This window comes from Neofelis nebulosa, chromosome 2 (genome assembly GCF_028018385.1).
Source record: "Neofelis nebulosa isolate mNeoNeb1 chromosome 2, mNeoNeb1.pri, whole genome shotgun sequence".
Classification (NCBI taxonomy): domain Eukaryota; kingdom Metazoa; phylum Chordata; class Mammalia; order Carnivora; family Felidae; genus Neofelis; species Neofelis nebulosa.
In genome coordinates, this window is record NC_080783.1 from 141391134 (window position 1) to 141679491 (window position 288358).

General features: G+C 43.2%; 3 protein-coding genes, 1 long non-coding RNA gene and 1 pseudogene across 9 annotated transcripts in view; 2 read left to right on the forward strand and 3 right to left on the reverse strand.

Annotated features, from left to right (window-relative positions):
- Positions 1-46456: 46456 nt before the first annotated feature.
- Positions 46457-74107, forward strand: CNN3 (calponin 3). The gene is made up of 7 exons (XM_058716488.1): positions 46457-46751; positions 68082-68203; positions 68402-68468; positions 69188-69325; positions 69701-69817; positions 71518-71664; positions 72991-74107. The coding sequence occupies exons 1-7, from the start codon at positions 46695-46697 to the stop codon at positions 73330-73332; spliced, it is 990 nt and encodes a 329-aa protein (XP_058572471.1). The 5' UTR covers positions 46457-46694; the 3' UTR covers positions 73333-74107.
- On the forward strand, positions 58359-63901 carry LOC131504342 (small ribosomal subunit protein eS7-like). Its single transcript, XM_058716489.1, has one exon. It carries the CDS (start codon positions 60689-60691, stop codon positions 61319-61321), a length of 633 nt encoding a protein of 210 aa, XP_058572472.1. The 5' UTR covers positions 58359-60688; the 3' UTR covers positions 61322-63901.
- Positions 63892-173342, reverse strand: SLC44A3 (solute carrier family 44 member 3). Of its 6 annotated transcripts, XR_009257936.1 has the most exons (17): positions 173017-173340; positions 172401-172508; positions 168723-168865; positions 166473-166609; positions 165455-165548; positions 141044-141204; positions 139074-139163; positions 137728-137852; positions 132724-132910; positions 121105-121270; positions 111369-111525; positions 108126-108209; positions 79358-79495; positions 76623-76859; positions 75053-75221; positions 72608-72718; positions 63892-64458 (listed from the first exon to the last, which is right to left on the reverse strand). XR_009257936.1 is itself a non-coding variant. In XM_058716486.1 (15 exons), exons 1-15 carry the CDS (start codon positions 173041-173043, stop codon positions 75120-75122), a joined length of 1956 nt encoding a protein of 651 aa, XP_058572469.1. In that variant the 5' UTR covers positions 173044-173340; the 3' UTR covers positions 75034-75119. The 6 variants fall into 6 exon arrangements, 2 of the variants coding, with proteins under 2 accessions (XP_058572469.1, XP_058572470.1); XR_009257937.1 differs by lacking the exon at positions 72608-72718; XR_009257935.1 differs by lacking the exon at positions 63892-64458 and having other exon boundaries at positions 70473-72718.
- A 22857-nt stretch (positions 173343-196199) lies between these two features.
- On the reverse strand, positions 196200-202723 carry LOC131491046 (uncharacterized; annotated as a pseudogene).
- Positions 202724-219205: 16482 nt separating this feature from the next.
- The window catches only part of LOC131504345 (uncharacterized), a 90094-nt gene continuing 20941 nt past the window's right edge, over positions 219206-288358 (reverse strand). The window contains exons 2-3 of the long non-coding RNA XR_009257940.1: positions 229759-229814; positions 219206-225124 (exon numbers count right to left, since the gene is read on the reverse strand). This is a non-coding gene — a long non-coding RNA (uncharacterized LOC131504345). The remainder of the gene's footprint in view (positions 225125-229758; positions 229815-288358) is intronic.

A 288358-nucleotide genomic window follows, 5' to 3' on the forward strand; every position in this document is an offset into this window, starting at 1 on the left:
TCCTGAAAAGCTGTCCGCCACCCGTCGAGCTGCTTTTCTCCTGCATGCTGTGTTCTCCGTGCCAGCTGAGAATGCAGCAGACGGCCCTGGTGGCAAAGCCTCATCCAAACACAATTACCATGGGAAAGTCGATTCAACAGCAAAGTATTTGATACAAGAGTATGACAGTTAATCCTAGGATTTCACTTTTTGTTCCCAACTTCTGACCCACAGCTGCGGGTCCCGCCACGGAATATCAAGAAGGTAACTTAACTAGGTTTTGACCCTGTCGGACAAGTGTTTGACCAATCCAATAAGTAGGTCTTTGTTGACTTCCTTTAAACTCTAAAACCAGGAAATCACTTCAAATATGTTAAGACCCCCACCTTCCCTCCAAGGACATCCTGAGGCACAGAAATAAAATCTAAACAAACATACTTTCAATTACTATTCGTAATGAAACATCCAGCAAATTCGAGGTCGTTTGAAAAAGCACATTTCTGAACAAAACTATAAAAATAATCTCAGAGTATTTTTAGAAGGCATAATTTGATGTACTTAATACCAAGTACTCGATCTGGGTATGTTTGGATACTAACCACAAATATCTGAAGTTAGTGATAAGAATAGTAGCTAGCAGTATTGAGTACTTACAGTGTGCCAGGTACAATTCTTCATCTTTTACATGTACTCTCTCGCTCGACCCTCACAACAACCACATGAAGAGACAGGTTAGTGAGCTTAGAACTAAGTCTATACACAAAGGCGTTTATCAGGGTATCATGTATAATAGAAAAAAAAAATTGGACACAATCTAAATTGAAAAATGTTCTATACGTTGTATGTCCAGACAATGGACTAGTGTGCAGGCATTAAAAATCATATTGCTGAAGAATAATTAGTGGCATAGAAAATTCTTAAGATGTTATATCGAGTAAATTTTTCAAAATGATGCAAAAAGTGTATATTATGAACACGGTTTGAAACTCTAAATATATGCAGAGTTGTTAAAGGGCTAAAGATATATCTCTGAGTTGAGGAATTATGTATCAAGTTTCTCCCATAATTATTTAAATTCTATTTTGATTATATATAACATAATGAAAGAAAATAAGATTTTCAAAAATGACTGTCTTCTTGGGAAGCATCAGTTCAGGAAGTAGAAAAAAGGAAAACATAGTATGTCCTAAGAAATACCATACTGGCAAGTGTAACAATTACGAATAGAAGTAACTACTTAATAAACATGTGTCTGATACTTAGTGTCTTACATGCAGCTTTCGCAACATCTCACTTGATCCTGCAAAGGCACTGAGAGGTAGGACTCTTAGCCCCCATTTTTCAGATGATGAAAATAAAACTTTGAGGGGTTGTGGCTTTTCCAAGGCTCCACAGACGGTATGTGGTCAAGCCAGGGCTAGAGTCTTGGAACATTCAATCACAATGAGGCATCTGTGAACACAGGCCCAGTGTGTGGGCAGCCAGAAATGTGTTGTCCCGACCACAGTCTGACTTATTCAACATGAAATTGAATAAGTATGGCAGCCGACTAAGCCTCATGCCAATTTATGGGAAGGTCAGTGAAATTGGATCTAGAGATCTGAGTTCTAGTCTAGTCTGCCATTAATTAGGTCTGTGGGCAAATCCTTTGACCTCTCTGTTCACCTAGATCCAACAGAAATGTAATCGAGCTTCTTAGGCCCAGTGCCTGTCCTGGAGGTCAGTTGCCTGCGTTGTCACATGCCCAAATCCCCTAATACGATTCCAGAAGCTTTGACTGACAATGTTAATTTCTCCTGAGGATTGGGGGGGGGGGGGGGGGGGGTTGCATCACATATCACCAGCAAAACACCCTTAAGGTTTCCTTTAAATACTTCCTTCCCCCCACCACCCCCCACCCCCACCGCCAATTCCCTCTTCCATGACCAGCTGCCAAAATTCTCTTTTTCTATTTCTTTCTCCGTTTAAAACAAAAACAAAACAAAAATCTTTTCTCCCCTTCTTTTTCCGAGTCACACTCTTTATGATTTCTCCCTATTCCAAGTCTATTTGCACTTAACATATTTATTTCATGCCTGCCGTTTCTCAGGACTGTTCTTGGTGCTGGAGGATACAGCAATGGACTTTACAGTCCATCCTTTCTTGCAAAGAGTAATCCAACCTGGTCTCAGCTTCAGTGTGCATCCAGCCAAAGGCAGGCTGTGGGGGAATAGGGAGTCCTTGAATTACTAATCATTTTTTTTAGTATTACATATAAAATAAGAGGCGAGTACTTATTGTTCTTAAAGGAACTCCTGGCTCTACTTTTTTTTTTTTTTTTTTAATAATTCTGTGACTCCAGTGAAGTAAATGCATAATGCTGGGGGGGGGGTGTGTGGAATCCCTCTACCCTTCTAGGTTTTTAGCTGAGACGCCCCCTGTAAAGAGAGATTAACAAGAATAAAATAAATTTAATTTAGTACATACGGGGGCACCAAAAAAGGGAGGGTACCCTTCACATGGGGAATTTATTACCTGCTTCCAGGGGGACAGAGGGGGTCAGAGGATCCTTCTCATGCTGGCTGTTGCCCAAGTAACTTAAATTCAAAATAATCAGTATGCCAGAGTGGCACCCCCTGGGGCAGCCTGTCCTGAGCCCCATTAGTTCCCTCCTCTGAAACTTCCCTGGGAGTTTTACAGTGTAGATGCTGAGTTGGTATCCATGTCTCCTTGACTCTCCTCTCAGCCCAGAGAATAGGTCAGTCCAGTTAAATATCTGTGTCTATAACTTCAGTAGGTGTTCTTGCAGGTAGGCTTCCGAAGTTAGTCCTGTATGGTACAAGCAATCAGGTGTTTAGTGATTTAGTGATCAGAAGCAAACGAAAAGCAATGGTTAATAGAGCAGACTCTATTCTCGTTTCTGAGTTCTGGAGGCAGTTAGTTGCAAAGATTTCTAGATGTCTGGCTCAAATTATCTTTAGACAAAGGGAGGGCAGGCAGGGGCAATCTGACAGATTCCCCTGATATGCAGTTTGAATGTCTGAGTGAGATCTCTCTGAGTGGCCCATATATCAATAGGCATGAAGATTGTCCCTACATGAGCTGTTGTGTTGATTTTTATTTTATTTTTCTTTTCTTTTCTTTTCTCTTCTTTTCTTTTCTTTTCTTTTCATTTCTTTTCATGTTGTTGTGTTGATTTCTGTAGTTCATATCAAGTTGTCCAGGTTTAGCTTGTGTGGCTTTGGAAACTGGGCAGCTTTAGTCCTCAATGATTTTAAGTCGAAAGGGTGGGAGAAAAGTTGGAATGTTAGTTTGGAGAGTTTTTGCCAGATATTGGAGGAAACTAGAAGAATTCAAGATCTAGTCCAGTTTACAGGTAGAAAATGAAACCTCAAAGACAATTAACAGAACTAGAATCTAATATCCACAAGGGCATATTATAGTTTTTACTGAAATGTGTTTTTTCTGTCTACAATCACCACATTTCTGTCAACAATAACCACAGTAAGACCAATTTATTTACAAATTAAGCTTGATTATTTGTATAAGTGCAGCAAGAATACCTTTTTCTTTTTTAATTTTTTTTTTATTGTTTTTATTTATTTTTGAGACAGAGAGAGACAGAGCATGAGCAGGGGCGGGTCAGCGAGAGGGAGACACAGAATCTGAAACAGGCTCCAGGCTCCAAGCTGTCAGCACAGAGCCTGATGCGGGGCTTGAACTCAGGGAGTGCGAGATCATGACCTGAGCCGAAGTCGGACGCCCGACCGACTGAGCCACCCAGGCGCCCCAAGAATACCTTTTGATCATACAGAATCTTTAATCTGCTTTACTGGAACTTTTCATAAGGAATTTCAGATTGGACTTTTAAAAGCCTTTCGAGGCTAAGAAGCCAACCCAAGGACCAGTCATCAGACTTCATTGTAACACCTATAGTTTTGGGTAAATTGTTGACTTCATAAGGTCCCCAAAATATTCTGAGACTCCTGGTCTTGCCAGGAAGTAACCTTCCTTACTCACATGGTAAGACTGCTGGGAACTCTGTAAGCAAACTACCAGGCCAATTTTTCCAAGAGACTTTATTGGCTCCATAAAGTCAACCTTAGTTCCTTAAAGCTGCCTGATTGTGTCTGAGTCTATGCATGTCTCTCTCAAACATGACATTCCAGTCAACATCTTGGTAATATAACCAACGCCTCCAGTGTCTTATTATAAGGAGAACAAATTCTGATTGAACGCATACAAATATAAGAATACTCACTGAGAGTTTCCAAATTCTAGGGGGATGAAGTGGGGAGAAAAAGATAAATGGGTCATATTTGTTCACAAAGGCATGTTTTACTAAATTGCTCCAAGTCATAGTTAAAGAGAAAATAGGGTTTCCTTAAATCTGAAAGAACAAAAGATTTTTTAAATCAGCAATGTTTCAAAGTCATAAGTATAATTATCCTACTCACTGCATTCAGTTCCATTTAATAGTTCTTGTTCTGCTTAAATCCAGTGTTTCCATTAGTTCTGGAAATTCCATCAGTTTCATTTGATGATCTCAAAGTTAACAGAAACTGTGTTCTAGAGTACTTGTCAGAATCCTTTCCATGAATCTCTCTGAAGGTGAAATACATTTGCAAAAGTATCAGAGGAAAACAATAACTGTCTATAAATGACCAAAGATTTAAAAATGCCCATAGTTAAATATCTGATGAGAGTTCATTATAATGTAACTGACAAGGAAATTTGGTTATTTTTATGCCATACAAAATTTATGATAATAACTACAGGTATGACTGATAATATTATACCAGGACATACCAGATTCTTAGAAATTTTATATAATTTCTGTATACTTGTATTAATAACATTCACCCATTTAATATAACCTAGGAAGGTTTATCACCATTTATTTGGCAAATGCTTCCCATGTAATTTAAAACAACAAATAAGGCTAATTAGTGTAACATGTCTCTTCTTATTAGGAGAGAGAACAAATCCTTTAACTTGTCCCAGGAACCCTCTGGAAATTCCCAAAGTTTGTTTGAGGTCAAAGAGACGTCATTTAGAATCTGATTGGGGGGAATTTTGTCAAAAATATCAAAGAAGTTTTAAAACACTTGGTCAGATAGGATCATAGGTCACTATGAAACAATACTTACCCATTTAACCATGGTAACAATTAAAGACTTTGCAGGCAAATACCAGAAGTTAAGTAGTTGTAAGTAAAACTGAGCTCTTTTAATAGAAAAGACTCAGTTGTTGGGTTGTTTTTGTGTGTATGTTTGTTTTAAGTAATCAAAGGCCTGAACACGTTAAAACACAAAATATTTGCTTTCTAGGCAGATTACTTAAAAGGTAAGGAAAAACCTTTTATAATCCCTTATCAGGAACAGACCAAGAATCCAAGCAAACTTTGTCCTTTTAGTGCATGAAAGAAAATTAAGTTTCAATTTTACGTAAGTACACTATTGGTATAAAGCTTACGTTTAAAACCCTGTAACAAATCCATTCAGTTTTGCTCGGGTTGATCACACATAAAATTCCTTTTCCAAGGTCTTTTTTTTTTCCCCAGAAACGTTCTACAACTTTCTATGTCCATTTTAGTTTGTCCCCTGTCATCTTTCCCACTCATAAATAATCAGCTTTACTATAGGACAAAATTACTTTCTTTTCCCTCAACAAAAAGATGCATCTCCATTCTCCATACCTTTTCTCACCAAAAAACAAACAAACAAACAAACACCCCGCGTATCCTACATTTCTTGCATATGGAGATGTTTCCCTTATTATTTCAAGTAACTTGAATTGCATATATTAATTAGAAGTCTTAATCCTAAGAAACCTTAATTTCTAGTGAAAACTAAGAAGTAAGCAATTGTGAACTGTTATACCAGCACTCTTTAGATTGGCAAATTTATGAATACATTTCATAATTTCTAGAAACATAATTTCCTTATGGCAGAGTTTTTAATGTGGCATTAGACATGTTTAATAATTGGCCCCAATATCCTTAGTTCCTCTGTAATAAAAGGTCAAAATAGGTGAGCTTAGATTTGTTTAGCAATTAGTGTTTCCATATGTTATCTTATTTGGAAATGCCCCTAGACATTCGTTGAATTCCCATCATCTGATTTAATTTAGATGGTGGAAGTTACCAAAAAGATCTGGAAAACTATGTAAGCAATAATCACTGCTGAAAGGTGCACCTAAAGACTCATCTCATTTACGTGTATTGAGTTCATTTGTTCTTAACAATCATGCTTAGATTACTCTTCAAGATTCCATGAAACAGGGGCGCCTGGGTGGCGCAGTCGGTTAAGCGTCCGACTTCAGCCAGGTCACGATCTCGCGGTCCGTGAGTTCGAGCCCTGCATCAGGCTCTGGGCTGATGGCTCGGAGCCTGGAGCCTGTTTCCGATTCTGTGTCTCCCTCTCTCTCTGCCCCTCCCCCGTTCATGCTCTGTCTCTCTCTGTCCCAAAAATAAATAAAAAATGTTAAAAAAAAAAAAAAAAAAAAAAGATTCCATGAAACATTAGTTAGCCACCATCTTAATTTTTTTCTTTGCTGACAAATTTTTGTAACAGCATGAGCTTTTTTGATTTTTAGTAAACCTAGGTAGAATAAAAGTATCATACTAACTGCTGAGAACTCTAAAAGTATAATACATGTCTGTATTAATTAAACCAACAAATTTAAACTACTTTTTATTTGCCAAAAATTATCCTAGATAATGTGGGTTTGAAAAACCTTTGGGTTAGTTCCTACTATTTTCTGAGATGTAGAAATACTTCAGTTAAAAGCGCTTATTTTTAAGCCAGTTAAACAGAGCTCTTTTACAAATTAACTTTGGCAATGCCATTCGGAGGTAGATAAATGGCCATACTGCTAATCACACACATAGACATACATACAGCCAAAGACAGATACCTTACATTTTATAATTTTAGCCGTGAATCAGATATGACGATATAAAACTCGCTAGTTTATAAATAACAGCTGGAATAAGTTTATTCATTCAGATGCCTAAAGCTTTTTACTATTTGTGAAGATGACTTTTAAGATGTGTATTTGCCCTTGAGAAGTATCTTAAGGAGGCTGTAGTCTATAGAGTTGAAGCAAGAGAGCCTTCACAGCCATCCATCTGTATTTTAAAAAGGCCTCTTTCTCTTTATTTCCCAGTCTCCAGTGAGTTTTAGTTACCTCCTTCGGTGTTTACATTTCAAAGACGTGGTAAGATTTACGTCTTCAAGGGACAGAGAAAGAATGCAAGTTTTCTTCTAGGAATTTGGATATATTTCTCCATTATCAGAAGTCTAGGGTAATTGCTATCTAAATTCTTTTTCTTCTTCTTAAGTGCAGGACCATTGTACTTCCAGTGCCCTGATTTCTGCAGCATCTATACATGTCTGAAGGCAGGTAGGAAAGGGTCTGAGTGGATTTTGCGTTGCTTTCAGAGTTATGCTTTTGTTTTTCTGAAAAGTTAAGTTGTAAATTAAGAATTATTGGGACACCTGGAGTGTTCAGTCTTGATCTTGTGGTTGTGAGTTCGAGCCCCACGTTGGGTGTAGAGATTACTTAAAAATAAAAATTAAAAAAAAAAAAAAGAATTATTGACTTTTAACTCTTTTTTAAATTTTCATTCCTGCAAGCTGTCTTCAAAGAATTGCATAACCTTTTTCATTAAAACACTTAGAGTTTGATTTGCCTACTCAACCGTACTATTTTGAATTTGCCTTTTTTTTTTTTTAACGTTTATTTATTTTTGAGACAGAGACAGAGCATGAACAGGGGAGGGGCAGAGAGAGAGGGAGACACAGAATCGGAAACAGGCTCCAGGCTCTGAGCAGTCAGCACAGAGCCTGATGCGGGGCTCGAACTCACGGACAGTGAGATCGTGACCTGAGCTGAAGTCGGATGCTTAACCGACTGAGCCACCCAGGCGCCCCTGAATTTGCCTTTTTATATCAGAGAGGAAATTTCCAACTAAGATGGGAATCAAAAGATAATGATGTTCTGTTGTCCAGGAGACATGAATTCTTTGGGTGGGGGCCTAGAATATATCCACAAAGGGCATTGCATAGGAAGACCTGAAGCCAGCAGGGCCTGATTATAGAGGCCAGCAAAATGAGACTTATTGCCCAGCCCAGGCACTTCTGCTGAATTTATCTCCTGGCTTTTAGCATTTACATGAATAACCTGCAGACCCTGGGCCCAGAGATTTGTCTGGAGTGTTCTCTGTATATCTTGCAGGGAAAGGGAAGTTAAAATAAGCAGCTTGGTGTTGAAGGGATTTTCTGGGGAAGGTGGAAGAGTTTGGGGTGCTAGCTTTCTTGCTGAGGAGAGAGAGCCAGGTTTTAAGAGAGGGAATCTACACTGGATATGAACTTTAATTTTGTTCTAAATTTAATCTCTCCTCTTTCATCTAGTTAAAGGAGTCCCCAGGACTAGCCATTCTACTTCTTTGAATCCACTTTTTAATTTGGTCTTTCCAGAGGTACTAATGAAACAATTGTTTAGGATGAATGCTCCTAAAATTTTTTTCAAATACAGAAGTTTTTCAAATTCAAAAGATGCACTGTCTGGCCATTGACTACTGGATCTATGAATCCCCATAGCCACTCAAACCAACAAACCTGTTTTTGGCTTCATCAGGATATAAGACGCATCCCCAAAGGAGGTTGCAAAAGACAGAGTCCTCACAAGATCCAGGAAGCAAAGACCTTTGTTGTCCTAGGTGGTAAGAATTGTGTAGTGAAAATAGTGTCTCCAAGTTTCTCATGCGAAAACTAACCTGTGGCACAGGGGCACATACTACTGCAATGGGACTTTTCCAGCACTAACAAGACAATGAAGGTTGAGATTACAGAGGCCACTTGTGTACTGGGACCCCTTGTAACAAACTCCCCTGATTGCTGGCACAGTCTACAAAGAGAGCACTGCTTGACTTCGTGTCTCAGAATCCCAGTCTATTCACCAGATGCATGCCGGTATATACACCTTCCAGATGGCCCAGGCCAGAGGGAATATTCTTTTTTTTTTTTTTTTTTTTCTTTAAAAAAATTTTTTTTTTTTTTTTAGTGTTTATTTGTTTTTGAGAGAGACAGAGAGAGAGCTCAAGCAGGGGAGGAGCAGAGAGATAGAGGGAGATACAGAATCTGAAACAGGCTCCAGGCTCCAAGCTGTCAGCCCAGAACCCAACATGGGGCTCGAACTTGTGATCGGCTACATCATGACCTGAGCCAAAGTCGGACGCTTAACCAACTGAGTCACCCAGGTACGCCGAGGGAATATTCTTAGTGGTCATAAAGCCAAACTCTCAGGACGTAGAATAAGACAAAGGAAAACCTCACAAGACCCATGATGTTTCCCTTTATGACAAATGACACAAAAGACAGAGACAAGAGAAAATAATGATCGTCTCTGGGAGGAAGAGGATCGATAGAAAACAAGAGTTCTCGTTACCAAATCTTCACCAGAGTTCCTATAGAAATAGCTGCCCAGGTATTTTCTCCTGCCAATCTCAATTTTTTTTTTAATGTTTATTTATTTTTGCGACAGAGAGAGACAGGGCATGAATGGGGGAGGGGCAGAGAGAAAGGGAGACACAGAATCGGAAGCAGGCTCCAGGCTCTGAGCCATCAGCCCAGAGCCCAACGCGGGGCTCGAACTCACGGACCGCGAGATCGTGACCTGAGCTGAAGTCGGACGCTTAACTGACTGAGCCACCCAGGCACCCCCAATCTCAATTTTTAAAAAGGCCTTTCACCACTCATTTCCAACAGACTCCACAGGCGGAAGTCCAGGAGACTGACACAGTAAGAATTCCTAGCTTCTTCCGGTGCTTGTCAGAAGTCCCAAGATCTCTTAGCTACAGCAGCCCTGGAGCAAGCAGTGTCCAGCTGGTAAAATCTCCTGGCTGGCTTGCCACATCTGTAGGGGAAAAAATAAGTTTCCCTCTACCCTTCTAGTTTCTTGGCCAAGACACACACTGTAATAAAAGAGATGAATAGGAGAACAACAAGTGTAATTTCATCTAGTACATACAGGGACCCCAAAGTTATGACACCCAAAGTAGGGAGCAGAGCAGAGCTTTTGTACCTTTCAGACAAAGAATACATTTATAAAGAACTGACAAGACAAAGGATGCCTCTGCCCTCCAGGTGCGGGGAGGGTACCCCTCACATAGGGACTTTGTTTCTTGCTTTCAGAGGCACAGAGGAGGGTCAGAGTGCCCTTCTTGCACTTGCTGTTTCCCAAGTAATCCTAATTCAAAATAATCAACATGCCAGAGTGACACACCCTGGGCTGGCCTGCCCTGAACCCCATCAATAGCATCTCCTTCGAAGATAACTGATAATTATAGCAAATATTTACGGGGCACCCACAGGGCTTCTTAGCACTAATTACCTTACCTTGAACTTTCACAATCCAGTGGACTGTAGGTGCTATTATTACACTCCTTTCCTCAGCAAGGGTATGAGGTTTAGAGACTTTTTGTGACTTGCCTAAAGTCAGACAGCCCCTGGGCAGCAGCTCCAGGATTCAGCCCAGACCTGCCTGAGTCGAGATGCCGTGCTTTGAGCCTCTGGGCTTTACTGTACCACTTCCCCACTCCTGCTCCTTCCTCACCCCAAGTGTGGGGTCTCTGGGACTACTGACATGGTTTTAATTTTTTTTTTTTTAATTTTGGAGAGAGAGCCTGCAGGCAGGGGCGAGGGGCAGAGGGAGAGAGAGAATCCCAAGCAGGCTCCCAAGCATGGAGCCTGACGTGGGGCTTGGTCCCAGCACCCTGGGGTCATAACCTGAGCTGAAATCCAAAGTCGGATGCTCAACTGACTGAGCCACCCAGCTGCCCTGTTACTGACATGGTTATAGAGTCTATTTTCCTGTTTCATTTTTGCCATGTCTTGTTAGTCTCTCCAAATTACTATAACAGAAATACCATGGACTGGATGGCTTATAAACCATAGAAATTTATTTCTCACACTTCTGGAGTCTGGGAATCCAACTGGCAGATTTGGTGTCTGGTGTAGATGACTTTCTGGTTCATAGATGGCCATATTTTGCTGTATCTTCTCATGGAGGAAGGGAGGGACAGGACAGCTCTCTGAGGTATTTCTCTCTTTTTTTAAATGTTTATTATTATTATTATTATTTTTGAGAGAGAGAGAATGCAAGCAGGGGAGGGACAGAGAGAGGAGGACGGAAGTTTGGAGGCAGGCTCTGCACAGACAGGCTGACAGCAGTGAGCCCAAGGTGGGGCTTAAAATCTCGAACCGTGAGATGGCGACCTGAGCTGAAGTCAGCCGCTCAACAGACTGAGCCACCCAGGTGCCCCTCTGAGGTCTCTTTTATAAGAGGACTGATCCCATTCATGAGGGCTCCACCCTGATGACCTAATCACCTCCCAAAGGTCTTTTTTTTTTTTTTTTTTTTTATTTAAAAAGCTCCATTCGTGATGCTGTTTAGAGAAGTAACTTGTCTGCCTCTCAACATGCTTTAAAGTCATGGGCTTAATAAAGCCACTCTAGATCTCTAATGTGGAATCTCTTTTTCTCTTTCTTTCTGGCTTTCTCTTTAGATACTCCATGTTTCAAACTATTACTACAACCTCCAGTCTGTGACCTTTTTTTTTTTTTTTTTTTTAAGTTTTCTTAGAAGACTGCCTTTCTCTGGAGATCAGTGAGAACTCCTGGAGGGATTCATAAGGAGCCAGGATAAGTTTTTATTTCTATCCTAAAAACAATGGGGTAAGTGGCCACATGTCTTTGGTGAGCTGCCAGCACATTCTTCATACCAGCATTGGCTAGAGGGATCTGGCACTTCTAACTTGATATTAATTGAGATAATTCTGATTTAGCATCAGGGTTTTTATGAAATTGTTGTTTCTTCCATCGTCTAACAACATTTTAGAGGTGAATGTCCATATAATTAAAGTACCTAAGGGCCACCAGAGTCCTGGCTTACATAGGATGCCGAATGTATAGATTTAAGGCAGTGTGTGTTAAAAGGCATATTCCAGTTATGAAAAGGAAACAAGTCAGTTACACAATGGAAGGATTTCCTTACTTTTTCCTCTACTGTTCCAACGGGTACAATGGTCTAAAACTCAGATTTGTTTAACCAAATCTGTTAACTTTTCATAAATTCGCTGGATTGTAAATGGGAGTTAATCTACACCATACACAAATAATGTATTAAATAGTTTGAAAAACTAAGGGTCTGGCTTACCATTATTACCTACATAAAGTACCTGCTAATTATACATATAATATTTTAAAATATTTTTTCCACAGTGACCAAGCCAAGGATTCTTAAACTGGAGTCCACAGAAAGGTTTGAAATTTGGGGGATTTATCTATGTATTTTCTGGAAGGATTGTCTATAGCTTTCATTAGATTCTCTGTAACCCTTTCCCCACCCCCACCCCCCCAAAAGGATACAAAACTTACACTTAAAATTTATTTTATTACCTTTTTTTTTTCAATCTGAGGGTTGAAGTTTAATGAAAAAACAATCTAATCTTTATTTCTCTTTATGCCTGTTTGGTCACCCCGCACATCTGAAAATGAATGATGTGGTGGGAGGGGGAGGGGTGGTGCATCTGTAAAGTTTTCTCTGAGGGCAGCAGGATGCAAAAAAAAAAAAAAAAAAAACTTAAGGTTTATTTATTCATTTTGAAAGAGAGAGAGAGTAAGAGGGGAAGGGGCAGAGAAAGAGGATCCCAAGCAGGCTCTATGCTGTCAGTGCAGAGCCCAATGTAGGGCTCGAACTCACAAACCATGAGATCAGAACCTGAGCTGAAATTAAGAGTCAGTTGCTTAACTGACTGAGCCACCCAGGTGGCCCAGAAAAACAAAACAAAAGAAAACAAAACTTTTTTTAAACTGGTAGAAATTTTCTTTTTTTTTAACAGAAATCTGCCTTTATTTATTTTTTACTTTTCCTCCTGAGTTTCTTGACGATTACTATTGTTATTTAGTACTCTTCACTGTAAATTCTTCTGTGGATGACTGTAAATTACTAGATTCTATTTTGGCTAACAGAGCCAACACAGCAAATTTCTGTTCTGGTATAAATTAAGTGATGTGATGACATATGCTCAGTGGTTAGACTGACATGCAAAATAAATCAAATGTAATCATTTGAATATAAGTCTGAGATATAAAATAAACCATTTTGGGGTTGAAACAAAAGACAGAACGATAGGAGGAGAAGCTTGCCAAAGCACGAATAAGCTAATCCTGCCTGTAGTCAGCAAAAGAAAAATACTTTCAATTGGATATTTAAAAATTTTTTTTTTCAACGTTTTTTTATTTATTTTTGGGACAGAGAGAGACAGAGCATGAACGGGAGAGGGGCAGAGAGAGAGGGAGACACAGAATCGGAAACAGGCTCCAGGCTCCGAGCCATCGGCCCAGAGCCCGACGCGGGGCTCGAACTCACGGGCCGCGAGATCGTGACCTGGCTGAAGTCGGACGCTTAACCGACTGCGCCACCCAGGCGCCCCTTCAATTGGATATTTAATTTTCCTTCTTCTGTGAGTACCATACAGAGAAGTTAATAACTCAGATGTGAAAGCATGGAATTTAGAGGTCGAAGGGTTGGAAGTGAGGACACCCGTTATTATTTTTTTTAACAGGTGAGGACACAGGACAAAAGACATTTCAAGACCCAGAGCTGTAGAGTCACAGAAGCTCTGACACCCACATGTTGTCACTCCAGGCTTACTTTCCACCGCATGTCACCCAAGGAACGAAAGTGAGGACACTTGACTTGACTTATGATAGAGTTCTCTTCAAGAGCACACAGGTGAAACACACTTACGATACCTAGAACTCAGGTAACAGCATGAACCGTGAGAGCTAAAAGAAACACTGTCTACCTCTGAGTAACTGATAACGAGAACACAAAGTAGAGTCGAGGTCTAATGTTGTCATTCTGGTTCTCTGGGCAGAAGCCATTTTTTAAGTTGACTTTATTAAAATCATTTTCTGCATTTCAAGTTGTACTTGTGGAGAAGATAAAATTAGGGGACTTTTGAAGGTATGGAGTTTTGTGTATCTGAATTTTCTCCCTGGTCATGTGATCATCTGTTTCTTGGATAATTGAAGTTAGAAAGAAAAAGAATCCTATACCCTGAGGCCTTTGTTTGATGCACTATGGCTCTGGTGTTCTGTTCTCCAAATCTGATAGTGGCTAGCAGTTGACTGTTCTCAATGCTCAGCCCATCTAAGGAATTCAAAAGAAGAGGAAAAAAAAAACAAAAACCTCACCCTTTTTGTGGCGGAATGTAATTATGCCTCCTTTCTTTTGGCCTTACAAGGAAGAAAGACCAAAAATGTGATTAAAATAGAATTTATAGAGGTGTCTGGGTGGCTCAGTCTGTATAGCATGTGACTCTTGATCTCAGGGTCATGAGTTCAAGTCTCATGTTGGGCATAGAGCCTACTTAAAAAAAAAAAAAAAGAACAAAAGAAACTTTGGTGTCACTTGGGCCAACTTACAATTTACTAGACCTGAGGAAGCAGACCTCCAGAGGCTACGGGGCTCCCTGAAGTAAACAAGGTTGCCAGCGCTCACATCCAAGCCTGTACTCTGCCACTGGTGTTGCCATTGCCCACAGGGAGTGTGTTCCTGCAGGGGAGCAGTCCTGGGCATACGTTATCCAGCTTGCTTCCTCCGGTTTTGTGTGGCCTGCCTTGGGTAAGCCCTGGTGAGGCAGCGTTCTGCTTGTCTCTGTGTGTCCTCTTCCTCACAAGGTGTGAGGGTGTGAATCAGAGCCTGGCTAACAGTTGCCGTGTGCGTATAATGTTTCAGGCACTCTGCTGGACATGCTACATACATTAGCACATTTACTCCTCAGGACAACCTGATACGGTAACCGCTGCTACCCCTCGTGTCTCAGTGAGGAAACTGAACTCTAAGAGGTGAAAAAACTTGTCTAAGTCCTACAGCTGGTAGGTGGCAAGACTGAGACTCAAACCTGTTTATGTATGATTCCAAAACTCACTGGAAACACTGGTGGTAGGATTGTGCTTTATGCACCTTTGAGTAGCTGAGAGGTGCTAGCACATTACTATATAGGTATACAGCAGATATGCAATAAATGCTTTGGAAAATGTATGAATGAATAAATGATAGATTTAGTAAGAACGAAGCATAAGAGCTTTTTAACATGTTATTGCCAACATTTCCGGTATGTTTTGTTCACCTCTTAATTTGGGGGGCAGGGGTGGGGATCAATGTACATAACCTAACATTCAGCAACCCAGGAATAAATCGTGTGTCCCTGTCCTCTTGACAGGCAGTGTAGCAGAGCGGTTTAACACCAGGGCCCTGGTCCCAGGCTGCCTGCTTTGACTTCTTCTTTATTTTTTTTTAATTGAAATATAGTCGACATATAATATTATATTAGTTTCAGGTGTACTACATAGCGATTGGACATTTATAGACGTTACAAAATGCTCACCACGATAAGTGTAGTCACCAGCTGTCACCACACGACGTGATTACAGCATTATTGGCTGGATTCATTGTGCTGTACTTTTCATCCCTGTGACTTAATTATTTTATAACTGAGAATTTGTACCTCTTAATTCCCTTCCACAATTTGACTCAGCCCCTCCCATGCACCCGCTTCCCTGCCTGGTTTAACTCTGTCTCTGCCAGTTACCTTCACCCTGGGCAAGTTCCTGAGCTGCTTTGTGCCTCAGTTGTTTCATTTGTAAGGTGGGGATTATAGTTGTGACTTCTTTATGGGGTCGTTTTGAAGATAAAGCAAGTTAATAGATGTAAGGCACATTGTAAAACACAGTAAACACTCAATAAAGAGCTTTATTAACTTAAATACGTTTCTTCATAGCCCTTGTAAAAACCCTTACCATCCTTTTGCACTAAAGCCTTTCCAAAAAGTGCTTTGTACCGGGGTTATGTCTGTGTCCTTTTCCTGGAGTTTCCTGAGTGCGCGCTGTGTTGACATCACATTATTAATATCTTCTGCTGCCTGCCCAAGTTTTTCAGCGGCCTCGGATACCCCCGGGGTTTGCTGCACTTCAGTGGACCTCAAAGCGTGATAACAGGAACTGAAATGGCAGAAACTGAAAGCAAAATAGAAAAATTCAGCCAAGAAATGCTTGGCTATTTTTCCCTTTGCTGTGTATTAAAAAAAAAAAAGTTGGTAAATTGAAAACCTATAAAACCTATGAAGGCAGGCATGATAAATTTCAGGGTTGTTTTGGTTTAATTTTCTAAATATCAGTACAGAGTTTTCGTTCCTTCATTGAGCAGACATCTATTGTTTCCTGGGGATAGGCCCTGGTTCCCTATATACATCTGGTGTCCATCTAGTCTGGATTTTCCAGAACAATCCTAATTTTAAACGTCTTTGGCGACTTTTCATGGAAATAAATTAACAAGGCAGGGGGAGAAGAGGCTTTGTCAGACCCTCTGGCCAGGATTTTGCTTCGTATTTCCATTTAGCTGTGTTTCTGCTTGCCCTAAGTTAGGAGTCACCGAGTAGGAAAGTCTCCCCCAAGTCCTGCAGGGCCGCGCTGGAGCCGGTGAAGGGAGTTAGCACCCTCGCTCCTCAGTTCCCCCTTGGGAGCAAGAGATTTCAATATTATAGTTTTCCTCTATAATTCTGCTGGTTTCTCTGGGGCCGGCAATCCTGGAGAGTAACTTTTTGTGTTATATATTCTTATAATGTTGCTTTCTAAAATTTTTACAGTGAGAGGCATGACCGTGGTAAGCGGAAAAGGAAATAAAATTTTTTCAGCTGTTGACTTATTACCACAAAGAAAGTGGGCATTCTGTTTCTAAGCAGTCCGCTAGCAAGGAGTGACACTCTAGAAAGCCAAGAACCACACAGTCCATGAGGACACAGCTCATCTGCTTTTCTTATCTTCGTCTTCCCACGGAGGGACACTTGATAAATACCTGCTGAGGAATGAACAGAGGTCTCTTTACTATTCTTTTTTTTTTTTTTAATTTTTTTTTTTAACGTTTATTTATTTTTGAGACAGAGAGAGACAGAGCATGAGCAGAGAGAGAGGGAGACACAGAATCAGAAGCAGGCTCCAGGCTCTGAGCCGTCAGCCCAGAGCCCGACGCGGGGGTCGAACTCACGGACTGCGAGATTGTGACCTGAGTTGAAGTCGGATGCTTAACCAACTGAGCCACCCAGGCGCCCCTCTTTACTATTCTTTTAAACATCTTTACTGTCCCAAATAAAAAGACCAAACACTGTAGGTCACCTTAAACATGTCCAAAATTATATATTACACACATGAAATATTATATATTTTATATTTATAATATAAATCTATCTCTATACCTGTATATATCTGGATTGACACACAGACTAAATATTTTTTACTTAATGAGAGGATTCACCAGATCCTCATATATAGCAAATCTCCATAGGTTTAAGGTATAATTTGAGGAGGTGCCTGGGTGGCTCAGTCGGTTAAGCATCCAACTCTTGATTTTGGCTCAGGTCATGATCTCACAAGATCGAGTCCCACATGGGGCTGTGGACTGACAGTGTGGAGCCTGCTTGGTATTCTCTCTCTCTCTTTCTCTCTCTCTCTCTCTCTCTGTCTCTCCCTTGCTCATTTGCATTTTCTCAAAATAAATAAACATTAAAAACAAAAAAGCTTTAAAGTATAATTTGATTTTCATTTTTCCTATGAAACAGTGGAGTCAATTGAAAGCACTTTGGTAGTGGCACTTGGGTGGCTCAGTCAGTTAAGTGCCTGACTCTTGATCTCAGCTCAGGTCTTGATCTCAGGGTGGTGAGTTTAAACCCCATTAGGCTCTGCTCTGGGTGTGAAGTCTACTTAAAAAAAAAAAAAAAAAAAGCACTTCAGTTAAACAGTAGCCTTGGGTCAAATTCAACTTCTAACTCTGACCTATTGTGTGCCTTGGGCAGGTTTTCATTTGTCTCTTTTACCACTTTGGGTCTGCGTCATTTCCACTGTGAAATGAGAATAATTACAAACGTTCAGGGTTCGGCATTAAAGCCCCTGGGATAGTGCCTGGAGCATAGCTATAAATGGTAGCTACTGTTATTGTTGTTGTTTATTAAAGCTTTGTGGAACACCCAGTGCAGGAATTGAAGTATAATCCCAATGATAACCCCAAGTCCCAAAACTCATCACAGAGGTTCACGTTTAATTGGTATGAAAAAAGAGCGCTTTCCATGCCTTGTCCAGGCCAAGTGATCTAAATGCTTAGACTCTCAGCACTTCATGCTTGGAGTTCTGAGAGTACAGAGGCCTCCTTCACTTCCTTGTTTATGTGACAAGAGGAGGGGAAATCCCACCCTCCTGCAGCCTCTCCAGGCTGCCCTTTTGAGGCTCAGCCAGGGAAAAATAAAGCAGCAGTTAAATTCCGGAGCGAGGGCTGGAAAACTGAGATGTTGGAACTGTAGCCTAGCCAGAGGAATAATTAAAGCTTCCATTCAACAAAAATACCTAAACTTAAGCATAAACTTTTCAGTCTGATAAATAAACCAAGAGCTGCACCATATGGTGAGGTAGGAAGTCTCCCCCTGGCTGCCCCCCTCCTCCCTAAGGCACGAGAGGCGCCTGAAGGACTGACAGGCCTGTGGGCTGAAAGCCTAGATATCCCCCTGACATTGTCAAGCAGGGAGATTTGCTCCAGAGTCATGGTTCCAACCCCCACTGAGCTTCAAGAACCAGGGACAGGAAAAAAAAAAAAAATGAGGGGGAGGGAGGCAACTGACAGGTGTGTTTCTTTCCCAGAATCTGGTCTCCAGAAGTTCCAGTTATATGTATACCAGCCAAGCTGGTATGAGCTTGTCATGTGCAAGATTCCCTATGGTCTGGGGGCGCAGTGGCTCTGCCCCTTTGTTAAGCCCTTTTGCAAGTCAACAAACGAGCAGACTTCCTCCTTATACCACACCTGTCAAGATCTTCTAGAATTGGGGTGGGACCTTCAGGAAGTGCATAAGGGGCCATTGGCTACTGGGCATGCCCACCTCAACCCCTCAAATTAGATCTGTGTCCCCTCTTGTCCTGGTAGTGAGCACGTAATGCCATTACAATTCAAAGTCAGATACACACAGTAGCTTTCAAGGGAGGAGACCCAGAAATCTGGCCCCCTTATAACTGGTCACAGGCAAAAAGTGTTTAGATACTTCAGCCAAGGAAAGTACAGAAAGGACACAGGGTTCAAGTAGGATAGCATTATTTTTTAAGCGCATGTGCATGCACATATCCACACAGTGTAGAGAGAGAGTTTACAGAGATATGTAACACTACGCCCTGTGCGTCTCTGAATTATTTACAATTACCTGATACAGTGTTATATCCATAGTTGATTCTCAACTGCTGATTGTTGAATAAATGAATATACGCCTGTTGAAATAAAGAGTCTGGGGTGGTTGAGAGTGAGTTCATGGAAAAGGTAGTAAGTTACCTAGATCATTATGGGGCACTGACCAGAATGTTGGTTATGGTAAATTTGTCGGTGTTATCGTGAGAACTACAAAGCCTCTAGCAGCCAGTAAATATTCAGAAACAACACCAATTCCCTCTGCTTCCATCTTGTGTGACATGATGGGGGTGGGGGGGTGGGGAGGGAGACCACTTAGTTTTTGACTGATCTTTTTGCTACTGAAGGTAAGGAAGATGTTTCCAGAGGTCCATATGTATAGCTGTCCTATTTGCAGTCCTGTTTTTCTACTCTGCTTACAAGCTTCTTAATAAGAACCAAGACATAAAAGCCCAACTGGTGCCCAACAGGAGTCAGGTGATCTTCCTCTAAGAGCCTCTCATGGCAAGAAAAAACCTTGGTGCTGTCAAAGATGGACGTGTAGGGCAGTGTCCTTGGTGATAATCTTCACTGTGCCTGATTCTAGGCAGGGAGATCAATTGGTCAGTAAAGCGCCGGTGACCGTATCTTTCCTCAAGCAAACGTGACAAATCATGGTGTAATGACTATAGTGTATTCTCCAGTGCCATTTCAAATATTGTATCTCTGTAGAAAGTTTCATGTGTTCAGCATATTTTGAAAATAACATGTATTCTTGGGGCACCTGGGTGGCGCAGCTGGTTAAGTGTTCGACTTTGGTTCAGGTCATGATCTCATGGTTCGTGGGTTCTAGCCCCGTGTCAGGCTCTGCTGACAGCTCAGAGCCTGGATCCTGCTTCAGATTCTGTGTCTCCCTCTCTGCCCCTCCTCCGCTCACACTCTGTCTTTCTCTCTCAAAAATAAATAAACATTAAAAAAAGAAAAGAAAAGAACATGTCTTCCTTTACCAGAGTAGGAACCACTTTTGGGTGAAGACAAGGGAATGAGAAATATGCCATTTCTGCAGGTGTTTGTGGCTAGTCTCAACACATTTTGGTGTATATTAAGGAAGTACTATCTGCTTGTGATGGTTAACTTTATGTGTCACCTTGGCTAGGCTGTGGTGTGCAGATATGTAGTCAAACATTATTTTGGATGTTTCTGTAAGGGTATTTTGGATGAGATTAATATTTAAATTGGTTGATTTTGTGTGAAGCACATCACTCTCCATGATGTGGATGGATCCAGTCAGCTGAAGACCTGAATAGAGTAGAAATCCGACCTTCCCTGGGCAAGAGGGAATCCTGCCAGCAGATGGCTTTTGGACTTGAACTGCAACATCAGCTCTTTCTGGATCTCTAGCCTGCTGGCCCACCTTACACGTCTGGGACTTGCCATCTATCAAAATCACATGAGTCAGTGCCTTAAAATAAATTTCTCAATAGATTAAGGATGTAAATAGACAGATACACACATCCTATTGGTTCTCTTTTTCTGGAGAACCCTAACGCACTGCTGTAACAAATAATCCTGTACATTTCAGTGACTGGACACAAAATTAATGTCTTGCTCAAGGAGCAGTCCAGTGCCAGAGTTCCTTGTCAGGGGCTGGTTTTTCACCCTGTGGTGATTCAGAGACCCAGGCTTCTTCCATCCTATGAGCCATTATCCTCCAGACCCTCCCAAGTCCTCTCTGTCTAGCCAGCAGGAAGGAAAGTAAGAGTAGAGAGGCACATGTGCTTCTCAACCACTTTGGCCAGATGAGACACACAACATTTCCACTCACTTTCCCTTGCTGGAAACGAGTCACGTGACTCCCCATCAAGAAGGATGGTGGGGCTGGGACATGTGGTCCTTGACTAGGAAGCTACCTGCCAACAACTTTCTACCATAGAAAAAGAAGCAGGAATTTGGTAACTACCACAATCTTCTTCGTGAACACTCACTTTCTTATCTGTGTATTTAGGACTTCACCTCAACTGTCATCCCTTTTGGGTTTTCTTTGGTGAATTTGCTTCCTTCTGACATGACACAAAGCCTCTTTTGTCAATTTTCTGTGTGATTAACCTCATATCATTAGGCCTTTACAGATTTGAAATCTAATAAGGAAGGCAAAGATGGGGCGCCTGGGTGGGCTCAGTCGGGTAAGCATCTCACTCTTGATTTCAGCTCAGGTCATGATCTCATGGTTTGTGAGTTAGAGCCTCACATCAGGCTCCGCACCAACAGTGCGGAGCCTGCTTAGGATTCTCCTCTCCTGCTCTCCCCGCCCCTCCCCTGCTCTCTCTTCTCTCTCTCCCTCAATACATAAATAAAGCTAAAAAAATAATAGAAGGCAGTTTATATTATTGTATGTGTCAGGAGCGGGACAGATGGTAAGTACAATGGGCGTTCAGAAAAGGGAAAGAATTCTTGAGTTGTTATGTTCTGAGAAAGCATTTAGGGAAGAAGTGTACTTGAACTGAGACATTACATATGAGTGGGATTTCAATAGGCACAAGGGAATGGGGAGAACATTCCAAGGAGGGTAAATAGGAGGCATGAGCAAGAAAACAGAGTCAGGCATGAAAAAGGAATTTTGGAAGAAGTCAATAAGCCAATCTGACTGGAGGGAATACTAGGAAGAATACCAGTTTAAAAGAGGGGAGGGGTGCAAATTAAACCTAGGTTTTGTTTGAAGTGAATCAAAGTAGTCTGTAAATACTGGAGGTCCTTGGAAGATTTTTTCATGAAAAAATTAGTATTTTCAAAGAATAACATAGTGGAAGTATACAGAATGGTTTAGAGGGGAGCCCACAGGGGCAGAGCCCAGAACCTTCATGACCCCTGATGATACAATCTTGTGATTGTCTTTGTGTTAAGTCAGAACTGTTTTAGGTGTGTGTGAAAGAAGTACAACTTAATCAGGCTCAAGCAAAAAGAGAACGTCTTGGTTTATATAAAAGTGTGATCTAGGCTGCATCCGTTCTAGGCATGGCTGGAATCCAGGAGCAAAAGCACACCATTAGAGTGCAGTCTCCCCATCTCTCGGCGCTGCTTGACTCTGGATGAAACCCTTGTCTGTATGATGGACAACACGGCCTTGGCAGCCCCACCCTCCCATCCTCCGCAGGCCTGGCAGAAAGAGACAGCCTGCCTAGATCGCGTCTGTAGGGAAGTCCTAGGGCAGCTGCTTCTTGTCCAGGTTTGACTCGTATGTGCTTGAGCCTACCCTGTGGAGAGGGGTGGACCCCTCTGGCAGGTGCTGGGACATGTGCCCCCGGGGGGAGAGGATAAATGTATTTTGCACAGGGTGTGGTGAGGCTAACCTGTCCCATCTGAGATATCAGAATGGGTTTACCATGAGAAAGATAATTTATTATCAGAAGAAGGAAAAGAGGGTGGTTCACTACAACATCCACTTTTTTTCATTAGGCTTTCCTTTTTTAAAAAAAAAAAAAGGCATATATTATAGGGGCATTTGGGTGGCTCAGTCGGTTAAGCGTCTGACTTTAGCTCAGGTCATGATCTCACAGTCCGTGAGTTCGAGCCCCATGTCGGGCTCTGTGCTGACAGCTTGGAGACTGGAGCCTGCTTCGGATTCTGTGTCTCCCTGTCTCTCTACCCCTCCCCTGCTCGTACTCTGTCCTTCTCTCTCAAAAATAAATAAACATTAAAAATAAAATAAAAATAATGTTTTAAGTTCTTCGTTAAACAAGCAAACATTTGAGTGCCTGTCCCACGGCTGGATCAGGTTTTACTAATCTCTTACATCTCATCTCCCTATAGCACCTGTGCTAGTGCGAAAGCATATAGTAAACACTCCGCTCTGTCTCTGAATAATGCCCTCCTGCTTCTTGCCTGGCCTCCTGAAACAAACTCCCTGCTGGGCTTCCTGCCTCTAATCTCTGAACTCTCTAAGTCATCAGGTACTAACCACCAGAGTCATCTTCCCAAAATGCAGGTCTGATTATGATGGACCTTGACATAGAAAGAATTCCATAATCCTTACTATGGTGATGTGGTCGTTTGTTTAATGCACATAAATTCCTCCCTTCCCTGTATTACGCTCCTTTGCCACATGACTTCATGGCTTCTCTTGTTGAGGCATGGAGCCTGTTTCCCTGCCTCCTTGAATCTGGGCTGATCTTGTGATTTGGTTTGACAAATGAAATGCAGCAGATGTGACATGAGCATTCTGAAGCTCAGGCCTAACAGGCCTGGCAGCTTTGGCTTGGCTTGTTTGGAGCACTGCCCTGAGACTCTGATGTAAGGAAGCCCATCTGTCCCAGTGGGGATAAGAAGCAAGAACTGAGGCTTTCTAGCCAACACCCAACACCAACTGTCGGACTTATGAGTGAGGTCGTCTTGGACCTCCCAGCCAGCTAATTCTCTGGCTGTATGCAGCTTCTCTAATAAGCCCAAGAAAAACAATAGCGAGATATGGGGCCAAACTGTAGTATCACGAGAAATACTAAACCATTGTTGTTTTAAACCACTAAGTCTCGGGGCAGTTTGTTTTGCGGAAATTGGATAACTGAAACAGGTAGAATCAATAGGATTTGTTTGAAGGTGAGGGAGAAGAAGACCAGAATGACTCCCATTAACTGAGGTTTAGGGAAATAGAAAATGAGTTCGTATGAGGGGGTAATGAGCATGGGGAGCCTTTGGGATGTTCCAGTGGGGCCGTCCAGCAGGTAGTGAGTGCGTGAATCTGGGGATGCCTCGTTGCATCATGAGTTTCAATAGCTGGGAGTGGATGAAATCACCCAGGACTACCCAGTGAGTGAGAGGGGGCAGAAGCCAAGGTCAGAAGAGAAAACCTTGGGGAACACTGACATTTAAAGATGGGCGGAGGAATGAAATGCAGTAGAGGAGATAGAGTTTTGTAACACAGTTTAAAAAAGGGACAGAGTGTTTTTATGCTTTGCTTTTATTCTTTACTTCTTTCAGGTTGGTCAAAAAGGAAAAAAAGAGAAGCAGTAGAAGAAGCCACGAAGCTACCTGGGATGGTAATGTAAGGCTGTCCCAAGGACCTAATTGGTCATTCTCAGGATGCAAACCACCCTTGGAAACGCAGCAGGTCAGCGGTGAGATGTAGCCCCATTGCATGGCAGGGCACAGGTGAAATGCTTAGCTAAGTGGCATGGCAGACTGTGTGAAAAAACAAAAAAAAAACAACAGATTTTTTTTAAACCAACTTTGCTGCCCATACCCTTCTTTTACCCAGGCGGAGATCTGAGGAAAACCCAAACAAATTCAGAGAAATATAGACAAACTAGCCAGTCTACTCGATACTGGAAGAGGCAGAGGTGTGTGCAGAGGTGGTCAAAGAGGGACACGAATCAAAATCTGTAGAACACAGAAACAGGATGAAAGATACATGAAAATAGCAGAGAGGTGTGTTTCTTGAACTGTCCTACCTCTCCATAAACTTTGTATCTCTATCAGACACAACACCAATATAGCTTTACAAATACTGTCCTGTGGGAAACTTGATTATTCCGCTTCGATTCCGGGATATGTAAGTATACATTACACATTTATGCCAGAGTCAGAAACTCTCCATCCAAAGCTCCACCATAACAGTTTAAATTAACAGAGCCACTGATACTCTTTATGATATGTGGGGTATGTGAATGTGTGCTTAGTAATCGTATCACATCCCCCAAACAAACTCCACTATCTTGGATTTGGTCCCCTCATTTCACAATTTTTTTTGACATTTTTTTATGAGACTGCAGCACTGTTTACAACTTCCTGCCTCTTAACCAAAGATTCAATGTAACAAACATATACTGAGGACCTACACTGTGTGGGACTCTGTAGGACACACATAGATGTAGGCAGTGGTATCCTGGTAAATCAGCACTCCAGAAAAAACAACAACAACAACAACAACACCTGATTTTATAGTATTTGCTCATTTTTTCAGTATAAACACTTCCACCATGGCTGATTTCAAGCTACCAGTGGTTTAACAACTGACTTACAAGAATCCTGAATACTTAGCTTCTCTGGGACAAACATTTAGGAATAAGTTGCTGTATGGAGGAAATCTGAGGTGCCCCAGACAACAGCCAGTATCAGCTGTCAGCTATGTGTGGGAAACTATGTTGGTCTTTCCAGCCCAACTGACTCTCCAGCCAAAGTTGTCCAGGCAAGCCCAGCACAAGAACCTCTCAGCCAAACCGAAGAGTCATGAGTAATCATAAGCTGTTTATTAAGCCACTAACTTTTGAGATGGTTTGTTATACAGCAATAGCTAACTACTACACATAAAGTACAGATTGCATGGGGAAGGAGCTGCTCAATAGACAAGCGGGGCCTTTTTTAGCCTTCCCTTCGTGTAGGCATCATTGTCCTATCACGAGCTATCTGGGCAATTTTGATCTTCCTTTTTGCATGAAGCAAAACTTCCTGGCCACCTGGTGCTGAACAGAAACATTGGCAGCCCTTGATGCCCTTGGCCCTTTGAATATGCTGCCCACTCAAACTTTTAATTGGACTGAGCAAAGTGGACATCCATATTTATAATCAGTAGTTTTAGGAAAATATGTTTTGTTGAAAATCAGGAGGGATGACTTCATGAAGTGAGGGGAATCAGAACGGCCATGAGCAAGACCACCCACAGGCAGGCAGAACATTAATAACACTATTCTTGTTTTATTGTCTCTTCTGGATACTGACCTTTCTTATCTGTCAGTAACAGACTTTAACCAGCTATAACTGATCTGTTAAATATTGACTTGATACAGCAACAAAGATCCAGAATTCATTTATTCTAGTACGCTCCACTCCTAAAGTGTGGGGCTTGCCTCTGTTCCTGCACGCTTTTGCATAGCAGGCTCCAGGTGGACTCCTCTAAGGGACTTTCTCCTACTAAAGATTTCCACAGACAAGATCTATCCCTTGGCCTGTGTATCATTATCATGTGTGAAATACTGGTGACTCCAAAGTATCAGAAACCAGAGTAATGAAAAAATATCACCTCAAATATTCAGTTTTCCTAAAAAAAAAAAAAAAAAAAAAAAAAAAGGAAGAAAATGATGACCCCCAAAGTCAAGATAGTGTTTCCTCCCAGGGGGAGGGAGAGTCTTAATGATCAAGGAGACAGGGAGAGAGAAGGCTTCCAGTAACGTTCTATGTCTCATCTGGGTAGTGGGGTCACATGGCATTTGCTTCATAATAATTTTTTAAAGTAGTCACGTAATGTTTATACTCTTTTGTGGATATAGGTTTTGTTTAAAATTTTTTTTAATGTTTGTTTATTTTTGACAGAGAGAGAGCATGAGCAGGGGAGGGGCAGAGAGAAAGACACACACAGAATCTGAAGCAGGCTCCAGGTTTTGAGCTGTCAGCACAGAGCCTGATGCAGGGCTTGAACTCACAGACCACGAGATCATGACCTGAGCTAAAGTCGACGTTCAACCGACTGAGCCACCCAGGTGCCCCATGTGGATATAGGTTTTATCTCACGATAAGAAAACCCATCATTTTAAAGGTAACACATTTTGTATTCTTATTTCTTACTGTATCACTTGACAACTTGTTAGAGATAAAGAATCTGGATCCTTCCTCATACCTAATAAGCCCACTAATCCCTAGGTGGTTCATCTGCACATTAAAGATTGAGAAGCACCGTCCAAGATGAAAAGACCACAAGTCACTAGTCCTGAGGTATTGGGAAAGTTACCTTATCCTTGCCTTAGTTTCTCATCTGCAAAATGGGCATAATACAGACTGGCCTCCCTTCTAGGCTGCTGTGAGGAGAATGTAGGAAGATATGTGTGAAAGCACTTTGAAAGGATAGGAAAGCCCCATCCAAATGTTAAGTACTGTTAGCACCTTGGGACAGAGCCCCGAAAGAATGGATTCCAAAGAAGCAGTCATCACTCCCTTAAATTTCATACTTTCTGAAATCCTTGTCAACTCTGCTTCTGCTTTGTCAAAACTTGCTTCTCCCCCTGCCCTGACGGTATTCCCAGCTTCGGGACCTCTACGCCCTTTGCAGCATCTCTAGGGCAGATAGTCTTCTTTCCAAAGGCATGGGAGGCTCCGAGACTTTTTGACAAAATTGAAACATACTTTCGATGGCTCATGGCTTTTGCTTTTTTTAAAAAAAAAGCAGTAATCCTGTGCTCTGCACACTGGTAAGACTCAAAAAGGGATGATGAATCTGTGTATTATTCCATAAGGTATTAAGTTTTCTAAACTTCGAAAAATACTACAACAATTCACAAAAGGCCACACGGACAGATACAGTACTTCGTGGTATGACTGACCCAGGTTTCTTGCATTAGGCTCCTTCTACTGAATTTCAAGAGTTAACATGTTGGTATCTAAAGATGCGATACATAAATGCTAGATATTCGGTTGTTATGCTTAATTATTCATTCATTTCAACATGTATTTGAAAGCCAGCTTGTACTAGGTTCTGTACTTGGTTGTGTTTGTGTCCTACCAACACAACATGGAGAGAGAGAGATGTGTGTGCACGCGTACATGTAAATTTTTTGATGACCATGTGAGAAGAAAGGAAAAAAAGAAAGAAAAAAAAAGTGTGGGGTGAAATTTTTAAGAACTCCCCACTGGGCCCATGTTTTAAAGTCAGCCCCTCCTAGTCCAATCCTAGCACTACCAGTTATTAGTTGTAAGACTGGAACAAGATATTTAACTGCATTAGATCTGATGTTCTTATCTGTAAAATGGGGACAGAGACATGACCTGCTTTTTAAGTATACTATAAAAATTAAATGACTTTCACCATGGGTCTGGCATGTGATAAGGGCTCCATAAACATTAATTACATAATGCATAATGATTAAAGAAAGGGACTAGGGGTGCCTGGCTGGCTCAGTCCATGGAACGTGCAACTCTTGATCTCAGGGTTGTGAGTTTGAGCCTTATGTTGGGTGTAGAGATTACTTAAAAATAAAATCTTTAAGAAAAATAAATAAATAAAATAAAGCGACTAGACATCAAACTTATTTAAAAATTTTTTTTTAATGTTTATTTATTTTTGAGAGAGAGACAGAGAAAGAGAGAGAGACAGAGCACAAATGGGGGAGGGGCAGAGAGAGAGGGAGACACAGAATCCAAGGCAGCCTCTAGGCTCTGAGCTGAGCCCAATGAGGGGCTGGAACCCACGAACTGTGAGATCATGATCTGAGCCAAAGTCAGATGCTTCACTGACTGAGCCACCCAGGCACCCCGAAACCATCAAACTTATTAGCATCATTATCACAATTATTCATACTCTACTGATGGCGTTTGTGCAGAAAAGAGCTAGCATAGCAGGCCTGAACTGTTGTTATCCACAAAGAGGCCTGCTTACAAGATCGGCCCTTGGCTGTTGACTAAGAACTTAGGTTTTGAGAAGGTTCCCACACTTAACTGATGAGGGTGGCTTGCTGCGCCTAAATTACATATACAAACAGCGTGATTTATGCTGAACACCTGCTTTCCTTCTGAGAGTCTGGCATTTGTGTGTGTGCCAGGCCGAGGCTGCCTCTATGACCAGCCCCCAGTCAAAACCCTGGGCACTGAGTCTCTAATGAACTTCCCTGCTTGGCAGTATTTTACATGTGCCGTCACCCCGTAGAAGTCGTTGCCTGAAGGATTAGCATGTCCTGGGTGGAAAGGACCCTTGGAAGCTCATGCCTGGTTTTCCCCAGACTTTGCCCATGTGTTTCTTCTTTTGCTGACTGGTTGGTGCCCTTTGGTTGTAATAAAGCAGAGCCGTGAGTACCATGGGAAGCGGAGTCCTGTGAGATCTCATGAATCATCGAACCTGGATGTGGTCTTGGAGACCTCCCAACAGAGTGCTAAACTAGTTGCCTCTGAACAAAACAGTTTTTGGGAAAATACCACAGCACTATCTAACGTAATGTCAATAAATGAACATACCATTCATAAAAAGACTCTGAACCATAACATCTGAAATGTCCCGGAAGAAGTAAAGAATACAAATGCTGCCAAGCAGCGTTCTGTCCTCAATGACTGTTCCCTAAAACTAGGAGCTGTTAGGAATCTTTCAGCACTGTAAAAGTTAACTGTAATGTTTAGAGTAAAACAGAAAATGGGCAGTGCTATCATTTACGATGTTTATTTTTATTTTTTATTTTTATTTTTTGAGAGAGAAAGAGTGTGAGGGGGGAAAGGGGCAGAGAGAGAGAGAAGGAGAGACTCTTAAGCAGGCTCCTTGCTCAGCACAGAGCCTGACGCAGGGATCGATCCTATGACCCTGAGATCATGACCTGAGCCAAAGTCAAGAGTCAGATGCTCAACTGACTAAGCCACCCAGGCACCCCCATTTACAATTTTTAGATCACAGAGCTTTACAAGTCCTCCTGCTCCACTCATACTATTCCTCCCCAGCGGACTTGATTTCATTCCCACTATAAATGAAGCTGATTTTGATATTCATTCACAAATCCTGTGTGTTTTAAGAGTGAAATGTTTAAATGTATCATGTTATAGAGATTTCTAGACTAATGGTTTCAGCATCAGTTTGAAACATACCTATTCAACAAGAATTAATTGAATACCTTCTACATGCCAGGCAGACTTGTAAAGTTCTTGGATATAACTTGAATCCTGCCGTTTTCATTATGATACCTCAGAATACGGCTTATAGGCCCTTGTTAGGCAAGCCTCTCAAAATCCCTTGCTTTATTTTCTCTTCAAGAATATCAACAAAAGCATGGGTTTGTGTATGTTGTTATGCTGGGCTTTGTATCAAATGAACTAGTCAAGGGTATTGTTTTCCATCCCTTTGATGAAATGCAGATTTTTCCATTAAAAAAAGCAAATCTTTCATTTAAAAAGCATTTAATAGAATGGTACTTCTTTCCAGCTGGTTAAACTTAGAACACTGAGAAAAGTTGCATGTAAGACTCTTCTCCAAGTCGAGGCTAGAGCGTTTTCATTTGAGGGTGAGCTGGAGGCGTCAATATTGAATGCACACATCACAAACATTTGTCCAGGCACAGGAGGGAGAGAGACCTTTCTAGTCTTCCTGGTTTACATAACCGTGGCTGAAGATGGCCGCCGCCTTGGTGCAGCGGAGCACAACCCCACCCTCGGAGCGCTGACAGATTTCAGGAAAGGGCCTGTGCCAAAACTGTTAGTATTCTCCTCTTCCAGTCTCAGACTGAGACATTCTCTGATCCTCTTGTAGGCCCACCCTTTCTGTTCTTTGAAGTAATTTGGAAGTCTACAAACTATCACTGGAAAAAATAAGGGAGACAGCTAGTAAATGCACCCAGCTGCAAAAGGATACATTAAGTTCAATCAATATTTATGTACAGAACTTCAGCACTATGGAAACCCTGAGTAGGAACAACAACAACAAAATGACTGTTGCCTTCTAGGAGCACGTCATCAGGTTGACTGTCTTAGACATGGCTTTTTGGTGTCAAGGAACAGAGGTTCCCTGGGCTGGCTTATGCAAAGCCAAGGACTTATGATAAGCAAGAGAAAGCAAGCTGCTGGTAATCAATAAGAGACTGAAACCAAGAAATGGGTGCCAAAAGGAAGCAGTGTGGCTCTCCTCGCCTCAGAGGTCCCAAGTCTCTCATTGCTGCTTTTTCTCCTTGTCTCTATTTCATGTTGACTCTTTGCTGACCAGCTGTGTGAGCTTGAAAGCAGCTGAAGCTGCTTGTTGTCTTGCCCCTTCTATGAGGATAGAGTTTTAGCCAGACGCAAGGCTACCCAGCTAAAGGCCACTCTTCCAAGCCTCCCTTCTGCTAATTGTAGCCATTTATTAGGCTCCGGTCAGTGCAATACAGACAGAAGTGATATGCACAACTTCCAGAGTATGCTCTTAAATGGCAAAAAAATGAGCTCCCCTCTCCTTTCTTTTCTCTCCTTACTGCCTGCACATGGATAAAGATGGCGGGACCTGAAGCCATCGTCTTTGACCTGGAGATGAAAGCTGCCGGTAGAGGTTGTTGGAGCCATAAGGTAGGAGCTTGGGTCTCTAAGTGCATGGAGCTGTCATATTAGCCCTGGACTCTTATGTGAAAGGGAAACATGCTTCTATCTCATTTAAGTTGGGGTTATATTGGGTCTTTATTAAAGAAGCTGGAATCTGGAACCTGACCAATAAACCTGCTTTATTTGCTTTTCTACATATAAAATGGAAGGTGACCACCTTATAGCTTCTAAATTTATAGGAAGTTGAAGTGACTGGCCAAGAATCAAATACCCAGGCAAGAGAATCAGTTGCCCTATCTTGGTCTTCTAGTCAGCTATGCTGTCACGGGAGAGTCAAGAAATACAAGCGCCAGGAGCCAGGGTGTCTCAGTTGGTTGACTGTCCAACTTTGGCTCAGGTCATGATCTCATGGTTTGTGAGTTCGAGCCCCATATTGGGCTGTCTTCTGTCAGTACAGAGGCCACTTTGGATCCTCTGTCCCCTCTCTCTCTGCCCCTCCCCTGCTCTCTTTCTCTCTCTTTCTAATGTTTTTAAATGAAAGAAAGAAAGAAAGAAAGAAAGAAAGAAAGAAAGAAAGAAAGAAAGAAAGAAAGAAAGAAAGAAATACAAGCCTCACTGCTGGAACTCACCCTGTGGACAAGGTGAAGGGAGAGGGGTCTTTAGAGGACAGTTGTCTGCTTTATTGACCCAGGCTTCTGTCCTGAGACTAACAATTCCTAGAGACATGTATGAGTTATTTTAGAAATAAATAATTTATAATAGGTAAAAGTAAAGTATAAGCATTAAGTGGTTTAGTGAATGAGAAGGAAATCTCAGAAATTGGAAAGGAAACCAACATCCCTCTCCCAATTAATAAGGTCTCCTGTGGATGTGAGGTGGACTGGCTACTAGGGGGTGACCTCATCCTCCCACAAAGGCCTTCTGTAGCTGCCTATTCTGCCAAAGAGGATGACAGTCCCAATTAAGAAGAAAGACTCTTCAGTCAAGCATAGTCAAGGAGCTATGTTGTCCCTCTAGACCCGCAAACCACATATAATTAATATGAGATGTTTTTGGTAGGTAGGGGGAATTTTAGCCAAAAGCTAGGAATATCAGATTGAAGAGCAGCACTTTGAGGATTTTGGTGGGTCATCCCCAGGAAATGCGATAATAGCAGTAAAGGATGATTAAAAAAATTTTTTTAATGTTTTATTTTATTTTTGAGAAAGAGAGACAGAGTGCGAGTGGAGGAGGGACAGAGAGAGAGGGAGACACAGAATCCCAAGCAGGCTCCAGGCTCCGAGCCCTCAGCACAGAGCCCGAAGTGGGGCTTGAACCCATGAACTGCCATATCATGACATGAGCCAAAGTCTGATGACTGACTGAGCCACCCAGGCGCCCCAAGAATGCTTTTCTTGAGCAGGGCAGGAGATCCTTATGTTCATCATCTTGTCTCTTCCGCTATTCTCTCCTCTCTTGCAGCCAGAAACCAGCAGGAGGGAGTGATAATTCAGAGAATGGGCTCTGAAGTCCGCTCAGTAACTTGGCAGGTCACCATCGCGGGGCCACAGTGTCTTCATTTTCTTCTATAGAAGGAATATACTGTGCCGCGTCACAGGGTTGTAAGGATTAATACAGATAATGTATAGGAAGTGCTCAAAACAATACCTGGCACAGACTAAGTGTTGTATATGTTAACTATCATATTAATTAAGCCTCTAACAATCATTATTATTCTTTCATGAAGCAAGTGTTTATTAAGCACTTATTATTAAGAGTAAGAGGCCCATCTGAGTTAAATAACTTGCCCAAAGTCTCATAACTGACAAGTACTGATGCTGGTTTGGACCAGGTGGGTCTGCTTCCATTAAAAAAAAAAAGAGTGGGGGCTCTGAGGAGAATTCTTACCAATTTCTACACACATCCACCCTTCTTTCTTTTTTCCCTTCTTTTAATATGGTCATCATAGATGTAAAAGAACGAGTGTCTAAATTTAAGAAGCACACAGTTTAGTGAAAAGAGAGGCTAGACCGGTATAATATAGTACAATCATTTCTAGGACGGAGGTTAAAAATTAAGTCCTAGGAACCCAGAAGGGTACTTAACCAGACTGAGACTAGGAGCAGGGAAGGCTTCCCAGAGGAGGTGATTAATGAGCCTAGTGGAAGCGAGCCAGGTAAAGCAGAAGAGAACATATGGAAAAGGACACAGCTGTTTTCTGGACACAGCTGGTTTCCTAAATTACTAAAAGCTGACCCTTGCCTAGAACACAGAATACAAAGGTGAGACACAGAAGGCTCAGAGAGCATTTTTTGGTTGTTGTTGGGTGTGTGTGTGTGTGTGTGTGTGTGTGTGTGTGTGTGTGTGTGTTTTCAGGCTAGTTATTAGACATTTTATGTAAAAAGGGCTTTGTAAACTCCAAGTGGTTTGGAGTTTATCCTAGAAGCACAGGTGAGTCCTACAATAACTAGAAAAAATAACTAGATGTGCTACTATCCTCAGGCACGTGTCTTTGGGTTAAATGAAAAATGTAAGGACAAATATCTTGACTTGCCCTGAATCAGTTCAGATAGCAAAATCCAAGCAGGGGAAGCCACAACTTTGAAGTTATGGACTTTGTCTTGCTGACTCCTGTCGCTCCAAAGTCTAGGAGGGAACTTGCCACACAATAAACACTCAACAGACATTTGTTGAATGAATACATGAGTTGGATGAAAAGATGAGTGTTTTAAGAGCACATTTGCCAATCTTCATTTATCTGTTGGGGGTTGATGCTGACTAGAACAGTATCTTGTGCTTACATCTGAAGGAGCTGACAAAGTAGTAAGTTATATATCAACCAGTCTTTCGGATGGGTATATAAATGACTCTGCAGTCCTGAGGAGGTAACAGTGAAATTTCTTTTGAGGTATAATTCACTACATCACAATTTTTAAAAAAGTTTTAAATGTTTATTTGTTTATTTTGAGAAAGAGAGAGAGCTGGGGAGGGGCAGAGATAGAGGGAGAGAGAATCCCAAGCCCAGCTCCATGCTGTCAGCACAGAGCCCGAGACAGGGTTCCATCTCATGAACCATGAGATCGTGATCTGAGCTGAAATCAAAGAGTTGGACACTTAACCAAGTCACCCAGGTGCCCCAGCTACACCACAATTTTAACTCATAAATGTAACTGTGGCTACTTGCTGCACACTTGGAATGCTGATAGGAACCAGTAAGGAGCAGATATATAACATGAGCCCCTCCCATGGATTTAAGGTGTTATTTTGAGGTGGAGGCAATTAAGAAACAGCAGACCCAGGAGGAACCCTCTGCCCTCCCCCATTCTGCCTAAAATCAGGGCACAGATTGCCCGTTGTGAAGGTCTCCCTCCTCCCCTCTTCTGTACCGGGAAGAGGAGAAGGATTCTTTAAAAAAAATTTTTTTTTTAATGTTTATTTATTTCTGAGACAGAGCATGAGTGGGGCAGGGGCAGAGAGAGAGGGAGACACAGAATCGGAAGCAGGCTCCAGGCTCCGAGCCGTCAGCACAGAGCCCGATGCGGGGCTTGGACTCACAAACCGTGAGATCATGACCTGAGCCGAAGTCGGTTGCTCAACCGACTGAGCCACCCAGGCACCTTGAGAAGAAGGATTCTTAATCACTGGAGAATCTTATCGCTGAGTTTGCATAACAAACCTTACTAAAATGACCCTTCTCTCTACTCATTCTTCCCCCCATATATCTATCTTCCCACAATTTAATACCCCTGGAAGCCAAAATCTTTTAACTTTGTCCCTTCTCCACAATTTATTGCCCCATGCTAAAATAGTATAGAAGTTCTCAAGCCTAACCCTGTCCTTTGGGTTTTCACTTCTCCTCTGAGAAGCTCCCATGTGCATGCGGATAAATCTGTTGTGTTAATATGTCTTTTGTCGGTTTAATTTACAGTCATCATTTACAAAATCTAAGAGGTTAGAGGAAAAGTGTTTTCCTCCCCTAAGTGTGCATCATAGAAAGGTGATCACTACCATGGCTGATTGTGTGATAATAATGAAGGGTTTAACACACATGTATAAGATAATAAATGGAGTGTAAGATAAATAATTGAGAGTTAGGTCTTAATAAAGTGCAATTTCACCTTGGGGACATATGTTTAAAATGTAATACTATTCAGCTGACTCTTGAACAACATGAATCTGAACTGTGAGGGTCTCTTATATGCAGATTTTTTAAATTAAAATTTTTAAAAATGTTTATTTTTGAGAGAGAGAGAGACAAGAGTGTGAGTGGGGGAGGGGCAGAGAGAGATGGAGACACAGAATCTGAGGCTTTGAGCTGTCAGCACAGAGCCCACAGTGGGGCTCAAACCCACGAGCCATGAGATCATGACCTGAGCCGAAGTCCAGCACTTAACTGACTGAGACACCCAGGCGCCCCTGTTATATGCAGATTTTTTACACTACAGTACTATAAATATATTTCCTCTTCCTTAGGATTTTATTGGTAGCATTTTCTTTTCTCTAGCTTATTTTACTGTAAGAATATAGTATGTAAAAACCTAACAAGGGCATCTCGCTGACGCAGTAGGAAAAGCTGGCAAACTCTTAATCTCGGGGTCATAAATTCGAGCCCCATATTGGGTGTGGAGATTACTCAAAAATAAATAAATTAAAAAAAAACACAATGTACAAAAAATGTGTTAATCAACTGTTTATGCCAACAGCAGGCTAATTATGTTTCTGGGGAATCAAAAGTTGTATGTGGATTTTTGAGCATAGGGACGGAGAAGGTGTTAAGATCCAATAACCCCTGTATTGTTCAAGGTTAACTGTGTTATCATTTAAATTCCATGTAACTATATGTTTTGTTTTTATTTTTCTGACATAACTTATGGCAAGACAGCAGTAAAATGAAACAACTCAAAGGCTAATTTTAACAGCTGAAGTGGATTTATTTTTGTATTGGGAATAATGCCCATAAATCGTACCATACCTTCTTCAAGCTGAAAGTAGAGTGCACCTGCATCACTTTACAAAGCAGTTTCCTTGAAAACTTTTTGAAAAAAGACTAGGTGAGGCCACAATATTTTTCAAATCTATGATCATGATCCAAGCATTTTGAAATGCGAAGTTGGAGAAAGAAATGGAAACTAGTAGAGTCGCCAATTCTAAACACACAAAAAAAAGAGTGGAAAAATTTTTCCTACTGTGTTGACCACATTCCTCCCCTAAGTAATAAGGATTTTACTTGAACAAACATAATAATATAATAGGTGCTTATTTATCTAGAATGGCTGGAAAATGAGCCCACCTACTTAATTTCATTTGTTTTGGATGGGTTATCAGATACACCACCCAAGAATTTTTATTTTTAAGTCACCTCAATACTTAACTTATCTGGGCTTACTTTAAGCTTTCTTTTAATTCAGAAGACGAGCACAGGAGGATTTTTCAGGACCTTTACTCCTGAGTAAAGGACTTTATTCCTTCAAGGCCAAATGCCTCGTAGCCTCCAATACCTTGCCTCTGGGAGGCGGGCAGCATAGATAAAGATTCTTAAGAGGCATGAACTTCCAGTTATAAAAGAAATAAGTCACGGGGATGTAATGTACAGTGCAGGAAATATAGTCAATTATATTGTAATAACTTTGTATGGTGACAGATGGTAACTAGACTTATTGTGGGCATCATTTCCCAATGTATAAAAACCTCAAATCACATGATGTGCACCTGAAATTAATAAGATATTGTATGTCAACTATACTGCAATTAAAAAAATTTAACTTCCAGAAACAGAGAATAGATTGATCGTTACCAGGGGTTAAGGGAAGTGGAGGAAATGGTGAGATGTTGGTCTAAGGGTATAAACTTTCAGTTATAGGATGAATAAGTTCCAGGGATCTAATGTACAGCATGATGACTACAATTAATAATACATCTTGTATGCTTGAAAGTTGCTCTGAGAGTAGGACTTGGATGTTCTCACCACCAACAACAACAAAAATGAGAACTATGTGAGGTGAAGGTTGTATTAACTAACCTTATTTTGGTAAACACTTCGTAATAGATAAATGTATCGAAAAAATCCCCATATTGGACACTTTAAATTTACACAGTGTTATATAGCACTTACATCTCAATAAAGCTGTAAAAAAGGAGGAGAAAAAGAAAAAAAATGCTTTCTATAAAATCCATTCTGTTAGGGGCTTGTTATTTTTCATCTCCTTATTTATTGAATGGCTACTGCCTATTAAATACGGGGATACAGTGTTGAAGGGAATGGTTCCTGCCCTTCTGGAGTTTCTAATCTAATGAAAACCAAAAGAAAAATTCAGTTAGTTTACTTTTCTGTTTATTATATTAATGCTTTTAATATTATTGAGCAAAATGCCTCTTTTCCAGATGTCTCCTTTGCCAAAAGCTAAACACATTTATTTCAAGAAACAGGTGCTGAGCAACTTTCAGCATAATCTGGAAATACTCTCCTTTGTCAGAACAGTGCTATGTACTGAAATTTAGACCATTAGATCATTAGAAAAATGGGTTCCTGCTGCCTCAATGAAAAGGGATTGCATTTCAATAGGAACTCTGGCCTTTACGTTTTGGAGTAAACAAGTTTACAAAGGAATTAAACTGCATTAGTATTTTGATACCATCTTAAATTATCTATGATTTTTGATAACCAACCAGGAAGATTGGAATGTGACACTGGAATATGAGTCATTTTGTACTTCAAAATGATCGCTGAGCTGAGTTTCTTGATGTTAGTCCTATTCATTATAAGCAGAAGCTTTTAGGCTATATTCTTATCAAAATCAAGAGAACAAATTATTATAAAGAAGCTAAAATTAAAAAAATAAAAAACTAAAATTAAGCAGCTGTATTTGATAGAGGTGAAAGGCAGTGAGATCCGGAACTTTTATTTTTTTTAGAGATAGAGAATGGGGAGAGAGAGGAGGAAGACAGAGAGAGAGAGAGAGAGAGGGAAAGAGAGAGAGAGAGAGAATCCCAAGCAGGTTCTGCACTATCAGCGCAGAGGCCTGATGTAGGGCTCAATTCCATGAACCATGAGATCATGACCTGAACTGAAATCAAGAGCCAGAGGCTTAACCTACTGAGCCACCCAGGTGCCCAATCCTGAACCTCTTTGATCCCTTTTTCCCTTGAGAATTAATGAAAGGAGTAGGATCCTTTCCCAGAAGAATGTACCTGAGCACATACATACAATTATTGTATAAAAGTCCTGGGAAGGTTGTGAACACCTGACCGGCCTCTCCTCTCTTTCTAAACTCTCCTTCTCCAGACCGCCATGTTCTATGGCAGCTGGTTAAGCGCTAGTTTTATTTTGAACGCTGAACTGCCAACAGTCAGCAATTTCTCTGATCTGAATAACAGTAGATACAATTACTAGGATATTACCAACTGCTTCAAGTAGGGAATGAAGCAAGATAAAGGTAAAAGGATGCAGAAGACAGAAGGTGTGACAAGGAGACAGAGACATGGAGAAGGGGACACGGAGGCAGGAGCTGGGTGATGCTGAGAGGTGGCGGGCTCTTCCAGAAGTCCAGAAGAAGCCCTTGCCTCCCTCGGCAACTGTGAGCCCCTGTGACTGCATGAACTCTCATCTTGCCAGCTTTCCTGACTCCTGGGCTTTTGTGTACCCCTGTGGATTCTCTCTGCTTCTCTCTGCCCAGCTGGCTGGAGGTTAAGGACTGCCCTGCTTCTCTGCCTCCTTCCACTAGGGATGAGGTTTCTACCCCTCCTGCCTCCAGGGCTTCACCAGTTCTTCCCTTTTTAACCCAATAATTAGATTTCTACCAAACCTGTGGTCCCAAGGCTTCTCATCCAGAAGGACCATAGTGAAAAATTAAATGGTCTTTTTTTAAGCTTCATTTTAGGTAGTTACTTGCCTTTTCCCATAAAACACTCTTCTATGGAAAAAAAAAATTTGCTTTGGGGCACCCGGCTGGCTCAGTAGGTAGAGCATGCAACTCTTAATGTCAGGCTTGTGAGTTCGAGCCCCACATTGGGTGTAGAGATTACTTTAAAAATAAATAAACAAATGAAACCACATTACCAGTAAATTAAAAAAAAAAAGTTAAAAAAAAACCCCACAACTCTCTTCTGTGGTGTTTTCTATGTTCATTTTAGCGAATTTTCTTTGTACTTTTTTGTTTCTCTCCCTCCATCTCTTTTTTTCCCTCCAAATCTGAGCCATCCTAGAGCTCAGCTTCACCTTTCTGTTTTCTTTACACACTGTCCCTGACGAAACTGTGAACTATAATGATGTAGCATAGTGTGATAAGAAAAACATGGATCTAAGAAGCAGAAAAAAAACTAAACTGTAGTTCTAGCATCACTGCTGTGCAAGCTTGAACAAGTTACTAACCTCTCTGAGCCTATTTCTTCCATGTGAAAAAAACTGAGGACGGTCATATCTCCCTGGAATTGTTTTTGTGATGATTAAATGGGATAATATTTGTAAGAATGTGCTTATCATAGTCTTTCATTGAGCAAACATATTGACCATCTACTGTATGCCGGATTCAGTATAATACACTGAGGAATGAAGCAATCAACAATACATAGTTTTCTGCCCTAAATTTATTCACAATCTAGGATTGACACTGGCATGTAAACACATAAGTACGGTGTCGGTAGCAACTATAAAGAACATTAACGAAATAGAAAGGAGACACAAGAAAAGGGGATGAATAAATCCACTGGAGGCTTGTGAGACCAGGAAGGCTTTTGGGGTAAGATGATATTTGAGTTGGATTTTGAAGGATAAATGTCAACAAAAAGAAGCAGAGAAAACAGCTTATATAGAGGCACCTAAGTGTGAAACGGCCCGGACTGTTCAGGCTGGAGAGGTATGGAGAGGCCAAGTAAAAGTATGGTAATAATGACAGTAACATCCAATTATTGAGTTATGACTCTGTGCCAGGCACTGCCACATAGTTAAGCACTTTGCATACGTGATTTCTTGAAATCTTCCTTACAGCAACCCTGTGAGTAGAGGTTGGGCTTGGCCCTGTGGCCAAATGAAGAGCCTCTAGACTTATAAATTTTTTTTTCTTATATATGTATGAATGTAAGTAAGTAATCTCTATACCCAGTGTGGGGCTTGAACTCATGACCCTGGGATCAAGAGTCACGTGTTCCTCCGACTAAGCCAGCCAGGCACCCCAAGCGGCTAGATTTTTAAGTCAGGTAGACACTATTCTACTTTCTGCTTCTGTGATTTTTATCTACTCTAGAAACCTCAGAAAGCAGAATCCTGTAGTATTTGTCCTTTTGCAACTGGTCTGTTTTACTTAGCATAATATCCTCAAGGTTTGTCCATGTTGTAGCACATGTCAGCATTTCCTTCCTTTTCAAGGCTGAATGATATTCCATATTACATGTTGAAGGGGAGCAGATTTTACCACCTCAAAATGTGTCTCTTTGCAGCATAAGGATTATTTTGAACTAAAACCATTCAAAACCCAGCAAATTTAGGGAAAAGCTCTTTACTTCCCCTTCAACTGACTAAATATCCATTACAAAGGGGGTCTATAGCAGGAAAGGAACTAATGCTAGAGATAACTTTTTACCTAGGAAACTTATCTCTGTAACAGGGTTACCTTTGTTTTTCAAACATCTCCTCTGCCTTCCCGTGAATGGTCTATCTTCCCTTCATCTCTCCGGATCCTTACCTTTTTCCTTAGCTCCACGATCTTATATTTATATTATACAGAAGATATTACCTGGCTGCCCTTTGAGTCTTCATATCTTTATGGGATTCCCATATGTATGCAGTTAACTTTGCTTTTCTCTGCTAATCTGTCTTACATCAATTTAATTATTAGACCAGCCAAAGAATCTGGAAAGGAGGAAGGCAAAATGTTTTCACGCCTTCAATGTATAGGTCACATTTTGTTCATCCATTCATTGACAGACACTTGGGTTGTTGCTACCTTTTGGCTATTGCAAACAATGCTGCTGTGGACATGAGTGTACAAATATGTCTACATGATCCTGCTTTCAAGTTTTTGGGGTATATATTCAAGAGTGGAATTCCTTCATCATATGGTAATTCTATTTTTTTAAGTTTTTTAAGATTTATATAAGTAATCTCTACACCCCTCATGTGGGGCTCAAATTCATAATCCCAAGATCAAGGGTCACATGCTCTTCCTGCTGAGCTTGCCAGGTGCCCCTGGTAATTTTAAATTTAAATTTTATTTATTTTTTTTAAAGGAAATCCATGCTCTAAGGCCTCAATTTTGAAGATGAATCTGGGAGAAGAAGACTGGCGTCAGGATGTCATTCCTTGGCCACAGATGATAAGAACCTCAATTTCAGGCTTTCGGAAGGGAGGGAAAAGAATTTGATGAGAACGTGGTGCTTAATGTAAGTGAAGGGGGAAGTGGCATTCTGGTTGACTCCTTTTTTTTTTTTTTTTTTTTTTTTAACGTTTATTTATTTTTGAGACAGAGAGAGACAGAGCATGAACGGGGGAGGGTCAGAGAGAGAGGGAGACACAGAATCGGAAGCAGGCTCCAGGCTCTGAGCTGTCAGCACAGAGCCCGACGCGGGGCTCGAACTCACGGACCACGAGATCATGACCTGAGCCGAAGTCGGCCGCTTAACCGACTGAGCCACCCAGGGGCCCCTCTGGTTGACTCCTTTATAGGGTATCTCCCAATTTGGGGGAGCTGGAGCTTATATAATTTTAGCTGCCATCTTTGAGAAAAAGAATAAAAAGCAATGAATAAAAACTTAAGTGCAGGGCTCTGAAAGGTGTCCTTGGAAGTGAGGGGGCCCTTCTCACATACACTGAAAAGAACACGTGCAGTGGGCATCATGTTTATGATGAACCTTCTGGTGGTGTATTTGATCCCAAGGGGGGAGAGTCAACAGAAGAGAAGCAGTATGTGGAGATACTGGCTTGTGAACCCTGTGACTGAGTCCCTGAATCCAGTCATGCCTGAAGGTACATCTTCTCCAACCTTTTCTGAGACATGAGCCCACTAAGCCCATTTTTTGTCTAAGTCAGTTTGAGTTGGTTTTCTGTCTGAATAACCAAAATATTCGACTTCCATATCTATTCACCGAAAAGAAACCTGATGGACCCAGCCTGGGTTAGGTCTCCTTGAAACCCATAACTGTGCTTAGGGGGTAAACCCTTTGACAGATCTGCCACATGCCTGCGTCTGTTGTGGAAGGAGGTAGCTTTGTGACTGATAGACTAACAGTATCACAGGAGTGAGTGGTGGGCACTCCTCAAAAGGACATACAGTGTAGCCAAAAAAAAAAAAAAAAAAAGAGCAGATATACCTTGCAAGAGTGATTTCAGATTCGTATGGCATCTAGGAAGTTGATTTTTGAGAAATCCGAAAGCAGGCCTGATTTCAAACCCCAATTCTGCTCTCTATTCACTGTTTGACTTTGGCCAAGTTGTATATCCTTTCTCCCTGAATCTTAATTTCTGATTGTTAATGTAAATAGATAATATTTGCCATCACAGAATTGTTGTGAGTGATATCTGTAAGTGAGCTGCCCACATATAATTTATCATCTAAACAGGGACACTTTTGAGAGTGAAAAGGAACGCTACTAAGGAGACTTACCAGGACTGGATGAGACAAAAAATATTAGTAGTACCACATTTCACTCTCAAAAGCGTCCCTATTTGGGTGATAAATTATAAGATCTCACTGCCCATCATCCATTGCTAATACTGATTAGTACATACTAGGTGCTGAAGTCTTAGCCTCCTCTGAGCCTTCTAGGGTCCCCTCTGCCTTTCATACAACTGACTGATGCCTTCATAGTTCTTTGTACTTCTGTATTGTGGATGTATAGGATGTATTCTCCAAAACATTTGTTATGATCGTTCCGGTGGCAAGATACGTGACAATATGATCTACAGATTTGTATCTGTGAAAGAATCTTTTCTTACAACTTCCCCCCAACTGCTCAACGTGGGAATTTGGAAAGGTTGCATTGACTTAAGAGCATTTATTTCAGTTCAAAGTGTTCTGCATATTAAAGGTGGTTCCAGCTAAAATGCTTAGGATTGCTGGGACACACCCTGGAAGTTATTTTGTAATGTGAAATTTTACTTAAACCTTGCTGACACATTCTGTTGCTAGAAGTCGGTCGGGATTTTCTAAATCCATCCTGGGAGGGATAAGTTAAAACACAAAATATGAGGGGCGCCTGGGTGGCGCAGTCGGTTAAGCGTCCGACTTCAGCCAGGTCACGATCTCACGGTCCCTGAGTTCGAGCCCCGCGTCGGGCTCTGGGCTGATGGCTCGGAGCCTGGAGCCTGTTTCCGATTCTGTGTCTCCCTCTCTCTCTGCCCCTCCCCAGTTCATGCTCTGTCTCTCTCTGTCCCAAAAATAAATAAACGTTGAAAAAAAAAAAAATTAAAAAAAAAAAAGGCTTGCACATGAATATTCATACAGCTTTACTTGCAATAGCCAAAAACTAGAAACCCAAATATTCAACAAGGGAATGGATATGTACACTGTGATATATCCTTACCATAGAATACTACTCAGCAATACAAAGAAATGAACTATTGATATATGCTACCACATGGTTGAATCTCAGAGTAATTTTGCTTAGTGAAAGAAGCCAGTTAAAATGGAATACACAAGGTATGGTTCTATTTACATAAAATTCTAGGAAATACAAACTGATGTGAACAGAAAGCCTGTCAGTGGTTGCTTGGTCAGGTAGGGTAGCAAAGAGGAGAAAGAGGAAGGGTTACAAAAGATCTACTGTTAGGTACACAGTGGCATCCAGTATACTTATATTGTTTTGTGACTATCATTGCTGTCCATTTCTAGAGCTTTTTCATCATTCCAAATGAAAATTCTATACCCATTAAACAATAACTCCCATCAAACAAAACTCACCTTTGTCTGTAGGATTTTCATAACAAAATTGAATATAATTCTTGAACATTCTACGAGGAATGACTTATTTATTTATTTATTTATTTATTTATTTATTCAATATATGAAGTTTATTGTCAAATTGGTTTCCATACAACACCCAGTGCTCATCCCAAAAGGTGCCTTCCTCAATACCCATCACCCACCCTCCCCTCCCTCCCACCCCCCATCAACCCTCAGTTTGTTCTCAGTTTTTAAGAGTCTCTTATGCTTTGGCTCTCTCCCACTCTAACCTCTTTTTTTTTTTTCTTCCTTCCCCTCCCCCATGGGTTTCTGTTAAGTTTCTCAGGATCCACATAAGAGTGAAGCCATATGGTATCTGTCTTTCTCTGTATGGCTTATTTCACTTAGCATCACACTCTCCAGTTCCATCCACGTTGCTACAAAGGGCCATATTTCATTCTTTCTCATTGTCACATAGTACCCCATTGTGTATATAAACCACAATTTCTTTATCCATTCATCAGTTGATGGACATTTAGGCTCTTAAGGAATGACTTTTAAGTAGATTAACATGATTATGTGGCACCTGGGTGGCTCAGTTGGTTAAGCTTCTGAGTCTTGATTTCTGCTCAGGTCATGATCTCATGGTTGTAAGATCAGGCCCCCTATTAGGCTCTGTGCTGAGAGTGTGGAGCCTGTGTGGGATTCTCTCTCCCTCTCCCTACCCCTTCCCTGCTTGTGTGTGTACCTCCTCTCTCTCTCTCTCTCTCTCTCTTTTATATAAATAAATAAATAAATAAATAAATAAATAAATAAATAAATAAATAAAATGATTGTGATCTTATGTTTTCCATCTCCACTGTACCTCAAATCTGGCCGCCATTTCCCACACTCCAAAAAAAAGTGGGTGAGGTCTTGTCGATGACACATGGCCACTATCACACTACTGGAAAAACAGCCCAAACTGCTTGTCTTGCTAATTGTGGGTCAATTGTGTCATTTGTGTGGGAAGAATGACTTAATTATCATTACTACCTACTGTCTAAATTAGCAAATCATACACAAATCATTCACTTTCCTATTAGCCTCCTTCACCTTCCCACTCCCTACCCCCAGTCTTTCGAAAGTCCATAGCAGTTTTCTGCAGGTTTTTTTAAAAGTGCCTCCTGGAAGGATGGCTCAACTGTGGTGAGATGTTTGTTGTCTCCTCCTGATTCTATGATCTCTTCTGGCACAGTAGCTGGTATTTGGTAAACAAAACTCTTATACTAGGATCTCAGGGGTTGAAACATGTCCTAAGTGTGCTCAGGAAAGTGATGGCAAGGAGGTGAAGCTTTAGAGATGGGCAGACCTTGGCCAGGATACTTAGGTCTCTGAGTTTCATTTTTCTCATCTCTACAACGGATATGATGTCTACCTACCAGCTGTTTGTGGGGGTAAATGAGATCATGTTTGGAAGACGTCTAGTACAGTGCTAGGAGTTCAGGCGAACGACGAAAGTTATGTTCCCTTCTTCCTATTTATTAAGTTACTTTGAGATCAGAAGAGAGAAAGTGGTGGGTAGGAAGCAGAACCATGAAAGAATGGAGGCCGCTTCTTGCCCAAAGGAGGATATTTATCTCTTGTACAAAGGTCTCCTATTCAAAGAAGCCGCTAGATTTAAAAAAAAAAAAAAAGTTGAGCAACAGCCACCTGGGTTTTTGGACTGAGTTTCGGATAAAGATGCTTGTAAAAAGGAGCTGGTGCGAATCCAGAAAAAGATTTGAAATGCCCCAGGCTTTGCCATGGCACAGTCCCCAGTTTTTTCCGCACTGCACTTAGAGGTTTAAAGACAGAGTGAGCTCAAATTTGGCCCAAAGCCTCGACTGTTCCCGTGGCGGCCACGGGGTAGAGGTCAGACCAACAGGTGTGGGAGGCTTCGAGGTAGAGAGCAAGGAGCAGGTGTCAGAGGAGGGCCCGCCCCCCCCCCCTTTTCTCTGGCACAGGGGCTCCAAGGCTGCTCGCAGTGTTCCCAGCAGCGGGCGGAGGAGCCCTGCCCGGTATCTGGGGCCCCGGGCCGGGAAAGAGACGCTGGTGGGCTTCCCGCCCTGGGCCAGCCCCGAGCGCAGCGGCGGATGCCTGGAAGTTGACGTGCATTTTGGGCCGCTGGGAAGCCCCTAGGCGCCCGAGGGCCGCTGCAGTCCTCCGGCCGGCCTCCGCCTTCGCCGCCCAGCCCCGGCCCGGCAGGGAGGAGGGGCCGCCTCGTCGCGGGTCTCCGTGGCGTGAGGACGGGGGCGGGGGCCCGAGACCCGCGCGGGAGACAGCGCAGCGCCCCAAGCCCTTCGGTTGGCCGACCCGCCCCCTCGTCGGAGAGGCGGGAGGAGGCGGCTCTCCATTGGTCCGGCCCGTCGGCCAATCCCCGAAGGGCCGGGGCAGGAGGCGGGGGCAGTTCGTGGGGGACTCGGGAGCGGAGCGGGAGGCTCTGCGGGACCCAGTCGGACCGAGCCGCTGAGGCACCGCCCGCGCTCCGCCGCCGCGTCTGGGCGTCTCCTGCGCCGCCCAGGGGAGCGAGCTCAGAGCATCTCGCGCTGCGGCCACTCCTCGGGGCCAGGAGCGGGGAAGACGAGTACTAGAAACCCCCAGACCCGAGCGCAGCCTCTTCCCGCCTCCCGAACCACCATGACCCACTTCAACAAGGGCCCTTCCTACGGGCTCTCTGCCGAGGTCAAGAACAAGGTACGCCCGGGCTCTGGTGGGGCGGCCACGCCCAGGGCGAGGGGTGGGAGGCTAGATGCCGCCCGAGGGTCCCTGGGACTGCGGCGGCGCTGGGCCGCTCTTCTCCTCTGAGCGCGGTGGCTGTCCGGCTACGCGGGGAGGAGACGTCGGGGCGGCGTGAGAGTGGCCGCGCGTCTCGGTCCTGGCCCCGGGCTCGAAGCGCCGGTCTCCCAGGCGCGCTCTCCTGGCTTTGTTCAGCGCCGCGGGCCAGGACTGGCGGCGGGCGGTGGGTTCCCGGGCTCCTGGAATCCCGCAGCGCCGGCCTGCAGCTACCGGAGCCGGTCCGTGGCTGCAGGACGCGCCCCTCCGGGAAGGGGGCGCTCCTGCCTGGTCATTCGCCCTTAGGTGGGGCCCATCGGCGCGGCTGGGGACCCGGCAAGCAGCCCCCGCCGTCCGCCCGGGCCTGGGCTGCTGCCGGACCGTGCGTCTTCCCCTCACCCCAACCCCCCGGCCGAATTCAGCCACAAGCCGAGTCAGGCGGTTACGTGGCCAAACTGGGCCCCCCATTGTTCCTTGCCTCTTCCCGGGGAGGGGGGCCGTTGAGCGGTCCACCGACCCCAGGGACCCCCGGACGCTTCACAGTTTCCGAATTGCGGTGCCTTGAGGCAAATTAACTGCTGCTGCTGCGGAAAACGGAGACAAAGCCTGAGTGCGCCGCTTTGGAAGCGAAATCTGCTGTAGAGTTGAGATTTTTTGTAAAACCGAAGTTTGTAGTACATTAGACTTCAACGGTATCAAGGATATTTTCGTGGGTTGCTTTTGTTTAGGGTATGTTTGCCGAGGCGGGTTGTAGTGTGGAGTGATTTGCGTTTGGAAACTCTCAGCTTTGCCACTGCCTAGCATTAGGAATGCATTGGGCTTATCTTTGGGACTTTTGGTCTGGGAAAGAGATGAGAGGCGTCCCCCCTCCCCAAATCCTCTCCTTCCTTCCTCCCTCCCTCCCTGCATTCCAAGCCCATGACATCAGGGGTTTCTGGGGGGAGAGAGCAGCCAATCGGCGCGGAACTGCGCACAGAACGCTCATTGTCTCCTTTCTGCTGTTCTGGCCAAAGCGCCACAAAGGAGGGCTGCTGTGGTTTAATTCCCATTAACCTCCCGGGAGCCGAAGCATGTCAGGATTGCCACCGCACCGTCCGACCGCTGGTAGAATACGCTGGCATTGTCAAAGCTGCAGCATCCCAGTGTTGAGGGTGCACGCGGTGTGGAGTGAATTATATGGAGGCAATGAAGCGCATCGTCAAACCCCAAGGGAGAGTTAATAGCTCTTCTCCCCCCCCCCCCCCCGTTACAGCCTGCGCATCCTGATTCAGTTAATAAATTCTGAACAGTCTTTGAGGCAAAGAGTTGATTTTAACCTACGAATCCAACATTGGAACGTTTGGGTTCTTTACTTTGTCTAGTGCCTTGCCCTTATTCGAAAATAGTTTCCTGAACATTTTTTTTAGAGGACAGAGAAATGGTTTGTGCCTGATTGTTCGGTTCTTTCCAGGGTTTACAAATGGAGCTTTAGGAATCCTTTCAGAGGAATCCGCAAGTCCAAACTGTTGGATGTGATACCCTGGCCTGGCGTGTACACATTAATTTTAATTCGCCCTTGTGATTCTTGGCTGGGGACGGTTGAACGGTTGAGTCTCTACCTTTTGCATTGTAAATGAGGTCCTGATAACTTTGGCAGTCCTTCAAGTGACTTATTTTTCTTGGATGTTCATATCCGTATTAATTTCTTTTTGCTGACTAATGAAGCAGCTTCTGCCCTTTTCCTCCTTTTTATTGAGCAGACTGAAGGAATTGCACACACTGGCTAGATCACTGTAATTGTACATTTTTAAAAACAGTAAAACCTCAGTTTTCAGAGCCTTTGGAAAGTTATAGCTTCGAGTTTCTATAACTGCGGGTTTATTCCTTTAAGCACAAAAGGCATATTTTAACTACCCCATTCATTTATATGGGCCCTTCATACAGTACCCTTTCATAGGAAGTCTTTTGATCTTAACAGCACAGCAGCCCCTCCAGGTGGGAGGGATTGCTGGGGCTATCCAACATCATTTATAGGTCAGGATGCCAAAGCTCAGAAAGGGTGTGATTTGCTCAAGATCACAGAAGAGAGTTGGAGTATTCTAAGAATGTAAACTCTCCAAGTGATATCTTAGTGAAGTAGTTAGGGATATTCTACTACCAGTCACTGTTGTCTGCCCACCCTCCCCACTTTTGCTGTCCACCTGTCACTTCTTGACATTGTAATTACTCATCCAGTGCTGTTTTCATCTGCTCTGGGCTTGGAAATCAAATATCCATGTTTGGTAAGGCTTTTGTATGAGATACTGCATTTCAGCTGTGGACACAGTGCCAACAGAGGAGTGGGTATATGGAACATGAACTTTGACACTGCTTGGTTTGGACACTTTTTGATTTCTTCCTCTGTTTTCTTTATGTATTGCATAACTGATATGTTGCTTAAATGTAAGGTGTGTTTTTTCCCCCCTCTTAAAACTTCATTTAACAAAGTGGAAAAAATATAAACGTCCTCAGGAAGCAGTGTGGAACAGACCTTGGATTCAAGCAGACATGGGTTCTAGTCCTCCCTCTGTCACTCTGCCTTGTATAATATTGGGCAAGTTCATGGGTATATCTCTGTCCCAGTTTCCTAATCAGTAAAATGGGGGAAATAATAGTTACCACCCCTAAACACTACGGTGAGATGTGTCTGCTTATAGTACGTACTCGGTGACTATGTTGTAGCTATTAGTTCTTAGTAATTGAAAATTAGTATCGATATTCTATTTCTTAAGCCTTTGGTCTTTTTATATTCCAGCTGTGAAAACAGTTCGTCAATGAACTGAGGAAATCTTTGATCTTAAGTACTTTTAATTAGTTAAAGTGCAGGGGAAAAATCTGTAAACTTAAGATATTTATTTGACAAGATGATAGATAATACATGGCAAAACATATCAGACTTACTTTTTTTTTTTTTAATGGCAAAAGTTTGAAAACAGCCTAAAAAAGTAGAATCTTTCAGCATGGACTGTGAACTGCATCTTTAAACAACAAAAGGGTCAATAACTTGCAATCTGCAAAGATCTTAATAGAATAGTAGGGTCAGGGATAATACAGATAACACGGAAACTGGTGTAGATAATTCTGTGGGATATGGAAACACTCATAAAGTAGTAAGGTCCTGAAAAGAAAGAAACAGAAAGAAAGAAATAGAAAGGAAGAAAGAACGGAGTAAGGTTGAGCCAGACCCCCCCACTGCATTTTGGGGACCAAAATGAAAAGGAAAACAGTTTTGTGCCTTTTAAGCTGTGAGAAAACATGACGGGTCCTCAAGGAGAGCACAGCATTTCCTGACGCTTGGCTCTGAACAAGATGTTGGAGCCAGTAGACCTTGTAAAGTTGAGGATGCAGGGAGGCATACCCTCCCTGGGCTCACGGCAAATGCTGTGGGGATCTTATAGGTCCCAGGGAAGGTGGAGGAAATCAGTTGTGGAGGGAGTGGGTGGAGCTGAAATTACCTCCGTATCTTTGAGGGGTGTCATCTCTCTGAAATATTAAGAAGAATGGGAACTGGAATGAGCGTTCTCACAGTTTTCTCACCTGGAATGTATGGTTTGAGCAAAATAGCTTCTTGCGGAATCTTCTTGGTTGCAACAGTGGTAGCCCTCAACAGTTAAAAATCATGTTGGAAGACTTACTACTAAAATTGTAAATCACTGAAGAGTAAGTTAAACAATCATATAGTAACAAATAGGACCAAATGTCCCGTGAGACCTGGCAGCCAGCCTGCCTTTGGACAAGCAGTTGCTCTAAGAGTGTTCCTGATCACATTAACCCCAGGTGATTGTGGACTCCAGCCGCAGATTGCACCCTAAGGTGGTCTGCCTGGTACAGCACCGGAATCATGGTAAAAATGTAGCTGGGTCTAGCTTTAGTTTGTTGTTGTTGTTCCACAACCAACATGGGGCTTGAACTCACAACCCTGAGATCAAGAGTCGCATGCTCTATTGACTGAGCCAGCCAGGCGTCCCCAGACATAGGCTTTTAATTCAAAGCTTTTCTTTACGGTCTCTTTCTACCAGCCATAGGGGTTCCAGTCTTATTCATTGATGAGCTACGTCAAGATCTGTATTTCAGAATACAACTTGGGATATAGTTGATGCTTAATAAGTATTTGTTGATTTAATGAACCTATCCATCAGGAGTAGATTTTACCATCTTTAAAAATTGGAAGTTAACCCTATTATTCTTCGCAATAGAATTCTGTAGTGCAATGTGATAATTTGGAAGGACAAGGTGATTTTCACAGATTGCTTTTCTTCAGTTTGTTTTATTAATGTTACACTGGAAAACTTATTAGCAAGATAATTCCTGTGCTTTTGCTGAGGCTCTTTCTTAGACTCCCAGATTAGGGAGGAACGGTAGAAGGCCCCTCTGTAAGGCTCTGTGGGATACCTGCATCTCCCAAAGACCACCTGCAAAGTGGTCACTCAGCGGATCTGGCCTCCTGGGTGGGAGATGCCATTGTGGTTTACCTGCCCTCTTTTTTTCTCCCCCTCTCTTGACCAAAACAGTTTAAGAAAATACATTTGCTAAATTGAGAAGGGGTACCATGCTTTCTTCTCTAAAATGCTGAGACATATTTACTCTGGAATTTTAATGAAGATCATTATCAAGTTCACTGTGCTGTGACTCACAGCTTTTTACACTCTTTCCTTTGTGGAAATTGTACTATTTGTCTGTCTCTATCCACTCCTTTAGATTTCAGAAATAAGCTTGATGGGGTGCCTGGCTGGCTCAGTTGGTGGTAGAACATGTGACTCTTGACTGATCTCAGGGTTGTGAGTTGGAGCCCCATGTTGGGTGTAGAGTTTACGTTTAAAAAAAAAAAAAAAAAAAAAAGCTTGATGAGGAAGATGTCGAAAGTACTGCCATCAACCAGAGGTGCATCCTTCCCCCTGTACCGTTTCCCTTCCAGGTTCGGATCGTGGGGGTTAGTGAGTATTTTCACCTAAAAGTGTTTTATGAACCGATCATTATTATCTGTGACATTAAAAAAAGAAGAAAATGAAGCACAATTGGATGGCTTTGGTTTTTGTAGCCAATTATACCATTACACCCAGCAGAATGAGAAAATGCTTAACTTACTCTCTCAGTATGACTAGGTGGTGGGAGAGGGCTCGTCCTTAGAGTTTTTTGGCAAGTTTCATTTTATTCTAGGCATTAGCCTCCTACAGCATATATTCTGTGTGTGTTGGTTCTTCCTAACCCTAAATTCCTGGCCATACTGGGCTGTTAGCTGTTATTCACACATCCTTGTGCTCAGGTTTTTGTTAAGGATTTCTTGAGCCCAGAGTAGATCCTGGTTGTGGGGCCTGAAGCATATGCAGTGTGGGAGGGTGGAACATGTCAATCATTCCCAGAAATACAAAAATACCTGGCAGACTTTATAAAAACATACGACCGTGGGAATCCTTGTGAACTTGAAGATACCTGGTTCTTGTCAGTAAGAAAGTAGATTCTCGTGCCTAAGACCGTGGACTATGGAGACTGCGTTTGAATCTTGTTTCTGCCCCTTACTCTGCGACTCTGGGCAAGTAACCTGTGTTTCATCTGCAAAATAAGGATATGGAAATACCTGCCTTCATAGGGTTGTTGGGAGAAGTAAAATAGACAGCCCTTGTAAAGTGTTTAGAATCATGCCTGGAACTACAAGCACACATCATGTAAGTGTTAGCCATTGTTCCACGTTGCTGGCTGGTTCTCTGCTGGTTACGTTCAGTCCTGTGTTCTCCTGAGCTTCTCTTGTTTTCTAGATATTGAGATTATCTCCAAGACTTGGACATTCATTCAGGAATCTGTTTGTATCTGAATGAGGCTTCTGGCAGATAGGGGACCACAATGCCAAACAATACCTCTGGATTTCACTTCTGTGTCTAGAATATGATCTGCCCCTAGAGTCCTTATCCAAGACTCCTTCCCCTGGTAGCCTGTGCTCCCTCTGTGAAATGCCGGGGTTCGAAGCCTGTTCTCATTGTGTCCACATTGCCCCCAGAGCCAGGTGCTTCTCGGAGAGCTTGAGGCTTTGCTTTCTGGCCATGTTATTATTTGGCTTTTTCTTCTTAAGAGATAGATTTCTGTTAAACAAGATAAGATGCCTCTTTCATTTCTTGCTTTCAGATAGGGCTCATATTCCTCCATAGTGCACTGATGAACATATTTACCTCTTTGTGTTTATTCATTTATTTTTAAGATTTTATTTACTTATTTATTTATTTATTTTTTAATTTATTTTTGAGACAGAGAGAGACAGAGCATGAACAGGGGAGGGTCAGAGAGAGAGGGAGACACAGAATCCGAAACAGGCTCCAGGCTCCGAGCTGTCAGCACGGAGCCCGACGCGGGGCTCGAACTCACGGACTGTGAGATCATGACCTGAGCCGAAGTTGGACGCTTAACCCACTGAGCCACCCAGGCGCCCCAAGATTTTATTTTTTAAGTAATCTCTCCACCCAGCGTGGGCTTCAACTCACAACCTGGAGATTAAGAGTCACATGCTCCACCGCCTGAGCCTGCCCCTACCCCTACCCCTTTGTGTTTAAATCTTGGTTGCACTGGAGGCCTTCTGTGTCAAATGGTCTTAGGAAGGCTTTGCATAGACCTGTGTGAAGGAAGTCCATGGGCCCAGAAGATGTAGTATTAGTTTTCCCCCATAAGGAAGGGAGGGAACTTCTTCAGCATCTTCCTTCTGCCAACAGGAAGCTTCAGGGTATGAGTGCCATCAGTGGCCTGCAGTGGGCAGGCCAGGGGATTGGAGGCAGGAGTGCAGGGAAAAGAGATCTTTGGGCGTGGAAGGACTCTTTCGGGTGAGACGTAACCTAAGCATTTATGGCCATTTTCCTCTCCTCGCTGACACGTTTCCAGGGGATCCTGGCTGTGGAGTGGCTAGACAGGGCTGGCCAGGACTTCGTTGTTTCTCTCCCCTTCCCAAGTGTTTGGACATTGATCTTTCTTCATTATCCCCCGCCTCTCAGCCTGCTTCGTGCTACACAAGGCTCCACAAATGGGAGAGAGAGTGTGTGCTTCATGATCGCAGTTTTCCCTCCCTCCTTTTGTTTCACATGGGAGGAAATTGGAGAGAAAATAATCAATACCATGTGTAGTAAGTCTCTCATAATTCAAACATGTGATTCTACTTTGAATGCAAAAATAGCAACAGCAATCATAGTTCTGATCGAGTACAGAAATCATACTTAGGTTAAACGTCATATTGTGAGCTTGTCAGGGTCCTTGGCCTTCGCAGCTAAGCCGGAACTCTGGGGCCGTTCTCGAGAGTTCATGAGAGTTCACGTATGGCCGCATCCCTCCCCCTGAATGGGCCCATTCTCTGCTTTGAAGACTGGGAGGCATTTGTCTCTGCTTTTTCCTTACCTTTCTTGAGAGACCTGTATGTTGTAGAAATCCCTCAGCCCCACCTCATCTCGGCCACACATACACACAGGCGTATGCTTTGCCAGCCAGGCTTTCGTTTTGAATTTTCTTCCCCTCTGGGCTTGATTTTTAAATTTTCTTCTTTTCCTCTTTTCCATGACTGCTCTGTTGACACCCTTTCCTGCATTCCGTCTTACAGCACCTTCTAAAACATGCCTGTTGTAGGAGGTTCCTTTTTATAGGGGCCCGTGGAGGAGTTAAAGTGTTTCTCGTCTGAGACATCTCTGCCAAATATCTTCTTATGAACTTTTGAACCACGCTGGCAACGCCCTTTGAGACTGCTGATTCCCCATGGGCTGGGGAAATGTTTGAATCAACATTTTCTCGAACTCTGTAGCATGTTCATGGTGCATCAGTCTGATGCGGTGATGGTGGTAGAGGTTGCTTCTGGATGCCCTCTCCTCCTCCGGGAGTGGAAAGGACTTCATGTGAAGCCGCAGAGGCCCAGCCTGCTGCCTAACCCTCCTCTGGCTGGCTGGCAGCACAGCCCTCTGCCAAAGGCTCAGTGTGCAGCATAGATACTTCCTGTCGGGCTGGTTCAGGGGGGTGGGGGTGGGAGAACATTAGTGGAGGAAAAGACGTAGGCTTTGGGGCCAGACCTGGGTCCAAATCCCCGCTGAGCCCATGACTTTTGGACAAGTGATCTCTGTATGGACACAGTGCATCTACCTTGGGGCTCCATCTTCCTTGCCTGTGAGAACCTCTTCTCTTTTTCTGTTCTGATTTTGTGACTGAAACATTTGTTGTGAAGAGTGCAGATAGTGAAGTAGTGAAAGTATCCTGTATCCCTTACCCCCCACCCAACCACTGGTGCAACTTTGAATATCATTCGACCATTTTAGAACTGAATTGTAGTCTTTTGTAGAGATTCTGGTTATTTATTTATTACCTCCCTTCTGGTGGATATTTACTTAAAAAGTACTTGTGTAGAAAAGCACATAACTGTTGACCTAATACATAAAAGTGTTATAGGTAGTACCAGATGACTCTCTAAAAAAAATTAGTTTATCCTTCCCACCAAAGGTAGGAAAGAGAAGGTGGTTCTCCTCTTGGTGGTAAACCAAAACGATATCAGAGCAGGCTTGTCAAAATTCAAGTCACTTGTTTTAGTTCATTATTACAAAGTCACGGGTCACTGACATCTGTTGACGCCTACTGTCTCAGTCACCCCGCCACTCAGGTGTGAGTTGGCAGCAGAGTGAGGTGGGGGCCTCTCTTTTACAAATTATTTGATGATACGTAGTTTTTTTTTTTTTTTAATTTTTTTTTTTTTTGTCAACATTTTTTATTTATTTTTGGGACAGAGAGAGACAGAGCATGAACGGGGGAGGGGCAGAGAGAGAGGGAGACACAGAATCGGAAACAGGCTCCAGGCTCCGAGCCATCAGCCCAGAGCCTGACGCGGGGCTCGAACTCACGGACCGCGAGATCGTGACCTGGCTGAAGTCGGACGCTTAACCGACTGCGCCACCCAGGCGCCCCAGATGATACGTAGTTTTTAAAATAGAAAGTCTAGGCAGCATCAGGATGATTTCTTATCAAAATGGCTATCAAATAGTGTCAAGTGATTGTTCCGGATGATGTTCTGAGTTTGAAGGAGGAAATCTTGATGGTATCTGGACAGGAGTGGCCAGCAAAGCACACATAGAAGGGTAAGGGTTGACATTTATTGACTTCTTCATGATTAACGTGAATTAAATCCTTGATTCTTCCCAACAACTCTCCGATGTTAAGTGCTATTAATGATCTCTGGTCTACAGGTGAGGAGGTCCCAGCACAGTAGAGCTGGGATTTCAACCAGAGCATTTAGTTGCCAGAGCCCATGCTCTTAACTGTTTTAATCAGAAGCCAGAACTCAGGGAGAACTTGCATCTTTCAAGGTGAAGAGGAGAAGGCAGACTGGAGAGGGAAGCTCTAGGATGAAGTTCTTTAACAAGCGGCCACAGGGAGGGGGATTGGAGGGGCATTCCGGAGTGCTGCAGAAACAGGCCACTAGAGTTGGCTACTGAGGGGTCACTGGTGACCTTCTGAGAGATGGTCTTCCATAGAGGAAATTTCCAGAGATGTTAGGAAGAAGTACTAAGTGAGGAAATGGGGAGGTTTGTCATGAAATGAAAGAGAAAACAGGACGGTGTTTGTAGCCAGCAGCAGGTTTAATCAAAGATTGGGACACCTGGGTGGCTTAGTCGGTAGAGCAGGAGACTGATCTCGAGGTTGTTAGTTCGAGCCCCTCATTGGATGGAGATAATACTTAACAACAAAAAAAAGTGATGAGTGCTTGTCATGATGAGCATAGCATAACGTATAGAGAAATAGGATCACTGTGCTGTATACCTGAAACTACGTAACACTGTGTGTCAACTGCATTCAAAACAGGGGGGAAAAGGCACTTTTTCAGACAACATAGGGGGTGGTGTGTGCCCACTGATGGACCAAATAAGGGGAAGGCCTTGGTATGCACTTTGAGTGGGACCAAAGCAATAGAAGGAAGAAGGTTCACTGTGAAAAGCTGGGAAGGAGCAAGAAAGAGGACCGGGAAACAACTGAGGTGGGTGAGACCTCTCCTCCTCCTTACCACCGTTGTGTTCCCCTCTTCATGCGAAATCAGGGTGTTCCTTTGCTCCTGGCCTTGTTTTCCCCGGAGCCACTGGGGTCTGATGGTGCAGGCAGCAGCAGTGGGAGGGGACCGGCCAGGCTGACGCCTGCCTGTGGAATATACTGTTGATTCAGCTGCCACTCTCTGCTGAGTCCTGCTGAGTCCCCTTTGCAGCCTGTGTACTGCTCTCTGTCCTCATTCCCTGGGCCCTTCATCTGGAAGGGATGCAAAGTTGGGTTTATTTTGTTTTTGTGCCTGGATGTCTATAGCAAGCCTTTATTACATAGTCTCCAAGAGGCTTTTTTTTTTTTTTTCTCCAAGATACTTTTGCACAGCACGCTGATGGGGGATCCAGAGCTTCCAGAGGAACTTATTTTCCCTTGTTCCCTGCTCTCAGATAGCGTTAGGTTGGGTAAAATGTGTAGTTGGCTTTATTGTTGAGATGTGGAGGGCACCGTGTGACCTCATCACGGGGTCTTCTTGGGCTTCAGGACTGGAAAAGGGAGCCATGTGGAAACGTATTTTTTTAAGGAACTCTGTCAGTCTTGTAACTTTTTCCTTCTTTGTTGCAGTGTATAAGAAGCCTGGGCCATAGTTTGCATCTGTCCCGTCTTTGGTGGCAGTTGTGTAGGACTTGGTGTCATGAAGGTGTTTGAACCTTATTTTTTACTTCATCTTTTTTCACATTCCCCATTAAAGCAAATCAAACCAAAAACCTTTTTACTTAGTGTCTCAACAAGTTGGGTATCCTATATCTTCATATGCTATTTCATGATGTAGGTCATACAGTTTTTTAAAAAGAGGAAATGTGAAATCCCATCCTGCTTTTTTAATGGAAATTTCATATCTAATTTTCACTGCGAAGAAAAAGGCCCTGGTATCTTGCACAGTTAATATATCCTTAAGACTCCTGTGAAACCTCACTAGCAGCATCTAGCCTGTGTCTAAAGTGAGGTATTTCAACTCTGTTCTTCACCGGTTGTGTAAAGCCAGGCCTCTCAAAGGGACAGACTCCGCTGTGGTTAGAAAAGGCATTCAAGATCTGAGACCTAGAACTGGGCCCCCAGCAGGAGCTCCTGATGTACTGAGGGCTGACCAGAAGGCTGGGGTCTTGCTCCTCCTTGGCCTTCTTTCTGCCCATGGCCCAACAGTAGCTCAGAGTAAGGGGGCAGTGTGTGTTTGACTCACTTTTGGGGTGGACAGCTGGGAGCACTTCGATGAATGTGGTCAGCGATCTGGGAGCAGGGAGCATTTCCCAGGTTGGTAGAGATGAGTTCTGTGTAAATACAATGTACACTCAGGGCTTTGGAGGTGGATTTCATGCCTCCTCAGGTCACAAGGCCCGTCCTACTAAGCAGACTTGCTGTATAGTCGATGAGGAGTGAGTATACGTTCTAAAGCTATGGAAGGAAGACTTCCTGCCTTGATGCCCCTTGTAATGAGAGAAACCAAGGACAACGTTTCAGTGCCGACCATGTGGCTGACTCACAAGTTATTCAGGAGGCACCTAGGTGCCTACTGAGGACACCAGTACCTGAAGATGTAGATGGCAGTAAAAATGGCAGGTGGCTGCAAGTCTAATGAGCGATGAGTGAGGCGGACCCTCAAATATCCCAGAGGTGAGGTGAAGGAAGCAGAGTGTTCAAGAGCATCTCTGTTTTCATCTCTTTTACCTGAGGGGCTTCTGTGACAGTCCCCTTTCAGCAGGATTTCTACAGCAACATCAAATTCAAGACCCAGCCAGCCTCCTTCCGAAGCAAGAGAATGTTCTCCAGCAGGTTTTCTTGGGGGTCTCCTTCCCCCTGTGCTTCGCTGGCACTCACGTGCTCTCCATCCTTACATGCTGATTGTATGTCTCCTTAGAATTGCCACACACTTGTCTTGGGTCTGCTTGCAGTGTGGCATTCAGAACAGATTGACTTCCTCTTCTACAGGACTTTCATCTAAATATTCAGATGGTACTAGCCTGTTTCTTCTGCCCCCAAAGTCCCTTCTAGGTTATATATAGCCATTCCTGGCGAACAGTCTCTCATTATAGGCTGTGTATGATTTTTCTGATCTTGTCCCCATTCACTTTGCCCCTTCTAGAAACTGTTGCCCATTTGTCAGTGTCCCCTTCTAGGCTGCAGCACTCAGAATTCATCACGGTAATGCCACAGATATGGTTTAACCTACCAAAGTCTAGTGGGATTATTAACTAACTCCTTTGTTTGACTACAAAGCACTGAGTCATTCTGTTTTGATCACTGTAATGAGGTAGATGAGGCACCTCCATGTCAAAGGATTCCAATCCTTGCTTGGCAAGTTGGTTTTCCCTCTTTATAAAGTAAGGGCGATGATAATTGCATAAGGTTTTCTAGTTTACATGCTCCTCTCACACCTGTTTTATTTAAGTAATCCTTTCCTTGGCTACCTCATAGAGCTGTTATTATCAAGCAAATAACACAGGCAATAGTATTTTATAAAGAATTGTATACCTGTGCAGACCGAGAGAGTGTTAGCTTTTTTTAGACAGAGTTGTTTAGCTTATTGAGTATGCATGACGAGTTAGTTCTAGAACTTTGGTGCAGGATTTTACATATACCTGGAATAATTTATTAAGCTAGGATGTTCTGAATCTGAACTGTGTTTCTTTTGAGCTATTCCTAATTTAATTTTCTATCCATTTGATAAGTATGTCCAATACTTTCCAGATTGCCAATTGTTAATTTGTTACCAAGACAGAAGAGAACAGATCTAAATCTAAGCCTCAAGGTACATATCACTGGAAGCCCCTCCTGCCTTGACGTAGATCAGCACAGCGGGCATGGTTGTTGCTTCTGACCAGGCCCTACTTCTAGAGTTACTAAACTGGACCTAAGGAGTACCATGGACATAGGGACTTTTATGAGAAAGTAAAACAAATATGTCCCTAGTGGTCCATCTAAGATTACTAGATTGGTAGATCAAGGAGATGTGGCGCCTGTAAAAACCAGCAGTATTCAAATGCAGATGTCTTTCCGAAACAAGATAGATCTTTAAATCTGTGGCATTTCTCTAGTTGGGTACTACTACCAATGGATGAAAAATCATTTGTTGAATACCTACTTTGCGCTAGGCATGGGCTCTAGGGGTACAAGATGACTAAAGCCTGTCTTGTCCCCAAGGAGAGTACAGGCATGTTAGATGTGTCTTGCATAGGTATGCTGGCTCCTGGTAATGGATGACTTTCTCTACCCACCTCTGCCCAGGTACCTGCACACTCTCTCCAGGAGTCCACTCTAGCATGACAGCCAGGCTCTTCAGCCTATAGTAGAGAGGTCCTTGCCTTTTGGGTGGGAGTCAGGAAGCAGCGGGCCCTCATGCAGGTTCCTGTTCTTTCGTTTGCCAGGGCATCTCACATCAGTGAGCTGTTTAATCCATGCATCTTTGTTCATTGTTCTTTCTGAGTCTGGATTCTTCTGGGAATCCAGCCTCTGTGCTCACTCCCACCTTGTTTAGATTGAAATTTCAAAGTCCAATTTTTAACTATGTATATTCTAAATTGTATATTCTAAACTGAAGGTCTTTTTCTAGTTAGAGAAGGCAAAGTTGACATTCTGTTTTTTCTGCATTTTCTTATTTATTAGTTATACGGTTTGCTTTATGCATTGGACTAACTCCTCTTAGGACATTTTAAAAACTTTGTCAGTTTCATAGTATTGGTACATTGAGCCATAATATCTTTGCATTTATCTGACTATACGTATTTGGAGAGAAAAAATTGTGCTGGTGCCGTATGCTGACATGTTGATCTGAAGGTCCAGCTGTACCTCTGAGAAAAGGGCCCAACTTTACAATGCATTTAGGCTCTTCCTGGGCCAGCGCTCTCACCAAGGAGAAGGCCATGTTCAGTTTGAGCATGAAGATCATGAGGCCCAATGACAAGAAGCTGGACAACTTCATGTCCGGCATATACCAGGCTCTCCTCAAGCTGGGGATGAACTCGGACCTCAAAGCCCAGCTAAAGGAGCTGAATATAACAGCAGCCAAGGAAATTGGAGTTGGTGGTGGTCCAAAAGCTATTATCATCTTTATTCCCGTTCCTCACCTGAAATCTTTCCAGAAAATCCAAGTCCGGCTCATCTGTGAATTGGAGAAAAAGTTCAGTGGGAAGCATATTGTCTTTATTGCTCAGAGGAGAATTCTGCCTCGGCCAACTCAAAAAAGCCATACAGAAAATAAGCAAAAGTGTCCCAGGAGCTGCACTTTGACAGGCGTGCACAACGCGATCCTGGAGGACTTGGTTTTCCCAAGCAAAATTGTGGGCAAGAGAATCCACGTGAAACTGGATGGCAGCCAGGTTTTAAAGGTTCATTTGGCTAAAGCACAGCAGAACAATGGGGAGCACAGGGTTGATACTTTCTCTGGCATCTATCGGAAGCTCACTGGCAAGGATGTTCACTTTGAGTTCCCAGAGTTTCTGTCGTAAACAAATATGATTTAAAAAAAATGCTGTTAGGTGTCCCTCTTGTTTACCTGAGGCAGATCTGGTTTTCCATAGCCCTGGAATGTACTCATTTGCCATCAGATCTTTAGCACAGTTCAGACTGTGGAAGGAGTCTCAGATTCTATAGTGACCTTGAGGAAGGCATGCAGTCTACCTTGACCTTCTTATCCCAAACGTAAAAGTGATTTTTTTTCTCTAGAATTCCCACCTCTATCACCCTTAAGATATAAATCTGTTTTAGGGCGCCTGGATGGCTCGGTCAGTTGAGCAGCCAACTTCAGCTCAGGTCATGGTCTCGCAGTTTGTGAGTTCAAGCCCCGCACCAGGCTCTGTGCAGACAGCTCAGAGCCTGGAGCCAGTTTCGGATTTTGTGTCTCCCTCTCTCTCTGCCCCTCCCCTACTCATGCTCTGTCTGTCTCTCTCAAAAATAAACATTAAAAAAATTTTTTTAAAGATATAAATCTGTTTTTCAAAAAGTAGTTACTTTATCCTTTTCATCAGCAATAATCTGAAAAAGAACGAGAATTGGGGATGCAAAGACATGCAGGAGTGGGCATGCTGATGAGTGGCAAAGGGCAGTATTCCAGATGAATCCCAGTGGAACTTTTTGAATCATAGACAATAAAGTGAACAGTTTGTAGTGGGGTTCGGTTAATAGTTTGTAATTTCTGTGCTCAAGCCGATAAAAAGGGAGAGCATTAACTCTGATGTGTCAGGCATTGAGATGGGCCCTTCTTTACCTGTGGAGCAGGCTTCATTCTCACAATGGTCCTGGGAGGAAGATGACCTCCCTCACCAGGGTTAAGTTATTTACTTAGGTCGCACTAGAATTGGGAACACAGTTTTAGGAAGTTTTAAAAGTTTGATTTCAAGACATGTGATCTTTAGCTTGTTGTATCCACAATGTGAATACTTTAAAAATTTGCCAAGGGTGGGGAAGGTTAAGGTAGGTAAAAAAAATGTTTAAGCCTCTTCATTGTCTTCATGAGGTATCAAGAATGGCAGATGCTAGGGGTGCCTGTGGTTCATTGGATTAAGCATTAGACTGTTAGCTCAGCTCAGGTCTTGATCTCAGGGTCATGAGCTCAAGCCCCGTGTTGGGGTCTGCACTGGGCATGAAGGATATCTAGATAGATAGATAGATAGATAGATAGATAGATAGATAGATAGATATATAAAAAGAAAGAAATATATTTTTATATAGCAGGTGATAAAGAAGGGAAGAGGCATCATGGTATTTCAGGTGGAAATCTATTTGGTAGTCCCAGGGGGTTCTGTTCTTTATTTTAAGGTTTTATTTTTAAGTAACCTCTACACACGACATGGAGCTCGAAACCACAACTCCGAGATTAAGAGTCATATGCTTCAGGCATATGCCAGCCAGGCATCTTTTCTTTATTTTAAATATCCCCCTTTCTGATTACAATTTTTTTGGAAGGGTGTTAACACTGTATTTAATAGGTATTTGTCTCTTTCCACTAGAATGTAAGCTTTCCAGGCGGAGACTTTGCCTTTGAACCTAACTGGTATGTAGTAGCCACTTGAATAATGGACGGAAGGAAGGAGTAATGGAGAAGGACGTTGGAGGAAGAATCCATGAGGCACAGGAACTCTTGAAACAGAGGGACGCTGCATTGAATAGGATCGTACTTAGAGGGTTTGGGGTAATGCTGGGTTACCTTGGTGGTGTGAGACATGGAGCCTAGTGATCTGGAATTGCCCACCTCCAGGTTTTACCAAGCACTGTGAGAAGAATATATTGTGAGGAGTGCATGGGAAAGACACATCTTCATTCTTTCGAAGATTCTAGAACATCCCTGCGTGTAAGCGGGGCCATCTGACAGTTCTTGTTATATATATAATCACTGCCCCTCACACGGGTGCACCCCCAGCTTTTTACTAAACTGCACTTTGGCTGAATGCTCCCTGCTTACACTGAGAAGCACCATAAAACAGTGCATAAAACAGTGCACTTTGGGGTCACTTGTTGAGATGGTTTTGAAGCTCTGTTTCCCTCGTTGCTCCGAATCCCCTTTTAGGGATTTTGTCGGGGAACTTCTCAGACCTCCTTGGCTGGGAGGGCTTGGCTATTGGCAATGAGCAGGCTTTCGTCTGATCTAGTGTCTCCCTTTACTGTTGAGGCGTCGGCCCTTGGGGCTTGTGCTTGTGAAGGGAGATATACTGTTATTTTATACTTGATTTGCCCGAATGTATGTGTGCACGCGGCAGAAGTGGCAGACAGACAGGTGCTCACCTCTGGGAAGGGAGGAGGATTTGGCAGGGGGAGGGGAGGGAGGTGAAGAGAAACCTGTGCATTTTTACTGTCTCCATGCTCCTCAACTTTTTTCCATCACTGCTTCCCCAAAGAAAGTTTTTAGATGTTTTTCCTAATTACCTCTTGACTCCCACCAGATTTAGTACAAAGGGATAGAGTTTGTTGGGGAGGGTCACAGATTACCGTAAGGTCTACGGTTGTTTTCACTCCCACCACAAGAACCCACTGTCGTCCCTTTGCGGGGCCGTGTTACCCCATTGAAAATGCACACTCTGCATGCTTCTGTACTGTTTATTTATTATTATTCTTTTTTTAAACAAGTGTTATTTTAGAGATCCAGAAGAAAGGTCATACAGCTAGAAAGGATTGAGCTGCCCTTAAACCAGAGGGTGACTCCACACTGGTTGCTGTTAGCTCTGAGGAGCGAGCCCAGGGAAGGGCAGAAGGCTGAAGCCACCTGGGCCTGAGCGGCAGCCCCAGCACAAGAGGAAGCGGGGGCGGGCAACTGAAGATACCAGGCGGGTGGCAGCAGGACTGGCAGAGCTCTGACTGGCCAGGAGGATGACTGGCAGGAGGTTTCTCTTCACCTCCAGCCCAGATGCCCCAGAGGCTTTTCTGTCTTCATTTTCTTCAACTTTGATTGTGTTTGGCAAGGGGGATGTTGGTGAGCTTTAGTTAGGATCCTGCAGTGGGGGTTCTCCAGTGATGGTACCAAAGTTGTCCGGACGTGCACCTCCCCGGGAGAGGGGTCAGGAGGCAGGGCTCTGGGAAACGCTGCTGTGCACTTGAGGGACCCAGGCAGAAGGTCTGTGAAAGTGGCTTGGGAAGATCAAATCAAATAAATCTTGTAGAAGAATAAATAAAATGATGTTTATAAATAACTCAGGAGAGTGATTTTTTTAAAATTATTATTTTATTTTTATTATTTCAGAGAGAGGGGAGAGGGGCAGAGAGAGAGAGAGAGAGAGAGAGAGAGAGAGAGAGAATATCAATCTCCAGCAGGCTCCACACTCAGCGTGAAGCCCAACACGAGGCTCAATCCCATGACCCTGGGATCATGACCTGAGTCAGAATCAAGAGTTAGGCGCTCAACCGACTGAGCTCCCCAGGCCCCCCAGAAGAGTCATTTTTAAACAAATCAGAGTGACATTTCCATGATGTATTAATGAAGTGAGATTAAGTAATCTTTTAAGCTAGTTTTCTTGTCAGCATTTTCTGCCTGATGTTCAGAAATTAAAGCTTTTTTAGATAGAAATAGTGAATAAGTGTTATTGGCCAGACCTTACTTTTTATTTTTAATTGTTCTCAGTCCCTTGATTTTACAAGTTGTGTATATAAAACAGTTAAAAAAATATCCTCTGTAATTAAAGAATATAACCATATTTGCTTGGGTTGTGTTCTGATACACTTTTAAAGGAAGCACTTCCGATTTCTGTGTCCTGTGGAACAGTGCTGCAGGCCGGGAGCTAAAAGAAAATTTGAAATAGATTTTTTTTTTCCTGGATGATTTCATAGGAATTTTTTTTTTTTCTTTTTAAACTCACAAGTACATATTCTGAAATTTTGAATTCTATTTAGCTGGGCTGTCTGCAGAAAGCTCACTTATTTAAAAAAGTGGTATTTGAGTAGAAAAATCCTTGCTGCTCCTTTACTTAAAGTAAAATCCTAGGCCAGGAGCAACAGTTACAGGATGGGGACGCATTCCTACTTTTCATCTTTAGATTAGCACTTGGGGTCTTGAGCTTCGCCTGGATGTGCTTATGAATTTTTTTCGTGCATGTGCTATTACATTAAGTCTGGAGACGGAGTCGGCCGTCCAGAGCTCCAGCTTGCAACTAGTCAGTGGTGGAGTCAGGGTTTGAACCCTGACTAATTCCAGCTAATTCCAGTCCTTGATTTTTCTCTCCTCACTCCCTTGATGAGAACAGTCCACCGGGAAGATGAATTTCTCTCTGGCTTTTCTGCTAGGATATTTCAAGTTAGATCTGTAATCACTTTGTGGTTTGGGGCATGGCATTGAATCTGTCAGACACATTTGCATAAAGGAAACATAAATATGCTTTTATGGATGGGTTTTGTTGTTGTTGAATAAAAATTTGTCTCATTGGGGCTCATCCCCTCCTCCAAAACACCCCCAGCCCCTCCAGCGTTACTTACATTTTTACGTTTGGAAAAATTAAGAGAACGAATTTCCTTCTAATTTTTGCTGGTTGGCCAAACTGTGTAGACAGTTTAGAATGGAAAGAGACCTAGTGCGCTCATTGGATTCAGCCTTCTTTTTGTGTAGACAGGAAATGGATCAGAAGCTAGATGGATTGACTATGAACTAGGACCCATAGCAAGATGCGTGGAGCCAGCTCAGAGCCCTGGCCGCACCCCTCCCACCCTAGCCTACCATGTTTGTCTTTAGATTCATTGAAATGCAACTCCTAGTTGAGTGTTTTGCTTTTGAAAAAAAATTCAACTGGGAGATTGTTTTCCGCAGCTAACACTTACGGAGTGCTGGTTTTTCCTTTTCTTCTTTGTTGGTCCCTTTCCAGCCATACCACACACACCCCACCCCGCCCACATTTCTAGCTTTTTTTTCTAGTCACCTAGAACCAAAATCTAGTGTGAAAATCTTAAATTTTTTTCTATCAAATTATTTATTGCATTTTCTAAAGGTGCCATTTCTCTAAATAGATATGTCCCCTATGTTGGGGGAGATACATTCATTATGTAAGAATACGTATCTGAGGTGTAATAGGAGTAATGCCTCCTTCCTGCTCACCAGAGGTGAATGTGTCCCGTTGGCAACACCTTCCATCATCACTGCCTCCTTCTTTCCTGTTCCCACATCCAGTAACCCACACTGGCAGGAAATCCAAATAAATGTGGCGTTTTTTTTTTTTTGGGGGGGGGGGGTGGAAGTACCAGAGGGCAGGCAGTTAACACACATTGTGTACTAGCTTTATATTGTGCCTGACCTGTCTTTTATAAACTAACCTCCAGGCCAAAATTTGATCCAGGACACCTTGCACAGCATTAGTTATTTTAACATGAAAATGTAAACTCATTGAATTTGCATTTAGAATTCTGGCTAAGTAAATCTACAGCTCAAATAAATCCTCCATTAGCCTATGGGAGGTATAGAGCCACTTCTCTAACTTGGGAGGAAAATGCAGATCAAGGACTGCTTCTCTCTAAATGATACAGTAATGAGTGGAATCCAATGATTCTGCCCTCCGCAGTGAAGACGGTGAATCAGAAACCCTGCCCGGCCGCTTGATGGTGAGGGTTCGGGAGAGGGTTCCCTGTGGAACTAGAACTGGAGGGCCCTCTCCACAACAAAAATGTCCTCAGACTATTTATTTCAGTAATGAAACCTAATCATGTTTTATGGAAGCAAATGTTTCTGTGTTCATTTCCGTTTCCATAGATGCTGCAACAGTCAGTTACAAGCTCATCATCTCTCCATCCCCCTGGGCATGATCTGCGTGTTGCTGGCATTTCACCTGTGTGAGAAGAAAAATGACACATAATCTCTTCTTTCCAGCTGTGTTCTTCTTAATTGGTTGACCGACCTCTCTAATATTCCTAGGACAAGGAATAGCTTGAGAACTGGTTTTTAATAATATTTTGTGTAAATTTTATTTTTTTTTAAATTGAGGTTTCTGGTCTTATTATGAAGAGATCTTTGAAAATCTGTGTGTAGTAGGTTTTAGCGTGTATAATAGTATAGGATCTATGTTTGTAAATTGCCTTTATCATAGAATTCTGTTAAGTAAGGAATTTTTCTTTTAGTTGTATTAAATGTTTGGAAGTCAGGTAGTGTGCTAGGTACACTAAGGGTCTAGAAGTGGCTCCTGTGAGTTTATAGGCTATAGACTACATAAACAGAGCTTCTTAGTGTAAGTTGTACTTACAGTACAACGGTCAGTACCAAGGAGTGCGTGCATGTGTGTGCACATGCACACGGTGTGCATTTGGCTGAATAGAGGTGTAGAAACACCAGAACCCTGTGAGCACCAAACTATTGGCCGAGACGCGTTGGCAGGTTAAGACACTGTGTAAAATAGGTGCATGTGTCAGAATCCTGCCATTCTCTTTTTTGGGAATGTGGTGTTTAATGACTTAATCTTCGAAATTTAATATGACAACTGCCATACTGTAATACGCTATAAACTCTTGTCACTTCCTGTGTGTCATGAGTGGAAACCTGTCTTGTTTTGATCCATAGTTTCTCCTTCTCAATCCCAGCTTCTCTCCCTGTACTGTTCAAATTTTCTCCAAGAACCGCCTTAACCAAAGTTTTTTATTAGTTACTGAAGCTATAATAGTTGGTTAGGTTTGCCAGTGAATTCCAATGAGTGTAATTTACTGCATGTCACGGTTGTGGTCTTGATAAGAAAAGTAGAGCAAGCTGAAGTCAGCAGTTTTTGATGCTTTAATGAAAATTCTTCCAAAGTTGGTTAACTTGTATTTCAGATTGCTTCCAAGTATGATCATCAGGCAGAAGAAGATCTCCGAAACTGGATAGAAGAGGTGACAGGCATGAGCATTGGCACCAACTTTCAGCTGGGCTTAAAAGATGGCATAATCCTCTGCGAGTAAGTTTTGGCCATTTCTGTTCTTCTGGTCCTTTCCACAAGGCTTCTGTGCTGTCCTCCTTCCCAATCCAGGGTGTCAAGCCATAACATTTCAGAAATGTTTTTAATGCTTTCTTAGTGATGTTAAAGGAGCCAACTTTACATTCCAGTCCTTGTTTTCGTATGAACAATAAATGTCACCTGTACTTTACTTTTCAGACTCATAAACAAGCTACAGCCGGGCTCAGTGAAGAAGGTTAATGAGTCCTCGTTAAACTGGCCTCAGGTAAACAGCTGAACCTGCAGCCTCTGCTTATTCTTTATGCAGCAAAGATTTGATTAAAGTAGACATTTTAGCAGAAATTAATGCACATGGCTATATTTTATTTTTTACTCTGCTTCCATAATTACTTAGAATTAGTTCTGTGATTAGATCCTTAGCTTAGAAGTTGTATTTAGTCTGTCAACTCTTGGAGAGGATTTGACACAGCTTATACAGAGAAATACAATCTAGACCATAATGATAAACGAGGGAAAAAGCAAGGAATTTAACAACTAATGGTTGATTGTAGAACACCATATTAGGCAGTCTTAGTTCACAAATGGGTGTGGTTACATAAAATTGGATATTTTGACTATATATTTCGAGATAATAAATTATTAAGGTGAGTAATCCTGTACCTTTTGACAGAATTTTAGCCCTGGATAGCTCAGACAGAATCACAGAATTCTTAAAACTATCTAAGGAAGATCTTGCCTTCAAAGAACTGAAAAAAAAATGACTACGTAAAAATAAAAAGACCATTATGTGACCTACTGTAAAATACTCTTTATTTACTCTTTCCGTTTCCAGACAGAGCTGTGCTTGGTATGTATCTGCTCAAGACTCCTTGCCAAGTAACTTTCTGCCTGGCATCTTACAGTAGTCATGAAGGCTTATAATGTTTAGATAATGTGAATGTCAGTGTTGAGCTCCCAAAGTTATATGGCTCTTTTCCTTTATAGTTGGAGAATATTGGCAACTTTATTAAGGCTATTCAAGCTTATGGCATGAAGCCACATGACATATTTGAAGCGAACGATCTTTTTGAGAATGGAAACATGACCCAGGTTCAGACTACACTGGTGGCTCTGGCAGGTCTGGTATGTATATGTCTTTAATGGCTGCTTTTAAAAGCCCCACCATGTTGGTGATGAATTATGTCTTTTCTTTCCCATGGGAGTTCTGGCTAGGCGGGGAGCAGCCTCTGTCTCCTCCATAATTATTAGCTTTATGGAAAGGCTGCTGACATCAGCTGCCTCATATAAGAGAGCTTAATCAGAACACTTAACATTTCAGAGCCACAGGTATTACTGACTGGCCTTAAATATGTTTTTCAACCCCTCAGTTTGAGTATTACCTAGTGAAGCCTTCATCTACAGACAGTATCGTTTCTTTGTTGTTCCTTCTGTGAAAAACTATTGGCAGAATCTCCACTTCAGCATTCCTTTTTAGTTAGTGTGCAAATTTCTGTCTAGGCTAAAACAAAAGGATTCCATACAACCATTGACATCGGAGTTAAGTATGCAGAAAAACAAACAAGACGTTTTGATGAAGGAAAATTAAAAGCTGGCCAGAGTGTAATTGGTTTGCAGGTAAGCAACGTGTTACTGCTTGATTCGGTACTGTCAGTTCTCACCATGTAAAGTGTGTCTCTCATAAGTAAGGAATGGATGAGATCCATGCTAATGTAGGTTTTGGGGATGGATATGTGGTTTATATAATTTATGTCCATTTAAAGCCCCTGAGACGTTGATGATGGTTTCAGAAGAAACCTCAGGCATGCCATCAGACTTGACAATTGTTTCTCTAGGAAATGACTTTTCCTCCCTAATTACATTGTCTTTATTTTTTTAAGAAAACGTGTTTTATAAATTCCTAAATGATACTGACCAAATGAGGCAATTTTATAAAACCTCAATGCCGAAGTCATTTATTTGCACAATACAGCAGCCAAGCACTACTGGAAGTACTTAGTGCAGGTATTTTTATTCCCCTTCACATCGTTCCCCTGGAGAATGTCACGAAACCACCACTGAGAAGTGTGTCCTCGCGGCCACTGCATCATGTGAGGTGGATTTATTTTTGTACACTACAAAATCGTATCTGGTAAGAAACTGGAAACCTGAAATTCCAAACAGTAGTCAGTTGGTTAAATTATAACCGCACAGAAGGAACCAGAGTAAGGTAAAAATGATACACAAGAATTCAAAGATGAAGGAAAACAAATCAGGTTACAAAATACAATGGTCAGTGCGATCACGATTTTACTTTAAAGATGCACATGCCTATTTTTGAATGTATATTTATTTACATGCATGTGTATTGATAAATATATACACAGGTAGAGAAGATAAAGCCTAGAAGGACACACATACAAAGGTTTACAGCTAATATCTGGGTGGTAGGATTGTAATGATTTTTTTTCCCTCCCTTCCTTTTTAAGGAAAAAGACCCATCAGAAATGTGTCCCCAGCTAATAGAACTGGGTATATCGGTTGGCCTTAAAGCCATATTCTCAGTGGAGAAAAGAATTCTTGTTCCTCTGAATTTGGTTGAGTTCACATTCCTCACTCTTTCTCTCCGGTGACATGAGAGTTGGAGGAATAAAATGTGGTCCTTTTCCCATGAAGATGCTGGTGATCTCAATGAGACTTGAAAGAAGCCCTTGTTGAGCTGCCAGAGAAGACACCTGGCATTTGCTGTCACTTTTTATACAAACCCCTGGAGTAGAAAAGCATGCTGCCTAGTCAGAGTGCCTCTGTCCCTTTAAGTGGCTGATGCGGTACCTCTTAATTTGGTTATCTGTGCTGTATAGACAGTAGGGAGAAGAGGAGCAGGGGTAATTATTCATAATTCTGCCCTCTAAAACCTTGTTTGAGATTTTTCTTTTTAAAGTGAGCACCTTGGGGGGGCGCCTGGGTGGCTCAGTTGAGCGTCCGACTTCGGCTCAGGTCATGATCTCATGGTCTGTGAGTTCGAGCCCCGCATCGGGCTCCGTGCTGACAGCTCAGAGCCTGCTTCGGATTCTGTGTCTCCCTCTCTCTCTGACCCTCCCCCGTTCATGCTCCATCTCTCTCTGTGTCAAAAAAAATTTAAAAACGTTAAAAAAAATTAAAATAATAAAGTGAGCACCTTGAAAGTTGTGAAAGCATGGAGATTTTGTATCTAGCTAGCCTCAGCACAAAAAGGGACTTGTCAATTGTGCCCCTCTGTCTTTTTAGTAGAACACAAAGTTTTGCTTGTCGTATATGGTGGTGACCTGTGGTAATCATTGCTAATTTTAACTTCAAAGATGGGAACCAACAAGTGCGCCAGCCAGGCAGGTATGACGGCCTATGGGACCAGGAGGCATCTTTATGATCCCAAAATGCAAACTGACAAACCTTTTGACCAGACCACAATTAGTCTGCAGATGGGCACCAACAAAGGAGCCAGCCAGGTAAGCAGTGCCTTTTTATACTTGGAGCAAAGAGTAGAGAAGGATCATTTAAATTAGCACTTAACTTACTCTTTTTTTAATGTTTAATTTTTAGAGAGGGAGCAAGAGGGGGGGACATAGGGCTCTGTGCTGACAGCAGGAAGCCTGATGTGGGGCTTGAAGTCAGGAACAGTGAGATCCTGACCCAAGCTGAAGTTGGATGCTTAACCGAGCCACCCAGGCATCCCACACTTAACTTACTAAGTTCAAAGGACGTATTTTTTGTATGGTATATTTAAAGTATATTCCTTCAGGAAAGTTGGTTTTGCTGAGAAAGCAAAAGAATCAGAGGACCTTTCTGTAGGAACACAAGTATGGTGTGTTGGCAGTCAGAACAGCTGGTCTTTCCGTCTAACCAGAAGAAAAGAGATACGTTTATTATAGCAAGTTTATTTCTTGCTCCAGATCCAAGTAAATTGCTCCTTCTAATGCCTCTGAAACTTGGTAGGTAAAATGATCTGGTGTTCTAAGGAGGAGTTAGGTGGGGCTATAGCATGGTGAGAATGCCAGCATTCTAACACCATGCAAGATGGAAGTATTTCCTTGTTAAAAATAGATCAGCCCCTCATAGGGAGGTTCCCATAACCACTGGAGAGCAGGCAGGGCTCACATCCAACAGGAGTGGGGGATAGGGTTTGAAAAAGCTTTCTCCTTGTGACCTAAAGTTGAGATGTCCTGCCACATGTGGCATTGTCTCGTATAGGTGCCATTCAAGTTTGCTTTTTTACCAGTTAAACCTGGAACTGTCTGCTTGGCATAAATGGAGAAATGAGTTACTGTACTTGTGGCTGGCTCTTTGAGATTTCAGGCCTTAAGGACTGCTCGGCATAAGTTCTGCTGAATGTGTGATGAGCTTCTGAAATGGATGGCCTGGAGAGTGTATGTGGTCATAATAGGTACTCACATGTAACTCTCCAGGGTGCCCACATTACGCTGTGCTTTTTACATTGCTTATGTTGAGTCCTCTCCTAAATCCAAAGTAGGTGGTATTTTCTCCATTTTGCATATGAGAAACCTAAAACCAAAAGTATTAGCTTGTTTAGAGGCCACCTAGCAGTTTTATAGCAGAGCAAGGATTTGAAGGAAGGGCTGACCTGGTTTGAAAGCCAGTGAGTATTGGTACTTGAGAAAGATTCAGCATCAGGACTATTTGGTAAGCTAGCTTTACCCCTGAAATGAAGTTATTATTACATTAGCGTTCACAATGTGAATTTCATAACTTAGAAAATGTTCAGCAGAATAGATTTTAGCTGCTGTTTTAACTTTTATACTATGTTCTAATACCAGGCGGGGATGTTAGCACCAGGTACCAGAAGAGACATCTACGATCAGAAGCTAACATTACAACCGGTGGACAACTCGACGATTTCTCTACAGATGGGAACCAACAAAGTTGCTTCCCAGAAAGGAATGAGTGTGTATGGGCTTGGGCGGCAAGTATATGATCCGAAATACTGTGCCGCTCCCACAGAACCTGTCATTCACAATGGAAGCCAAGGAACGGGAACAAATGGGTCTGAAATTAGTGATAGTGATTATCAGGCAGAATACCCAGATGAATATCATGGAGAGTACCAAGATGACTACCCCAGAGATTACCAATATGGCGACCAAGGCATTGATTATTAGATTTACACAGAGGAGCTCAGTATTTAGCCCGTTTTTATTCAGTGAGAACCAAGCTAGCCTTGAGTAATTTTTATCTTGTCTTCCTAAAACACTATTATGCTTATTGTACCTAAAAGAAATATTGCCTTACATACATTCCCTTTTCCTTTTTCTGCCTCTTCCCTAAATAGTTCCCTTTTAGTGCTGTAACAGTTAAATCCTACAGCAGAAGCAATAACTCACATATGAAGTAAAAAGGAATACTGTGAAAGGGGAGTACTCTTGTACAGCCAGTTCTCTTATTAAAGACCTATGCATTTTTACAATCTACTTAATAGACTGGGATTTTCAAACAATAGGAAGCTTTTTTTTTTTTTTTTTTTTTTTTTTTTACAGTTATCTGGTTTCTATGTGGAAGACTAAAGTCATGCTTAGAGCTAAATGTGGTCTTTGCCAACTAAATTTAAGATGCAGCATTTTAGAAATTTACATATCAATGTCTACAGTATTGTTTGCTAACTTTTAAATAAAGTCCTGATCCGTGTGCATTTGTGATTATATGTGTACTCATTCTCTTACCTAAACCGACAAGATCTTTTCAGAGTGGTGTTTCTAAAGGAGCGTGTACAAAATCGGCCTGCAGACAGTTAGGTCTGGGTGGTGTGTGTGCTCTTCCTGTTTGTGCCAATGTATCAATGTAGAGTTGCTGTTTCCTTCAACTGTATTTATTGCTGCATTTCTCAGCATAAACTTATCCCGTTGTATTTTTTATAAATAAATATTTTTTTTGAACATTCATATGAGCCACAGGCTGATTATTTTCTGGCTAACTACCAGATAGGTGAAGGCAGATTTTATTTAAAAAGTCCTCTTTTGGGGCGCCTGGGTGGGTCAGTTGGTTGAGCGTCTGACTTCAGATCAGGTCATGATCTCACGGTTCGTGAGTTCGAGCCCCGCGTCGGGCTCTGTGTGGACAGCTCGGAGCCTGGAGCCTGCTTCAGATTCTATGTATCCCTTCTCTCTCTGCCCCTCCCCAGCTTGCACTCTGTCTCTCCCTCTCTCAAAAATAAATAAACATTAAAAAAAAAATTTTTGGGGCGCCTGGGTGGCGCAGTCGGTTGAGCGTCCGACTTCAGCCAGGTCACGATCTCGTGGTCCATGAGTTCGAGCCCCGCGTCAGGCTCTGGGCTGATGGCTCGGAGCCTGGAGCCTGTTTCCGATTCTGTGTCTCCCTCTCTCTCTGCCCCTCCCCCGTTCATGCTCTGTCTCTCTCTGTCCCAAAAATAAATAATAAAAAAAAAAAAAAAAAAAAAAAAATTTTTTTTTAAAGTCCTCTTTCCCAGGTCTTATAAGATACTTTATCATTTCTTTATTAATCCACACAACAATGCACTCTATGCTAGAGACTGAGGCTTGGGAAACTGTAGGGACCTGCCCATCGTACACAGAAAATGACAGCCAAGATTCAAACTAGTATTTGACCCTGATTTGGCCCTCGCTTACTCCATCGAGACTCACGTGCCTCAAAAGCACCTTAAATCCAACTTGGAATAATCTTCAAATCATCTTCAGGAACATTGGTGGGGACGGGGTGGGAGTATTTTATATTCATACCCCAAGGTGGATATACATCGATAAGGAACTACTGAATCCGGAATAGGATATACTTTCATGGTTCTGGTATTATAATGGCCAAACAATAAGGACAAAGACAGTGAAGAATAGGGTCTATCGGCCTTACCATTTATTCTGTGAATGGCTCTTAGAAGAAGGACACTTTCCAGGGGCAACACTCTAATGGGCACCTATCACACAACGGGCTGGAGTTCTGTTCCCTCCTCGTTCCTTAGTGAGTTCTCCTCCCCCTGTGCCCTCGTGTCTTTTAACTTGTTGATCCTTTTTACAAAACTCTGAAAAATAAAAGAAGGAGTTAGACCAGTGTTAGCTATCTGCACCAACTGCAACTATTTATTTGACCATATCATTTAGGGGAATTTAATCCTTAAAGTTTTCCCTGTTGAATTCAAGTTTTTTTGGGGGTAGATTCCCAAGTGGATTTGTAATCAGAAAAGTATAAATCTGAGAAAGAAGCCTCGGTTAGCTTCCTACCATCATCGGGAAGAATTTCTTTAGGCTAGATACAAATAAAGTTGCTATTGTATTTTTAGGTTTTCTCTGGAGGAGGTGGAGAATCTATTTGATTGTAAAACCATAGATGTGCTTGTTAAACCTCACTGCCTGGCTGAGCCAAGGAGTGCTCTGAATGCTGTTTAAAAGCAAAGGGGCTAGGGGCGCCTGGCTGGCTCAGTCGGTGGAGCATGAGACTCTTGATCTCAGGGTTGTGGGTTCGAGCCCATGTTGTGTACAGAGTGTACTTAAAAATAAAATCTTAACGGGGCAGCTGGGTGGCTCCGTCGGTTAAGCGTCCAACTTCAGCCCAGGTCATGATCTCACGGTTTGTGAGTTCGAGCCCCGTGTCGGGCTCTGTGCTGACAGCTCAGAGCCTGGAGCCTGCTTCAGATTCTGTGTCTCCCTCTCTCTCTGCCTCTTCCCTACTTGCACTCTCTCTCCCAAAAAATAAACACTAAATAATTTAAAAATAAATAAAATCTTAAAAAGAGCAAATGGGCTTTAACACCTAAGTTTTATGACAACAGAATAAAAGTACTAAAACTCACTTGACCCAGACAACCAAGAGACTTCATTCAGTTGTTAAAATATCCCTGTCTACTCCTGATAAGACAAATAAGCAACGACTGTGTTGGAAACAGCTGCCTGCTATTTCCAGATAGAAGCTGTAAGGGACTTGACAGGGTGTGGCTTTTCCTGCATCGGTGGGGCCTCAGTTAATAAAAGGCCTGAGAACCTCAGATCTGTCAATACTGGCACAGATGGTGATGTGTGCGCCCCCTAAAACACAAAGGGTCTGTTGTGACGCTTGAGGAGGCAAAAATGCTTTAGAGAAAGATCAGCCGTTAAACCTCCAGACCACCCAAAACGCCAGACCCGGCCAACAGGACCAAAGGGACTTGGACTGCTCTGTCCAGAACACCTGCCCAAGGTCATCTGGTCCGTATTAATTGTTCAACTTCACTTCTCTCCAGGGAGAGTTTCCAATAAGGGAAGTGGGTTCAGCCTCAGAAAACAGAACCCAAATCTCACTCTAGACATTCAGGCCAGTGGCAGAAGCACACAGAGCCCTCTGGAAGAACAAACGAGGCTAGGTACAAGCCTCCTTTACGTGTGAGTCTTGAACACTTTTTGAGATTTTGAGGATAGAGACTGCAGCAGGAAGTGAAATGTCTGCTTACCAAAAACTCTTGGTCCATAAAGTAGGGCTTTTCCGACGATCCATCATTTGTTTCCAGATCAACAGCAAAACACAGGAAGAGTGCATCCAGCACAGTTTCAAACACAGATAAGAAACTATGGGCTACAAAGTAGGCAAAAAAAGCAACCAGCAGCAGAGGAACTGCCCACACCTGGAGGGCACGGTTGTAGTTAAATGCCATCAGTCCTCCAAAAACAGTGAGACACATCACCAACACCTGGGAAAACGAGACTTCACTGAGAACCTTTATAAATTGGCCAGAATATTTGAGAAATGCTGTCTGTCATTTACAAGTAGTAGTTTCATATACATGCATATGTGTGTGCCCTGTTGTAAAGAAGGCTTGTCAGAAAATGTGGTCCAATGAAATTAAGAAAAAAAGGAGCTATGATACCACAAGACGACCCAGTTAATTCAGAGTAAGAGAGTAGATGTATTTACATTTTTTATCTGTGCCTAGTTTTTGTATTTATATAGATGTAACGATAGCTGAAAATTTTGTTTTTTCACGTGCCACTCCCATAAGTATCTTCATTTAATACTTTTGTTGTTGTTGATTGATTTTGAGAGCGTGCGTGCGTGTGTGTGTACACAGGCTGGTCAGAGGCAGAGAGACAGAGGGAGAGAGAATCCTGATGCAGGGCTCAATCTCACAAACTGTGAGATCATGACCTGAACCAAAATCGAGAGTTGGACGCTCAACCAACTAAGCCACCAGGACGTGCCTTCATTTAATACTTTTTAATAAGTGCCATTTTTAAATAACAGTGCAACAATCCACTGGGTGGATATACTGTAGTTTAATATGTGATTGTTTTTACCCTAGGGATTACTGGAAGGGCTTTCCAGTGCTGGTGTGGGGAGATAATAGGATTAATCCAGGCTTTTGCCATATGTAATTATATTTCCAGCAACATGATTACAGACCATGATGTTCCTTTTTATATTTAAAAAAAATTTTTTTTATACCTAATTCTTAAATAAAATGGAGTATGGAGTCCATCTGGAATCCCCGTTGCCCTTGGATACCCACAAAGATGGACATGAATGTGTGAATGGGACTTCATTCAAAAACAAAGAATCACTGGTTGTTACATGCTCACTAGAAGCTTATTAGCAATTCCATGTTCCTTATGGGAAATATAGGAAAATGAATTATTACCTAAAATAAAAGATAATTCTGTTAAAAGATGAAACCTCATTCTAAAATTTTTGGAAGTTGTTATTAGAGAACATCTTACCAAACTAACATAGGCAATATTATCTATTTAAAAACAACTGCAACTTAGATTATTTAGGCTGTCTTGAAAGGCATAATCAGTTTGAGCTACCGTTGCATGAAAAATCTCTGGGGCCCATCTGAGCCTTAAAATATATGTGCAACTAACACACACACCTGTGAAATCCGTGCATGTTATAACTTGTTACTTAATACACCAGAGACATTTACCAAACACCACGGAGGCACAAAATGCTAAATGAGCCAGGAGTCCTCACATTTGGCTGTGGCCGGGTCACAACTGGAGACCAAGATCTTGTTCACTTTGGGGCACCAATGAAGGCCTCAGCATTCACGGCCTTGAGAAGGAATGGTTGGAAGGAGCCAGGATGTCTAGCTTGGAATAGCACAGACGTGGCAGGAAGCTCAGGAGGTCTGGGGTCAGGGATTCGAAGGGCAGGCAATCAAGTGGAAGTGGGATCAGGCAAACAGGTGTGCAGAATTAGGCCCCGTGCGTGACAATCACAAGCAAAGGGACACACCATGTGGTCCAGTGTAGAGAACCTTCAGCTTGAAGCATGGTCAGTTAGAGGCTATCATACCAGTTGCATCCATATTTTATTTATTTATTTTTTTTTAACGTTTATTTATTTTTGAGACAGAGAGAGAGCATGAACGGGAGAGGGTCAGAGAGAGGGAGACACAGAATCTGAAACAGGCTCCAGGCTCTGAGCTGTCAGCACAGAGCCCGACGTGGGGCTTGAACTCACGGAGTGTGAGATCATGACCTGAGCCGAAGTCAGCTGCTTAACCGACTGAGCCACCCAGGCGCCCCTCCATATTTTAGTTAACCTAGAAAGGACACGTGTTATCTTTGGTCCAGCCTGAGGTCTGGAGTTGTTAAAGACCCCAAGTTCAGGCCTTGTCCTTTACACGTGAGATGGAGCTCTAAGATGCTCGTTCACTGCACTGCACATAAGACTACACACAATTCCTTGAAAAATGCTATTCAGATGACAGTGGAAATGTACCTCTGGCTCCACTTGGGACGTTAACAAGCTGCCTTTGTATTTATGGACTTAATGCCTTTAAATAATCCAGACATTTCATTAGGTTTCAGTACTATTTCCATATGTTTTATGAAAAAAGCCCCCCAAAATATATCCATTTAATGAGGCTAGTAGCATTTTCATTTTAGCTATGAAAAAGTGGGAGCCAGAATGGTCTAGAGAACTGAGCATTGCTGAGAGAAAAGGGTTAGGATGCAAATCCTGACTCCACCCATTGTGCGATCCTGGACAAGTTATTAAGCCTTAGTTTTCCCATCTGCAAAATAAGTTACCTCACAGGACTAAGGATTAAATGAGAGAATAAGGCATAGCATCCACTATAGAGCAGGCACTCAAGAAACGTTCGTTCTCTTTCAAGTCTAGCTCTGTGGCTTCACGTCTGGATCCCAAGTTTCTCTATTTATTATTTCAGTGAGGACATCTCACCTTTCCTAGAAAAATTATGAAGTCTCCAAAGCAGTTAACAGATGTGAAATGACTTGAATTCTTGGATAAGAGTTTGAGTGCATCTTTTGCTGATGTACAAAAATCTGTCCCATTAATGGCAGTTGCAGCATATGCATTCTGAAACAAAAGACAATGGTGAAAAAGATGATGCTTCTTATATTGTTTTAGAGACAATATCATGACAATACAGAATAGTTGCAAAATGGAGAAAAATGGTTGCTATAAACCCACCATCTCTACCCATAATAAATCATTTCAGTTTCAAAGTCACCTTCTGGTCTCTGGTTACATTCACATATATTTTCACATAGTTGCAGTAAATGGAAAAATAAGTATTTCTGGTCAATACGGTGTGGATGGGACATCGCTCTACAAGCCTGGAAATGATAGGTAGGGCAGAAACTTTTTTAATGAACGGCAGAGTTTGAGGGCAGAGAAGGAAGTTTAGGTGCTAGAAACAAAGCAGCCCCTAGCAATTAATGAGATATGAACCCACAGGCTCAACGGGCAGGAAATCAGTAAAGGCTTTAGAGGTTGGGGCTGGAAACTTAATCCCTTAGGGGTAAAAGACAATATTCAGGCCCTTGTTAGGGAACTGAACTCTCAGCATAAATTCAGACTCGACCAACTATCCTGGGAAAGTGGTACAGAAATACACTATCTGCCTGGGGCCATTGAAATTACTAGAGTCTAGGCAGGGGCCAAGCAAAACCACATCCTCGTAGGCCAGGGAATGATGGAGTCCCACAGACAACCACCCTTGAAGACAGTGAAGTAATGCTCATAGGAAAATGCTTCAGATGGCCCAAGGAAAAGAACACCACAACAAACAAGAGAATCTGTACCCTGAAAAAAAATCTGAAATATTCAAGAAAGTGCGTTTAAGATGCTAAGACAATGGGGTTGGGGGGCACCTGGCTGGCTCAGTTGGTAGAGCATGAGAGCATGCAATTCTTGATCTCGAAGTTGTAAATTTGGGCCCCACGTTTGGTGTAGAGATTACTTTAAAAACAAAATATTTTTTTCCTTTTTTTATGTTTATTTTTTGACAGAGAGAAAGAGAAAGACACAGAGTATGAGCAGGGGAGGGGCGGAGATAGAGGGAGACACAGAATCAGAAGCAGGCTCCATGCTCTGAGCTGTTAGCACAGAGCCCGACACGGGGCTCAAACCCACGAACCGTGAGATCATGACTTGAGCCGCAGTCAGATGCTTAACTGACTGAGCCACCCAGGGGGCTACTTTAAAAATAAAATCTTAAAAAAAATAAAAAATAAATAAAGGTGCTAAGACAATGGAAAGAATAGTGACCGTAAGGAAGGAAGAGCTTGGTATGAAAAGTGAAGAGACAGAGTCAAAAGCAAATCAAATAGAAATACTAGAAATGAAAAAATATATAATTTTCGTGGCACAGTATCACTTTACGTATCTTCTTCCTTTATATAATGAGCATTTTCTTTTTGCTCCATGGCTTTTATAATTTTAATTTTTAATAAATACACATCTGTCAGGTGTGTGTGTGTGTGTGTGTGTGTGTGTGTGTGTAGACAGGGCATATATAAACTATTTTAAATATTTTGCTATTATAAAAACTATGCAATGGACATCTTAATTTCTGGATTTTGGATCTTTTTTTTAATGTTTATGTATTTTTGAGAAAGAGACAGAGAGAGACAGAGAGACAGCGTAAGCAGGGGAGGGGCAGAGGGAGAGGGAGACACAGAATCAGAAAGCAGGCTCCAGGCTCTGAGCTGTCAGCACAGAGCCCGACGCAGGGCTCGAACTCACAAACTGTGAGACCATGACCCGAGCTCAACCAACTGAATGGGATGCTTAACCAACTGAACCGCCCAGGCGCCCAATGGATTTTGGATAATTTCTTAAGGATAAATTTCAAAAACGAGATAACTAAATCAAAAAGGACAAGTGTATGTGTTTGTGGTGTTTATGTTCACAAGGGAAGATTTCCTGGATCCTTTTTCCAAAATACCTTCTTCTTATGACCATATGATAATTTCAAAACCATCTATTTCTTATATTTCCCTTGAAACCTTTAAAAATGCTATTTGCACTGCAGTTTACAACTCAGAATTTGTAACTTCCCTGGAAAAATACACCGTAATACTACCTGTTGGGGTTTTGTCATTTCTTTCAGCTTAGGAAAAAAATGAAAGTCTTTTTTTATCTCTTGATATACAAATTAATCTTTTCCTACGCCCATTCAAAAACACTGTAGGGAAACCAATTTGGAGTCTATTGTAGTAACCCATCTCCCAGTGATACAGCTCTTAATCAGAGTGATAGAGGACACGGAGAATAAAGGGGTAGAATTTAACAAACTCCCTCTTGACCAAGGCCAACTAGAGATCAAAGTCTGGTTTTCAAAGACAAAAGTTCCACAAAGAACTTTGGGTTTCTGACTTGGATGGAACATAAAATTTGCTTTTAAAATCCCAAACTGGTTGTTGCAGAAAGCTGACCCCAGGGGCACCTGGGTGGCTCAGTTGGTTGTGTCTGACTCTTGATTTCAGCTCAGGTCATGATCTCATGGTTTATGGCATCAAGCCCCATGCCGGGCTCTGTGCTGACCGTGTGGAGCTTGCTTGGGATTCTCTCTCCTCCTTTCTTTCTGTCCCTTCCCACACTTATGCCCCTGCTTGTGCCCTTGCACACATGCATGCACAGGCATGCCCTCTCTCTCTCAAAATAAATATTTTTTAAAAAACCCACAAAACTAAACTAAAGCCAGCCCCAGTTTGGGGACTTAAGTTTTGAGTAGGGAGGTGGAAATGCATTTGCTCTTTGCTTAGTATCTTCAGTCATTAAGATTCTATGAGCCCTGATGACCAACTCATTATCCATTTTCAATACTTTTGTATGGTAGGTGGATAAAGAATAACATAATTCTTCTTTTAGAGACCAGAAACCAAGATCAAGGGCATTTCTCCAGATCCCCTGGTAAATGGTTTTGTTTTGTTTTGTTTTTTCTAATTCTAACTTTCCGGACATTACACAATCAGTTTTCATTAGGACAAAGTGCTATTTAAAAGCATGGTGGTTAAGGTAAGCCAGGCAGTCTCTGGGTTCAAATCCCAGTTCTGCCACCCACCGGCTGTCAGTCTTGGGCAAGTGATTTAACCTCTCTCCGACTTCCATTTCCTCATCTATAAGTGAGTTATAGCACCTACTGCAAGGGGGCGTCGGGAGGATTAAAGAACATATTCCCTATAAAGCAGTCAGCAAAGCGCCTAGCGCACAGAAAGCTCGTAGCAAAGGGAAGCTATTATCATCCAGACCTCGCCAAGGATGACCTCATTTACAACTGGGAAACACAGGCCTCTCTTTCAGCCCTGAGGAGGTGTGGAAAGGGCCCAGGGTTTCTTTATCCCTGGACTTTGATCCCTCACACTCTCAGAGATCCAGGAAGGGCAGGCCTGGCTTCCCAGACCACATTCCAGGGCCCAGCAGGGTCTTTCTTTGCCGTGAGGCTCTGTCCCCAGCTCACCACCCCACCACTTCCGGCCTCTAAACTGGGGTTCTCCGTGTACTTCCCAATTTACAGCGGGGACTACAGTTTTCACAAGGCCTTCCTTTCCCTTCAGATCAACATCCCATGGTCAGTTCAGCACTACTGGTCATAAGCAGTAAAAATAGATTCTGCTTCTTGGCTAAAATGATTCAAGGTTAAAATGGTAATTTCTCACACATGTGTTGACTCTGCAGATTTTTGGGGGCCTATAACCATTGATCTTTTCTTTCATGTTTCATGCCCACTGAAAGAGAGCATTAAAACCACTCTGACGGGGAAATTAGATATGCCTTCCTGCAGTTGCTACACCACTAGTATTTTACCACAAGGTTCAACCCTGAGTGCAACAGAGAGACCTAGAATTAATGTCTGAATGAATAGCTGGAGGAGGGAAGCATCACTCGAGACACAGGATATGGACTGAAAATTCCTGCAGTTTCAGCATTAGCTAATTTATATGTACTCTCAGTAGATGCTGCTTCCTTGTCAGGCAGCTGGAAGATGGACTGCCCTAAATGTTCAAGGTGGTGAGTCCTCGCTCAGAGCATTTGTATTTGCCTGGGCTGACGGAACTTGGGGTGAACGAGCTAAAGCCAATTTGCAGACCCTAACAATGTGTGGAAAGGACTGGATACAATAAGGACTGGGTTAACATGTTTTGTTGGTTGTTGAGTGTTAATCAGGAGATCCCGAAGGCTAATCTTTATTGTAATTTTTTCTTAACGTTTATTTATTTTTGAGACAGAGAGAGACAGAGCATGAATGGGGGAGGGGCAGAGAGAGAGGGAGACACAGAATCGGAAGCAGGCTCCAGGCTCTGAGACGTCAGCCCAGAGCCTGACGCGGGGCTCGAACTCACGTGAGATCGTGACCTGAGCTGAAGTCGGACGCTTAACTGACTGAGCCACCCAGGCACCCCAGAAGGCTAATCTTTAAGCAAGACAAGAGGTAGTGGTTTCAGTCTCCTAATTTGTTACCAGACAACATTAAGTGTGCACATTTCTTTAGTGCCACCAAACAAGTGGATACTTCTGCGTCTTGAAATCAAACGGAAAAGAAAGATTTCCAACTCGACGATGGGAGCGCCTCAATATTACATCTCCATTCTCACTCCCTTGCCTGGGATTAGAGACTCCCTCTAGATGTGGTTTGATTAGCTTTTCAGCTTTCAAGGACTGTCACAAGCAGGTGGGGAGGGTGTGGGGAAGGACACAGACAAGGAAGGTCCTGCATGGCAGTGAGGACTGGTGAACAATGAATTCTAACTCAAGAACGAATGTGAAAGCAACATGGAGGAGAAGCACAGGCTGGGGGTGGCGGGGAGGAAGGAGCAGGCGGGAGGGGAGCAGCGAGGAAGAGCTCACAGAAGTGGCTCATAGCTGGTGAAGTTGACTGTTCCCTGCAGAAAACTGGGATAGGCAGGGGCTGAGGCAGCAGCAGGAGGCAGTGAATGAGACCAAAGTGCCCAGAAGAGATTGTGGTGGGAAATGGGTCTGGAGGAGTCCTGAGCTGGACCTCAGTGAGGCTGAAATGCCATCCTGTGGAGCAAGGGAAGAGACAGGAAGTTTCAGGAGTCCTGTCATTTTCAGCCTGTGCTTCTGGAAGCTCTCCCAGGGCAGCTCTCCCCTCATCACTGTCTCCTATTTAGCTACCAAGCCCCGTACCTCCTCTCTCCTAAGCCTTTGGGGAGCCCTAAGCACCTCCACAGTGTCTACTGGGCTCTGCTTAAATTATGCATAAATACGGTGCAATCATCCATCCACTGAGCACGCTGGTACCATTAGCAGTCACAAGCCAGGGGCCAGGCCCAGTGAAAAGGAGCCCTTCTCTGGGGAGGAAACAAGATTACTAGGAATCGTAATACTTGTAGGATTCTTCCCAAGGTTCTCGGCTCCCCTGCACCCCACATCAAGACGCACCTTAGCAATATATCCCAAATGGTTTGCCATAGTCCTGATGGCAGTTTCCTAATTTGTTTCTGCAGTCTTTTTCTTTCTTTCTTTTGCTGTCAGCAGGCAAAGTTTCACACAAGTGAAACTTCTGTGTGCAAATTAATAATAATAATAATAATAATAATAATAATAATAAATAGTAATAATGGCAAGTATTCATGGAGTACACACAATATGCCAACCCCGGTTCTTATTCTATATTCCCCTGAATGCATTACCTCATTTACTCCTCTGCAAACCCCAGCTGGATGATAAGGTTGTTGAGGAAACGACAGCACAGAGAGGTGAGGCAGCACGCCCCTGGGGCTTGCACATGCAACCCATGTTGCATCACTCCCACGTAGTAGATCTCTGACTCATTCAGGAAAACATTTACTGTGAGCTGTTCTTTGTGCTTTTCCTTCCAGAAGTCTCCAAATAACAAAGTGGTGCTCTCATGAGATGTATCATGAAGACGGGGTAAGGATGGGGCAGGAAGGCTCAGTGGAAAGAGGCTGGGTTCCAATCACATTGCCTCCAAAGACTGGCTGCGTGGCCTCCACCAAGTAATGTCACTTCTCAGTTGCCCTGTTCCACAGCTTGTAAAAGGCGTCTGCCTGCTCTAAAGTTCTGTGTTAAAAATGCTTTATGTTTGCCCTCTACTTTGTAGTGGACGAGTCACCCTCCTAGTATCATGTTATGTAATCTCATCGGTTTATGACCATTCACTGAAGTCATCACCACGGGTATTATTATCCCCCTTTTACAGAAAATGCTAATCACTGAAGAAAAATGAAAGAGACTGAAGTATACTTTTAGGTGACAGAAAAGCTGGGTTACTTCCGTAATTTACTCTGAGAGTTGTCCAAGAACGTTAATCGCACCTTTGGCAGAAGGAACATTTTTGCTCCTTAAGTCAAAACTGAAGCCAGCACAGTTCAGCCCTGTGTCCTTCCTCAGCTAAGGGCAGCCGTTTGTCCCCCCACTAAACTGAAGTGGTTCCTTCTTTTACTGGAGAAGATATGAACCTGAGGTTCTACTGACTCTTCACAAAGGTAAACAGAGTTTCCCTCCGCATAGGCAGGAAGGCATGTGGCAAACAACATGCCATGAATAGCCAGATTTATTTCTCGCATGCCTTCCTCATAAAGTTCTGATATTTATCAACTCAAAATTCAACAAGAACTACTAAAACAAACTTGAGAGACTGGATGGTGAATAAATAACCCTGGTATTCACACTTCACTCAAAACTAAAAGAAATACAGTGAAACCTGAGCCCAGATACATCCCCATACATCCAAGCATCCTTCCTTAGGATTACAGTAAAACTTGCAGGAAGCATCCCAAGCCAGTTTCATCTTGAGCTCTGTTTTTGGCAGGAAGGCACACCCAGTGAGGTGTACGCACAAATAGCCTCTGGGCCTTCCAGGGCCTTGCAGCCACCCTTCAGAGCCATTCAGGAGTTCAGTAGTCACTAGCTGCAAAAGCCCAATGAGATGGTGAGCAGGGGAAATCTGCCAGTCTCCTCCAGGGTGGGGGCGAGGTGGGAGGTGGATGGAAAAAGGACCGTACCTATGCTGAGAACTGTGCTGCCTGTAGAGCCGTGGCAGTGCTGTCTGGTTTGTTCTTTATAAATTTATTTGCTCTTTGCTCATTTTTAGAATAATGGCTTTATTATTCTAGGCCCGTTATTAAAAAATTAAGCAGCAGAGACACAAAGCAAGGAGGGGCGTCTGCGTGGCTCAGTCGGTTAAGTGTCCGACTTTAGCTCAGGTCATGATTGCACGGTTCGTGGGTTCGAGCCCCATGTCAGGCTCTGTGCTGACAGCTCAGAGCCTGGAGCCTGCTTCGGATTCTGTGTCTCCCTCTCTCTCTGCCCCTTCCCTGCTCACACTCTGTGTGTCTCTCAAAAATAAACAAATATTAAAATTTTTTTTTTAAAAAGAAAGCAAGGCAATCACTCTGGTCCCACTCCTCAGAAATAACCATTGCTAACATCATGTGGACCGTACCCCAACATTTCTCTGCAAGTATACCAGACAAAAGGAAGGAAGAGTGGATGGGCAAACATATGTTATAAAATGGAACACTCTATGTGTTATTTTATTTCTATTTGTTTATTTATTTTTAAAGATTTTAATTTTTTTAATGTTTATTTGAGAGAGCGAGAAAGACAAAGAGACAGCAAGAGAGCGAGAGAGAGAGCAAACAAGCAGCGGAGGGGAAGACAAAGAAGGAGACAAAGAATCCAAAGCAAGCTCCAGGCTCTGTTCTGTCAGCACAGAACCTGATGCAGGGTTTGAACCCACAAACTGTGAGATCATGACCTGAGCTGAAATCAGATGCTTAACTGACTGAGCCACCCAGGCACCCCTAAAGATTTTATTTTTAAGTAATCTCTGTGGGGCTCAAACTCACAACCCTGAGATCAAGAGTCACATGCTCCACTGACTGAGCCAATCAGACACCCTTCCCTATGTTATTTTAAATAAAAATACTAATGTTAATTTCACTTCACCAGAAGAAAATGAAACTAAACTGGAAGTAAAGGAATATTTGAATTTTAGGCAAATGTATCTTCATAAATTAGCCTTAGGTTTCTAAAAGAATCTTTCTAAACTCAGCATTAAAAATGTTAAAAGATCACTTACTGGTTTTATTTGTTTATTTAACACCGTATCTTAAGTTTAGGCAACACTGGTAGTGAAAGATGGGTGCTCTTTCACCCCAGGGGATCACCATACACAAGACCATTCTTCCAAGTTTAGGAGAAGTAGCTGTTCTGCCTAATTCATAGAAACACAAATAGAAAGTCAAGCAAACTGAGGAGACAGACAAACATGCTCCAAATGAAAAGAAAAAAAAAACTCAGAAAAAGAACTAAATAAAATGGAGATAATCAATCTACCTGATAAAGAGTTCAAAGTAATGGTCATAAAGATGCTCACCAGACTGGAGAGAAGAGTGGAAGAACTCAGTAAAAACTTCAACAAAAAGATGGAAAACATAAAAAAGAACCAATCAGAGTTGAAAAATATGATAACTGAAGTAAAAAACACACTAGAGGGTATCAACAGTAGATTAGAAGATATGGAAGAATGGTCAGTGATCTGGAAGACAGATTAGAGTGGGAGGCGTCCAACCTGAATAGCAAAAAGGAAAAAGAATATTAAAAATGAGGACAGACTAAGGGATCTCTTGGACAACTTCAAGTAAATAAACATTATAGGGGTCCCAGAAGGAGACAAGAGATAGAAAGGGGCAGAAAACTCATTTGAAGATATAATGGCTGACTACTTCCCTAACCTGGGGTAGAAAAAAAACATCCAGGAAGCACAGAGAGTTCCAAACAAGAGGAACCCAGGGAGATCCACACCATGACACATAATTGTCAAAAGTTAAGGATAAAGAGCGAATTTTAAAAACAGCAATAGAGAAGCAATTAGTAACACACAAGAGAAACCCATAAGACTATCCATTGATGTTTAGCAAAAACTATGCATGCTAGAAGGGAGTGGCATGATATATTCAAAGAGCTGGAAGGAAAAAAACGTACAACCAAGAATACTCTACTCAGCAAGGTTATCATTCAAAAGTGAAGGAGAAATAGAGAGTTTTCCAGACAAAGAAAAGTTAAATGAGTTAATCACCACACAACTGGCCTTACAAGAAACACTGAAGGAACTCCTTTAAGTGGAGAACAATAAGGCCATAGCTAGAAGTAAGACAGTTACAAAAGGAAAAAGTTTCACTGGTAAAAACAAACAGGGGCATCTGGATGGCTGAGTCGGTTAAGTGTCTGACTCTTGTTTCAGCTCAGGTCATGATCTTACAATTGGTTTTTGTTTTTTTGTTTTTATTTTTTTTAACGTTTGTTTATTTTTGAGACACAGAGAGACAAAGCATGAACGGGGGAAGGTCAGAGAGAGAGGGAGACACAGAATCTGAAACAGGCTCCAGGCTCTTAGCTGTCAGCACAGAGCCTGACGTGGGGCTTGAACTCACAGGCCGTGAGATCATGACCTGAGCCAAAGTCAGAAGCTCAACCGACTGAGCCACCCAGGCGCCTCCATGATCTTACAATTGTGAGATCAAGCCCCATGTCTGGCTCTACCCTGAGTATGGAGCCTGCTTGGGATTCTCTCTCCCTCTCTCTCTCTGCCCTTCCCCCACTCAGTTTTTTCTCTCTCGAAATGAACACTTTTTAAAAAAGCAAACATATAGTAAATGGAGTAGAGCAATCATTTATAAAGCTAACATGAAAGTTATAAGACAAAAGTAGTAAAATCAATTATACCTAAAGAAATTAGTAAGAGGACTCGCAGAACAAAAAGATGTAAAATAGGACAACATATACATAAAATATGGGGGAGGAGTAAAAAAAAAAAGTTCTTTTAGAATGTGTTTGAACTTAAGTGTCCATCAACTTAGTATAGACTGCTTTATACTTAGGATGTTATATATGAACTTCATGGTAACTACAAACCCTATAATAGATACACACAAAATAAAGAGAAAGAAAACCACACGTAACACTAATGAAAGTCATCAATCATAACAAGAGTCAGAGAAAAAGAAACAGAGAAGAACTACAAAAACAACAAAATGGCAACAAGTCAATAATAAGTTTAAATGTAAGTGGTCTAAATGTTCCAATCAAAAGTCATAGGGTGGCACAATGGATTAAAAACTAAGATTTATCTATATACTGCCTACAAGAGACTCACTTCAGACCTAGACATATACAGACTCAAGGTGAAAGGATAGGAAAAGATCTGCCATGCAAATGGAAGAGGAAAAAAAAAAAAAACTAGGATAGCAATACTTGTATCAGACAAAATAGACTTTAAAACACGGACTGTAACAAGAAATGAAAAAGGGCATTACATGATGATAAAGGGATCAATCCAACAGGAGGATTTAACAATCATGACTATCTATGTATTCAATGTCGGAGCACCTAGATATATAAAGCAGATATTAATAGACATAAAGGGAGAAACTGACAGTAATACGATAATAGTAGTGACTTTAACATCCCACTTACATCAGTGGATAGATATTCAGGCAGAAAATCATTAAGGAAACAGTGTGATTGACACAGTAAACCAGATGGACTTAAGAGATATATACAGAACATTCCATCCAAAACCAACAGAATATTCTTTTCAAGTATACGTGGAACATTCTCCAGGACAGATCAGACGTTAGGCCACCAAACCAATCTGAACAGATTTAAAAAGACTGAAATCATATCATACATCTTTTTGGACCACAACAGTATGAAATTAGAAATCAATTACAAGAAAAAACTGGAAAAAACACAAACACATGGAGGCTAAACAACATGCTACTAAACAACCAATGAGTCAATGAAGAAATCAAAGAGGAAATTTAAAAATATATTAAGACGGAGTGCCTGGGTGGCTCAGTTGGTGAAGCGTCCAACTTCGGCTCAGGCTATAATCTAGCAGTTTGGGAGTTCGAGCCCTGTGTCAGTTTCTGTGCTAACACCTCAGAGCCTGGAGCCTGCTTCAGATTCTGTCTCCCTCTCTCTCTGCCCCTCCGCAGCTTGTGTTCTGTCTCTTTCTCTCAAAAAAAACAAAATAAAACAAAAACAAAAAACAAAACAAACAAAAAACCCTACCCCAAAACATTAAAAATATGTAAAGACAAATAAAAATGAAAACACAACAGTCCAAAATCTCTGGGATACATCAGTAACAGTTCTAACAGGGAAGTTCATAGTGGTATAGGCCGACCTCAAGAAACAAGAAAAATCTCAAAAAAACCCCAACCAAACCTTACAGGTTCTAGTTCTAAAGGGACTAGAAAAAGAACAAAACCCAAAGTTAGCAGAAGGAAGGAAATAATAAACATCTTATCAAATAAAATAGAGATTTAAAAAAATAGAAAAGACCAATGCAACCAAGAGCTGGTTCTTTGAAAAGATAAACAAAATTGATAAACTTTTAGCCAGACTCATCATGAAAAAAAGATGACCCAAATAGATAAAATCAGAAATAAAAGAGCTGACGCCACAGAAATACAAAGGATTTTAAGAGACTACCATGAAAAATTACAAACCAACAAATTAGACAACCTAGAAGAAATGGATAAATTCCTAGAAACATGCAATCTTCCAAAAGTGAACCAGGAAAAAACCAGAAGATCTGAAAAGATCAATTAATAGTAACACAATTGAATTGCTAATCAAAAACCACCAACAAACAAAAATCCAGGACCAGATGGAATCACAGGTGAATTCCACCAAACATTTAAAGATGAGTTAATACCAATTCTTCTCAAAGTGTTCCAAAAAATAAGAGGAAGGAAAGTTCTCAAATAAGTCCTATGAGGCCAGCATTACCCTGATACCAAAACCAGACAAAGACACCACACACAAAAAGAAAACCACAGGTCAAGATCCCTGTTGAACAAAAAATGATCAACAAAATAATAGCAAACTGCATTCAACAATACTTAAAAGGATCATTTATCACAACCAAGTGGGGTTTATTCCAGGGTTATAAGGATGGTTCAAATATCCACAAATCAATCAATATCATATGCTACATTAACAACATCAAAGTAAAAAAATATGATCATCTCAATAGATGCAGAAAAAGTATTCGACAAAATTCAACATTTGTTCATGATAAAAACTCTCATCTAAAATGGGTTTAGACCATAAGAGACTCTTAAAAACTGAGAATAGACTGAGGGTTGATGGGGGGGTGGAAAGGAGGGGAAAGTGGGTGATGGGCATTGAGGAGGGCACCTGTTGAGATGAGCTCTGGGTGTTGTACGGAAACCAATTTGACAATAAATTTCATATTAAAAAATTTTAAAAAATTTAAAACAACAACAACAACAAGAAAAAAGAAAATGGGTTTAGAGGGAACATACCTCAACCTAATAAAAGCCATATATGAAAACCCACAGCTAGTAGCATACTTGATGGTGAAAAACTGACAGCTTCCCCTCTAAAATCAGGAACAAGACAGGGATGCCCACTCTTACCACTTCTTTCAATAAAGTACTGGGGAAAAAACCACAAAGGACTGGAAGTAAGTCCTAGTGACAGCAAACAGACAAGAAAAATAAAAGGCATCCAAATTAGTAAGGAAGAAGTAAACTGTCACTATTTGCAGATGACATAATACTGTACACAGAAAGCTTTTAAGACTCTACCAAAAAACTAGTAGAATAAATAAATTCAGTAAAGTTTCAGGATACAAAATTAGTATATAGAAATCTGTTTCATTTCTATATACTAATAACAAAGTAGCAGAAAGAGAAATTAAGAAAACAATTCCATTTACACTTGTACCAAAATAAATAAAAGATCTAAGAATAAACTTAGCTGAGGAAGTGAAAGACCTGATTTTAGAAAATTATAAAACACTGATGAAAAAAACTATAGACACAGAAACAAATGGAAAGACATACCACAACCATGAAATGGAAGAATCAATATTGTTAAAATGTCCATAATGCCCAAAGCAATCTACAAATTCAATACAATCCCTATTAAAATACCAATAATATTTTTCACAGAACTAGAACATATAATACTAAAATGTCCATGGAACCACAAGAGACCCCAAATAGCCAAAGCAATCTTGAGAAAGAACAAAGCTGGAGGTATCACAATTCTAGATTTCAATATACACTACAAAGCTATAATAATAAAATCAGTATGGTACTGGCACAAAATAGACACATGGACAGAACAGAGAGCCCAGAAATAACCCACACTTATATGGTCAATTCATCTACAACAAAGGAGGCAACAATATTTAACTGGGAAAAGACAGACTCTTCAATAAATGGCGCTGGGAAAACTAGAGAGTTCTGTGCAAAAGACTGAAACCGTAGCATTTTCTTACACACAAAGCTACACTCAAAATGGATTAAAGACCTAAATGTGAGACCTGAAACCATAAAACTCCTAGCAGAAAGAGGCAGTAATCTCTTTGACATTGGCCTCGGCAACATGTTTCTAGACATGTCTCTGAAGGTAAGGGAAACAAAAAGCAAACATAATCTATTGAGACTACACGAAAAATAAAAAGCTTTTGCACAGCAAAGGAAACTATCAACAACAAAAGGAAACCTACTGAATGGGAGAAGATATTTGCAAATGCTATATCTAGTAGGGGGATAGTATTCAAAACATATAAAGAACTTATACCAAGTCAACACACACAAAAAAACAAATCACTCAATTAAAAAATGGGCAGAGGACCTGAATACATATTTTTCCAAAGACATCCAGATGGCCAACAGACACGTGAAAAGATGCTCAACAACACTCATCATCAGGGAACTACAAATCAAAACCACAATGAGGTATCACCTCACCCCCGTCAGAATGGCTGGAATCAAAAAGACAAGAAATAAGTATTGGCAAGGATGTGAAGAAAAAAGAACCCTTGTGTACTGGTGGTGGGAAGGAACATAAATTGGTGCAGCCACTGTGGAAAACAGTATGGAGGTTTCTCAAAAAATTAAAAACAGAAATATCACATTATCCAGTTATTCCACTATTACATATTCACCTAAAGAAGACGAAAACACTAATTTGGAGAGATCGATGTGCCCCTATGTTTACTGCAGCATTATTTATAATAGCCAAGACACGGAAGCAATCCAAGTGTTCATCAACAGATAAATGGGTAAAGGAGGTGTAGCATATATACATCATGAAATGTTACTCAGTTATAAAAAAAAAATAATGCAATCTTTTCCATTTGTGACATGGATGGACCTAGAGGGTATTATGCTGAGTGAAATAAGTCAAACAAAGAAATGCATATGATTTCACTTATATATGGAATCTAAAGAACAAAACAAAGAGCAGAAACAGACCGAAAATACAGAGAACTGATGGGTGCCAGAGGGGGAGGGGGGCAAAATGGGTGAGGGGGAGTGGGAGACACAGACTTCAGTTAGGGAATGAGTAAGTCATGGGGATGAAAGGCACAGCATAGGGAATAGACTCAATGGTACTTTATATTTATTTATTTATCTATTTATTTATTTATTTATTTAACATTTATTTATTTTTGAGACAGAGTATGAACGGGGGAGGGGCAGAGAGAGAGGGAGACACAGAATCTGAAACAGGCTCCAGGCTCTGAGCCGTCAGCCCAGAGCCCGAAGCGGGGCTCGAACTCACGGACCGCGAGATCATGACCTGAGCTGAAGTCGGACGCTCAACCGACTGAGCCACCCAGGCGCCCCAATGGTACTTTAATAGGGCGTGTGGTGTCAGATAGTAATTGCACTTGTGGGAGCACAGGATACCACAGAGCTGTGCAATCACTATGGGGTACACCTGAAACTAACATAACACCATGTGTCAACCAGACTTCAATAATTAAAAAAAAAAAAAAGAATAAAGATAGAGGCTTAAGGAGATTCTGACTCCCTAGAGAGTAATTTCTAAAAAAAAAAAAAAAAAAAAAAAAAAAAAAAAAAAAAAAAGGAAGATGAGAGCCCCCCGCACACTTTGTCCCACCTCCTGATTTTAGTGAGTTTCATTGTTATTCTTTACAGTGTCTGCAGGGCCCCTCCCGATCCCTCTAATGCTGTTCCTTCTGCCCAGATGCTCTTCCAGAGACCCAACTCTCTCTGTGAAGCTAACGTTTGTTGAATGATAAAGGTTTGCTTTTGGCAACCCAAGAATGTTTTCTAAATAATATTTCCTCACACAAAACCCAAACTCAGATGTTTGTTACCTTTGTTCTTTCGGTAGAATGTTAGGATTAAAAGGCACCCCAGACATCACCCAGGAACATCCTCTTATTTTACTGATGAGGAAATGGAAATCTCAACAGGTCAAGTGACCAGATATAGGTGACAAACATGGATTAGGTCTTCACAGGCAATGCCCCTTCTTCCCACAAATCCAGAAAAAGCTAAATCAGTCACCCACATCTTGCTGAACCTGACCTGTCATTGGCACTCTGCAAAGCAAACCCACCAGAACAACAATTTCATTAAAATTGATGAGGCGTGTCCAGGATACAGAGCTTTGAAGGAAGTGCTGCCTTGGTCCAATATGCCCTTGACCATCACAAAGGTCTCTCCTGTCCATTTATCTCCTTTGACCTGTGCATATTCAGTGGAGGGAATGACTAAGGCAGAAGGGAGGCTTGATCTTCCATAAGGCAAGATGCAACTTGTGGATCCATGAAATGGGAAATGCTTGTTCTGTTTTTTTGACTTCAGGCTTTAGTAGATAGAGATTAAGTAGATGGGCTGTCCCTTTTAGTGGAGACCGCTGGTTTCCTCTCCCCTTTACCCTTCTCCTTGACAAGCAACTCCAGGCAGCACCATGAAGCCACTAAGGTACAGAACTGCAGTCCTACAGATCACCACATCGTAGTGCCATCACCCTAGATAAGCTCTTCAACCTCTGGGTAGGCCTCAGCTTTCTCGTTTGTACAAAGAGGGTAACACCACCTGATACGGAGCATCCCCGAGAGGATAAAGTCAGACTGCATGTAGACTGTCTACCATGGCACCTGGCATACCGTAAAAACTCAATAAATGGCTATTATCTATAGACTTTAGAAGACTGGTTCTCTAGAACCATAAAAGAATGTCTCTGATCTGAAGCGCAGGACCGTGGAAACACCAAGAGGAGATAGAGTGCAGAAATGGGAATGTTTACATGTTTTCATATACTGCATGGTTTGGGCAGATAATTTTAAGTCAAGTGTCTGTCCCTTCACGAACACGTTTTTGGTGGGCTTGGGGCTGCTAAGGCAAAGACTGACCTGCATGGAAAGGCCTGGTGACAGAGAGCCTGGTGCTCAATGGAAAGGTCACTGCTTGCAGAGAATGATTACTGGTTTGTACCATAGCTCGGCCCAGCTTGCAGCACAAAAACTCTTAAGAAAAATGCATTTGCTTAAAGACACTGACTGTAATTACAGATCTTTTCCTTCTGAAGCTTCGAAAGACTATCAGCCCTTCCACATTAGCATCCTCTGTCCATGGCCACTTCTGGTGGAAAGCAGTTTCCCTGGAAGTCCGCCTGAGGTGTTGGTTAGTGCAGCTCTAACGAGAAAGGGTAGCTCTTTTGAGCCGGAATTTCTGCTTTCTTTATTGCCTCCCTGCTAGTCTTAGCAGATGCTAAAAGCTGTGTGAGGGCGGCATGAAGCCAGGGCTGGTACTGAGAAAGTTCAGACCCTCGTATTCAATCACCCTTCCATCCACAGACAAGGTCGGGGCTAGCGGCAGGGCACTGAGCCAGGTCAGCAGCCTCGTGTTCTTGGGACCTCACCAAGCTTCGTTGTTGCCACCTTGATGGAGGCAAGACACGGGCACAGCAGACAGACCCCGAGTGCCTTTCCCTGCCCCCACTGAGATGCGTCCTGACGAAGGCATTTGGCCTCAGCTGTCTCACTGCCCGGATGAATGCAAGTATAGCAAATACTCCTCGCTGCCCCGCCCCAACCCGACACCAACTGAGGCTTTCTGTAAAAGGCAAAAGGAGGGTGAATAGGAACCCACTCGACGAACTGTCAAAGCCTGGATCCACCTGCCAAAACTTTTAGGAACCGTCTAGCCCCACCTAGATAAGGAAGCAAACTGAACCCAGATCCCTTGTTTCCCCTTCTAGTTTCAGACCTTGCTCCTCAACCATCTATAGAGACGACACTGTAAATGGAAGGAGTGTCCAGCGACCGCAAATACAGGTGTGGCGGCTTCCTCTTCCTCTGCTCTCTTGGCCTGTTTCTTTTCCCTGTGTACTTTCTCCTTTTCCTCTTCTCCACGCCCCCCACTCCAGGAGGACTCAGGCTGTGCACTCATTCCCTTACGTGAGATTAGGGGGCAATTGAGGGCTGGGGGCATGAGGACACCCAGTTGGCAACTCTTACTAGCTTTTGCTTTCCAAAATTTTAAGCTCTTTAGCTCTTACCTACCAGTGGAGAAGGTGAAGGAAGGGGATTCTCGATATGAACTAAACGTCTCGGAGCCGTAGGTGAGCGTGTAGGTCTTCTTCCACCCCTAGATTAGAAGATGAGACTCCCCTGGGCTGAAGGAAAGAGAGAAAAGAGATCTGTGGGTCCTGACCCGGGACACTAGGTCTCCTTTTTCTCAGCAGAGCATGAAGAAGAGGCAAGACTCTAACAGGAAGTGCTCACTCCTAGGGTCTGGGTTTGCCAGGAGCGAAGGGCTTCCAGAGACACAGGCTTTCAGGGCTAAAACCTGAACCGTCTCACACAAAGCAGGAAGGTTGGTTATCTGACCACTACGCATCCAGGCAGACAGGACCATGAGGAGACTTGCAAAAGATTCCTGCTCCCCAAAACAAAGCCTGAAGATGGGATGCCATGAAGAGGAAAGGTGGATGTCTAAGGGCAACCCATGTGTACTAATACTTGGGGACACCTGAAATCTCCTAAAAGCCCATGGGGGGATAGCCCAAGAGTAACAGCTGAAATTTACTTCCAGTCCAGTGTAATGGAGCTCAAGTCAGAAATTAGGTTAAGAGACACGATACAGTATTTTCTACACACCTGACTTTGTGATTGAGATTCACACCCATATGAAGTCAGGCAAGGATGACACACGGAAGTCGGGGGGCCCAAAGCACTGTCAGATTCCAGCCTGCAGCAGAACATGAATCAGTGGCTGGGGCATCGAAGGGGCCTTTATTTCCTCAACCACTATGATGCGCATCTTTCAGGTTGTTGTCTACAAATACATCCTTTAGTCCCTGGCCACCAATCACTCCTTCCTCCCAAACTAGTCTCACTGTCTGGGACAAAGAAGACTGGGGGATGACAGGAGAGGAACGTCCTCACAGTCACGGTCTTGCTTAGAAGGGTATGGAGGGGAAGGCACGAGTTCCGAGGCGGGCGGTCTGAGCCTTTTGACAATAGCTGTTCCAGAAGCAGTCTCAGATAGAGAGAAATGACATGAAGAAACCTGCTTTCCATCATGGGGAAGATTAGATTTGGGCTAGGAGCTACTTCATGGATTAATTTCATTTCCCATGCTAAATGAATTTGGGAAATGTTGAAACTTAATCTATCATCTTACATTTTTAAAAAATTTTATTTAAATCCCAGTTAATATACAATGTAATATTAGTTTCAGGTGTACAATATAGTGATTCTACACTTCCTTAGAACAGCCGGTGCTCATCACAACAAATGTGCTCCTTAATCCCCGTCACCTACAGGATGGGTTAAATAACGTTTACATTTCTTAAGCACTTAGGGTAATGCTGAGAACTAAGTTCCATCTTCCATTCTGAACCGCCTTCCCCAACTCAGCCCCACTCCTGGCCCTGAATCACAGATGACGGCAGGCCCAGCCTCGGTGGCCCAGCAAGCGTGGCACCCGCAGCAGACACAAGCTTGCGGATGAGAAGAACATAGTCTGTCTGCAGCTGCCACAGCCCCATATCAGGTGCTGTTCAGAGCAGTATTTTCATGTGTCACCTGCTTACTTATGAGGAAACTGCATTTTGCTAACTTCAAAGGTAATTTTCATAAACCAAAGTTAAAAACACGGGCCATCTCCCTCAGCATATTTCCTGAGTGTGGTTAGAGCATGCTATGATGAGAAGGTACGAAGGACATTAAGGGTTGCTTCATGGTTGCTCTGACTTGTGAAAAGAGACTTACAGTGAAGCACATGGTAATTCCTTGGGTCCGATGCCCTTTGAACCAGTGTTGTTGGAAAAAGTCCCAGCTGCCCTTGGTAGGAAGTGACACAGTGGCCCTGGACTGCTGAAAATGGGTGTGAAGAGCCAGAAAATGAGTTCTAGGTAAGGAAAAGAGGGGCCAAGTGCATTGCTGTGCAGGGCATGTGTCCTTAACTTCAGGCTACAGTCCTTTCTGGTGGTCTGATCACGGGTTTGGATGTGAATGTTGATTTCCATCACTGTCACCCTTCGTGAGAGGGAAACCTGGGCATTATTCTGGACCGTGGGGACTGGCAGCACCACTCCTAGTTCGACTGCCTCCAGCAAGTCATTAGTGCAGTGGTTATGGCTGAGGGTGGGTGGGGAAGAGAAAGGTGTACTTTGAGAACTCTCTATGGATGCTGATACACTTCTGAGCAGGCTTCATGAATAACCCCAGTAGCTCCACTCTAAATGCACAGGACAGAAGCAGAGCTCTTCACTTAGTGGGCTGATAACCATGATAGTGACTTCCATTTAGTCAATACCTGCCTCTACACATCAAGCACAAAACTAAGAGTGCTGCAAACATTATTTATTTATATATAATCCTGGGAGATAGGCATTGTTCTACCCAATTTGGCACATGGAAGACTCCCAGTATTTGATGAGTGAATAAATCAACTAAAGTAAGCAAATCCCCCCCTTCTCCTCACAAAAGAAACTAACACTTATGGAGCATGTACTGAGCCAGACACCATGCTATCGTATTTATATGTATTCGCTGGGCTGACCTTCTCACTGCCTGAGATAGGTTTAAGAATTTTGCTTGGAGCACCTGGGTGGCTGAGTTGGTTGAGTGTCTGACTCTTGGTTTTGGCTCAGATCATGATCCCAGGGTTGTGGGATCAAGCCTCATGTCAGGCTCTGCGCTGAGCGTTGAGTCTGCTTAGGATTCTCTCTCTCTCTCTCTCTCTCTCTCTCTCTCTCTCTCTCTCTCTCTCTCTCCCTCCCTCCCTCCCTCCCTCCCTCTGCCCCTCTACCCCCTAGATCTCTCTAAAATAAAATTTAAAAAATTCTTTAAGAATTTTGCTTTATGTGTAGGAAAACTAAGGCTGAAAAGTTAAACAACCTGTCCAATGTCACACAATAAGTGGAAGAGCCCAGACCTGCCTGCCTTCTTTCTACTTTATCAAACTGCTGGGAAATGGGTATATGCTCCAGACCCAGGGAGGGGGAAAAGTGGGGGAGGAAGAAGGAGCTCTCATCAGATATGGATAAATGTCTTCCAGAAAAAGGGACTAAAGTGTGAGCAGAGAAGAGGCTTGGAGAAGGAATCTGAGAGTTTGGAACCATTAATAAGAAGGGAGATCCCACCGATTTCAGGATCCAAATGTTCCCCACCGTTTTGCTCAGGAGCATTGACTGACTTCCATGGTGCCCAAGGAATGGAGGAGATTTACATATGGTTCTGCTTAAAAGGTAAGCTAGGGCAGCTCACATTGTGTAATGTGGCATACCTGTCTGTCCCCAGTGTTACAATGATGTTTGTGAGGCAGAGAGAGAAAATGATACGAGGTAGAGAAGAGGATAAAAAGCGCTGACCCCGGTTGAGGCTCTGAAGCCCACTGGACCCCAGACTCTGCTATCATGAGGTGAGGGTGTGCCATGATCTCCAGAATTCTAGGGTCTGGATTCCTACCCTGTGGAAGAAATGCCCTAATGGACTGAGGGAGACCTGGGTTTGAATCCTGGTGTGGGGTAACCTTGTATTTGTGTTTCCATGGCCAGAGACCTCCTTTAGGATATTACCTCTCATGTGCTCCCTGAAGGGGAGGCTGACTTAAGGCAATTTTGAGGGGTAGGAGGAGACCTCAGGCTGGCTCAGCCCTTTGTCCTTCTCTTTGGGATCCACCTGTCACTGAGAGAGCACCTTCTTAGCTCCTCAGCGGTAAGCTTACAGAGGAGAACCCAGAGGCAGGTCTACATCATTGGTTGGGCCTGGGAGAGGGTGAGTTGGTCTGTTTCAGGAATGAGACATTAATAAACTGTTCCTACAATACATTTTCTGACACACTTCTTAGGTACTCATGGTGATTTTTTTTTTTAATGTTTTAAGGCATTTTTTAAAAGACTTTTTTTTTTTTTTTAAAAGAAATCTCTATACCCAACAAGGGGCTCAAACTCACAACCCTGAGATCAAGAGTCACACTCTCCACCAACTGAGCCAGCCAGGCGCCTCTCAAGGTGATATTTTTAATCCTCACCTGCTTAAAACTCTTGTGTCTCTCAGTTGTTCAGAACTTGGACAAGGATTTATTGGTCCCCAAAACTTCAACACTCAGCTCTGTTACTTTCTTCCTGTCCTAGAGCAGGCTGCTACTTAACTTGTACATCATCTATTTAAAACAAAAACAAACAAAAAAGGATAATCATACCTTCCTCACAGGATTATTTGTGAGATGGAGATGGTTAATACATGTAGTTAGCACAGTGCTTGGCACAATGCAAGTGCCCAGTAAGTGGAGGTATTCTTGTCTCCAGGAGTTACACCCCATGGAGAGCCAAAGTAATAATGCCTAACAGTTGCCTCTCTGGAGGGTTTTCTGATTAGCTGAGGGCTGCACAGCCTACCCTCCCTACCCCATGGTGATACATTCACTCAACAAATATTAATTGCCTCTCTGAGAAGACAGAAGAATTTCAAGTCAGGAAGGACTTCAGAGTCCAACCTAAGATGGCAGCTGTTCACTGGGCCTTACCTCCAAAACAGGAGAAGCTGCTACGGCCCACTTGGGGAAGAGGGCTTTGGGGCCTCACCCTCCTGAGCCGTGACTCTTGTCACACCCACAGCAGGTGGGAGCTGGGCTCCAGAGAGGCTGTTCCCAAGGAAGGCACATACAGCCGTGGCCCTAAGCACAGCGGGTTCAGAGCCATGCACCAGGCAATGTGAGGATACAGTTCGTTTTCCCCCAGACAGTCTGGGGCCCCTGACAAATAGGTGTCTCGATTCCTTTCTATCTAAAGCCAGGGTAGCAGCATTTGCCACCAAACAGCTGGGCTGTGAGGATTACCATCGTCTATAAATGGGCTTTAATGTAAACGATCATATTGACACACATGTTAGCTTCTTCCGAAAACACGCACACTTGGGGGCACCTCTCAGGGCCCTCACCATCAGCTGGCTGCCCCAGAATAGCTGGGGAGTGGCAGGATCCAGAACCGCTGTCACTGAGGGAATGGCTGTCTGGACGCTCTGGGATGATGCTACCTATTATGGCAATGTCCGCTACCAAAAGCACTGTGTCCTTTTAAGACCCTTTACATCATTTTCATAATTTAGCTAGAGAAATTGCACAATATTCATCACTGTTTTTTTTTCCATGAGATGTACATGATGCCCTGGGGAGAGAGGAGAGGAGTCACTGGAGATCTGCCAGTTGGCTTGGGATGAACCAGAACCTGACATGGACGGGTCACCGAGTGCCTTTGCTATTGATGGACTATGAGAAAGAGGCTCATTGAAACCAAGCTAATGCAGGGAAAGTCAGCAGTGGGGAGAGAAGGCTTTGAGATATTACAAAATCAAGCCTGCCAAAGGCTTGGAAGACAGAGACCAACATTATGTGCACTGAAAGAAAGGGACTGGCAGGCAGTGTGGGGTGTGGGGGTGGGCTATGAAGTAGGGAAGGGAGAGATGCGTGTGTTTTCCGGGCAGCAGCAAGTTTTTCTCTGCCCCGGACTGGACAGGATTATCTGGGGCTTTTTGGGCTGGTATATCTGTTACTCGGGAAGACAGGAAGCCACAGGCATTTCTGATCAACTTAGTCTCTCCTATCTAGACAGATGCCCAGGGACGGTAGGCTGTGGCTTTATGGCCTGCATTAAGGCGAACAGGAGATTCAGCAGAGATCCATCAGTCAGCCAGCTACCTGCACGATGGCCCACGGCAGGAAAGGAGGGACGTGAAAGCTGCCGGGCGGTACCGTGCTCTCCACTCGTGAGAATGACAAAGAGGTGATTGGCGTCTCATCAGTATGTTGTCACCAGTCATTTTGCGTACTTGCTGTTATCCCTGCGTAGCAGTGGTCCAGGGGAACTGCCAGGAGAGGATGCAGCCACATGGCCCCCCTGACGTGTTCGGTGTACTCCACGAGACTCTGAGGCTGGAGATCGGGGCCACATAAACTGTGGCTCACTGATCTTTGGGATCCCAGGGCAAGTCCTCACCATGGATGAAAAGTACAATGTGAAAAAAACCAAGCCTGTCGTTTGGAATCTGACAGAGAAACATGCGGTTCAAATTTTCCCCACTCTGCGATGGGGCGGTGTGACCACCACACGGTCGGAAAGCGATATGAACACCTTGGGGTCATGTAAACTGAGCCCCTCATTCCATGGAAGCTCAGGAAGGTGGAGGGATTCACCCCAGTGCCACAAGGTAGGCAGAAGGCAGTTGCTGCGACATCTGACTAGGGGTTGCTTTACCCAGGAGCTCCTTCCAGGACACGGAGTGGGAAGAGTCATCCTCAGATGGTTTGCCCAGAGCCCACAGCTCACTTCCTGCACCCCCTTTCCCACTTCCGCTGGAAGAACAAAGGATCAAAGAGGAATGAAATGCTCAACGTGACAAAAAGACACACGTTAAACAAGAGCCAAGTAGTCCACAGAGTAAAATGTTAGTTAAGGCAGGAAGAACTACAGTTGAACAGAACAGCCAACCCGGAGTGACTCTGGCGGTACACCCACCGCAAAGTGTTCTTTCCCCACTTTGCTGACGCCCAACTGTGCGAGCACATTCACAAGCTTGGCAGCGTTGCCAGGCACAGCTTTGGCAGCCTGACATCTTGACAGAATTATCAATTTGCGTCCTCAGGAAACGAAGTAAAACATCAATTTTAGTTCATAAATAGCACACTTTAGTAAAGCTTTAGTAACACACTATGTACTTGGCTGATTGGTTAATAGCTCTTTGTTGTATGCGACAAGGAAAACCCATGAAATTTTGCCATTTGCCTACAAGAATTGAAGACAGAACATTCTGGAATGTTCAGGTCTGGTTGCAAACATCAGGAAAAGTCTTGTGGCCTACCAGTAGGTTTCAAACTTAGAGGAACACTGATCTAAAACTACCATCAGAGCTGGGATAGACATTCGTGTCATCAATGGACAAGAGATGTGCACTCAGAGACACATTTCCATAAGGAACTGTGTGTGGACACCATAAGAAATAAGAGGTGTACCTGCCATTGGGTTAGCTTGCAGAGCCCCACAGGGGAACTTCTCAGTCAGGCTCCTGGAAAGTGCTGGAAGGGAGGGGGAGGCTACAGGATCTGCTCCACTGAAATCTCTGAGAACAGCCAGTCCATCCTCTCAGAAACTTTGACACTCGACTTGTCAGAGGGGAGGAGGTGGGCCCTGACAAGTTCTGGATCTATAACTGCATGATTCATCCTTCACCCTTTTCAATTTTTCTTGTCCTCCACCAAAATCTGCCCTGTAAACGATCTGCTCAACTGCCAGAAAACTGACTGGTTTGGACCCTGGCTTGGACAGGCACCGGAGAGATCTACTACAGACAGGAGCTGTGACTCCCTCCTCTTGTTTAAAAGCGCACAGTGGCGGGGCACCTGGGTGGCTCAGTTGGTTAAGTGTCCAGCTCTTGGTTTTGGCTCAGGTCGTGACCTCACGGTTTATGAGTTCGAGCCCCGCGCCGGGCTCTGTGTTGACAATGCAGAGCCTGCTTGGGATTCATTCTCTCTCCCTCCCTCCCTCTCTCTCTCTCTCTCTGCCCCTCCCCTGTTCACTCTATCACTCTTTCTCAAAATAAATAAATAAACTTAAAAAAAATGCATGGTGGTTAAGGGCTTGGGTCCCAGAGACAAAATAGATATGGATTTAAATCCTAGTTCTACTAGCTATATGCCCTCTCAAGCCTTAGTTTCCTTATCTATACATTGGAGATACTATCTCAGAGGGCTGTGGTGAAAACGAACAACAATGGACATGAATGCAGGAAGATTACTTAGCTTACAGCTGGCAGCAGAGTGAGTGCTAAAAGCCCACTGCTCTTGCTGCTGTTACTAGCTGCTGACCTCCAGCGGGTGCTCTGTGCTCTATGGCAAATGCGACGTCTTCTGTGACACCTCTCCTAACCACCCATTCTCCTTTCCTCAACTTCCATCGTCCCCGTGCCAACACTTCAACACGCACTTCTCCGCACAGTTATGTAAAGATCTCATGCAAATGCCTTGTACTGTTTCCCCGTCCCTCAAACTAGCTTGTCAGCTCCTGGAAGGCCTGGCTTTGCTGTATATTGGTTCTTTCACCACAGTCCCCTTCCCTTGATGCTGGGGTTCAAGTGGTTCGAATACACCAGAAACAAGCAAATAAGTTGTTGGATAAATAAACGGGCGAAGCGCACACATGTAATTTTTTCAGGTATGCACATATTTGGCACTTACGACACAGAGAGACAAGTAATGAGAAACGATGAGATGTGGGGTTTCATCTCCCAGTGTGCAAGTGAATTACCGCCCAGCCACAGGCTGGGTGTCTATAAAATGCAGCAACTACCACCTGCCACCCTCCTGGGGCTGGTGAAAATGGATTGGGCTTCTGAGCAGCAGCGGTGGAACACAACCAGCTCCTTGATGTTAAGTAAAGAAGAGTATCTGGGTTCTGATGCAAACAAATGGGGCTCATTCTCTTTTAGCATTTCCCAGCTCCGACTGCACAAAACAAGGCAAATAAAATAGGTCTCAGCTCTCCAGAGAAATATTCTGGTAGCTCATGACAGTGCCAGGATATTTTTCAAAAGGCAAATCTAAATTCTTTCTCACTTTAGCCTCCCTTTCCTTTGTCTCCTGCCTAAGGAGATCACAACAACTCTGACCACCATTGTACAGTAACTATCTTTATTCTTAAAATCTTTATTTTACTCTGCTTTCTAGTTGTTGATTTATTTTTTTTAAAGTTTATCTATTTCAAGAGTGAGAGAGTAGGGGAGAGGCAGAGAAAGAAAGAAAGTGAGAGAAAGAAAGTGGAGGAGGGGCAGAGAGAGACAAAGAGAGAGAATCCCAAGCAGGCTCTGCCCTGTCAATGCAGAGCCTGAGTCAGGGCTCAGTCTCATGAACCATGAGATCATGACTTGAGCCAAAATCAAGAGTTGGATGCTTAACCAAGTGAGCCACCCAGGCACCCCTCGGTAGTTGATTCAGACCAGAGGTTTGATAGGTTCCCTCCCTATCAGTATTCACATCAATTCTTCCTCTTCCTTCTCCATGCTGCCTCCTTTTTCTCCATCTCCTAAATCTCAGGCCTCCCAGCAATGACTGTGTTAGCTGGACCTGCCTGGTCCCGTAGGAGCCACCCCAAGTGAACGATGTTCTGACAGCTGGTTTAGGCCAAGGCCTACTGCACCAGCACCGTGATCAGAATCTGAAGGATCTAGGGGCGCCTGGGTGGCGCAGTCGGTTAAGCGTCCGACTTCAGCCAGGTCACGATCTCGCGGTCCGTGAGTTCGAGCCCCGCGTCAGGCTCTGGGCCGATGGCTTGGAGCCTGGAGCCTGTTTCCGATTCTGTGTCTCCCTCTCTCTCTGCCCCTCCCCCGTTCATGCTCTGTCTCTCTCTGTCCCAAAAATAAATAAAAAATGTTGAAAAAAAAAATTAAAAAAAAAAAGAATCTGAAGGATCTATCCTTGTTTGCAACACTGATTCACCAAGAACGGGATCAAGGCTAGTTGAGCTTTTTCGTGACTCAGACAATCACTGTCATTGTACATCTGTTACAGGGTCCCTCACCTTCATAATGGTAACTATAGTGTGGCTAACACCGGTGCTACTTATGATCTTGGGAACATTTTGAACTCCCAAGGGAAAGGGTATCGGGTTAATATGAGGTGGTGAAATTTCAGAATGCAGAACATAGGTCCCTTAGGATAACAAGGCAGAGGAAATAAACATAAACATAACACAGGACAGTGGTTCACAAATGTATCTTAGCAGTAGAGCCCTGTCCTCAAATGAAACCTTCAGCGGAATCCCACTCCTGGCTCAGATAAGTTCTGTTTGGAAGGCAGGGTAAGGTAGTGCAGCTATGGGGCCGAGCCCACCTTTCTTCCTCCTGAGCCCTTGCCCTCCTCTCCCGAAGTGCTGGTTCCTACAGCATCCACAAGGAGCCCCTAGGCTTCCATGAGTGAAGGAGGGACAGGGAAAGAACATGAATTTACATATACAGTGAGAGGCCTTGTAGGACCATGTGGACAACATAGATATCTGCATATCAATGGTCCCATTGCTTTTGTCTTTCTGGTTTATATGTTTCTTAGCCTGGATTTTCACGTATATATATTTTATTACAATTGGTATATTTTTATAACGCATCTCAAAATCTTTGCAGAGTAAGTCGGTGTCGGGATATGTGCACACAGTTCTAGGAAGAGGGAGGCTGGAATATTACATCCATGACAAGACATTCACAGGATTTGGTTTCACTTGCTATACAACCCACCATTCTGAAAGGTGCTGTTTCGTATTTTACTGTGTTTTATACATGCTGGCTGAAAGCAAACCAAATGAAAATTAAATACAATCTAAGATGAACTCTAAGATTCTTAAGAGCGTTAAAAATAGAGCTTTACTATAAGAAGATTACACTTTCCCCTGAACAATGAAAGGTATTCTCAATACCACTTGTAATAAGATATTAAACATGGATGGTCTAATTAATTAGTCCCTTTAGTTCTGCTGTTATATTTATTGGGAAGAGGGGCAGTATTAAGGAATACTTTGCTAAGTGAGATTTCTGTGGACTTTTAAATTATAAAACAGTCTGCTGACTTAGAAAAATACTGCTTTGTGTAAATCTGACTAAGGGCTATTAATTTCCTAAATTATCTACAGAAAAACATAACATATATTTAAATTTCCATCAATTTGAAAGACTCGAGAAAAAAAATTGAAATTCAAACAATTGCAGTATATAACTTTTCTGATTTTTAAAGGAATATTTATAGCTTGAAAGGGAAAAGCTGGTGAAATATATCAAAATCAGAGAGGCAATTCTTTTCCTATTTTAGGAAAATTATAGTTCTTGAAGAAGACATTGAAAATTAGCTCTCAGTTGACACATACTCATTATGCTGGAATTTCTAAAGGCTCCTCCCCTTTTTATTTCTGAGAAGAGAAACACATCTCTTTCAGAATGTGAAGAATGGCTTTAATGATCTAAGATTCTAAGGTAATGATCTATAATCTACAGCCCAGGAACCAGATCCATCAGACAGCCTGCTTTCAAGAATAATTTTCATATTTTCAAAACTGTTGAAAAAAAAATCAAAAGAATAACATTTCTTGACATGTGAAAATTACATGAAATTCACATTTCAGTGTCCATGAATAAAGTTTTTTGGAACGCAGTCATACCCATTCATTTGCATATTGTCTACGGCTGCCTTCCTACTACCACGGCAGAATTGAGTAGTGGCAACCAAGACCGAATGGCCCGAAAGCCTAAAATATTTATACAGTCTGGCCTTTTACAGAAAAATTTGCTAACCCCTGACCTAAGAGATGGAGTCCACTTGAGGGCTCCTCTGTGTGTCCCCGGGATATGTGGTAGGGTGCGTACCTGGTTGAGATGACATAGGCATTTGTCAAGACACCAGAAACAGCAGAAGCAGCATCTGAACATGTACGTCGACCATGCATTATGCTGGTGGGACCGGGATCAAAACCAAATGAACAGAGTCAGAAACACAGGAAAGAAGCAAGCAGGCAGTTTCTGCAGACACACAGTATGTTTCTATTTGAGATTTATGCACCTGGGGAAGCACGGTAGCAATTTTCTCTCAGTGTGGGAGAAGTCCTTCTATTCTACATATGCTACTAATTCTCACCATTATTATCACTGATGAGTGAAGTGTCTCTCCTGTGGGCTTACCTTGTTGTGATTGCTGTTGACCTCAGCAAAAATGGATATGGGTTAGTTTATATTTACTAGCAAAGGTAAACTAAGCCTTCTGGTTCTAGTAAGAAACAAAAAAATCTCTTTGTGTCTTCCCCTGAGTGCCATCAATTAAACTTTGCTTTTTCAAACCAGTTTGTATTCACGAAAAATTCATGTCCAAAGACAATAAAACCATGCATTGTAAATACTAGTTATGTGCCCATTAAAAAAAAAAAAGAAAAAGAATCAAGTTTTTCTGCAAAAAAAAAAAAAAATCCTATACTGAGACTTTCAGGGCTAAATTTCAAGGCACAAATTAGTCCTCTGAAATATAATTTGGACATGTGTATAACTCAAGAGTGAATAATTTGATAAAACTCATGGAGGAGGGGTAATTCAATGTGTCCCACCCACTTCCCAGATTAAAGAAAAAAAAAATCCCTGTAAACAATCCTGAAATAGTGCTCTCTGAGGACCCCAGGAGTCACTCAACCTTATATGGACATTTTCTTATCCCAGTGTTAATTCAATTGGATGAAACTTTATCTGGATATTTTTCAGCCTGGCTGTGGTTGTGAATGAGCCATTTCACATAGGGAAGATCACACAGTGGCTGTGTGAAGTGTTTAAATTGTAGACACAGTACGGAGCTGTACTGCTGAGGAAAAGTGTATCTTTTTAACCTAAGACAGGACACATTTCTACAGTAGTGACATCACTGAAGGGGAGTTTGGCCCATTGATCATTTTGGGATCTCAGGAGTGATAAATAATCTTCAGACCTTTGCCAAAGTGACCAATTCACTGACTTCTCTTTTACATTTAGGGAAGGCTGCTGCCCCAGAGTTTAAGGTGTCTAGCTCTAGGAAGGATGGTAAGGTCCCCTACTGCTCAATAATTTGTGATTATCTATTGCTGATGCATACAATAAATATATTTAAAATTAAAAAAAAAACTATTTTGTTCTTCAAAAAAATCCTTCTTGAGATTGAGGGATCAATTAGAAAATGCAGGAACGAGAGTAGTTAGATTTGGCTTGCAATTGGAATGCCTCTTCAAGTGACCAAAACGCATATATATTTTTATCACTTGAAATTTAGCCCTGAAAACCTCACTATAGGATTCCCAAAAAGTTACACTTATTTTCTATTTTTTAAAGTTTATTTATTTTTGAGGTGGGGGGGGCAGGGGCAGAGAGAGAGGGGGAAAGATAATCCCAAGCAGGCTCTGAGCTGTCAGCACAGAGCCCAACCGGGGTTCCAACCCACTAACCATGAGATCATGACCTGAGCCAAAATCAAGAGTCGGGTAGTCAACCGACTGAGCCACCCAGGCACCCCAGACTTGATTCTTTTTTAATTTGGGTACATAAGTAGTATCTACAATGTAATCTTTCAATAGAAATACAAGAAAATACTCTATGATCAGGGCAGCTTCTTAACGTGCACTTCATGATGAGGAAGCTAGATAATTTTATGTGAAATTCAACCAATTATTCCTTATTGATAAGCTAATCTTAAGTCTTGATTATGGACTTAAAAATATCAAAAAATTTAAAATATAATAAAAAATCTCCCTAATTTACCAAGGACACATAGTTATACCCAAAAGGTTAGAATTAGGTAAACTTGTGAAACTCTGACCAAGTCACAAGCACGGAGGTGGGGATGGGGAGAGATTAACATTGTGTGAGAACGGAAAAGTTGGGAAAAGTCCAACCCTCCCTTGTTTGGCAGGCCAGAAATACCATGAGAACAGCTGTTTTCCTGGTGTTCTGGTTTCCACTGGCATTCATAACCAAATGTGCATGGAAATACAAACCAGGGAGGAGAAAAACCCCCAGGCACAAAAGCCCTACAGTTTTCTGTCTTTTGAGCTGAGATTTAGGTCAACGTGTCCATTTCTCATTCTTTAGGATGTTTTCTCTCTCTCTCCCTCTCTCTCTCCCACACACAGCTCTCTCACACACTCTTAACACACTTTCTCTCAACTCTCTCACACACACACTCTGACACACTCACACAGCTCTCTCACACACTCTCTTAAGCACTCTCACACACTCTTACACACATTTTCTCACAACTCTTTCCCACATTCTCTCACACATATTCTCACACATGTGTTCTCTCACACACAGACTCTCTCACACACATATCCTCTCTTATATTCTTTCACAACTCTCTTGCACACTCTGACACACTCACCCACACATTCTCTCTTACACACATTCTCTCACAACTCTCTCTCACACACACACACACATTCTCTCTCACACTCACTCACTCATTAAAGCTCCCTCTGTCCCTCAAACACACAGGTCACTTCCCATGGCACCTCTAAAAAACAAAGGAGTAAGGAATATTTTAGCATTAAAACAGAAACAAATGTTATTCCTATCTTGTAGTATTTTTTCTTATTCAAACAAAAAGCATGATATTTAATATATTTAAATATATTCAAATAGTATATTTAGTATGTTTAATAGTTAATATATTTAAACATGTTTAAATAATATATTTAATATATATTTAATATACATATACTAATATATATACAAATATTTAATATTTAAACAAAAAGCATGCCCACAAAAAAGTGTGTGAATTTCATCTGAAAATTCCTCCCATTTGTTCAGCATTTATGTGAGAAGGAAAACCAGCTAAGGCAGGACTCCCTCCCCACCCCACCTCTGCCAGTTTGTTGGCAAAAAAACCCCAAAAAACAAAACCATAAACAAAACAGAGGCTGGGGACCAAAAGGTTGCTAGGGGCCGGGTAAGAGATGGCAGCTCAAGAACACTGGAGCCTGCTGAATGGCCACTGTCACAGGTTCACATTCCTGTCCAGGGACCTGCTGTAGTTTTCCAGTGACTAACTTTTCTGCAAGTCAAACACCCCGTGCAATATGCATGACTGAGCTGCCTTACCTTGTCTTTCAGAGTGTTGTAAATGTACTTGAGAATGGTTCTTGGAATCCTTGCCACAGTGATTAAAAATGACCCTTTTATGGCTGTTCCTTGATGGTAGCAGAAAAGAATGGAGAGAGACCAAAGGATTGGGCGATCAGGAGGGTCATTTTTATTTCTGGGAACAGGGGAAAAAAGGCGACATTTAAAAAACACCATTTAAAACTTCTCTCTGGTTCAAATCATCAGTGGTACTAACATTTATAAAGCAGTAATGCAATAAGCATTTGGCAAAACTTTTATACTCCTTGGTAGCTAAGGTTAAATTCTTTCTTGGACTGACTCCTTTTCATGGCACTCAATGCTACAAACAAACAGAACAGAAAATTTAAAAAAAAAAAAAAAAGTACTGATGAGTTAAAATAAACGTTTCCCTCTTTACAACACCTCCCCCCTCCACCAATTCTTTAAGTCACCCTATAAATCTCATTTTCAGAAGCTTGATGATATAATAATTTCCAAGGTTTCAATTACATGTGTAAATACTGCCAGCATTAGCTTAGTGATTAAAATCACCACCAGAATCACATGACCAGGAAAGGCAGCCACAGAGATACCAGTGAGCTCCAGCTTAATGTTAAGGGATAGAAAATTCTGGCTTCTGCACAGCTCTAGGCTCCTAAAATCCAGCTGATTTCTGCTCTGCTCTTTAAAGGTCACTTCAGTGTGAATCATTTGTGGAACTTGTCATGACACAGCAAACAAGAATGCAAAAGTCAGTTTCACAGGCAGGGGCGGGGGCGGGGGGGGGGAGAAAAAACCGAAAACGAACAGAACGGGCACAGCCTTCACTCTACCCCAAACCTGAAAGATAAAACAAAGGAGGGAGGGCTGGTGAACCCCTCCCCTGACCCTCTGAATTCCCGCTGGTGCCAGTTCTAGAAAATGAGGCTCTTTCCGAGAAGCCACCTCGCGGATTCCAAGTGAAGCTTGGTTTCTTCATAATGGATTATTCTACAACTTGCTCCGGTTGCTAATAAGTCGCGATGAATTAAGGTTTTGACAACAGCCTAGGTTTTGAGGGAGAAAAGGAATATGGCCAGAAATGTCTCAAGTGTTGGCAATGACTGTATTTTGCTGTTACTGAAATCATCCAGGAAGGAAAAGAGAACGTGAAAAGTAATACTGGGAGCGGAGGAACTGTAATCCAATCATCCCACAAAAAGGGTGATGTGTGTTTCAATTCAATATTACTGAAAATAGGAAATACCAAGGAAGCTATTGCTGATACGAATTCATTTTGATCTGATAAACTAGGAGACTAATACAGGCCAGGAAAATCTGACACATTTTTTCCCTTTCCTCAGCTTTTTTTTTTTTTTTTTTTTTTTTTTAAGGAAGAATGTTTACTTTTCCATTTAGGAGATTTATGTGCCTCAGAACTCGTTTTCGTGCTCGAGAGAGGGTGCAGGGACAAGAGGACAACACCTGCTTTCCATCTGGTGGGGAAACAAATGATGCGTAGGCCACTGTGAATGGAGGCTTTGGAGTCTGGTCCCCCAGGTTTTGAAGTCTGGGGTTGAGCATCATCTTGCTGAGAAGGTTTAGCGGGGACAAGATTAACCATTTCAGGTGGAGTGACTGCTGTGGTCCATGACACATCCTGGCTATCATGCCAGGCTCTCCGGGGATTGGTTGGAAGCAGATGCAGAAGTTCCAGAAGCTGGGTTATCATGTGATGAGAGAGACAACTTTAAAAGGCGGCCCTTTACACTTAGGCCGGCTCATGGAGCCAGGAGTCATTCAAGACCTGCCCCCACCCCCCCAAATTAGAAACGACCCTACAGAAAAGGGTTAAATGAGTGGAGTGTCTTTGAGGCTCCCACATTCTCTTCTTAGACCTTTCTCCATGTTCAAAGGTAACATCACCCTGTTATCCCTCCCTGCTGTGTTTCTGCCTGGGGCCTTTGTCTCTGTCTCCTTTACAACCAGCAAAGCCTGTCCCCAGGAGGAGTAACAGAGTGTATCTGGTGGGACTTACAATAATACTTATCTCTGAATTTCATTGTATTTGGAGCACTGGCTTGTGGAATGGCAATGGTGGCAATGCAGTGCTGGGCGTATTGGGCCACCCAGTGGCGAGCCACGAGGAAGCTGGGGCCTCCTGTCAGGCCTACCTTCTGTCTTTAGAGCCTGCTCCGTGTGGAGCCCCCGCCACCCCAATTCTGGGGGCGTGGCATGAGAAAGACCTGGGTAGCAGGAGAGGGTAGGGGACTCCAGGATGTGCCGCTTCTCCCTTCTTTTAAAGTTGTGGCTGTCCTGAGTGCAAAAGGTGCCCGGCCCCATGCAAGGGAGCCAGTGCCCCAGCACACAGCAGCAACTCAAGTCGCTGGGCAGAGGGCTAATGGTCCCATCCACCCAAGTCCTGTAGCAGCTTCAGGTCATGATACACAAGCACTGTACTGCAACTACCAGTCCTGTGGACAACAGAGCAGAAGGCCAAGCCACTTGGCCTTGAAGCAACTTCAGAGCGCTAGAGGCAAGTCTGAGCTCTACTTAGATGCAGCCTTGTGGTGCGAACTCTTCAATAGGATGGGAAATGAATTTTGTGCCAAGGCTCCTGGACAAGGACGGACATGAATGGGAGGGATGGCCTCCAATGTAAATGGGTCCCAAGCAAAGGAGCACAGTGTGGTCCCTGAAGAGACCCTCTTTTCCTGATGTTTCTTGCAGCAAGATCCCTGCAAGGCTCATGTTTCCAATTCTACGGAAAAAGGAAATTGTCTTTATTATGAAGAACAGGATTCTGTAGCTGTCCTCATCAACTCCTGTTAGGATTAGGAAATCTGTCTCCTAGCTAAATTCTACAGGCTCATCTGTTAGCCCATTTCCCTCACTTCCTTCTCAGTGAATCGAGAGCAGCTGGAAACCATCTTTTGTGTATTTGAAAGTGATGATGACGTCATGCCTCAAGCGTCCCTTCTCCAAATTGCACGGTCCTAGTTCCTTCTATCACATCCCCTGCCACATCTTTATGGCTCTCCCTTGACCCCTCTTCAAGCAAATGGTTGTAAAAGAGAAATTTTACAGGTTGCCATATCCTGATACTTGATGGTGCTTGTATGAACTCGTCAGCTCTCTTACTGCTTAAATGAATGACAGAGCTGATTGCATTCTGGCTATATTTACTCCTTACCCTGAGTGCAGGCTAAAATGAGATATTGGGAACCCTGAGATAAAGAAAAACCTTACTTCAAAATTAGACACAAAGCAAAAAAGACAGTGGAACTCTTTAATAAAGAAACAGTGCTTAGGGGCGCCTGGGTGGCGCAGTCGGTTAAGTGTCCGACTTCAGCCAGGTCACGATCTCGCGGTCCGTGAGTTCGAGCCCCGCGTCAGGCTCTGGGCTGATGGCTCGGAGCCTGGAGCCTGTTTCCGATTCTGTGTCTCCCTCTCTCTCTGCCCCTCCCCCGTTCATGCTCTGTCTCTCTCTGTCCCAAAAATAAATTAAAAAAATAAAAAAATAAATAAAAAAAAAAGAAACAGTGCTTAAATCAGTCATCATGCATTTTATTTTTATCAAAGTAATATATCAAATATTTTTTGGGGGGAGAGCGAGAGAGCGAGCATGTGCAGGGGAAGGGCAGAGGGAGAGAGAGAATCTTAAGCAGGCTCTACAGCAGACATGGGGCTCGACCTCATGACTGTGAGATCGTGACGTGAGCCAAAATCAAGAGTCAGACACTTAACTGACAGAGCCACCCAGGTGCCCCAGAGTAATACATGAACTATCTTAAGTCAAATAGCATGAGGCTAACCAGGAAAGATAGCAATTTGCTTTCCCCACTGCTAGTTTTCTTCCCCAGAGGTAATATCCCAGCTATTTCTTCTGAAACTCTCCCCTTATGCTTCTCAATTATGTTCTTCCTGCCAGGTCTTATTTTTTCAGCCTCTTATATTGTCTACTGACTTCTCACTTTGAAAGATGTTTGTTGATTGTTTCTCTTATACAACCTAAACATCTTCCCATTCGCCCTTTCTCAATATAATTATATTGAAGGTTTTAGGGTTTTTTCCCCAGCTTTATTGAGATATAATTGACAGATGACATTGTGCAAATTTAAGGTGTGCGGTGTTTGACCTCATACTTACACACAGCAACATGAGTACCAACACAGCAGTAGCTAACACCCCCATTATGTCGTATAATTACATTCTTTATTGTGGTAAAAACATTTAAGTTTTACTCTCTTAGCAATTTTCTCTGCGCTATCAGCACAGAGCCTGATGCAGGGCTCGAACTCACAAGTGGTGAGATCATGCCCTGAGCCAAAGTCTGACACTTAACTGACTGAGCCACCCAGGCGCTCCTCTTAGCAATTTTCAAGTATATGATACAGTCTTATTAACTATTATCACCACGCTGGACATTAGATCCCTAGAACTTATTCATCCTAACTTGAAGTTTATGCCCTTTAATCAACATCTGCCCGTTTCCCCCAGCTGTACCAACACCTGTTAGTCACCACTCTGTTTCTTTGTTTCTACGTTTCGCTTTTTAAGATTCTGCATATAAACGAGATCATATAGTATTTGTCTTTCTCTGACTTATTTCACTTATTAGCATGATGCCCTCAAGAGCCAATATTTTCACAAATGGCAAGATTCTCTTCTTTCTCATGACTGAATAAAATTCCATTGTGTGTATACACCACATCTTTATCCATTCATCTGTTGATTAACATTTGGGTTGTTTCCATAGCTTGGCATTGTGAATAAAACTGCAATAAACACGGGAGTGCAAATATCTCTTTGAGATCCTATTTTCATTTCCTTTGGATATATACCCAGAAGTGGGATTGCAGGATCATATGGTAGTTCTATTTTTAATTTCTGAGGAAACTCCATACTGGTTTTTCCATAGTGGCTGTACCAATTTACATTCGCACCAACAGTGCACAAGGGCTCCCTTTCTCCACATCCTTGCCAACACTCTTATCTCTTATCCTTTTGATGACAGCCATTCTAACAGGTGTGAGGTGATATCTCCCTGTGGTTTGGATTTGCATTTCCCTGATGATTAGTGATGCTGAACACCTTTTCATGTACTTGTTTGTCATTTATATGTCTTCTTTGGAAAGATATCTATTCAGTTCATTTGTTCAGTTTTTAATAGGATTTTGTTGTTGTTGTTATTATTGAATTATATGAGTTCTTCATATATTTTGGATAGTAACTTCTCATGAAATATTTGACGTGCAAATGTTTTTTCCCTTTTCATTTTATTTTTTTTTCACTGTGCAGAGTTTTTTAGTTTGATGTAGTCTCACTTTTTTTTGCAGTTTTTGCTTTTGTTGCTATGCTTTTGTGTCATATTCAAAAAAACATTGCTAAGGCCAATGTCAAGGAGCTTTGTCCCTATGTTTTCTTTAGGAGGTTTATGGTTTCAGTTCCTATGTTTAAGTCTTTAAACCATTTCAAATTAATTTTTTGTGATATAAGATAGGGGTGTAATTTCATTCGTCTATAGCTACTAGTTTTCCCAACACCTATTAAAGAGACTATCCTTTTCCCTTTCTGGGCTCTTGATTCTGTTCCACTGATCTACGTGTCATTTTCATGCCAGTGCCACAATGTTTTGATTACTATAGCTTTGAAGCGTAATTTGAAATCAAGAAGTGTGATGCCTCCAGGTTTGTTCTTCTTTCTCATGACTGCTTTGGCTATTCAGGATCTTTTAATACCACACACGTTTTAGAATTGCTTTCTTTTTCCTGTGAAAAATGACATTGGAGTTTTGATAGGAAATGCACTGAATCTATATATGGCTTTGGACAGTATGAACATTTTAACATGAAATGTCTATTTGTGTATTCTTCAATTTCCTTCATCAAAATCTTACGGTTTTCAGGATACAGATTGTTTACTTCCTTGATAAACTTATTCCTAAGTATCTTATTGTTCTTAATGCTATTGTGAATGAGATTGTTTTGTTTTTCCAATATGTTGTTAGAATACTGAAACACAACTGTTTTCTGCAATGTTGATTTTGTATCTTGCAATTTTTCTGAATCCAATCATTACTTCTAACAGTTTTTTAGTGAAGTTTTTAGAATTTTTCTCCATATAAGACCATATCATCTGCAAACAAAGACAATTTTACCTCTTTCTCTGATTTAGATATCTTTTATTTCTTTTTGTTGCTCTGGCAAGGACTTCCAGTACTATGTTGAATAGGAGTGGTGAGACTGGGCACTTTTGTTCATGATCTTAGAGAAAAAACTTTCAATCTTTTACCATTGAGTATGTTTTAGTTAATATTTAGTGTTTACATTATCCATATATAAGTAACATTCACAACTGATCTAAGTAGTATATTCTTTAAAAAAATTATATATTTATCTTTATTGACTTATAAACCAAGTACTGTATTCTGATTATAATTCCTTTCCTATGCAACTTTTGGGTTTTCCTGAAGTTAATAATTGTTTCACATTTTTTATTTTGTCTGGTTTCCCATTGGCTTTACTGAATGCTTCACCAAAGTGTAAATCTTTCCTCTGCATGTTCGAATACATCTGGTATTCTCTTAGTTTCTTTTTCCCCTTTTTTTCCTCCTTGGAGACATGCCTCCTGGAGTCCACTGCTCTCCTGCTTCTCCTTGGACTAGGTTTGTTTGTTTGTTTGTTTGTTTGTTTGTTTTTGAGAGAGTGCTCCTGGGTGGGCAAGCAAGCAAGGGAGGGGAAGAAAGAGACAGAGAATCTCAAGCATGCTCTCCACCCAGTGCAGAGCCTGATGCAGGGCTCGATCTCATAACGATGAGATCATGACCTGAGCCAAAATCCAGTCAGATGCTTAACTGACTGAGCTACCCAGTCACCCCATAGATGTTTTTTATACCTGCTGCATAGCTACCCTTCTGGGATTTCCCTGTTCTTTTTTTATGGTGTTGGAGCCCATTTCCTGAAACTCATGTTTTCATCTCTGGTTTACTTGTCCATTTCAGAGCAGAACACCCTTTCTAAAAAAGGATATGGGGAGTGAAGTCTTTTGGGATGTTGCAGTCCTGAACATGACTTTATTCTCTTTTACCCTTGACTGACAGTATGAATAGGCATAGAATTCTAGATTGGGAAATAATCTCTCCTTGTTTGCTCCATTGTATTCCTGGGTCAGAGTTACTGTTGAACATCAGACCCCATTCTAGTTCTTGATCCTTTGCCTGTGATCTAGTCTTCCCTTTAGAAACTTCTGGGATCTTCCCCTTTACTCATGTCCTCCAGCTCTGGGAAATTTTCTTTGATAATTTCCTCCCTTCTTTTTCCTTTGTTCTCTATTTCTGGAACTCTTATTAGTCAGATATTGGGTCTCCAAAATGTTTCCTCTAACTTTATTTATTTTCCTTTATTTTCCATTTGCTTTGTCCTTTTGCTGTACCTTCTGGAAAAATTATTTAATTTTATATTTTAATCCTTGAATAGAAAAATTTCACTTTTGCAATCATATTTTTAATTACTAAGAGGTACTTTATTCCTTTTTTGGGTACTTATTTTATGGATGCAGTATTTCTTTGTTCTGAGAATATTATAGTTCATTTTTTTTTTGCAGTTTTTTTTTTCTGCTGCCTGCTCTGTCTCTATTTTCCCTAATTCCCTCTGTTTGTTTTGTTCATTTCAAACTTTTTCGTTCACTAGAGGCTTTCTGTGAATGTTTAATAATCACTGGCTACAAATCCATATTTAAGACTGAGGCCCTAAAGAGAGAATTGGAAGCTCTGTATGAGGGGTGACAGTTGCCTGGTGAGTTTCACTGTCTGGTTCAGTCAGGGAATCATTTCACTGAGGGACTCCTCCCCCTGCCCCAACCAGGTTATCTGTAGGTCCTTACTTTGGGTTGGTAATTTCTCCAAAGAATTCTCTAATCTCTTGTGGGGGTGGGGGTGGAGGTGGGGGCAGGATATCAACCTGCTCTGAACATCCTAGGAGCTGAGCCATGGAATGCGTGTTGGTGGTGGCAATGGGGGGGAGGGGGTCCTCACTATTCTTCACCAGGACCCCCCTTCCACTTATCCCCCCTTCTTTCAGTACACAGCCTCGCCCCCAACCTCAGCTGTGCCAGATACCCCAAGTCCAGACCCTTTCTGCTTTACCTCTCCGGAGAACAAAGCTCCTGTCTTCTGCTGGTTTGGGGGAAGGGCCCTGGAGCCTAACTACTCTTTAGGAAGACCTGTAGCTAACCGTCAGAAGTACATTTCACACTTGAATTCCAGTTTTTTGACTGGAATTTTTGTGACTCAAGTATCTTATTTTCACCTCCTCACCCCAGAGACAGGCCTTTTTAGGTTTATGCAGTCTGCTCAGTTGCTACCCATCCATCCTCTCTCCAGCTTTCATCATTTGGTTGATGTTTCCTCTCTCTGTCATTTCCTACTGTCCTGGTGTGTTCGTGCCTCCTCTTTCATTCTTTCGGGTTTGGTGGGGAGGGGGGTGGGAGGAGGAGGAGGGGTTAGGAGACAGATATATGCTTCACTGGAAGTGTAAAGCAAAACCCTCATTGAAAATGATTTGGCTTTGTGCTTCTAAGATAACACAAAATCACTGCTATCAGACAGATGTAAGTTACCTGCTGGCCAATGTGGTTAAAATAATCTTTGCTCCCGTACTCAGGAGCAAGCAGCACATGCCACCCACCCCCTGGGGCGCAGAGGTTCTCAAGGCCAAGGGCTACAGCCCCTGTGTGCGTCCCACAGAGTCTGTAGGGATGAAGACTCCCAAACAGCACCCTTGTATTAAAACCCACGGGGTTCCTTACTGTCGGGAGGTAATTGCTCACTGGGATGAATCATCCCTGGTTGACTTTCTTACCCCCATGAATACTCATGCTTATCTGCTCATTTGGTCTGAAAGATTAGAGGAGGATCAGCCCTATTGGGAGTAAACTTCCTGTTCTCAGTCCAACCCTGTCATTGTCCTGGCCTGCTCCACTTGCCTGTGGTTTTATCTTTGCCCCATGGAGAGTCACACACAAAAAAATGTTTTTTTGGGGGGGGTGGGGAGTCCTCAGTTATTTTGATGAGGTAATGGGGTGAAAACATTTAAGTGTCACAGTGAACAAAGAAGTCATTAACTCACTAGTATTTAACTATATGAACACGAACTGTATTTTGGAGTTGTATACAATTTTCTTAGGATTAAAAATTATTTTCTGGGGTCCCCTGACCCCGGTTTGAGTCCCGTGCTGGGCTTTCTTCTGTCAGCGCAGAGTCCACTTTGGATCCTCTGTCTCCCTCTCTCTTTGCCCCTGCCCTGCACATGCGCCCTCTCTCTCTTTCTCTCAAAAATAAATAAACATTAAAACAGTTTTCCAAGAAGACATTCTCACTTACATAGGATAAAATAATGCTCGCAGAACTTACTGACATGTGTTCCAAATAGACCGGTAATTTTTTTTTTAAGTTTGAAGACAATGAGAATGAATATTTACCGAAGTCAACCTTTCCTTTCAGCTGTCTTTCAATTCTAAGTAGTTTGGTTATGCCCCCTGCTTTGCTTCCTTCTGAATTTTCTAGCTCAAGGCAAGAGAGCTTGGAAATGTGACAAATTTAAGGTATACTATTTCTTTTCACTACCAAATGAGCATCGTGCTCCAATTTTTACCTTAGTTTTCTGCCAACTGCTTTTAAGACTCCAAAATATCTTTTGTGACACCCAACATGAAGCACATAGACAAATCAATAGGAGCTACACGCTAGACCTACCTGTTGAAATAGCAAGTAACAAGTGCGCCGGCTACAGTCATTTGCTGGCACGCAAGGATGAATTCGCTAGTCCAGATGAGGCCAATCAAATGGTACCACCACATATACCGAATGCCTAAAATAGGCTTATATTCCACTTGGCCACCTTCAATAACCTGTGCAGCTCCTAAAGTTTAAAACACAAACATGCTTTACACCAATGTTTTCCTAAGCACGGAAGATGATTCAACAGTCCACACTTCCTCATGGCTGGCTGTTGGCGTTATGTGAAACACAGATGCCAAAGTCAAGTTTGAAGCATCCGCCATAATTGACGGTCTTCACAGCACAAACTAAAAAATGAGAACACACTTTTAACTTAGGAATAATATTCATAACGATATTTATAATGACTGAGGGGTGGGCGATTTGTGAGACATTTGACCCGTACGCAATGGTCATTTCACTTTGTAGATACGAAAACTGAGGTCTGGAAGAATCAAGAAACTTTCAGAAAGTCTCACTGCTCATGATTAGTGGAAGGAGCACATAAGCCCAGACACATTCGACTCTAAAACCCATGGTTTTTCTACCACACCACTTTGTGACACAAATAAAGCTTGTTAAATTGGTGAAATCATACAAAGCCATTAGGACTATATTTTAGACCCCTGCTCCACCAAAAACATAGAGTTCCTAAAAGAGACAAGGTCTTCATTTTTCCAAGGGATTCACTTCAGGTTTCATTTCAAGGACTAACTCTTCTAACACATTTATAGTATCTATTGGAGGGGCGCCTGGGTGGCTCAGTCAGTTAAGTGTCTGACTTTGGCTCAGGTCATGACCTCACAGTTCATGAGTTCGAGTCTTGCGTCAGGCTCTATGTTGACAGCTCAGAGCCTGGAGCCTGCTGTGAATTCTGTGTCTCCCTCTCTCTCTGTTCCTCCCCTGCTCGCAGTCTCTTTCTCTCAAAAATAAATAAAGATTAAAAAAATAATAAAATATCTATTGGGTTTCCGTGTTAAACTTCTAGGTTCATATCTTGCCTTTATCCTTTCCTGGTTAGACTGGGGCAAGCTATTTAGTCTCCTTTGGGAGACTAAACTTCCTGTTGGTAGTTTAAATGAGATTACATGGTAAATGCTGAAGATAGGGCCTGGTCCATGGAAATTTCATTTTGTGAGCGGTCATGATTTTATTAAATTTCAGGAACTCAATACTGTATTAAATCAAGACCAGCATGGTAACCCCAACAATGCCCTGCCATTCCCATGGCTATACCCTGCTTTATTTGCCCTCATCTAAAGAAGCCCCTGAATTATACCCTGGAATTAGCCCTGCAATTCAATTCAGTTCAGTTTGGATTTAGTAAATCCAAATCCCAGCTCAGTGGCTATGCTTGATTGCTAGATGCTCTCCATTATGTATTTATTTATTTATTTTTTATTTATTTATTTTTTTTTAATTTTTTTTTTCAACGTTTTTTATTTATTTTTGGGACAGAGAGAGACAGAGCATGAATGGGGGAGGGGCAGAGAGAGAGGGAGACACAGAATCGGAAACAGGCTCCAGGCTCCGAGCCATCAGCCCAGAGCCTGACGCGGGGCTCGAACTCACGGACCGTGAGATCGTGACCTGGCTGAAGTCGGACGCCCAACCGACTGCGCCACCCAGGCGCCCCTCCATTATGTATTTAAAATAAACTACTGTTAAGTAAGAGATAGGCACTTCAGTCTTTGGCAAAACCAACAACTTGGACAACATTTAAAGATAGTTTCAGATTTTCCTTCTTAGGTATAAATCGATTTTAGGTTCATAATTCACATGTCTGTAGACATTCACAATAGGGTCTCTGCAAAGGAAGTGGGAGAAGATAACCATGCTGTAGCGCAATGTGATTCCACAGACGAAGGCTGGCCTTAGTTCCTTAGGCTCTGTGTTCTGCTGAACAAAAGTCACATTGTGAAAAAACAGTGGGGCAGCTTGATTTACAGAGAAGTTAATATTTGATTGAGCGCTGGGCTCTTTCTGCCTTAGAGGCAATTTCTGTTTCAGGTACAGCACTGATAAGTGTTTATGCTTTTCCAAAATAAGTGTGCCTCAGGAAAGCATTCCCAACGCTAAAGGAAGCAACCCCTCACCACTAACACATGGGCTTAGGTAGGTCAGGTCGATGGAGACTTGGAGAATCGCTCCAAAGAATATCAGAAGTGAGCAAGGCCAGCCAACAAGCACACTGTATTTCCTGGGGATAGACTGCGGTTTCACAAGAACATGCTGACAGCGTGTCCCGTGGTTTGGGGGTGAACATTTCCATAGAATAGGAGGGATGCTTTCTTTGACAGATGAAAGGTAAATACAGAGGCCCGGGAGGCTAATGGGGGACGGTCTCTTCTTGGCTGCCTTGTGCCATCAAGAGCACAGTCATACATATTCCAGCTCGGCACACTGAGGGGCAAGAGTGAGTGGCTAAAGTAAGTCAAGGTTCACATAAGCCTTCAAATCCATGGCAGTCACCAAAGAAGCAGGATCTAGAAATTCTGGTCACTGCTGTCTTTGAATATCTTTGTCTAAACCATCTTCTGTTTGTTCCTCTGGTTCATTTATACCAGGCTGTTTACAGATTTTCCTTTAGGGCAGGGTTTCTCAACTTCTCAACATGCCAACTGACATTTCAGACCAGATAATCCTTTGTGGGGGGTGGGGGGGGGGAGGGGGAGGCTGCCTGTGCACTGTAGGATATTTAGCATTATCCCTGGCCTCTACCCACTACATGCCAGGAGCAACCTCCCTCCACTCCTCTAGTTACAACAACCCGAAATGTCTCCAGACACTGCCAAATGCCACCTGGGGGATAAACCTGTTACTCAAGAAGCACAGTTTCAGGCAAACATTTTCTGAAGAATGAGGTGCTGTGGCTCCAGGGTGAAAGCCTAGCAACTAGTGGTTACAGCCTGTGGGTGGGGCAGGCGTGTTTATGCGCACAAGACTGCCCTCTCCTGGATGACAGTGTCAGTGCAGGCAAGAGCCCCTCATCAAAGGAGGAGCTGCTTTGTCGATAAGGACTGTTAACACAGTCACTACAACGTGTAGCTAACACGGGCTAATGGGCACTGGACTTCAGACAGATCCCAAGATATTGTGGATCTCAAGAATAAAGGTGCAAAGGGTACTGAAATGGGAGAGGACTTGGTTCCAGTCTCGGCTGTGACACTTGTGATAAGCAACCTGGGCCCCTGTTCCCTCATTGTAAAGATAAAAAGGGTGGACAAGATGAACCCTGAGGCAGTGGTTATAGGCTTAGGCTTGAGTCACACAGGCTGAGATTTATATCTATCTCCGCACCATCCCCTAATGACTGACCAGGCTCAGGCAGAGGGGGCCTTGTAACATCTGTCTCATCACGTGCAATCTGAAGACATTTACACCTACTCCTCATGTCCTTGGTGACCCTGTCCAGTCTTGTGGCTCCGAGCGCCATGCATGCAGCTACTCTGAGGATTAAATGGGTAAGACACTTGAACAAATGAGTTCAAGACAGGTTAGCTGTAACTGAAATACAGGTAGACAGAATTCCAGTTCTGGACTTAACGTATATTTATTAAGTATCTACTATACGTTGGAATTATGCTAGACATCAGCAATTAAGGTGGGGGATGTGAAAGAAGCAAACAAGAAATCAGAAAGAAGATACCATCTGAGTGACTCTCAGGAACTCACATGCTGCTTTATTGGTCTATTCATCTCTCCTTCTTCTGGACTGTTCCTAATTTCTCCTTCAACCTCTAAGGGTTTTTCCCCCCCATTGTCACGCTCTCTCAATGATCTCACCTCTGGTTTCTCTGAGAAAATTGAAGCAATCAGAAAACCTCTGCCAGTACCTACCCCTGACATCTACCTGCCATCAGCATGAGCCCATTACCTGACCCCTACTTAATATGATAAATTGTCAGTGACCCTAAGGCTAACCCCTCCTCTGGATCTCCCTTCTCACCTACTGATGATAGCTATTCAGCAATATTCCCCTCTTTTTTCTTTCCTCCAAGTATTCCTCTCAACTGAATCATTTTTAACCACTTCTCGTCTTTAACAAAACCTACTCTTGACTCTCCTCCAGCTTCCTTGCCATCTGTCTATTCCTCTTAATTTTTTAAAAATAGTTTAGTTATTTATTTATTTTAAAATAATCTCTACACCCAATGTGGGGCTCAAACTCACAACCCCGAGATCACAAGTCACGTGCTCTTCTGACTGAGCCAGCCAGGCACTCCTCTGCTCCTCTTTACGGCCCAATTCCTCAAGACTGCCTCTACTTACTCTTTTCAATTCTTTTCTCCCTCTTTCTCTTAAACCCACTGCAATCATGATCCACTCCCTCTCACTTCCCTCAAGCGGTTTTGTTTCACCTCTACGTTGCTAAATTCAGTGGATAGTCTTTGGGTCTTATCCCACTTGGTAGCAGCATTTGACACACTGGACGCCACTCACATATCCCTGAAGCCCCAGCCAGCCTCATTTCTGTATTCCTCCTCAGCTCCAGGACCTCTCAACCACTGAAGATTCCCAGAGTATAGTCCTTAAATTTCCACTCTTCTCTCTCTGCACTCATTCTATTCTCATGGTTTTAAATACCATTTATATGCTCCCAAATTTCCAAGTGAGATCTCTAACTGGGACCTCTCCAGAAACTTCAGACTCAACCAGCCAACTGCGCACTTGACATCTCCATCTGGCTGCCGAAGAGACATCTCAGTTAACACAATCAAAACCAATACGATCGCCCCTGAAATGCTCCACTCAGAGTCTTGCCCCATCTCAGCTGATGGCAGTCCCATCCTCCAGCTGCTCACTGTCATCTTTAAATCTCTTTCCTTCACATCCCTCCACAAATAAATCGGGAGATCCTTCAGAATAGACACGGAATCCAATACGTCACACCACGGCCATTATGCTCCTCCCTAGACGGCTGCCTGTAAAACGTCAGTCAGATCATATAGATATTCTACTTAAAACTGTAATGGCTTCCCATCTCAGATTGGAACCAGAGCTCCTATAAAGGCTACAAGCCCAGAGGATTTGACTCCATGCCCTCTCTGACCCCCTTCTAACTCCACTCCAGTGGAAGAGGACTGCCTGCTGTGCCCCCAGTACCCATGCCTCTTGCTGTTCACTTTGCCAAGAACACGGTCCCTTCTCTTATAGAGCCTCATGGCTCTGCCCCTACCGCCTTCAAATCTTTGTTCACATATCCCCTTCTCAATGAGGCCTTCCCCCACTCACCACATTTAAAATTCACCACCCCTTGGGGCACCTGGGTGGCTCAGCCACTTGAGCGTCCGACTTCAGCTTAGGTCATGATCTCATGGTTCGTGAGTTCGAGCCCCGCATTGGGCTCTGTGCTGACAGCTCAGGGCCTAGAGCCTGCTTCGGATTCCATGTCTCCCTCTCTCTCTGCTCCTCCCCTGCTCGCACTCTGTCTCTCTCTCTCAAAAATAAATAAAGATTAAACAAAATTGTTTTTTAAAATTGCACCTCCCCTTAAGCATTTCTCATTCTTCCCCTCTGCTTTAATTTTCCCCATACCACTTATCAACTTTTAATGTATTGTGAATTCACTTACATATTTTATTTAATGCCTGTCCCCCTATCCTCCTCTAGCTACAAAACTAGAAGAAAAGCTGTACCTTTAGCTTCTACAACAGGGTCTGATACAGTAAATATTCAATAAATATTTATTGAACGAACAACTGAATCAAACTTCCTCAGCATAGCATATGTATATCTCAATGTATCCTATATATCCCTAATATATCCTACTATAGAGATCTGAGACAATTTTCTGGACATCATCCATATAACCTGGAGGAAATTCATCATGAAGTTAACCATAAATCTAGAAACTATAAGCAAGCTTTAAAGCATTTTGAAAGACTAAGGTGACATTCATGATCATATACATGGCAATTTCTCAAGGACGGCAGTCCAGATGGTTGGGATAATTTCCCAAAGGAAGCAGGTCCAACTTGGAAGGGTTCGACTTTCTAGTACATTCTATGTACTGGCCTCTTCCAGCAAATTGGTTCAAGCGTCCTAGTGACATCCCTCGTGCCCGTGTCTCCCACTGGCTCAGCTTCTACTCTGACAGCATGAAGATTAGGGGGAAAGAGAAGAAAATCTCGATGTAGAACCTATGTCTATATCTCATTTCACACAGCACTGATGCAAATCCACTTACTGATTCAGGACACATTTACTGAACTCATTTAGGGGCTGTACGCTGAATAAAGAGACACAGAAAGAAAAAGACATGGCCCCTGCCCTCAGGATGTCCATTCCCTAGTTGGATGGTAACAAGTCATTAACTTGCGTTATTGTTCTTCATAGGACTTCTCACCGTCTACATATATTTACTTATTTATTCCCTCTTTCCCCACTCACTAGCACCTCTGCCTCATTCACAGCTGTACCTCCAGTTCCCAGGCCTGCAACAGTACGCATGCAATGAATATCTGCTGAAAGAATGAAGAATATTAAAAAATGCAAGGAAAATGAAGAAGCACAATTAAGTATGCCTGGGGAATTCATAGATTTTCTAAGAAATATAATGCTCAAAACAATTCTTGGAGAATGATTAGCTTTTTAAGCCATTTCAGGTAGAAAGGGGCAAGTTGGGAAGAGGAGATGTTTCCAGATGAAGGTCACAGCAGGGGCAAAGGCACGAAGATGTTCATGGAGACTGTTTTCCTTTGCACCTTCCCAAAGGGGCTATAAACTTCCAAAAATCAGGAGCTGCTTCAAATCTCTCTTGTGCAAGTTCCCTCCACCTGTTCCTAGGACAGGTGGGGGCTGCTAGGAGGTTTTTGTGAACTAATGTCAATCATTTTCTAGATCTCTCATCACTTAAAAAAGAAGACAATTGTCTTTTAAACTGTGCTCTCAAATATGCCAGGCAGAGCAGAGAGTAAAGCTGAAGCTAGTTCCAGGTACTCTTCAGTTAACAGTAATTCCCAATATAAGGAACATATATGGTCCTTTATTTGCAAAGCAAAGTTCTGGCCCCATCTCGGCCTCCTCACATCCCTGTAAAGCATCTGGGGAAAGCATCATTTTTCTATTGCAAAACTGGGGAAAGGGAAGCACAGAGGATTAACGCCCAAGGAAGCCCAGAGCCAGCTAGATCCTGGGTCCCTTGATGGGACACCCTTTGTCCAACCCTACTACCTCCTTTCCAAGCACGGCCCTCTGCCTGTTCCAAGCATGCCAAATCCATCCCTGTGATCACCTAACTGCAGCACGTAGGGGGAGAAAGTGCCGGCTCAAGATGGGCCTCTTCCACGGTTGACCCTGGGGCTTCCAGACCACCTTAATGACAACGGCGCATAATGAGACTACGTGGGCTCCCTCCAACCTGCCACCTGCACCTGCTGGGTTCCCAAGGTTATTACAGTTTTCACTTCTTCCACTGGATTTTAGCAGTCGTTGTCACATTGTCGGTAGCAGACAAGTCCCGATGGGCTAATAAATGTCATTGCTGGAGGGCCTTGATGTGCTCTGCTGAAACAATCCCCAAACAAGCCAGAATTTGTCAACTAGCTCAGAGGCTGATTTATAGTCACTGGAGAAATTGCTCATCTGGACAAAAAAACCCCAAGTTCACTCTGTATTTTTTTTCTTTTCTACACATTAAAATATTAGTTTCTTCAACCATCTGACACGACATTACCCACTGTGGACACCGCCACAGCACTGAAGAACTGGAGGATCCTGTAACTGCCTGAGGGGACGTGAAGTGAAACCGTCAGGCGCTGCGTAGCCATCTCTGACCACCCACATCACTTGGCTTCTTTTCACAAGCTCTGAGGGCAGCCCCCAGCCTCCCACAAGCGTGGCCGGGGCATCTCCCAGAGGTCAAAATGACATGAGGCAAAGAAATGACCCGCCCACACCCAGAGTGGTGGCTTGGCACCGAGTGAAAAGGCCTTTGAGAACAAAGGAGTTCTGTGCACCTGGTTCAGCCCACAGGTGAGTGGAGAGTCAGGTGGCCTGAGGGGACAGCAGTCTGTTTGTGTTTTTTTTTTTTTTTTTTTTTTTTTTTACGATGCCCGAGCCCAGGGCAGAGGGAAGGCTACAGCTCTGTGTGATCCCTTCTCTCCTGTAAAGGGAAGATCAGTTAGCTCACCGGCCTAGGTCAGGCCCCGGGGACCCAGTTTTTCCTGCCCTTCTGCTCCTCACCCTCTTGCCTGGTTTCCTCCTTCTGCTGACAGGGAATGGCTGCACTTCAGCACATGGCCTCTGAGGCGCTCCCTTTGGCCCCACGGAATCACCTTCCTGGCTCCCTGCCTCTCCTGTTCTCAGTCCTGGGGCAGAGGCTACTTCATGCCCCCTAAGTCCTGGGCCCAACTTGGGCCTAACGGGGAGCTGAAGGGGCACCACGCTGGCAGCTCACTCCCAAGGCAGCCCTGGGCTTGTTCCCTTCCAGCTGCACCCCAATCCCAGGACTGGATCTCTCCTTGTCCTCTCCTGGTGCTTGCCTATGACCCCTGTCGAATCCCCTCTGGCTTCTTTCTGCATTTTCTGATCTGGCAATTTCTAGCCCATCCTCTGAGAAGCCCTCCCTGGCTCCCAAAGTGGGTTAGAGCCCCGTTCCGCCGCTCTTGGAGCTTCCCCAAATTTCTCCTAGTGTGACATTCATCGATTTTCACCATGAGCGCATGTCTAATTGTCACTGTGTCCTACTCAACTCTAAGTGCTGTGAGGAAAGACCACCATTCCTCCCTAGGGCCTTGCCCAGGGCCTCGGCCCCGAGACGCTCCCCTAACCCTTACGAATTAAAGCAAGAACAAATGAACGTGTCCCACCCCAAAGTACTGTGGGATAACATGGGGACAATTTCCTTCAGCCACACTCACAGCCGACAAGGAACAGTGGGGTGGGCGGCTGTGCCCTAGAGGCTGGAGGAGGAACGAAGTTCCTTCCCTGGTCATGAGCCATATTTCCCACGACCTCACCCTTTCTCTGGTGATTCTTTAGGGCAGGGGTTCACGTACTACAGTCCAACACCCAGTGTGCCACCCCCTGTCACCCTTCCCTCCCAGCCCAAATTGGCTTTGACCTCTGGCCCTGCCATGTTGTCCTGTAACCACAGCCCCCAAACACACCATTATGGGCTCAGGCCACATCCGCCAGCCAGCTGCTGTGGTCACGATACTGCTTTGACTTGACAGAAAACTGCGGAGGCCCATTCTGTGTCCCAGCAGCCATGGGAAATGTGAGATGGTGGAGAGAGCACGGGTCCCTTCCTAGGGCTCCAGAGCCAGAGAGAGCCTCGCACTTCCTAGCTGCGTGACCTTCCTCAATTCCCTTACCCATAACTGGAGCAGAACAGCGCGTATGACAAAGGGGGACTGCACTGCTTAACACAGAGGACATAAGAAAGGTCTTAATCCCGAGCCAGGAATTTGGGCCCTTTCCAACAAATGCTTGTTTTCTGCATGTATCAAGGCCACTGCCCGCCTTTCTGACCAGGACTGAGACGACCTCATGTGGGCAAACTGGAATTGTTCAGTGTTGCCCTCAGCTGAGACTTCCAAGTGCCCCACAACATCTGTTCTTCCCTCTTCCTTGGCAACAGAACTTCTAATTTTTGCACTGCGCATGGCTGCCCCCAATGACACCGCATCTCCCGTCCCTCCCCTGCAGGTAGGTGTTGCCCGGTAACTAGGATGTGGCCAAGGGGGTGGAAGTGAGGGCCTGACTTCGGGAATTGGGGGGCGGGGGCAGAGGGCATGTTCACCTTCCTCTCTGCCACCTTCCTAAGGGCTGGAATGACATGGTTGGAGCCTGAGTGTCCGCTTCAGCTACTAGATGGAAGCCAGTGGTAGAGGATGTCAGCCACAAGGTGCTGAAGTGAAATGGAAGAAGGATAGTGCCCAGGTCCTTGACCTCTACAGGACCATGCTAGCACGGTGCCTCCTCCTTGCGAACTTCATTTATGTGAGAGAGAAATTACCTTATATCTTATTTAATTCACTGCTTTTTTTAGTCTTTTGTTACTTCCAAACTCATCCTGATTGATTACAGTCATGTATCTGGTTAACCAAGGATTCTTCATGGATAATTATTCTGAGTTCACTGCAGGTCTTCAGAAAGCTTCCAGAGAGCAACAGAAGAGATTGCTCCCAAGCGCGTCTGAGGCTGGAAGTGTGGGCTGTGTCTCCCAGGGAGCCTGCTGACAATCTCGAAGCCATCTCCAATGAGCCTTCTACTCCAGAGGACAGAGAGGAGACCCCAATTTCCTAAGAATCTACGACACAGCAGTTCTCACATAGTTGACCAGAGCTGACAGGGGACCAAATAAACTTGATAAAACGGTAAGGAGTTACATTAGCCTTATTGATTTGACATCTGCTGTGGCTCTTATCTGTCTGGTGACAGTCCCAGAAAGCAACTTACTCTTTCGTACTCCCATCGTAGTGTGGATGTGGGCCTTATCCAAATCAAACACGGGAGTCAGAGACGATCCAGAACAGGGCCGCTCGACACGTGCCTGGGAGCCTAGCTGCGTGTCCTCACACTGTTTGTTACTAGCCCACAGTGAGATGCGGAGCTTGAGCCAGAACACAGACCTACTGCTTGACTAAGCCCATCGTTTCCTTCTGGTGACTTCTTTTCTCCCACAGCAAGACTTTCTCCATGAGGGGGTGATATATATTCTGACAAAGCTCCTTACCTCATTTCAGACAGTACTTTACACAGCCTTTCTTTGCTCTGTTATGGGGCTTCAAAAATATATAGTTTGCCCTACCTCAAACCAAATAAATCAGCATCTCTGAGGACAGGGCCCAGGCAACTGTATTTTAATAAAGCACCTTAGCTGACTCTGAGGAATGCCTGTGGTGGAAAACCATCGTACAGTTATAACAGGAAGGTGGAGGATTCAGTATTGTCTTCTCAGGACCTAACCAATGTGAACGTCCATCTGCACTTGTTTTAAACTTACGCTGGCTCCGCTGAGCACGCCAGACTCTTAACACGGCCTTTCCTGGGCCCTTCTTGATTGCCCGAATTGAGAGGAGTTGGCAGATTACCTTGGACAAAATTTAAATCCAGAGACATTTGACAGTATTGTTTCCATAAACTTTTTTTTTTTTTTTACTGTTTATTTTTTTGAGAGAGAAAAGTGTAAGCTGGGGAGAGGCAGAGACAGAGAGAGGGACAGAGGGTCCAAAGCGGGCTCTGCACTGACAGGCTGACAGTAGTGAGCCCGATGGGGGACTCGAACCCACAAACCGCGAGATCATGACCTGAGCTAAAATCGGATGCTCAACCGACCGAGCCACCCGGGTGCCCTGCTAATACTCTTTCTAGAGGCTTTTGTCCATGTTGTAGTTTTTTCAAAGCTCTTTTAGTCCTTACTGAATTTGCTCTCTCGAGAAACACACTCAGCTTCTTTAAAGCCAGTATGAAAAAGGAAAAGGATTTTCCTGCTCCCCCCACGACAGAGCCCCTGGCACCATCACTGCTGTCATCAGACACCTCCAGTTCCACCGGAGGCTCGGTCCCTACAAAACAGGTCAATGGTTCCAAAATGGCAGGATCTTCCACGCACAACTCAAAGGCGATGGAACCCTTTACCCTTACCTGCAGTTCCCAGGCTCAGCAGCACGGCCACCCAGAGGACCCAGAAGAAAATGAGGATGGCAAAAGTCCATAGTGGTTGGAACAGCAGGAATGGAGAGTTGCTGATGGCTTTATTAATGACTTGGAAAAGTTCGACTGTCAATTTTATTCTTTTTCTGAAGACAAAAATCAAGCTGAGCAGAACTGCCTGGAGAATAAGGGGTTAGAGCAAATTACCCAAAATAATAAGAGAAAGGCTTAAAGCAAACCTTAATATTTTACTGACGTGTCAGCCAACAGCTCCTTGAAGATAGCTACTCACACTTTTATTATATTAAACAGAAAAATATTCACATCCTCAGTGGGCGTCTATTATGTGTTGGCCCCTGTGCTAGATCCTGCAGCTGTAACCATGAACGAGACACAGTCCCTGTCAGAGAACAAGAGAAAATGCAAAGAAAGTCCTCTAGGGTCAGAGAACTGTCTTCTATCTCTCACCTCCTCCCCATAATATGCAAGATACTCAGAGAATGCTCGAAGACTGCAAAAGGCAAGGGATGTAAGTATGAGGGAAAGGACAGTGGTTATGCCTCAAAGCAACCTTCTGTGCCTTCTTCTCTGCTGGTTTTGGCCTCCCTCCATATAAATTTCTTACTAAAGAAAGAAATCACCCTTCACCCCCACAGCCCAGCCCAGTCACTGCCATCTCCTCATGCTCTTCACACACAAGCATCGGCACTGACTAGTCTCCACCTGCCACCCATACTCCCGCAACCTAACCTAGAGCACGGGATGTGAATCTCTGCCCATTCCTCTTTTCTTAAAATGGTCTCCTCTCTTGACCTCTGCGATTGTTCTTTCTTCTGGCTCTCCTCCTACCTCTTGTTGTTTCTACAGTCTTTGGACTCCTTTTCCTTTGTGGTCTTAGCGTCCTTCCTAGAGGCTGATAACCTTCAAAGAAGAACCTCCAGCCTCACCTCTCTCTAGGTGCTAGATGAGTAAGCACATCAGTTACCGGCCAGGCCGTGGACGTCATACAGTGTCTCAAATTCAACCCATCCTGAACCAAGTTCATTATCTTCATAGAAGAATCTTCTCCTTCTTCTATATTTCCTATTCCAGTGGCCCTAATTTTTCTGGCCTCTCCAAGAGTAAGGATGGTTCCCCTCTTGTGTGCTTCCATATTATCCCAAACTTACGAATTGTAGCACTCAGAGTTTATACGGCAAATGTTTATTCATCTGACTTTCTCATTAGATTAAGCTCGCTGAGAGCAGAGCCGTCCCTTACTGTCAAGAACTGGCCCAGTGCAGGGCACAATCCCCATCTCCTGCAATCAGTTTCCTGACAGATATCTCAGTCTAACCTCCCCTCTCTTCCCAAGTTTATCAATTATCTCAGGTCTTATCAATTATCTGCACCCAAATAGCCACCTCCTTAGCCTCTGTCTTTAATTCCACTGGTCCCCAACCCCTACCCCTTTCCCTCCTCTAACCCACAGCTAAAGGGGTCTTTGTAAAGAGTAGAATCAATGATGTCACCTCCCAGCTCAAAATTCCTCCATGGTTCCCCTGTGCTTCTGGATAAAGATCAAGGTCATTATCACTACAGATAAGGAACTTCCTGGCATGGCCCCTCCTGTATCTGCCTCTCAGCCTTCTGCCAAGGGAACCTCCACAGCTCCCTCTTGTGTTCATGACAAGATACCCTTTCTCCTTTAGCCTTAGATACCCTTTCTCCCCCAGCTGGGCTGGGGCATTCCTGGCCCAAAGGATCTTACAATCCAGTGGAAGAAAGTTGAAGGAAGGTGGGATAAAATGGGAGCAGAGCCTCCCGACCCAGTCATGGGTGTCTGGAGGAACTGGGGAAGATGTCCGGACCCCTGTAAGTGGTAAAGGCTAAGCAGGAATTTCCAACTTTGCATTCTTGATGCCTACCACAATCAACAAAAAAGAGGAACCTTTTTTGTTTCACTTAAAATATTCATAAAGCAAAATGATATGATCTTCAGGCAAATAAACTTGGCTTCTAGCTCCTGAGTGGAAAGCTAACATATGTATATTTAAATACATGTGTGTTTTACAAGTTATATATATGCATAAAATACTCCTCTCACACTCTAAGTACACTGCAAGGATGCTCACTAGAAGCGTAGAGTCAACTTTCAGCAGGGATCAGGATTACCTACCGGGGATGGTGCCGGGGGTGTGGGCCAGGCTGGGCTGAGCAGCAGGGCTGACTTACCATGGGGGCCATGTCCTGGCTTCACTCATCTGGGCTCTAAGCTGCAGGGAGCTGCCCTTCAGCCTGTGCTCCTAGGCTGATGCCCTGAGGTGTGCATTTAAGGCCATTTACCCTCTTTTCTCCATTGCTGCTAGCGCTTATAACAAAACTATTTAAATAATATTCATAGGCAGCCCCCATCTTCCCTGAACCATGTTTTCTAGTTGACTTGTGAGGCAGCTTCTGGGAACTCAGGAGACAGGAACATATCCCAGCCAAGTGTCCTGGTAGCAGACAAGGATCTCCCTGGGAAATCTTCACTAGATGAGACTTTCAGGGTCTCTGTTGGGCTCCAACATACAGGTCAGGGAAGAAGTGAGATGGGGCTCCCATGTGAGCTAGAAGGATGAGGGTTGAAGGAGGTGACCTTTCTCCTGATTCTATTCCCCTCTTCCTAATGTTGTTTCCCTCTTTTGCTTCTCTGGAAAAGCGGGGTAAGAAAGGCGGAGTGAGGGAGAAGGAGAGCAGCTGCTAACTCCTCTTTCCTCTTGGATACCAGCACTGAGGACAGGGAGTGGTACCTGACTAGGGGACACAGTATGACGTTCTCTCCCTGACCTCTTTCCCTCATCTTGTGCAGGGGTCTGTGGGAGCCAAGCTGGGCTGGCAGGGGAAGGAGCAGGTGGAAAGTGGTTTTCTCTTGCCCCAGAGCCAGCCCAGCTTCCTAGCCCTGGGTCCCCTGTCAGGGAGCATGAGGGGTGGCTCTCTGTGGGAATGCTGAGTTTCCATGGCAGATGCTCCCCAGGGAGGAGGGAAGTCCGTGGCCCTAGGGGAATCTTGTAGGAATATTCCCATTCAACAGATGAGGAGAGCCAAGCCTAAGGCCAAGACAATTCTGTGAGGTCACACAGTGGGTAGTGGGCCATGGGCTGGGACGTCCGCCTCAGACCACAAAGGCTGGAATCTTTCCCTGTGCGCCAGGTCATGACATTGCTTGCTCTGTAATTTATCTAGTCATGGGGCAGGTGCTATCTGTGTATTGTATCTTGCTAGCTCTGTTGGCTAGTGCATGGCCCAGTGTATGATAGGGACTCAAGTACACAGCAATCAACAATCTAGGGCTCTTGTGAGGACATGCCCACCCAGCAGCCAGCACGTGGTGGGAACTCAGTAAGTAGCTGTGATAGGTGTGCCAAAGCCATGGCGTATGAGCTGTGGTTCGCTTCTACCCTCTATACCATCCCCTGAACAGTCCTCACAGACACAGGTGCAAACAGCCTTTCTTCCTTCACAGCCTCACCTGTCACCAACCTTAGTGAAGAGAACTTCCCCTGACTTTGGTGTCTGGTGGCCGTTAATGGTTCAGTGTGTGGAGACAAAGGAAGCCCTGGGGAGGGCTAAGGGAGAAGGTACACTCTCCCCCCCAGCTTGGAGCCCTGCTCCCCACCCCCTCCTCCATGCCCAACAGCTCGGCACAGGCTGGGTTACAGGGGGTTCCTTTTTTCTCCAGCCTCCTTTTCAGGCCATTGGAGCAGTTATGGGCTTGGTCCCTGCCTGAGGCAGGACAAATCAGAAGCTTTACTTAATCACACACTTGCTTCCCGAGATGCAGTTTATGTGAAGAACACAAACCTGAAACCTCACTAGAAATGAGAAAATGTGAAGACCACCAAATAGGGGAACTGAAGGATCTCCTCAGGAGAGAAGTGAGTTGTGAGAGAGTCTGCGTTTGCTGGAGGAATTAAAGGGCTTGTGGAAAACCTAGCTGTGGCTCATCCACAAAACGGTTAGCAAGAAGGGGCGCCTGGGTGGCGCAGTCGGTTAAGCGTCCGACTTCAGCCAGGTCACGATCTCGCGGTCCGTGAGTTCGAGCCCCGCGTCGGGCTCTGGGCTGATGGCCCAGAGCCTGGAGCCTGCTTCCGATTCTGTGTCTCCCTCTCTCTCTGCTCCTCCCCCGTTCATGCTCTGTCTCTCTCTCTGTCTCAAAAATAAATAAACGTTAAAAAAAAAAAATTTTTTAAAATAAAAAATAAAAAAAATAAAAAAAAAACGGTTAGCAAGCAAGGCACAAGCAAGGATGGCTGTAGTTGCCTAAAATCGACTCCACGGTCCCTCCAGGGCCTTGTGATTCTAGCCCATTTAGTGCCACCTGGGGAGTGACCTCAACGGTTTGCAACAGCCAACCTCTCTCCCGCAACAACCAGTATCTGCTGCCTCCATAACTCCGCGTGTGCCTGTTTTCATCTAGGGAGCTCACAGAGGTGGCGGCAGGTTCTCTGAAAACCAAAATAACCCAGTGGCCAGCAGGTCTGGAAATAAAGGACTCTCTGTGTTCAAGGGCAGTGGGAGCTGTCACACCCTGGAGGGAGCAGAGCATCCATTGGCTGGACCGGGGAGTCTGCTCACAAACAGGAAAGAGGAACTGTCGTAAGTCTCCCCCACTCCAGGGTCCACCTTATAGCTGCTTGGGGGTAAAAATGGTTCTACTGTATTCAAGGAAAACAAATCAGCACAGGTAGGAAATTAACCTCTGAGAGATGGCAGAAATGACTTGGAAAGAAGGTAAGGCCTTCTTTTTTCCTGTTTTTTGGAAGGTTTTGATTTATCCCTATGTAGGTATTGCAAATAAAAGAGAGAAAGTCCTAAACATGTACGTGTATTCACCATACTATTACGTAATGCATACTCTGAGATTAAAAAACAACAACAACAAAACCAAATTCTAGTTGTTTTTGGTTAAATTATTTGGATTTCAGAGTTCTAGCGAGCTACTTGACCTCCTGCTGGAAGGGCGTCTCTTACCGTGATTACTGTAGATACAAGAGCAAACCCCAGCAAACACTTCATATTTTCCCTTTCTGTGTCCAATTCTATGCTGAGGTCATGGGTATAGTCGTAATACAGCCACCATAAGACACCACAGACAACTAGAAGGCAAAACACCAGGGGAACTCAGCACATGCACATGGGATAACCGCCTCCCCCAACCCCCAGCACTGGGTGGCCTGGCTCCGGCAGTGGGTCCCACGGGCCTGGGGCTTGATGTGTAACAACCGACCCTCTGAAGGAGCTGGGCAGGGCCAGGGTGGCCTCCCCAAGGGTCCACCCAGACCCTCAGTGGCTGCTTGTCCTTGGGAGGCACGGGAAGGTGATGCTAGAACACAGGTGCATCCTGTCAGCCCAGCCTACAGACTGGGCATGGGCGTGAGCAGGGAGGAAAGTGCACGGACAGGACAGTGAGGGGAACAACATTAGAGTCCAAAGTCTAGACCTGCCCAGTGAGCTCCACTGGTGCCAACTCCTGAGGGAACTTGGAGGTCGGCTTGGCGGTCACAAGACAGGGTAGACACTCGATATTGCAACTGCTCTCTGTTTAAACATTACAATGCCACCTACAGCACCACCACAGGAAGGTCACGTTCGTCTTTACTTGTCTTAAGTGGGAAAGTGTCCATCACAAGCTGCGGTGCCTGTCCTCCAGCATGGCACGCTGTGCACCTGTGAGGCGTAGGGCTCTAAGTTGCTGAGGGCAGATTAAGGGGAGTGAGACTCTATAGTCATATTGATTATTAAAAGTTAAAATGTCCCATGCCAGTTGGTAAATAGCTGCTGCCTTGAACTTCCTGTGTGCCCCTACCTCTCAGACCTCCTTTCCTGATAACTCTTGGATGGACCCACATTCCAGCCACAAAAGGGGAACCAGCAGGTACAGGAGAGGCTCTTTGGGACCCTCCCCAGCTCAGGGCCTGAGTCTTTTTAGACTGGAGCCTTTGCATGACAACTGTGGGGACCCAAGATCAATGGTTGATGTAGAAGTTCAGAAGACATTCTTTAAAAGGCTTCCACAAGACTTGGAGTCGTCTGCTAATGGTATGGTCACCAGGACCACTCTGGATTGGCAGGCCTGACTAAGCAGCAGCCGAGTGCAGCAGAGACAACAGATTGGCATCAAATTTGCTAATATCTGCAACACAAACAACTCCCTTTGTCCTCTCTGGGCCCAAGTTTTCTCATATGTAAAATGACGGGGTTGGATGAGAGACTCTCTGAGCCCCATTTAGCTCAAAAGTGCCAACTTGTAAGTTCCGTACTTAATGGAAAGGCTTTGCATTTAATCAAAAAGAAATCAATCAAGTAGAAATACTTACACAGCAGTCCCGAAATAATCAGTGCAATGAAAATGTGAACCAGAAGGGTGGTGATGAACCAGAAGGTGAACATCATGGCCAAAGACAAGGCTGAAAAATTAAGCAAAATATATAAACCCCAACAGCAACCGAGGTGTGAAGGTAATGATGGCAGGGCTTTAATGACTCCCAGAGGAGGGAGGACTGAGAATTTCCTTCAAACGCTAAATATCTTAAACATCTACTAAAAAAAATAACAAGACATACACAGGGTACTCTCTAAAGCATATATAAGTTCAGTCTGCTACAGTAAGCCAGTTTCTGAAATCCTAGCAATTCTTTTATTAATTTTTTTTTTAAATCAGGTCTTATTCCCAAATACCCAAAATGTTTTTTTTAAGTCCAAATAAACCATTATTATTATTATTATTATTATTATTATTATTATTTACCACACTTAACTCTTTTCACTTCTTATTGGGCTTATATAAAGTTTTAACTTTAAATGTTCTCAGGAATTTTTATTAAATATGAAAAATTAATGCCTTTAGAAATGAAAAATTTAAGGTTCCAATTATATGGTAAGCTGTATGTGTAAAAAAATCCGCATATTATTTTCCAGTATTTGGGGTTTTAAGCTTATGACCTTATGTTAAGTATTGCAGTGAGTTTATATATAATTTTACATTTTTCCTAAACAAGAGATCAGTATTACTTGGGGCCGGCTGGGTGGCTCAGTAGGTTAAACATCCAACTTTGGCTCAGGTCATGATCTCACGGTTTATGGGTTCGAGCCCTGCGTGGGGCTCTGTGCTGATAGCTCAGAGCCTGGAGGCTGCTTAGGATTCTGTGTCTCCCTCTCTCTCTCTGCCCCTTCCCCACTCATGCTCTGTCTCTCTCAAAAATAAACATTAAAAAAAAAAAATCAGCGTTACTTACAGACACTTTGGTGTAGTGGTTAAGAATGTGGATTCGAGGATCAGATACATCTGGGTTGGGTCTCAGCTCTGCCACCTACTCTACTCACTGCCTGACTTTGGCCAAGTCACTTAACCTCTCTATGCCTCAGCTTCCCTTCCTACAAATGGTGACAGGATTCTGACAAGGCTTTAATGAGTAAAGTAAAGTAAGCACAATGCCTGGCACATCTGGGCCCTAAGAAGTCCGGAAGTTACATAATGCTGATGAGTTAAGTATTCCCAAGTATTCAGGAATTAGTAACATTTTGGTAAGGAAATTAGGGAAAATCTGATGAGTAAACTGGCAAAATCATGGCTGATCAAAGAATTCCTTTCAACAAAAAGGTTGGGAAGCAGCCACTGGAGAAGGGGTAGATAACAGGCCACTACGACTGCCCACACAGCAGAATGTATCAACTTGTTCAAAGAGAAAGTCAACTCTTAAAGGGGCTCATCAAGTTGAAATGGGAAGTTAAAGGGTCAAGAGTGGGTAGCTGCTTCCAGAAATGCCCAGAAGAGGCATGTCACAGCTCAAGGCCTTGACCTGCCTACAACCCAAAGCAGGTGGTTGGCTACCTCAGGCCATTGCCTTCTGATGTTACTCAACACAGATACACACACCTCCTTCTCTTGCTCCCATGCGGCCTTCTAATCTGGCTTGCCTATGGGGAGAGGGCATTCTGGCCAGAAGACATGGCTTTCTGGTCCCCCTGACAGTTGTACTTATCATGGCCAGTTAGCAAATTGGCAATATGCTTTGCACATCCATCCTTATGCAGAGCTGAGGACCAGGTACCGGAACATGGCCACTATGCTAAGACAACCCACACTTGGTGAGGCCTCTTGGCAGAGAGCCAGCTGGTGTCTCCCTAATTTTATTGTCCCCTCTCCCACTTGAACCTGAAACACTGAAAATCTTTATAAAGAAAACATGTGAACTTTTATCTTTAAGAGGCTAATTCGCATCGTACAACATACACAAGTGCTAGAAACTTTGGCAGAGTCACTGAAAGAAAAGCAATTTAAAGTTACCTAATGCGAGGATACACAGACCAAGGATTGTGTCTCTTCCTGACATTATTCCACTTAGAATTTGATGGAGGGTGTCAACATCATTTATCAAAACAGATGCAAACAAGGAATAGCACTCGGGTGTTTGAGGAACGCATCTGTTAAACAAGGGGAAAGACTTGCTAAAAAGAAAAGAAGAAACGGCAAAGATATTTATTTAATTAGTTAACTGAAAAAAAAATGCTTATTTAAAAATTTCAACAACCAAGAAAGCATAAGATATGCAGTAACAAAAAGAAGTTTAGCATCCTGTTTGCAGAATACACCTTGGAAAGCCAGGCAAGGGGCACCGGTTAAGTGTCCGACTCTGGATTTCAACTCAGGTCATGATCTCAGGGTTCATACAATTGAGCCCCCCATCAGGCTCTGCACTGACAGCATGGAGCCTGCTTAGAATTCTCTCTATCTGCCCCTCCCCTGCTTGCTTTCTCTCTCTCCCTCAAAATAAATAAATAAACATTGAAAGAAAGAAAGAAAGAAAGAAAGAAAGAAAGAAAGAAAGAAAGAAAGAAAGAAAGAGAAAGAAAGAAAGAAAGAAAGAAAGAAAGAAAGAAAGAAAAGAAAAGAAAAGAAAAGAAAAGAAAAGAAAAGAAAAGAAAAGAAAAGAAAAGAAAAGAAAAATGAAAAGAAAGCAAGCTCTTTCTGTACACTCTGCTACAGTAATTAGCTGATGCTCTGGGTGGGGAATGATGATGGGGACCCAGAGAAACTGGAACGCTACACTTGGAGAGTGACATTTCTGATTCTCCTGTCTTGGCCCTTTTTGGATACAAACTACCAACTCCAACACAAGAATGGCATTTAAGGAACTGGCAGAGATAAGAGCTGGTTTAACTGGAAGTTGGGTCAATGAAACTACCATTCTGTCCTCTTTGAGAAGATGCATAAGGCTTGAGAGGCTTGCTACAAACAGAGTGGATAGCGAGTGATGAATATATGAATAAAGCTGTGGTTGGTAACTGCCTTGGGTAGATGAAAAAGCTGATCTTTTTGGGGTCCCTTCCTGAAATGTAAAAATGCTCAGGGATATCCATTCTAATGACTTAAAAATTTTTTTTAATGTTTATTTATTTTTGAGAGAGAGAGAGAGAGAGAGAGAGAGAGAGAGAGAGAGAAAGCAAGCCGAAGAGGGGCAGACAGAGAGGGAGACAAAGAATCCGAAGCAGGCTGCAGGCTCCAGGCTCCAAACTGTCAGCACAGAGTCCGACACCAGGCTTGAAGTCATGAACCAAGAGATCATGACCTGACCTGAAGTTGGACACTTACCGGACTGAGCCACCCAACAGTGGAAATAATCCCAACCCAAGAAGCATCAAATTATCAGACACATTGCTAAAAACCAAGCATTTTTTGAAATGTGTGAAGATGAAACAAGGGAGAACCCAAATGCAAACAATATTGTATTATCATGAAGAAAAAATGGCTTCTGAACTTTCAATGAACACAACATAGAACATAGAAGAATCTTTCTCAGTAAGTCATAACATTACAGGAATAGTTCCTGACTCCCTGAATACTGATTCAAGAGAAGAGTAAAACAACTAAGCAGTTTTTCCCTAGTTAAAAAATTTGAAGGTGTAATACAGTCACATGGCTCAAGTTCCAGAAGGTACAATAGAACGAATAAATTGTGAGAAATGGCTGTCTCTTCTCTTTAAGGAAAATTATTTCTTCACAGGCAACTGTTGTTTTGGTTTATCTAGTGTATCATCCTAATTTTTTTCTCTCTCTTTTTTTTAAAGTAAACTGTACGCCCAATGTGGGGCTCAAACTCAAAACCCCGAGATCAAGAGCTGCATGCTCTGCTGGCAGAGCCAGCCAGGTGTCCCTCTATAAATTGTTCCAGAGACTTTTAAAAACATATGTGAGTATAACAGGAAATTTAAATGGAAGTCTATAGCTGAAGCTCAAAGATAATAAAAATTATACTCCAAAATGAGATGCCAGACCCCACCATTCTGGGCTTGCCTAAAACACTGTTTAGAAAACTAGGTGGCTTGTCCTTACCACCCCTATGTTCCACAGAGAGTATAAAAGGGTTGGGAGTTGGAGATTAGAAGAACGTTTTAGAAAATAAACTTATAATTTTGGAATAATTTTTGAGTTACAGAAAACTTGCAAAGATGCTACAGAGAGTTCCTGTGTATACCTCACCCACCTTCCCCTAACATCTTACACAACCACAGTACATTTGTGAAAATCCAGAAATTCGCATTGGTACTATACTATTAACTAAACTACAGTCTTTATTTGGATTTTACCATTTTCCACTAATGTCCTTTATTTTCTCTTCCAGGATCCAATCCAGGATGCCCCATTGCATTTAGTTGTCATGTCTCCATTGGTCTATGACAGTTTCTTAGTCCTTCTTTGTTTCCCATGACCTTGACACTTTTGAAGATTCATGGTCAGGTATTTGGTAAATTGTCCCTCACACTGTACAATGTCCCTCATGTTTTCTCATAATTAGACTGCTGTTTTTGGGTTTGGGGGAAGAACACCATGGAGGTGAACTGCACTTTCCATAGAACCACACTGGGGAACATGAAGAACAACATGACATCACTGATGAAGTTAACCTTGATCAAGTGGTTAAAGAGGCTGGTATCTGCTAGGTTTCTCCATTGGCATGTTACTATTCTATAGTCTACAGAATATATTCTATATTCTTTGGGAGTGAGTCACTAAGCCCAGCCCACTCTCAAGGGGAGGGAAGTTAAGCAGGACGTATCCACAAATATTATTCAGGATTCTTTTGTAAAGATTTATTCCTTTGTGCACTCCTCCCATTTATTTATTCAATCATTTATCAGTGGACTCATGGATATTTACTTTGCTCTTGAGGTTATAATCTAGTATGATCATTATTTATTCTGTTGCTCAAATCATTCCAGCTTTGGCCACTAGGAGGTCCTTCATGTTGGCCCTGGGTAATTTTGACACACCCTACCTTTTTTTGTTTCCTGGAGAACATTTTCACTTTCTGGCTCTGTAAGATTATGCCAAACTATTTTCCTTATCTAAGCCCTAAAATCAGTCAATACCTTGGAAAATGGTATTTAGAAACTAATATCTGGGTAGTAGGTATGCTCATTGCTACTGGGGTGTCACTGATCCTGGGCCCTCTTATAATCAATACTCGTATGTATTGTCAGAATTGCTAACTAGTACTCCTGTGAGTACTAGTTACTCACTAGTAACTCACACGTTTGCTTGTGAGTTACTAACAAACAAACTTGCCAACTAGAGCATGGTGCTAATGTACAGTTATTTTTGTCTTCAGCTCACAGTATTTAGTCACAAAGCTGTTTTCCAAAGTACTTAGGTCAGGTCCTTTTCTCTCTTTCCCCTTCAGTGAGGTTATGTCATATATTCGTATTAAGTTAAATTCATATGTCATGGTCTACATTCTACCCCGAGAACTCTTGATATTTTGGTTGATTTTATTTTTTATTTGGATACAGTAAAGTTGACTCTCTACAGGCATTGGTAAGTACACTGAATCATGTAAAAGAGAAATTCTAAAGACTTTTTGTTTTTTGAAAGAGAGAATTTTCACATGAATCCATCCATGCCCCACCTCCCCCAAGGGAAAGAAGGTGAGAGATACCACTCCCAAGTCAGATGAGAAGTGTTTCCTGGAAAACTCAGAGGGCTCAGATGACACCATGGGTTAAGGTCTGAGCCCTGGGAAGTGGAGGCTTGGTGTCCAAGACAGCTACATAGAAAATTGTGCGGCTCTCAGCAGAAAGAAGCTGGAAGTGGCTGCTTAATGTCACAGGACGAAGGAAGACTTAGCAAATAACCAGCCAGAGCAGAGATGCATTTGACCATGTAAAGAGTACTGCAGCTGAGAGAGCCCCATGGACAGGAAATCTCCAAAGAATCCAAAAAGTCTCTATGGAAGAAAGCTGGCTGGAACATCTCCCAAACCCAGAAAACTGGTACTTGTATCAGTCAGATAAGAACACCCCTATTCCCTCTTAATCCTCCTCACTTTTGCTGTGCCAGGCCTGAGAGTCAGAAGCCTGTCTCAGTGGACTGGCAGAGAAAGAGATGAGGAGGAGAAGAGAATGGAGCAGAGGACTGCAGCCCCCTTTCCTAGCCAAAGCCTTCCCATCTGCTCCTGGCCCACGCTGGGGGAGGGAGAAGTTTCAACTGTCAGTCAAGTCTAAAGTCTATCATATTGGACTGAACATTTTAATTACTGGATGGAAAGTATCTATTACAACTTAAAGTGACTGAGTAATTATTGCTTAAAAGTAACCAAAGCAGTCTTGGGAACTGTGTTTTCATTCAGGGACAGAGAAAAACTAGTCCCACTGAATAAATTTAAAGAGACAGAAAGTAGGAGCAAGGGAAATTAAGAATCATTCACAACTCCACCAAACAAAAGTAAAATGCCAAGAAATTAACTTAATCAAGGAGGTGAAAGACCTAATCTCTGGAAAGTATAAAACACTGATGAAAGAAATTGAAGACAACACAAATGGAAAGATATTCCATGCTCATGGGTTGGAAGAATTGATACTGTTAAAATGTCCATACTACCCAAAGCAATCTACAGATTCAGCGCAGTCCCTATCAAAATACCAAAAGCATTTTTTTTCACAGAACTAGAACAAATAATCCTAAAGTTTGCATGGAACCACAAAAGACCTTGAATATCCAAAGTTATCTTGAGAGAGAAGAACAAAGCTAGAGGTATCATAATTCTAGATTTCAAGATATACTACAAAGCTATAGTAATCCAAACAGTATGGTTCTGGCACAAAAACAGACCCACAGATCAATAGAACAGAGTAGAGAGCCAAGAAATAAACCTATATTTTTATGGTTAATCAATCTAGAACAAAGGAGGGAAGAATATGCAGCAGGGAAAAGATGGTCTCTTCAATAAATGGTGCTGGGAAAACTGAACAGCCATATGCAAAAGAATTAAACCGGACCACTTTCTAACACCACGAACAAAACTAAACTCAAAATGGATTAAAGATCTAAATGTAAGCCCTGAAACCATAAAACTATTAAAAAAAAAACAGGCAGTAATTTCTTTGACATTGGCCTTAGCAACATTTTTCTAGATATGTCTTCTCAAGGAAGGGAAACAAAAGCAAACAGCAACTATTGGAACTACCTCAAAATAAAAAGCTTTTGTACAGTGAAGGAAACCATCAACAAAACAAAAATGCAACCTACTAGCCCTAGCCCTAACCCTTACTGAATAGCAAAAGATATATGCAAATGATATATCTGATAGGCAGCTGATATCCAATATGTAAAAAGAACTTCTACCACTCAACACCAAAAAACCAATAATCCAATTAAAACATGGGCAGAAGACCTGAATAAACATTTTGCCAAAGAAGACACACAGATGGCCAACAGACTCACGAAAAGATGCTCAACACCACTAATCATCAGGGAAATGAAAACCAAAACCACAGTGAGATATTACCTTACCCCTTTCAGAATGGCTAGAATCAAAAAGACAAGAAATAACAAGTGTTGGCAAGGATGTGAAGAAAAAGGAAACTGCACTGTTGGTGGGAATATAAATGGATGCAGCCACTGGGGAAAACAGTACAGACGGTCCTCAAAAAATTAAAAATAGAATTACCATATGATCTAATAACTCTACTACTGGGTGTTTACATCCCAAAAAAACAAAAACACTATTTCAAAAAGGTATATACACTTCTACGTTTTTGCAGCATTATTTATAATAGCCAAGATACGCAAGTAGCCCAAGTGTCCATTGATACGTGAGTGGATAAAGAAGAGGTGGTACATATATATAACTATATAACTATATATATAACTATATATAACTAAATACATATAACTATGTGTATATATAACTATATACACATAACTATGTACATATAACTATATATGATTATATATAACTATATATACAACTATATATATATAACTATACAACTATATATATATATAACTATATATATAACTACATATATAACTATATATATAAAAAACTATATACATAACTGTATATATATAACTATGTGTATATATATAACTATGTATATATATATACAGCTATGTATATAACTATATATAACTATGCATATATATAACTATATATATATATAACACTATGTATATACATATATAACTATGTATATAACTATATATATGACTATGTATGTAACTATGTATAGCTATATATATAACTATATAATCATTCAGCCCTAAAAAAGAATGAGATCTTATCATTTGCGACAGCATAGATGAACTTGGAGGTTATTATGCTAAGTGAAATAAGACAGAGGAAAAAAATACCATATGATTTCATTTATGTGTAGAATCTAAAAACAAAGAAATGAACAAATAAACAAAACAAAAAACAGACTCATAAATACACAGAACTGATAGTTGCCAGAGGGGAGGTAAGTAGGAGGATGGTGAAATAGGCAAAAGGGCATTGAGAGGTACAACATCCAGTTACAAAATACCTAAGACACAGGGATGAAAAGTACAGCATAGGGAATATAGTCAATAATATTGTAATATCATTTGGTGACAAACACCATTGTGAGCACTGAGTCACGTATAGCATCAATATGTTGCACATCGGAAACTAACATAACTCTATGTAATACTTTAATAATAAATAAAAAGAGACACAAAAATAAAATTGCTTTCTGACTACATCCTATAGGTTATGATTGCTTGATATAAGTTACATGAGCAAATACATGCACATATATATACACTTACATGTATGTGAACACATAAATTATACTTAGTATACAGCATACTGCTCTATAGTCTTTTTTTTTTTTTTAATTGATTTATTTGGAAAGAGAGAGAGCATGCACATGAGTTGGGGAGGGGCAGAGGGAGAGACAGAATCCCAAGCAGGCTCTGTGCTGTCAGCGTGGAGCCTCACTTGGGTTTGATCCTACAGACCACGAGACCATGAGCGCCAGAACCAAGAGTCAAACACTTAGCCGACTGAGCCACCCATGTGCCCCTGTAGTCTGTTTTCTTCTTAAAACGAAAACATCTTGCAGTTCTGTCTATATCAGTATATAAGGGATTCCCTTTACTTTTACTGAAATAACATTTCCATAGAGTGAAATATACAGATCTTAAATAAACAATGAGGGACCTCTGACAAATATAGATGTTCATGTAACTATCACCCCTTTCAAGATGTAGAACATTTCTATCATCCCAGACAGTCCTTTCAAACCTTCTTCCAATCAACCTCCAACACTTAGAGGCACTATTAATTTGATTTATAGAACTACAAACTACTTTTGATTCTTGCCATGTTCCTATTTCAGTGGAATCATCCAGTATGTATTCTTCTGTGTAAAGCTTCCTCCACTTAGTTGTGATGTGTATTGCCGGTTCATTCCTTTTAGTTGCACGCCCCTCTCTTGGCCAGTCTGCAATACCATGGTTTGGTTACTGCTGGTATGTTGGGGCACATGTTTGTCTTGTTTTATGTAAATAAAGGCTATTGCTAGCAGGGATCTTGGAGGCCAAAATGCCACAAAAATTGGTGGGCATGGGTGGAGCATTTAAGATCTGTTAGAGTGCTTGCCGCCTAACTTAAAGGCTCCTGCATTAGGACGGTTGGTCGTGGAACAGGTTAGATTAACACTAGGTCACCTGCCAACCTTGAGAAAACTGTGCGATGAGGCACGCTGTAAAACACAATCCCCAGCACAGCAGTGGCTCCTTCTCTGGTATTAGTTTAGCTGGGAACCCGAAGGCCTAACTAAAAGGAATGAGATCCTCTGTATCCAGAGGGCTGAGCAGGTCACCTTCCGGGGCACTCGCTTATTTTGTGTCTAACAACTACACTCCTGGAAGTTGCAGGTATGTAGCAAATAAAAAAAAAAAAAGTTTCACCAAGAACAATGTGTAATTACAATGGCCATTATGGTGAACTTTCCAATTAGACAAGATCATTCTTTTAAGAAGTACACTCCAAAGCAAAGCAAGAGTTCCCAAATTAAACAGAATGGGATACCTGTTGCAGCTGGCATGCAGAAGCCTCCAAAAGATTTCAAGATTCCAAAATAACTTCAGTGAAAATTTCATTATGAAAGAAAGGCTAATGAAAAAGGAGGAAAGGTATCTAACGCAAGACTGTAAGACTGTGATAACTCTTACTGCTCCCCTCTACTCTTTGAGTACCCACCCCAGTAAGCCTCAGGCTGAACTGGCTTTCCATTCTGAAGAGACTGGGACACAGTGACCTTTTGAAATAAGACCATTCCAGGCTACAGGTGATCCACTTCAGATATCTCTCACTCCTTGGTCAAAGGTCCAACTAACGGCCATAGTTAAAGTGTTTCTTCATCTCCAGGAGGATCCTCAAGAGTTTTTATAAATTACCTCCTGGGGTGTCTGGGTGGTTCATTTGGATAAGCATCCAACTTTGGCTCAGGTAATGATCTGACAGTTTGTTAGTTCGAGCCACACGTGGGGCTCTGTGCTGACAGCTCAGAGCCTGGAGCCCACTTCGGATTCTGTCTCTCTCTCTCTCTCTCTCTCTCTCTCTGCCTCTTCCCCGCTGGTGGTCTCTTTCTCTCTCTCTCTCTCTCTCTCTCAAAAATAAACATTAACAAAAAACAAAAAACAAAAATCACCTCCTGAACCCAGTTGAGAGAAGGGAATAAAAATTCACTATTGTCCCTTCCTTTCCACATACACATACATTATCCCTTCCTTTCTGTCCTGGGAATAACTATTTCCTTCTTCCTTGTCTCCTTTTGCATCTTAAGAACATAGCCTGACTTTCTTTTTTTCTGCCTGGGATATGCAGATTGTTGGTTCTTTCTTGGGCTGTCTTTGCAAGCGACTTTATATCTTGTGAAGATGCTATATTTTACATAACCCTCTTTGAGGATGCCTCTTGGGTCCAGGAGGTTGTTTAATATTGCCAAAAATATTCACTGTTTGACCTGGCTGGAACTTGACAAGATATTTGAAAGGACTTAATAACTCCAGAATCAGAAATCTGGTCAAATTGGAAACTGATATTCAGAGCCTGAGAGGAACTTTTTTTTTGGAGGGGGGGTGGGTCTTCTGCCCCCAAGCTAAATGTACCCAGAGGAAAAGAAGGTATGCCTATAGGTGGGTGGGTGTGTATTTATACACACTTTGATATTAGGTGGCAACCCAGTTCTCTGAGGAATTAAAAACAGCCGTCCTGGTTTTACAAAGCTGTCTTCACAGGGCCAGAGGTGTGATTCCAGAAACAATTCAAAGAACACCAGTCCTTTCTACCAATTCCCAAGCCTCCCCTATTTATCTCAAAAGGCTGGTAAGTATAAAACTTTTGGCTTTAAGGGGATCAAAGTCATTGGGGGGGCAGGGTAGTGGAGTGTTTTCCCTGTGCCTTTAAACTGTCCTTGCTCAGTGTTCTGTCTAGTGTTCTGCTGGGCTTTTCCAGCCCATCTCTTTGAAGTGCAAATTTTAGGGAGGTATTCTTATCAAGAAAAAACAAAAAGGGGAAAGGTCATTTGGAACCTGACTTGCCAAAGACAACACATCTTCAGTGTCTTCTCCACAAATATTTTTTAAAAAGCTGTAGTCATCTCGACAGTTCAGCTTAACTTATTCCATCTCTGGGAAAAACTAACTCAGATACAAATTTTGTAACTAGTCAATTTCATACCTATTTCATGGCAGGTAATTTTAAAATAGAAGCTGTAAGTTTTCTGTGTCTCTCAATGTTCCTGTGTGTCAAATGAAAGAGGACTTCAACTACCTCGTTTTTGACATCAGTTCGTATTTTCTCACCGATTAAGTTCTTTCCAGTTTATCTCTTAACTCAGGCAAAAGACCTGGTGGGGAAGGCATCCCAGGATGGGACCGAAACTGCCCCTCAAGCAGTAAGGACTGTCCGGAGCCTGCAAGACCCCACAGGACTGACCTCAAGACAATGATCAGCTGTCCCCCTGCACCTACCCATCGACCTTTGTTTCAGATTTTCCTAATATAAAACCTGGGAGTATTTTCGGCACTTTGAGACAGTCTTTGAGACACTAGTCAGCTGTGGTCCTGATGGGGACTAGCTGAAATAAATTTTCTTGTTTCCCCACCACTGGTCTCTCTGCTTTTGGATCTTGTTAGCGGTAAGTGGCCGAACCTGGTCTGCTTGGGGCCCCCAGAGCCAGGTGCTATGTGCCCCTGCACACCATGTACATATATATGTGTGTATGTATATGTATGCTGTACTTATGTAATATTTTCTACCTTCAGATGGTATTGCTAAAATTAATCGGTAAAAGAGCTCTATTTAGATGGTTTGAAGGAAAGTGCCCATATGGTTTGGCCATTCTAAATCTCTTAGGTAGAAACTAGAAACCCAGGGGTGCATGGGTGGCTCAGCTGGTTAAGAGTCAAACTTCAGCTCAGGTCATGATCTCATGGTTTGTGAATTTGAGCCCTGCGCTGGGTTCTTTGCTGTCAGCACAGAGCCTGCTTTGGATCCTCTGTTCCCCTCTCTCTCTGTCCCTCCTGTGCTCATGCACACACACACTCTCACTCTCTCTCAAAAATAAACAAACATTAAAAAAAAAAACCCAGAAACTAGAAACCTAAATGTTTTTCAAATTCACCTGATCTGGAAAAATATTTGATATGAGAGCTAATTGAAGTTTGATGGCTTAATTAAACAGACGTGTCTTTAGGGTGGTCAAGATTAAATATAAAACTTTTTTTTTTTAACGTGTATTTATTTTTGAGAGCGCACGAGAGCGGGGGAGGGGCAGAGAGGGAGACACAGTAGAATCATCAAGATTAAATATAAAACTTTTTTCTTAATGTTTATTTTTGAGAGAGAGAGAGAGAGAGAAACAAACAAACACGGAGTGCGAGTTGGGGAGGGGCAGAGAGAGAGGGAGACACAGAATCTGAAGTCGGTTCCAGGCTCTGAGCTGTCAGCACAGAGCCCCAGGTGGGGCTTGAATTCCCAAACTGTGAGATCATGACCTGAGCCGAAGTCAGATGCTTAACTGACTGAGCCACCCAGGCACCCCAACATAAAATTTTTATTCGGAGTTTACTAGCCAAATAAATTCACGTTAGCACTTGTAAGATCTGTCAAAAAAAAAAAAAAAAGATAGCTTAGGATAATGGCTGACTTTACCTAATGTTTAATGAAGTTTTTGTAGGTAAGCTAACATAATTATTAAGGACGAGTACTTTAACTAGATGTAAGCAAGATAAAAGTTTACAAATGAACTTTTTAGCACTATTTATGTCTGCTTAAATAGTTTTCTCAAAAAAAAATTTTTTTTGGTAACCTACAAACCTTAATGTTTTGCTGAGTTAGGTTAAATGAGGAGTTAAGTTAAATGAGGAATAAATTCATTCAATACCTACACATCATTTCCAAATAAGACAAAATACTAAAACATTAATTGCTAAGCATAGGTTTATCCACTTTTGGTTTCTCATTACAGAGAAATTAAAAGATATTTGGATATGTTAATGCTATATTTAACATATTCCAAAAGGTACATGCTTTTAGAAATTTTGAAATATATTCATAAATTTGCAAATTTAAAGAATGCACCTATGTGGCTCAGTAGGTTAAGTGTCTGACTCTTGGCTTCAGCTCAGGTCATGATGTCGTGTTCTGAGATAGAGCCCCACACATTGGGCTCCAAGTGAAATCTGTTTGGGATTCTCTCTCTCTTGTGCTCTCTCTCTCTCTCTCTCTCTGCCCTTCCCCTGCACACACACGTGCTCTTCCTAAAAAAAAAAAAAAAAAAAAAAAAAAAAAGAATGCTGATATGACACCTGATAGGTTGATATGAATATCTCCATATTCGAAGGAAGAAGGATGTGTTTTCAGTGAAAAAAAACAAAGGTGTGAGAAATGGAGATGCATTTTTTGTTATGGAGAAAAAAAGTAATTTTGTCCTAAAATAAGGCTGGTTGTTTAAAGAGGAAAAACATAGGACAAAATCAGAATGTAGAAAAGTTGTAGAACATTTGTGGAAAAGGAATCTCTGAAAAGGAATTTTAATGTGCAGTCAAGCTGGTTAAGATTAAAATGAATTCATTTTAAAAAATAAGTTTTAATATCAGGTAAGCTGGTACAAAATTAGAATTTGGTTTTCTCTCTGGTAAAAAGGCAAGATTTTCTTGGACTTTTGGTCTCCTTTCATAAAATGGTGAAAATGTCTTTACATTTTAAGTATTAAATTTCATAATGACCTGTGACCCTATTTAGGCAAATGGTTTAACACCTTTTTTTTTTTTTTTTTTTTTTTTTTTGATACTTTGACAAACTTCCTAAAATCAAATGTTAAGTGAAGTCTTTGACCTGGAATATTCCAAAACTTTGTTAAACTAATTAGGCTTATTTGATATGTAAATTACAGGGGACACCTTGTCAAGTAAGTAATACTAAGCCTCTGTCCTTTACATCATATTTGTAAGATTATGTCACATGTGGATAAAGTCCATTCTGCTACAGTCCACAGAAGGATAAATGTCCTTGTAACATGGCAACAGTCTGCTCTAAACCTAGAGCAATTAAGATGGGTAAACAATAGCTGTACATTAAACAGTTTACAGTGTTAGTTAAGTGTTAAATGTTGTGGCCAAGATGGCCAACTGGTTCTTCCTGATTCCCTGACAAACCCCATTTTTTAATTTTAATTTTTTAATTTTAATTCCTTTACCCACTATGGGGTGTTTAAGATGAATTACAATTGGGGCTCCTGGGTGGCTCAGTCAGTTAAGCTTCAAACCGGCTCAGGTCATGATCTCACGGTTCATGGATTCCAGCCCCGAGTGTTGGGCTCTGCTGACAGCTCAGAGCCTGGAGCCTGCTTCAGATTGTGTCTCCCTCCCTCTCTGCCCCTCCCCTGCTCATGCTCTGTCTCCGTCTCAAAAACAAATATAAACATTAAGATGAATTATAATTAAACACTGCTGGGGAGACTTCTATAATAAGACTGTGAAAACCATTTACCATCAATGTCTAACCTGTCAGGTCCATAGGTCTGGAAAAATTTTTGTTCACAGAGGCCTCAAACCTCCTCCCTCTTTGAACATCTCCAGCTGGACTTCATTCAACTGCCACCTAGCATGGATTATTAACATGTTCTTGTTACTGGAGGTATGTTTTCTGGATGGGCTGAAGGTTTTTCCCACTGCAAGGTTGATGCCTCCCAACAAAAGCAAAGAAACTGTTAGAAAGTATGTTTCCTTCACCATCCCCCGTGATCAAAGCACCACTGCATGGAGCAAATCATACAAACCTTAACAAGACCTCGCTAATGTTGTAGAATTCTATCAGTAAACAACTTTCTGCTGATCCTCTCCTGTGCTAGCATGATAAGCTACTGTAAGTCTTTTATGCTAAAGCCCACCATCAACATGTTAAAGATGCTTTCCCTTACCCCAAGTTCAAAGGATCCTGTTGGTCACAGTCTGGAACCTGGTGACTGGGTATTGTGGAAACATCATTGCTGAAAAAACGGCTCTGAGCCCGAAGGAAGGGACCCTACCAAGTGCTCCAGAACACTGACACAGCTGTAAAACTAAAAGACATTGAGCCTTGGAAACATCTCACAGCTAAAGAAAGATCTACCTGACACTGTTCTGCACACACGCTGGATACCTCCACATCAATCTAGCCAGACTTAGACTTCATACTTTAAACGTAAACCCCCTTTTCCTTCTCTTCCTTTCCTGTACTGTGGCACTGGCCTGGAAAGATAGCTCCCTCATCAGTATCTCCCAGGCTGTTGCTAAGGGGGGGGAACATCTTGTTTCAGGCTAAGAGAAAAATCTAACGGTGCCTCTAACATTTCACAAGCAAAATCAGACATCTAATTGGTTGACTCTCCTTAATTTACATTGCTGAGTTAAAAAGGACCTACCAAGGAGAGTTTCATGACCAGAATTCACTTCTTATGGCAGGTCCTTATTTCTCTGGTTAGAGATAAATGTAAGGGAGGCTATGATTAAAAACTCTCCCTTAATTCTTAAAATTATTGCAAAATCTGCTGTTAAAACAATAGCAGCCCAGCAAAGATCCCTCTAGTCAAAGTTGTCCTTGATACTAGAACAATTCTTGATTATATTTTAGCTGAGCAAGGAAGTGTCTGTGCCTTGGCCAACATCACCTGCTGTGTCTGGATTAACATTTATGGGGAAACTGAAATTCAATTACATAAAATCACAGAACACATCACTTGACTTAAAAAGATGACCCCTTCCATGGGGTCTTGGGGACCATGGTTCTAAAGTGCACTCCAAATATTGGGAATTATCCTATTTATAGGGATCATAATAATCTCCCTGGTGCACTGTATTCTCTCAAAAACTTTACATGCATGATCACAGTGGCTCACCAACAAACAAACAATCTCCCTAAGACCGGAATGTCTAAGGAACGAAGAAAATAAACCACTTAAAGAATGTACACCTGAAGCCATGTCCTGTGACTATCACAGAGGTTAAGCAAAAATGTCATGACCTTTGGATACAACACAAAGGAACAACAAAAACTGCAAGAATTTCAGAGCAATAGCTCAATTTTGATCACATCTCTCAGTTACTTGGAGAATCTAATCAAAATGGAGTAACTGTTAAAAAAAGAAAACTATAAGGGCATCTGGGTGGCTCAATCAGTTGAGCATCCGACTTCGGCTCAGGTCTTGATCTCACAGTTTGTGGGTTCAAGCCTTGCGATGGGCTCTGTGCTGATGACAGCTCAGAGCCTGAAGCCTGCTTCAGATTCTGTCTCTCTCTCTGTCCCTCCCCTGCTCATACTGTCTCTCAAAAATAAATAAACATTAAAAAAAAAATTAAAAAAAACAAAACTACAAGGGCACCTGGGTGACTTGGTTAAGCGTCTGACTTTGGCCCAGGTCATGATCTCACAGTTCGTGACTTCGAGCCCCACATTGGCTCTGTGCTGCTGGCTCAGAGCTTGTAGCTGGCTTCAGATTCTGTGTCTCCCTCTCTCTCTCTCTGACCCTCCCTTGCTCACACTCTGTCTCTCTCTCTCTCAAAAATAAACATTGAAAAAGAAAGAAAGAAAGAAAGAAAGAAAGAAAGAAAGAAAGAAAAGAAAGAAAGAAAGAAAGAAAGAAAGAAAGAAAGAAAGAAAGAAAAGAAAGAAAAGAAAAGAAAGAAAGAAAGAAAGAAAGAAAGAAAGAAAGAAAGAAAGAAAGAAAGAAAGAAAGGAAAAAGAAAGAAAGAAAGAAATCTATATGCCCCAAATGGTGTCACTTAGACCAAGTTTCCAAGCCTGGGGCTTAATATCTAATCTAGCTGCACTTTCAAGTCCCCGCCCCCGTGTAGTCTTAACCAGTCAGCCAGGAATTTTTCAGTTAGCACCATATGGATGAAGTAATCTGCATAAAACCCCTTCCTTTTCCTAAGGGAAAGAAAGCTACCTTGCCTGGAACAATCCTTTCCTTTTGCTAATAACTTTCTTATCCCACCCACCTTCCTATAAAAACCATTTTGTGCAACTTCTCAGAGCTCTCCTCTACCTGCTGGGTACATGCTGTCTGATTCATGAATTCTTTAATAAAGCCAATTAGAACTTCAAATGTATTCAGTTGAACTTTTTTTTTTTTTTTACATTTTTTTACTTTTGAGACACAGAGACAGAGCACGAGTGGGGGAGGGGCAGAGAGAGAGAGACACAGAATCTGAAGCAGGCTCCACGCTCTGAGCTGTCGGCACAGAGCCCGACACGGGGCTCGAACTCACAGACCGTGAGATCATGACCTGAGCCGAAGTTTGACGCTTAACTGACTGAGACACTCAGGTACACCTGAACTTTGTTTTTTAACACCACATTGTCTTAATCACTGTGACTTCATAGTAACTCCTGAAATCAGCTGGTATGAGTCTTCTAACTTTGTTCTTCAAGAATTTTTTGTGTGACTGTAGGTCTTCAGCTTTTCTGCATTTTTTTTTTTTTTTTTTTTTTTTTTTGGCATGAACTTGTCAATTTCTACAAAAATTATGTTGGGGGCGCTACATTGAATCTGTAGGACAATTTGGGGAGAAATGACATCCTAACAATATTAAAACTTACAACTCATGAACAAGGTCTATCTCTCCACTTATTTTGGAGTTCTTTAATTTCAGCAAGGTCTTAACGTTTTCAGTCCACATCTTCCATGTCTTCTGTTAAACTTATTCCTAGCTATATTCTTTTGACGCTAAACATGGACTTTAAAAATTATTTCCTAATTGTTGCAAATACATAGAAATGCAATTTGACCTTGTATATTGCAATTTTGTTAAGTTCATTTAGTAGTTACTTTGTAGATTCTTTTGGATTTTCTATATAAACAATTAGGTCATCTGTAAAAAAGATGGTTTCATTTCTTCCTTTCTATTTCTTTTCCTTCCTCTTTTGCAATTCCTAGGACCTCCATTACAATGCTGAATGGAAGTGGTCAGAGAAGATAATCTTGCTTTGTTCTCAGGTAGGCAAGAATTCAATAGTTCACAGTTAAGTATACTATTAATTGGAGATTTCTCACTGAGGCTCTTTTATCAGAGAACATTCTCAGCTGTTCCTGGCTTTCTAAATAGTGTTACATTAAATGCAATGCTGTAATTTATTTAAGCAGCCTGCTACTGACAGCCACGGAGATTGTTTGCACTCTTCTGCTCTTACAAACACTGCAGTGAATACATTTGTACAAATGTCATTTCATACTCTACAGGTATACCTGTAGATTAAATTTCTAGAAGCACAAATGCTTGACTTAAAGGCATATACATTCTTCACCAATGAATATTGATGAATTGCCCTCCTCAGATCCCTGCCTCAGCAATGTATGAAAGTATCTATTTCCCTACACTTTTGTCAGTGGAGTGCATCATCCAACTTTTGGATGCTGTCACCTAAACATCGGGAGTGTGAAAACATCAGCACTTCCCCTATCGTGAGGGAGGTCCAGCCTCTTTTAATATGTTTAAACAACACTATTTTTTTCTTTGAAGCATCTATTCACATTTGTTATCTCATTTTTATACTGAGATATGGTCTTCTAGAAGTTGGATTAATAAGATTTTTTATAAATTAGAGAAACTAATATTTTTATACAAATTGCAACTTATTTGCATGTTAACTTTGCTTCTGGTGTTTTCTCAGGCAGAGATGTTCATTTCATCAATTGTTTAATTTTATGTCTTCTGAGTTTTAAGTCATGGATAGAAGGCTCCCTTACTTTCAGGTTATAGAAGAATTCTCCCATGGCTTCTCATACTTTCCAGTTTCACTTTATACATTAAAATCTTGAATCCACTTGGAATTTATTCATATAAGGCATGAGGTTTGGATCCAGCTCTTCCCCTGGATGCCTGTCCAGTTGTCCCAACACCACTCGCTCAATAGCCAGTCATTTTGTCACTGATTTGTCACTTTTATCATGTACTAAATTCCTGTAAGCCTTTGGGTCTATTCCTGGATTGCTTAGTATCTTCTATTGTGAACTAGTGCTGTCACCAGCTAGACCCCAAGACAGGGTCTTTATTGCTCGTTTGCTGGTACCTGCTGACCTCTGTCCTACATTTTCCCTTCCCTTCTTTCCAACTTCTCTCTTAATCCAGACAAGAGACCCAAGGGGCAGAGCAACTGTGGTCGAAACAGAAACTATCCCTCAAACAATAATGACTGTCCTGAGGAAGAGTGCCAGCTGGCCCAGACCACCCACAGAAGTTTGAGCTTAACCCCTGACTCACACCTGCATAGGACCATGGAGTGACCCATGGAGTGACCCATGGAGTGAGAGACAGTTACCTTTACCTCATTATAATACTAAAACGTCCACCCAAAGAGAAGCACAAGTCTCATTTACGTAACATACAGTGTACGCACAGGCACGTTTCCTCAAGGCGCAAGCACGACCTTGCTTCCCTCTACATTAGGTGACAAGGCTTCGCTTTCTAAATATTCATCTTAACTGTAAATAAAAGGAACCCATTCACCCCTGCTGGGGAAGTCACAGCTTTGTAAATTATTCCCCATAATTTCCTTCTTCGTGGCAAATAAAGTTTCCTTTGTGTGATGACTTACCTGGTGGAGTTTCTACCTGGGACTCACCAAGGAGGAAACTCATTTTAGTTCAGTTACAGGGCCACAGTGTTTTAATTATTAAATTTTATAATACAATAGTTTTTAAAAACTGTAAGGGCTAGTCTCCATTGTTTTTCTTTTTCAGATTTTTTTTTTTTTTACTTTTTAAAAAACTTGCCTTACAAATTTAAAATCAACTTATCTAGTTACTGAAAAAAAAAATCTGCTTGTTTTGTTTGTAATCATGACAAATTTATAGCTTGACTTAGGGAGAAATGACATTTTTTATAATGCTGAGTCATACTGTCAACAACACCGTCTTTCCATTTAAGTATTCCTTATACCTCAGGAACATATTAAAATGTTCTTTTTAATAAAAAAATCAATCCCATTTGCAACTTCACCAAAACCAATTAGATACCTAGGAATAAACTTAACCAAAGAGGCAAAAGATCTGTACTATGAAAACTATAGAACATTTATGAAAGAAATGGAAGTGGACACACAAAAATGGAAAAACATTCTATGCTTATGGGTTGGAAGAACAAACATCGTCAAAATGTCTATACCACCCAAAGCGACCTACACATTTAATATAATCCCCATCAAAATACCACAGCATTCTTCTCGAAGCTAGAACAAACAATCCTAAAATTTGTATGATACCACAAAAGACCCGAAAAGTCAAAGCAATCCTGAAAAAGAAAAACAAAACCAGAGGCATCACAATTCCAGATTTCAAGCTATATTATAAAGCTCTAGTCATTAAGACAATCTAGTATGGGCACAAAAGCAAACATATATCAACGGAATAGAATAGAAAATCCAGAAATGGACCCACAACTCTATGGTCACTAATCTTCAACAAAGCAGGAAAGAATATTCAACAGAAAAAAAAAGGCAGTCTCTTTAATAAATGGTGTTGGAAAAACTGGACAGCAACATGCAGAAGAATGAAACTGGCCCACCTTCTGACACCATATACAGAAATAAACTCAAAATGGATGAAAGACCTAAATGTAAGACAGGAAACCATCAGTATCCTAGAAGAGAACACAGGTAGTAATGTCTTTGACATCAGACATAGCAACTTCTTACTAGATATGTCCCTGAGGGAAGGGAAATAAAAGCAAAAATGAATTACTGGGACCTCATTAAAATAAAAAGCTTCTGTACAGCTACGGAAACAATCAACAAAACTAAAAGGCAGCCTATGGAATGGGAGAAGATATTTGCAAATGAAATATTTGATAAAGGGTTAGTATCCAAAGATCTATAAAGAACTCAGCAAACTCAATACCCAAAAACCAAATAACCCAGTTAAGAAATGGGTAGAAGATGTGAATAGACGATTTTCCAAAGAAGACATCCAGAAGGCTAACAGATACATGAAAAGATGCTCGACCTCATTCATTATCAAAAAAATACAAATCAAAACCACGATGAGATACCACCTCATGCCTGTCATAATGGCTAAAATTAACAAAAGAATAAACAACAGGTGTTGGTGAGGATGCAGAGAAAGGGAAACCCTCTTACACTGCTGATGGGAACACAAACTGGTGTAGCCACTCTAGAGAATAGTATGGAGGGTCCTCAAAAAGTTAAAAATAGAACTACCCTATGATCCAGCAACTGCACGACTAGGTATCTACCCAAAGGATACAAAAATACAGATTCAAAGGGGTACATGCACCCCGATGTTTACAGAAGCATTATCAACAATAGCCAAGCTATGGAGAGAGCTCAAATGTCCATCAAGCGATGAATGGATAAAGATGATGTGGTATGTATATATATATACATATATATATGTATACATATGTATATATATATATACATACATACATACATACATACATACAGTGGAATATTACTCAGCCATCAGAAAGAATGAAATCTTGCCATTTGCAATGATGTGGATAGAGCTAGGATGTATTATGCTAAGTGAAATAAGCCAGAGAAAGACAAAAACCATATGATTTCACTCATATGTGGAATATAAGAAACTAAACTGATAAACATATGGGAGGGGGAAAAAGAGAGAGGGAAACAAACCACGTGAATGTCTTAGAGAACAAACTGAGGGTTGATGACAGAGGGAGGTGGGAGGGAGGCAGGCTAGATGGGTGATGGGTACTAAGGCGGGTACTCGCTATCATGAGCACTGGGTATTGTATGTAAGTGAATCACTAAATTCTACTCCTGAAGCCACTATTGCACTGTATGATAACTAGAATTTAACAAAAATTTGAAAAAAAAAATGATGTCATAAATAAATAAATAAAGTGTTCTTTTCATGGTTCTTGTATATTTGTTACATTTGTCTCTAGGCACTGAAGTACCCAGTTCGTTTTTGTATTTCTTCTCACTGCGGTAAAAGTTGTCTTTTAAAAAATATAGGAATGCTGCAGATTTCAGTTTATCAATTGTGTTCCCTGACACCTAAATAAATTCTCTTATCAGTTGTAGTTTTTCAGCTAATTTCTTTTTTTTTTTTTTTAATTTTTTTTTTTAATGTTTTTTATTTATTTTTGGGACAGAGAGAGACAGAGCATGAACGGGGGAGGGGCAGAGAGAGAGGGAGACACAGAATCGGAAACAGGCTCCAGGCTCCGAGCCATCAGCCCAGAGCCTGACGCGGGGCTCGAACTCACGGACCGCGAGATCGTGACCTGGCTGAAGTCGGACGCTTAACCGACTGCGCCACCCAGGCGCCCCTCAGCTAATTTCTTTTTAAAAAATTTTTTAAAAATGTTTATTTATTTTTGACAGAGAGAGAGAGAGAGAGACAGAGCGTGAGTTGGGGAGGGGCAGAGAGAGACACAGAATCTGAAGCAGGCTCCAGGCTCTGAGCTATCAGCACAGACGCGGGGCTCGAACCCACGAACCACGAGATCATGACCGAGCCGAAGTCGGACGCTCAACTGACTGAGCCACCCAGGGGCCCCTCAGCTAATTTTCTTACCACCGCAGAGTAATTTTACTTCCTGCTCTCTGAGTTTTAAACCTCTAATTTTTTCCTTTTCTAGTACTAAATAGTCTTTTTTTAAACAATTTTTTAATGTTTATTTATTTTTGAGAAAGAGACAGAGTGCGAGCAGGGGAGGGGCAGAGAGAGAGGGAGAAACAGAATCCAAAGCAGGCTCCAGGCTCTGAGCTGCCAGCACAGACCCCGAGGCAGGGCTCGAATTCACAAGCTGTGAGATCATGACCTGCGCCAAAGTTGGACGCTTAACCGACTGGGCCACCCAGGCATGCCCCTACTAAATAGTCTTAATACCAATAAATCTGAATTGTTTTTAGAGCAAATGTTTTCTGAACTTTCAATTAGTATTTCTGAAAAATAAGGTCAGATGTAAATCTAATGTCATTTTGTTTTTCCCCAAACACAATTCTCCCTAAGACATTAATTTTGTCAACAAGGTTCGTTAAGATGGTGCTTTTCAGGCATTTCATAACCCTGTGCTGGTAAAGAATGACCCATCTCAGCCCTGAGAGTGACAGAGAAGCATGTAAAGTGTGGGTCACCCCTGATGTGTGTGGTTGACCAGTTGCCCTCTGAGGACTTGATTAGCTGGGGCAGGGGGTGTGACTGGGCCCCAGACTGTGGTTTCTTCCCCACTTCTCCTTTTCCTCTCTCACCAGCAAAACCACTCAGATTTGCAGGAAGTAATTCATAGAGCTGACTGTACATTTCGATGACGCTGTTGGAATTCATCCGAGCAAACAACGCAGTGATGTGCACGGGCACCCACGTGGGAGGTGAGGACTAGAACTTAATTGATGGAAAAACCCAAGCCTTTTGGATTTTAAATACATGGGGACTCAAAATACAATATTATGTGGAACCCCAAAGGGAAAAAGATATGCTTGCTTGTTATCTTCTGTCGTTTTTCACTGCTCTTAAAAGCTCATACCTCGGGACACAAACCTTCTTGATATTCAGCCACTACTCTAAAAGGGTATGTTTCTCCTCACGTGATCGACAGAGGGAGAAGAAACAATTGGTTTAGTCAATAGAGGTATTTAGAAAATGTTTTTTGGCCCTGTGGCCACACTTCTCATGATTTCAAGCTTTCACTCTTGGCACTGCTCTTCCATGATAAATATGATAATTTCCATCTTAGAACAAACTCTTGCTTGTGTAGGAAAAGGAAACGGAGCCCTCAAGGCGATTTCTCTCTCCCTGACTCTGTCGAGAAAGGTCAACCAACAGGTTTGTCTTTCCATGGAAAGGTCTGCATTTGGGGGGTGAAAGGCCTAGGACAGGTGTGGCAGAAAAATGGGGACCCTAGGACACATGCTATGGGGCTCCCCGTACCCCCACCTTGGTGTGAGCCCAAGGAGGCCATCTGCCAGGTAAAATAACAGCAATGAAGCCTTGACGGTTGGTTTTGGATTACAGAAACAGATATGGACCCTGTTTGGGTTTGCAGGCCAGCTCCACCTGCTGCTTATGCCACTTTACGCTACTCCTGCGTGAGCTTTTTCTACCATAAAACAGGGATGAAGACAAGGCCTACAGCACAGTGGTTTGAGGAGGTCCAGGTCAATGAATATGTCAAGAGCTTAGAAAGTACCTGGCAAGTATCAAAAGCTCAATAAATGCTCGCTATTAGCAGCAGCAATATCAAGATACAAGCTTCCCGTAGAATTACAGCCGCCATCCCATCGATAGGAAGAATTTATCTACCTCTGGTTAAGTTACAGCCTGAAGAATTCCGTTCTCTTCCAATTCCCTCTGCAGGCACACTTACAAATTGTGTTCCCTAGAACAATCTTCTCAGAAGACAAATGCCATATGACCTCACTTATATGTGGAATCTAAAATAGTCAATTTCACAGGAGCAGAGAGTAGAAAGGTGTTGGCTGGGGCCTGGGGGAGGGGAAATGGCAAAATGATGGTCAAAATGTACAAAGTTAAACCCCTCTCTTCAAGCGTTAAATAATTTTCCTTTAACCTACTAAGCCACTGTAGTTTACTTTTTTGGCTTTAGTTATGTTTCACTGAGAGATGTTTATGATATCTAACAAAACTCAGAATTTAAAAAATAAGATACAGAAAAATGCAATGGGACTCTCCTCTGCAAATAATTCTCTCCTCTTCCAGTTACTTGTAACACAAAGTATTTATTTTAGATGCCAGGAGAATGGTTAACTATATTCTTTCCTCCTATGTAGCTAAAATCGACTGGAGTTTTATTTTTTATTTTTTAGCACCTGTTAGATCAGCGTTTTTCAAGCTATACTCACAACTCATTAGAAGATGGTGAAATAAACTGCTGTTTTTAAAAAGTGAAACAGAATTGAAACCATTAGGACAAATCATTTGCAGTAAGGGGAAATCTTGTTTTGACAGACTTGCATTTCTGTTTTATACTCACAAGGATGTGTGAAGGTGCATGTATAGATGGAATACATTCTTTCCTGTGGGTCCCAGCCAAGAGTTTGATTAACACTGTACTGGACGGTTGGCCCAATGCCCTGTTCTACTTCAATTATCATTACTTCTCAGGGATTTTGCACAGAGGTCTCATTCACTGTAAGTATATTTACAACTTTTAAAAGCATGGTAATGCAAAACAAACCAAGTCTTCCTTCAGAACATCTCAGCATCCTGACGGTGGCGATGATTAGTAATTGTGTTTTCCCCATTACCTTTCTCGATGGCTCAAATGTGAGCCATTTACCCTGGCAATACAACTACCGTGTCACCGTTACAGCTTTATTCTACAAATATTTGTAAGGACCTCCTATGTGCCAGGTACTACACTAGTTGATAGGAACGGCTGACTCTAAAAGGAGTTCACAAGTGGAATCCTTGAGAAGGACCTGTTTTCTGTCCTCATTGAGCAGGTGCTTTTGGTGGCCACTTGGCCTCGCCCATATAGGTCTGTTTCTTATGGAGACATCTAGAGTTGTAAAAACTAACAATGTCTGGTTGCCATAAAAGAGAAAATACTTTCTACTTTGTAATAAATAGTTGGAGTAGAAAAAACACATACCAACTACTTTATCAAACCACTCAACTGGTGATTCGCATATGAATTCTGCTAGCTCCAGTGTTGTCATTTTCTGACTATGTGTATTCCCAGTGGTGAGTTTTCTCCTTCTGTAGCCTGGTTCCTAATCTACTGTCCATCATGTATAGGGCAGATAGCTCCTCCTTGTTTATCCCTGGCCTTCTGTAGACCGTAGGGCTCTACCAAATATCTCCTGATTCCAACAATACCCACAAGAGCAACAGATGCAAGTACTCCATAACTTCTGTTGATGGATAAAGAAAAAATATGGAAGCTTTTTACCTCGGAGGAACTGGCAGCCTGGGACACAATGAGTCTGCATTTGGATTCTGGGTGTAGTTGATGGAATTCAAACTGTAAACACACAGGAAGGACCCTGGAAGCAGAAGACACACAGACTATACTATCTCCCTCTCATCTTTCTAGGGGAGCCAGTAAGAAAGCTACCATCCGTTTACCAAACAGAGAAGGAGATGGAATCCATCACTCAGGTTTAGAAGACACGTCTATAGATGATCTAAACACAGTAAGAATAAGCATCCAATTCGAGGTCAGATTGAGGCCTCTCTTTCTCTCTCTCCTAAATCTCAGTTTAAAACTAAAAGTTATACAATTGGCACAAAAATTATTTGAAGGGTTTTTTTTCTGGGGGGGGGGAGGAATGATTTATTGCATAGGCTTGATATTTTTAACCCATCCTTGCAAATAATTTTTTAAAAATCTGGCACATCATTTCACAGGCAGATAGAATTTGCAGCGGGTTGCCTCGAATTTCTCTTACTTTCCTTTTCCTGTTTAATCCCTGTAACATAAATCTCACGAGCAGGCTCAGGGCAAGGTGCTTCAGTTACGTAAACAATTAGTGCCAAGTATCCATGGGCCCCAACATTGTAATGAAAGAACATACTTGTCAGCAATTCGCTACAAAGCCGGCAGCTCCTCTCTAGGACTGGATGTGCCCTGTGCACAGAGCTCTCTGACCTCCGTCTGACGCTGCCTTTGGGCCCTAAGCATCAGTCTACACTATACTCTGTATGCAAGGCCATCCCCTGGCAGTGAGCAGAGAACAGCTAGGGTTTCAGATAAATTCCAGATAGAGCTGAATGAGGCTGTACAAGGCCCAGGAGAAAGCACTGATGGCCTCTCGCACACAAGAAGAGGCTACCACAGGCAATGACAATCTCCAGTTTTGCAGAGAAAGCAGTGCCAGGGGAATCTGTCTCACCTAGGTCTGCACAGGTTACCCCACTGTGGTTCCCGCCCTCAGGGGGAAGAGCGAGCCCCATCCCCTGGTGCCTACCATTCTTGTCTGCAAAGAGCTGGACCTCTTCCAGGGTATCAAGCTGCTCTTCAGGACAGCTCGACACGCACAGGATGGTGGAACTGAGCCTCACGTCCTTGACTTCCGGGTTGCAGGAATTCATAAAGAATACGTGTCTAGGAAACAGATGAAATGAGAATATCTTAGAGCGTATCCTCTCACTGGGTTTAATTAGGGGCCTTAAAACCCATGTTATCAAATGTGGGAATAATTAAGGCAAACTTTTATAGCCAAGCACCTCAGAATAATTTACCATGTATTATGCCTACTGGGGGTCATCTATGGAGTTGTGCAGCGGAGGAATCATGCTCAAACAGTAATAAAACTTCCTTTTTCCAGATTCAGCATTTCCTGGGAGAGAACCTAAGGGGTGACCTGAGGAAGGGAAAGGATTAAACTGCACATGGAATGCTAGATCAGGCCAGCGCGTGAACTACTAGCGAAGTCCATGGAAGACATATTTGCACCCGAGTGTTCAACTGTACTTCAGAGAATAGCTGACCTCAGGGGAGTGAGCAGAAAGAGGGAGGCCCCGGCTGTGAATGAAAAGCCTACCCCTCTCCCCCACCTGCCAGTTTGAGAGCCAGGAAAGTCACGAGACCCTTCCCACTCCCACTGTTCCACCACTGGGTAGATGGGGCCGAGAAGAAAGCTGGTTGTTGCTATTAGCGGGGTCGTGAGCCAGGCTGGCACCGGTAGCTCCCAGACCATGCCCAACACCTCCCCAGGCTGTTGAGATCAGAGGGACACCAGAAGGGGAGACCCGGAGCCTGCCAGACAGGCAGTCCTGGAGGGACCCGGTGAAGGGGCGCGGGGAGGGGGCGGAACAGAGGGAGGTGGTATGATAGGAGACGGGGGAACAGATTTCCCAAATTTAGGATACATAGTTTAATTTTTTTTGAAATTATGGTAAAATACACATAAAATTTTACCATACTAACCATTTTAGGTGTAGAGCACAGTGGCATTAAGTACATCCCCACCACTCACCCACGGAACTCCTTATAACCTTGCAAAACCCAAGCTCTGTACCCACTAAGCAAGCCCTGTGCCAGGCAACCACCATTCTGCTTTCTGTCTCTGTGCGTTTGACTACTCTAGGGACCTCAGATAGTGAGATCACAAAGTATTTTTCTTTTTGTGACTGGCTTATTTCACTTAGCCTAACATCCTCCAGATTTACTCAAGTTGTACCTCGTGTTAGTCGGTCTTAAAGAGGAAGGAAATTCTAATATCCCATTATATACACACACAACACTGTGTTTGCTGATGGACACCTGGTTGCCTCTACCTGTTGGCTCCTGGGAATGCATACTTTCCATCTCCAAGAGGATGACTGTTTCTCAGCATGCACGCATTCATCCGGGCAGCCCCCTTCTTCCTTCTTTTTTAAAGTGATCCCCAAGTGCAGGAGGAAATGTGTCCACGTGATCCACATCCAGCAATGTAGAGCCCCTCTCCTCAGGGGCAACACTGAGTGGTAGAAGGGGCGTGGTCTGAGAACTGTATTTGGTGACTCCAAACTTGTACTCAGGACCTATTCAGAACTGCAACATTCTCTCATAGGAGGGGCTTTTGATCATCAAGTCTCAAAAATTACTTCAAGGCAGCCTCCATCTTAGAAAAACCATGGCCAAGGCTTTCTTGCCTCTCAGGGGATTCCTATTTCTTCTCTTCCTTTTCTGTTTCTGTGTTGGAGTTGGGGGGTAGTGAGACTACAGTGCCATAGTTGAGACCACAGACTGGGGAGGGAGTGGAACACAAGTTCCCAGAATTCCCAGGTGGGATTCAGGAATTACCACACAGATAAAATACTGTGGATGATGTACAACTGGTAACATCAATTGGTAACGCGATTTTGATACATTATGGATAACAATAGTAGCCACTAACAGATTAAGTCTTAGCTCATGCAGTATCTCAGTGGATCCTTAAAATAACCTTGTGAGACCGGCACAACAACGAGTTGAAAAGATGAAAACCGGGTTCAGAGAAGTTAAGTACTCTGCCCAAGGTCACATGGCTGAAAATTAGCACCGGCTGAATCTGAACAGAGGACTAGCTGATTCCAAAACCTGTGTCTTCGCTACCGTACACATGCCTCCTTTTTTATGAGATGGGCTGATTGTTTTAAATGAGAAAACATTTTCCAGGCTCAAAATGGCGAATTTATACAGTTTTGAAATACAGTATAGCCCCTGTAGGTTGGGGACTTACTTGAACACTTACCTTTTCAGGGTCATGTCCTGCCCTGAAAGAGGGGCCCCTTCTACAGGGGAGTTCTTCTTGCCACACACGTTGCCAAAGCTGTCATAGCCAAAGAGGAGTCTTCCCGTGGCTCCTGCCACCATCGAGTAGCCCATGATGAACAGCTGGTAAAATTCAAGTGGCACATAAGAGGTTGGCCAACAGGCTGAAAACACGGGCCCCTGCATCCCTCAAGATGTTGATATCAAGTGGAGCCAGGTAGACAATGAATCTCCCCAGCATCACTGTACTTCTCTCCTTCAGCAACAATGTCAACAATTCAAATCAGTCAGGAGGCTGTCACTCTCACCCTTGTTTTAACAGGTTAGGTAGGGAGAACACCCTAAAAGGCTGAACGGATCCTTGTCTGTGTTCTTACCTCCATGTCCTCTGTATCCTTTTCTCCATGAGTCTGTCATTTTTTCTTCTGGGCCTAACTTTACCAGGGCAAATCAAATTTTCTTCCCCCTGGAGGTTCTTGCTTTATCTAAGTGCTCCCCCCCCCTCGCCCCGCTATGCCACATCTTTCCCCAAGCTTCCTTCTATCCCCTTCCCCCAACTCTCTCCCTTCTCTTCCCTTTCCTTTTCCTCCCCACCCCCCCCCCCCCACGCCCCACCAAGTTTCCTTCACTGGTCCTGCCTTCCCTCTTTTCCTCTCTTCCTTCTCCCCACCCCACCCATCCTCTCTCTCTCTCTCTCTCTTTTTTTTTTTTTGTCTTATATTTAGGGGACTCTGACCCTCAGGGACAGAGACAACACAGTTGATGTGTAGCAAGATACTGTTCATAACAAGTGAGAAGATGGTGTTTTGGAATAAGTGCTTAAAATATACAAAATAAAGAATCTCAGGAATTCTGGACAACAACCTCTTGCAACTATAGTCACTTTTTTCCCCAATATCATCATGAATATGGAATACTTGAAACTTCAGCTCAAACCACTCTCTCATTCATTATATGTAGTGATGGGGCCCTCCACTAAGATTGAGTGTGTACCTCCCCCCGTGATGTGATCTTAGTGTTGTAAGTTTCCCAATTTACAGTGCATTGAATAGCATTGAAAAACGAGTGCTGACATGATCGTTCTGGGAGTGAGGATACAGCACATCATTCGATAAAATGTAGTAATGATGCCCTATGTCCTAAAGGTACACTGTCCCAAAGTCAAATATGTTTCAGATAGTCTGCATTTGTTACTAATTTAGAAATCAAGATAATAGTCTTGAAATGCCCAGTGTGTGCCAGAGACTGTGACCAGGGGACATAAATATGAACAAAACCAAGTCCCTGCCTTCAAGGAACTCAGCCCAGAAGATGGGCAGGTTCTCTGTCCCTCCCACACCCAGCACCTCCTCAGTCTCATGGTCTGATTCCAGGACGAGAGTATCACCTTTGCTGGGGGACAGCTGGCTCATCCTGTACTTAGAGGCTGTGGGGGTGGGAATACTCAGCCCCGGACTGCAGCTTCTCCTCCCTCTCGGCTTGGAGCGTGGGAAGGTCCTGACTGGGTCTGGACTTGGAGGAAAGGGGTCCTGTGCCTCTGCCTGGCTCACCAGAGAGCTAATAGCAAAGCGGTATTTTCCACTTACCAGCATTCTTTATGTTAATATCTCCCTTGGGAAGCCTGTGGGAGGAGCGGACATTTTGTTTTTGTTGTATTTTAGGGCGGGAGGGATTTGGTGCACACTGAGTCCTTGCCATATTTCTACTACTTTATACCTTTGAACTTTGTTCTAATTTCAAACGCACAATTACAATTCCGTATGACGGTGATACAGTAGGCGTGTCTACGAGGTATGGTGAGGCTGTCAAGGAGGTCACCGTCAACTGTGCCAGGGGAGATCCAGAAAATGGAGTCTTAAAAGGGGAATGGAGGCGGGCAGGTGGGGGAGGACACTGGAGAGGTAAGTAGAGGCAGAGACAGTCCAGAATTTGAGACATTCTGTTCTGTGCGTCTTATGCAAATATAAACACAGGCAGGCTACTCTTTCTCTTGGCAGTAGACCGTCTCTGCCTGTAATTCTAGCCTCTTACCCTAAACCTCCTTTGTCTTAACTCGGGGGGGCAGTACCATCAATAACCCCACTTAGCATGTTACCTCACTACTGCTCAAGATGTCACAAGATCAGAAAGCTAAACAGCAGAGGCAGAAAAGCCTCCTTGCCCTTTTTTAAGTATCTGTGGTTAAAAAAAAAAAAAAAAAAGTTGCAGAAGATACGAAAAGCCAGTCAGCTTGAAGGGCTCTCATTATTCAAATGCAATACAGGAAAGAGAATGCTGGCATATTGAAGCCTTCAAATTTATTCTGTAAATGACATGTAATTTGAAAACGGTTCCCAGCTCTGTGCCACCTCTCAGATGGCTCATAATTCTTCAGGCTGTGATGAGCCATCTACAAATCCTTTCCCCAGGTGGCTGTTGGGCTGAGAGTTTGGCAGCGATGTGCTAGGTCTGAACCGTGGAGGGACTAGGGAAGATCACGGAGTAACATGGACAACCTGAGGCGGAAGCTGCCTGGTGCCTGCAGGACAGCTGCTCCCTGCACCGGAACCCCAGCAGGCCCAGAGAGGAACAGCAGCCGTCTGTGGGGAAGCTAAGAAGGATGCAGTGTATACACACATGCTCTCTCCCGGCTCCTCCCGTAGGAGGGCTCCGAGAGCCATGAAAGGGACAACACATGACATTCAGTTACACCTTTAAGACCCAACCTTCCACTGTGCCTGTAACCACATCTGTGAGACACCGGTAGGTAAAGTCGACCAGCGAATAAATGCTTTTCCAAAGAAAGAGGAACAAACATGGTATTTTAGGGTCTATTCAAATTGAAATCCTTGCCACAAAGGTAATTTACTATGGGGTAGCTATTATGCTGCTTTGTAAATTAATCATTAACCGCACAGCAAACAGCGTGCCTCAGTCTAGAATGGATGTTTTCATGAACATGATCTTTAAAGAAGCTGAGAAGGGCTCCTTCTGCTGTTACCCACAATAAGGTATCTAAAATAAGTATCAAAGCATCCAGATTTAGCTGCCAAGAAACCCTCCCAGGACTCATGTGGCACAGCCTGATGAGGTCTACCAGCAATCCTATGTACCTAGAAACTAGAATGGGGAAAAAATTCATCACCTAACTAGAGAGTTTCTATCAAAGGCTCATTTCCTTTGCTAAACACAACATACAGAGAGTGTGTGTGTGACGCTCAGCTGAGGTGAGAGTAATTTCTCTCTAGGATTTTCACCCGAATGGCAAACAGTTCATGAACATTTTGTTTGGGGGGGGGGGGCTGTGATGGTAAAAGAACTTCCAGGCAGTGAGCTCAGATAATAAGGGATCACACGCTGGCCTATTAAGTAACAATCCTAAGAAGTGACTCTCATTTCCTAATGGAGTCTTTCATTAGACTGTGGCCTGCAGTAATAAGACAGCCTCTCCAAATTAGCCGGCCTAGGATATTAAGAGACACCTGATAGAACTTCCCCAGGACCGATGCTTACTGTGTGGTAATGGCAGGTGTCTCTCATTGTAGCACAAACTTTAACCTGGTACCACCTGGATCCCTAGGCTTCCCCAGGGAAGGCACTAGGAATACGATTTACATGTGGGCACAGTTATTTCAGGAAACACACTGTGGTCTCTTCCCTACTAGACATCTATACTTACCAAACCAGTCCAAAAGAGAAAGAAGAGGAATAGCCATGTTGTATCTGTGCACTTCCTATAAATCTGAGGTCTCCACTCTCTTTTCCGGGGGGTTCTCTCTGCAGAAACCTTCCAGACCAAAAAAAAAAAAAAAAAAAAAAAGGGGGGGGGGTTGAGGAGTTGAGGAAAAGGGGATAAATAACCATATGGGTCATAACCTGGAAACTGAATCCAAATGTATTGAAGATTGCTCAAAGTAACTTTTCTTCCTTCCTTTCACTTTTTTTAAACGTGGCCTCCTGAAGCTTTCAACAGAGACTCTGAAACAACCTGCTCTGTGCAGAGCAGAAGTGAAGTCCCCAGTCGCTAACTCCTTACCTGGAGGTGCACCTGTAGGCTGCCCCAAGTTTGTGCTCTGCAGCCAGCCTCTCCCGCGCCTCCGCCTGAGCACAGGAGTGGGGTCCTAGATCCTCCCCGCCACGTGTCCCCAGAACAAGGCGAGGGGCGGGCTGGGCTCTATCCCGGTGGATAGGGAAGGCGGAAGCTTCCGGACGGGCAGGTGCTAGGAGTGGCCCGAACCTTCCCCTGGGGCTCCCAGCCTTCCCGCGGGGCCTTTTTGCGCGCGGCGGTTACTCACCAGGTACTCGGCGCCGGGACACTGCATCCTGTGCCCCGGAGCCGGGCCGAAGACTGGGAGCCCACGAAGCGCCCCGCGGCAGAGGAGCCTGCGGCCAGAAGGCCCAGCAGCCGGAAGGGGCGCAGCGCCGCCCCGCGGCCGCCTCCGCGAGCCTCGAGCTTGGCCCTCGGCGTCACCGGAGCGGCTCCGGGCCCGCCCGGGTCTGTCACCTGTCAGCGGGAGGGCCGCCGTGTTCCCAGGCCCTCGGCGTCCACCACCCGCGCGGTGGTGGTTCCCGGGATGCCCATCTCGCCGACCGAAGCGCGGAGGCCCCGGCTCAGCCACGATCCTGCGCGCGTCCTAATTAGCGCCTCTGCGAAGAGCAAGAAGCAGAGTCTCAACAAATCCTTCCCGAGGGGTGGAGTACTGCGTTACGCCCAGCCGACAAGGAAGTAGCACTTACCTGTGCCGGATTCTGTTCTAGCGGCTCAACAAGCATTATGAAATCATCAACAAAGCAGAAATCATTGTTATCCCCGATCTGCAGTGAGGGAAACCGAGGCACGGGAAAGCAGCGATGGGACATGCTCAGTGAGACACAGCTGTAAGCTGTAGAACTAGGAGTTGAACCCAAGCCCTCGGGCAGGCGCTTTCAAGTGGTTCTCTGCAAACACTACGTGAGGGATGGGAAGAGCGAATATGAATCAGGAAAAAAAAAACAAAAAAAACAAACCATGAATCTAAATCAGAGAAATATGAAGCATGAAAAATATAATAATTGGAATGACTGTTTATTGATGCTATTTATTAATAATAATGTGGGATAAATCTAGTAGAATCAATGCGGCTGAAGAGGAATTAGTGATTAGAAGAGCGGTTTCAGCAACTCCCCAGCGGAAGCAGGAAAGCATTAAAAAAAGGAAATAAGGCAGCTTATTTTAAAATTTCCTAAGGAGTATCAGGTATAGAACCAGGACAAGAAAAGGAATGTTACAAAAAAGGAGAGGAGGAAATATTTGAAGACCTAATGGAGCTAAATTCCAAGGTTAAAAGAAAGAAAGAAACCTTAGACTGCAAGGGTGCATCTCAAGCCATATAGAAATATTTCAAATATTTTTATCGTTTGTTTTAGGAATTTCCTAAAAATCCATTTATTGGAGCCATGGACCAACTGCTCAACTAGTTCTTGTCAGAATAACAGCTCTTCCTGTGACCCACAGATCAGTCAACAGAGTTATCTCACAACTATACCCTTCAAGACTCACTTCAAACCCTCCCCTTCCCATGTCCGTGTCAACTATGACATGACCAAGTTGTCCAATCTAATCAGCCTGTCTGCACTGAAGGACGCATCTTAATCAGACCCTGAAAAACCTATAAATACCCCCATCCTTGAAACACATCAAATGTGTTTGTATTAATATATTTATAATAATACTAAATAAAAATAAAGCCTCATTGGTTGCCTTTAGCAGTTTCTAGGGGTCAGGGGTGCCTGGCTGGCTCAGTCAGTTAAGTGTCCAACTCTTGATTTTGGCTTAGGTCATGATCTCACAGTTCATGGGTTCTAGTCCCGCGTTGGGCTCTGCACTGACAGTACGGAGCCTACTTGGGATTCTCTCTCTCCCTCTCCCTCTCTGCCCCTCTCCTGTTCGTGTGCTCTCTCTCTTTTAAAGTTTCTAGGGGTCAGACTCATTATTTTGAAAACTGGTTAAGGAAAGGGGAGGAATCAAGCATGTATCCCGCCTCTCCTATATGAACTGTGCTGCGGGGTAATCACATAATTGACGGAGATTTCTCTTTATAGAAATATTCTGGCTTATATAAGTGCAGAAGGAATGACAGAATTTAGGATATCACAGTCTGACAAACATGACAACAAAGGGACAACCAGACATTAGTCTTCTCCCAATGAAGAAAGAACACATTGCCCCCTGTGAGGTAGTCAATCAGAAAAATCTACACGAATCTACCAATTTATTTTTTATTTATTTTTTTAATGTTTTATTTATTTTTGACAGAGACAGAGACAGAGCATGAGCAGGGAAGGGGCAGAGAGAGAGGGAGACACAGAATCTGAAGCAGGCTCCAGGCTCCAAGCTGCCAGCCCAGAGCCCGACGTGGGGCTCGAACTCACAGATGACGAGATCATGACCTGAGCTGAAGTTGGACGCTCAACCGACTGAGCCACCCAGGCGCCCCTGACTACCAATTTATAAGAAATATAGGGAACAGAGGGACAAGTCAAATGACACCACAGGATGCCATCAGCAAAACCGAGAATGGGAGAGTCTCAGACACAGGACCTTGTTTTAACATCAACAACAACAGTAGCAGCAGCAAAAAGATTTTAAGAAAAAAAAGGGGGGAAACCTAAAAATTAAAAGAGAGTTGGGAGGTATTTTAACAGAGAACAGAGGACATTGTTTAGATCCAGATTACACCAACTGGCAAAATAAAAGGAAAGACCTTCAGAGGACCATCTAGGGTATGCGAATCCTCACTGGATATTGGATAATTTGAAGCAATTTATATTAAGGAATTTGGGGATCTGATGATGTCATTGGGGTTAAATTTAAGGGAAGTTCTTACCATTTAGATTTACATCCTGAAACTTACACAAGATAGTAGGCTGTCTGAGATTTGCTTTAAAAACTCCGGGGCAAGGGCCCCTGGATGGCTCAGTCAGTTAAGCATCCGACTTCGGCCCACGTCATGATCTCACTGTTTGTGAATTCCATCCGCACACTGGGCTCTCAGCACAGAGCCTGTTTCGGAACCTCTGTTCCCCTCTTTCTGTCCCTCCCCCACCTCTCAAAAATAAATAAACATTTAAAGGTAAAGTTTTTAAAAAAAAAATCCAAGGCAAAGGGCAACGGGTGGAGGTGTGGAGGGAAACGAGATGGACCACCAAGTGATAATTGCTGAAGTTGGGGAAGTATACATGAGGCTCATTAAATTGTTTTCTCTACTCTTGCGTGTTTGAACCTCTACACACACCCTTGCGCACACATACGGAGTAAACCACGGTGCCTGCCGCCTCCAGAGCCTCCACTTAGGCAGCTTCTGACACTTATCGTCTGTAGGCACCTTTCCCCCTTCTTTACTCCCCTCGCCGACCCCCGCTCCACCTGACCCCATGCATTCCTCAAGAGGCAACAGCCCCTGCTTGGCCTTAGGGTGGTTGTGTCTTCAGAGCTGTTGGCTTCGCCAAGGTGCCACGCTCTCACGGTCTCCTCTCCAACCCCACCTGGGTCCCTGGTGCTCCTGTAGCGCTTTGGCTAGAACATTTTCGCCCCTTCTGCGGGAACCTCCCCATCCCCTTCCTCATACCACCTCTCCTGCCCACCTATCCCTGTTTGTCATGATTCTCACACTTGGCCTTCCAGATGTTCTCATCTGCACCTCTTCCCAAGTTTCTGGCACTTCCTTAACTTCTAGCAGCTTGCAATCTGGCCAGATGGAGATGCCATTAGAGCCACTCCAGTTGCCCACTTTGCTTTCAAGTGTGTGACCGTCATCCCTTGGGGTCGGGTCTCTTAGGTGCAGGCTACAGCGTGAGCTCAGCTTCAGCCTGGGTACCTTATTGCTTATTCTTACTGAGTATCTGTGCTTTGGGGCCAGCACCTGGGGAAGGCCAGATTTCCCACCCCTCACCTCCCTTTCCTCAGGCTTCCTCCCCTGCCTCACTAGCTCTGTGGCTGAGTTCCCAGCATGCTTTGAACTATAGCCTGACACACGATGGTGAAAATAGTGTGATATTGGATGTGATAAAGCTCCAGAGGAGGCAGGATTATGAACTCAGGCCTGAGGGTCCAGATCTTTTATCATCTTGCCTTTCCTGTCAGCCAGGAAGAGTCATCCCTCGGATTGGAAGCCAGAAAGGAGATGAAGGATCCAAGGGGTCTTGGGTTTGAACTTTGATGTTTATAGTTGGTTCAGGAATGGCCCAAGATGCACTTGGACAGAATAGGGGGCTGCGAGGAACGATTTCGCTATGAACGGGGGTATGGTGGATAAGGGAGTCGACCAAGGTGTGTGTGCAAAGGAGTCCCAGCCCTTTGGAGCTGGATTGAGGTAATTTCAGGGTGAGGAAGTTGGAGGCTCAGAAAAGTCTTCTTTTCTCCTTGAGATCTTTGGATCAGAAATCTGGTCTTTGGAACTCTGATTATTTTTAGCTTATCTTGATCCTACAATGACTGAGCATTTTGCTTTGTGCTAGGACTTGGGCCAACTCAAGGGGCACAGGCACCACATAGGAATATTTGCCCTTTCATGGAGCTCATGCTCACATGAGGGCTGGTGATAAGCCATGTGGTGGGGGGTTCTCTGCCCAGTGTGATGGTCCCGGAAGCCTTCGTGGGAAAGCATGTCTGAGCTGAGTGGTGAAGGGTGAATAAGACATGATGACGCACAGAAAGGTGAAGAGGGCATTCTAGGCCGAAGAAACAGCATGAACAAAGCCTGGATGCACGGAAGTGCCTGGAAAACCCCAAGCAACATAGAACTGCTGGAGGATGAAGGTGAGTGAGGGAAGAAGGGAAAGGGAGAGGGTATGATGAGTCTGAGGGCAAAGAGTCCCCAGCCATTTAGGGCCAGCATGCCACATCAAGTTTCTGCTTGTGTTTCTGTGCTTATACCTTTCCCATTCACTCTCACGTTGTAGAACAGCTTTTGGAGATTGCTATTGGCCTGGTTGTGCTCAGAGGACTGGAAGGAGAGGGGCTTGTGTCCTCCTTGTACCTCAGAGGAGCTGGGAGCAGGAGAGACAGTTTGGGGGCTGGGCATGGTATGGGAGAACCCACGTGGTGAGAACCAAGTATGAAAACTCTCATGGGGAAGTGAGACATGGGGACAGGACAGCCATCAGGCTCTCTTCCTAAATGTGATCCTTGGAACTCTTCTTCCAGCCCCAAGGGACTTTCAGATGGGTTAAAAAGTTGTTGTTTTTTTACATTGGTTTAAATATGTTAAATTACATTATTTATGTTCATGTATTCTTTTGTATACATCACATATTGCATGGTAAAATTATATGTAACATACATGTGCCATATATGTAACATATCTAAGTTATAAGACATAATAACATGAACAGTCAAACCCACCACCCATTTTATGAACTAGAACATTTCCCAGGTGCCTGGATGGCTCATTTGGTTAAGTGTCCGAGTCTTGATTTTGGCTCAGGTCATGGTATCACAGTTTGTACCTTCAAGCCCTACATTGGGGTCTGTGCTGGCAGCACAGAGCCTGCTTGGGATTCTCTCTCTCCCTCTCTCTCTGTCCCTCCCCTGCTCACTAATGCTCTCTCCCTCTCCCTCAAAATAAATAAATAAATAAATAAATAAACATTTTAAAAAAAGAAATGGAGGGTGCCTGGGTGGCTCAGTCAGTTAAACATCTGATTCTTGGTTTCAGCTCAGGTCATGATCCCCCAGTTTGTGAGATCGAGCCCTGTGTCGGTCTGTGTGCTGGCAGCTTGGAGCCTGGTTCCTGCTTTGGATCCTGTATTTCCCTCTCTCTCTGACCTTTCCCTGCTCGCACTCGGTCTCTCTCTATCTCTCAAAAATAAATAAACATTAAAAAAATTTTTAAAAAAGGAATAGAACATTTCCATAATGTCCCTCCTCAAACACAACCCCTGTCAAACCTTCAATCTCAGACATAACCACTGTTCTGAATTTTGTTTTTCAATCTCTTGGCTAAACATACTCATCTCACAGTATCTTAAACCTTACCTAACATAATTTAGTTTGCTTTTTAAGGGGATGTTATAAAAACTAGTGGTAAATGGTACACAGTTGTAAGAAACTTTTCTCACTCAACGTTGTGCTTTTCACGTTTGGTTTTAAATTTGAGGCTGGTCCTTCATGGACTTAACCGGACAATTTAAACACAGACTTAATTGACTATAAATATAGAAAAGCAGAACAATCAAATTTCTGAGTCTTCAAATGCTGAGATAAAAACACTTGCACTGGGGCGCCTGGGTGGCTCAGTCGGTTAAGCGTCCGACTTCGGCTTAGGTCACGATCTCACGTTCCGTGAGTTTGAGCCCCGCGACGGGCTCTGGGCTGATGGCTCAGAGCCTGGAGCCTGCTTCGGATTCTGTCTCCCTCTCTCTCTGCCCCTCCCCCGTTCATGCTCTGTCTCTCTCTGTCTCAAAAATAAATAAACATTAAAAAAAAAATTAAAAAAAAAAAACACTTGCATTACTAGAGGTTGACTGCTTGGTCTAGTCTGTTTTCCTTTGTCCCACAATTTCCATTTAGTCAGCTTTCCATGTTATTTGTATATTAATCAGCTCTCTTACCTCCTTGGTTTCCACACTTGTGCAGGGTGAACACTGCCATAAATGAACTGAAGCCACTTGCTACTTTCCTTCACCAAATGTTTGTAGCCATCTCTAGGACACTTTGTGTCCATACCCATCTGCAGAAACAGTCTTCTTCTTCCTAGGTCTCTATATGAACAACCAGAGTTCTAACAGCAAAGCCATCAGAAAGCCTGTAGAATAATTCTTTGCTAGGACTGGCGACTGAACAGAAGGAAGTAGGACCCGGTCCCTTGTGTGTTCCTAGGGAGATTTGGCCTTGTGTTAGCATCCTAAGGCTGCTGTGACACATTACCACAACTCTGGTGGCCTAAAACAACAAATGTGTTTTCCCACAGTTCTGGAGGCTGCCAAGTCTGAAATCAACATGTTTGCAGGGCCACCCTCCAGCTAAAGACTCTAGAGAGGGAGACTCTTTCCTCTCAACTGGCCCAGAGTGCCCCTTGGCATTGCCCCAGTCTCCGCCACTGTCTCCACATGGCCGTATTCCCTGGGCCACCATGTATCTTCTCTTTTGTCTTTTATAAGGACACCCTTACCTTGGATTTAGAGCCTCCTCTAATCAATCTGGGATGACTTCCTCTTAAGATCCTTACCTTACCTATCTTTATTCCAAATAAAGTCACATTCTGAGGTTCCAGTAGATGTAATCTTTTTTTTGGGGGGGGGGGTGGCATTATTTTACCCATTACAGACCCGCAGATGCTACTTGAAGAAAATGTCCGGTGGTGAGATACATTAAAAAAATTTTTTTTTACATTTATTTATTTTTGAGAGACAGAGGGAGACAGAGGGGAGACAGTAGGGGAGGGGCATAGAGAGAGGGAGACACAGAATCCGAAGCAGGCTCCAGGCTTTGAGCTGTCAGCACAGAGCCCAACATGGGACTCAAACTCATGAATCAGGAGATCATGACCTGAGCCAAAGTTGGATGCTCAACTGACTGAGCCACCCAGGCGCCCCATGTGGTGAGATATATTTTAGAAATATACCCCTCTTACAGCATCACACTGTTCATCAGTATATTATAGACTGACCCACGTTGTGGGGTGTGTGTGTGTGTGTGTGTTAACAACTATTAACACTGCTTTGAGAAGTGCTCTTAGGGACTGTATATTTTTGGAGGACATGGTCAATTTAACAGGTTGAAACATGCAGGGTCTTCGATACTGTGGGTGGAAGGAATGATTTCCAAGACACCTGAAAAGCCCTCCTCCCCATGCCTAGCTGACCTGGTCAGCACTACCTCAAACTTCTTAGACACAAAAGGCTTTTAATCCACTCTGAAGGAAAACAAAATACAAATGGCCTTGGGAGAGGGCATTTGAGTAATAACTCCCTACTAAGCTATGAACGACTAATGCCAGATTCCTTTCTTATTAAAAGTGTTGATAGAGGGCAGGGGATACCTAGACGTCAAGGTCACCAGGGTTTCTGAAGATCGGGGGGTGGCATTCAAGGGCTGGACAGAAGCCCAGAAGTCAAATTTCAGTGTCTTTTAACTTTCTCAGCACCAGTGCTTTTTACTGCACCGTTTAATACTTCATGGCTGGAAGTGCTCGTCTGTTTAACCTGAACTGTAGGACTCCACTTGCATTTTGACACCAATAATTGATACATAAAGATATCATCTATTTTTCTTCTTGCCAAATATCTGATATAAATATCAGAATTTTAATAGATACAGGTATACACATCTAGAAGGCATCTAGAAGGATTTCCTTTTATTTTCTAATATTGTGTTATATTTGATTACCTGTGACTTTTTCTCTCTTCTCATTCAATAGGTGATCTGTCCATTTGGATTAAATGTATAGTGTTGTAAAAACAGGAAAAAAATCTAACCACTAACACCAAAGTACTGTGTTTTAAAAATTCTTACATGCAGTGGCACCTGGGGGCTCAGTCAGTTAAACATCTGACTTCAGCTTAGGTCATGATCTCGCGGTTCGTGGGTTGGAGCCCCATGTCGGGCTCTGTGCTGACAGCTCAGAGCCTGGAGCCTGCTTCAGATTCTGTGTCTCCCTCTCTTTCTGCCCCTCCTCCACTCTTACTGTGTGTGTCTCTCTCAAAAAAAAAAAAAAAACATTAAAAAAATTTAAAAATTCTTACACGCCAAAACCTTTTAAGGGGCAAGTGTGCCTAATTCTCCTGAATTTTATCAATCCAGCAATCTTGTCTTTTTCTGTTCTGGGAGGGGAAAGAGGAAAAGGAAAGGAGAGAGAAAATATGGGAGGGGGAGATGTGAAGAAAGGGCAATAAATCAAGAGTGTGGGAACCTTGTTACCAGCTGTAGGAAGTTAGGCAAACCTTCTATCTCTTTGGGCCTCTTTGTAAAATGGGGGAGGAGAGCCAGATTCTTCTATGTCTATTTCCAGCTCAGAAATGCTATGATTTAAAACTACATGGCACAGGTAGGGAGACCAAAAACCCAGAGTAAGTAAAAGGAAGCAAATGGCAGAGATGAATGAATATATGTGAAACAGAAGTGACACTACAGTAGAGATGATTAATGAAAACAAAACAAAACCTTCTTCTTTGAAAAGACTGAAAAAATAAAAAAAAGGCAAGCTTCTATAAGACAGATCAATAACATAGGTTAGAGATAAAATATGCAAAATGTCCTGCATGTGACAAAGAGGTAGACATTAGGCACACAATGATCAACGATGTGATAGCACCTCTCTACTTTGATTTTATATTTCTCTCCCATAATCCTTACTTTTACTCTTCTTATATTTTATTTTTGCCTTCATTCTGTATCCCCATATCATATCTGATATTGGCACTTGCTCTGTTAGACCCCTGGCAGTTAGTTGTAAACCGCAGACCAGCGTTCTGGCAAAGTCCTGGCATGGAGGGCTAATGTAGTTGCCACTTTCTTACAGCAGGTGGCACTGTAAGCCAGTGACTGGGTAGTCAAACCAGCCATAAATTCATAAATTGTAGTGTCCCCCCCCCCATCGGTTCTAAGATCTCTTCCTTTTTTATGTTTGCATTTTTACGTTTCCAAAATTGTGAGGCTTCTTACACTCAGTATATACATATACTGTAGAATTTTATGCCCATTGAAAGCTGTTATTAAATTGATGTGGCTTCTTATCAAATCTTAACACTGTCTTAGAATGGGGGACATTTCAATATGTTATGAACCTTAGCACTGGCAGGAATGCATCAATTACCCATGGATAATATTCAAAATCACTGAATGCAAGGTCTTACCGAAGAAGGAAAAGTGATGCCCTCTTTAGTTGTCTGGGAATCACTGCACATTTGGGGTTGGACAGACTCTGGAGTTTGAAACCAGATTCTTACACTCAGCTGTGCGATCTAGAGTAAACTTGTTACCCTCTCTAAGCCTCAGTTTCCTCATCTTTAAAATGGTGAGAACAGGGGCACCTGAGTGACTCAGTTGGTTAAAAGTCCGACTTCAGCTCAGGTCACGATCTCACAGTTTGTGAGTTTGAGCCCTGTACTGATATGTGTCAGTGCAGAGCCTGCTTGGGATTCTCTCCGCCCCCCTCTCTGCTCCTCCCCCACTTGTTCTCTCTCTCTCTCTCTCTCTCTCTCTCTCTCAAAATAATACATAAACTAAAAAATAAAAATAAAACAATGGTGAGAAAAAATGGCTAATTTGGAAGATTATTATTGTATGCCTACCCTAGAACTTGGCTTACAACAGTTTCAATGAACTCCAGCTAGTGTAATATAATTTTTAAAAGCTAAGGTTAGCAACAGAATGTGAAACAGACCCGTTAATTTACAATAGGGAGAGTGCACCTGTGCTATTCACCCAGTTAGCTAATTGACTTGGGGCTGTGGATCCTGGGCCCTCGTTTGGTGCGCAGACCATATGGAACTGCTTTACGGTCCAACAGTTTGGTTCCTGGAGCAAAATCTCCTGAGGTGTTTGTTCAACAGGTAGATTTCCCAGACCCACCCAGACCTGCTAAGTCAAAATCTCTGGAGGTGGGGCACAAAATGTGTCTTCAAAACAAGTTCTCCACATTGTTTGTATGTATTGTTTGGCAACTCTAACAGGCTAGCGTTGGGATCATATTCACTTAGCTGAATTTCTGTAGTACTGGATTGAATGATATTATGATTTTTAATTTGCTTATTGGGCAGTGGAAAAACAGAGCTACAGGACTGGTCTGGTTCCTGCTGCCCTTTCTGCTTCCCCACGTGCTGCTCATCTGCCATGGGTCAGCTGCGGGTGCAGTGGTTTCTACTACCTTTGTGAATGCGTCTTGAACTTGCAAAATGAGTAAGTTCTGGAGATCTCGTGCACAGCATAGAGATTATCATCAACAATGCTGTATTTAGATTTCAAAGTTGCTAGGAGACACCATCTTAAATGTTCTCAGCACAAAAAAGAAATGAGGGTACCTGGGTGGCTCAGTCGGTTAAGCGTCCAACTCTTGATTTCGGCTCAGGTCATGATGTCACAGTCATGGGATCGAGCCCCACATTGGGCTCCATGCTGAGCATGGAGCCTGCTTAAGATTCTCTCTCCTTCTCTCTCTCTGCCCCTCTTGCCTGCTCACGCTCTCTCTTTTTCTCTCAAAAGAAATGGATGAACGTTAAAAAAAAAAAAAGGAATGGTAATTCCGTGATGTAATGGAGGTGTTAGCCAACCCTACGGTGATGATGTTGCAATATACAAATATATCATATCAACACACGGTACGCCTTAAACTTACACAATGCTGTATGTCAATTATATCTCAATTAAAAAAGTAAAAAAGATGAATGGGTCTGATATGACAACAACGCCAATGACATAGTCAGAAAATGAGAATTCCAAGTTGGCGAGAGTTCTAGATAACTGACATCTAACTTTTTAGATGTCTCCACTATTTTGAGAATTTTGATGAAAATCATTTATTCAACAAATACTTGTTGATGGCTTCCTAGATCCCAGGCTCAAACTGTTTCTCAGCCTGCAGAACACAAGGACTAGAGCACGTGGAATTGGGCAAGGGGAGAGCCAGCTGGACCAGCTCGCCCCACACAGCAAGGTTTCTGGGAGGAAGGCCTCCCAGAACCATCCAATCCTCTCTGTCATGACTTGTGTCCAGACATGTGTTCTTTTAGCTGCCAGTCAAATAATTGTTGGCTGGACTGTCAAGGCTCCAGTAATACTTACGCTGCCCCTCAAAGTACCACGTTGCCTGCTGAACTTAACTTCATTCCTCCGCAAATAGTTGCCTTGAGGGCAACTTAAAGTGCCAGAACAACTTGAATCCATAATCTGTGTCTATACACACGAGCGCGCGCACACACATACACAAATGTGTCCATTTGGTGGCAGGTCGAGCACACTATCACTTCTGCACACTTGGTCTACTGTACCAAGGTCTGTACCAGGTCAAAGTTGTTCTCTAGGACACAAGTTAAATGACAGGAGACAAGGCCACAGTGGAATAAGTCACACGCAGTGCTGAACATCAGCTCAGGATGGAACAGTAGAGGGCTCCATGGCGGAGAGCATTTACAGATGTGAGTTAATACTCACGGCCAGAAGACGCAGCTGTCATTATCACAGAGCTTACAACTGCACTCAGAGCATGGGAAAACACAGATCGCTGTTTCCCGTAAGGGCTGGCAGATCTATCTACTTTTATAATGTACTATTTCAGAGACAAATGGTATTATAATGACACAGAATAGTGTGGTGGCTTCAAATGGGGGGGTTTGTGTGCCTTATCTTTCTCAATGACAACAGATCACTATTAGGAACAGAAAGTGTTGTACTGTGCGACCATCTTGAGAATTATCGTGAACAGCTTGTGTGCAATGGCGGTGGGCAGGCCCATTTGCCCAGCCCTCCTTGTGTCTGATACCTCTGTCCCCCTCCTGGCTCTGCTTCCTGGGCCAGAATCCACTTGTTACTGTGTGTGCCTCTTGCTCCTCGAGTCACTTCGTCTCTGATGTCTTTTTCTATCTTATTTGGCAAGACACCTTTTTTTTTTAAATTGACATATAACATTATATTCAGGTGTACAACCTAATGATTCAGTGTTTGTACATCTTGCAAAATGATCACCACACTAAGTCTAGTTAATGTCCAATACTACTCAGAGTTACAGAACTATTTTCTTGTGATGAGAACTTCTAAGATCTATTCTCTTAAGCAACTTTCAAATATGCAATATGGTATTATTAACTGTAGTCATCATGCTGTACGTTATATCCCCAGGACTTACTTCTTTTATAGCTGGAAGTTTGTACCTTTTGATTCTCTCCACCCATTTCACCCCCACCCCTGGCAACCACTAGTCTGTTCTCCACATCAATGAGCTTTTTTTGTTTGTTTGTTTTTAAGTTTTCATATACAGTAGTCTCCCTTATCCACAGTTGTGTTTTCTCATTTTGGCTCACCTCTAATAAAGGTAACTCCGTGTAGCCCCGAATGAAGTACAGCATAAAAATTAAGGGCTTGAATATCTACTTGACTATCTTGAATATCTGTCCCATACTGGTTTTGTGGAATTGGACAAGTTATTAACTTTTCAGGTCTCGGTTTTGTTATCTGTAAAATGGGCATGACAATGCCTACCTCTTTTCTGCGGGAGTTAAATGAGATTAGATGTGCTAGTCTTAATGCTTGGTGCACAATAAGTATTCAACAAATGCTAGCTGTTACTTATTTTTCGTGTTCAGCCTAACTTTCCCACTTTAAAAATGTTTGTTTAGCTGTACTTGCTTTTGTAAGCAGCTTCAGATTTCTTTGGGGAACAAGGCTGCATATAAATGAATAATCCGTATCGCCAGTGCCTCTTTAAAGAGTTGTATCAATGTATGATAGCAACTCCAACGTAGGACATGAAGTAGAAAACAAGATCAGTTGTAATATGACAGCATCTATCCTAAGACATACACTGCTCATTACTTTTGACACAGTAATTTCCTTTTGGACTCTACACTTGATAAAAAGCTGAAACAATTTTACCTATGTGAAAAGCTCGTTCACCAAAATTTTCCCATAGTTCTATTTATATTAGCCAAAACTTAAAAACAATCTGAATGCCTTTTAAAAGAGAAGTGGCTAAATTATTCATCCAAGAAAACTTTATTCAGTCATTAAAATAATGTTTTGGAAATTTATATGACAGAATGGCAAAGGCTCATGATGTAATGCCAAGAGGAAAGAACAATGGACTTGTGTCTGTAACATGACTACAGCAGCCTGTGATAGTCTATAAAGACAGAGCCTGGACGGAAATATACCAGCATGTTAATGGGTTTTAAACAGAGAAACAATGGATGAATTTCAAATCTCTTTCTCCACGTGCTTCTGTAATTCCCAGCTTTCTTTAATAATGAATTCCCCACCCACATACAATGCCATTTAAGGACTCTGTTCATAACTCATGGGTAAACAGAGGACAGCTCAGTTTGAACTGTTTTCTTTGGATAGGATGTCATCATTAGTATGAGACATTCAATTGCCTAAGCTATGATATCGGGACAGGGAATAGCTTGGGGGCCTGTGTAATGGGGCAAATTAATATAGATTTCTGTCAGCATCCTTGCTTGGACTGATAACGTGAGGGAAAACAGGACACCTTTAGAGAAGGGGATGGGGAAGCAGAGTCTTTGTACCAGTCACGGAAGTTACAGAAATTCCAAAATCAGGGAAACGGAATTCCAGAGCAGAATTCGTTGCCTGATAGTGGGAAAAAATTCCCTCAAACCTTATCTCTTTAAAGTAGCAAGTAAAATCCAATTAAAATGTGTTTTACTGCTATTCCTGTTTTAATATTATTTATTTTTTAGCCTAAAGTCATTAAAGACATTTTAGAACTCAAAGATAGAGTTATATACTTTAATTTTATGCTGTGTATTGACTTTTTGGATTATAAATTTTAAATACACAAAATGTATAAATTAATGAGAGCAATTCATCAGTAAACCCAGCACCCAGAGAATGACCACTGTTAGTTAGACTTTATAGTGGGAAATTTCTCATTCTCTCTCTGGGGTAGATACAGCTAGCATTCCTTGAGCGATTACTAAGTGCTAGGCACTGCTTGGAGAATTTTACATGTGATAAGGAAATTTATTCTCACAGCACCCGTTCAAAGTAGACACACAAATTATCCCCATCGCATTGGTGAAATTCAGCTTCTTGTTTAAGACCAGGCAGCCGGGGGATGGCAGAGCCAGGTCGTGAGACCTAACTCCCTGGGCTCCAAGTCTATGCACTTAACCTTTCTCTCCATAGCTTCAATACACATATAAAGACACCAAAGTGGGATCATACTGCATCTACTGTATTATAACCTGTTTTTTCTTTTTAACGTACCTGAACATCATTCCAGGTCAATGGAGATCAATCAACTTCAGTGCTCTTAACGACTGCATTGTATTTTATTGCATGGTATCTCATAATGTATTTAACCATAATCCACATAGCTGGACATTTAAAAATTCTATCATAAACAGCAATGGAATGCACCTCCCTTACACAAAAATGTGCATTAGGGGGGTTATTTCGTTAGGATAAATTCCTAGATGAGAAACGTTTGGGTCACAGTGGACATTTTCAAGGCTCTAAACGCCTGTTGCTAAAGGGCTCTCAGGAAAAGTTGTGCACATGTACAACCTCCCAGCGCTGCAGGATGGTGTGTTTTTCCTCTACATTCTAGAGTGTTTTTCAAACTTGTGCAGCTTGACTTACTGTAAGAAATACATTTTACATAGTGATTTGGTGTATACACATTAAACAAAGTTTACTATTTTCCTGACTAGATAGAATTAACTTTTTCTCTCCTCTCCCTTCCCTCTCCTTTTCAAAACTTTCTTAAATACTAGACATGGGGTGCTTGGGTGGCTTAGTCGTTAAACATCTGACTTTGGCTCAGGTCATGATCTCACAGTTCCTGAGTTCAAGTCCTGCTTTGAGCTTGAGCCCCACTTCGGGTGAGCCCTGCTTCTCTTTCTGTCTCTCCCTCTCTCTCTGCCCTTCCTGGGATTCTCTCTCTCTCTCTCTCTGCCCTGCCCCTCTCTCACTTGTGCCCTCCCTCTCTCTTAAAAAAAAAAAAAAAAGCCAGATATGGTCCACTAAGTTAATTACATGAGCCACCAATGGGTGGTAACTCACAGTTTGAACAAACACTATGTCAATGCTTCAATATTAGTATTCTTTTTAGTTTTTGCCTATGTGAAAATCTGAGATAGTGACAAGTTATTGTTTCTTTCTTAATTTTTTAAGTTACTAGAGAGGTTGAATATTTTGGAAAATCATATTTTTGGAAAGAGTAAAATATAGTTCATTGTTTCTCAGCTTCCACTGAACATGAGAATTTTAAAAATTCCTATGATTTTTCAAAAAAGCTTTTTAATGTTTATTTTTGAGAGAGAGAGACAGACAGAGCATGAGCGGGGGAGGGGCAGAGAGCGAGGGAGACACAGAATCCAAAGCAGGGTCCAGGCTCTGAACTGTCAGCACAGAGCCCAACGAGGGCTCAAACTTATGAAATGCGAGTTCATGACCTGAGCCGAAGTCGGATCCTTAACCGACTGAGCCACCACCAGGTGCCCCCCAAAATTCCTATCTTTTAATTAATTGCTGGACCAAGTAATTTCTAGAGATTGGCCTCAGGTATCCAAATTTGTGGCCAAGGCTGAGAACAAATGTTATAATGCCATAATCCACATTAATGAGTTAATTTATGAGAGATTTATGTGATGGTATTATTAGTGACACGCCTAGATTGTTACTTTGGAAAACTGCTTTGGTTTGATGTCCCTTTCAACTTGATACCTATTTTAAAATTGTTTTGGCACACATTTAAACAAAGCAATGTGATTAGCTTTCTAAACAGTTTGGTTAAGTGTAACCGTTCTCGCTAATAAGCACGGGTCAATTTTGAGGGTCACTATTTAAATTTAAGACCTCTAATATTTTTTGCAAGCCTACTGTGTGAAAAGCACAGTGCCAGACTTGTTGGGTTAGACGATGAGCCAGCAGCTCACTATGTAATAGGTACTCCATGCTGTGCATGCAAGTAACTATGACACTGTTAAGAAAGTGATAGTTTCATAATCATGGGAATTTAGAAATAAGATAATTAAAAATTGTGTCTCCAATATCCTCATAATATAGCCAATTTATGACCATTTCTATTATTTATACCAAGAAGTAATAAGAAAATTCAAAAACTGTATTTGAATAGTTCTGTTTGGCCGTTAAACACTACATATTTTTAAAATATCATAGTCGTCTGAAGGTATGACTTAATTCCCTCTTAAGTATGAAGTTAAAGAAGGGTCCCAAGATTGGCTTATGAACTGTCAGCTGCACAAATCACAGTTATGCTTATGTGAGTGTGATTTAGTGGTGAATTATAGCAAGGAAACTCAAGGGAGATAGTGTAGATTCTCATGAATAAACCACATTATGGGAGAACCAATGTGTTTAATAGGTCAGAGTCCCATCTGATAGAGAATTCCAATTGCCTACTAGGCAGTCCACCTAGATTGTCCCCTAGAACCCCAAATTTAATGTGTCTCCCCAGCAGAGGTCTTAGCTCCTTCCCACCTCTCCCTCGAGCCATTTTCCCTCCTCTCATTGTGGCACAGTGGACAGTTGTGTGCTTTGCAGTAAGACAGAGGCTACTTTACATCTCTGATGCTGTCTCCTCAGATAGGAAAATACACCACTTGCTGGCCCAAACCAGTCTAGGGGATTGTGGGTGGTCTGAGGGCCTGAACACTGGCTGGAGGTGCTGACCGTGTGATCCCAGCTCTGAAATCTCAAGAAGGCCAGCCTGGGGCAACCTCTTCCTCCCTCCCATTTCCTGTTTTTGTTTCTCTGTTGTACATGGAAAGGACCTCAGGAGAGGAGTGACACTCATAGGAAGCTCTCTGAAGGCCACTAGGACCGGCGCCTTGTCCCAAGACTGTTTTGGAGAAGCGAAGACGGGAGAGTGGTAAATCTACAGAAGGTGCCCTCCTCCCCGGGGCGGGGGGTGGGGTGGGGAATGGCACAAGTGAGATATGCAACTGGATTCCAAAGGTGTTCCAGAAATTGGCGAATGGCAGGTGGCTAAGAGGAGCTGGGGATTGAAGTCAAAGGGAGTCATTCGTGCCCTCTCATGGCATCTGTCTTTAATCTATTTGGCCACACTTGGCAATCCTCAAGTCTCCAAGTTCCTCTACTACTGCTCCCTGAGAAGCGTGCTGGAGGAGAATAAGCTTTGTCTTTGAGCAAGTTACGTAACTTTTCTGTGCCTCAGTTAATTCATCTATGAAAACCGGACAAATGACAGCCTGTTAGAGGGGAGCAGCTCTGATGGCCAGGGTCAGGCCCCTGTATACTCCCAGCTGGGCAAGTGCCCAAGACCTCAGATGACCAACGGGGCTGGGGTGCAGTGGTTGGGCTGTGAGCTTATTAGGACCCTGCCATCTTCTCCCTCCGTGCAAAATGTCCACCCTCCGGAGAAGCACAGCCCTTGGCAGAGATGTAGCAGAACCGTTGTGGATGCAGTCAGACGATGAATCGGCTGTTCAGTTGTTACCTGCTGTTCATCTACTTGGAGAGAGGAGATTGCCAGACACCAAGGGGAAGAACAGAAAGTCCCACAATCTTAGCGGCTCAGATTATTGGAGTATGGATTTTCCTCTTGTGGCCATGCTTACCAGAGGTCAATAATCAAGTCATCAAACCCAGACATAGGGCTTTTAGAACTGAAAAATGGAAAACAAGGGAGAGCTACATCCTGTTGGGTCACATCCTGTTCACGAAGGCAGGAAGTGGAGCAGCAGACCAAGATGGTTAGAAAAACATGACGCTTACGAAGCATTTGCACGCTATGTGTGTATGTACGTTTTGGTACACAATTTTTTTAAGATGCTATGAATCAAAACTCACATATCATGCTTTTTGGAAGTCCTCAAGCTTCTTGTGAAATAAAAACTGGCCAAAAGCCACCTCTTTATTATATGACTGTGTTCCATCTATAATCATACCAATCTAAGAAAGAGAAAACTATCCTATTTGCCGCCAGAAAACTCGTCCAGGAATCAGGGTGCAATGCTAGGAACTTCTCAGTGGCAGTCTTAGCGAGTATAAGATTGTGGACATTGCCCAGAAATAGGAGCTCTGTGGTCTCTCTCGAAGGGGAAGAAGGATTGTCCCAGTGTGGGCAATCTGTAGTGCTCCTTCCCGGAGGCACCAGGCTCCTGGGGAATTGCTGACACACAGCGTCCCCTGCTCGAAGCACAGCTTGGCTTTCCTTCAGGCAGCTGCCTCAGCTGACAAACGGGCTTCTTGAACTCAGGAATGCAGGCGTTCTGTCTGGTCCTTTCTCTACACCTTCACTGCTCTCACTCACCTTCTGTTTCTTCTCTCCCCTTCTTTTGCATGTGTTTCATGATGAGACGATGGCTGCTCAATGGTTCCATGCTGCTTTGCATGAGGGTGGGATTAAGGACAAAGCCACGACCATCTTTCAGGTTTGATGTTGATTGTTAGGATCCTTCAGGAGGCGATTTGAAAGGTTCACTCCAGCTCTGGACTATCTAGTCACTCGGGAGTGTAGTGCTTCTACATTAAGACAAGTATTCAAGATGGTGGTGCTAAAACTTTTGGATTGCTGGTCCCTAGAATCTGCCTTTAAGGTTTAAAAACCAGGCACTTTGCAACTAGTTGTCAGTGGTTTTTTTGACTTTCTTCCTGAATTTCTTTAGACTATGGCAAGTAAGTGTGCTAGGAATGGGCCTTAGTTACTAGAAAATTAGCTCTTGGGTATACCCATGCATCATGGAACTTGATGGAAGGGAACCTTCCAGGTAGGTAGGCCTGCTTCTTCACTACTGGTTTCAGGCTTTAGTATTTAGAGAAAGATACAGAAAGAAAGAAAGAAAGAAAGAAAGAAAGAAAGAAAGAAAGAAAGAAAGAAAGAAAGAAAGAAAGAAAGAAAGAAAGAAAGGAAAAAGAATGGCATTGATTGTGTTAGGATCTATGCATTCATAGTGTAGTTTTTATTGTGAAGATTTCAAATAATGGAAATCCAGCAGAAATATTGCATGTAATTTTCTCCTAAAATAATGTTTTTATTTGTCGATGTGCTCTTCTAGTTCTTATGATGTGTATTTTAAACCTATTTACAGTATCATCATAAGTATTTTATATTTTCACCTATGTTCGTGCATAAGAGATTTTTTTTTTAAATGACAGTTAGACCCATTTCTGTTGCTTATGGACAGAGCAGCTGAATGTCCACAGTAAGTTGTGGGTTTCCTTTCTGGCTCTGCCCCTGGGTCTCCAGCATTTCAGTACTTCAGTTCAGTCTGTGAAAAGTAGGAGCTTATGACCAGTTGCCTTACAAATTCACTGGACAGAAAAGTAAGTGGTGCATGATTTCAGAATGACCACGATGGAAAAATGTGGTCTCCAATGCCATGATACTGAAAGGACCTCAATATCTGGGAAGGTCACCAGGCAAACTCCCCTCTTTTGTCCTTGTCCTTTTACCTCTTAGTTTTCTTTTCTCTGCTCACTCTTCCCAACCGTTCCTTCCTCCAAAATCCTGCCTAAGTCTAAGAGCAAGGATTCTACTTGCTCATCGCTGTGGTGCCTGCTTTGTGATAGGCAATGTGCTAACGTCTTTCCTCCCGCCTCATTTACTCCTGCTCCTCGATGAGGCGGTTTCTGTGATGCCCACTTTGCAGATGAGGAAACTGAGCTGGTGGTGATGCAGTATCTTGCTCAAAATCAGTTTGTAAGTGACTGGAGCTCCTGTGCCCACACAGATCTTTGTAATGACATCTTTTTAATTATAGATCACATGCTTTCCCAACCCTACCTTTTAACGCAGAGCCTGGTTCAGAAGATAGAAAGAGAAGATGTGTTTTAGCATCGGCTGCCTATTTCTATCGAATGATATGATCTCTATTTTCTTTCGTTTTTGTTGTTTGAATTTACTGTCACTGCCTTCTACAAGGTGGGGACGGTCATTAGCAGACATAATTGTCTAGAGAATATGGTTTTATGTAATAGGAAAAGATATTTCAGAAATGTAAACTGGAGCAAAAGAAAAACAGTGTGTTTCCGTATATCTCGTTTCCTTTTTTTCCCTTCTTTTGTAAACTATTTGGCTGTCTCCGTTTAGAATATATTATTAACTGCCTGGAGGACAAAAATAGCTTCTTTTGTAGTTTTAGCTCCTCCAGCACCAACATATTGTGCTTTTTCATGGAAAGATCCGTTTTTAGAAAGAATGCAAGGTACCCCCAGGCCCATGAGTAATGACTGTTTGGCAAGATGATTCTTATGCCAGATAATCGCTCTAAAGTCCTTCTTTGGAAGGGTTACGAATTGTTGGGTTTTTTTGTTTTTTTTTTTTTAAATTCGTGTGTATTATTTGTGATATGTTGAAACCTCAGTTAATAAAAAAACCCCCAAAGGATATATATATATAGGGCTTTGGGAATTCCTTTTACTTCCTGTAAATGACTCACAATTTAAGCATACTAAGTTGGATAGAGGAAGTATCTGTCTATCGCTGTCTCACAAAAATATAAACTATAAACCAGGAACAGAAACTGCAGACCTCTGCAAGATCCTCCTCCCTTCTTCAGGCAGAACTGTGGATAGCATTTGAAGTCTTCAAAATGACTTGATGGGCCATGAATGGGATGATCCTGGGAAGAGAGAAGGAACCATTTTCTTGCTTGTGCTTAAATTCATGACATGTACCTTTGCTTTTTGGTATGATTCTCCCCAGGTTCAGAAGTCCTGTCATCTACCTCAAACACAGCCAGAACTGATTCCCTACTCTGTGTGAAGGATCCAAGGGTCTAACCAAACGTGAAGAAATGGCTGGAATATGGAATTCCTAACTTTGAGAGTAATGGTTTTGTAGAATTACATAGATGAACACCAGGGAAAATATACAGATGATCACTGAGTTAGATGAGCGGTCTCCTTCACCTCTGAGATTACATCATTCTGTGACTTTTTACGCTGCTAGGTCCGTTGAGTTTTTTCTGGGAGACCATTTTCAGCCACCTGGACTCTCAGAGTTGTTGGGTCAAAATAATGTTCTGAATGAAAGCTAGTTACAGACATTCTCCTTCTCTGGGGCAGCATGCTGGTGGTAGCTGGGAAGAAACGGTGATCTCTAAAGAAAAGCAAATTTAAAGATGTGACCATTATTATTTCCACTGGAGAAATAACCATTATCTTGACATAAAAGTTACATTTCCCTTAAAGCCCACTGTTTGGAAATTGAGCCATGGTTTTCTGCTACTAGATTTGGGTATCTCGTCCGAGAATTGTACTTTGCTCTGCATGTGTATTTTGTGTATTTTGCTGCACTAACTGGTAGGCATATAGTTTGGTTCAAATTTCATACAGCTGTATTATTTGGAGTGATAATTCCATCAGCCATTCAATTAAGTTGAAATTTATAGGTTTAGAAAGAGCATAAACACGATTTGAATTTTGTTTTGTGAAAATTTTAAAAGCCTTTTAAGCCACTCTTGGAACTTTCCAAGTATGGAAGATTTGCAAAATGTGGCCAAAGAGGCCAATTAAGTTTATCCAGGGTTTCCAAGATCCCAGAACTCAGATCATGGATGGCACCGGATCTGGAAGGCTTCCCAAACAGGCTCCAGATCGTGGCTTCATGAGGAACTTCATTCCTTCTCTATTTTAATGGGAGTAAGACTTAATACCATAAGAAATTTAAATTTTCCAGAAGGTCTTCTCAGTCTTTGAAATGCGGTCCTCTTGGCTCCAAAAAATCCTGGCTATAGATTGGGAAGAAAGACGGGACGTTAAGGGGATGGTATCGTACCTGGGCCTTGTGATTACTGCGTACTCTTTGTTTTGACTGAGCCGTTCCCAAGTGGAATAATTGCAGAGCAGCAGATATCTGGAAGGAGACGGCATCAAAGGCATGTGACTGCAGCTTTTGTAATTTCAAAATAAATTACAGAATGATGAGGGCAAATTGCCCACTTTTGTCCAAACAGATTCTTATAGTAAAAAGGATGATTTCTGTTTGGGGAAAATTATAACTGATGAAATAGGAATGAATTTATATCTACAAATTCAAGTGTGTAAGAATTAGTCCAGTTCTCAAAAACAGCGGCATTAAGGGACAGCTTTTATACCATTCAACTCATCCGTTGCAACTGCGTAGTTGGGTGACTTTTAGTAAATTTATGTAGCCTTGCCACTTGGAGCAATTCTTGGAGCACTTCTGTCTCCCCCCAAAAGTTCCTTTTTGCCTGCTTAGAGTCAATCCAGGCTCCTACCCTCAGCTCCAGGCAACTGCTGATCTAATTCCTGTTTCCATAGTTTTGCCTTTGTTAGGAATTTCATGTAAACAGAATTGGGCAACATGTAGTCTTCTGCGTCCGGTGTCTTGCCCTCACGTGGCGTTTTGAGTCTCATCCGTGTTGCTGCATGTATCAGTAGTCGCTCCTTCCACTGCTGAGCGGGGCACCAGTGTAGGGACAAACCACAGCAGATTTATTCATTCACTAGTTGATGAACATTTAGATTGTTTCCAGTTTGTGGTTATTATCAACCAGGTTGTTAGGAGTACCCGCTTACAAGTTTTTCTGTGGACATAGGTTTTCATTGCTCACAGATAGATACTTAGTACAATTCCTGAGTCAAGTGGTAAGGGTATGTTTAACCTTTTGAGAAACTGAAAACGTTTTCCAAAGTTGCTCTGCCGTTTTATTTTTTCGCCAACACCGTATGAGTTGGTGTGGTCAGTCTTCTTTATTATAGTCATTCTAGGGGTTAAGTATTTTATTGAAGTATTAGTTTGCATTTCCCTAATGACTCCCAGTGTTGAGATCTTTTCATGTGCGTATCACCCACGTGGGTATCTTTTTTGGGAAAGTATCTATTTGAATTTTTTGCCCATTTTTTAATTGGCTGTTTGTCTCATTGAATTCTAGGAGTTCTTGATTAGTTTCACATACAAGGCTTTTATCAGGTGCAGGATTTGCAAGACTTGTCTCCCAATTTGTGACTTGCCTTTTAGATAAAAAAAACTTTTTTTTTTCCTTGAGTATAGTTGACATAGAGTGTTACATTAGTTTTAGGTGTGCAACACAGTGATTCAGCTTTTCTATATGTGACGCTATGCTCACCACAAGTGTAGCCACCATCTGTCTTTTCATTTTCTTCATGGTATCTTTTAAGAATAAAACCTTGCTGAAGCCCAATTTAGCATTTTTTTCCCTTTTATAGATCTTGCTTTTGATTAGCTCTAGCTAGTGTTTGCCCAACCCTAGGTTACAAGGATATTCTTCTAGAAGTTTGCATAGGTTTAGAATTTACATCTTGGTCTATGAGCTAGTTAAAACCATGCACGGTGTGTACAGTCGGGGGGTGAAGGTCTAAGTTCGTTTTCCGGTTTGTTTCATTTTGGTTTTGCATGTGGATATCCAATTGTTTCAGGAGCATTTGTTGAAAAGCTGTCCTTTTCCTTATTGAATTGCCTTGGTATCTTTGTAAAAATTCATTTACCCTAAATACAAGGGTTTACTTCTGTTCTCTCTATTCTGTTTCATTGGTCTATATGTTGCTCCTTACCCCAATAGCACACTGTCTCCATTACTGTAGCCTTATAGTAAGTCCTTTAATGTCGCTCTTGTTCAGTTTTTTTCTTTTTCTTCATTACCTTAAGTCTCTTGGATTTTCATATACATTTTAGAAATTGCTTGTTAATTTCTACAAAACAGGATCTTTTATCTTGTGATTTTGCCACACTTACTTATTAGGTCTAATTTTTTTTTCTTGTAGATTTTGTAAAACTTTCTGTCTACAGGATTATGTCATCTGAACATAAAGACAATTTTGCTTCTTCCTTTTCAGTATGTATGCCTTTAATTTCTTTCCATTGCCTTATTGCCCTGCTTAGAACCTACAGCATAATGTTGAATAGAAATGGTAGGGCGGACATCCTTGCCTTATTCCCAATCTTAGGAGGGAAGCATGCAGGCTTTACCATTAATTATGTGGTTAGCTGTAGGTTTTCCCATAGATGCCCCTTATCAGGTGGAGAAAGCTCACTTCTGTTCCTAGCTTGTTGAGTTTTTTAAAAATCATAAATATTAGATTTTGCCAAATGTTTTTCTGTATTTGTGGAGATGAGTCTATGGATTTGTCTTTTATTCTTTTGTTAAGGTATACTACATTTACTGATTTTTGGATATTAAGCCGATCTTGTATTTCTGGGATGAATTTCATTTGGTCCTGGTGATTTTGTTGTTGTTACTGCTAGATTTGGTTTGCTATTGTTTTAAATATTTATTTATTTAGTTTGAGGGGGAGGAGGGGCAGAGACAGAGAGGGAGAGGGAGAGGGAGAGGGAGAGGGAGAGGGAGAGAGAGAGGGGGAGAGAGAGAGAGAGAGAGAGAGAGAGAGAATCTTAAGCAGGCTCCATGCTCAGCACAGAGTCTGATGAGGGGCTCAATTTCACCACTGCAAGATCACGCCTTGAGCCGATAGCAAGAGTGGGATGCTTAACCAACTGAGCCACCCAGGAGCCCTATGGTTTGCTATTTTTTGTTAAGGATTTTGCATCTTTATTTATAAGGGATATTAAAATATAATTGCCTTTCCATGTGATTTCTTTGTGTGGCTTTTATATTAGGTTAATACTGGGCCACTAAAATGAATTTGAGAATATTCCCTCAAATTCTATTTTCTGAAAGCATTTATATAGGTTTGACATTGTTTCTTCCTTAAATGTTTGATAGAGGTCAATAGTGAAAGCCATCAGACCTGGGCTGTTCTTTGTGGAAAGATTTTTACACTTGATCTTAGCCAAAGGCCAAGAAGCGATTGTGGAAAGATTTTTAATTGCTAATTCAATGTTCTTACTTGATATTGGTGTATCTACTCAGATTTTCTACTTTTTCTTGAGTCAAGTTTTGATAATTCATGGATTTTGCTTTCGTTTTTGTTTGTTTTGGAATTTTTCCATTTCATATAGATGGTCTGTTTTGTTGGAATAAGTTGTTCATAACAGTCCTTTCATTTTCCGCAGGGTAGTGCTGCTTGATTGGGTTGTTATAATTTTCCATTAACTTTAATCACAAGGGCATGGTAGTAAGTACTAAGAGATGCTGTAAAGAATCTCCTGTATTTCAGGAGATTCTTACTTCCACTGTATGTTAACACTCCAATTTCCCATTGGTAATCAGGATCAGTCGCCCTCACCAGAATTGTAACTCCCGTCTTTGCTATTGATTCAGAATTGTGAGGAGACTGAGGTGGCTGAGTGGCAAAATCATTGCTGTGTCTCTTAGTGGAAGCGTTTTCCTTCTTGGAACCAAGATATCTAGAGCAACAGAGAATTTGGCTGTGGGCACAAGAAGCAAAATGTTCTGGTAGATCACGAAGAGTTATAGTGGTGCCACTCCTATTTGCGCCTCTTGATTCTGGAACCCGTGAATCCTGGCTATGAGAGAAACAACGCCATCTATTGGACGCCGATTCAGAGCATATACAGAAGACCATATATCTAGAGAACCACATCTCAGCCCTGGAAGATATTGCCACCTAGCTGGTGTTATAACTGAGTTCTTAAAAGGCCAAGCCAGCCTCTTCAAGATGGTGGACAACATGGTAAGACCAGTTAATTCCATGAGCATGGGCCCATGGCTGCATTTCATTTGCTGTGAAGTGAGTTCCTTGGTAAAAAAAAAAAACAAAAAAAAAAACAAAAACACAATGTTGCATGGAATACTGTGATGATAGATAAGGCATTCTACAAGTCCACAGATGGTAGTTTTGGCAGAAACACTGTGCACAGGGACCACAAATCCATATCTAGAGTGTCTGTTTCAGCAAGAACAAAGCACTGTCCTTTCCATAATGGAAGAAGTCCAATGTAATCAACCTGTCACCAGGTAGCTGACTGATCATGCTGGGGAATGATATTATATTGGGGACTCTGGGTTGGTCTCTGCTGAGGGCAGATTAAACACTCAGCAGTGGCCATAGCCAGGTTGACCTTGGTGAGTAGAAGTCTAAGTTGCTAAGCCATGTATAACCTCCAACCTTGTCATCAGGGACATTTTGTTCATGAACCCATTGGGCAGTGACAGGGGTGGCTGGAGAAAGAAGCTAACCGGTATTTACAAAATGGGTCATCCTATCTACTTGATTATTAAAAGCTTCTGCTGAGGTTACCCTTCGGTGAGCATTCACATGTAACACAAAGATCTTCACTTATTCAGAGAAGTCTATACACACACCTCTTCCCCAAATTTCCTTGTTACCAGTTTGCTAATCATGTTCCTTCCAAATCTCTGCCCATGCCCATCCAGCCAAACCATTGGCCATAGTCCATGAATCAGCTTACAATCACACATCTGGCCCTTTCTCCTTCCACATAAAATGGACAAGCAGGTACATTGCTTGAAGTTCTGCCCACAGGGAAGATTCTTCTTCACCACTGTCCTTCAGGGATGTTCCAGAAAGGGGCTATAAGTGCTCAAGCCATCTGCTTTCATGTAGTGTTTGCATATGTTGCAGACCCATATGTAAAACAGACCTGAGTTTTCTATCAGTCAGCTGGTTGTAGGGAATGCCCCTTGAGGCCATAGATGTAGGCTGGGAGAGAAAAAGTAATGTGGAGACCAGCAGTGGGGATCATGGATAAAGGGCACTTGGGCCACTTCTTCATGTAATTTGCTTGTGCCTTCCAGCCTGACTGTATATTCCACTTGCATTTGATGGTGGAGTGCTGCTCTCTATGCCCAACTTTAAGTCTTGATGGGTCAAAAAACACGTAGTTCATGATGGGCAGCTCAGGTCTACTGGTAACATGGTGACTCACAGGTAAGTGTTCACTCTCTACTAAGACCCGGTAACTGACCAAGAGCTGTTTCTCAAGAGGACAGTAGTTATCTGCAGGAGATGGCAGGGCTTTGTTCCTAAGGATTTGTGCTATGATGCACCTATACAGGCCTGACAAAGGCTCCGAATAGCATTTCTACCTGCCAATGATACTTTTTAAAAAATTTCTGTAAGTTCTAATCACGATTAAAAAAAACTTATTTATTTAATGTGTGTGTGTGTGTGTGTGTGTGTGAGAGAGAGAGAGAGAGAGAGAGAGAGAGAGAGAGAGAGAGAGAGAGAACATGTAGGGGAGGGGCAGAGGGAGGAAATCCCAAGCAGACTTGGGGCTAGAACTCAACAACCATGAAATCATGACTTGAGCCAAAATCAAGAGTCAGATCCTTAACTAACTGAGCCACCTGGGTGCCCCTCTGCCACTGACACTTTAAACACTCTTGGATCTGCTGGGCTATATGACCCAAGTGGCATAATAGCCTGCACGGTAGCTGGCTCTGCTGCTGACCATTTTTGTTCCAGGCTCCACTCAAAACTAGTAGCTCTTCAGGTCACTCAGTAAACGGGCTGGAGTAGTATACCCAAATGAGAAGTATGTTCTTTCCAAAATACAGAGTCACACTTTTTGGTGGTAGGAGGTGCCAGACACACAACTTATCCTTTACCTTAGAAGATATATTAATGGTATAAATTTGGGGCAGTATGGTGAAGTCCAGCCTCTTCTTCATTCAAGGTTCTGGGTCTCTAAACTGGCTCAAGTCCAGGAATTCACTGAGGGGCCAGGGATCTCTATTCTCATGATTCAAGTTAGACTTCAGTTCATTTGGTTTCAACTCTTCTTACATAGATAAGTAACAATTTAATAGGCTGCCTGTCTGTGTCACTTCTAGGGCCATAGGTCTCTGTAAGTCCTACTATCCTGATTACTGCTATCCAGTAGGGTGACCATAATCCAGTAGGGTGACCATACCCACCTTGTCTTTGGCAATTAAGTGTCACCACTTGGCCCCTGCTACCCCAGGATCTAATTACCCCGTTACATCTAAGGATTGCAATTTAGTGATAGCAGTTACTATGGAGATTACTGGCCTCAGAGAAGAGTGACCACAGAGTTTCTGCAGGATGCTAGGGTTCCCTCAGAAATTAATTTCTCATAGTCATAGTGGTAAATGTGCCCTCTGGACCTCTGAGCAGATCTTATATGATAAATCTGCTCTAGAGGTGCCTGGGTGGCTCAGTTGGTTGAACATTCAACTCTTGATTTCAGCTCAGGTCATGATCTCATTGTTCGTGGGTTCGAACCCCATGTTGAGCTCTGTGCTGACAGCACAGGGCTTGCTTGGGATTCTCTCTCTCCCTCTCTCCATACCTCCCCTGCTAAACAAACAAACAAACAAACAAACAAACAAAAAACCACACAAAACCCAAAACACAAAAAAACTTTAAGTCCATTCTAATGTTCTAGTCACCCTAAGCTTTTAGATACCTTCTTCTACAATCCACCAAGACAGTTCTGCAATTTTAATTTCATTTAGTATAGTCTACTCTTTGGTCCATGCTTCAGCCAACAAACCAAACTGTTAGAGCCCTTTCTAATCCCTTGAGCCACAGCATTAAGTTCAGAGTGTCTGCTTAGTAGGCCCATATCAATCAGTTTGGCCCGATCCAACTTTGTGTTCCTTCTGTGTTTATCTTACACCCTTAGTAACCATTCCTACACATATTCCCCAGATTTCCGTTCATATAAACTGGAAAAATCATGTACTTCTTTGGCAGGATGGCGTGCCTCCCCATGGGTCACGCCTCTTTTGGGGCCTGCTGGGACTTAGTCTAGTTACAGGTCTGGAAGCAAAGAGGGGGGATGGGGGTGGGTCCCGAGGAGGATTGACAGTGTCCTACAAAGCAACTGCCTCTGGGGACACCACTACAGCTTCCTTAGGCAAGCAGATGACCGTGGAAGGGCTGTTTCCACTGGCAAAGAAGACTTATTTGAGCTCCCATTTGACTTGACTAGCAAAAATTTTCAATCTAGTCATTTTAAAGACTCAGCCTTGTCCCAGGGTTTCAAGTATTGGGGCATCAGGGAGACCTCTGCAGGTCTCTAATTACACCTGTTTGCCTATTTTCTGTGTTCCCTCCTCACAGCCCTGCCTGGGCTCCAGGAATCTTTGGTGCGTCTGTAACCACTGAACCATTCCTCTCTGGAGTCTTGTTATTTGCTTTCCACTTCCAGGAATCTCTATTTCCTATCTTACTGCTCCTCAAGGACACTCTTCCTGTCCCGACCTCAGAAGAATAGAGACCTCTATTTCTCTAGAATTGACATCTGCTTTCTTTGTTGCTGAAATCCCCTCTCGAGATATCACAAGGCTTGGTTTCCTGATTGAAAGGAGGGTAGGGGAAAACACAGGGAACATGCATGTACACAGTTTAACATTTTAGGATATTACTCTGTGGTAGGAATGCGATACCAAAGTTGTTGAATACAGAGGGGGATACTTCCTCACCTGTCTTGAGAACTTCCTTTCTCTAAATCCATTAGGCATGATAGCTGTCTCCAGAATGGACACTATTTTTCCCTTCACATCCTCCACTTCTCGCCGTGTGGGGGAAGACTTGTGTTTGAAAAGGCTGTTAGTGTTACAGTCTGAGTGACTAGCTTCTGGTGATAAATCTTGTGTGTGGACTGCGGGGACAGCCAGCATCCAAAGTAAACAATGGTTGTTATGAGGAGGGCTGCATGGGCGGCCTGCTGGCTGCACTCCGGCCCTTTGGCTGTCTCTTCACAGTTACTGCCAACCGTGGCTTCCCCAACCCTCTGCTGGAAGGGTGGCCCAGGTCTCTCATCTCCCTCAGCTAGGAGCTTAGTGACTCTGCCCTTCGCACCAGGGATTAGGCCTCTTGTCCCCTCACTTGACAAGTGACGGCCAAGAGTGCCGGGGCTCTGCACACTCCCTCCATCAGCCCAGCACCCCAGCTGTGCTCTCTGGGCAGTAGAAGTCCATTCTCTGCAATGTGCTAGAAAAGAGGAGGGCCTCAGCTATACAGTCCACACAGCTGTCCAAACTCATTTTTTCCTCTGTACCTTTGCTTTTGGTATTTCCTCTGCTGGGAGCACCTTCCCCTATTCTTTACTTTTCTCCTGGTGAAATTCCCACTTGACCTTTAAGACTCAGTAAAAACAGCCTGTCTTCTGGGAAGACGCCATGTCTCTCCCCCAATCCTTTGCTCCCATAGCTTTTTTGTTTCTGGCTCTGTCATAATACCTATCATATTGTGGGATAGTGAGTTTTTTACCTGCCTGGGTGCAAGAACCTTTTTATAAAACTCTTTATCATTAGGGTGGAGGGTGGTGCCTGACACATAGCAATGATGTTGCTGCTGATGGTAATAATAACAGCTATTATTCGTTATATACTTAGCAGTTGCAAAGCACAGTGTCACGAGCTCCACACGCCTTGTATCATTCGGTCCCATCACAGTTCTAAGGCTAGCTGTTGGTGTTATCCTAATTTCTGGTGAATTTTTAGGAATTCTTTAGATGGAGACGGAGAAGAGAATTTCAGTTTAAAACAACAGCAGGAGCACAGGTGGGGAAGCATGGCCTGTTGGGGGCAGGATGGGTGGTCCCGGGAAGGGATACAAAGGAGAAAAGTAGGGCTGGAAAGGTGAGCTGGTGCCATATTGTAGAGGCTCTTGGATGCCCTAAGGCACTGCATTTTCTTAGTAGGCAGCAGGAAGCATTCAAGGAGGAGCCAATGTGACCCGAGTGGGAGACCAGAAACCAGGAACAAGCTGAGGCAGTGAGCTAGGCGAGGCCCAAGCATTCATCACACATCTTGGTGGGGGGGATGGTGGAGGGTGAGGCACCAAGCTGGGGACTGGAGTCCAGAACCAAGCGGCACAGAGCCAGGCTGCCAGATGCTCACAACCAGTTTGCAAACTGCCAGAGGAGTACCCAACGCACACTTGTAGGTGCCATCATGAATGTCTGCACACAAAGAAAGAAAGATGCAGGGTCCCTGGGGCCGGGGGCATCAGGAAAGCTTTTAGGGGAGGTGATGCTTGAGCTGGGACTCTATTTATCTGACCTGAAGGTGTGGAGAGGCAGAGGTGAGGTGGAGGGAGGCACTGGCAAGAAGATAGCACCAAGGCATCAAGAGTACCACCAGTTCACGGGACCCGCTGGGTTTTGTTTGTTTGTTTATTTGTTTGTTTTGCTTTATAAAATTTCTTTTGCATATGTAATGCTTGTTTATTATATAAAATGTATCAAATATAGAAAACAAAAAGAATAAGTTTATAATCCTAATGCCTAGAGATGATTATTTTAAAAATTCAGTCAATATCCTTCCATTTTTATGTGAGTATGTATGTTTGAATAAGAATAAATGTGCATCCAAAGAAGAATCCAGATGGCTAACAGACATGAAAAATGTTGAACATCGCTCATCATCAGGGAAATACAAATCAAAACCACAATGGGATACCACCTCCCACCTGTCAGAAGGGCTAACGTTAACAACTCAGGCAACAGATGTTGGTGAGGATGCGGAGAAAGAGGCTCTCTTTTGCATTGCTGGTGGGAATGCAAGCTGGCACAGCCACTCTGGAAAACAGTAGGGAGGTTCCTCAAAAGATTAAAAATAGAACTACCCTATGACCCAGCAATTGCACTACTAGGTATTTATCCAAGGGATACAGGTATGCTGTTTCGAAGGAGCACATGCACCCCAATGTTTATAGCAGCAATATCAACAGTAGCCAAATTACGGAAAGAGCTCAAATGTCCGTCAACTGACAAATGGATAAAGAAGATGTGGTATATATATATGTATATATATGTGTGTGTATATATACATACATACACATATATATGTGTGTGTATATATACATATATATACACACACATATATATGTGTATGTGTATATATATATACACATATATAAATAACGGAATATTACTTGGTGATAAAAACGAATGAAATCTTGCCATTTGCAACAACGTGGATGGAGCTAGAGTGTATTATGCTAAGTGAAATAAGTCGGTCAGAGAAAGACAAATACCATATGATTTCATTCATGTGGAATTTAAGAAACAAAACAAACAGATGAACATAGGGTAAGAGAAGGGAAAATAAGATAAAAACAGAGAGGGAGGCAAGCCATAAGAGACTCTTAAATATAGAGAGCAAACTGAGGGTTGCTGGATGTGGGGTGGGTGGGGGAATGGCCTAAAGGGGTGACGGGCATTAAGGAGGCACTTGTTGGGATGAGTACTGGGTGTTATAGGTAAGTGACAAATCACTAAATTCTATCCCTGAAACCATAGAAGAAGGAATATATGTGTGTATATATATGTATGTGTATGTCTATATACACACATATATACACGTGTTGATAAGTACGAAAGTGTAAATGTATGTACTAACACCTCTCTACCTTATCTCTATCTATACTGAACATCCTGCTTTACTTGCTTTAGGGATAAAATAAGTTTACATTTCTTTTTTTTAAATGTTTATTTATTTTGAGACAGAGAGAGAGAATAAGCAGGGGAGGGGCAGAGAGAAAGGGAGAGAGAATCCCAAGCAGGCTCTGTGCTATCAGTGCAGAGCCTGATGTGGGGCTCAATCTCACGAACCCTGAGATCATGACCTGAACCGAAATCAAGAGTCAGATGCTTAACCAACTGAGCCACCCAGGCATCCCTGCATTTCTTGAATGTTCCAATAGCACTTAGAATGCCCACCAGCCCAGCCTGACAGGAAGTCTTGTCTTCTTCTGGGGTTCTCAAGGAAGTTCTCTAGGACTATTCAAGAAACCCCTACCTATTCCTCAACCTGTCCTAATGGTACTGCTCCCTGTCTGCCCTCTATTTGTACCTGAGATTTAAATAGGAAAGGGGATTCTGGATGGACAATTCATTCCAATTGAAGTGAAAACACTTCCTGGGCCTGGAACTATGTCTTTCTTGTCCAATGTCATACCCTCAACATTGCAAATAACACCCGCCCTAGGATAGATGTTCACTAAACAACTGAGTGAATGAATTCAAACTTCTACTTGTTCATGCAATGAACATTTATTGAATATTTTTGATGTGCTGAGTTCTGCGTTGGGGGTTGGAGGCAGACACGTAGACAACATGAAACTTTCATCTGTGATGGACAGAACTTAAAGATAAGCAGCTTTAAAAAACAGATGAGGCTCTTTCTGGGAAGAAGATGGCGGCATAGGAGGACTTTGGGCTCACCGCGTCCTGCTGATCATTTAGATTCCACTTATACCTGCCTAAAAAACCCAGAAAACCGCCAGAAGATTAGCAGAACAGACTCTACGGAGCCAAGCATAGACGAGAGTCCCACGGAAGAGGGTAGGAAGGGCAGCGAGGCTGTGCGCTCTACATGGACTGGTGGGAGGGAGCCAGGATGGAGGGGCGGCCCGCTGGCCAAGCAGAGGCCCTGAGTCTGGCTTGCAAAAGCGGAGGGGCTGGACGGAGTGTGTTCCGACAGCAAGTGGGACTTAACATCTGGAAGGTTATAAGTTAACAGCTCTGCTCGGAGAGCGGGAGGGCTGGAGGACAACGGGAGAGAGAGTTCTTGAGCCTCGGACGACAGAGTTCAGCATGACAGGGAACAAAGGCGCTCGCCAGCGCCATCTCCCTCGCCCATCCCCCAGCCAAAATCCCAAAGGGAACCAGTTTCTGCCAGGGAACTTGCTTGTACTGCGCAAACACCGAACGCTGTCCTTCTGCGGATCCATCCCTCTGGCGGCGGGTCTGACTCCCTCCCGGTGCCTCAGGGCCCCTCCCGAAGCGGATCACCGAAGGATAAGCAAGCTGAGCCTGCCCCTCCTGCCCCCGTGCACCTTGCCTACCCACCCCAGCTAATACGCCAGATCCCCAGCACCACAAGCCTGGCAGTGTGCAAGTAGCCCAGACGGGCCACGCCACCCCACAGTGAATCCCGCCCCTAGGAGAGGGGAAGAGAAGGCACACACCAGTCTGACTGTGGCCCCAGCGGTGGGCTGGGAGGAGACATCAGGTCTGACTGCGGCCCCGCCCACCAACTCCAGTTATACACCACAGCACAGGGGAAGTGCCCTGCAGTTCTATCCAAAATGACTAAATGGAAGAATTCCCCTCAAAAGAATCTCCAGGAAATAACAACAGCTAACGAACTGACCAAAAAGGATTTAAGCAATATAACAGAAAGTGAATTTAGAATAATAGTCATAAAATTAATTGCTGGGCTTGAAAACAGTATAGAGGACAGCAGAGAATCTATTGCTACAGAGATCAAGGGACTAAGGAACAGTCAGGAGGAGCTAAAAAATGCTATAAGTGAACTGCAAAATAAAATGGAGATGACCACAGCTTAGATTGAAGAGGCAGAGGAGAGAATAGGTGAACTAGAAGATAAAATTATGGAAAAAGAGGAAGCTGAGAAAAAGAGAGATAAAAAAATCCAGGAGTATGAGGGGAAAATTAGAGAACTAAGTGATGCACTAAAGAGAAATAATATACGCATAATTGGTATCCCAGAGGAGGAAGAGAGAGGGAAAGGTGCTGAAGGTGTACTTGAAGAAATCATAGCTGAGAACTTCCCTGATCTGGGGAAGGAAAAAGGCATTGAAATCCAAGAGGCACAGAGAACTCCCTTCAGACGTAACTTGAATCGATCTTCTGCACGACATATCATAGTCAAACTGGCAAAATACAAGGATAAAGAGAAAATTCTGAAAGCAGCTAGGGATAAACGTGCTCTAACATATAAAGGGAGACTGATAAGACTCGTGACCGATCTCTCTACTGAAACTTGGCAGGCCAGAAAGGAATGGCAGGAGATCTTCAATGTGATGAACAGAAAAAAATATGCAGCCGAGAATCCTTTATCCAGCAAGTCTGTCATTTAGAACAGAAGGAGAGATAAAGGTCTTCCCAAACAAACAAAAACTAAAGGAATTCATCACCACTAAACCAGCCCTACAAGAGATCCTAAGGGGGATCCTGTGAGACAAAGTACTGGAGACATCGCTACAAGCATGAAACCTACAGACATCACAATGACTCTAAACCCATATCTTTCTATAATAACACTGAATGTAAATGGACTAAATGTGCCAACCAAAAGACATAGGGTATCAGAATGGATAAAAAAACAAGACCCATCTATTTGCTGTCTACAAGAGACTCATTTTAGACCTGAGGATACCTTTAGATTGAAAGTGAGGGGATGGAGAACTGTCTATCATGCTACTGGAAGTCAAAAGAAAGCTGGAGTAGCCATACATATATCAGACAAACTAGATTTTAAATTAAAGGCTGTAACAAGAGATGAAGAAGGACATTTTATAATAATTACAGGGTGTATCCATCAGGAAGAACTACCAATTATAAATGTCTATGTGCCAAATACGGGAGCCACCAAATATATAAAACAATTACTCACAAACATAAGCAACCTTATTGATTAGAATGTGGTAATTGCAGGGGACTTTAACACTCCACTTACAGAAATGGATAGATCATCTAGACACACGGTCAATAAAGAAACAAGGGCCCTGAATGATACATTGGATCAGATGGACTTGACAGATATATTTAGAACTCTGCATCCCAAAGCAACAGAATATACTTTCCTCTCAAGTGCACATGGAACATTCTCCAAGATAGATCACATACTGGGTCACAAAACAGTCCTTCATAAGTATACAAAAATTGAGATCATACCATGCATACTTTCAGACCACAATGCTATGAAGCTTGAAATCAACCGCAGGAAAAATCTGGAAAAACTCCAAAAGCATGGAGGTTAAAGAACACACTACTAAAGAATGAATGGGTCAACCAGGCAATTAGAGAAGAAATTAAAAAATATATGGAAACAAATGAAAATGAAAATACAACAATCCAAACACTTTGGGATGCAGTGAAGGCAGTCCTGAGAGGAAAATACATTGCAATCCAGGCCTATCTCAAGAAACAAGAAAAATCCCAAATACAAAATCTAACAGCACACCTAAAGGAAATAGCAGAACAGCAAAGACAGCCTAAACCCAGCAGAAGAAGAGAAATAATAAAGATCAGAGCAGACGTAAACTAGAATCTAAAAAACATGGAATCTAAAAAAATTGTAGAGCAGATCAATGAAAACAAGAGTTGGTTTTTCGAAAAAATAAACAAAATTGATAAACCTCTAGCCAGGCTTCTCAAAAAGAAAAGGGAGATGACCCAAATAGATAAAATCATGAATGAAAATGGAATTATTGCAACCAATCCCTCAGAGATACAAGCAATCATCAGGGAATACTATGAAAAATTATATGCCAACAAACTGGACAACCTGGAAGAAACAGACAAATTCCTAAACACCCACACACTTCCAAAACTCAATCAGGAGGAAATAGAAAGCTTGAACAGACCCATAACCAGCGAAGAAATTGAATCAGTTATCAAAAATCTCCCAACAAATAAGAGTCCAGGATCAGATGCCTTCCCAGGGGAGTTTTACCAGACGTTGAAAGCAGAGATAATACCTATCCTTCTCAAGCTATTCCAAAAAATAGAAAGGGAAGGAAAACTTCCAGACTCATTCTATGAAGCCAGTATTACTTTGATTCCTAAACCAGACAGAGACCCAGGAAAAAAAGAGAACTACAGGCCAATATCCCTGATGAATATGGATGTAAAAATTCTCAATAAGATACTAGCAAATCGAATTCAACAGCATATAAAAAGAATTATTCACCATGATCAAGTGGGATTCATTTCTGGGCTGCAGGGCTGGTTCAACATTCGCAAATCAATCCATGTGATACATCACATTAATAAAAGAAAAGATAAGAACCATATGATCCTGTCAATCGTTGCAGAAAAGGCCTTTGACAAAATTCAGCAAACTTTCTTAATAAAAACCTTGAGAAAGTCGGGATAGAAGGAACATACTTAAAGATCATAAAAGCCATTTATGAAAAGCCCACAGCTAACATCATCCTCAATGGGGAAAAACTGAGAGCTTTTTCCCTGAGATCAGGAACACGACAGGGATGCCCACTCTCACCGCTGTTGTTTAATATAGTGCTGGAAGTTCTAGCATCAGTAATCAGACAACAAAAGGAAATCAAAGGCATCAAAATTGGCAAAGATGAAGTCAAGCTTTCACTTTTTGCAGATGACATGATATTATACATGGAAAATCCTATAGAATCCACCAAAAGTCTGCTAGAACTGATACATGAATTTAGCAAAGTTGCAGGATACAAAATCAATGTACAGAAATCAGTTGCATTCTTATACACTAACAATGAAGCAACAGAAAGACAAATAAAGAAACTGATCCCATTCACAATTGCACCAAGAAACATAAAATACCTAGGGATAAATCTAACCAAAGATGTAAAAGATCTGTATGCTGAAAACTATAGAAAGCTTATGAAGGAAATTGAAGAAGATATAAAGAAATTGGAAAACATTCCATGCTCATGGATTGGAAGAATAAATATTGTCAAAATGTCAATACAACCCAAAGCTATCTACACATTCAATGCAATCCCAATCGAAATTGCACCAGCATTCTTCTCGAAACTAGAGCAAGCAATCCTAAAATTTGTATGGAACCACAAAAGGCCCCGCATAGCCAAAGTAATTTTGAAGAAGAAGACCAAAGCAGGAGGCATCACAATCCCAGACTTTAGCCTCTACTACAAAGCTGTCATCATCAAGACTGCATGGTATTGGCATAAAAACAGACACATAGACCAATGGAATAGAATAGAAACCCCAGAACTAGACCCACAAACGTATGGCCAACTCATCTTTGACAAAGCAGGAAAGAACATCCAATGGAAAAAAGACAGTCTCTTTAGCAAATGGTGCTGGGAGAACTGGACAGCAACATGCAGAAGGTTGAAACTAGACCACTTTCTCACATCATTCACAAAAATAAACTCAAAATGGATAAAGGACCTGAATGTGAGACAGGAAACCATCAAAACCCTAGAGGAGAAAGCAGGAAAAGACCTCTCTGACCTCAGTCGTAGCAATTTCTTACTTGACACATCCCCAAAGGCAAGGGAATTAAAAGCAAAAATGAACTACTGGGACCTCATGAAGATAAAAAGCTTCTGCACAGCAAAGGAAACAACCAACAAAACTAAAAGGCAACCAACGGAATGGGAAAAGATATTTGCAAATGACATATCGGACAAAGGGCTAGTATCCAAAATCTATAAAGAGCTCACCAAACTCCACACCCGAAAAACAAATAACCCAGTGAAGAAATGGGCAGAAAACATGAATAGACACTTCTCTAAAGAAGACATCCAGATGGCCAACAGGCACATGAAAAGATGCTCAACATCGCTCCTCATCAGGGAAATACAAATCAAAACCACACTCAGATATCACCTCACACCAGTCAGAGTGGTCAAAATGAACAAATCAGGAGACTATCGATGCTGGAGAGGATGTGGAGAAACGGGAACCCTCTTGCACTGTTGGTGGGAATGCAAACTGGTGCAGCCACTCTGGAAAACAGTGTGGAGGTTCCTCAAAAAATTAAAAATAGACCTACCCTATGACCCAGCAATAGCACTGCTAGGAATTTACCCAAGGGATACAGGAGTACTGATGCATAGGGGCACTTGTACCCCAGTGTTTATAGCAGCACTCTCAACAATAGCCAAATTATGGAAAGAGCCTAAATGTCCATCAACTGATGAATGAATAAAGAAATTGTGGTTTATATACACAATGGAGTACTACTTGGCAATGAGAAAGAATGAAATATGGCCCTTTGTAGCAATGTGGACGGAACTGGAGAGTTATGCTAAGTGAAATAAGCCATACAGAGAAAGACAGATACCATATGGTTTCACTCTTATGTGGATCCTGAGAAACTTAACAGAAATCCATGGGGGAGGGGAAGGGAAAAAAAAAAAAAGAAAAGAGGTTAGAGTGGGAGAGAGCCAAAGCATAAGAGACTCTTAAAAACTGAGAACAAACTGAGGGTTGATGGGGGGTGGGAAGGAGGGGAGGGTGGGGGATGGGTATTGAGGAGGGCACCTTTTGGGATGAGCACTGGGTGTTGTATGAAAACTAATTTGACAATAAATTAAACAAAAAAATAAACAGCACACACACACAAAAAAACAGATGAGGCTTTCATATAAGGTAGTGAGCTTGCCGATGTAGGAGGTATTCAAGCATACCACTGACCAAGGTTGTGGAAGGAATTTCTGCTCTGGGAGGGATATTGGACTAAATGACCACTAATGACCCTTCCAGATGTGAAGTTCTATGACTGAATAAATTTTAGATAATCCTTTCTAAGTTAGGAGTTATAACAACCAAATAAATCACGGAAGGGCTCCAAAGAAGACATATTTACAAATGAAAAGCAAATGTTCTCGTGGGATCAAACAATGGTGGATAATAAATGAGAATTCTTGAGAAGCCTACAAGATGTTGCTTTTGATAAGAAATAGATCATTTTTAAATAATGGAATTAGAAGTATTAACTTTCAGAATATGTTTAAATATTTGTTCTTTCATTCAATCTGTTTGCCATATTCAAAACCCATATTTACAAACAAAAATAGCCCCGAACTACTGGTGAAACGTACAGCATAGAGAATGTAGCCAATGGTTCTGTAACAGCGTTGTAAGGAGGCACATAGTAGCCACGCTTTTTATGAGCAAGGAAAAAGAAAATGAAGAGTGCCAGGGACCCACGAACTTCTTCCTTTGGAATCTCCAAATGCAGGGGCACCTCGGTGGCTCAGGTGGTTAACCATCCCCCTTCGGCTCAGGTCATGCATGGTCTCGCGGTTTGTGGGTTTGAGCCCCACATGGAGCTCTGTGCTGACAGTGCAGAGCCTTCTTGGGATTCTCTCTCCCTGTCTCCCTGCCCCCCCTCCACTGGTGCTCGCTCTCTCAAAAATTACAAGAAGGAGGGGCGCCTGGGTGGCTTGGTCGGTTAAGCGTCCGACTTCGGCTCAGGTCATGATCTCATGGTCTGTGAGTTCGAGCCCCGCGTCGGGCTCTGTGCTGACAGCTCAGAGCCTGGAGCCTGTTTCAGAATCTGTGTCTCCCTCTCTCTCTGCCCCTCCCTTGTTCATGCTCTCTCTCTGTCTCAAAAATAAATAAACGTTAAAAAATTTTTTTTTTTAAATTACAAGAAGGAAATAAACTTTAAAAAATACATAATAATAATTAAACAAGAATCTCCAACGGTAGCTGCAAGGATGAAAGGGCCTGGGGAGCCCCACTGAACTGTGCGCCGTCACCCCCCAGCCCCATATGAGAAGAAAGAGGTTGACCTCTGAGACCTACCGCTCCGCCGCCAACGTGTCTCCTGTGCAGTGCTTCTCTAGAGGAGGTCCTTCCAGCCTCTTGCACTTGGGCCACAAGGAATTCACTAGGTGAATCTCCTCTCTCTTCTCTCACAGGGCAGAGGCTGAGTCCCCGGTTGCCCCAGGCAGGAAGGAGGCAGTGCAGGAGAAAAGTCAGACCTGGGGGGAGGGCAGGGCCTGAGCCAAACTCTGCTTTCTTGCCACATAGCTTCCCCCCAGCGGCCCTCCTGGCGTCCTGCGGTTCACCTGCCCAGAGCTGCACCCCAACACCAGCCAGCCCTGGCCCCCCGGCACTGGGCCTTCACGCTCTGTCTGGTAGGGCAAGACCTCATTCTGGGCTCTATTTTAATCACCTGGGCCCGAGGACTGGAGATCCCTCCCTCCCTCCCTGCCTCAGCTGGAGGTCAGGGCCCGGAAGCCCAGCCTGCAGGTGGAGGCCTGCAGCTGCCCGCGGGGTGAAAGGGAAAAGTCCGGGGTGGGTGGTTGCCCTCCCCCTCAGAGCCAGAGGGCCCCGGTTTCCGCCTCATTCTCTTTGTTGTCTCACACTGTCTCCTTGTGGGGTGGACTGAGGTGGAGGAGACAACAAACATGAGGCCAGACGCTCCCTGGCCGATCTCAGATGAGGAGGCTCCATGTCTCAGACTCAGAGAAGGAAAGGTGACCTTCCCATGCTGTGCTCCTGGGGAAAGCATACATCTTTGTCCCTGTGGTTTTACCTTTAACAGTGCTACATAGGCTTTTTATTTTTATTTTTATTTATTTATTTTTTTAACGTTTATTTATTTTTGAGACAGAGAGACAGAGCATGAACGGGGGAGGGTCAGAGAGAGAGGGAGACACAGAATCTGAAGCAGGCTCCAGGCTCTGAGCGGTCAGCACAGAGCCCGACCCGGGGCTCGAATTCATGGACCGCGAGATCATGACGTGAGCTGAAGTCGGACGCTTAACCGACTGAGCCACCCAGGCGCCCCTATATAGGCTTTTTGAAAACGGCAAACAGGGGCGCCTGGGTGGCTCAGTCGGTTAAGCGGCCGACTTCGGCTCAGGTCATGATCTCGCGGTCCGTGAGTTCAAGCCCCGCGTCGGGCTCTGTGCTGACCGCTCAGAGCCTGGAGCCTGTTTCAGATTCTGTGTCTCCCTCTCTCTGACCCTCCCCCGTTCATGCTCTGTCTCAAAAATAAATAAACGTTAAAAAAAACAAAACAAACAAAAAAAAAACGGCAAACAGACAAAACAAAACAACTCCCCCCCCCCAACCCTTTGTATATAAAAATTTGGAGTTGGGATGGTTGAGGAAATGAGTTCTGTTTGTTGAATATAAATATGAACTCAAGGAAATAACAGCTTATTTCTGTAAAAGCTTTTATTCAGTACTAGCTTTACCCAGTATTTTTAGAAGCCAAAGTGCTTGAGCATTGATCACGCTCAGCTGTACAGCAAGTAGAGAGGTTGCTGTGGTCTCTACATCTGACAGATGAGAAGACCGGGACCACAGAAAAGCCATAGGACCTCCCTAGCGGAGAACACTGGGTCTCTGCCATGACTTTGTTCTTGAGGGCTGTGGTCAAATGAGCCAAGTCTGAACATTGCAGAATCCCTGACACACACTAGGTTCTTAATAAATAAACACGGGACAATCAGCAGCCCCCATTATATTGTCTCTCATGGTATCCTGTGCTTTTCCTTTATAACGTTAATTGCAACCTTCAATTATATATTTATGTGTCTGATGTCCATGCTCCCACGCCCACGCCATGATGACAGAGACCAAGTCTGTTTCGATCACCACCCCGTGTGCCTAGCAAAGTGTCTGGCACTGTGGAGGTCCCTGCCAAATAGATGTTAGGTCAATGAATGAACAACGGGCTTTCTTGTAGCAATTCTGCACGATCATGACTCTTGACCATGAAACTTTTCTGCCTCAGTTGCTAATCAATTCAATGGAAATAATAGAACATACTCTCTCAAGAACCAGTTGCCTCTCTCTTCGTTGGGAGATGTCATTGCTTGGAAAATGCTGCCGTTCCAGTAGCACTCCCAGGGTGCTGTGTACTTGGCAGCCGGGGCTAATTTATCCTCTTTCCCCACCCGTGATTAGTTGCAAGGAGGATGTTACCACTGACAAGACCCAATAAAATTATAAATTTATACCCCAAACCAAAGTCCTACCATGTTGTAAAGGAACATGAGATAAAATTTCTCGAGGAACTCCTGGAGTAGAAGCCCTTTGAAGGCCATCATTTGGCCATTAATCATTTGCCTGAAATCTTTTGTTGAGCTCTTTCTTGGCTACACACTGAGCCGGGTACGTGGGGCCCACACAGGAGCTGCTCAGGATGCAGACACTGGCACGCATTGGTAATGAGGACACGGTCTACATGTGCTGTGGGAGGCAGGCCAGGCGCTCTGAGAGATGTCTTCTGATCTCCGGAGAGTCTTGAAGACAAGGGCAACTTAACCAGCAAAAGAAGGCGTTCCAGGTGGAGAGAACAAGATTGAAAGCCACAAAGGCGTGGGAACTCCTGGCAAGTTCGGAACCCATCTCTGCCTGTTTTCTCAGGGCGAATGTATGGTTTAATGGCTATTGTTTGCTCCTCCTCGTGGTAGCAGTGTTTGGTGATGTTTGTTTTGGGTGACAGTGGGCTTTCTCACCTTGCAGTGTGTACGTGAGTGGTCACCACATATGATCTGAAAACCCACTCTCCTGGTCAGCTGACATCAATGGGGAGATGAGAAGGCATGCTGTTTCCGGCTGTTTCTATAACGGAGATCCCAAGAGAGCTCTGTGTTTCCATATTTATGATTCATTTCAGGGTCTTTCCAGGTTTGGGAAATGGGAGACCTCTTGCCTAAGCTCTTCCAACAGAGGTGGGAACTGGAGTGAGGTCCTTTGGGCCTGAGGGAGGTGGGCGGGCTGAACGGGCACTTTGGCTGCCCCCTGCCCCCTGACACTGATGCCTGCAAGCTCTGGAAAATTCCAGTGGGCTGCCTGCTCGCCCCCAGCTGGCTCGTGGAAGAACCTGGCTTTAGCCAGTTTGGGCTGGCTTATCTTTAGGGTGGATAGCTGGGCATTAGGCCCGGGAGAGGCACACCCTCAGTTCAGCCTGTTCCTCAGCACAGCAAGCTGCTGTGTTTTCCCTCAAGGCTGTCTGTGTATGTTGACACGGATTCTTCTTGGGAAATGATGGGGGGGGTGGGGGGGGGTGGAGGGCAGGATTTTATCCACAGGTGAAAAACAACAAAGCCTGGCTTTCCCATGAGATCATTTTGCTCCCACCTGGAAGCTAAAGCTTCCTTTCTGACCCAGGCTCACTCAGGGTTTTGTAACACTTTTGTCACAATAAAGTGATTAGCGGTGCATGTTCTTATTAAGGCTCCTGAGAATTTCCGCATTCCAGAGGGTCAGTTTCTCACCGGCGGCTCAGGTTTCTGTCCCCATGAACTCAGAGGACTCATAATGTTCTCATTACGAGTTCCTTCCAATAAGCTGAGGAAAGCAGACAGTTCAAGAATGTAAAACATTTAACCCTAATTGGGAAAAGTGGGAATTTATATTTTCCACTCAATCGATGACCCCTTTGCTCTAGTCTGGCCTTCTCCAGATTTGGGATGCACTGCTGCTCTGTTATTTATCTCACATCTGTTCACGTCCCCTTTCTCCTCCATAACCACAACCTCAGACTGAAAGGCACCTTCTAGTCAATTTAGGCCACCCCCTGCATTGTACAAGTGAGCACATAGGCCCAGAGAGGTTGACTGCTACACTGAGATCACAAGGTTATTTGTTTTAATGTTTATTTATTTTTGAGAGAAAGAGAGAGAGAGAGAGAGAGAGAGAGAAGGGGAGGGGCAGAGAGAGAGGGAGACACAGAATCTGAAGCAGGCTCCAGGCTCTGAGCTGTCAGCACAGAGCCCGATGCGGGGCTCAAACTCACGGACAGTGAGAGATCATGACCTGAGCTGAAGTCAGACGCTCAACTGACTGAGCCACCCAGGCGCTCCAAGATCACACAGTTATGAAACAGAAGGGATGGGTCCAGGACCCAGGCTTTCCTGCCTCCCAACTCAGCGCTCAGTCCACCATCTACACTGCTACCATCCTCGTATTCAGCCCCGGGTATTTTATGAAATTCTTTTCCCCAACTCTTCATGACTCTGTAAGCAGAGCACAGTGCTCTTTACGTAGGTGGTATTTAAGAAAAGGGTTGCCTAACTTTTGATCTGCTTGGGTTGCAACGTCAACTTGCAGGAAATGCATGAGAAATGTGTGGGGAAATTCTGCAAGCCGTCCTCCAGGACTTTGGCATTTCGTTTTCAAAAAATGGAGCAGTGATGTCAACCCCTCTTGAACGCAAAGAACAAACCGAGCTTGTTTTCAGGGACTTGCAGAGCACTGGAGGTTGGAATCCCTTTATCGACCATCATGCTGAGTTCAGGGCATCACCTGTACGCTGTCGAGTCTCTGGATCTTTTGGGCTCAAACGGAAAAGCCTCTTCTCCAACACGGGAGGGGAAGTGTAAGCTTTGTAGTTTCACAGAAGTAAAACCCACTGTGGCCTGCTTTGCAGGTACCAGATGTGGTGCTCTGTTACCCTGTACAAATGTTAGCTCATTCTATCCTCAGGCCTAAGTGGTAGAATTTATATTATTCCTAATTTTATGAATGAGAAAGTTGCATGTCCAAGGTCACACAGTCAGAACAAGGCAGAGCTTGGAGTCAAATTGGGTGACCGTAAGCCCTCCAATCCAGAAATGTCTGAAGACAGAGCAGGAGGGCTCCTGGGGAGGAAGCCCCACTGAGCTGCTACTTCCCCCCGGAGGCGGGGCTCCTGTTCTTCATGTTCAGATCCCTAAAGGGGATGGACACTTGTTCATGTCTCCTTTCCTCTGTTGCCACCTCCATATTCTATCCCCATGGGAGGAGGAAAAACAAGGAGAGGAGGCCCAGCTGCCCCCACCTGCCCTCTCAGTGTTTGGCACCAGTGGCCACAGGGATGAGGATGGACCGGACTCTGGTGCGATGGGCTCGTACCTGGTCTCAAGTTCTGGTGCAAGGGTTTGGATCACGACTGCACTTGCTCCCGGGAGGACAGAGGGAGGCTCTGTTTACCAACATCGAGTCTCTGAACTTAGTCTAGTGACCTTTGAGAAGTCATTCTCTAATGGGAATAAGAGTTATGGAGAAGGAATTTTGTTATCTTCTACACATATCTAGGTCATGTTTATGATTGCCAAATAAAACAAGTATAATTTTCCCCTCCCCATAAACTTAAGCAGACATATTGGAGAAACATTTTGTGCGTGTCTTTAGAAGATTGCTTATCTTTGTCTGGTGTCAGGTCACTAAAAAATGTGACGCCCTAGTAGTGAAAGCCCAGACCAGTTTTTGAACAATATCTGTATAGCTCTTAGATTTTATTTTATTATTAGTATTTTTGTTTAATTAGTAATTAGTAATTTTTGTTTATTATTAGTATCTTGTTCACCATACACTCCACAACAGAACTAAAGATTCCCTGTCCCAAGGAAGCCTGCGATCTAATGATGCTATTGGGAAGTCACTGATTTTTATTTTGGATATTTTGCAAATCAAAAAAAAATACTTAAATATGCATTTTAAGTATATTTTCATATAAATAGCCTATCAAGAAAGAAAAGGAAGAGCGATCAAATGCCAGAAGATCTTTTATTCTTGGAGTTCATTGTGCTGCCAAACAAAAAGGATTTTGTTTTACTTTGTTTTTTAAAGCAATCACAAACACGTCAAACATGGTGGTAGGGAGTAAACCTATAGGACCACTTTATAAGGAGCAAGAGTACTTGAAAATTATCAATATTCTTTTCAATTTAGAGACAGTTTGGGTGCTCTGAGTGAATGAATGTGAAGGACTAATGCATAAACCCTGTTTTTCAGTTAGTCTTGTAGCAGCATGCTCAATTACATAAGGAAATAAGCAGCGTTTAGAGAGGTGAAGAGTCCAGTTGATTTTACCCAGAAGGTTCTCCCAGAGCGGTTGGGAAGCAGAAGAATGTAGCTTCTTTCTTACCATCTGGATTGGCTGGAAAGCCACCTCCACCGATGTGAGGAACATTGCTATCACTCCCTGATTCCCCAAGCCCTTTCATGATTCCCAAGGTACTAGAAGCCCTCAAGCCAAAGTCAATCAAGACACGGTGTGCTTCCCAGGGTCTTCTCTGCCCCATGCAAAATGAGAAAATATTTCTTATCTTGGTGATTTGCTTTTGGTCCATTTGAGAATCAACAGCCAGATGTGAAAAAGGGGATGCAAAATGAAGCCCAGATGTAAACATTGCTAAGATAGAAAACTGACATGCTGAGAGTCTTCATGTATGCATTCAAGGGTATAAATGAAAATTTACCTTTGGGACACCCTGGTTATTTTGGAAGAAACAGTTGGGTAGCCCTTCCTCCCTTATGCTGGTTAATATGGTAGCAGCTGACCCTATGCCCCCATTTCAGAACATCTAGGGAGTAAATTTTGTTCACTGCTATATCTATAGTATTTAGAGCAATGGCTGGTACAGATTAGCTGCACAATAAATATTTGTAGGAATGAATGAACGCTTAATCAAAGGAGGAAATTCTCTCATGCTGCCAGGATAAATGTGGGGCTGAGAAAGATGTTCTGAGAACCCGGCATGAGAGCTTGACAGGCATTTTCCTATAGAAGCAACATTGTACATAGTGATTGGGAGTTCTTGAAATTGTGCTCTCGGTACCATGGTTACTGCAGGCACTTATGGCTTGACCTGAGGCCTTCATACAGTCTGTCATACTGTTTCCATGGGAAAACGCATCCGAGTTCCAGGAATTGGCTGATAAGTGACCTTGACACGTACAAACCAAACTTAGTTGAGATCTGACTGAAATTCTGGTTTAGCTGTGGTTGTTTTGCAATCTGCTCACAAATAAGGCATTGCTAAGAAACACGAATGGCCTTTGTTCTTGTGATTAATTCCTAGCAGGAAGTGTGGTAGAGTATCAGGAATGTAGACTCGGATTTTATAGACCATTATGCAGCTATGATATTTCCTTCAGTGGCCCAGGAAGACCAGAGGATCTTAAATAAACCACAGAGGAGTCCCTCCAGTTATGTTAATACCTTAGATGCTCCGGCTGGACAGAATGTGGCCCAGAAACATCATACCTGGCCACCAGCAGTCATGACTTTCAGGGAGATTCAGATGGAGCAGAGCAAAACCAGGGTATCCTCTCAGAAAATCATAAGGTTGGGCACGAGGCTGCTATCTGAGGGACAGCTGGGCATCATACATAAGGAACAGCACTGTCACATATTGATGCTGGTTTGAAGGGATATGCTCCATGTAGCCTCATTCAGGCTCTCCTGGAGTCTGGAGTTGGTGTGAAAAGCAGGCAGTCTCAGACAGCACCTGTGTTGAGGTCACAGACGTCCAGGTGGCAGTCTGGCACCTTGTTCTTCTGCATGAAGATCCTGGAGCCTCAGGGGAAGGTAGAGAGTCTAAATCTTCATAAAACGGCCCTAAAGCAGTGTCACCCTCCTGATGGAGGAGCTGATACTGGCTTTGAGAGAGTTCCAGACTAACTCAGATATACTTTCTGGGACATGAAGAAGGGGCTGGCAGGTCTTGGCCAGGGACAAGGACAATGTTGGAATGCACTAAGCAAGAAAGAGATTTAAAAAAAATTTTTTTAAATGTATTTATTTATTTTTGAGATGGAGAGAGAGACAGAGTGTGAGCAGGGCAGGGGCAGAGAGAGAGGGAGACACAGAATCCGAAGCAGGCTCCAGGCTCTGAGCTGTCAGCACGGGGCTCAAACTCATGGGGTGTGAGATCATGACCTGAGCTGAAGTCGGACACTTAACCGACTGAGCCACCCAGGCGTCCCAGCAAGAGAGATTTTTAAGTAATTGGACAGGTTATAGGGTCTCAGCCAGGATGTCAAGAATCTAGGTAGGGGTGAGGGACAGCACTGACTTCTTTTTTTTTTTTTTTAAATGTTCATTTATTTCTGAGACAGAGAGACAGAGCGTGAGTTGGGGAGGGGCAGAGAGAGAGAAGGAGACACAGAATCCAAAGCAGGTTCCAGGCTCCAAGCTGTCAGCACAGAGCCCGACATGGGGCTCGAACTCACAAACCGTGAGATCATGACCTGAGCTGAAGTTGGTCGCTCAACCGACTGAGCCACCCAGGAGCCCCACTGACCTCTTGAATAAAGGCAGCATCGGCAGTCACTGTGTCCCCATCAGAAGCTCGTCTGGTAGTGCAGTTGCAGTGACACTAGTAGCCTTATGCATGGACAAGAAGAAAGCCATGAAGGGCACAACCAGCCTGAGCAGAAACACTGACACTATGTTAGCCTCATTGTCAGGTAGGCGCTCCTCAGGTGGTGGCGAAGATGGGCAGCTATAGTGCCAAGTTCATATCGCACCAGCTTTGTCACCAACATGGGAAGAGTATTCCTCTTCCCCAAGAGGACCCGTGAAAGTTCCAAGCTGATGCTCATCGGCCCTGCATGGGTCATGTGGTATGACTGTGACCTTGATTGGCCAGGCCTGGGGACAGGTGACCACTTTCAAGCTCTTGGACTGAGATTGGGGGGAGAGGTGATTCCCCAAGAACACCTGAGTTCCTATCATCTAGGAGGAGAACATGAGTGCTGAACAGCAAAAATCTCACATTTCCACATTTCCTGACTTACAAATATGTGATTGCGTGTAAGTTAAAGCCAGAACCTAAATGAAGAACCAGTCACTTAAGGCCTTCATGCAGCTGCCAATGTTCCTAGAAAGTGAAGGGGCCTCCCCTGACCTGTTCTGGCACATTTCTTAAGATACAGCATGCTCAAGCACTCGGCTCTGGGAAAAATAACCACGTGATTAACAGACATATGGACTGGAAGATGGGGGAAGGGCAGGCAGGAGGTTAAGAGAGAAGCCTCATGGGCAGTATTACTTAGCATAAAGGAGGAAATGAAGCAAGAACTGAAATCATGAGGTGGGTTTTTTTTTTGTTTGTTCTTTGCAAAAAAAAAAAAAGATGCAGCATCTACGTTAATCTATAGCCTTATGAAAACCCAAGTAATTTCTGTTATTGTGATATTTTTAGGTGGCAGTGACCTTCTTGATTTCTTCTTTATCATTTTCTGATTTTTGAGTTAATCTAATATGGCAACAGATTCTTCCTGATCAGGTAAAGTTCCTCTCATTCTTCAATGGCACCCCTTCAAAGAATCTTTCCAGATTCATGTGGGGAGGGAGCTTTTTTCTCCCTTCCTTGTCAGCATTTCTGCTTTTGGACATGCCACTGTGGTAGCAGTTGCTGTGTTGCACAGTGATTTCTTTCACCTAGACAAGAAGCTCTGTGAGACTTGAGGTGTGGTATTTGACTTCACTGAAACACATAGTAGGACAACACTTCCTTCCATGTAGGGCTGCTGCCAGAATTACATCAGCTGATGCACGAAAAACACTTAGCACGTTGGGGTGCCTGGGTGGCTCAGATGGTTGAGGGCCCAACTCTATATTTCGTCTTAGGTCATGAACCAAAGGTCGTGGGATCAAGCCCCGTGCTGGGCTCTTTGCTGGGCTTGGGGCCTGGAGTAACACAGTTCTGGTCTTAATCTGTTAGGCACCAAGGGACCAAATCCTATCTGCAACCGTAATGAGGATCCCTGACTCAAGATACAAGTGATGAGGCAGTGAAAGAAATGCGGGGTATGTCCTTCTTGAACACGGGTTTGGACTCAACTGCCTGCACGGATCACTACCTTCCTTGGGAAATGGGCACACATTTAGCGGATCTCAGAGCCAAAACAGTTTCTGCAGCTTGTCCTAGATGGAGTATCAAAAAAAAAAAACAAACCAAAAAACCCCCACCTATCCCAGGGCGCCTGGGTGGCTCAGTCGGTTGGGCATCTGACTTCGGCTCAGGTCATGATATCACCGTCTGTGGGTGCAAGCCCCGCATCGGGCTCTGTGCTGACAGCTTGGAGCCCGGAGCCTGCTTCGGATTCTGTGTCTCCCCCTTGCTCTTCCCCTCCCCCACTCAAGCTCTGTCTCTGTCTCTCTCAAAAATAAATAAATCTTTAAAAAAAAATTTTTTTTAAAAATTAAAAAAAACCCAAAACCTATCCCTGTATGAGTAGATTTGGTTCCTCAGAAACTAATGAAACTAACAGGGAGACTTGAAGGGGATGTGTGAAAGGGGATGTAGAAATGAACTTGAGATAAGAGACCCAACTGGGCATTGTAATGTCTGTAATATACTTTAAAATATTTTACCACAGGCAGAGTGTTCTCATATACCAGAGTTACGTGATAGCCTAGGTACTATCGTTTGTCCTAATTGAGAATTTACATCCTAAGGTGGAAAGCCAGCACTCTAATTAGGAAACCTGTATTCCAGAAACAGCTACTGGAAAAGCTTCCACTATCTTTATCTCTGATCAGCGCCAGACAATTTATCAGCTGACATAATTAATGTTAGAAATAGGTTTCTGCTGATGAAATTGGTGGCTTTCTAATTAGCATAATGGATGCTACCAATGCAGTTTCATCAGTGAGATTACTAGTGGCGAAGATAATGTGGATTTTAGAGTGGGTCCCTGCCCTAGCTTGACAAGAGAACAAAAAACTAGCTAGTCCTGTAGCTCTTAATGTTGCAATCCTATGTTCAGAGTTGAACTCCAAAGATTCTAGTTGCTTGGTGCTTATAAGGTTAATTTAATTCTGCTCTTAGAATATTGTCATGCTTTTCTGAAACGGTGATGAGATGTCAGAAGCTGTAGCAGCCATGCCTTAACTATGAAGGACAAAGCTAACATGTTGGGTGTATTAATTTAGCCAATACTGCTCTGTGAAAGGGAGGTATATATAAAATGTCCTCCAAAGGCCAAAGGGGCTGTAAGACTGAAGAATAAGGCCAACAAGTACAGCTTGTCAAGAAATGATTCATTAAAGGAACTTATGGAGAGAAGCATGTCTTGGGTGGTGGCAAGAGGATATCTCTGCGACCCCACCTCCTGTAAGATCTGTTTTGACCTGTTTTCATAGCCTTAGAGACTGGGAGACCACCCAGGAGGAGAATGTTTGAGAATCATAGTCATATCTCCAGAGCAGATCAAGGATGTCATGCTCCAAGAGTGTACTTAAGGGTGTGGTTAAACAAAAAGGAAGAATTTGGGGGGTGGGTGCTGTGCTCAAGAAGGCTTCATGTCACAGAGGAGTCGTCGCGGTGGATTTGTCCAAGATGACATCAATCTGGTTCACACAAATACTCCTTAACAAATTACCCCAAAACTTAATGGCTTAAACAACAAAAATCTCTCATGGTTTCTGTGAGCCAGGAATTTGGGAGAGGTTCTGGCTTAGGAGTTTCCCATGAGGTTGCAAACACATGCTGGTTGGAGGTGTACATATTTGAAGGTTTGACTGTGGCTGAAGGACCTGCTTCCAAAATGGCTCACTCACATGCCTGGCAAATTGGAACTGCCTGCTGGCGGGAGGGCTGAGTTCCTCTCCATGTCAGCTTCTCCGTGTGGCACGGGCTTCCTCACAATATGTTGTCAAGGTTCCCAAGGAAGCATCCTGAAAGAGAGAGCCAAGTGGAAGCTGTATGCTTTCGGTAATCTGGTTTCACATAGCATCACTTCCACCTCACTCTGTTGATTAGGATTGACAGTCTACAACCCCTACAACGTAGACACCACCTCTCGGTGGGAGGAACATCAGCCTCGTTGCATGAAAAACATGCCATAGAAGAAATATATAGGGGTGGCCATCTTGGGGAAATATCTGCCATACTGCCCTAGTCTGCTTGAGCTGCCATAAAAAATACAATGGGCTCTGTGGCTTAAACAACAAATATTAATCTCTCACAGTTCTGGAGGCTGTAAGTCCAAAATAAGGGTGCTCAGGTTTTTGGTGAGGGCACTCTTTTTGGTTGTCTTCATATGGTCTTTTCTTGGTATGCGCACATGGAAAGAAAAATATCATGTCTCCTCCTCTTTTTTATAAGGGCATTAATCCCATAATGAGGGTCTCACCCTCATCACCTAATCTAGTCATGATTACCTCCTGAAGGGCTCACCTCCAAATACCATGACACTGGGGTTAGGGTTTCAACAGAAGAATTTTTGGCGGGGGGTGGGGAGGACACAAACATTTAGTCCATAACATACAATAAGTACAGATGGTAGAGAGAAAAGATAGAAAATGCTATGTCCTGGGAACCATCATCATGCTTCTAAAATAATCAACTTGGGAAGCATTTCAGGATGTCTCATTTCTAAGACAGTACATTTTCTTTATTGATTAATTTGGGTATTCTCTTACTGTATTTTACATGGTATAAAAGCTAGAGCAAAAGACTGGACTCAAATTTTCCTAAGGCCACTTAGATAATATGACTTGATCTAAGCATTTAATCCCATCCACTTATTCAACAGATACTTATCAATGGCCTTCGATGTGTCAATCAGGTACTGTTTAAGATGCCAGGGATAGAATAGTGACTAAAACAGAAACTCCTGACATCATGTAGCTAACACTCTACTATGTGTTCTGTGGTCTCTCTGTGTGTGCGTGTGGTGGTGGTGTGAAAAGTGGCAACTGAGAAAGCAGATAAATAATTAAAATCATGTGAGTGGTGAGGAGTGCTGTGGAGAAAAATGAAGCAGGGAAGGAGGCTAAGGTGGCAGGGAACATCCTCATGAAAAAGGTGACATTTGGGTAAAGACTTGAGGGAAGTAAAGGAGTAAACCATGTGCAAAGGCCCAGGTGGGAACAGACCTGTGTGTCTGGGGAGCATTAAGTAAGTCAGTGTACCTGGGGACTGAAAAGAGTAGGAAATGGGGACAGAGAGCTCATGGGGAGGTAGGAAGAAATTGTATCACGGTATGGGAAGCCATTAGAGCTTTTGATTAGAGGGTTAATATGATCTGACATACTTTTAATAGGATCACTTTAGCTGCTGTGTTGAGAATGAGATCAAAGAGGGGCAAGGGTGGAAACAGGGAGGCTAGTTGGGAAGCTACCAAAATAACTCTTGTGAGGAACTATGTTGAAAGATTGGTAGCAATGGTGGTGGCAAGAAGAGGTCAGATTCTGGATATGTTTTGTGAGCATTTTCTGACCGATTGGGAGTGGGGTATGAGAGAAAGAGAGGTGGCAAGGATGACCACAGGTTTGGGCCTGAGCATTTCTAACAAGAGTGTTTCAGATTTCTATTGCTGCATAACTAGTCATGTCCTACCTTGGTGGCATAAACAACAGCATTTGTTTTGCACACAAATCTGCAGTTTGGGTAGCGCTCTGAGGGAACAGCTTGCCTCTGCTCACTCAGTGTCAGCTGAGGCAGCTCCAACGTTGGGGGCTTGTTTCTTCTGAGAGTTCACTCGCTCACATATGTGGTGGTTGATGCTGATTGTTGGCCACATCTATATGTGGCCTTTCCATGTGGCTGCTTGGCTTCCTCATGCCTTGGTGTCTGGGTTCCAAGGTTCCAGGGGTGAGTCACGTCAGAAAGAGAGAGAGCCAGGTGGAGCTTGTACCAAAAACTTCTTTCCTCAAAAGTATTTTTTTAATTCCAGCATAATTAAAATACAGTGTTTTTATTAGTTTCCGATGCACAATGTAATGATTCAACAATTCTATACATTACTCAGTGCTCATCACGATAAGTGCACTCTTAATCCCCTTCACCTATTTCACCCATCCCCCCACCCACCGTCCCTCTGATAACCATCAGTTCTCTATATTTAAGTTTTTGGTGTCTCTTTCTTTCTTTGTTCATTTGTTTCATTCCCTAAATTCCACATGAGTGAAATCATATGGTATTGTCTTTCTCTGACTGACTTAATTCAGTTAACATTATGCTATCTAGATCCATCCATGCTGTTGCAAATGGCAAATTTTATTCTTTTCATGTCTGAGTAGTATTCTATTGCATATATATACCACATCTTTCCAGATCTTTTTTTTTAAGTTTATTTATTTATTTGGAGAGAAAGCATGAGCACAGGAGGAGCAGGGGTGGGGAGAGAGAGAGAATATCTCAAACAGGGTCCACACCTGTGGAGCCTGAGGTGGGGCTCGAACCCGCGAACTGTGAAATCATGACTGGAGCCAAAATCAAGAGTTGGATGCTTAACCAACTAAGCCACTTGGGTGCCCCTATACCACATCTTTATCCTTCATCTGCCAATGGACACTTGGGTTGCTTCCATATCTTGGCTATTGTAAATAATGCTGCAATAAACAGAGGAGTACATATATCTTTTGAATTCGTGTTTTTGTATTCTTTGGGTAAATACCCAGTAGTGGCATTATTAGGTCATATGGTAATTCCTATTTTTATTTTTTTGAGGGACTTCCATACTGTCTTTCACAGTGGCTGTACCAGTTTGCCTTCCCACCACAGTGCAAGAGGGTTCCTTTTTCTCCACATCCTTGCCAACACTTGTTGTTTCTGTGGCTTTGATTTTAGCCATTCTGACAGGTGTGAGGTGATATCTCATTCTGGTTTTATTTGCATTTCCCCGATGATGAGTGAGGTTGAGTAGCTTTTCATGTGTCTATTGGTCATCTGAATGTCTTCTTTGGAGAAATGTCTGTGCATGTCTTCTGCCCATTTTTTAATTGGGCTATTTGGTTTTATGATGTTGATTTGTATAAGTTCTTTATATATTTTGGATACTAATCCTGTATTAGATTTGTCATTTGTAAATATCTTCTCCCACTCAGTAGGTTGTCTTTTAGTTTTGTTGATTGTTCCCTTTGTTGTGCAGAAGTTTTTATATTGATATAGTCCTAATAGGTAATTTTTGCTTTTGTTTCTCTTGCTTCAGGAGACATACCTAAAAAAAATGTTGCTATGGCTGATGTCAGAGAAATTACTACCTGTGCTCTCATCTAGAATTTTTATGGTTTCAGATGTCACATTTAGGCTGTTGATCCATTTTGAGTTTGTTTTTGTGTATGGTATAAGAAAGTGGTCCAATTTCATTCTTTTGCAGAATTCTTTTGCTGTCCAGTTTTCCTAACACCATTTAAAGAGACTTTTTCCATTGCATATTCTTGCCACCTTTGCCAAAGATTAATTGACCATATAATCATAAGTTTATATCTGGGCTTTCTGTTCTATTGATCTACGTGTCTATTTTTGTGCCATTACCATATTGTTTTAATTACTGTAGTTTTGTAGTGTATCTTGAAATCTGGGATTGTGATACCTCCAGTTTTGTTCTTCTTTTTCAAGATTGATTTGGCTGTTTGGGGTCTTTTGTGTTGCCATACAAATTTTAGGATTATTTATTCTAATTTTGTGAAAAATGCTGTTGGTATTTTGTGTATCAAACTTATGACATCACCATGGAAGTCTTGCCTCACTTCTGCAACATTATGCATCAAGGCAATTACAAAGTTCTGCCAAGAGTCAAAGAGAGGGAAATAGACTCCATCTCTTGATGGGGAAATGGCAAGAGCACATGTGAGCGGATATATTGTTGTGTGATTTATTTTTGGAAAAAATAAATAGAATAAAATAAATGAAATAAATCTTCTACAGACAAAGTAACATATTTATTGACATGAAGAAGGTTGGAGTGGGGTGAGATCAGAAGCTGATATTAGGAGTTTGAGATAATTCTGACATGCCCCTTGGCATTTGTTTTCTTTTTTAAAAAAAATTTTGATTTATTTATTTTGAGAGAGAGAGAGAGAGAATGAGAGAGAGCAGGGAAAGGGCAGAGAGAGACAGAGAGAGAGAGAGAGAGAGAGAGAGAGATATGTGGGACTTGATCTCATGAACTGCAACATCATGACCCAAGCCAAAATCAAGAGTTGGACGGTTTAACCAACTGAGCCACCCAGGCACCCCATCCCCTTGCACTTTCAAATGGAGAAGTCAGATAGGTAGGTGGATATGTGAATTTTGAGGTCAGGGAGTGTCATCAGTGTTAATATTTAAAATCAGAAAGGCAGATAATATGACAAAGGAAGTGAGTATAGATAGAATGTGATCCAAGGATTGAGTTCTGGGGCACCCCGACATTTAGCAGTAGGAGAATGTGGGGATTAGGAGAGAATGGGGATATGGTTTGGTACCCTGGAAGCCAGGTGAGAGAGGTATTGGAGGAGGAGGCAGTGGGCCAAATTTTTCAAAGTCTTGCAGTTTATGATTCTGTGATGATAAACACCTGAACAGGTATTAGTTTTCTTACCTCATGCTGTTAGGCTCCATCAATTCAAATTCTTGTCTCTGTTGGACCAGAAGCTTCTGAAAGGCAAGGATACTGGCATTAGTCATCTCTGGACCCTCTAAGGAACTATCATCATGTTTCCCACACAATCGATACTTAATAAGTGAGGGTGAACAGAAACTGACAAAAAGAGACACATGTGAGTTGAAATTCCTTAAAAGGGCAGTTATAAGCTTGAGAAAATATTCTCATTATTTGTGGTAGTTATGTTTCATAAAGTTTCTATGAACGTTGAATTAGCAAACACTGAACCACCCTTTCAATGTAAATACAGGGTTAGATTCCTGTGATCCTCTGGTCACAGCGGTTTCCTCCACCCATCAATATATAACCTTGTTTTATGTATGTTTCTGTTGAAAGACACCTTATTATATATACTGTTGATTCATTAACATTGAACTTGCAGCAAACAGCACCGTAACTCATGCCTGCACGGCGTCTAATGCACGTATTCTCTCCATAAGGCCCCTTAGAGCCTGGAGCTTTGCAATCTTGGCCAGCACGTCAGCACATCGCTTGGGAGTCATTTTAAACCACGAAATCACCAGGAAAAGACACCAAAATGTGAAAAACGTGACACTAAATAGACTGTGAAAAGGATGTTTATTTATAGGAAGAGAGTGGAAACAAGAAGGTAGAGCATACTGTTGTTGGAACTCAGTGGTGTTGCTCAGCTAGAAAGCCAGAAAGCAGTGCAGTGGGCGCCTCAAATTTCATGCTGTCTCTAGTGAGCGCAGAAGAACAGGGAGCGCTGATTTGGGGAGAACAGATACATTCTAGCCACTGGCACATTTGCAAATATGGAATCTGTGAATCATGAGGATGACTGGATCTACCTTGCGTGAAACTGAATGTAAAGGGCCAAAGAACAAGGGTTTCATAGCTTTTACCTTGGTACATCCATTTAGAAGGGGTCATAACTTCAGTACATTTTACCTTTCTTTCTTTCTTTCTTTTTTTAAATTTTAACTTTCAAGATGTCATTATTACTTTGGGCCTTAACGCCTTACACAAATAACTCACATTATAGTTCATTTTGATTGCATTAATTTGAAGTCAGATTTTATTACTTTGAAAATGGCTTTACATTTCTGAGCCTACCCACTTTGGTCAGCCTTTTCTGCCTCTATTCCCATTAAGTGGATGGTCTGAACAGGTTTTTCTATTTGGGTATTGAGGTAACTGAACAGAATAAATTGGGGTCCTCACTTAACGTTCTTGGGGAAGACAGGCTCCTGCAGAGAGAGACTGTGTTTCAGGGTCTAACTTTGCTGTGGGTCACAGCCAAGTCCATCTAGGATTCCACCATAGCACAGAGGTGTTTGCCTGTGCAGGCTTTCAATACCGTGTCAGTGGCAATTTGCAGAAATTCCGTGCAACATTCAAAAGCCCATGACTGGGCCAGGTAGTTGAGAGTTGGGAAAAGCACAAACTGAATAATAGTATTTATGGAGACTGGACCAGAATAGTGCTGGCTCCCCCAGTGGAGGTGATCACTTCCCTCCCTGAAGATGCTATGAACGTCCCATGAAAGAAAACAGACCAGATGTGGCTTTAAGGGAGAAAATATCTTGATCTTTTGGTTTTAATAAGCAATTCCCTAAATAGCTAAATTAAATTTAAGAAGAAAATGGAAAACAAAACTCCAATGTCCTTTAAAAATGCCCTTATAATTTTCCATGGGCCAATTTTTTATACAGTTAAGGAAAAGCAAATTTGTTACCTTTTCTGGCAATCTCAAACTCTTTGGTTTCTGATTCCTAAAAAAATTATTTAACTCATTGAAGAGTAATGTGGCTGCCTGATCAAATGCCCACTGGCTGCTTGGAGCTGGGGATCCCTCTGGAGAGGCTCAAGGGCAGCCCCAAGGGCCTGGCTCTGAGTGCAGTTCCTGTCGGAAGCTGCCTCAAAGCAAATGCAAGATAAGCCAGGAGCTTCTGTGGGGAAGACAGCAGCATCCATCTTGCCATTAGGCCGATCAGTTTTCTTCTGCCTCCTCTTTCCTTAAAACGTTGTCTTCCCGCCAAGATAATGTCCAGGCTTACACAAATGCGAGAAGTGAGGCAGAAAGCCACTGCACTTGCTTTGCCTAGAAATTAATCTTGAACTCTCAGAGGAGCACTTAATATCCTGTGGAAGCAACACTCTCCAAATACAGCAGCCCTGCCACTCTGGGAGCCAGATTGCCATTGACCTTGATTTCCCAGCTATGAAAGATTTTGGAAAAGGCCTTTGAGGAAAAGGCAGTCACAAAGCCCATCCACTTTCCTTGGGCCAGAGCACCAGGCAGATTAAGGAGGAGGTCCCCAGAAAGGTGCAGCCACTGGTTTTGAAGGAGTGATAAAACCCCACTGGAATAAACCAGAAGTGTGGGATCAGTTAACTCAGGGTTTCACTTGCAACTATTCCTATGGATGGAAGAGGTTCCTTAATGCAGACTTCACCGTTGTCGGTCTTTCCAGGGAAGCCTTCCTTTTTGCGATGTCTCCGTGCAAGCAGTGGGGCACGGCTGCAGGCGGACCTGTCTCCCTGCCACCTGTGTGCATGCGCAGAGATGAGTCACAGTCAGCTGGCCTGTGAAGCTGAGTAATGCGTGGCGCCTGAGACACTGTTCCTTGGAAGTGAGGTGTTCTTTATTTTTCGCTAACTGAATGAGATGTTCTTTAACATGCCTCACAAACACAGTCTGATGTAGAAAACTGCCCACAATAAATGTGTGTAGCCATTTCCTGTTTCGAATATAAAGAAAGAAATATGTGATTTTTACTCGTAGAAGTTTCTCACCCCCCACTCGTGTTGAACAAACATGTCTTCAAGGAGAGCAACATTAACTGTCTTAAGGGACCTGTTTCTCTGTCGGGCCCTCCTGGTCTGACCTGGTTCAGAGGTTCTTTTCCGATCTTTGATGGTCAGGGGTAGATGACAGCAAGTCACAGGTCCGGTTTACAAAAGCCAGGTGTTCTGGTGAGCGAAAGCTTTCTTGCTTTCAAGCTAGGGTGGCCAACCACCGTGGTTTTTCCTGGACTGAGAGTTTTCAGTGTTAAGCCCAGGAAAGTCCCTGGATGAGTCGATCACTGTATTTCAGGCCAACTTGTGCCTAGGGAAGCCACAGAGTAAAGGACTTGCCAGCGTGGGCTCTGGAGCTGACTGCCTGAGTTAGGACCACTGTCCATTATTTAACTTGCCATGTAACCGTGGGCGAGTTACTTAACCAGCTCCTCAGTTTTCACACCCCAAACCTGGGAAAAATAACATCTCCCTTTTAGGGATGTCGTGAAGCCAAAATGAAATCATTACGTACAGTGTCCCTCCGTGAGCTGCACACATAGGAAGGGCTCATAAATGCTGGCTATTTTTGTTGTAATTGTTATTATTTGAAGGTAAAACAGTAGCAGTGAAGTGGGCCACCCGTGGGAAAAATGGCAACTAATATACCTGAGGTCAGCCCAGAGCTATCAAGAGGTGGTCAAATAACATTCATGACAGCTTGAGAAGACACGAAAGCACAGGAATGTGTTCTTCTGTTTGGAAACTGTTGATCAAAACGGATTTTACTTTGAAAAGTTTTGGTGCCTTTAGGGGCAAGTTTCCATTATCTGGGAAATCCGGGCAGATGGATTTCTTGGCTAGGGGAGGCGTAACTCCAGGTGTGCTCAAGGCCCCGCAGGCTTCCTAAGTGCCCTCGATGCGGAAGCAGATGCCAAGGGGAGCCTGTGGTGCGTTGGCTCCTCCCGGGACGCAGGATCAGGCTGCAGACCCTTGGCATGTGCCGTGGAAAATCTTCCCACACTGGCACCGGGGCTCCAGACACATGTGTTTTAGATCAGTGTTAATCGAGTCAGCTTCTGAAGCTCTTACTTCCTGTCATTTGGCCTGCAAAATTTTGCTGAGTCATTTGACCTCATGCATCTTCTAAAACAGTAGTCACATGACCAGAGGAAACTGCTGTGGGCACACAGCTTGCCTACGGGCACGTAGTTTTGCAAACTTAACCCAACCAACATGCGGAGATCACACACTGCCGTGCCCTGCGTTGAATTAGGGACCTGGAACTTACTGGGAGCAGCAGGGCCCGGCTTGTCCTCAAAGCACTGGCTTTCTAGTGGGAAGGACAGGTGCATATTCTAGGACTACAGGCCAGACCCTGAAAAGTTTTATGAACAAAAACATAAACTGTGTGACTGGGTGGTGCAGATTAATTCATTCTGACTAGGAGAATCACAAAGAAAGGCACACCCAGCTAGAGGAGAACACGTAAGACTTGGACGCTGAGAAAGGGGAAGAAAGTTTGGACAGAGGGTGTGCAGAAGCCAGAAAACATAGGCAGGTTCACGGGGTCATGTTGGGCACCCAGCATGCTGGATTGGACCACAGGAAGCACAAAGGGGGTTCGGTGGGAGGTCAGTTGGGCCTGCTCATAGAGAACGGAGTGAATACACGAACCTAGAGTCTACACTTTCTTCCATATGCAAGAGGAAAGGCTTTGGAGCAAGGGAGTGATAGGATCACAGCAAGGCCTTAGAACATGACTTGGTCAAGGAAGGAATCTGTGGGCGGATAAATGCAGGCGGCAGGAAGGCAGGGGAGGGCAGAGGTCTTAGTCCCACAAGGCAGGTAAGAGTTGATGAGACCTGAACTTTGGAAATGGCAGAAAGAATGGAAGGGAAGCAAGAGAAGACACTAATGGAAACTTTGGGAGGGAGAAAGAGAGGATTTAACCTCCATTTCTCTGCACCAACCCCAATGTGGGCACTGAGCCGGGAGGGACAGCAAGGAAAGGAAGAGCAAGTGAATAACAGTCTGGGTAGAGCGGCAAAGATCACAGGTTGCAGAGCTGAGGGGAAGGGAGTTGGTTAGCCTACAAAAAAAGGGCTGAACAGCACCTTAGTGACAGCTTGTCTGTACAGGAGAGACACCAATCACAGCTGTTTCCCAGTCTCCTCAGAAAAAGGCTCAAGTTAAGGTCTGGAGAGTTTAAAGGAGATATTAAGACAGAATTTCCAAATGGAGAAAGAGAGGCCAATAGCAGGAAGTGTTTTAACTTCAGGGTGGTTTTGTTTCTGAGCTTCAATGTTTGTGCCACTGCCTGGATATGGGAAGAGGTTCCTCCTTCTATCTCCCTTCCAGAAAACCACCTCAGTCCCGCCTTGGTCAGTGGTTTCCTTTTTGACCGGAAAAGTCAGCATCACTGTTACTTTAAGGAAAAGCAAAAAGCACTGGATATGAATTCACCTTTGGAGATAATTGTACAAAATTCCTTTGTTAATTTTCAATCAGCATACTGAAAGTGACAGGTGTAAGTGGGTTTATGATGGTATTCACTATCAAAATCAAGTCCCTGAATTGGCTCATAACAAAATGCCACTTCAAAGCAGCTGTGGCAGGAAAAAGGGCATATTGCAAGGTTGTGGGGGCTTTGGGGTCACCCAAAACAGGAAGTGACTGAGAGCTGAGAGTCACTGAGCCCCAAGAGCCCCAGTCAGTCCTGGCTTCTGCCTCTCCCTGAATCAGCTGCCTTCTCTCTCTCTGCAGGATGACCTTCACCACTTCAGCCATCCCATCCCGCAACACCTGAGTGGCCCGTGCACAGGTTACGGGACCAGAGAACGCCAGTTCATGTTTATTTATCTTAATTCCGATCTCCTGGGGACTCTGTCTCACCTAGGTGAACAAGGCCATATAGCTCAAGCATAGCTGCTAAACGTTGTGCACTACTATGGACAGAGCAGGGGCGGTTCTCAGGGAAGAGTGTCATGAGCTGGACAGCCACCTTCTGATGCCCCTTTAAAAATCATGACAGGATCAAACCTCTCATCCTGCATGGCAGAATATTTGAAATGCAGAGACTAGGAATATGTTAATAAAGATAAAGAACTTCCGGCACAAAAATCACTGAGAAAAATCATCCAGAATTGTAGAATCACATGATGCAATTACATCATTTATTAATGTGGTCAGCAAAGAAAGCATTGACCAGCCTTTGGCATTCTTGAAACTTAGGAAGAGCCAACCAGTCGTTACCATTCTATGGATACACAGGAACCACCACTTCTGAAACTTCTTCAGTTGTGGCAGCTTTGTTTTACTCACATCACTTCCCTTCTCAGAAATCATATGTATTTCTATTTCGTAATCTTAAAACTTTTGAGCAAGAGATTCAAGGCCCATTCCATCACATAGCACCACACTCTATCCCAATCTATTTCATTCTTATTGCTTACCTCATGTTATTCCCCATCTCAGTGGTTTCAAATCCAGGCAGATTTTATATTAGACACCTGCATCTCACCCCTGAAGATTCTGATTCTGGACCTTGGGAGTCCGTGTGTATGTGTATGTGTATATATATATATATATATGTGTGTGTGTATACACATAATTTCTTTATAATGTTTATTTATTTTTGACAGAGAGAGACAGAGCTGTGGAGGGGCAGAGAGAGGGGGACAGAGAATCCAAAGCAGGCTCCATGCTGTCAGCACAGAGCTTGATGTGGGGCTCAAACTCACAAACTGTGAGATCATGACCTAAGCCAAAGTCAGATGCTTAACTGACTGAGCCACCCAGGCGCCCCCAGAGGTCCATTGTATTCTTTATCCAGTTTCCCCAAATGGTCACATCTTAAAAAACCTAGTACAATATCACAGCCAGGTAAGGCAGTCGAGGTGTAGAATCTTCCCATTTCCACAAAGATCTTTTCTGTTGCCTTTTTATAGCCATACCACTTCCCTCCTCTCCACCCGTCTCTGACCACTGGCAACCACGAATCTGCTCTCCATTTCTACTATTTTGTCATGTCAAAAATGTCATACATATGGAATTGCACAGACTATAATCTTTTGAAATTGGCTTTTTTCACACAACACAGTTTTCTGGAGATTCATACAAGTTAAGCGTATCAATAGTTCATTTCTTTTTTTAAAATTTATTTATTTATTTTTGAAAGGGAGAGAGAGAAAGAGAGAGAGAGAGAGAGAGAGAGCAAGTGGGGGAGGGGCAGAGGAAAAGAGAATCCCAAGTGTGGGCCCAAAGTGGGGTTCCATCTCCCAAACTGCAAGATCATGACATGAGCTGAAATTCAAGAGTTGGGTGCTTAACTCACTGAGCCATCCAGGGGCCCCATAGTTCATTTCTTTTTACTGCTAAGTAGTATTCTGTGATATGGATATACATAGTTTCTTTAGCCACTCACTCTGGGTCTTTTCACCCTTATTGAAGTACAATTGACAAATAAAATTATAAAATATTTAAAGTGTACATCATGATGATTTGATAGACATATATGTTATTAACCTATTCCCTCCCTTGAGTTAATTAACATATCTATCACCTTACATCCTTACCTTGTTTTGTTTTGCTTCAGTAAGAACACTTAACGTTCTAATTTCTTAGCAAATTTCAATTGTAAAATACAATGTTATCAATAAGAGTCACCATGTTATACATTAGATCCTCAGACTTTTTCATCTTATAGCTGGCAGTCTGGACCCTTTCACCAACCTTTCCTTCTTTCTCTCCCCCCAGGCCCTGTTAACCACTTTACCCTCTGTGTCTATGAGTTTGACTTTTTTTAGATTTCACATTTAAGTGGTACCATGCAGGGGCGCCTGGGTGGCTTAGTCGGTTAAGCGGCCGACTTCAGCTCAGGTCACGATCTCACGGTCTGTGAGTCCATGAGTTCGAGCCCCGCGTCAGGCTCTGGGCTGATGGCTCAGAGCCTGGAGCCTGCTTCCGATTCTGTGTCTCCCTCTCTCTCTGCCCCTCCCCCGTTCATGCTCTGTCTCTCTCTGTCTCAAAAATAAATAAACGTTTAAAAAAAAAAAAAATTTAAGTGGTACCATGCAGCAACTTTCTCTGTCTGACTTACTTCACTTAGCATAATGCCCTCAAGGTCCATCCATGTTTTTTTCACAAACAAAAGGCAGGACTCCCTGCCAAAAACCTTTTTTTTTTTTTTTTTTCCCATCCATGTCCAATTGCTTGAGCAATATTTGTTGAAAAGGTGATCTTTCCTCCTTTGAATTGCTGTTGCACCTTTGTCAAAAATCAGGCATATTGTATGAGTCTTTCTTGGTCCTCTGTTTTGTTTTATTGCTCTATGTGTCTATCCGTCTACTAAAAGCCACACTGTTTTTATTACTTTAAATGTATATTAAGTCTTAATATTGGGGAAAATGATTCTTCCCACCTTCTTCCCTTTCAGGATTGTTTTCATTATTCTAGAGTCTTTGCCTTTCCTTATAAATTTTGGAATAAGTTTGTATATATCTACAAAAAACCTTGCTGAGATTTTGATAGAAGTTACATTAAAACCACCTCAACATAATAAAGGGCTCCTATGAAAAACCCTCAGCTAACATCATACTCAATGGTGAAAAACTGAAAGTTTTTCCCCTAAGGTCAGGTACAAGGCAAGGATTCCCACTCTCACCACTTTTATTCAACAAAGTACTAAAGTCCAAGCCACAGCAGTCATACAAGAAAAAGAAATAGAAGCCATCCAAATTAGTAAGGAAGAAGTAAAACTTTAACTACTTGCAGATGACATGACACTATATATAGAAAACCCGAAAGACTCCACCAAAAAACTACTAGAACTAATCAATGAATTCAGTAAGGTCACAGGATAAAAAATCAATATATAAAAAATCTGTTGCATTTCTATACACTAATAATGAAATGGCAAGTGAGACATTAAGAAAACAATCTCATTTTCAACTGCACCAAAAATAATAAAATACCTAGAAATAAATTTAACCAAAAAGGTGAAAGACCTGCACTCTGAAAACTATAAAATACTGATGAAAGAAATTGAAGATGACACAAACAAATGGAAAGACATTCCATGGTCATGGATTAAAAGAACAAATGTTGTTACAATATCTATACCACCCAAAACAATCTACAGATTTAATGCAATCTCTATGAAAATACCAACAACATTTTTCACAGAATTAGAACAAATAATCCTAATTTATATGGAACCATAAAAGACCCTGAATGGTCAAAAGCACACTTGAAAGAAGAAGAACAAAACTGGAGGTATTACAATCCCAGATTTCAAAATAAAGTACAAAGTACGGTAATCAAAACAGTACGGTACGGACACAGAAATAAACACATAGATCAACGGAACAGAATAGAGAGTCCAGAAATATAGTCATGATTATATGGTCAATCTTTGATGAAGGAGGCAAGATTATGCAACAGGAAAAAGACAGTCTCTTCAACAGATGGTGTTGGGAAAACTAGATGGCTATATGCAAAAGAATGAAATGGGACCACTTTCTTACACCATACACAAAAACAAACTCAAAATGGATTAAAGGCTTAAATATGAGACATAAAACCTCAAAAATCCTGGATGAGAATAGGCAGCAGTTTGTTTCTCTGATATCGGCCATAGCAACATTTTTAAAAGATATGTCTCTTGAAGTAAGGGAAACAAATGCAAAAATAAACTATTGGGAGTAGATAAAAAAAAAAAAGCTTCTGCAGAGCAAAGGAAACAATCAACAGAAGTAAAAAGACAACCTACTGAATGAGAGAAGATATTTGCAAATGACACATCGAATAATGGGTTAGTATCCAAAATATATGAAGAACTTATACAAATCAACACCATAAAAACAAATAACCCAATTAAAAAATGGGCAGAAGACATGAATAGACATTTCTCCAAAGAAGACCAATGGGCCAAAGACAGATGGCCAAAGACAGATGGCCAAAGACACATGAAAAGATGCTCAGCCTCACTCATCATCAGGGAAATGCAAGTCAAAAGCACAATGAGTATCCTTCACACCTGTCAGAATGGCTAAAAACGAAACTGCAAGAATCTACAAATGTTGGCAAGGATGTGAAGAAAAAGCAACCCTTGTGCACTACTGGTGGGAATGTAAACTGGGGCAGCCACTGTGGAAAACAGTATGGAGGTTCCTCAAAAAGTTAAAAATAGGAATTACCATATGACCTAGTAATTCCACTAATGGGTATTTACCCAAAGAATACAAAAACACTAGTCCAAAAAGATATATGTACTCTTGTTTATTGCAGCATTATTTACAATAGCCAAGGTATGGAAGCATCCCAAGTGCCTATCGATAGATGCAGGATAAAGAATATGTGGTGTATATACACAATGGAATATTGCTCAACCGTGGAAAGAATGAAGTCTTGCCATTTGCAACAACATGGATGGATCTAGAGAATACAATGCTAAGTGAAATAAGTCAGTCAAAGAAAGACAAATACCATATGATTTTACTCATATGTGAAATTAAAAAACAAAACAGGGAGCCTGGATGGCTCAATCGGTTAAGTGACCAACTCTTGATTTCAGCTCAGGTAATGATCTCATGGTTTTTGAGTTCGAGCCCCGTGTTGGGCTCTGCACTGACAGCACTGAGCCTGCTTGGGATTCTCTCTCTCCTTCTCTCTCTGCCCATTCCCCGCTTTCTCTCTCTTAAAATAAATAAATTTTTAAAAAAGAAACAAAACAAATGAACAACAACAAAAAAACCAGAGACAAACCAAAAAACAGATTCTTAACTATAGAGAACAAAGAGATGGTTACCAGAGGAGTTGTGGATGAGGGGATGGGTGAAATAGGCGAAAGGGATTAAGAGTACACTCAGTCATGATGAGCACTGGGTAATGTATGGAATTTTGAATCACTATATTATACACCTGAAGCTGATATGACACTGCATGTTAAATACACTGGAATTAAAATTAAGAAAAGAAATTACATTAAACCTACAGATCAATTTGGAGAGAACTGATATCTTTAACTATATTGAGCCTTCCAGTCCATAAATAGGGTATGTCTTTTCATTTATTTAGGTTTTATTTATTTCTTTTAAAGTTTATTTATTTATTTTGAGAGAGGGAGAGCAAGAGCAGGGTAGGGACAGAGAGAAAGAGGGAAAGAGAGAATCCCAAGCAAGCTCCATGTTGTCAGCATAGAGCCTGATGCAGGGCTTGATCCCATAAACTGTGAGATCATGAGCTAAGCTGAAATCAAGAGTCAAACACTTAAATGACTGTGCCACCCAGGCACCCCCTACGCTTATTTAGGTTTTAATTTCTTTCACTAGCTTTTTGCAATTTTCAGCCTATATATACTATACATTGTTTTGTTAACTGTATATGTAAGTATTTCATTTTCTTTAAAGTGATTATAAATGATACTGTGGGTTTTTTTAAGTTTATTTATTTATTTTGAGAGAGAGAGAGCACAGAGCCTGACATGGGGCTCAATCTCACAAACTGTTAGATCATGACCTGACCCTAAATCAAGAGTCAGACACTGAACCAACTGAACCACTCAGGTGCTCCTGGTATTGTGGTTTTAATTTTGGTGTCCACAGAACTGTGATTGTTTTGTGTGTGTTTTTCTTGTATTCTATCTTCCTGCATTCACTTATAAATTGAAAGAGGTGTTTTTTTGTTTTTGTAGATTCCTTGGGATTTTCTATGTAGATAATCATAACATCTGCAAATAAAGACAGCTTTATTTCTTCCTTTCCAACTTGTATGCTTTTAATTTCTTTCTTCTTACCCTAGTGCTGTGGTTATAATTTCCAGTATTATGTTAAATATGAGTGATGAGAACAGATAACCTTCCTGTTTCTATTCTTAGAAAGAATTCAGTCTTTCACTAATAAGTATGATGCTGGCTGTTGGTTTTTCGTAGATGCTCCATATTAAGCTGAGAAAATTCCATTCCGTTCTTAGTTTGATGTCAGTTTTATTAGGAATCATTGAATTTTGTCAAATGCTTTTTCTGCATCGGTTGACTTGATCATACATACTGTTTTTCCTTTGGAGTCTGCTAATATGAAGAATTATACTGGTTAGTATTTAAACATTAAGCCATCCTGCATAGCTGTGCTAGACTCCATTTGGTCACTGCTGATTGTTTTTTTGTTTTGTTTTTTTGTGTGCTGTGGGTTTTGTTTGTTAAATTTTGGTTAAGAATTTTTGCATCTATGTGACTGTGGATCATCTCACACTGGGTAGTTGAGATTCGGAAGGCGCTCAGACTCAGTGTCAGCAAGACTGCCCCCCCCAGTCAGAACCGTGCGAAGATAAAACGGCCTTCCTTAAAGGATAATCATGTCCTGTCATGGGGGCTCCTCAAGCTCTGGCTTAATGACCACCGGATGGGAATGTTGTAGAGGAAATTCAGACGCCAACTGGTGGGAGTGTGACTGGACAGCCTTGCGATTCTATTCCAGCCAGAGAGCATGTGATTTCATGAACTCCATTGCCCTGGTTCCCATTGCTTCAGCATTTCCTGTCTGCAGCTGGGACGAAGGCTGGGCTTGACCCGCCACCTGAGGTCTAGCGCTTCTCTGGGAGTTACAGCAGAGGGTCAGGCCGCCAACCATCTGCTACCCAGGCAGGCAGGCGGGCAGGATGCCCCAGGGCCTGCATAGAGTTTTAGACCCTTGTGATAAGCCCGCTGTCTGTGCCTCATGGGCCAGACAACCTTACTCCATTCCAAGCCCCAACCCCAATGGGCTCTTTATTTCAGTGACCCTGAGGTCACTGTGGCTTGAGTCTTGGCTGGAACAGGACAAGCAGGAGCAGGACAGGCTGTTTTGTGTTTCTCAGTCTGTCCAGATTTGCACTTCCTTTAAAGGACCTTTCAGATGTTTATTTTTCCACTCTTCTTTTCATTAACTTGAAAGCAGCAAACTATATTTTGCCAAGAGAGAAAAAACATCCCTCATGCAGAGGATTTCTTCTCAACCCATCCCTTAGTAAACACTATTTCTGAGTGGGCTTCAAAGCTGGCCCAGCCCTGGATCCACCAATATCACTCACAATACTTGAGAAAGTAGATTTGAAACTTGCAGCCTTGATTTGAAAACTACTCTTACTCTGCCTCTGTTGTATTTTATACCAGGAGATGAGAGATGCTTGTGGGGTGTGTGTGTGTGTGTGTGTGTGTACACAGTCAACACACATAATTGTTTTGCCAGGTGGTGAAATAGAACATCAACTGTCATTACAAAAAGGGGTTTGTGGACCGGCAGACTCCTATCTCATGATGTTGAATAAAACTCAAATCCGAACACCTTAATGTGATATGAAATATACTCATGGAGATCTTCCTCCCAGCTTTCTCTCTGCTTCCTCTCCTGCTCACACTCCTATCCTTTCCTCAATAATCTGCCAAGTCACTTGAAATTCTTGCCGTTAGCACCACTGCCTACATGTCTCCAGGAACTCTGGTTAGAAAGAGTAGGTACCATGGGGTGGATTTCTCATGAACCTATTAGCGCTCATCTTAGCAGGAATTGCTTTCTCACTGGTCTAGCAGAGAACCTAGATTCTAGAGTGGAGATGGAATGGGACTAACATAGGCAAAGTCTGGTGGAGAGGAGAGGTAAAGCAAAGAGCCTAAGGTGGGCAGAGTCTAGAGAAGGAGGCAGGGAAGTGAGAGGCCTGTTGGGCAGCTGTAAGCCTCAAATGCAAGCATGAACATGGCAGCAGATGTGTGCATCTCATGCCTTATCCCATGCGAGGGCATTTCCAGGATGGGTATGTGCACTAACCTCCAAGAAGCCCCAAGAGCAACACAGCAAAGTCTTTTCCCCCTGAGGTGCTGCTCCAGGGCTGCTAACTACAGATAAAGCAGAAGAACCACAGAAGTACAATCTGCTGGTTCCCAGGTATGGCTGGGCTCATTTCCAGGCTCCCTGGAGAAGCTTGGCAATGGCAATGGAACTGGAGGGCAGACGACTTGACTCCAGGCCCAGCTTGGCCATGTATCAGCTGAGAGAGCTTGGGTTGGCCTCAGTTTCCCCATCCATCAAATGACATAGGTGTCTGCATCTTTCTGCTGGGTGACCTCACACCGTCCTGTTATAGCACCTACTCTAATATGCCAGTGTCTCCCAAATTCCAGTCACAAAGCCAGTCCCCTCCCAAGTTCCGGAGCCCTGAATCCAATCTTCCTGAATATCTCTGTTTGGGATTCACGGACCCCCAGAGCTTAGTGTGCTCCATCGACCTGCTCACCTTTCTTTCCAAACCTGCTCCTCTTCCTAGTTACACTGCGATGAATGACACTGTCATTCACCCATGTACCCAAAAGAAAGCTAGATGTTTGCCCTAGCCTCTCCTGTACCTCCCACATTCTGTCACAAGTCCAATACAGGCTCTTAAATGTCTCTTGAATCCAATCCTGCTCTCCATCCTCACTGCCACTGCTCTGGACTGAAATTGTACCATCTCTCTCTGGGGCCAATGCACTGACCTCCTGTCTCACCCTTCAGTCTGGAATCCCTGCTACACGATTGCTTTTTCTAAACTGCAAAGCTCTTGTGACTCTCCTACTTAACGCCCTTAGTGATTACCTATTTATTTCCTTTGGGGTAAGAATTCAAACTCCTTAATATGTCCTGGTTCCCCTCTTGACTCATTTCCTGCCTACCTTCCCTCCCCCACTCTTTAATTAAGTAATTAATTAACTTCTTTTATTTTTTTTTAGAGAGTGTGTGAGCCAGGAGAGGGGCAGAGGGAGAGAGAGAGAATCCTAAGCAGACTCCATGCTCAGCACAGAGACCGACACGGGGCTAGATCCCATGACCCTGGAATGACAACCTGAGCCCAAATCAAGAGTCAGACGCTCAGCCAACTGAGCTACCCAGGCGCCCCTCCGTCCCCCACTTTATGCTCTACCTCTCACCACACTCAACTACTCAGAGTGCCACAAAGGGGCAAGACTTTCTCTCTTATGACTTGAATGGCCTGCTCCCTTTCCTGGTATTCTCTGACCCTCTTTTTTGCCTGCCCAGCCCCTACTGAGATCCATATTCTCCCTGGAGACACCACTCTGGTCCCACCTGAGTCAGAATAGGCTGCCTCAGGGCTCCCTCCTCTCACAGAACCTATCATACTGAGTGGTATGGTGACATTGTCTATTGCCTGCAGGGCTCTCTGAGCTCCTCAAGTGTGGGCAGTATGCCTCAGTCCTTCTGTCTCCCAAGCCTTCCACAAACCTTCAGGAACCGTGAGAAAACACATGTCTACTGTTGAAGCCACCCAGCCTGTGTATTCTGTTAGGACAGCCCTAGCAGAATGATGCAAGTATCTACTATATGCAAAGTCCTTTGCCTATACGGGTTGCAAGAGAGGATCCCTGGAAGGTTACTATGGGATGTTCCTGTTTGAGTCCCATTCTTTGAGTCTCCTTAGGCAGCATTTCTTCCCGTGACAGTATGGTTTAAGATAAAATTGTGGCCTTCCCAGAAGTTTTGCGAGAAGCCACCCCTCATCTTTCATTAGAGGCCATTCTGTCTGGCTCCTCTTTATCTGTCCTAAATTTAGAAGTTTGTGCACCTGCGAGGTAAGCAGGAGAAGGATCATTCTTGAGGCTTTGAGGCACAGGCTATCTGCCACAGGTAGAGTCACAGTCCCATGGCCCCCTGCCCGGCTGGGAGGGAGAACGTGGGTTCTGAAGTCCCCAGATCTTCCCAGTTTGCTGCATGAGTGTATTAAAGTTCCTTGTCTTACTTAAAATAAAACTCCTAAGAGGTACATATATGACTTCAAGTCTTCTCAGGATTATCATGCCTTTTTTCCAAGGGTTAATTTTCAGAAGGGGTTTGATGCCTTTCCCCAAATAGAGAGCTTTGTTCAAAGAGTACTCAGATTATTGAAATCAAGTAGCATTGTGATTCTGAGCTACGGGGGACAGAGAGCGTTTAGTTTATATAAACCAAAGTGGGGGGGTCCCGGGATGTTGACATCATGGGCATTGGTTCCTGTCACTGTGACCACCAGATGCAGGAATGGCGCCACTCACAGAGCCTTTCATCTCACACTGACGTCCTGCCTGGGAGTGGAATCTGGGGCAGGGGTGCCAGCCTGGCATGTTCCAGAGGCCTTTTATGGGCAAGCAGAGGGGACTCCAACCACAAGGCCCGAGAGCAGAGAGTCAGAATTCAGGGAGGTGGCAAGATGGAAACCTGCCTTCAGGAGAGAACATCTGGACGTGGTACATTCCTTCATTCCTCAACAAAGTCAGGAAATGGAAGCAGGAGGAAACATTGAGAAAGGAGAACATTGAGCTCTTTTAAGTGGCAGCTCTATTTTTGTGGATTAATAATTCATAAAGAACAACTTACGACGCACAGGGACTGAGAGCTCATGAGCGACATGCCTTGGCGACCTCACGTGGCCTGTGCAAGGAGCTGGAGAAAAACATCTGTTGGACCTGGATGATGCTGGAACCATGCATCATGTAAGCAGGCTGCCCACTGAAGAAGCTAAAATGACCAACCAAGTATGAGCAACTCGACCTCACTAGAAGTTATAGAAAGGCAAATGAAAGATGAGATGTATATTTTTCGCGTCCCACACAAAGTTTACAACGGGTAACAGTACCACGCTAGGTTTTAGTTCAGAGAGTTGAAGTGAGCCCACCTAGATCCTTCCCTCCCACTCAGAAGCTCTACTGAAATGGCAGCAAAGATGTACACAAGAGAATAAATTCACTGTGGTGCCGAATGTAGCAGGTAGGGACATCAGCAGAGTTTTTGATAATTTTCTAGAAGATAGAAAGTCATTGGGCTTGAAATGCCAAATAAATCTCAGAGGGGGAAGCTGTGTATGACATATGAGAGGACGCTGCAGTGAGAGAGATGGACTCCTGGAAGGAGAGCTATCTTCCAGAAGCGGTGCCAAGCTCTGAGTTGACAGAACGGTCAAGTAGGAATGGAATGCGGGTTGGCTATCAGGATGACCATTTGTGGGGCAGGCTGTGGGCAGCTGAGCCAGTTGGCCACCTTCACTCACACCGCTTCCCTGCCATGGGTGCAGAGCAGCTGGCCATGTACTGGCTCCCTTCAGAGACGAGTGTGCTCTTTAGGGGAATTCAACAGTCGGCCCGGGGAGATCTAGGGCTCCTTGAGGGACGGTGGGCCCTCCACAGTGAGCCTGTCCTTGCGAAGGCCATGAAAAGGGGATGTGCGGGGGTGTGAGAAGCATCCCACCAGCCTGACTTCTACCCCTGTATCTAAAGTGAGCAGTGCAAGGCCATATGCTCTACTATTAACATGTACTCGTAAATGTGAATGGATACACCAAGGACAGCCAGAGTTCATGACAATTAAACATTTCAGTAGAAGGGCTGAAAGAAAGTTGAAGAAATACTCCAGAATATAGTCTAGAAAGAGAGGGATGAAAAATATGAGAGGTAAGTTAAAAGGCATGTAGGATCAATTCAAAATGTCTAACATCTAGGGAACCTGAGTGGCTCTGTCAATTGAGCGTCCGACTCTTGATTTTGGCTCAGGTCATGATCCCAGGGTTGTGGGATCAAGCTCCATGTCTGGCTCCCTGCTGAGCATGGAGCCTGCTTAAGATTCTCTCTCTCCCTCTCCCCTTCTCCCCCCTCCTCTTTCTCTCAAAAAAAAAAAAAAAGTCTAACATCTATCTGGCAGGAATTCCAGAAAGAACAGAGAACATGAAGGAGAAACATTATCAAAAGAAAAATGAGTTTTCAAATTGGAAGGAGTTGCTGAGGACTATACAAAAAGAATTTTTAAAAGGACCCATATATGTTGTGATAAAATTTAGAACATGAAATGCAAAGAGAGGATTTTCAATGCCTCCAGGGAGTAAAGATACAGTGTCATAAAAGAATAATTAACATGGCCATGGCCTTCTTGTCAGTAATTTCAGATGCCAGAAGAGTAACCTAGTGCAACAATGCCTTTAAATATCAAAGGAATGTGATTTTTCTTTCCAGAATTATCAATTCAACCAAATTATTCACTAAGTGAATATCAGGGCACATAAAGAGTTTTTCAGAACCGCACTACTCAATCTTTCAGTTAATAATATTTATACAGTTATAATATTATAATATTGTATTTATACAGTTATAATATTGTATATTATAATATAATATTGACAAAATATTGACTATTGATTTTCAACTTTCAGAATGTCTATAGACAAAACAGAGACTCAAACATTTATCCACTGTCTTTGTTTGGGGGCTGCTATAACAAAATACCACAGACTGGGCAGCTTATAAATAATGGAAATTTTTATTTCACAGTTCTGAGGGCTAGAAGGCCAAGATCAGGGTGCAGCATGGTCAGGTGTTTGTGAAGGCCCTCTTCTGGGGCGCAAACTGCCACTAACTCACATGGAAGAAGGAGAAAATAAACTCTCTGGAGCCTCTTTTATAAGGGCGCTAATTATATTCACAAGGGATCCACCCTCATGACCTAAGCAGCTCCTAAAGGTCCCACCTTCCAGTACCATTACGTTGGAGATTAGGATTCCAACATATGAATTTGGGGGGAGGGAGGACTCAAACATTCAGACCATAGCATTGAAAGATTACTTGTGTGTGTTCTTCAATGAGATGAAATAAGAATCCAAGAAAGAGAAAGTCAAGGGATCCAAGAGATATTATAAATAACTTAAGGGTATAATTAAAATGAAAAAAAAAAAACACGTGGTAGCAACTGGTATATACCTACACCACAATGAGATAAAATTAGGCCATTCAAAATGGTATGTTTAAGAAGTAGGATTTTTTGGGGCGCCTGGGTGGCTCAGTCGGTTGAGCGTCCAACTTCGGCTCAGGTCGTGATCTCATGGTCCATGAGTTCGAGCCCCGCGTCGAGCTCTGTGCTGACAGCTCAGAGCCTGGAGCCTGTTTCAGATTCTGTGTCTCCCTCTCTCTGACCCTCCCCCGTTCATGCTCTCTCTCTGTCTCAAAAATAAATAAACGTTAAAAAAAATTAAAAAAAAAAGAAATAGGATTTTTTTTTTTTAAAGTTTATTTATGTTGAGAGAGAGAACACACACGAGCGGGTTGGGGCAGAGAGAGGGAGAGAGAGAATCTCAAGTGGGCTCCTCACAGTCAGAGCAGAGCCCCATGCAGGGCTCGATCTCACAAACCATGAGATCATGACCCGAGCCAAAATCAAGAGTCAGATTCTTAACCAACTGAGCCACCCAGGCTCCCAGAAATTGGATGTTCTTAATGATATGATCATGAGGATATGTTTCTATTGTAAATTAGTTTTAAAAAAGTAAGTAGAAACCCCAGAAAAAAAAAATCAGAGGTAAAATCCTAGTGTAAAATCAGAGGTAAAACCCTAGGGATGCCTGGGCAACTCAGTCGGTTGAGTGTCCGACTTCTGCTCAGGTCATCATCTCACTGTTCATGGGTTTGAGCCCCGTGTCGGGCTCTGTGCTGACAGCTCAGAGCCTAGAGCCTGCTTCAGATTCTGTGTCTCCCTCTATCTCTGTCCCTCCCCCGTTCACGGCTCTGTCTCACTCTGTCTCTCAAAAATAAATAAATGTAAAAAAAAAACTTAAAAAAAAAATAAGAAGCAACCTAAATTAAGGTATAGATGTGAGAAACTAATTAAGGTAAGAAAAGAGGACTTCTCTGATTTTGATTTTTGAACAATCTCTTTGGAGTAGCTTAGATTATTTCCTTCCTTCCTTGATTCTTTAGTAAATAATTTTTATATGTTTACGGTTATAAAAGCTTCTTATTGGTTTTCAAATTTTAGAATAAATTTTTAGAAAAAGTATGAAAGACTTTGGTTTCAGAATGGAATACAACTATGGCAAACCCAATAAATATTATAAAAGGAATGGGGCAGTTATGGCAGAAGACAGGATGTGAAGGAAATAGGGAGAATGGGTATGGGGGGCAGAGTAAAGGGACAATTTCCTCATTTACATAGTGAGGATAACTTATCACAAATCCTCAAGTAAGGAAGCGATAAATACTATAGAAAGTTGGTAAATCAAGCAATTGAGGTATAAACATATTATTTAGTTTTGTGGCAATCATCAGGAGAACGAAAATCAGGTTGGGTGAAGTTGCTTAACACAGGAAGTAGAACAGGGTAAGGAGGGGGAGATGCAGATTTTTCAGCATTATATACTATATGAATGTAATTTTCATCACAAGTATGTATTACTTTGAAAATATAAATGGAGAGGGCCACCTGGGTGTCCCAGTCGGTTGAGTGTCTGACTTTGACTCAGATCATGATCTTGTGGTTCGTGGGTTTGAGCCCTACATAAGGCTTGCTGCTGTTAGCACAAAGCCCGCTTCGGATCCTCTGTCCCCTCCTCTCTCTGTCCCTTCCCCGCTCATGCTTTCTCTCTCAAAAGAATAAAAAATAAACATTTAAAATTTAAAAAATATATAAATGGAGATAATAATATCATCCCAAAGTGTTGCCACTGGTGAAGTAAACAGACCCTCTTATACTCTATTTTCAAGAATGAAAACTGAACTGATCCAAACTTTTCCAAGGGCAATTTTGTAATATGAAAAAGAACTAGGCTCTCCCTCTAATAATAATATTTTAAAGTTTCCAATCCACAAAAATGGTGAGCAGCAGCTGACAAGCGAACCAAGAGGAGGCAGAAGAGTACAAAAGGTCCTTCCTTGCACGTGAGTGTGAACATGCACACACACAAGCTGCTCACGTCCTGCCACGTGTCTCACATATTGACTCACTGGGAAGGAACATCAGCTGCCCAGGTTCTTCGCGCTCTCCCATCTCCAGTTTTAATTCTTTCTGGTGATCCTTACATGGAAGGCTGTGTCTCTGCAGGTTTCTCCGTCTTCATCTGACTCATTTTGGTTTACTTTTGTGGAAGCAACTAACTGGAGAGCTGGGACTTTTCCCTCCTGCCAGGGTCTGGGGTTAACCAGTGTTCCAAAGCCTACGGGTGCTGGCCAGCCGCTTGGAGGAGGGCCTTTGAGTCTGTTTGTCCTCTCCTTGTGGTTACTCAGAAGAGGCCCTGTCTGTGTTCCAAGTGTGGTCAGCCTATTAGAGAGGCGTCCCCCGTGGCCTGACATGGCCACTCTGCCTGTGTCATCACTGATATTATGGGAAAGAGAGCACCATTGCCTTATGACCACCTCAGCAATGGCTGTCCAACTCGACTTGAGTAGGGAAGCCAGGTTCTTCCCGTGATTTGATGATGTGCCCCTTGGGAAATGCTTACAGTCACACAAGAATTTTATGAGAAAACAGTTAATATAATTATTCACAACAGCTCTTAATCTCTATTTTCAATGAGAAAATTGATGCTCAGCCACGGTAAATAAGTTTGTCCACGATCATTCTGCTAGAAAGTACTCAAGTGGGGATTAAAATCTAGGTCTTCTGATTCCTAATCTTGTGTTTTTTCACACTAGTCTATGTTTTTTCTTAGAGCTCCTTACTGCGATAGTTGTCAGCATTAGACAAGAAGATCTTTACTCTGCTTCAAGTTTTGTAGAAAACCGTGTCCTTTATGGTAATATCCAGCCTCTCACTTTATCCAGCTTTGGGTTAGATCCCAAATTTGCTACTTAACTACTTTGTGCCCTTGGTCCAGTTCACACAATCTCTCAGAGTTTCAGTTTCCTCATTTTTAAGAAAGAGATACTAATATTTATCTCCAGTAAAACCTCACCAGGATTTTTTCAATATACAGCAGGAACTAAGTCAGAGCTCAAGCTGGTGGTGGTGATGGTGGTTGTCAACGTGAAGAGAATTATTTCAAAACGTTTTGGACATTAAACAGCCTTTCCAAATCTCTTCAGATGGGTTCCTAATTAACTGCTCTCCTGTCTTCTAAGATGTCAACTCATCTTCACAATATTAACTTAAAAAGTAGCTGGTCACACTACTTTGTTAAGACTGCAATTTTGAGTTAGCAAACCGTCTTGCCAAAAACAGCCATAGAAGTGTTATGTATCAGATACTGAGCCTCCAACATGTGTGTAACACAATCAGATGACAGCAAGTCCCATTCTGAATGTGGTTTCTCAAGGAGGTGTGGAAGCTGTGTGCATGGTATAGGACATTCTCCATTAATGGGGCCGTATCCTTTCTAGCAGGGAGAGAGGCATTTGTTGAGTGTCAGTATTGTGGGTGTTCAGAGAAGTGGGTAGCATTTGTACTTGGTAAATTGATGCTTTCCAAGTTCATAGGCAAACAAGTGGAGACTATTAATAACAGATTTTGCATGTTGGAGAAAACAAATGTCAGATAAGACCATGAACTTCTGTGCTCTTCAAAGGAGGTGGGTAGATAGGTGATGGGGCAGAGGGTAGGCATCTCATCTTTAGTGAGAAGACTATGGCACTGGCTCCAGTTATCAAAGGGATGGAAAAGTTAAGTTATCGTCTGTGAATTGGGGGTAGGTCCATGAAGACACCAAATGCAGAGGAAAGGAAAGAAGTGAAGAACAAAGGTACATGTGTGAATAGGAAGATAGGCGTAGTTCACTTAAGAGACACGTGTTCTTTGTGGTAATATGAAGTGATCACACCTACATGTATATATGCCATATACCTAGGGTCCCTGAGTACAGTGAGACTCACAGAGGGGCCTCGATTATGTGTCTACTTGGGGGAACTCTGAGAAGTCAGGCCTTCAGAGGCCCTAGGGGTAAGAAGCCTGCTTCCTTCTTAGAAGAAATGAGGATAGAATTGTAGGCTTGATCTCCAAAGTCCTGGAGTAAAAGATAGATATTAAGGCTGTACCAACCCTGGGTATGGAAGAAGGAAGCAGAAAGAGGGAATTCTTCTGGCAAGCTAGAAAATTCTCTCTGACAAATGAGATGTGTGGAAGGACATGCATATCTTCAAACCCAAGTCAGCAAAAAAATGCTTTGAGTAGGACTCAGCGGTTGAGTAATCTGAGCTGATACATTTAAATATTGAGAAAGTTAATAATAGAAGATCAAAGAAGAAAAAAGCATAAATCAAAACTTCAGAGCTCAACAGAGCTATGGTGCTCAACAGAGAAGGGAGGAGGAACAATTTTGCCCTATACTTCCTTCCAGAGGATATTTGACGCCTGGAGATATTTGGGGTTCTTATAACTGGGAGGGAGTGATATTGGCTCCTAGTGGGTAGAGGCAGGAAGAGATGCTGCTCAATATCCTGCAATACACAGGACAGCCCTCCACCCCCAACAAAGAATGATCTGGCTCTAGGGCGCCTGGGGGGGTTCACTCTGTTAAGCATCCAACTCTTGATTTCAGCTCAGGTACTGATCTCATGGTTCATGAGATCAAGCCCCACATCAGGCTCTGTGCTGACAGTGTGGAGCCTGCTTGGGATTCTCTCTCTCCCTCTCCCCTGCTCATGCTCTCTCTCTCTTTCAAAATAAATAAACACTAAAAAAATGATCTCCCTCAGAATGTCAATAATGGGGAGGTTTAGAAACCCTGGTTTATAGCTATCATCCTTTATACCAAATATATCAGCCATTAAACAATGTAACTAGTTGAATGAAAAAATACAGCGGGGGAGAACAGAGGCTTATACTAGAAACAGAGTAAGATACATGATTAATAAGATTATTACAAATGAGAAATCTTAGCTTTCCCCCACAAATCCCTTACCCTAAACTTTTCAATTATAAAGTAAAATTAATTTAATTAATTTAATATTTTTTGGGGTGCCTGGGTGGCTCAGTTGATCAAGTGTCCAACTCCTAATTTCAGATCAGGAGTTGATCTGAAATGATCTCATGGTTCATGGGATCAAGCCCCACGTAGGGCTCTGTGATGAGAGTGCTGAGACTGCTTGGGATTCTCCCTCTCTCTCTGATCCCCTGTGGCTTTCTCTCTCTCTCTCTCTCTCTCTCTCTCTCTCTGTCTGTCTCTCAAAAATAAATGAGTAAATGTTAAAAAAGTAGAACCATAGTTTTTAAAAAACTACACAAATTTTTATAATGACATCATGACAGCTTTTAGACATTATTATTTATACTTTATAAATCATGCAAACTGCCTTATTTAATGTTTACAATTTGGTATGATTATCCTAATTTCATAGATTTTGAGAGGTTAAATTTTAATCATTTTTGGACTTCTGCTCTGTGTCAGGCACTGTGCTAGGCATTGTGGTTGTTACCCAGACAGACAAAATCTTGGTCTTAAGAAGTTTAAAATCTCCTAGGGGACAGGGAGATGTGATACATATAATAATAGAAGTATAAACACAGCCATGGGAGAACGGGGGAGGAAACCAAAGTCATTTGCCTGAGGTTACAAAACTAGTAATTGGCAGATCTGGAACTTGTCTTAAGGTCTTTTGAGTCTCAAGTAAATTTTCTGTCTTGGCACAACAATGTAACTCCCTTATCTTTTGCAGAGATGTGAAAACAAAACTGAAGAAAATCATTCGAAAACACATCCATAAATTTTGGAGCGGGCAAAGCATTGAAACGCTGTTGAAAGAGTGGTAGGATGTTAAAAGGAAAGATAAGACCTAGCAAAACAGAAACACAAAGAGGCTGCTGGCTTTAGACCCACCACTGGGCTGTTCTTGAGGTTTGCTAAACTATATTAAGACGCAGTCCCACCCGGAGTGATGTGACTTTGAGTTGGAGGAGTAGGAAACAGAAATATCTTGTGGTTGGGCTAAGTCCCCTCAGATGTCACCAAGCTTCCCCTTCCTCGGGTGGAAGCCCCATGTGGGGAATTATCCATTTAAGGAGAGTATCTTAGGTGAGTGGGAGTAGAGACCTAACAATCTCAAGTAAATACGGGGAAAGACACAACAAACGGCCGCCTCCTCTACCACTCAAATTCCTCTGGTCGGTTCTTTCTCGTCTCCCTTCCTCCCCCAAACCTGGATGGAAATATGAAGCCACAAGTCACTCCCTGTTACTCATTCTGACAGACAAGAAGCTGATTCTAATGGAATATCATTTTGCAGCTGTTTGTTTCTGCTTCCATTTTTCGGGAGAAGTGTTTCCTGCCATCCCTACGACATGCAGGGTCTGAGATCTGCATTTCAGGGTCTGAGATGCAGGGTCTGAGTTCTGCCATCCCTATGACATAAAAGGCTCTGAGACTGGGGCAAATTCAGGCCGTGCTGGCTCCCTGGGGAGGACAGCTCCCAGAGAGCAGACCTGAAGACTGACTTAGCCCAGGGACTAATTCACTCCCTTTGTCCTTTTAGGCAGAGAGGGGTGTGATGGGACCCTTGTCAGTGACACAGAGCACTCATTTTTTTTTCACTGAGGCCAGGGCTCTGTCCCTCGGGAGCACAGCAGGAGGTAAACATGAAACCTGCTTTGCCTGTGCTGTGTGGAACCACAAAATCTTGATGTTGTCACAGGCCACTCCCTGCCTCCCCATTCCCGTCCTTGCTCTGGAGGCTGGGCTACCACCAGGTTTATTCTGCATGTTGCTCCGCAACGTACACAGTTGACTGGACCAGAGTGACCCCTGACCTGTCTGGACAAATCACATCCTCTCCTGGGAATTTGGGAATGGCGTCTCGAGACAGCAAACACATGCCAACTAGAGTTTCTCACCTTTGCTCTGTGTTAACATTGTCCAGGGAATTTTGAACACACACACACACACACACACACACACACACACACACATTCACGATCTATCTATACTGGAGCCTGCTCTGTAGTGCCTTCTAGTACAGCTAGGAGTGACATGAGTGCCTGGAAGAGCAGACAGAGGACACTGAGGAGGACCTACAGAGAGAGGCTGGTATGAGAGACCGAGTTTCTAGAAAGGGCAGTCAGTCAGGGTGCCTGGGTGACTCAGTCAGTTGAGCATCTGACTTCGGCTCGGGTCATGATTTCACAGTTCATGAGTTTGAGCCCCGCATCAGGCTCTCTGCTCTGTCCCTCCCCAACTTGCTTTCTCTCTCTCTCAAAAATAAATAAACATTAAAAAAAAAGAAAGGGTAGTCGGTCATCTTGACTCCTGACAGATTTCTAGTTCTGGATTCCAAGTAGTTCCCGCTCTTCAATCTCCCCTTCCAAATGTTTCTTTGGAATCTACTTCGAGTAGCTTCTATACATACAACAAAATGAACCTTCACCAAATCCCTTGCATTGCCCATCTATTGCTGGTCCCTGAACACTGCTGATTTTACCTCAGAAATTGCTCATAAATCTCATCCTTGTGGCCTTTTCAATGAAGTTCTTACCCTTACCCTCCCTGAGCCAACTCCCTGGCCTCTTCTCTCTCATGCAGCTTCCACATAAAATAGATCCGATTCACTCATCTTCAAATTTAGAGTCCTTTACTCATTCTTCATTGTCTGTTAAAAATAACAAAATAGTCCTGTATAAATTGACCTATAAAAATATCTCTATCGTATTACTAACTGGAAAAAAATTGCAGATCGTTAGGTATAAAATACTTCAGTTTTTCTTTTTAAATTTTTAATGTTTATTTATTTTTTGAGAGAGAGAGGAGAGAGAGAGAGAGAAAATGCATGAGTGGGGGAGGGGCAGAGAGAGAGGGAGCCTTGGAAGCAGGCTCCAAGCTGTCAGCACAGAGCCTGATGCGGGCCTCAAACTCACGGACCGCAAAACCACAACCTGAGCCCAAGTCAGATGCTTAACTGACCGAGCCACTCAGGCGCCCCTGGTTTTTCTTTTTAAAATGTGATTTAAATATGTATAAAAATCCCTGCATACACTGAGGAAAAAGAAGGGACATTTTCTAACTATTAGCAGTGGTTTCCTCAGTGGGGTCGTTTTGGATGGGCAGAGATGAAATTTTCATCATGTCTTACCTTTATAACATTTAATAAATGACGGAGAGTATGGTGACTTTAAACTTTTTCTGTGTTCTACCAAAACATTTTTTTAAACGTCCAAGGTCTTTTCCAGTCTTGCCCCCTGTACTCCCCATGTGCATCCTCCCTTACTACTGTGCCACATGCCTTCTGAACTTCTCATTCTTCCCCAAAGAAAGCACCCTCCTTCCTGTCACCACCACATCCCATCCTATGCCTTCTGCCTGGAATGCCTGTACTCCAGTCTTCATCTGAAACACTTCTGCTTTTCTTGCTTGACCCAGCTCAAATATCACCTCTCCGAAGCCTTCCTAGACTGATCCATCCCTGACCCACATCAGACTTAGTTGTTCTGTTCCAGTGGCCCCGTGGTCCCCTGTTTCTGTGTCTGCTGTTACACCACTGTTATAGCCGATGAGATCGTGTATGTGTCTGCCCAATTTGAGGTGAGCTCCTTGAAGGTGAGGCGTATTCATCTCTGCCTCTTCCATATCTAGTAGACAGCTGGACTGATAATGGCTGCACAGAAAATCTCGGTTGAATGAATGAAAGATGAATGAATGAACGAACGGACAGGTGAGTGAGTGAATGGGTGAACAGGCTCTTGCACACCAGGCAGAGCCATGATGTAGTCATAGGCCACACTTGATCCACCAGATGTGCTGACCAACTAGAACTCAGCCCAGCCCTATTCCTAAGCCAGACGCGAGCCCAGAGTTGCCCTTCACCAGCTTGTAGGTTAGTTTCCAAGCTGCAAGGGTAATTGTTGATGTGGCACTTTAACCATCACAAAGATCAATTGGAAATGTATTTCTAATGGTTGGCGACTAATAATAAAATAACGAACGGGGCTGTGCATATTCTGAAAAATGTCGAGGTGATGGGTCCAAGCTCATTTCTGTGTATTTGCTACCCCCTCCCCCACTGCACCCTGAAGAGAACTCTTTCATTGCCGCAGCCCCGACTTCTCCGCTCTTCCAGAGAAGTAAGATTCCTTGATGCTGGGAGAGGAGCCAAGTCAAGCTATGCAATAAAACCTTAAGGGAGGAGGAATATGGGGGTGGAGGAGAAAGAGCAGTCATGAGGACAAGGGAGTAGAGGAATTTTCTTCAGGGATATGAGCACAGCCCCATCAGAGCAGCTATGAGCAAAGGAGACACAAAAGAAAATTTAATGTTTGTTCCTATCTGTGTTCGTCTTTTGTAATGACTTGCATGAGGGATGAGCAAAGAAAGAACTTCCTTTTAAATTACATTTTGGCTATTGTGCTTAAATGTGACATGGTTCCAAGGCCAACACACAAGAGTCCAGGCTTTGTCAAAGTGGCACCTATAAATGGGGGAGAAGGGCCGGCAGAAAGACAAAGTCATGCCTCTCGGTCACAGCTTTGCTAGCTGGCTCCACAGCCACCTCCGTCACAGAGAATGGAGCCAGGATGAGCAAAGGTCCCCGAGCTGGTCAGTCTGACTGCCGGTGGGGAGACAGCCTGGACAGTGAAGCACTGGATCTTGGGGGCGGGGTGGAGGGCAACCCAAACAAGGCACTGTCTTCACCATTCACCGGTGCTCTTCAGCCAGGGGTGTTCAGGGGCCTGTGGGGATGAGCTGGAGGCGGGAAGGGGAAACTGTTTGGAAGCAGGTCATGGCTTGATGTGAGGACCAACCCTCAGACAGCCTGAAAGTAGCCGGGCTTCCCCCCAGACCAGGAGAGCGCCAGGAGCTGCCAAGCCACTGGGTCACAGAGGCCACTACTGGCTGGTGGTGGCTCCAGGGCAGCCACCGTTTCTAATATCTCAACTACAGTTTACTCAAAGAGAAGTCTCTGGGACATGCTCATAATTTCCCCCACAGAGCTGCAGATTTTAAGATTAGAAGGGGAAGATCCCTGGGGCAAGGTCAACATTAAAGAGACAGCCGCACATACGGGGGAATGAGCTGTGGGGAGAGGGGCTCTTGATCATGGAAGCTCCTGTCATCCAGGCTTATTACTGAAAAGTTGAACTTGGGTGAGGGAATAGCAAAGGTAAAGCAAGTGGCTTGATGAAGAGAGGCCACATCCTGGATGGGAAGCAGTGGGGTGCGTTGGCACCACAAAAGCCAGAAGGCCTGAGATTGAGGCCTTGCCCACTGCTGACATTATAAATATTCTGGGGCCCTCAGTTTTCTCCTGTGAAAAACAAGATCTCCACCATCTCCTACCTGTAAGTGTTTAGCAGGTAGTGTGCATTCATTCGTTCAGTCAAATTCTACAAAATACCAGGCATTTGCTATGTGCCAGGCACCAGGGACACAGGTGAACACTTAGATGTGGTCCCTGCCTCGATGGGGCTTACTTATGGTCTATGGGACCAATCAAAATGTTGGTTGAATCTGGGTCTTTCACTGCCTGTCTCTCCTCCCACTCCCTGTTTCCTGTGGAAGAGGCTTCAGCTAGTACTTTTAGAAATTGTTAGCAGAGAAGGGAAGACTCAAAATGCCACACTTCAGAACAAATAGGAAAGCGAAACTGATCTTCTGGCCCTAACCATTCTTGCCAGCATAAAGGATTTACAGAGGAGATAAAGAGTTCCAAAATAAAGCTAGGAAATGATTACAGCCTCCTTCCAGGCTTTCCCAAGAAAACCATACATCATTTCCAGGATTACACCAATAGCAAAAATAAACCAGTATTTTAACAGTTCTTCTGAAATCAGGAGATTTTTGCCAGTGTTAGAGACTGATTAGAAGACAAGAAAAGATGGAGCACCTGGGTGGCTCAGCCGGTTAAGTGTCTGACTTCCGCTCAGGTCATGATCTCACAGTTCATGAGTTCAAGCCCCACATCAGGCTCTGTGCAGAAATCCCAGAGCCTGGAACTTGCTTCAGACACTGTGTCTCCCCCTCTCCCTGCCCCTTCCCTGATCACATTCTCTCAACAATAAATAACTGTTAAAATTTTTTTTTTAAAAAAGAAGACTAGAGAAGAGGACCACAGGTGAAAAATTTTAAGAACTATAAGGATGATAAAGGTAAAATTGCTATAGAAGTATCTCAATTAAGGCTGTATATATACCAATTCTTCTCTTTTTCTGCAGAGAATTATTGAAGATACAAAATATTTCTGCTGCAGTGGGAATCTGTTAGGTTGGATGTAGGCAACATCCTCTTAGAATGGTTGGATACCCACAAAGTGGAGGGTTATGAAATGAAATCAGCTTTCTTGCATTTGAGGGAACAGATTCACAGATTAAGTAACCAAACTTAGCCCATATGAATGCTTGCTATCTGATGTTATCCTTCAAGGCCAAAACCAAGGAACCACTGCCTAGTCTCGATGATTGTCATCTCCAGTGGGTAAACAAGCCCCGGCACCAGGGGCTGGGTGGTTTGGGGCCACTAGAAGACTCTGATCTCAAGCCTCCTTTTGGGCCTCCAGCCCACCTTCCACCTTCCCCATCATGTTTATTGTCCAAGAGTCTGCCCTTCAGAAACTGTGCAAGGGCTCTCTGCCCTTGGGGTTGTAGTTGGGCTCGGCCAAGAGGAAGCACTGCAGAAGGTCCTCCAGAAGAGCTGGAGGAAAGCAAGGTGGGCTATCTATCCAACCCCTCCCTGATGGCTTGATGGCTGCTGGATTCCTTTAGGAAAGGGTGGGTGCCAACTCCCATTGTGTGACCTTTCCTGCAGCTACATTTCTCACTGGGCTCAGGGAGATGCCCCCCTGTCACACCTTCAGTTCTAAAGGTGGTAACAGGCATAGCCCTGCTCAGACCTTTGTAAACAGTCCTTCAATAAACTCTCCTTAGTCAGCCCTTTGAGTATACATATCATCTGTCTCCAGCTGGAATTCTGACTCATACACACTATGAATCAGACACGAGGAACTTCTGAAATTTCATTCAACATTTACTTTAACAAAAAGGTTTTGAGCAACTACTTTCTACAAGTGATAAAACTGAAGGACTTAATAATAATATCTAAACCTTTTCAAGTTCTTAGACCGGTTTATATGATTTAATCATCTCAATAATCTTGAGGTGAATATGTTTTTAAACCTCTTTGCAGGCGTGTAAATCAATGTTCTTTAGGGTTACGTATGCTGCCTGGGCCCACATCACTAGTAAGTAGAGGAAGTGTGATTTAAACCCAGATAGGTTTCATTTTTAAGCTTATGTATTAAACTTCTCTTTACGTCCTCTTCTATACACTAGCCATTTTGATCGGGTGTTCAGGGAACCAAAAAGCAGAGGAGAAGAGAGTAACTACCATGTGCCAAGAATTGCATAGAGAAAACTAGGCTCTATTTTCTGAACTGGAAGTCTAGTAGGGGTGCAAATATACACAGACCGCGGACGATGAAAGCTTTATAGATGAACTAAGGGTGAGAGAGGAACACTATGAAAGGGAAACATTATGTGCAGTGATTTGCTGCTAAATGTTTAACAAATGGTCTTCCAGCTGCCCCCACAGCCCTGATTTGTAGTGTTTGTCAATTTCTGTGCTGAACGTACTCCCACCATGGAGGATGTCAGCCACTGATACGGCATCCCTGGATGGGAAGTGGGGAAGAGATGTGCACAGTTGGTCCGCGAGAGCCGGTAGGGACACCACTGAACTTACGTGCAAGGGCAGGGCGTTGTTAGCAGCGTGGCATGTTTGTGGCACTACAAGGTGATGAGATCTGCCAGAGCACAAGGAACAAGTAATGGAGGAAGGTGATATGGGAACAGGGAGGAGACTGCAGTGCAGTAGAAAAGGCCATGAGGAAAGGGGCTCTGGCTGAATAGCTAGAGCCACATTATCCAATCCGGTGCCCACTCATTACTACTGAGCGCTTGACACGTGGTTGGTCCACACTGAGATGGGCTGTAAGTGTAAACTATACACTCGGTTCTGAAGACCCAGTGAAAAAAGAATATAAAATATCTCCTTAATATTTTTCATGCTGTTGGCTTAATCATATATTTATAATGAATATCATCTATTTTTTTTTTTTACTCATAAAAATGCAGCTACCAGAAAATTCCAAACTATGTATGTGGCTTGCACTGCATTTCTTTTAGACAGCTTTGGGCCAGAGGACTTGGGCTTTATTCAACACAGTCTTAGCAGAGTTTTAAATGGATGCGGTCTGCTTCCCATTAAAGATCCATCTGGTGCGTGTGGAGTCTGCTGAGGCCAGGCCAGAGGAGAGGAACTTGACAGAGGCCAGGCCTGAGGGATGTGGGACTGCATGAAGGCAGAGGAGGTGGGGATAAAGAAGGAGAGAACACACAGGATGGGACAGGGTGGTCAGCTGGATGTGGGAGGTGGACAGAGGGAGGAATCGAGGGTGATGCCTAGGTTTCTCGCCTGGGCAACTGGATGGGAGTAGTATAAACAGAAATAAAAGTATAGGAGGGATGAAAATTTCCTAAGGCAAGAGAATGAGTTCAGTTTCCAAAGTGCTGTGTCCGAGGGGCTAGGGGACTTGCAGCTGGGCGCAGAGGGTCTGAAATCCTGTTGGCACCATCTTAAAGCCACATCCCAAACCAAGTGTCTCCTCCTAGCTTTACTACTACCACCCCAATCCAAGCCACTGTAATATCTTATCTGGGTTTTTGCCATAGCCTCCCAACCGGTCTCCTAGCTGATACATTTGCCTTGCTTTGTCTCAAGTCTCCATCAACGGCCAGAGTAAGCATGTTAAAAAGCCACATCAGAACACGGCACACCTCCGCTCATAATCTTCCACTGGATTCCATGGCATTCAGCGGTCATACTACTCTGTACAATGACCTAAGGCCCAATATGAGTAACCCCACTACTCTCTGGGCTCCCAGTATTCTTTCCGTCAGTGATTCTGCTGTAACAACACTGACTTCCTCACTGTTTCTAGAACTCACCAAGAACCTTCCTGCCTCAGGGCCTTCGCACCTGTCACTCTTCTCTTGCATTTGTGAAGAGCTGTCTTCCTAACCTCCTTTAGGTCTTTATTCAACTATCCCCTTCTCTGTGAAGACTTCCTGCTCACTCCATCTAAAATGACACCCCTACTCTTTCCACCCCTTCCTTTTCATTAGCTCTTACCACAATTAATCTCATACTATAAATGTTGCTTATCTATTATGCTTAATGTATGTCTCCCTTATTAGAATGTAAGCTCCATAAGGCTGAAATTCTGTTTTATTCTTTGCTGTATCCCCTGTACATGGAATAGTTCCTAGCATATAGTAGATACTGGATTCATATTTGTTGAATGAACCAATAAACTGCAGTAAATCAATGGGGGTGAGTACATAAGTTCTAGAAACAGACATGCTTTGGAATCCCAGCTCTGACACTTGTCATTGTGACCTTGGGCTGCTTATTTAACATCTCTTAACCTTAATTTACTCACCTGTGAAATGAGATTAATAGTACCTCCCACAAAAGATTGTCATGAGGTTGCATCCAGTCAAGAAATATTTATGGAACCCCTCCCATGTGCCAGGAGCTGTGTTTAATGGGAATTCAATGAGATAATGTGTAGAAGCCTTGGACATTGTGTCTGCCATATTGTAAACCCTCTGTAGATGTTACTGTTTACTGAGTATTAGCAGAAGAGGGAACATTAGGCAGTCAGCAGACAGGGCTGTGGGATGCTGATCTGGGAGTGAGTGTCCTGGGAGAGGCTGAGCTGGCCTAGGAGTGGGGGGTGGAGAGGGGTTGCGGGGGCTGGGGCGGGGTGCGGGGGGAAGACAGGACTCTACTGACTGCTGAGTTCATAGGAATGGAACCATGAAGGGGAGCTGGGAAGCATGCTGGACTTTAAAGGCTTTTTAGGGGGTGGAAGGGGAATTCTGGTGTCATCATCAGCATACTAGTGCCAGAACCCTAAAGCACTGTAGAGACTGACTCTCCCTAAAGCCACAAGTCATTCCTCCCAGGAGGTATGACACTGTGGGGGCCCCCCGCAAGGAGGAAGGGGCCATGAGAAGAACAGAGTAATGTGGCAGGGTCCCACCTACCTCAGACTGGGTCCAGATGTGCCTCACTACTTGGAAATTCCATGAAAGAGCTAGAACCTCATTCTGGGCAGAAGTGGAAAATGGCTCTTTGTCACCAGCCAGAGAGCTCTGAGAAGGCAGAGGTCTGAGGCTGCTTTTCCCATGGGGGTCTCAGATGGTGCAGAGATGAGGGTCGAGGCACTGGGAGGTCACAGGTCAGGCAAGACGAGAGGATGGAGGACTGGAGGCCCAGGCATGGCTCCGGCCCTTGCTGTCCTGGGCTGTGCCTTGCCCAGGCCTTTCTGGATGATTTTTCTGAAAGACTTCCCAGGGGCCTCTCAGCTGCCTGACAGGAAGTTTGGTAGAAGCCCCTGCTTCTGCTTTCAGATCCAGGCCCCAGGGATTAGGGAGCCCAGGATAACAGTTATTTAAATGACATGAGCCCCTCAGGTACTCTGGCTCCTTCAGTGCCCAGGAGGTATTTCCCCTTGGAAGGTTTTGTGGTGCCAGAGTCTCCACAACACAAAGTTGGGGACCCCACTGCATCATGGAATAGAATGGGCTGAGAAGTCAAACCCTAGAGTATAGGCACAATCACAATGCTCAATGCCCTCCTACTTCCCTGCCTCTCGATAAGAGGTGTTGCATGAGAGATACTTGCAGTTCAACAAATCATCAAAAAGTGATGCTATGAACTCCTATGTCACCACCACCTAGGTCATGGGGGGACCACTGCCGGTACCCAGGGATCTCTCCCTCACCCGTTTCTTATTTCTATCCCTTGCCTCCCCATAAAGGTAATTACTACGCTGCCTTTGAGAACAATCATTTCCATGTTTTGTTTGTTTGTTTTGTTTTTGCAGCATGGTGCAGTGGTACAAACATGGATTCTGGAGCCAGGAGGTTTGCATCTTGGTTCCTCTCCCTACCTTGTATCCTTGGGCAGACTATTTCACCTCTCTGTGCTTGCTTTCCGTACCCATGATGTGAGGATAATTATTGAATGCAAGCTGAGGAAGTTGTCTGAAAGATGAAACATGAGTTGATACGTGTGAAGTGCTTAGAATGTGAAACCTTAGATGCTTCTTATAGCATGCCACCTAAATCCACAACGCTGAGCAAATATGGCCCAGTTGGCTAGACATTGAACTCTGGATTCATGGAATCGTAGCATAAAACCACCCAGCAGGTGAACAAACAGAGAGGTGCACAGAGCCTGTTTGGTGAAAACAGCAATGGGGATGAAAGAAAAAAAAAAGATGTGCCAGTTGCTGAGGTTCTAGAAACCAGAGAAACCTGTCATGATGGGCAGGCAGGCGGACACACGGAAGTGGCATAAACGGGTAATGAGGATCTCAACAGAGTAGTGTGACTGAGAGGACACAGCATGAGCCAAGGCGTGGGAGGGGTTCTGGGGGGTTGAGGCCACCTCTCCCCTCCCTTCCTACCAACCTACAGCAAGTGAGGCCACAGGAGGACAGTGTTTGTGAACAGGGAAAACTTTTGCTTTTATGAACCTCACTCCACTTCATCCACAAAATGCTGACCACTTCCCCATTTTGCCTCTGGTTACATAACTCCACATTTCCATTTCTGGCTTCTGGGTTGGGTGTAGGTCACTGCATGGACAATGCATGTTTCAGTACAGCCCGGACAGTGTTCAAAGCCACGTGGGCCCTTCTCTCAGAAGGGAACGGTCTTGTGCTTAGGGAACCAAGAGCCCCAATTCCCAACTGCATTCTGGGTAGAGTTAAACTGGAAATGTCAAGATATTTAACAAAATTGTGCTAATATGCTTAGAAGTACCAAATGCTTCATTGGGTTTATATGGTTTTCTTTTGAAGTTCTGTTTTCCGTTTGCTAAATGTTCATTGAGTACTTATTCTACTCCAGCCTTTTGCCATGAGCTTTCCACCGATCTGCCTTCTTGGTCTTCCTGTCAGCTCTGAACTATGGCTCCTCAGCTGTCTTATAGACCAGGAAACAGAGGCATGGTGATTTGCTCAAGCTCAGATGGCTGGTAAGAGAAGGAGGCCTGGCCAAGGCTATGCTCTTGTCCAGCCACTCTTTTGTGTCTCCTTGCTTGCTTGTGCAATAGTCCTGGTACCATCATCAACAGGCTGTGTGACTAGACAGGCTGCTATGGGTGAAACACTGGACGAGGCCCATGGGTCCCAGTGGGCCGCATTCCTGGATTCACTTCGTTTCCCTATGGGTCTCCAATGGATGCAACCCAGGCCTGGGCACTTGTGGGCTCCATCATAGCCTCTGCCCTCCTCAGGCAGTTTCTAATGTAACCGGGAACACAACTGATGGTAAAGAGAATGAGTAGTTAATTTCCCAAAGTGTGATTTGGGCCAGGGCACAAGGGCTCTGGGAACGCAGCTGAATTAGTGGAAAATTGATCATCTTAAAGGAAGAGTAAACACCCTTTAACATTCGTTGAAAATTACTTCTCTTTTAGGCAAATGCCAAACACATGTGTCTGGTGGACAAGTCTGGCTCCCGGTCAGCCCAACCTGCCCGACCCCCAGCTGGGAATCTTGGGCAGCTGAGGGATGTGCCTCATTTCCAAGACAGCATGGGACTTAAAGGGTGTGTTTTCTTTTCCTTCACAATAATCTACTTCTTTGTGTTGAAATATCTTCTCCAAGGGGCTATGCCTGGGATGAAGAGGGTAGATGGTGAGGAAGCAGAGCCAGGGGGCATAGAGAGCTACTTGGAATTGTGCAAAAGTCACTGTGTGAATACAAGGGCAGAAATACCACCCATGTGGAGGCTGGTTGCTCTGACCATAAAGAACTAATGCGAGCAGAAACACATTTGACTGGGTTGGGGTCATGACACGGGAAACAGAAGCATTGAATTCCCCACACTAGTGACTTTAAATCAGCATTGCAAACTTTAGTGACAGTAAAGTGTTGAGCGTGGCTCACTAAGTGAGCTAAAGAGTGAGACTTAGATTGGTTTTGACTCACTACTGTGATATCTCAGAGCCTGTGGAGAGGCAGCACGTGTACTGGGATTCTCAGTCTCCCACCCTCTCTCCCATCCTCTCTCTTCCTCTCTTGATTTTCCCTAGGGTTCCATGCCAGCTCTATTGCTCATTCTAACATTACAAGGGGTGATGCCATCCATTTCCAAGGTTTCAGTGTTCAGAACAGGCTGCTGCTCTCATCTCTAGAAGTCTGGCTAGGAGCTAGGACTTGAGAACACGGCTCCATCCCTTTTATCTGAGGACTCGAATGGCTGGCAATTTTGATTTGGTCCCAGAGCAAGAGAGGTCTCTGAGGGAGGTCCAGGCTATAGTACATGCAGTCCTTGGGCTCCATAAACTGGAAAAATCCCATGATGCAGGAGGTATCTGTGATAATCAAAAGCACCATGCGCACTGGCAAGTTGTATTTGGAGAGTTTCTCTAAGTTCTGGAGCCAGGGTATGTTATCTGCAGCAAAAAAGTACGCACTTTTTGAAAGGGAAGTCTTGGCAGGCTACTGAATATGGGAAGAGACTGAACATCTTGCCAGAAGTCCTCAGATATTTTTGCATCTAGAGCTACCCATCATGGACTGAGTGCTGCCATTCCCACCAAGTCATGAGGTTGGAGAGGGCCAGCAGTATCTGTCTTAGAGTGATCCTGGCATGACCAGGACTGGGCCTGAGCAGGTCCAGAGAGCAGGAGTAAGTTAACTGATCAAGTTGACCAGACTCACATGTCTGGTCATTTCCATTGCTTTGGAGCCCCTTGGCAGAGGAGAAACAGAAAATCCAGGCCCAGCTCATGAAGGGCTTGACTAGATATGTTGGTATGAGCTGAGAATAGACCGTACTGAATCACAGCTCTGCTCAGGGGACCTACGAAGAGTAGGAGGGCGGGAGAAAATCCTCCAGATGGGCAGAGATTCAGGCAGTGTACCTAGTCATCCAGATTGTGAAGAGAGAAATGGCTTTAGGTAAGACTATACTGGGAGTCCTGAGCTGTGACAAATGGTTTGGCCACCTGGTCAGGGGTCTGGAAAGAGCAAGATCAGAAGATTGGGGATGAGGTGATACGGGAGAAGGGTAAACAGAGGAAGCCTGAAGTGTAGGGATTGTTATATCATACATGATGCACAGAGAATCCACTGTAGAATCAGAGACTCCACAACCAGGCGAAAAGAGTGACTTGACCTGGAGACATCAGGCGGCCTGCTCTTAGCCGCCCCCGTGCTGACACCACTGGTCTGTGAACAGAGTTGTCGTCGTGGTGGCAGAGAGGGGGACAAGGCACACACCTGACATGGCAGAGCAATTGCATCTGATCATCATGAGGAGGTGGGTTTGCGGCCGCATCGTGGGGATGAGGAGAAACAGGCCTGGAACTTAGGAGATCCGTTGGGACATCTGTTGGTGTGCAGTTATAGTTGTAGATGGGCAATTCTAGCAAACACACCTGCTAAGGGCTTGGTAACAGGGGGTTCAGAACCTCCGGTGATCTATGTCACCTCAGCCAGAAGGCCACCCAGACCAGCGGAAGTGCTGGTGAAGAGTGAGGGGAATCTAGAAAGAGTGGGAGGGGAGGGAGATGGTGAAAATCAGTCCAGCCTGGGGCCCAGCTGCAGGAGTGGGGTAGGGGGAGCTGCTTTCTGCTGCATTTCTTCTAACAGCCCCATGCCTTCAACTCCCTTTGGAAGACTGCCTGCGGATGACTGGAGAGCAGAGCCCAGAGGGCCTGGGTATTTCCATTTCCTCAGGGCACCCCTCAGCCAGGGCCCGACAGCCTTTGGGAGCACAAAGCCCGACACCACCTTGATGGGGATAAACTCACAAATCCTTCCCTTGTGATACTTTGCCTAAAATCTCACAACTGTGTCTCCTTCCAGTTCCCTGCTTGCTTCCCCCACTCCTGCACCAGTTTCTTCCAGGGGTGACTTTTCTCGGTCACCTGCACTGGCACCTTCCTCTCAAGGTCTGCTTCCAAGTAATCCCCCATGTCTTAGATAATGGGCACCAACAGGTCACGTCCATTGAACATTTACCACATGCGTGCTTCGGCGGTAGGAGCTTTTACGTGCTCTGGTCCACTTAATCCTATCAGGTGAAGTAGGCACAATTATAAACTCTCAGCAGCACAGCTTAACATTTTGGGGTGCAGGCCCCAGAGGGGGTCCAATCTGGGGTGGAATTTTGATACCGCCAATGACCAACTGAGTGACTGTTGGCAAGTTACTTTCCTCACCTGTGAAATGGGGATAATAGAGTCTGCTTCACAGGTTGGTTATGAATATTTGAAGAGTTAATGCAAATAAAGCACTGGAAAGTGCTCTGTAGGTATTTGTTAAATGAACGATTACTTCACACGAGGGGCAGTCAAGATTTAACAAAGACTGGGGCACCTGGATGGCTCAGCTGGTTGAGCATCTGACTTCAGCTGAGGTCATGATCTCACGGCTCCTGGGTTTGAGCCCCGTGTCAGGCTCTGTGCTGACAGCTCAGAACCTGGAACCTGCTTCGGATTCTGTGTCTCTCTCTCTGCCCCTTTTCTGCTGTGTGCTCTCTCTCTCTCTCTCTCTCAAAAATAAATAAATAAACATTAAAAAAAAAAAGACTTAACAAAGACTAATTGACTTGCTCAAGTTCACCCAGTGGAAGTGGCACATTGAGGATTCGAACCCAGATCTGTATGATTTCAAAACCTTATCACTTAACTTCAACTCCACACTGTCTCTGGACAGGCCGACAGCCCTTGCTTTGCCTTCATATAATTCAGAAGGGTGCTTTCCCCCAAGGCTCTCTGCCCAATCCTGGCTTGTCTCCCTTGGGAGACCATAGGAGGAGCCCAGGTCTCCCGGAGGCCGCCCCTCGGTCGAGGGCCACAGTCTGGCCCTCACTGTGGACGTTGCCTGGGCTTGGACAGGAAATGCCCATGTGTTAATTCTCAAGGGGATGTGTCCACAGAACTACATGTTCTTCGTTTCATCTCCCCACCCACCCTGCCAGGAAGAAAAAAAAAAAAAAAGTACAGAGAGCCTTTCGTTTGTTCCTGAAGTAATACTCATGGGTATTTTTTTTTTCATTCAAAAATCCTTTTCTCTGTTTCTCCAATTGCTAAGGTAAATGAGATAATAATCTAAAACACATGGAAAGATGTAGGGGGGAGGGAAGTGAGAAAACTCTCACTTGCCACCCATGTGGCTTTCTGAGGCCGCTTCACCCACCCGGCCTTGACTCACTGGGGACGTCACCAGCCTCCTGGTGGACCCGGGGATGACACACCTGGCAGGCCTGGCCTATGTCCTTATAAGGCAGATGCTGTGCTGGGCGCTGGCTGCTTCTCTGGCCTGCGTTTTGGTAGGGCTATGAGGCAACCGCCTGGGCCTGGGAAGGGTGGGGAACAGCCTGCTCCGGATTCTCTGGAGCCCCAGTCTGGCAGCCCTACTTCCTTTTCTGTCGGTTTGAATGTGAGAAATCTGACTCCAGGAGGCCCGTAAGGATGAGCCAATGATTTCCATGCTACACATGCAGCAGCACGTTCTGGGTCGCTGCTGTGTGCCAGGCTCACGAACCCCGTGGGGTTACCGCTTACAGAAAGGGAAGAGGTCTAGTTGCAGTGCCGAGCGTTAGGCTGTCCAGGATCTGACATTACCGTTTCTTTTTAATTTCTGTGAGGCACTCAAGGTCCATCCGGGTCCCAGAACTTGGGAAGGGAGGGTAGGATAGGGTAGGGACGTAGAACATTTAATGTCATACATACCAAGCACAGGGCTTTACATACGTTTCCCCATCTAATCCTTGAGGTGACCTATGAAGTAGGTGTTTGGGATTATAGCGGAAAGTTTCTCTGAAATGTCTACTCTGGTTTATCTTGCTTTTCTGGAGGTTCCGAAGTCAGCCAGGAGGAGACTCATTGGATTATTTACATTCTAACCTCAAAGGGTGATTTTTTTTAAATGTTTATTTTGAGAGAGAGAGAGCACAGGGGAGGGGCAGGGAGAGAGAGAGAGAGGGAGAGAGAGAACCCCAAGCAGGCTCTGCACTGCCAGCACAGAGCCCGACACGGGGCTCTATCTTATGAACTGTGAGACCATGATATGAGCTGAAATTAAGAATCAGACGCTTAACCGACTGAGCCACCCGGGCGCCCCTCAAAGGGTGTTTTCTATTTCAACCTTAATACTTACAGCTTGGAAGTGTCACTGCGGTTTCTTTCTGGCAGTTGCTTGATCCCCTCTGCGGGTTACAGCAGCCAGGAATCCTGGAACCCAAACACCTTGCTGATCTCTGACTCCACACGCCTCCTTACTCCATCAAGAGAGGAGATGCCCTTCCCCCACCGCCACCCCTGCACTTCCTACAGCTTAATCCCTGGGCTAATGGTTCACGCTCCATGCCACCTCCTTCATTCTGTCTGCTCGGGGTCCAGCTTCTTTGCTGGGTCAAAGACACAGGGTCACGTTGACGTCAGGAGGTTTCCTAGAGCTTCGCCTTTGGAGAAGAGATGATGCAGTCCCAAACGACTCTGTGACCCAGACTAGATAATTCCTCCTGTGGCGCCTGCTTTCCTATCTCCTCTTCTATAGCTCCTAGAACACGGTTCTCTCTTGGACAACCCAGAGGAAATTCCACCGGGACAACCGGAAGCATATTTAGATGGTTTCTCCAGGTCTGAAATGTCAGCCTCCCTCCCGTCCGCAAGTTCGCCTCCTCGTCTCCCTCCACCTTCTTGCTGCCTCCTCTTCAGCCACATCGGTCTTCTTGCCGTTCCATAAACTCATGCAAGGTGAGGGTTGCCAGATAAAGCAAGAGGATTCCTAGTTAATTTTAAATTTCAGATTAACAACAAATATTTATTTTAGTATGAATATGTCTCAAATTAAACTGTTTACCTGAAATTTAAATTTAATAGGTGCCCAATTTTTCTTTATTTCTTTATATCATTATTTCTTTATATCATTATTATTATTTTGCTAAATCTGGAGATAATGCCAAGCTCCTTTCTGTCACTGGGATGTTCTTCCCCTGACAGAGGTGTGACTTCCTCCTTGCCAGACTCTGGTTTCTGCCCAAAAGCCTCTTCTTTAGGGAGAGCTTCCCTGACCCCATATCTCAAAGAGCAGCAGCGCCCCATCCTTCTCTATCCCACCTCATCTCGCCCAATTTCCCCCACAGCCTTCTCCCTGACTTTACCTTGTACATGGGCTCGTGGTTATCGCTCCGCTAGCATGATCACCTTGTGAAGTCAGGGGTTCTTGTCTGTTTTGTTCGCTGCCATTTCCCCAGCATCTAGAACGGAGCTCAGCACAGGATAGTCACCCAAAACCATGTGTTGAACAAATAGATCGTTTGCATGGCCAAAAGAGAAGGATTTTGAGTTTCCAGGTCAGCCCAAGAAAGAGACCCTGAGACAAGAGGGAGAAAGAGGGGACTGAGAGCCAGAGGATGAATGAAGAGACAGGTGGGTTCAAACTCGTGTAGGACTCCTCACAGGCTGCTGAACTGCATTCGCACGGGAGGTGGGGGTGGGGGAGCAGTACAGTGAAGACATTCAGAACTTGGGCTGTACCACACAGACCCCAGATAGGACTCTGGGCTCCACTGCTAACTAGCAGTAAGGCTTTAAGCACTGAATGAAACTCTAGGCTTCACTTTCCCTACCTGTTAGATGGGCATAACAGTATCACCTACATCATAGAGCAGCCGGGAGGCATAAATGAGATAGTGTGCAAAGCACTCAACACGATGTCTGACACCTGCAAGCTTGTAGGAGAAGACAGCTGTGAATGTTACTTCCGTACACAGCCTCGTTCCTCCCATCACGAAATTTACCCAGCCGTGGCCCCTGACTCTCAGAGCATTTTTCAAAAAGAAATGTCTTTTTCTATTTGTTCTTATTTGGTAGTCATGGCAGGACATTTACGGCGTCCCGACAGTGATTAGAGGATAGCAAGCTAAGTGTGCTGGGGGCACCAAGGCCAGGGGCACTGTTCTGCCAGCTGAGCGACTGATTCCAGCCACTGCGAGGGAATAAGTCACTGCACCTGGGGGCTTGGAGGCTTCTAGGAAAGAGTTGAAGCAGCAAGTGTTAAACCTGGGATGTAAAGGGCCCATGTCACTGAGCAGACGGGACAGGGCATGGTTGTGACTGCAGAAGCCAGTCTCTCCTTGACCTGTGCTGTCTCTGTGACCCTGTGCATCCCTTAGCCACTCGGCCTCACATTCTTCCTGTGGAAAATGGGATGATATTTCCTGGTCTGTCTTCCTCGCAGGTTTGGATGACCATGAAATGAAAGCTGCATGACCAAGAGTTTTGGCAACCCTACATGACTACATAAAGCCCGGGGTCACCATGATGTCATCAGCCTCGTCTGCGGGGGGGGGGGGGGGGGGGGGGTTCCTGATCGGCTGACTGTGGATCACCGGCTCCAGGAAGGGGGTGCCTCGTGGACATCTCGGTGTCCCCCACACCCTGCACTTCACAGACACACACCCTCTTCCCGGCGCCAGGACAAATCCCACTCAGAGATGTGTCCCCATGGGGTTAAAACGACACGAGGCCCTCATACCAGGAAGCTCCGCCACCGCATCCCCAGGTCAGGCCAGCGGGTGTGTGTCTGCCAGATGTGCAAAGGCAGGAAATCAGCCCTGGCTCTGAGTAAACATCTCTGCTCTTGGCCATATTACTAATTGGCTATGCTCTCCTAGGATTGGACACATACATGAAAAGTCCCACGGTCCCTGCCACCAACCCTCGAGACAGACAGCAGGCTCCAGCCCCTCTCTTATCCCAGGCTCAGCAGTTCTGGATACTTCTTGGGTAGCAGCACTGTCCAGGGACGAGATGATGCATCCTAAGGCAGACAGGCAGGGCCAGGATGTCCTGGCGCCTGTGTCCTCAGCCCGTGGTCCGGACACCTCCCCAGCCTGTAAAGCCGAGTCACGTCTGAGAAGGAACTTTGTTTTCTCTCATTTGGATATTCATTGGCCAGACTTGTGTCCACACTGCAGCAGGCAGGGTCCCTGCCTCAGGTGTTGCAACTTCATGCATTAATGAGGCAAATATTAACCAAATGCCTACCGCACTATGTATTAGACACCAGGAAGACATCAGTGAACAAAACAGATTTTGAATTTCCCTTTCTTCATGGGACTTACGTTCTCATGGTGTGGGGTGAGGTACAGAAAAGAAGCAATCAGTAGCTAGGTTGCGAGGTATCTTAAATGATAAATGACGTGGAAGTTAGTAGGATCTGGAGGGTGAGGTGCTGCAGGGTGGAGGGAGCAGGGAATTTCACCTTAACTAGGGAGCCCCAGGAAGGCTCATGGAGAAGGTGCCACCAGAGCTGATATAGGAGGTGAGCATCAGGAAAGGAACATTCTAGTCAGGGGGAACAGCCAGGGCAGAGAGTGACACCTTGGCCACCACCTGGTGTGTTTGAGGAACAAGGGGACCCGTGGTGTGAGACCGGTGAGTCAGGGAAGTAGTAATTAGGGAGACCAGCAGGCCAGGTGTGGAGTCATCCTGGCAAGTGATAACGGGAGGAGAGTGGCTCCAAACAAGCTGGTGATAAGGGCTGGCTTTCGTTTGGGTCCTTGAAGCCCTTATAGTTTAGGAATGTCTTCTTTAAGGAAGAAATAAAATAAAATTACAAATATGAAATTAAAGCACGGGGTTTTGGAAAGGCAAGCAAGGGACCCTGAAGCTTGGACTCCTTAGCTTCCTGCTGATGAAGCGGAGGACGTGGGGCCTGGGCTTGGGATCACCCCAGAGCATCCCACTCACCCCAAGTTAGCATCCCTCCCACCCCTCTTTCCTCCCCTACAGTGCTGCCCTTCTGTGACTTTTTTCCCGTTCCAGACTTACTGGCCTTCCATCTCAACCAGAGATTGCCTACATAGAAATCGGGACAGAGAGGAGTCGAGTCCACAGCGTGTCCCAGCCTGGCCAGCCCACAGGGACAACACCAACAGTGAGGGTAGGCACATAAGTCCCTCCTCAGAGGTGAAGGACTCTCTTCTCCAAAGAGAACATTTCTCTGATTTTAGTGGTTCTGCCCCCACCCAGGAAGAGGAATCAGGAGGACAAGGCATACACACGGAAAGGAGGCTGGGGGTCCCCCTCCAGACCCCCTACTGTGAGCTTTCAGGGGTGGCAGGGAGGGGGCGGGCCCCACAGACCCGAGTGCGGGACTCTATTGAGCTGGCTGTGTGAGCCCCACCCCGGGGGCCCAGAGTCTGCTTTGGAAAGCTGGAAGGGGCCAGGGGGCCGAGTGGAGCAGGCCGGAGAGGTAAGGGCAGGCATTATGCACAGTCCTCACTACCTTACCAGAGGCAGAGAAGCAGCGTGAAGACCAACAGCCTTTCTTACTTCCACAAGATGTGGCTGCTGAAGGGCCTCGTATGCCTTGCTTTCTTTCCCCCTTCTTCCTTCTCTTCTTCCCTCCCTCCTACTTTCTTCATCGCTCTTTTCTCTCTCTCTCTTTTGCTCCTGGGAAAGGATGCCATCTAAAAGTAGCCAATGTGTGTACATTTTTTCCAATTAAAAAATATCGTAATAAAGAAAGTTGCTAGCTGCTATTTCTGTCAAGGTGGAGACATTTTTTTCTTTTAATTTTTTTAATGTTTATTTATTTTTGAGAGATAAAGCAGGAGCAGGGGAGGGGCAGAGAGAGAGGGAGACGCAGAATCTGAAGCAGGATCCAGGCTCTGAGCTGTCAGCACAGAGCCTGACGCAGGGCTTGAACCCACAAACCATGAGATCATGACCTGAGCCAAAGTTAGATGCTCAACCCACTGAGCCACCCAGGCGCCCCTTTCTTTTAATTTTTAAAAAATGTTTATTTATTTTTGAGAGAGAGAAACAGAGCGTGAGTGGGGGAGGGGCAGAGAAAGAGCTTCACAGGATCTGAGTAGCTCCAGGCTCTGAGCGGTCAGCATAGAGTCTGACTTGGGGCTCAAACTCATGGACTGTGAGATCATGACTTGAGCCAAAGTCAGATGCTTAACCGACTGAGCCACCCAGAAGCCCTATCTAGGTGGAGACATTTAAACAAGTTTGGTTATCATGTGGGAATTTTGATAAATTTGTTTAAATGGGATTCTTGTTGTAATACAATCCTTCACCTTCTGAGATGAATCAGTCAACCGAGCAATAAATACAGTGCACCTGCTGTCTGTAGAGTTTTATTCTGGTCCCTGTGGGGGTATTCAAGGGCCATGAACCCAAAGTCAGACTCCTCGAGGAGTCTTTGGTCAGGTTATGAAGTTAACGCTCACGCCTGTAAGAAGAATGGTTGGTGAGAACGGCCTCACTCCGCAGGCTGCACTCCGGACCTACGGCTCTTCTTATTTTATAGTGTTCCCTGGACTCTTGCACCTACACCCAAAACAACAGCCACCTCCTTCCTAGTCAGCTTTCAGTGCCCAATCTTTGTCTCCAGCCTGACTTTCCGAAGTTGGTTTCCGGAGCCACAGAGGAACTTCTATCTCCCTCCTTGCAGTCCCCTCCCCTCCCAGCTCAGGGTGACCTGCCCGACACATGCATCCGACCAGAGTGCCAGTCTCTGTAGGAGAGCCTGCATGCTGGCCATCTTCCAGACCACAGGTCCGAACAATGGGGACTGTAACTCACTTTCCAAATAAAACATTGCATTGAACGCCTATAGAAGAAGCAGATGAGTCTGCTGAGTGGTTTTACTGGTAGACACGTACTTCATAGCCATTCATTTATAACCTTTGCTTGTTAGAAAGCCAACCACTCTGAACGTCAGGCTATTTCGAAAAGCATGCACTTTCCACATTCATGGTCATGAATACATTTACGTTGAAAAAATTTTTTTAACGTGTATTCATTTTTGAGAGAGAGAGAAAACAGCATTTACAGTTTTAGATCTGCCTCAGTATCCAATTCATTCCTGCACTGGTTTCTATCAGTCGAGATGCAGAAAGGTTGACTCACAGAGATAAGTAATCAAACTAGGAACAGAACTTTTTATTTTCGCACAGCTGGCCTTGCCACCTCAGGCTGCTCTCAATTAAACAAACCCAAGATCTTGAGTGTGGAGTAGGAGGAAACATTGAGTTTAATGTTGAATCATTCACAGTGTCTAATGGCTTTCATTATTTAGGTTAAACGTAAAAAATCACATCAAAAGTAGCCCAAACTTAGGACAGGTACTCGTACAATATTATCCTGACGGCACAGCTAACCAGTTATGTGGCAGGGCGTGAACGTGATCACCTAGGCTTTGTCGGCCTGCGTTTGGTTACTCAGTTTCCCATCAGTGCGTTTGTACACATTGATGGGAGAGGGTGTGTGCAGACTTATTTAATTTAATTAATCTATTTTTTGCTTATTTATTTATTTTGAGAGAGAGAGAGAGCGAGCACGACGGTGGGGTGGGGCAGAGAGAGAGGGAGACACAGAATCTGAAGCGGGCTCCAGGCTCCGAGCTGTCGGCACAGAGCCCGACGGGGGCCTCGAACTCACAGATCGTGAGATCATGACCTGAGCCGAAGTCGAAAACTTAACCGAGTGAGCCACCCAGGCGCCCCAACAGACCTTAATTTTAAGAAATCACCCAGAGATAGTCTTTCTCCTCACTGATAGCTTTACTGAATATTCAAAATCATGAATCAAATTAGCAGAAAAGGTCAATTCTTCTGAGGCTATCGAAGAGCATTTGCCTGGCAGCATGAATTAATGCACTGGCAGTCACCAATAGGTAAACATTTGATACACAGCACATATGATTTTATTGATGTAAAATTACCGTTGATTTTTTAACAATTTAAGGTACATATTTTGGGTACCTTTTATTTATTTATTTATTTATTTATTTATTTATTATTACTATTATTATTATAGAGAGAGGGAGTGCACGAGTGGAGAAAGGGTCGGGGTGGGGGGAAGAGAGAGAGAGAGAGAGAGAGAGAGAATCTTAAGCAGGCTCCACACTGAGCATAATCCCACGACCCTGAGATTATGACCTGAGCTAAAATCAAGAGTTGGACGCTCAACTGAATGAACCACCCAAGCGCCTTTTGGGTAGCTTTTTTTTTTTTTTTTTTTTTAAGTATTTTTAAATAGAAAATCCATAGATATAGTCCAAAAGCCAAAAGGTAAAAAATAATATTTAGTGATTAATAAACTTCCCTCCACCTCATACCCAACCACTGCTTTTCCTCACTGTTCTGTTTCTTTGAGTCCTCCCAGAGATACCGTGTGTGTGCACACGTGTCTTAGCTTGGGCTGCCCTAGAAACAGACCTTGATACAAGGACTTAAATGCAGCTGTTTCTCTGGGAGGAGCTCCTGCAAAACCCCTAGAGGGGCTAGGGATGTGATACTGGGAATGGGGGCGGGGGGAGGGGGAGATGGAATCAATTGCTCCGTGGACAACCAGAGCTTGGTTCCACCGGGGAGCTCTGGAAGCCAGCACAGGCCACGTGGCTCAGTGTTATTTCTCCCGAGGGGAAATGAAGCTGGGGTTTTAGACCCAATTGTATTATTTGAGGGTTATGGGGTGTGGGCAACCGGCTACGTGGCCAGGCACAGTGGACTCAGGCGGTCAGAGCAAGATCTCAAGGAATGCAAGGGCTGGGAGCTTAGTGCAAGCAGGTGTGCACTCAAGTGTTAAGGAGCAGGATGTATGGGCAAAGCACGAACATTCTTCTAAAACCTCTTGAGGGAAATTTGAACCAAAACATTTACAGCACCGTGGCCGAGCCCTGTGAGTGCCAGGCTTCCACAGAGCCCCGTCTGAAGGTCACTGACAGTCTCTGGCATTGTGAACAAAGCCTTCCAGGGTCTGGCCTCCGTAAACTACTTCTGGTTCCTTTCCCACCTCAGTCTTGGTCTAGTTTTCCACAGTAATACAAAGGATCTGTGCTGGAAAACCCTCAGACATCCCAGGCAGGGCACACGCCCCTGCTTTGGGCCATAATCCTCTCTTGACCTGGGAGCACCTTCTCCCTTCCTCTTACCTGCCTAATGCTGCTTGTTCTCTCAGGTTCAGGTGAGTGGAAGAATAAACTTAACCTTTCAGGGCAGTAGAAGGCTCACCGAGACGACGCAAGTAGTGTTCAGCAGGCTGTGTGACAGAAACTACACTCTCAGGAGTGATTATCTGCCTGTCTGCCCATCTCCCCATCTGTCTAATGGCTTGGGGAGCCTTCTGCGTCACCCTCGGGCCGGACTGGGGTTCTGCTCTGCTCACTGTCCTCACCGATGGGAACATCCTCTTGCCTGTCTGTCTCACCCAGCCGCATCAGGAGCTTCTTCTAGGTAGGAAGCGGGCTTTGCTCATCTCCGAAGCCCCATTGTCAGCACAGTGCCAGCCACACAGTATGGCTCAGGAAATGCTTTAACTAGAGTTGGGTGGAGGGTACTGCACAGTGACCCTTTTTGCATTATTTGTAGGAATTCTGAAGAAGGACAAATGGCTGCATACGGGGTAGCCCATGAAGGTCTGTGAGGTGGACCTTGTATAAAACATGCACATGTAAACATTGCTGCCTTGTTCTTACCAGGAGCTCGGACCTGTTCTTTGCTTGTATGCAAGATTGTTTCTGTTCTTTTTCATTATTTGTTTAATCAACCGTCAGTCACTCGGTCCATAAATATTTTCTAAGTCCCTACAATCTGTTGGCACTATTCTAGGGGATGGGGATACAGACGTGTGCACAACAGAAGCAGACCCCTTCTCAAAGAGCTTGCACTCCCTTGGAAGGTGTAGGATGGACCCTAGAAATGGTACTGTCTTAAATTTTGATTTCCATAGGGTCATTGATATGATATATAACTATGATTGATCTGTGAATGTTGATCTTGTATCCTGCAACCTAGCTAAACGATTAGTTCCAAGAGGGATCTTGTTTGTTTGTTCTTAGATTCCTTGGGATTTTCTACACTAGTCATTATGTTATCTAAAAATGAAGATAGTTTTATTTGTTCCTTTCCGATCTGTATGCTGTCGTGGGTGGATTATCAACTGTGGGAATCATCTAGGCAAAAAATGTATTTAGTCTAAAATACTCAATTTTCTCACTCACTTCTAGATTATTTCCCCACATCCACTGGATGTTCGGGGAACACAAACTCACTGTTACATTAGATCAAGCAAATGTTATTAGTAAAAACATCTGGAAGTAATAAGACAATGCATTGTAAAGCCAAAGAGGGAGGATTTGGGGACTTTTCACATCATGCCTCCTCCATGAGCCAGGGTCATTGAAGGGTGACTCTGGGTACTGTTTGTTCCCTGAGGTGAGGGCCACCCAGGCCTTGGGTAGGCTTTCTCAAAGCCCACCCTGGGAGATAAGCAACCTTTCTTCCGGGACTGGGATAGCTTGAGGCCTCCTGAAGGTGGGCCGGGAGCAGGGCTCACTTCTAGTCTGGGCAGAGGGTGGGGGGAGGCCTTTGGAAATCTGAGGAGGGTCTCCTCTCACCTGGGATCCAGATGGGTTTCCAGGGGCATGTGTGGGGCATTACTGTTTCCTCTCCCTCTGAACTGAGACACAGGGGTCCTGCAGGATGTGGGTTTAGGTGTGGTTGGAGACCAGGAAAACCAGATAATGCTCTTGTTCTCAGTGGTAATGAATCTGGGCAGAGCAAGGAGAACTGTGTCCCTGATACCACTGTGATAGGAAAAGATAAGATAAAATAGGCAGAGAGGGAAAGCATAGGACCTGAGGTCCCTGGGTATGGAAAAACACATATTTTGGAACAATGCTGGGAGTGTCTGACCACAGCAAACCCTCTCAGGCATAAGGTTCCTCTTAAGAATCTAACAGACCCCACCTACTCCCCCTCAGGTATCCACTCAGGAATTTGACAAAAGACCTAAGTATGGCCATAGACCACCCCTCATATAATGGAGTCCAACCAGTCAGGAATGGACAACCCAGCACCCAGAACTATCCAGCCAATAAAGGCAGAACCTGAGAAGGAACAAGGGGAAGGGGAGGGGCAGGGCTGACCAGAACCTTATAAAACAAGGAGCCTTGCCTGTAGTCCTCAGGCATTCACTTTCAAATGTCCCCACTCCCCGTCTGTAAAGAGAGCTTTCCTATTCTTCCTTTCTAATCTTATATTCTGATAAACTTTTGCCTGCTGCTCATTTTGTGTCCATCTCTTCATTCTTCGGAGTGGTGAGACAATGAATCCTGGATATTGTGGCAAAAAATCCTGCAACATCACCTGGAAACCCAGAACCAGGGATGAACGTACGGACCCTGGAACTGACCATGGCAATGTATAAACAATGCCATGTGAGCAAAGGGATTCTGTACAATGAAATCTGTGTTTCCCTAAACTACTCAGGGTTTTGTTAATCACAGTGACATTTACTTCTTGGATAAAATGTTGGGCAATTCATGGCTCGAATATACTAAAATATACTGTGTGCAATCAGTACACATTTGTTAAATGTACTTAATCAACACATTTGTTAAAGGTAGATATGTTTAAGGAGGCGAAAAAAAAAAAAAGTGAGCCCAGTTCTCCCTGGCACATGCTTGGCTATGGAGAGATTTATTTCATCTGGAATAGTAAGATATTTTCATCCACTTTCTGGAAAGCAAGAGATGACAATATATTTTTTTAAAGCTAAAGGTATCTTGAAAATGATAAATTGGAAGAAAATTTAAAGGCAAAATTTAGTTAATAGAGAGTACTAAATTCTTATTGCTTCTGTGGTCTGGACCACACCATACACAACTTAACGGCTCTTAGAGTGGTGTTATGACAACACTGTTTTAACAGCTTCGAAAGTGACTGGAAGTAGCCAAGAGAGTTTTATCTCTGAGATCCAGATCCTGGCAGTATGAGACTTTTCAAATCAAATGAAGTCGGTGCTTTATCCTCTTCATGTGCAAGGCTACCTCCTTATACTCCATGTAGATTCCAATTTCTTCTAGTTCTCCACTCATCTGTCCACAGCACACTAACCTCTTTTCACTGCTCTCCCCAGTTCTGACCCTTGGAGGTCAAGAGGAGACTCCTCATCTCTAGGAAAACCTCTCTGGGTTTGCAGACACCAGGATGAGACACAAGAACTCCAGATGTCTAGGATAAGAGGGCAGTCTTCTATCCCAGGCTCTTCCTTAGCCCAACCTGACCTGCCCAGGATTGCTGGACTCTCTTCTCTTTTCCCTACAAGTCCCTGACCCATCAGGAAATATACCTGCCCCTAACTCTCAACTTTGCAATTCTGTTATCTCTTGTCTTCTGGATTCTTCATCCCACTGAGACCTCCTAGGCACCAACAGGACATGGTTGCCTGTGATGCCATTAATGGTGCTTCTGAAGCAAGAATCCATGGCAGCTGCCCTCTGAATCTCAGCGTGACGGGTCACAGATGACCCAGATCTGCCAACATCTCCCTTTGGATCTCAGGACAAAGAGCAGCGGCCCATGGAAGATTTGATTAGCATTGAACCCTTTGCATCACTTTGTGTGGGCCTTGCCTTCCACCCTCTCTAGCTAGGACTGCCTCCGTGGAAGGGTGGAGTTTTCATCTTGAATTACAAAAGAGCATTCACAGGTGGGCTCGTTTTAGTAGTAAGTATCTAACGTGGAAGAAATCTCATGGTCAGTGGGGGATCTGAAGTTGCATTGCATTCTTTTATTGGGGCTTATGAACCTCCCTCACTCATAGAATTGGCCATGGTTATTCTTTTCAATTTCAAAAATCTTGAAGGAGGACTATCTTGAATCACTCTAGAAATATTACCTCAGTCAAAACTAAAGGAAATATGCCCATATGCTTTCTTGGCTTGTGAAAGGGATATTTCTCTCCTCAACATCTACTCCAAACCTGTACTGCTCTTTGTGAAGCCCTAGTTCAACAGGGTTTTGAAGCCAGTGGCTAGTGACCACGTGAATTCATTGATTTGGCTGAATGATTCTAGGATAACTTTTCTCTTAACCTTTGCATTTTCTATCTCAATGGGGAAAGAGATGCCTTTGTTCATTTGCTCAATCATTTACTCCTTTATTCTTGCAACAAACACTTATTGGTTCTCTCCTATGCAACTAACGTAGCGCTAGATACCATGAATAATAGGTCCCCACCCATGTCATCAAGGGGTTCACCTTCTATTGTTGGAGCCAGATAAAGTCACAGTCACAATAAATGACAGGATATAGGTGCTGGAATGAAGTAAGCATTGGGAGTTGTCAGAGAAGGCCCCAATTCAAAAGCATTACATTCTGAGTGAGGTGAAACTAAGGTTGAGTCTTGACAAGTGAGCAGGACTTGACCCTGAAGATTAGGGTGGAGGAGGGCTTTAGGGCAAAGGCAAAGTTTGGACAAAGGCAGAAAGACACATGAGAGCATGGGAGGCCAAGGAGATTTATGGGTTTAGCACAGCTGGAGTACAGGATAGATTATGGGGAGTGGTAGAAAATCAGTTGAGGAACTGTATTAGAAACCTTTCTCTAGGGGAACCTGGGTGGCTCAGTTGGTTGAGCATCCAACTCTTGATTTCAGCTCAGGGCATGGTCTCATGGTTGGTGAGTTTGAGCCCCACGTTGGGCTTTGCACAACAATGCAGAGCCTGCTTGGGATTCTCTCTCTCTCTCTCTCTCTCTCTCTCTCTCTCTCTCTCTCTCTCCCCCTCTCTCTCTCTCCCTCTCTCTCCCTCTCTCTCCCTCTCTCTCTGCCTCTCCCCAGCTCACATGTGCATGCTCTCTCTCTAAAAAAAACAAAAAAAGTTTCTCTAGAAAAAGACCAATAGGATATATACATACATATGCTATAGATATGTATATATCTATCTCTGTGTACATACATGTACATGTATGTATATATCTTTATTTGTGTATATATGTATATATATAGTCTATTGGAGACTATATATATATACACCATATATATTTATATATATGTATATATATAAATACATTTATATGTAAATGTAAATGTAAGTGTGTGTGTGTGTGTGTGTGTGTATATATATATATATATATATATATATATATATATATATAAGAGATTTAGGATAAGAAATTGGCTCATGTCATTATGAGGCTGGCAAGTCCCAAGACCTGTTGGTGAGCCAGCAAGACCCAGGAGAGCTAATGGTTTACTTTCAGTCCAAGTTCAAAGGCCTGAGAACCAGGGAAACTAGTGATGCTGTCTGTGTCCGAAGGCTGGCAGGCTCAAGACCCAGAAAGAGTTGAGGTTTCAGTTCACAAATAAAGGCAGGAAAGAAGGCTGATGTCCTATTTGGAAAGCAGTCAGGCAGGAAAGAATTCTCTCTTACCTGGAGGAGGATCAGCCTTTTTGTTCTATTCAGGGCTTCAACTGATTGAATAAGGCCCACCCACACTAGAGAGGGCAATCTGTTTTTACTCAGTTTACCAGTTTAAATGTTAACCTTATCTAAGAACACCCTCACAGAAACACCCAGGATAATGTTTGGCCAAATATCTGGGCACTTTATGGCCCAGTCAAGTTGACATGTAAAATTAATCATCAAAGAAACATAGGCATGAACCAGTGAGAGGCCATTTCAAAAGATTGTAAAGCACTAGAGTCAACTTTTGCTTACTTTCTCAGAGAGGACCAGATTTTCTTACCTGCCTGTTCAAGGGGTGGTAGATTGAGAAAATGTTCCTTACCCCTTTTTAAAATCGACATCTTTTCTTAAAATTACAGTAATGGATATCATTTACTGTGCACCTACTATGTGCCGGCTGCTGAGCAAGCATCTGACTTAATTCTCCCCCTAATCTTACTCCCTGCTGACTGTACTATCAAGACATTAGTGCCATCTACATATGAGAAAACCAAGGCTCAAACAACTGTATACTCTTCAATATTTACAGAACCTGAACACAGTAGGTATTCAATAAATATTTGTTGAGTGTTGTTAAGCTTCTTGTTAAAGACCATACAACCAGTTAGTGGTAAAGTGAAATTTCAAAACCAGATCATTTGACACTAGAACTAATGGATTTAAGAAAAACTAGTGAGCACAGGCAAGGAAGAAAATATGTGACTTGAAGTTTGGTCAGTCAGACTTCTGATATTTTATCTGACACCTACATGAGAGAGGGCCAACAAGACCAAGCTTGAAAAAATTCCAATAATTCCAATAAAGCTTGTCAGCCTCTAGTACAGCTCCTTGAAAATGACCTTGAGCAATTAAACCACACATTCTAGCAGATACTAGCTCTAGTTCTAGTTGACTCAGAAACTCAACAGCCCCGTTCCTGGCATGCTTTCGAGCATAATTTTCTCCCTGCTATTAATTCATATTCAGAACACTTTGTTAGGAGCTGGGAAGATGGGGACAATGTATGTTTCAGAGCTGTCTGGTCGTCCTATGATTAACAGTGTTCAGTTTGTGGGGGACGGAGGTGGAGGAGAAGGGTTGGTTATTGATTTCACAGAACCTACATTGTTTAGCCTCAGTGAGATGTTTTTTAAGGGGCTAAGATTCTTCGTAGTAACTTATTAGCTATATTTGGAAGTGTGTTAAGTCTTGGAGGTCACATGATGCTGTTTGATGTTCCTCAGCAGTGATTCACAGCATATTAAGGGGAACCTTAATCACTTTCCCAAGGGTCTTCCCAGCTTTCAAGCCAAGGGTGACTATACACCAGGAGCATTGAACCTGAGCATTCCTTACCATCTCCCTTCCATTCCACCTTGTTCTACTCCCTTCCAAGGCTATGGGAAGTCTGTTTTCCATCTTCAAAAAATAAATATGTGGATTATTTTTAAAGGAACATTTTTTGGGGTGCATGGGTGGCTCAGTTGGTTAAGCATCTGACTATTGATTTCGGCTCAGGTCATGATCTCACAGGTTTGTGAGTTTGAGCCCCACATCAGGGGTTGCTTGGGATTCTCTCTCCCTCTCTCTCAGTGTGTACATGCTCTCTCTCAAAGTAAATAAACTTAAAAATTAAAAAAAAGAAATAAAGGGGACTTTTGCTATTTCATCTGAGCTTGCCAAAAACTTGATAAGTAGATATCGAAGAGGACAATTCAATCATTTCAGGCTATTAGTGAATAGTCAGAAAGGCAGAAAGGTGGGAGTAGTTTGAGAACGAATATTCATCCAGGCAGAGGCCCAGGGAAATGTCCTATTGTCTAAAACCAACATGAGTCATGTTATGCCAGAAAGGTCAATAGTTTTTCCAGGCAGGGACATGTTGAAGGGTAACCTTGGCCTTCAATCTAAAACTGGAAAGTGAAGCCACAACCTTTGTTTGGGGTCATATCTCTTTAGGATATCAAGTCTGCTGCAGTGTTCCACCTTCACATTACATCTAGAACATCGTCTTGCCTCTTCCTACCACTGCTATCACTACCACACTCCTCTGCGTGACCATTACCTTTCCCCTGGGTTACCGCAAAAACCTGTTTCCCGATCTCCCTTCTCTCCCCCTTGCTCACTTTCCTCCTGCCACATTGGTGCCATTGCTCTTTCTCTAACATATCAGGCTCTCTGTGCCCCGTGGCATTTGCACTTGCTGTTTTTTCTGCCTGGAACGCTCTTGGCCCAAATAATAGCATGGCATGCCCCCTCATCTCCTTTAGGATTCTGCTACAGTGCTTCTTTCTTGGGAGGCCTTCCCTGGATGTGCTATTTACAATTGCAACTCCTTCTTCCCACTCTCCTTCCACCCTTGGTACTGCTGTTCTTGATATATTTTTTTCACTAGCATGTGTCATGACCTAACACACCATACATTTTATTTATTGTGTTTTACCAATCCATAGAGCCAGGATTTGGGGTCTGTTTTTTTCATGGTTGTAACCCTGGTGCTTAAAAGCATACTTAGCACACCCTAAATGCATATTACATATATGTTGAGTGAAGACATGAATGAATGAAGCTTAAATGAACAACTAATATGCCAAGACTTGAGCTCCATGTGCATGATAAAGAAGGCATGCTGCCTGCCCTGAAGAAGTTCAGAATCCATCTTGAAAGATGGTGCTAAGACAGCTGGTAGTTCAGTTGTTTTTGCCATGAGACACAAAGATTCACTCAAAAATGCTCTTATAAATTGAAGTTGGTTTTAACCAAATGGGTCCAAGAACAAGCAAGCCAAAGGCAGCACAGGGAACCTCCTTCTTTTCCTTTTCTCCCATGGTTTCTCTCTATGGTAGTGTTTCTGGCCCATCTTCCAGGCCCTGGTTTGTTCTCTTCACCTGCCAGGTTGCCCACCCTATTCCTGACTCTCTTGTCTAGATCCCAAAAGAGCCATTCTGCCTGATGTTCACTATCTCCATGTAGGGCAGAGCCTCTCACACCTCATGGGTCACCGGGCCCACCCAAAGGTGAGCTTTCCTTGACCAGGTACCCATTCTTAGAACAGCCTTCTTCTAGTTCCCTGAGAGGGACCCAGGTTCAGGTCAGTCAGCCAAGTTGAAGAAATAAATAATAAAAGGCAGTTTGGAATTCACTGAGTTTTTACATGATTACTTATAATATCAGAAAAGTTAAAAATATATGTAAGAAAAAATAGTCTAAAATCCTAGACATTATTAACATCTGGTATGCCCTTTCCTTGCATATACATATTCTCATCCTTTTTATAAAATACTGTATCACTATGCATATTATTTTATATGTATATCACTTATTGACCATAACTCATAAATATCATTCCACATCATAACTAGAAATATACTGGTATTTAATTATTGAATAGTGTTTCATTTTACGGGTGTAGTATAATTTATTCAGCCAATTCCCTATTCTGGGTTACTCAGACTGTACCTAGTTTTTGATGTTATTAAAAATGCTAAAGGAATAGTTTTCTTAATACAAATCCATGATAAATTCCCTAGAATGAATTCCTAGAAGCAGAATTTCTGGGTTAGAGGGCATAATCACTTAAAAAATAATAATAAGTTGACATTTATTGAGCACTTGCTGTATCCCAATTACTTTACACATAAGAGTCACAACACACATGTGAAGTAGACACCCTTGTACCATTTGACAGGTAAGGAAACATGAAATAACTTGCCTAAGATCCCACAGAAGGTAAGTGGCAGAACTAGGATTTGAATGCAGAAAGTCTAGCTTGGAGCCCTTAACTCCTACACAGTCCTGCCTTCCTGAGAGAGTAGGAAGACATATTTATAAAAGAGTGGAACACATTAGGGCTTGAAGGAAGGACAGCCTTCCACAAGCAGGACTTTAACCCAATAGGCCATGTGCTACCAGAAGACAGACCACTTGCTATTGGTGGACATATTTATTTGACAAATGACATCATGGGGGACACCAATGAACAATAATGTCCCCCACTGGTGACTTTACATGGAGCAAAGACATTTCATTTTTTACCCTTTCAAGATAGAATTTTCTTTCTGCCTTTCTGAGCCCAGCCAACACCTCCTTGGTTGAGAAAATGTTGCCTTTAGTCATGAAAGGATTGGTAATTTGGCTGGAGAGATGACTCATTTGTCTCAGTAACCCATGTTTCTGGAAAATTACTACCCTGTGCCTAAACAGTATAAAAACTCACCCTTAAATTTTCAACATAATGCTTATAAATTTTACCTCAGGTTGATAGAAGGGACAAGAATGGGAAAAGGGAGGCTTTTTGAGGCTGTTTGAGGGGCTTTCAAAAAACAGCCTGTTTGGAGAGGCTAAGTGGCTATCGGCTGGCTCTCCGGTGGCTGAGTCACACATAGACAGGTGTGTGCTTGGGGCAGGATAAAAAGTCTAGACCTTATGAAATAACAGTCCTCCAGTCATCAGCGGTAGAAAGACTAGGTGTGACCCAGAAAAGCAAACATTTCCTTTCACCTGTAGGCAGTTTATGATGATGTGAAAACTCCACCTGAAAGTTTTTAGCTTCCTCATAGGTCCAGGGACCACATGTTCCCAATTAACAATTGGTACAGGGGTCCAACATATTGTTGTCTAATGAGTCAGAGTAGAGGACCATTCTTGGGGAAACCAGTACTTGAGAGTACTCAAGTGTTTGACACTGAGAATTCTACCCCTCGATCTTTTATTTTATTTTATTTTTTTTTTAAATTTTTTTTTTTCAACATTTTTTATTTTATTTTTGGGACAGAGAGAGACAGA

Coding starts and splice junctions, on each gene's coding strand:
- CNN3 (XM_058716488.1), top strand. CDS start 46,695: ATGACCCACTTCAACAAGGGCCCTTCCTACGGGCTCTCTGCCGAGGTC. Junction 68,204..68,401: donor GATGGCATAATCCTCTGCGA/GTAAGTTTTGGC, acceptor TTTACTTTTCAG/ACTCATAAACAAGCTACAGC. Junction 69,326..69,700: donor TGGTGGCTCTGGCAGGTCTG/GTATGTATATGT, acceptor ATTTCTGTCTAG/GCTAAAACAAAAGGATTCCA.
- LOC131504342 (XM_058716489.1), top strand. CDS start 60,689: ATGCATTTAGGCTCTTCCTGGGCCAGCGCTCTCACCAAGGAGAAGGCC.
- SLC44A3 (XM_058716486.1), bottom strand. CDS start 173,043: ATGCAGTGTCCCGGCGCCGAGTACCTG. Junction 132,911..137,727: donor TTGTATCTACAGTAATCACG/GTAAGAGACGCC, acceptor CTTATTCTCCAG/GCAGTTCTGCTCAGCTTGAT. Junction 108,210..111,368: donor ACAACACTCTGAAAGACAAG/GTAAGGCAGCTC, acceptor CGGTCCCACCAG/CATAATGCATGGTCGACGTA.